Source organism: Canis lupus, chromosome 10, assembly GCF_048164855.1.
Source record: "Canis lupus baileyi chromosome 10, mCanLup2.hap1, whole genome shotgun sequence".
Lineage (NCBI taxonomy): Eukaryota > Metazoa > Chordata > Mammalia > Carnivora > Canidae > Canis > Canis lupus.
In genome coordinates, this window is record NC_132847.1 from 17,157,579 (window position 1) to 17,391,577 (window position 233,999).

The following is a 233,999-nucleotide window of genomic DNA, read 5'->3' on the forward strand; positions in this document are numbered from 1 at the left end:
GCTATGTGCCAAAGGTCCCAGAACTTATCTGGGAAGATCATTGTTGCTGCCAAGGAAGGGTAGGTTCTGTAGCTGCCACTCCCACTAACAGTGTATGTAAGCTGGTGCTCTGTTCCCACAGCCTTTGGAAACTGGATGTAGGTATCAGAACAAATTTGCTACTCTTCCATTGCTTTGAGTCAAATTCTGGGGCTGCTTGGCCAAACTAGGCCTGCAAAAGAAATGGCTGGCTGGTAGGCTTTTTCAGCATCTAGAGTGGGAGGCAGACCCTATCTCTTGCTAAGACTCACATGGTGAGGAATTCCCCAAATGCAGGAAGACAGTTCAGAGGGTGAACAGCCAAAAAAGTTACAGATGTCCCCCATAGGTAGGAAGCATCTGGTTTCTGTACGGGTCTGAGTCATAGCTTAATTTTATCCAATTTAGAAGAATACTCTAAACTGAAGTTCGTTGGTCTCCCTTTCCTCCTGTTACCAAAATGAAAAGATCCACTTGGGCAATTTCTTTTAGCAAGTTTGTTTAGTAAGGTAAAGATTTTGACATCAAAGCCTCACAGTATTTTTTTCTTTTCAAATTGACATTGCTGTGTTTGAAATAGAGCTATGGAGCAAGTCTTTTTCATAGTAAGCTTAACTGAAGCTTATCTCTCTAATATTCTAATCATCCTCTTATTCTTATTTACAGTTTTTATAATTTTCAAAGTTTGTTTTCCACTACCTTTCGTCCTTTAAGTGGGCACTGTTAGATTTTCTTTAAAAAAGTATATTGTTTTTATTACTATAAGGTAGAAAAAGAGAAGAAATAAGAGCAAGAACAAAATGCAGAAAAAAAATACTGTTGTTTTTGTAACCAAATCCTAGTAACCTGGTAACAAGGATTTATGTTAATGAAACATTGGTTTATCCACATTGCACTATTTCTCAGGTAAATAGGAAAGTCATCATTCCTGTCTGTTAATAGCTGGTCTATAGTTGTTTACTAGTTTGAAGTTTCACTCTTTTTATTCCGTGAAGTCTCAAAATTTTAGACTGCTTCACTGATGTCCTGTTTTCTGACATCTTTAGTAAGTAATGACATTTGAGCTGTTATTGCTACTTCATATCAAAGGTACTTCTCACCATTTCCTGTGGCTTTATGCTGAAATGTACTATATTTACTTAATGATTTTATATATCCCGTTGTTATCCTCAAAACCCCAGTCAAAGTGGTGAAGAAGACTCATTGTAGGATCTAAGTGCTCCCCCATCCATAGACAATTGTCAATTACAAAACAGATTGGGGTCCAGACTTAACCATTTTCCAGGACAGAGAAGATGTTTTCAGTAAGATAACAGGCACCAGTGAAAGACAGAATTGCTGGTGGAAGGGAAAAGGATGTGATTTGTGCAATTTCCTCTAAAATTTTAGAAATTCATGGTCCAGGCTGCTGCTGAAGCCTGTTCTTATCTCTTGCTGGGATAGCGAAACGATTCTGTTCTTCTAAGCCATAGGATGCAGAAAGTAGAGGAGAGAGAGGCCAGCCAGATGGTGGAGGCATGGAGAGGAGGGAGGAGTGAGGGTAAGGGTTGGGGTGCTAATTAGCTTTTCTTGTCTCACCAGCAGTCTGTGGCAAGCAGATGGCTGTACCCTTAATACTACCCTTTTTCTGGCCAGCAGGCAGTAGTGGTTGATCTTGTGGTCATGCAGAGAGAGTGTGTGTGTGTGTGTGTGTGTGTTTTCCCTCTTCAAAATGTGGAAGTGGTAGAGGGACATATAAAGCAAAAATCTAGGTTTAAATATATGATCTAAGAAAAATAGATCTTATCTATCTTTTGCAAGATGCCCATTAACTCGGCGCCCATTGGTGTTTTGATAACATTAAGTCAAAGTCTTGTATTCTTCCTATTATAAAAATCAATCCAAGCCAATCAGTCAATGCTCGAATATCTAAAAACTAATCAATAAAATAATAAAAACTGGCCAAGAAGTCTAACCTCAACAGGCATATCATGTACATTTGGAGAGAGGTTGGCTTATAGATAATAATTAAAAGATTCAGTAGGGCACATGTCAGAGGTCCTAACATTGGCTTTTCCTTACCTACCCAGTCAGTTTCTACAGGGTGGGAACGGAGTCTTGATTATTTTGTAATTTCTCTAGAGGTGGCCATATTGGTATTCACTGAAAGTTTGTGAAATGGAATCAACTTCTTGCAGGTCAATCGCTACATGTATTATGCAATATTTATATAGTTATTGACTCTCTGCCAAGATAGACATTAGTGCTCATGACAAAATAAAACAGTTAACATTTCGAAAATGCAGTGTTGTAACGGGCACTGATTTCTCTCAGTGCTGGTATAATGTTTTATACGCTAAGTTGAATAGAAGCATTTAAAATTGGGAAGTAAAAATTCTATGATCTCTTTTTGTAGAGGAAGGGAATAGAATAGATACTTACTCAGCCCTGAATATACCAGATACACTGCGGGTACATTTACGAAGTCAATCCTATCAACATCCCTGCAAGGCAGTTCTTTCTCTGGCTTTTACAAATGAGGAAATGAGGCTTCACAGATGTGAAGTAACTTGCTAGATGTCACACAGTGTGTGACTATGCAGGTTTCACACTTGGGTATTCCCGATTCTCAAACCTGCTCTGCCCTGTCTTTATTCTATCTGAACCCTAATATATCTCCATTGGTCCTCCAAATATTCTCAATTTTATTTGTCTAGAGATCGGTCAGATCAGCCTCTGAAATGTTCTCCATGTTCTTTCCCTCTGCTCATCCCAACAGCAGAAAGAGTTGGGGCATTCAGGTCTTCGACTACTTACTCTCCTAACTCAAATTGTTTGGGAAGTTTAGGAGACAAATGGGGTGGCCTGGGTGGCTCAGCAGTTTAGTGCAGCCTTCAGCCCAGGGCCTGATCCTGGAGACCCTGGATCGAGTCCCACATCGGGCTCCCTACATGGAGCCTGCTTCTCCCTCTGCCTGTGTCTATGCCTTTCTCTCTCTCTCTCCCTGTGTCTCTCATGAATGAATGAATGAATGAATAAAATAAATAAATAAATAAATAAATAAATAAATAAATAAAAATCTTAAAAACAAACAAACAAAAAAGTCAAATGGGAAGGGAAATAGTGTATTTCTGGTGATCCAGAACAGATCACCAAATTCTGATCCTAACATGCAATTCTGTAATTCCCTTCCACCGAATTTCTAAGCTTTCACCTTCAGTCATGTTTTGCTAGACAAATAAACATCTGATGTTAACCAGATTCCATTTAGGGTGGATGATATATCTATGGTTCTCTTTCTCATTGCTTTAGCATGCGACACTCAATTTTTAAAATATACATTTTTAAAAATATGCATTCTTAATCAAGTGATTCATTTCCTGCAGTTTTTTTCATCAATAATCATGACTAAAATTGGAGGAGGCATTTGAGATGACATAGTAAACCTGAAACTGAAATAGGCTATATGTATTTAAGGAGAAAAAGCTTCCCATTATATGTTATTATTTATGACTTTTAGTACTATTTTATCAATAATAGATAGTGACTAAAAAATGTTGCAAATCAGATTCTTACTTTCAGACAAGAATAATAAAAAAATAGCTTTCTAAATGGAATTCTTACAAAGTCTTTAATTAATTAGTTAATTTTGAAGATTTATTTATTTGACAGAGAGAGAGAGAGAGAGAGAGAGAATAAGCAGGGGGAGTGGCAGGCAGAGGAAGAGAGAGAAGCAGACTCCCTGCCTGATGTGGGCCTCGATCCCAGAACCCTGAGATCATGACCTGAGCGGGAGGCAGATGCTTAACCAACTGAGCCACCTAGGTGCCCCATTACAAAGTCTTTAAATCATTGTTCTGAGACATTTTAAGTGTATCCCTTGACTCATAACTACCAGAGTCCTTTACCCAAAGGAAGTGTGCAGAAATATCCCTTAGGTAAAGTTGGCTCATGAAAAATGAGAGATTGGTGAAGGCCAGGGTACTTAGATCATCCTTGCTGTATATCACTCTAGGTCAAATATGGAAGCCAATGGACAAAAGTAACCATATTTCATCATCTGCAGTGTTCCCTAAAGACGTTCATTGGCCTTAAAGAGTCTTATGATTTGGTTGCAATGATAGACCGAAAAGCAATATGCTAGGTTCCAAACAACACCCCTAGATGATAATGCCGCAGGAGTTCAGAGGAGGAAAGACATTTTAAATATCTGGGATCAAAGCACACATTTTGGATTCATTTTACTTGTGCAAATAAAAATAACCGGGCTTACCGCCCCCCTCCCCCCCCCCCCCCCCCCCCGACTTCCCTTTTCCCTATGACAATTGAGACCACTTCTCTCCATTCCTCACTTTGAGATCAGCCCAAGTTAAATCCTTTACAGGAAGTATATAGTAAATGACAAAACACAAAGAGGTTAAGACGAGGGAAATGAAACCTATTTCCTTTAAGTGACAAATGAGGTTGCTGAGAACCTCATGAAGGAGTTGGTTCAGGTCACCACAGGGTGGTTTTTCCAAGTGAATGTCACAGCGGAGCTTTTCTGCAGTCGTGGCCGGCATGGCCGGTCGTCTGACCTAGTTACTTCTGGTAGGTAATTGTATACTCGCTTGTATGGTTCTGGCTGGAACTCAAGAGCCCCAGCGAGGCTAAGGGCAGGAGCTGACTGCTCTGCTTCCTGTCTCCACGGCCGTGTCTCAGAACGCTGTCATCCCGTGAACCCTGTGACAAACATGAAATTCTCATCTGCCCCCTCAAATCTAAAGAAGCCCCTTAGAGAGAGGAGGCTGTCTGTCTGTCCGCCCCCCGCCCCCGCCCCCAGCCAGCTGGAAATCACAGTGTTTACAAGGCCCGTGTGGCCGAGAAAATGTAGTCAAAATTTAAAATATGTCTTATTGAAACTATCGGTAATTTTTTGGCTTTTTAGCTATAAAATGTAAAATTATAATAATAAATATCCTTTTTAAGTCACGATGCTATACCAGATCCTGATAACTTTTTTTCTCCCTTCTCCTCAGCCCCCTCTTAAAAATTACTTCTTTACTCTTACTGACTTAAACTTATGATGTGCCTTCAGTTGTTCAGAAAGTTGTTATATTGTTAAAAGAACTTAGGTCCCAGATTGCTAGAGATGGGTATTTGTATGTGATTGATACACATACAAATAGTGTTAGTGTTAGTGTTAATGTTAGTTAGTGTTCAAATACATATTCTTGCAAAGTAAAATCAATATAGTAGTGAAAAGCAGAATTTCATAGGTAGAAACTATTTTTTAAGATTTCTTTCTTTTTTCTTTATGAAGTTCTCAGTTTTGTAGTATTTGTATTCTAACATATTCCAATCTTTCCAAGACAAAAATAGGAGCAGTTCTCTTTAAGTTACTGGTTTCAGCCTGAACATCTGTGTCTTCATTACTCAAATACATCTTTTATTTTCTTATTTAGAGGTTTTTTAGAAATATTTTGTCTATTTGAGAGAGAGGGAGAGTGCAAGTGAGGGGAGGGGCAGAGGCAGAGAATCTCAAGCAGACTCCATGCTGAGCAATGAGACTGAGACCAATGCTCATGACCCTGAGATCACTGCCTGAGCCAAATTCAAGAGCTGGATGCTTAAACAACTGAGCTACCCAGGGAGGCAACCCTTATTTAAAAAATTTTTTAATTGAAAAAAAAAAAGTAAAAATTTAATTGAAGTATAATTAACATATATTAGTTTAAATATTTTTTTTTCAATTTTTATTTATTTATGATAGTCACAGAGAGAGAGAGAGAGGCAGAGACACAGGCCGAGGGAGAAGCAGGCTCCATGCACTGGGAGCCCGATGTGGGATTCGATCCCGGGTCTCCAGGATCGCACCCTGGGCCAAAGGCAGGCGCCAAACCGCTGCGCCACCCAGGGATCCCCATATATTAGTTTAAATGTATCATTTAAATCTGATCAAGCCACGGTCTTAAAAAAATGGCTATTAAAAAATGGCTGTGTATAATTTCTTTGTGTGTGTATGTGTGTGTGTGTGTGTGTGTGTGTACAATTTCCGTCACCTGAAGAAATCACACAGGTTTTAGAGTCCACAGAACAAATAGAATTCAAGCAACAAATAAGGTGGAAAGCTGTCTATTTAAGAAAAAAAGATGCAAAGTACATCTCAGAAGTTTAGAAATCTAATCTATAAGAGACCAAAATATGTTTATTTTTATTGTAAAATTTACATGTAGTGAAATGCACATGTTAAGTGTACAATTTAGTGAGCTTTGATAACTCTGTCCATATACCCATGATGCTATCATTCCAGAAAGTTCTTTAATGCTCGCTTCCAATCAGTTCTAGCCCCTTGGCTTGGACATCCACTGTTCTGATTTCTTTTACAAAGATTATACTTTTTGTTCTTGAATTTCACGTAAATGAATCATACATAAAATGTACTCTTTATATTGCTCAATATAATGTTTATGGGATTCATCCACATTGTTGAAGTATCTGTAGCTCATTCTTTTTTTTTTTCTGTAGCTCATTCTTTTTAATGGCTGAATGATACTTATACCATGATTTATTTGTCTATCCTTTTGATGGGCATTTGGATTGTTTTCAGTTTAGGCTATTATAAATAGTGCGAGTATAAACTTATTCTGGAGTCTTTCAGTAGACATGTGCTTTCATTTGTCTTGGGAGTAGAATTGCTGACCTGCAGGGTGCATGTGTTTTTAACTGTATAAAGAAGAGTCAAACAATTTTCTAAAGTGGTTGTACTCCCATCAGAAATATAGGAGAGGTTCAGTTGCTCCTTTACCTGACATATATGCAAATTGGAGAGGTCCTTAGTTACTTTTCAATGTCATGTCTTTTCAGAAAATATTAAAAAAATTTTTTTTAAATTTATTCAGAGATAGAGAGAGAGAGAGGCAGAGACACAGGCGGAGGGAGAAGCAGGCACCATGCAGAGAGCCCGATGTGGGACTCGATCCCGGGTCTCCAGGATCACGCCCTGGGCTGCAGGCGGCGCTAAACCGCTGAGCCACCCGGGCTGCCCTAGAAAATATTTTTGATAGCATTAAATCCCAGGCATGCATACTCAACATTCATAAATACATGTACTTCATACAAAATATAGAGCCATCCAACTTTAAGGAATTGTTCTGTTCCTGAAAAATTGGTGTGTAAAGCTAATTTTTTGGCAAATCAAGTCACTTACTGAAATAAGTCTTCCCCTACTTTGATGTCTAGTTCAAGTTCTCTTTTTCTACAGCATCCTCTCATGCTGTCCTGGAGATTTATTCATTCATTTATTTATTTATTCATTCTCCAGATTTTAGCAGCCCCAGTGATTTGTCATCAACATCACTCCTTTGGATCTACATCATTCATAGCTTGGTTGATTCATCTACTTACTTATTCTGTGTATATATTTCATTTCTTTTTTTTTTAAGATTTTATTTATTTATTTGAGAGACAGAGCACAAATGGGGAGATGGGCAGAGGAAGAGAGAGAGAGAAGCAGATTCCTTGCTGAGGAGAGAGGCTGATGTGATGTGGAACTCCATCCCAGGACCCTGAGATCATGACCTGAGCTGAAGGCAGACATTTAACCAACTAAGCCATCCAGGTGCCCCCATATATTTCTACACACACAGTACCTTTATTGAGGGAACAACTCACATTTCACACTTAAAAAAATTTCTTTTCTAGGATACAGTATAATGCCTTGCACACACGAGTTACTCAACGAAATTTTCTGCTTAATTGGCTATCTTCATTTTGCCTTAGGCAAGGCATCAATGGGGTTTAAGTAATTTACTTGTTTTAATTATATGGCAATTTCCTTAATTTTCCATTTTTCTTGACCATGGTAAGCTGGACCTGAAGTTAATTGTTAGCTAAAATCTGCTTCCTTTACCACCCTACTAATTCTTATTTTAAAGCACCATCTACACAGTGTGGTTTACAATGAAAAGCACACCATAGGAAATTAGGGATTCCATCTGGGGTTTCCCTCTAATTCTCCCTGGGGCCTGTGGTTTGCCACTTACAGGTCTGCACAAAGTACTGGATTCATCTTCCAGTCCCTGGAGGCTGAAATTCTTCCAAACCTGGCTCAGAGATCATCTGTTCGTAAGTGGTATCTTCCTCCCTTGCACAGGGGCCTGTCTGGTTCTCAATGCACCTGCACTCCTTTGTTCATGTCTCCTGTTTAGTACCTAGGACTTTGAGGCAGGATTTATTTATGTTTGCCTGTCCACAACTGGACTGTTGGGCTCCTCAGAGCAGGAGCAGGGGTCACGTACCTCTACATGTAGTAAGTCCTCCACAAGTTTGATGCATAAATGCATGGATTAATGAGCAGATGAATATGTATACTAAATCTACGAGTTTGTATTTTACCTTTACATACGAATGTGTGAAAGTAAGCTCTATGCCCAATGTGGGGCATGAACTCATAACTTCAAGATCATGAGTTGCATGCTCTACTGACTGTGCCAGCCAGGCATCCTAGTATTTTAACATTTTAAATTTTAATTTTTTAAAAAATATTTTATTTATTTTAGAACTGGTGGGGGGAGGAACAGAGGGACAAGCATATTCCATGCTGAGCATGGAGCCTGATACGTGGCTCAATCCCACAACCCTGAGATCATGACCCAGGCCAAAACCAAGAGTTGGCTGTTCAACCAGACTGAGCCACCCAAAAGGCTGCACCTCTAACATTTTAAAAAATATGCAAATCTGGAGAATTTTTGGTGACAATAGTACTGTTTCAGTTAATTCTCTTACTCTCCTTGCATGAGGTAGACACGTGCTGTTCTGGTTGTCTGGCATCCCTCCATCACTTTTTGGGATGCATTCCTCATTCTTTATGGGACCCATCCCAAGTGGTTTGGTGAAGATTGCCCTGACTCCTGACTCTCCTTGACCCCCGCCTATCAATTCTGGCCTACACCTGGCCAGTCAGAGGACATAGTAATTGGTTCAGGGTTGAGCATGCAACTTGAACAAGCAAATCCGTTTTCCTGTGATTTGTTATGTTGTGAGCTACCAGGAGAATTTAGGCTGGTGGTGCCCAGAAGCCAGCTTTCCCACCTTGTTGCAGAGAGCTTGTGTTGGAAAAAACCTTACTGGTGGAGAAAAGTGTGTGAAGTGATGAAAGAGGCCATTCTGGTGATGGGTATTGCAATTGCCTAGTGGTGTGGACTGGTTTAGATTTATATTTCCATCACGTTGACGTTCAATACCCTTCAGATTTTTCATCCTTACTGCCCTATATGAGACTGAATCTAAGTCCTGGGAGATTATTATTTTTTTCCCAAGTTTCAGATATTATTCAGTGTAAACCCCAATACAATATACCAACATGATTTTGTGCATTTAGGGGGGAAATAATTCCTGGATAAGTGGAAAATTGTGCAGATGGCTTCTGGAAGACCTTCATTCTAAGCAGCCTTATAATGAAACATTTCATTTAGAAGTCTGGACCCTCTTCAGTTTGCTATAATCTACATTCACTGAGTATAACTTGTATTGATCATTGGGACCCAGTTTGTTCCAGGGTTCTGTGTTATTCTTCCTATCCCAACTGACATCTGGATTGAACAATGCCAAGTGCAAGACATACAGTGCTGCTCCAGTACCTCTTGCCCCAATAAATATGAAGAGGGGGATCAAGTGCTGATGCTTCTTGACCTGACTGATGATCTGGTGTAACATGATTGTGGCAGAGGCCTCTTGTGCAGGAGAAGAAAAAACCAAGTTTCTGTAAGGCCTGGAACTAAGTAATGTCATGTCCTGGGAGATTCTTGACAGCTGTAAGGAGAGATATCTGCCTTATGGTTTTGCTCTCTCTACTCTGTACTGGCTTTTCCTAGATGTGATGACTTCCTGTGGTTCTGGAGTATGTTGGCTTCTGTAACTTTTCTCCTCAGTGTTCCTACTGAATTGTGTGCAGTTCCACCATGGCCCAGGTGGCCTGTTCACCCAGGTCAGTCTGCAGCTTTCCTCTCCCACTCACTCATTTCATTCTGTTGGCACTTTTTTGGTAGCTCCTCTACATCCTTCTTATGGACATAGGGAAGGTGTATTAGGATTCTCCTAAGAAATAGGTTCAATAGGCTTTGTATATATAGATAAAAATTTTATTTTAAGGAATTGGCTCATGTGAATAGGGAGGTGAGCAAGCTCAAAATCTGCAGCATAGGTTGGTGGGCTGGAGAGTCATGAAGAGCCACTGCTTCAGTTCAAGGCTGAAGGCTCAAGCAAGATGATTGCTCCCCATACACCTTGTTGCCTTTTTTTTTTTTTTTTTTTTTTTTTTTTGAGGCTGCTAAATACCATGGCTCTAGAGAAGGCTGCTCTTGGATTCTACTCTGCCACAGCAAGATGGAATACAACAGGGAACTTTGTTGTGAGGCACAAACCACCTCTATTCTTGAATCTTCAACTATTCCCCTCAACTCAGCCCAGGGTGGGACAAGAGACAGCGACTTCTGCAAATTCTTCTTCCCTCTCCATTCGGCAGGCTCTGTTTGGAGCTGTGATGGTAGGGATGGGAAGGTGGGATGAAGGGGACTCATTCAGCCAGACTACCTTTCTTTTCAAGTCTTTTCCTATACCTATATCACAATTTAATTAAACTTAAAAACTGAGAATGGTTTTTTACAATGCCATTCTGAGAAGAATGGTACCCCAAAATTGTGGTCGTAAAGAACACCCTGACATCTGGTTGAAAATTCATTCTTTTATTTTAGTACATTAGCTACGTGAATATTGTATTTTCCTTTTTCATCTGCTTTCTTAAAGTCAGCTGTGGGGGCTGGAAACAAAGCTATTTTAGGTAAGAAATGTCTCACCTCTATAGTTTAAAGTTAAATGAATACATTTAAAAATTATTGGGTGGGGATAACATCATCCATCAAAAGCCTTGATCATGAAAAAGGAAAGCCCTTAACTTTTGAGCAGGGTCAGTTCCAATTAGAATAGAAATAGCTGAACTATGCATAAATAAACCTTACACTTTCTCCAGTTTTTCTTATTTTTACCACTTTAACCGTAAAGATGCAGAATATAGGGTGAAGGGGAGTACCTTGGTAGGATTAAAAAAAAAAAGCCAGATGCTTTTTAAAAACCAGATGCATGAATACTAGTTTAAAAAATGCTTTAAAGGGGCATCTGGGTGGCTCAGTGGGTTAAGCATCTGCCTTCTGCTTGGGTCATGATCTCAGGGTCCTGGGGATCAGCCCCCCATCTGGCTCCCTGCTGAGTGGGGAGTCTGCTTCTCCCTCTCCCTCTGTGTGATTGCTTGCTCTCTCTCTCTCAAATAAAAAGGAAATCTTTAAAAAATGCTTTAAAGATAACCTTTATACATAAAGTAGCACTATGACCATATTTGGGCATAAGATAAAACTGAACTGCAAGAATGCAAATTGGTTTCTCTTTTCAACTAAATCCTAAATTATCATCACTAAGATGGAATCACTAGGTTAAAAGAACTCTACCAATCCTACTTTTGCCAAATATCTAGATCTTAACAAGCAATTTGGAAAACAACTTTGAGCAGTTTGTAAATTTCATGGAGCTTTGCTAAGGGAACAAATGCTATTGAAGACGATAAAGACACCTTTAAAACTCTTTGGCTCTTTTTAAAACACAATAATAAAAAATCAGAGCTTGAAAGGATTTTGGATGGTCATTCCACCATCTGAAACATCATTTATTATTATGCTTACATAACTGGAAACAGTATTAACTTTGTAAAGTGTATTAAACAGAAACAATGTGGCCTAGTAGAAGACCATGTAGTAATTTATTTCTTCTTGCATTTATTCAGCAATCATATAATGAGGAGATACTATTTAGCAATATTTTTCTCCATTTTTTACTTCAGCCCCTAGCTAGCCCACATGTTTGCACTGTATGCTCAGCTCTCTGCCAGCTGTCACTCCTCTCTCCTGGGACAAAAGTGGGTTACTGCAAGTTTTCAGTATCTCCTTCCCTTCTTCCTGTCTCCCCATCCCTATTCTAGTCTGAGCTGCTTCTTTCCTGGTATGATAGGTATCCTGTATTTTTCTTAGATCCAAAAGATATACAGAATGTAGGACAAATGTCAAATAAATTGTCTCTATGTTATGAGGTAGTTCTGTGCTGTGGGAAGACTATTGAAGTCGGAGGAGTATTGAAGAGGGAAACAAAGTCATGGCAAGTTGAGGCTTGGTGGGGATATACATATGCCCTAACCAATAATCAGAACATGTGCCCTGACAAGAAAGTGAAGGTTTATAGGGAAAACAGGGCAGTATATTTGAAATCATGCTTGTCCTCATAAGTGAAGATGCACCGTCACCAAACTTACATAGTGTTTGTTACATCTCTTGATTAACTGGGGGAAAATACTGGCGGTGATGGGATTACAGGAATTATTTGAATGAAGAGTGCTGGGCAAACTTACAATGAAAGAGGAGGGAGAAAATACTCCAGGTACAGGGTTAGGCATGGGAACAGGCAAGAGAATAAGGGAAGTGTACATTTAGTCAAGTACCTGATTGAACATTTGCATGATTGCCTAACTTTATGGCTAAGAGATTTTCCATTTTCCCCTCATTTTAAAAATTGCTTTTGATTGGAGACACAGAACTACTACTGGGAAGAATTACTAGGGGAGCCTGGGTGGCTTAGTTGGTTAACTATCTGCTTTGGGCTCAGGTCATAATCATGGAGTCCAAGGACTGAGCTCCCTGCACAGCGAGAGTCTGCTTCTCCCTCTCCCTTTGCCCTTCCCCTCTGCTGATGAGCTTATGTTCTCTTTTTCCACTCTCACTCTCAAATAAATAAATAAAATCTTAAAAAAAAATTACTTGTTATCCCATAGTATATGTTTAAGATTTAATCTTTACAAGGTAGGAATCATCCACATTTTCCTATGAGAAAACCAAAGAATAACTAACTCCCATAGTTATGCAGCTAGCAATAGCAAATTCTTGACTGTCTGATTCCAATGAATTTGTTTCAGCTAAGAGGACATAACCTGAATTTCCTAAACAGAATCTGGAATTGAGGGATTCTATCAAGATTCATGGGCTTGAGAGTAACAAGAATCATACTTGAAATCACTTCACATCCGGTTTTAAAACTTCAAAAGTGGAAGGAAAGTACTTTTAAAAATACTGCGCATCTTTTTAAAAGACTGAGGCAAAGTGGACCATGGCATAAAAACCAAATTATCCGTGTAGAAAGGGCCTGCATGAGGTGGGTTTATGATCCAGTGGGATCCCACCACCTCACATGAGCGCTATCCTCCTGAGGTCTCATTTCTTCATCAGTAATTTGGATTTTTGAGGCCCTCTTAAGTCATTCAAACTTTCTGAATATTCACTTTTAAACTAACACCTACTTCAAAATAGAAAGTTTTCAGCTCCTTCTCAGCCAGGTACTGTAGATAACAGGGCAAGAAGTGGAACCCTTCATAAGGAGAGCCTCATCACTCGGGGTGTCCAGAAATCCCGCCCAGGGTGCCATGCAGCCTGATGCCCTTCACTAATTCTCATGCACAGAACTTGATTAATATTTAAAGGACACTCCGGTCTTCATTTCTACCATTATTAAGGAAGCTAACCTGTCATTATTCTACAGATGGGTTCCTACTAGATTATGACATGGCCTTTTAGGTTATAGTTAAGGGCGCGGCTCTGGAGTCAACTGAGACTGGGTTCAAACGCAGTCCTGTTCCTCCTGGGCAGCCTTAAGGACATTCCTCTATTAAATGGGCAAATCTTCAAAGGGAAACAACACAGTTCCCACACCACAGAGCAGCCGTGTGTGGATGGATAACCCACTAAAAGCCCAGGGCAGGGACCAGCAAATTCCAACAAACCTTAGCCTGAAAGTGAAAACTTTTCAAAGGGATTAAGTGACATTCCATTAGAACCAGTTGTCAATGACGTTTTAGGAGATCCCTTTTTTCTTTTTTTTAAAGATTTATTTATGAGAGAGAGAGAGAGAGAGGGGCAGAGACATACAGGGAGGAACAGGTTCCCCACCAGGAGCCTGACATGGGACTGGACTCCAGGATCACGACCTGAGCCCAAGGCACACGCTCAACCACTGAGCCACCCAGGAGCCCCAGGAGATTCCCTTTTCCAGCAAAAGTCCATTTCTACTTAAATTTGCAGAAGTCTAGAATTTTTAAAAAAATATTTTACTTAATCATGAGACACAGAGCGAGGCAGAGACACAGGCAGAGGGAGAAGCAGGCCCCCTGCGGGGACTCTGACGCTGGCCTCCGTCCCAGGACCCCCAGTCAGGACCCGAGCTGAAGGCAGGCGCTCAACCACGGGTCACCCGGGGGCCCCGCGAGTTTAGATTCTGATGCATTGATGGACAATTAGCAGCTTGGGCTAGTTACTATCCCCGTGACTCAAAGTCCGGGCTTCTGGCTTTTCTGGAGCCTTGGTCGCCTCGAGACACGCAGGCAGAGGTGGGAGGGGAGGGGAGCGCAGGGGAGGCGGCAGCTGTGCCGCTGCACCGTCCCGCCTCCGGGAGGAAAAGGTCTGCCTGCGGCCCGGGCGCCGGCGGGTTCTCAAGCTCGTGCACCGGAACCCATTACGTAACTGCAGCGGCCGGGCCTCGGGGCCGTTCGGAGCCGCGCGGGGTAAGGTCACAGCGCCCGCGGCCGGCCGGCCTCCCCGGGGTTCCGCGTGTGGCTGTTAGGGGCCGTTTACGTTTGAATTTCCCTGAACCGCTGGGTGTGGGCGGCGGCGCGGACCCGCCCCGGAAAGCCTCGGGGCTCCTTCCCGCCACCCGCAGGCCCGGCCCCCTCCGGGGGGCCCGGGAGGGGGGGGGCCGGCCCTGGCCGCCGCGCGAGCTGTCCCGGGCGCCCCACTCGGCCGCCCTAAGCCCTTCCCCAGCCCCGCCCCGCCCCGCCCAGCCCCGCGCGCCAGGCCGACGGTTGCCCGAGGCCCCGAATTTGAATCGAGAGGCCCGGCCCCCGGGCCCCGGCGCGCGCCGCCCGCTCCCATTGGCCGGCGGCAGTCACGTGGGGCCCGGCGCGCGCCCGCCATGTTGGAGAGCGCGGCGCCCCTGCCCGCGCCGCCCCCGCCCCCGCCCCCGCCCCCCGCCGGCCTCCCCCCTCCCCCCGCCTCCCCCCCCCGCCCGCCGCTCCGCGCCTCCAGAGAGGAAACAAAGTGCTGCGGGCGGGAGACTCGGCGGCGGCGGCGGCGCGCGGACCCTGCTCGGCCCTCCCGGTCGCCCTCGCCCGAACCTTCCCGCGCGCGGGTGTGAGTGCGTGTGCGTATTTCTTACGAGGGGCATTTTACGATTGACTGATTGGCAGCCTTCCCCGTCTGCCCTTTGTGCTGGAACCCGGCTCCCGCCGACCCAGGTGCTTCTCCCGGGGGCGCGCGGGTCGTCGGTCCGTGCCTTCGTCGCCGCCTCGCCGTCCGCAGCCCCTCCGCGTCCCGAGCTGCCCGCGGCCTCCCCGCCCGCTCCGCCCCGCTCCGCCCGCCATGGCGACCGCGACCCCCGTGCCGCCGCGGTCGGGCAGCCGCGCCAGCGCCCCTGCGACGCCGCTGAGCCCCACGCGGCTGTCGCGGCTCCAGGAGAAGGAGGAGCTGCGCGAGCTCAACGACCGGCTGGCGGTGTACATCGACAAGGTGCGCAGCCTGGAGACGGAGAACAGCGCGCTGCAGCTGCAGGTGACGGAGCGCGAGGAGGTGCGCGGCCGCGAGCTCACCGGCCTCAAGGCGCTGTACGAGACGGAGCTGGCCGACGCGCGACGCGCCCTCGACGACACGGCCCGCGAGCGCGCCAAGCTGCAGATCGAGCTGGGCAAGTTCAAAGCCGAGCACGACCAGCTGGTGCTCAAGTGAGTGCTCGCCCGGCGGCCGCGCGAGCCCCGGCCTGGGGCGGGGGGATGGGAGGGCGCCCCCGCCCTTGGGAAGGGGAATCGGGGGTCTCCCGGCGGGGAGCGGGGTCGCGCCGGGGGCCCGAAGGCCAGCGACGCCGTGACCCGGGGGCGCCGCGGGCCCGGGCGAGGCGCGCACCTGCGGGCGGCTGCGGCCTCGGCCCCCGGGACCTCGGGGGGCTCTCGGGCGGGGAGGCGCGGCGAGCCCCCGGTGCGGGCTGGCGGAGCCTGGGCGCGCGCTCGAATGCGCGCCCCGGCTTCCGGCCGGGCCCGAGACAAAGCGGCCGGCGGGGTCGCGGTGCCGGGATAGCCGGCCGGGGGAGACGGGCTGCCCGCCTCGAGAATGAATGAGCTGTGCGCGGGCGGAGAGAGGAAGGGGAGGGACCTGCCTCCGGCGTCCCGGTCTCCCGGGGGTGGGTCCGGCTTTTGCGCGCTCGATCTGGGCCCTGTGACATTCTGCCATCTTTCTACGCCTGTCTTGGGCGGGGACGGAGGGCGGGGTCTGAACTGTCTGCCCGCCCAGGGTAAGTTGGGTGTTGAAGCTCTGGAGCATTCCCTGGGGAGAGGTGTCCTTTCTCTCCGGGAGGTCAGGCGCGGGTGCCCCCTGGGTGCTTTATCTGGACCCCACGACCCGAGCTGGGTTGGTGCGTGTCGCGGCTACGGCCCTCGGGTCCGCGGGCTGCCCACGGCCCACCCCCGGCGGCAGCCTCCTCCCCGAGTAGGCAGTTGGTCTCCCTGGTTCTGGAGAGACCCTTTCAGCCCCCACGTCTGTTACCGTAACCGATGACAGGCCAGGGCTGGTGAAAGGGTTGTCGTGTGAATGTGAAGCGTTGTGGCTATTTTGAGTCCGTGATTACTTCCCCTGAGGGACACCGGGATAAACTTGCAAGCCTTCGCTGAGTGAGGCCACCTTGACTTTCCGATGAGCAAAATGGCGTAATTTTGATCGGTAGGCTCCTAGCGCTGATGTCATGCTTTAGAGATTTGCTAAAATTGCTTCCAGAACTCATGGTGTCTCCATCCTTTATTGTCCGTTGGAATTTCTGGAGTTGCTTGACTCTTGATCTTGACTCTGCCCACGAGTGTCTTTCTGTCTGTACCTGTGTGAATGTCCCTGTCTTAATCTCTATGACTCTCGTATGTGTGCGTCTTTCCTTCTCTGCCTTATTAGTATTTGAAAAAGTGGATCGTGAAAAATAAGTGCGCTTGATAAAAAAAAATAATTGTAGACTTGGTTATAGTGACAGACGGGGGACATTCTCCTGTTTCCAGAAGGCAGTTGTATTTAACTCTTTTTCTTATTTATTTGGATGTTTAGTTCCATAACTCGATAAAAGCTTATTTTTCTTTTTCTTGAATTTACCGAGCTTTGAGGTCATCTTTTGAAATGGATCCTTTCGCTCACAGCGCTGTCCAATTTGTTGATTCTTTTGTCCCGAATTTCTTCAATGTTTCTGTTATCGAATGTTTTCAAATCCTAGATGCCTTTGCTTGTAATGACTTGCCATTACTGTATGTACTACTAAGAAAAAAACATTAGAACCAACTATGTAGGATCCATCCTGTTGGACACGTTTCTGTTTCAGAGGTGTTAAAATGTGACACTATTTATGTTATGTGCCAGTCTCTGTTGTATGTGCAGAGACTACAAAAAATTTTTTTTTGAAGATTTTATTTATTTCTTTAAGAGAGAACGAGCAGAGAAGAGAGATTGAGGGAGAGAAAATGAGCGGGGCGGGGGGGGGGGGGGAGGCGGGCAGAGGGGCAGAGTTAGACAGAGAAGCAGATTTCCTGCTGATGGTGGGGCTTGATCCAGGACCCCCTAGGTCATGATTTGAGCTAAAGGCAGATGCTTAGCTGACTGAGCCACTGAGGCACTCCAGAGACTACAGAGATTTTTAAAGAAATAAATTACTGACCTTATGTTGCTGAGTACAGTAGGAGTGATACCCAGCAAGCAAATAAAGGTCCTGTTTCATCTAATCTGAAGCATTTTGGTGCTTATGCTTTTATAATCTTTCCAAAAGTTAACTACTGAAGATTTTTCACATAGTAACAAGACTGCCACCTGGCTGACTGTAGTTATAAAATGGTATGTATGGATGTGGAGGAGGAAGAGAAGAGAGAGTCAAAACATACTCAGTGTTATATAATAAGTACTAGGGATGTATACAACACGATGTCTGTAGGTCATCATGTCATACAATATATAGGAAACTTAAGAAGCTAAATCTTAGTAGTTCTCATCACAAGAATTTCCCACCCTTTTTTTTCTTTTTGTATTTTTTTTTTTTTTTAAGATTTTATTGATTCATGAGAGACACACAGAGAGAAAGACAGACAGACAGAGGCAGAGACACAGGTAGAGGGAGGAGAAGCAGGTTCCATGCAAGGAGCCGGACAAGAGACTTGAACCTGGGAATCTGGGATCATGCCCTGAGCCAAAGGCAGATCGATGCTCAACCACTGAGCTACCCAGGTGTCCCTTCTTTTTGTATCTATGTGAGGAGATGAATGTTAGCTGGACCTATTGTGTTAATCATTTCAGGGTATATGTAAATCAAAGCATCATGCTGTATGCTTTAAACTTACACAGTAATGTGTGTCTTTTTGCCAATTAAAGTGGAGAAAATGCTATGTATGGATTGTAAGGTGCATGCTAGTTTCAGTAAGATTAAAAGGTGAAGAATAGGGCCTGCGTGGCCAATCGGTTAAGCATCTGACTCTTGGTTTTGGCTTAGATTGTGATCTCAGGGTTCTGAGATCAAGTGGGGAGTCGGCTTCCCTCCTCTCTCTCCCTCTGTTCCTACCCTAACTTGCACATGTGCTATCTTTCAAATAAGTAAATTTTTTTTAAAAAGTGAAGAATATGTGTTAGAATCAATAAAGTAATGTACCTGGTATAATATTAGGTAATAACAGATGCTAGAGGAATAAAAATAAAGCATAATGTGGCACCTGGGTGTGCAGTGGATTAAGCATCTGACTTTTTTTTGGGGGGGGAACTCTTTTTTTTTTCAAGGTTTTATTTATTCATGAGAGACACAGGCAGAGGGAGAAACAGGCTCCCTGCGGGGGGTGGTGGTGGGGAGCCCAATGTGGGACTTGATTCCAGGACCCTGGGATCATGCCCTGAGCTGAAGGCAGACGCTCAACCACTGAGCCACCCACGCGTCACAAGCATTTGACTCTTGATTTTGGCTCAGGTTGTGATCTCCCAGTACTGAGATCCAGCCCTGCCCTGTGCAGAGTTGGCTTGGGTCTCTTTTTTCTTCTCCCTTTGCTTCTCTGATGCACATGCATGAGCTGTCTCTCTAAAATAATAAATGTTTAAAAAAAAAATAAAGGAAGATGAAGGGATGGTGTAGTTAAGGAAGGCCTGCTTAGGGATTGATACTTGAAGATAATATCCTGAGATATCCTGTAGTGTGCTGGGATTAAAAATATATTTTTAAAATCTGTGTATACCTTTCAATCAGCATCAGGTATATTTTCTTTCTAACATGCCACCAGTTGCTCAAAACATGCCATGTTTTACTTTGAGGTTTCAACCTTGATATTAAAAAAAAAACCTTTAAAGATTTTATCTAGGTATTTGAGAGAGAGAGTACACATGCATGGTGGGGAGAGGGGCTGAGGGACAAGCAGACTCCCCACTGAGTGTGGAGCTTAGGATCAGGACCTGAGCCAAAGTCAAACACTTAACTAAGTTTGACTTAGTCAAAGCCACCCCGCTGCGCAATCCTGATGTTTTTGGTACAGTTTTGTCCCTAACTGGCCTTTCACTTTTCTTGTTGACGGACAAGACTTTTTTTTTTTTTTTTTTTACATAAAGATTTTATTTATTTATTCATGAGAGACACAGAGGGAGAAGTAGGCTCCCTGGAGGGAGCCCAATGTGGGACTCAATCCCTAGATTTCGGGATTGTGACCTGAGCCAAAGACAGATGCTCTTTCTGCTCTTAGGACATACTGTGCACTTGATGTCCTCCGAGTGGACCTTAGACCCAGTTTCCTCCCAGATCACATATTTTCCTTTCCTTGATGTCTTGCCTCATTTTGTTGGAGAACATCCTTAGATAACTTACTCAGAAAAGTTGGCAGGATGTGAACTTTGAGTCCTCTGTGTCTGAAAATACCTTTGTTTTGTTTCATGCTTGATTGATAGTTGGATTAGGTATAGAATACTGGTTCAACATCTTTTCCTCAGAACTTGGGAATATATTGCTCCATTGTCTTATAGAGTCCAGAGTTGCAGTGTCTGTCTGATGCCAGTCAGATATTTTCTTTTGGTAATTGCTTTTGCTTTTCCTCTGTGTAGTAGGCTTTGAATTTTCTTTTATCCTGGTTTTCTGAAATTGTGTGGTGGTAAGCCTAGGAATGGATATTTCTGTTATGCATCTTTACTGTTATAAGTGGTTTCTTTCTATTTAAAGTCTTGATCTTTACTTAGCTCTGGGAAACCTACTTTATTCCCTGCTTTTCTGTGCTCTGTTTTCTTTGTTCTGTGGTTAGTATGTTAAACACTTTTGTCTCAGCAACAACAACAAAATTTAAATTCTCATAAATTTGACTCTTTTGTAGCTCAATAGTGACATTGTAAAGGTTGAGGTCATACTTTTAATTCCAAGAAATCTTTTTGTATGGGTGTATTCATCCCTTCACTTTGTTTCTGTTTTAAGGATGCATTCTTTAATCTGTCAAAGGATAGTACTTAGGGTTATTTTATCAGTTTATTTTATTTTATTTTTAAGATTTTATTTATTCATGAGAGAGAGAGAGAGAGAGGCAGAGAGACACAGGCAGAGGGAGGAGCAGGCGCCATGCAGGGAGCCTGACGTGGGACTCATCCCTGGTCTCCAGGATCAGGCCCTGGACTGAAGGCGGTGCCAAACCACTGAGCCACCAGGGCTGCCCTACTTAGGGTTATTTAAAAATTCTTTTCTGTTCACTGGTTTATCTTTTTCCCTCCCTACAAACTTGTTCCTTTTGTTTGGCTTGTTTTCTTGCAAATAACTTTTGTCTTGTGTGGTCTTGGTTGTCAATATTTACAAATGAATGGTTGAGCATTACTGCTTTAGCCATCAGGTAGTTACTTCCCTGCATTTTCTAATGGAAGAGCAAATTAGGACCTCTTTATGTGTGATTGGGATGTACTATTGGCTAACTTGTTGGAAAACCTGCAGTTAGAGTAATGGATGCTGAGGAGGATCAGGTACAAAGCTGTTCTACAAGCTAATGCCCCCATTTTGAGTTTTCCTTACTTTCCCCTGTAGTCCTTCTGTGCATGTTTTGTGATATATACTTATGTTTCACCTATAGAAATTTGTTGTAATGTCTGCTAATGATTCCTTCTCAGTTCACTTTAGTGCTATGGTTTTATTTTATGCGCCATATTTAATTACCTTTTTATTAGGGTGTAGTGGGGTGGCTAATGTCTATATGTAGTAATCTTTGAAAGTCTTGGAAACCATTTAATTTTGAGCAATAATTGAAGTATGATTGGTGAGATGAAAAGGAAATTTTTTTTGCCTATTTGGGTCCATTTAGCTCTTGTTTAAGAGTATCTAATTTTTTATTTAGACTCTTAATAATTAGTGTATCATGTAGGTAGATTAAGAAAATTCTAGATTCCAGGGGTGCCTGGGTAACTCATTTGGTTAAGTGTCTGCCTTCAGTTCAGATCATGATCCTGAGGTCCTGGGATTGAGCTCCCGCCCCCCCCCCCCGCCCCGCCCCTCGAATCCCTTTTCAAGCGGAGCTGCTTGTCTCCCTCTGTCCTCCTCCCCCTGCCCCTGCTCTTGCTTATGGTCTAACAAATAAAATCTTTAAAAACATTATAGATTCCAAAATTACTTGGTTCCTTTTTGGTTCCTCAGCACACAATGTACCTCAAAGACCGAAGCATTTACGGGGACGCTTGGTCCTGCTGGAGAGAATTTGACAACAGCTTCCATCTGCTTGGTCTCTCACAGGAGAACATCTCAGATCTAAGATAGAGCTGCTTTGATTCAGTTCAAGCCTACTTATATTTTATTGGAAGGTTTTTTGGGGAACAGTTTCTAAGAATGAAGATGAGTACCATCAGTCAACACTTTAAACAAAAAAGGAAGATTGACATTTCAGAATTTTAGTATTAACCAATTTTACAGGGAAGCTAGATATAGGAGAATTAAATTTGTTGGTCATTGACCAGTGATTGATTTTGTGGATGCATACTTTTTTTTTTCCTTCCATGATGCAGGTCCACAGTTTTTTGTGTGTAAAACCTTTAAGGCCAGATATGTTCTAGAAATAAAAACACTTTGAGTTTTAAGAAGGTAATATGCATGTACTGTATATAGGATACCCCCATTGGGGTCCAGGGGATAGCTAAGCACTCCATTGTGAAACATATTTCTGCAAGGAAAGATATTAATAGAGTAAGTGGAGAAAGACAACTAAAAATAGCCTTATGTCCATTTAGGTCAGGTTTTGTCATCAATTGAATTAATCAAAATTTTGGGTTTTAGAAACTCTGAAAGTGCGTATAAGGGAGTATGGGTTTGTGTTTTTGTTTTTAAAGATTTTATTTGTATATTTTAGAGGACATGTGAGTGGGAGTGGTTGGAAGGGTGCACAGGGGGGGAAAGAGGAGAGCTTAATCCCATGACCCTCAGCTCATGACCTCAGCCAAAACCAAAAGCTGATGCACAACTCATTGAGCCACCCAGGTGTCACTGGATTTGTGCTTTTTTTTTTTTTTTTTAAGGTTTTTTATTTATTCATGAGATACACAAGGAGAGAGAGAAGCAGGCTCCACACAGGGTGTGAGACTCGATCCCAGACTCCAGGATCATGCCCTGGGCCAAAAAGGCAGGTGGTAAACCATTGAGCCACCCAGGTGTCCCTGGATTAGTGTTTTTTTTTTTTTTTTTTTTTTATTTATGATAGGCACACAGTGAGAGAGAGAGAGGCAGAGACACAGGCAGAGGGAGAAGCAGGCTCCATGCACCGGGAGCCCGACGTGGGATTCGATCCCGGGTCTCCAGGATCGCGCCCTGGGCCAAAGGCAGGCGCCAAACCGCTGCACCACCCAGGGATTCCCTGGATTAGTGTTTTTAAATTGACTGCTTTTTATTAAATTCACTGGATTCATCAGGTCTAAAGTTGTCTTATATTCCTCATATGTTTTGTGGTAGCTATTAAAGCTTGAAAAGGAGCAAAATTAACTCTAGTAAAGTTTTTCTTTTTTGAATTATGAATTAGGAAAGTTGTGGTGGGGGCTCACTGGTATGTAACAAATATAATGGGTGCTGAAGGATTATTTAAGATGCTGAGCCAATTTTACTGTCTCTTCATTTAAAAAAACTTAGGCTGTCCCATAAAACAGCTTAATGTTTTATAGTATTAGGCCTCAAAGCGGGTGTTTTCAAAGTAATCTTTGAGATAATAAAAAATTAATCTCAAGTTAAAAAATTTAATGATTTAAAGTGTAATTTCTTGCCTTTTCAAAATAAATGGTGCTTCTTTTTAAATACAGTTTAATAAAAGTTTCTTTTTTGTCCTAACACTGTAACATTGTGTTTCTTCATGGTATATATTTTCCTGAAGGTTTGTAGAATGTCACTATTCCCAAGCACCATTGTTTTGAGGAAGATGGATTTGAGATTGAGGGATTAAACCTTTGGGGAAAATAACATTCTTTTGATTTTGTTTTGCTATTACTTTAGTAAGGAAACTTCTAATGGAAAATTTGGATTTGTATGTTTTCATTAAAAAGTGCATACTGAAAAAAATTTAAAAAAAAAGTGCATACTGGTACATATGCAATGTTAACATAGTTCGGACACTGAATCACAATAGCATGAGATTGGATAGTATCAAACAAGAGTACTACATGAAGTTGCAGCTTCCTACTTTTTGTGACTTGGGGCTGGTACTTTATTTTATTTCTTTATTTTTTAAAAAGATTTTATTTATTTATTTATTCATGAGAGACACAGAGAGAGAGAGAGAGGCAGAGACCCAGGCAGAGGGAGAAGCAGGTTCCATGCAGGGAGCCTGATGTGGGACTCAATCCGGGGTCTCCAGGATCAGACCTTGGGCTGAAAGCGGCGGTAAACAAACCGCTGAGCCACCCAGGCTGCCCCGGGGCTGGTACTTTAATTCTTTGAGTCCACGTTTCCTCATCTGTATAATTGGGATAAGGAGGGAGTGGTAGTTTTCTGAATTTCAGGAAGAATTAAGAAACTTACACCATTTTTATTAGCTTGTTGTTTATTTGTATTATATAATGATGAATTTTTATCCAGCAGTATTTGGATAAAATATCGCTAATATTTTAGCTATATTATATTTAACAAGGAAATATTTAACAATGAAAGTTACTAAAGTTTTAGCAATTTTAAAGAGTAATGGAATATAGATATGCTAAAATAATTTTTCCTATTACTTTCCTAATAGGGAAGGGTGTTGGAATTTACTATATATTTGGACTTAGTACATATGTATATGCTTCCTTTGTTGGTTTTCTATATGTTTTAGTTACTGATAGAATGAAATTTAAGAAATGTGTATATAGATAGGGTAAACAACATCTGCAAGGTTGTTTTAACATTCATGTTTAGGTTTCAAACTTAAAATAATAAATGCTAATCTGCTTTAGGGAATGTTCTTTGTACGTAGAATGATGAGTTGAAAAACAGAAACCTTCATCACATGTGTTACTTGGTCTTTTATGTCCTTATTTTGCTCTGTTAGAAGCAAGTTGACAGTAACACCCTGGCCTTAATACAAGAGCTGTAAAACTGCATTTTAAAAATAACTTTCAGGGGAATAGATGGAAGGATGAAACACCTAGAATTGGTGTTAAAGTTTAGGAAGCAAATCCTAAGTAGTTAAACTGTCATAACACTTCCTTCCTGTGCTTTCAAAGGATGTTTGGTAGAGCAAGATATCTTTTGGAGTTGTTGGGATTTAATCCCTAGGTTTAATCCCTTCAACTAGATAATCTTTAGTGTACCCAGATTCAAGAAAGTAAACAGAATGAAAGATAAAGCACTATAAAAATGTGTTGCTGATTCTTTTTTTCCCCCTCCTCTACACAATCTGTTAATGTTTGTCTTTAATTTGTCGGGGTGAATCACCTCTGGTATGTCCGAGTTAGAGATCTTTAGATTTTATATAAGTGAAGGTCTGTTTCATTCACAAATAGATTGAGGCTGAGGCATCGAGTGATGGGAGCCTAATTGAAGTTCTTAGTTACTTGGGATCTAAGGAAGTTTCCTAATCAGGGTTTTTTAACTTCTTTTTTTCACCGTATTTCTGTGATAAGAGGATTGTCTGCTGACTGTTAGATTTGGGGAATTAAAGTTTTTTTTATTACATAAAATTATTACATTTGTTATGGAAAATTAGAAAATACAGGTGAGCACCAAGAGGAAAATAAAAAATCACCTTTGTTCCATAAAAAGCTCTGAAGTTTTTCTGTTAATATCCAAATTATTATTATTATTACTATTATTATTATAATATTTATGATAGGCACACAGTGAGAGAGAGAGGCAGAGACATAGGCAGAGGGAGAAGCAGGCTCCATGCACTGGGAGCCCGACATGGGATTCGATCCCAGGTCCCCAGGATGCGCCCTGGGCCAAAGGCAAGCGCCAAACTGCTGCGCCACCCAGGGATCCCAATATCCAAATTAACAAAAAAATGGTTCTTTATTTTAACAAAATCAGTCTTGATAAGTACTGATAGGTAACCTTTTTCATGCAGCATTATTTTGCAAATATCTTTACATGTCAGTAAATGTACTGTGCTGTCATTTAACACATTTTAAAGATACACTGATAACATTATTCCTCGCTTAGCTTACTATGTTCAAGGGTGTATACTTCATAGTAACTATGTATCTACCAATTTCCCAGAGGCCATTAGAGCACCAGGATTACCTCTTTTGCTGACAGTATAACAGGTTTTTTCTTTTGGTTAACTTATTATCTTTTAAGGATTTTATTTATTTATTCATGAGAGACACAGGGAGCGGCAGAGACATAGGTAGAGAGAGAAACAGGCTCCCTATAGGGAGCCTGATGTGGGACTGGATCCCAGGACCCGGAAATCACAGCCTGAGCCAAAGGCAGATGCTCAACCACTGAGCCACCCACTGCCCCTTTTTTGGTTAACCTAATGCTTAAATGTTAACTAGTTTACTGGCTAAAGTAATTACCATTTTGCCAATTTTTGATGCCACCAGCAGCAGACAAGTTCCTATTTCCTGTTTAGAGGAATTTATTTATTTTATTATTTTTTAAAGATTTATTTATTCATGAGAGACAGACTGAGAGAGAGAGGCAGAGACCATAGGCAGAGGGAGAAGCAGGCCCCTCGCAGGGAGCCTGATGTGGGACTTGATCCTGGATCCCGGGATCAGAATCTGAGCCAAAGGCAGGCACCCAACCGCTGAGCCACCCAGGCGTCCCATGTTTAGAGGAATTTAATTTTAATTTTGGAGATTCTTTCTAGTTCTTGATGTTTTTTTAAAAGGGGGGGGGGGTCGTTGGAGGGGCAGAGAGAGAGAGAATCCCAATTATGTTCCATACCTAGTGCAGAGACCACCATGGGGCTTTGATATATGATCTAGAAATCATGACTTGAGCCAAAATCCAGAGCTATACACTTAACCAACTTAGCCACCAAGGCGCCCCAAATTCTTGATCATTTTTACATCATAATGCTAATGTTGTTGGCATAAAGGGTTCAAGCAGTTGAGACTCAGGTTTATAATCTTATGTTTCTGTTGATACTTTTGGTGTGGGCCTAGGTGATAAATAACATTTTCCTTAGCTAATCTGTTTACTTGGTCCTTTTATTTTTTTTATTTTTATTTATTTATTTTTAAAAAAGATTTATTTATCTATTCAGTCAGAGAGAGCGAGAGAGAGGCAGAGACAGGCAGAGGGAGAAGCAGGCTCCATGCAGGAAGCCCGATGTGTGGGACTCGATCCCAGGACTCGATCATGCCCTGGGCTGCAGGTGGCGCTAAACCGCTGTGCCACCAGGGCTGCCCTACTTGGTCCTTTTAAAATTTAACTTTTTGTCTTCACTGCTTTTGGATTTATTGATCATAGAATTAGAATGCTTTTGCTACTAGAAGAGGTCTTGGATCATGTGATCTAACCACCTCATTTTGTGGATACAGAAATTGAGACCTAAAGAGGTTAAAGTACTTGTGCAAGATACAGGACAGGAAGTGCTAACATTCATTTTGTGCTTAACTTGTTCGTCAAGCATGATGCTGAATGCTTCACAGTCACTGTCTTTTAAGCCTTACAGTGACACTCTTTGATGATTAAGGAAACTTGAGGCTCAGAGAACTTAGCAGATAAATGGTAGAGGTAGAATAAGTCCTACCTCTGTCTTCTAGCATTGTCAGAGTTTTTACATGGATCATTTCAGTTTTTTAAAAAAGTAAGCTCTGTGCTCAACATGGGGCTCGAACTCATGACCCTGAGATGAAGAGTTACACGCTCCCCTGACTGAGCTAGCCAGGTGCCCCTATGTGTCATATCATTTAATTCTTACATGAGTGCTATTCTACAGGTTTCCTGGCCTGAAGCAGGTTCACCACACACTGTCATTGGGTTGAGACTTGAACTCTCTTACACAGGACAATTGATTTTCGGGTTTGTTTGGTTTTTACTTTTGCAAATGGTACTGGATGTGTATTTTTCACAGTGATAGTTCATAGTCCCCAGGAGGTAATTTTGGTTTTATCACTAGAGTGCAGAAATGGAAGCAGCTGTTTGAAATACTAATTGATGGCTTCATTTGCTAATAAGGAAAGGGTGAAGATGAATTAATGAAAAAAGACTCATCTTTCTTAAAAGCTACTTTCCTACTTTACTCTCAGCCTTATTAATAATTATAAGAGGAATTAAAATCTCTTGTTTTTAATAAAACTCAGGAGAGGAATTTTTTTTAACTTAAAATTTTTTTTCAGAAATGTTGCTTTAACTTTTTATTCACATATTTGTGGAATAGTACTATATGCCAGGCCTTGACCCAGATGCTCAGAATAGATGGAACGCTCAGTCCTTATTATCAAGTTGCTTACATTTTTGCAGAAAACAAATACTATGCTATTGTGATACTGTAAATGCAGTATATTAATACAGTATAATAAGTGTTATGGTGCGAGTATCCGCATGGTGTTCTGGAGGAAAAGACTACAGCTTAAGGCAAACTCGGAGCCTTGTGAAGTTTTGAAAGACATCCCAGGGGAATGAGCTAAGTATTGGGAGCTAAATAAGCACTAGATGGCTGGGAAACATTAGGAGAGGGTGTTTTCCTGAATGGCAGGCTCTAACTAGAGCAATAAGTATGTATGTGTGTGGTGGAGGACAGTTGAATTTTAAGAAATGAGGAGCCTTAAGAAAAAAGTGACATGAATGGATGAATCGTCTGGCCATTCTGTGGAGGAAATGAAGAGTAGAGGTAAAACATCGCTAAGGAAACTTGGGGAGTTAATGAGGTGGCCCCTGAATTCAGGGCAGCAGAAAAGGACATAAAATAGATTTAAAAGATGCTAAGCATGGTAGATTGGGGAGAAGAGTCTAGGGTGACTCCGCTTCTAAGCATGGGAACCTGGGGAAAGTGTTGCTTTTAGAGCTTGATGGGTAAGGAACTGGATTAGAGGACCTACTCAGGGTTAGTGGGGAGTTAGGGGAGATGTTAGTGGCAATCTAGACTACTTTACTAGAGTTCTGAAGAGAGACTTTGGAGATAGTTTTAGGAGCATGGGTGATATTTGGGGTTAAAAACAGAAGACAAGAGGGGCGCAAAGACATAGAAAACATCCACATAGGAGGACTAGGTAGAGAAAGGAAAACCCACAGTGGAGGTGGTAAGTAATAGAGAAGTAGAACAAGGGTTGAGTTCTGCGACAGGAATGCTGGTATAGTTTTGGTAGGTTAAGGCCTAAAAGTACCTATTAACTTTGGTGGCTGGGAGATTTTTGTTACGAGGAGTGCCTAATGCTAGTAAAAGGCAGTGGAATCAAAAGAAGTAGGATAATTAAGGAAGGAGCGGGAAGAAAGAGATTGTGAGATCACTTGTACAAGAATGTTGGCTGTGAAGAGACATTCTTAAAAGGTCTATTTAAAGTAGATTCCCAGCTGAACTTTATATTATAAAACATTGGCTAGAGGACCAGAACACTTTTTTATTTTATTTTTTTATTTTTAATTTTTATTTATTTATGATAGTCACACACACACAGAGAGAGAGAGAGGCAGAGAGAGGAGCAGGCTCCATGCACCGGGAGCCCAACGTGGGATTCGATCCTGGGTCTCCAGGATCGTGCCCTGGGCCAAAGACAGGCGCTAAACCGCTGCGCCACCCAGGGATCCCCAGAACACTTTTAAAAAAAAAATTATTATTAATTTATTTATTCAGAGAGAGAGAGAGAGAGAGAGGCAGAGACACACGCAGAGAGAAGCAGGCTCCATGCTGGGAGCCCAATGCGGGACTCGATCCCTGGTCTCCAGGATCACACCCCCGGCTGCAGGCAGTGCTAAACTGCTGCGCCACTAGGGCTGCCCCAGAGCACTTATTCTGATAATGCACTTCACCTTCTTTGCTTAAAAGATTAGCTTCTAGGATAAAGACTGAAACCCTCAGTTATTACATAATTGCAGGTTAATGGATGTTGGATATAAGTTAGTATCCAAATAAGGATACTTTTATGTGTGAAAGAAGGAGCTATAAATTATGTTGGGACAACTGGCATGAATGGAAATTGTCCTGGGCAAACTGCGACATAGTAGTCATTCTGCCTCAAGGCTCTTCCCTGCCTGAGCCAGCTCCTTTCTGATTGCTACTTCACTTCTAGCTGTACTTGGTCATGCTCTCTCCTCTCACTATGAGGTGCTTTATTCAACCCTCTTTACCATGCTCCCTCTTAATAGCAACTTTACAAAAGTGCCTTTGTCTAGACTTCTCTCATCTTTGGGTTAACTTCTCACCTCTCAGATGTCCACTTTATCCATTTTTTTAGGGAAGTCTTCTCCAACTATCAGATGTTTTTAATACAAGCCTGAACAACCAACCAACCAACCAACCAACCATCCTAGGACTACCCAGCAATGTGTATGTGTCTACTCAACTTAAGGACTCTAACAGTTCTCCCAAGTCTTCTCATGAAAAAAGGTTACCTTCATTTATTTTCATTGCTTTTTTGGTATTTATCTCTGTATCTAAATGACATCCATAGCACGATGGATTTCAGCACCATTGTACAACTCTATTACCATACCAATGACTGTCTCCTTTATACTACTGTATTTTTCATCTCTGTGACTCATTGTTTCCATAACTGGGAGCCTGTATCCCCCTTTCCTTTCCGCCATTTTGTCCATCCACACCCATGTCCCATCCCTCTGGCAATCCTCAGTTTGTTCTCTTATATTTATGGGTTGCTGCTTTTCAATTTTATTTTAAGAAGATTAAAATTGAGTGCTTGCTCCTAGGGTTCCCTCTCCCAGAGAGGTACATTCTCTTTGTTCTTATAGATGGTGGTATGTTGAGAGCTCTACTTCTATCTCTATTGTCTCAGTTCCTGCAAGCCAGCATGACGACTCTTTGCATTTATAAGCATCTCTTGATGTAGTTGTAGCCACACTAAACTCCTCCTTTCCAAGTCATCTCCTGAGGGACTAATTATTATTTATGTTATTGCTGGTGCTCTGGCTACAAAACTGCATAGGTCTTGAGAGGGTTGTCCAACTTTTTTTTTTTCCATTTGATCTGTTACTTTAATGTCTGCAGAATGCAAGAGTTTTTAGGAACACATATTGTGTTATGGCAGCCATGTCTTTCTGTACTATGAACATAATCTCCAACAGAACTCATTAGAGTACTGTCATTAGTTTTTCTTCCCTATACCACCTTTTGATTACCAGTGGAAATAGCATTTTTCTCACTCAGTTTTCTCTAATTATATAGAAAGACTTGATACTGTTAAACATCAAGACATTTGGAATCTTGAGGGTGTTTTTTTTTTTTTTAAATTAGTTTTATGTTATTGAAGAAATAGCATTCAGAGCCTTGTACTCTTCTCGAGGCTAGTTGCATAGCATAAACATTGATAGTTTGGGTATAGAATTCTAAGTTGTAAAGGACATTTCCTAAGGAATTTGAAGGCATGCTTTATAGTTTTTTAGCTTTTATTGTTGCTAAGAACTACTAATGAGTGAAAAATTAAAAAGCATGTAGCATCCTTTTTTTTAGTCAGTTCTGGAATCAATCTTTTCTTTTCTCTTTTCTTTTCTTTTCTTTCAAGATTTATTAATCTTCATCAATTAAAGCTGGGTTGTTCAGTCGATTAGGCATCTACCTTTGACTCAGGTCATGATCCCAGGGTCCTGGGATTGAGCCCCAGGTTAGGCTCCCTGCTCAACGGGGAGTCTGCTTCTCTCCCTCTGCCACTCCCCCCTCCTCCAACATGCTCTCTCTCTCTCAAAATATTTTTTAAAAAAGGATTTTTATTTCTTAGAGAGAGAGAAGAAGAAAGGGCAAAGGGAGAGGGAGAAAGAATCTGAAGCAGACTACATGCCCAGTGTGGAGCCAGATGCAGGGCTCAATCGCAAAACTCTGAGATCGTGACTTGTGCAAAAACCAGGAGTTGGAGGCTTAACTGACCTCAGCACCCAGGTGCCCCAGTTCTGAAATTTCTTCAGGGTGTTCCTCGGTGTGGGTTCCTTTTTTTCCATTGTGCTGGTCACATGGTGTTAGTTTTTCAGTGTGAAAATCCATGTCCTTCAGTCCTTGACAGATTTAAAAATTATTTTATTCATGATTATCTCCTATTTTACTGCTTCCTGAGTCTCTTGTTATTCAGATATTGGACTTCTTAAATGGATTCTTTAGCATTCTTATTTAAAAAATGTTTTCTTTCATGGATGTTCTCAGTTTTATCTTCCAGTTTTTGCTTATTTAAATTTCATGGGTGCAGTACTTTCTCTTACCTTTTCAGAAGTCTTTATTTTCCTTCCTGGTTCCTTTGTGTTCCAAGTTAATTTCTTTTTCTATCTATTTAGTTCTGTGCATCTGTCAGTGCAGGAAATGGAAACCATTAGATCTTTTAAGCAGAAGAGAAAATGATATGGGATGCAGGTGTTTAGAAAAAATTACTAGAAGGATTAGAGGTGCTGGAATGATTCCTGGAATGCTGGAAATTTTGGGAGCTTTTATGACTGAGGCTACCACTGGAACCACTGAATTTAGAAAAACAGTGTATAGCACCATTCAGGACCAGGGAGCTGCCACTGCTGTTGCTACCAACATCTGCCCCATGCAACCCCACAAACTGGAGAATGGACATTAGACCACTGTTTTGGAGAAACTTCAGACTGCAACAATATCACATACCAGTGTCCCTTATGAGTATCGATGAAAAAATCCCCAAAACAAAATGATGGCAAACCAAACCTACTATAATGTAAAAGGACTACATACCATCACCAAGTAGGTTTTATCTTGGGAATGCAGGATTGGTTCAGCCTATGAAAGTCAGTACTGCAGTAAACCATATTAATGGCATAAAGGGCACCACCATCTCAGTAGATGCATAAAAAACATTTGACAAAGTATACTGCTCTTTCATGATAAAAATACTCAACTTGAGGAATAAATAAAAGGAAGCTTCTTAACCTGATGAAGAGTATCTATGAAAAATTTATGGCTAATATCATACTTAATATTAAGGACTGGCTGCTTTTTTCCTAAGATCAGGAACAAGACAAAGAATGCCCACTCTTACTTACCTTTCAGCATTGTATTGGAGGTTCTAGCCAGGGCAGTTAGGCAAGAAAAAGAAATAAAAGACATCCAGATTAGGAAAGAAGTGGCAAAACTATATTTGTAGATGCCATGATTTCATAGGAAATCCTAAGGGGTGGGGGGGAACTATTGAGAACTATTAAGTTCAGCTAAGTTTAAGATAGGAGCAATATGCAGAGCTCAATTGTATTTCTGTACAATAGCAATGAAGAATGAACAATCCAAAAATGAAGTTGAGAAAACTCCATTTTCAGTAGCATCAGAGAGAATGAAATACTTAGGAATAAATTGAACAGAAGAAATATAAGACTTGTTCACTGGAAACTATAAAATCTTGAAATTAAAGAACACCTAAATAAGTGGAAAAATATATCCTATGGATTTCTTTATGGATTTGAAGATGTTAAGATGGCATTTCTCCTCAAATTGACCTTCAGATTCAATGCAATCTCTCTCAAAAATCACAGCTGCCTTTTTGTAGAAATTGACAAGTTGAGCCTAATATTCATAGGAAATGTGTGGTACCCAGAATAACCAAAACAATCTTGATAAAAAAAACAATTGAAGGACTCAGTTCTTGATTTTAAAATATAGTGGTTCTCAGAATCTGATGGAAAGCATGAGTGAGGCTTCTTGACCAAGCTTCACTGTGAGTGAAATAGTAGGATCATATCAGCAGGGTTACCCACTGTCAGTGTTTTCAAGTCTTTCTTGGAGTTTAGATGCCTAGTCTACTGTGGGATCAGAGAGATTTAGAGGGACTATCCGCATCTCTCCAAGTCCACTGAATTCCCTTATTCTTGTGGTGTGGTACTGCTACCTTTGGGTGTGTCCTGTAATTGCCAGGTCTAAGATTCTGCTTTACTTTCCTTACAGAGTAACCTTTCGTCTTTGGCCATTGTGGATGAGGGTCTTTTGGCCCAGGAGAGTGCTAGGGAGTATTTGTATGTTTTGCTTCTTAATAGATTTTCAGCTAGTTCTATTTCAGAGTTACCAAAGTATCTCTGGTTGTCAATAGTGTCTGTAGTATAAAGTAGGTTAATTCTCAGGTGTCCTAGTGACTTAGGATTAGGAATCAGCACTTTTGTGTTGGCTCATTTTCTCTCATTCATGTTCAGCTTCCAAAATTTTGTCTTTTCCTCTTTTTTAATTATGAATTTGTGCCTTTGCTGGTTTGGTTGGGTTTCTGGAAGGGTAATAATAGAGTTGTGTTTAATGTGGTGACATTTTTATCCAGAAGTTATATCATGGACTCTTGGCAGCACTGTGTACTTTGTCTTTTCTCTTTCCTAGCACTTGTTGAGAAAGTTGCTGACAAATACAGTGTGTTAAGACACTTCTATATGATTGATCAGTTCCCTTATTAGAGTGGATTCTCTTTGTGGATAGGGTTTGTGTCTTTGTTTCCTATTTTATCAGTCCATTTTTCTAGCTCTCTCTAGGCTCTCCTGAGATGATTATTGATTTAGTGATTACCATTTTTGTAGGAGGCTATTCTCCTTTAAGATTGGGTTGCATGAAACCCATGGAGAGGCAGTAAAATAACTAATCATATTTTTAATTTCTAACTCATTATTCTGGTTTAATTTTCTTCAAAGTATTGATTACCTCTGCTATATATTAGTTTGCTTATGATGCTGCTACTCATTAGAAAGTACCTTCCATAAAAGCAGGGGCTTGTTATATTTTGTTCACTGCTTGTTTCTAAGCTGTCATCTTAATGGCCTGGCACACAATTGTGGTTACTGGTTGTATTTTTACCCCTAGGTAAAGGATAGGATTTAAGGTCTAAGTGTGCCCTATAAGCAAGCACAGAAATAGTTATATATGTGAATCTCTTTTGTTCAAAGAAATGGTTCTCTGTTCAATTTGTCTTATTTAGTATTTTTCCTAATTATGTGACTTCAATTAGGGTTTGCCCGATTCTGATTAGGTTGCTAATTTGTTGACTGCTCACTTTATTGAATGAGTAGCAGAAGTTTGTTACCACCAGAAATTATTCATTGGAAAGCATCTTAGTCTTTTTTACTTGTGCCTGAGGAGACCCTTGCTAATGAAAATTGGAATCATAGGACTTCCTTTTCTTTTCTTTTCTTTTCTTTTCTTTTCTTTTCTTTTCTTTTCTTTTCTTTTCTTTTCTTTCTTTTCTTTTCTTTTCTTTTCTTTTCTTTTCTTTTCTTTTCTTTTCTTTTCTTTCTTTCTTTTTTAAGATTTAAAAAAATATTTGTTTATTCATGAGAGACACAGAGAGAACCAGGACCCCCCAGGACCCCGGGATCATGCCCTGAGCCAAAGGCAGATGCTCAACCACTGAGACACCCAGGTATCCCAGTGATCTTGGGACTTCCTAGAGATTTTTCCTGTGTTATATTTCTCTTAATTGTTGAGAAATTCATTAATTTTCCTCAGTAAAAATATTGTGGATCACATTCATTTTTCCTTTGAAAGGTGAGATATTTTGGGGACAGAATTGAGTCTGGTGAATGAATGTTAGTAGGTACTTTGAGTCCATTATTATGAAATAGCATAGTTTTATGAAAAGATTTATGTTTGGGCATATTAATAATTTTTACCTTATATTCAAATTGAAGTTAAATTTTTAAAAAAATAAGATTTATTTATTTATTTTATGATAGACACAGAGAGAGAGAGAGAGAAAGAGGCAGAGACACAGGAGGAGGGAGAAGCAGGCTCCATGCAGGAGCCTGACGTGGGACTCAATCCCGGGACTCCAGGATCGTGCCCTGGGCCAAAGGCAGGCGCCAAACCGCTGAGCCACCCAGGGATCCCCCAAGTTAAATTGTTTTTTAAAGTCTGGATGATGGCTAGATCATAAAAGGCATGTTAATTTTGAATGCTAGGTGTGAAGAGAGCCTCAGAAGCTGGATTGATAGTCACTTGAATAATTGCTCTACTCTTAAGTGCTGTTCAGCTGCCACCAGACAGCTGTTCAGAAGAACCTTACGGTACATTAAAGCACAGATCTCAAACAGCTGGGCCTGATTGGTTTGGCTGTCCATGTAGAGTAGGTCTCCTCCAAGGGATTTAAAATTCCTTGTTTGTTGGTTATGATTAGAAATAAGTTTCATATAGAATGATTTATGTTATGTTATCTGATTGCAGGTGAAGAACTAAATTGCTTTTTCCTTTCACCCCTGTAATTTATTTGTTTTACTGAATAAGAATGGTCCTGAAGTGAAATTTAGTGCCATTAAGAAAGGTAACTGGACAAAGAGAGGGTATTGTTAGCATGGAGTTCTTGTGTTCCTTTTTCATTTTCCTTTATTATCTCCTTTCCATTGAGGATATTACAATATGTACATTAGGGAAAATTCTCAATCTGTATTTATTGTCTATTCTTTTATAAGATGAACCTGGCAATCTGTAATAGCTTCTCACAATTGCTAGAAAGTGATCTAAACAAGCAGAGAGTTGCATAGTATTTCGCTATAGAATATTAACAAGTGGACTTGAGAAAGGTTTGTTTTTGGTTTCTATAAGCTGTTCTTTTGCCTGACATGTTAAAGTAGTAATAAAAAACTCCACATACTTTTATTTCTGTTTCTTTAGAAACATGAATTTTCCTTTGGCTATTTTTTTTTTCAAGTTTACAGCTTTTAAAATTCTATATTCTTAGGTCTATGAATATTATAACTTATATGGATTTCCATAAGAAAACACATTTCCAACAGATTTTAGCAGGCATTTATTGAACTCTTGTCCAGTCTTGGATATATGCAGTATAATCTATGGTGAATTTCATGGAAGTGACATTTAATATCCAGAAACTATTCTACTATACTTTTATCTTGATATGTCATTATTAGACCAACTAAGAGGTCATCTGTATTTAGGTCTCTTTTTATGAATTGTAACTCTTTATACTTATATTTCTGTATATGAAAATCAAGGAACAAGGACAAAAGTGCTTGAGAAAATACTGAAAATTATGCCAATTGTGAATGAAGGAAACCAAACCCAAGCATGTGCATAGTCCCTGTCCTGAAAATGAACACAGATGCTTTGTTCAAAGATAACATTGTAGGTGATATAGAGAGGCTGAGTTCTGTCTGGGGCCAGGGCCTGGCTGGCTTGGTCAGTAGAGCATCAGACTCTGGATCTCAGGGTGAGGAGTTTGAGCCCCATGTGGAACCTACTTGAAATTAAGAAGAAAAAAAAAAGGAGGGGAGAGAGAAGCTGAGCTCCAGGATTCCTTTTGTAGTTGTGCTACTGGCCAAACTAGACAATTCATTCAGCTGAATTTGTGGTATAAAGTGACTTGTGTGACAAACAAAATGTTAACAGAAGGGCAGTAATTTGCCATTACTTAATTAACTATTCTGCAGTGAGTTTCAGATTATGTTCTGAGTATGTGTCCCCCTAAGTTTACTTTTAGATTTCTGTTTCATACTAGTTCTTTGTTCCTTGTTTAAGTGGCTAATCTAATTTCTCAAGTGTTTACAATTACAGTATGCTTACTAATTCATTTTCAAGTGGTTGCTGTCATATGCTTACTGAGTCTTTTTTTTTTTTTTTTTAAGATTATTTAGAGAGAGAAAGACCCCACGAGACGGGGTGGGGGGGGTGCAGAGGGAAAAGCAAACTCCCTGCTGAGTGGGGAGCTGGAGGTGTGGACCTCCATCCCAGGACCCTAGGATCATGACCTGAGCCATAAGGCAGATGCTTAACAAACTGAGCCACCCAGGTGCCCCTGCTTAGTAGGTCTTGAGTATTTTCTCTGTTATGTATGTGTAGTGTGACTTTATTTAAAATGTGCTCTGGGATGCCTGGGTGGCTTAGTGGTTGAGCATCTGCCTTCAGCTCAGGGCTCAGGGCATGATTCCAGAGTCTCCCGGGATGGAGTCTCACATCAGACTCCCAGTGGGGAGCCTGCGTTTCCCTCTGCATATGTTGCTGCCTCTCTCTCTGTGTCTCTCATGAATAAATAAAAATCTTAAAAAAAAAAAGTGCTCTACATTTATTACCTAGTAATGATGTTTTTCCCCTAAAAGCTACACCGAGCATTCATTTTTTAGTGATTCTGTAATTGAGTGCACTTTCAAATCTCCCATTCTTTGTTGGTAGGGCCTGTGGGTGTTGGGTACACTTAGATGAAGGATACTCAGGGAGTAGGAGACTTGTGTTGTCAAAATGGAAAGGGTAATGCAGACATCTAAGGAAGTTCAAGCACTTGAGTTCCAGAGCCAGGTAGGTCAGTGCAGAATGCAGGGTTGAAATTATGGTCCTAAGTCAAGATCAAAGAGGTAGTAGGCTGAAAAACCAAGATGATGAAAGCAATGAAATAGAATGATGTTGCTGGTAGTAGGAGGTGATGAGGAGTAATTCTGAAAATGGCAAGTAAACAATTGCATTTAGGTTAGTTCTTTAGGCCCCAGAATATTATAGGGATGGGTCCCCAAGGTTAATGGTACTAGGTTCTTTTAGGAAAGTACAGCCATGTACAGGGAGCCTGATGCGGGACTTGATCCCGGGACTCCAGGATCACTCCCTGAGCTGAAGGCAGTCGCTAAACCACTGAGCAACCCAGGGATCCCCAAAAGTTAATTATTTTTTATCAAGGGAGGCAATTCTTAATTAGAATGGAGTATCTGTTACATTTTATAAAAGTTTTCTTGGCTGCATTTGGGGTTTAGGTTCTTCTGTAAGCATCTCTAAGCAAGTATGTTTTCTGACTTAAATTCAGCAGTTTATTTCTAGTATTAGGTTCACATGGTGAATATAAATGAAAACACAGAAGATCTCTTAATCTGGAGGTAGGAATAGTTTAGGGAAGGTCAGCAACACTGAGCAAATCTGGGTAAGAAGTATTGTCAAAGAAAAATGTCCACCAAACCCTTCCGTGATAGAGTCTGGTAACTTGGGATTCCTAAGTAGCTCTTTGTTTTAGGGCATTGTCAGATGTTACTCTGTGCTTAGTCGGTGGCTGCAGCTAATTAATGTGTTGTATACGTTTTAGGATGTAATTTCTGCAAGTTACTATACTTTGACTAAGTGCTGATTCTTAGGTCATGACTTCCTGTATAATATGTAATGAATGAAAAATAATAATAGTTAGAAAACTATGACAAGATTATATAACTTTCTGCATGGCCCCCATGTGTCCTTGGTATTGGCAGCTCATGTGCCATATAAAACTCGTTGATTCATAGCTTATTAGATGGAGACTTGCCTGTAAACTTAATTTTTTTATGGTGCATTCAGCCTAGGAAATTGGCAAGATGATATTGAGGGCGTGTAGGTGTGTGAATTTTAGAGATTATAGAAGTATCACAGTTAATGTTTTTTTTTCTTCTAGGAAAAAAACATATATAGCATAAAAAAACAGAGCAATATTTTCTGGGGAGTATGTGTGTGTGTGGTTTCTTTTAAGATTTACCAAAATAGGGATCCCTGGGTGGCTCAGCGGTTTAGTGCCTGCCTTCAGTGCAGGGCGTGATCCTGGAGTCCTGGGATCAAGTCCCACATCAGGCTCCCTGCGTGGAGCCTGCTTCTCTCTCTGCCTGTGTCTCTGCCTCTCTCTGTGTGTGTCTCTCATGAATAAATAAATAAAATCTTAAAAAATAAAAAAGATTTACCAAAATAGTCATTATCTATCTATATGTTGTCTATGTAGAAGATAGAGGTTAATAATTTGTGGCCCTTGCCCTGAAGCAGTTCTCAAGTCACTTGAGGTAGCTGAGTACATCCACAAATACGGGTTTGTGTGAAAAGTGTAACAGAACTATGTGCAAGGTGCAAAGATGGTATTTAACTCTCTTCCTTTTCCCTCTTGAGCCAGGGCAAATAAGGTTAGCTTTTATATGCAAATTCACAATGTTACACTTCAAAGATACTGTATGACTTCTTGCAGAGTACAGGAAATATAAGAAGCCAAAATTAAGAGGGTTCACCTACGTGACTGAAACACAGTGATTTTAACAATCAAGCCTAAATAAGACCAAGGAGTGGTGGGGCGCCTGACTGACTCAGGAGGTAGAGCATCCGACTCTTGATTTCAGGGTAGTGAGTTTAAGCCCCAGGTAGGTCATGGAGCCTACTTAAAAAAAAAAAACAAAAACAAAAACAAGGCTAAGGAGTAGTGGAGTAAACAGGATGAGAGTAGGATATGCTACTAATTTGTGGTACCTTGAGCCACCATTTCAGCTGTGGTGCCAGCTGAAATTTGATGTGAAGTTCTCAGTTGCTTACACTATGCCATTAATCTGTAAAAATATAACTTCTCCCATTATAAATTATTTCTTAAAGCTCTAACTTTCACATCAGTAGGCAGATGTAAATCAGAAGTTGAAATTGTGCTTAAAATTGCAGATAGGGCAGCCCCACGTGGGTCAGCGGTTTAGCACCACCTTTGGCTCGGGGTGTGATCCTGGGATCGAGTCCCCATGTCGGGCTCCCTGCATGGAGCCTGCTTCTCCCTCTGCCTGTGTCTCTGCCTGCCTCTCTCTCTCTCTCTCTCTCTCTCTCTCTCTCTCTCTCTCCTGTCATGAATAAATAAATAAAATCTTAAAAAAATAAATATTAGATAGTGGTGTAGCAGAATTTGTTGTACTTAATTTTGTTAATTAATTTTAAACCAGTAGCTTTTTGAATATTGTGTAACACTCTGAAATATGATTTTGTTTTAAATTATGTTTTATGACAATATTTCTGCCCAGCTCTGCTCTATGTCGTGGGACAAAATTGCTTCTTGCAAGCATTGATTCTGTTATGAGTTCCCAGCTTTAGAACCCAGCCCTTGTATGAACTGAACAAACGTTTTTGTTATAAATTAATGAGTATGTGGAATAGCTTTTTTTTTTGACAGCTGATTTTCCCCCCTCCTCCTAAAAGAATCTTCAGTGAAAGGATGCCATCTTGTGGATTTGAAAAAGATATGATTTAAGAAAAAAAAATTACTGATAAGACTGCTGAGATTTTATGCATGTAGTTGTTTTCTGATACCAAAATGAAAAGAGATGAATACTATTATTCTCTTTATATGCACTTATCCTTTGGACAATTTTTTCTTCATTTTATTTGAATTGTAAAAGATTATTTTAAAAATTCCTGTTAGCTATTCCTCTTCTAGTGCGTTCTCAAACATCAGTTATAAAAGTGTTCGTCTACAATAGCAGTTTTAATTAAGAATTGTTATTGAAAGTTTTGATACTAAGACTCTCCTAGTGCCACTATTAATGATAACAATCATTTGGAATGAAAAAAATACTATCCTTGAAATAACTATTGTTTCAAGAATTATTTGACAGAGATGTATCCAAAGGAACCTTCGTTCTATAATATAGAACTTCATTTAATAAAAAGATATTTATTTATTTGAGAGAGAGAGCACGCACATACATGTGTGGGAGCACTGTGAGGGGTAGGGGGAGAGAAAGAGAGAGAGAATCATTCTTTCAGCAGACTCCCTGCGAAGCACATAGCCTGCCATGGGGCTTGATCTCAGGACTCTGAGATCATGACCTGAGCCAAAATCCAGAGTTTAAAAAAAAAAAAGTTAAAAAAAAAAAAGTTAAAAAAAAAATCCAGAGTTAGTCATTTAACTGACTGAGCCACCCAGGTGCCCCAAAAAGTGATATTTTAGAAGACAAACCTCAATTCGAACCTCATTTTTGTAGTTAATAGTATAAACTGAAATAAGTTTTCCTCAAGATATTAGGAAGGCCCTTTTTTCTGTTAGGAAAATCTTAAAATCACCTCTTATGTAAGAAATGGAATGTGTTTTGCAAGCTTGGGATCAGTGAGTTCTTATGTAATATTAAGGGAGTTGGTATAAAATAAAACAGAAACAGACTCAGATACAGAGAACAAATATGGTTGCTAGAGGGTTGCAGGTTGGGTAAAATAAGTGAAGAGGATTAAGAGATACAAACTTCCAGTTATAAATAAGTGACGGAGATATAAAGTATAGTACAGGGAATATGCTCAATATTGTCATACCTTTGTATGGTGACAGATGATAACTACATTTATCATGGTAATAACCATTTTGTAAATGGATATAAATGTCAGATTGCTAGGTTGTATACTGAAAACCAATATAATACTGTATATCAACTCACTTCAAATAAAATTATATTAAAAGGGAATTTCTATATGATATATCATCAAGTCATAAAAATTACTTTTCAAAATAACTTCATTTTCATTTATTTAATCTCATTTTGTATCTTGATTTATGTCTCCTGTACATCTTGGTTTATAGTATTAATTCTGTTTTAAAATAATAGTTTTCCATTTCTTCAAAAACATTTCTTACTGAAAACCTGTATGTAGTGAGTGTCTCTTTATTAAATAAGAAGGGCATATGTTCTTACTCAGAGACCACCAGGATTCTGGAACATTGGCCCTTGAGAGTTCTTTGATCTAGTGTCGCTAGTACTCATGGAAGGGAAATCATTGAAGGAAAAAGTTGTTATCCACTAGAACTCTAGATTTAATGCTCCTAAATTGCTCCTTTAATTTTGGTGGATTATGGCAGCCTTTATTTAAACTGCATCTTCTTTTGTTTCCTCTTGAGCAGGGAGGGAGAAAGCTTCAAGTCAGGGGCATAATTTGATGTCTTGCACTTTTTCTTTTTCTTTCTTTTTTACACAGAACAAATTTTATCATCTCGAATGCTGGCGCATAACCAATAACAAGCTTAATTAGAGGAAGAGACAGAGGGAAACCTGAGATACTGAGGTGGACTTCTGGGCAGGTTTTAAAACCTTTAAAGGTTGAGGGCATAATTGTTAGTCTTTCTTATTTTTATTTTTTTTAGATGTAGGGCTTTCCTTTTACTTGACATTTTCACTTTAACAATTCTTATATAGGGATCCCTGGGTGGCGCAGTGGTTTAGCACCTGCCTTTGGCCCAGGGTGTCATCCTGGAGACCCGGGATCGAATCCCACGTTGGGCTCCCGGTGCATGGAGCCTGCTTCTCCCTCTGCCTATGTCTCTGCCTCTCTCTCTCTGTGTGACTATCATAAATAAATAAAAAAATTTAAAAAACAAAACAAAAAAACAGTTCTTATATATTATGAAGTTCAACCAAAGCTCTTCACCTGTAAAGTTAAGTGAAAATCAGAAAGTGAGTAAAACAATATCTCCAGTATGTAAGAGTATTAGAAATAGTTTGTTCTTTCACATAGATTTTAATGTCTAACTTTGAAATTATGGATGTCTTAATTTTTGAGTTTTAAAAACCATAAGACAAATTTTCTTGAATTACAGGTCATAGCTTTATAAATGATCAAGATACATGTACAAATAAAATTTCAGATACTCTTAAACACATTTTGAGATAAATCACACATGATATATATTTCTTCTTGGGTTTGCTTATCTCTTTGGGATACTTAAGAATACCCAGTTTATTTCACACTAAAAATTTAGCCTTGAGCACTGGCTTGGACAGACCACAAAGAGGGACCTTCAGAATTCTCTTAGTAGGCTTTCAGTCCAAATAATTCAGACATCTTGTGTCCTAAATTGAATGTTAGTACTTTTCCTCATGTAATTAGTATCAGTGGGGGTCTTGTACTGGCAGTTTGTCTTGGTCATAACTTATTCTTAAAAACCATTCCTTATAATGAAATACGAAATTTTCCTCAATGCAAGAAAAATAATCTGGATCAGTAACAAAGTCTGCGGGTGTTTTAGGAACATTCTTGAAAACAGATTTCCACAGTACTAATATGTTTCTTCTTTAGCAATTCTTTTTCATAACTGTGCAGTCACTGCCCTATTCTATTCTGCACAACAACAACAACAAAATTTTTTTTGAAGATCAAATTTTTTCCTTGGCACCGTTACTATCTATCTGGAATGAGCCCAAAAGACAGTGGAATGTCGGGTCTCTCCTCAGGTAGCTTCCTCCTCTTTTAACAGCATTCAATTACTCTGTCAGTGATCTAATCACAGCCAAGATCTTTGGTCAGACGATTGACAACCATAAGTGAAAAAAGCTCTTTGATAAAAGCCAACTGTTCAAGCGGGGTGTTCTCATAATGCATTTGAAACCCGCCATCCCCCCCCCCCAAAAGAAAGAAACCCGCCATCCAGGGCTGCTTCCCCTCGCTCTGGATGTTCTCAGAAACACCTTGTTGGCTTCTTCCAGGGCCACTGATACTCTGTAGCTGCCATCACTCAGTTGTTCCTCTTCCGGATAATCATAGTTGTCTTCCTAGTAATCAAATTCCTCATCCTCGTCCTCGCTCTCAAAGTCAAGGCCTGTGAGCTGGCCTGGCTGCTCCTCAGGGATGGGCCAGTGAACAAGGCCTTGTTCTCCTGCGGCTCTGCCATTGGGGCCGCCTCCTCCTCCACTGGGCCTTCCTACTCTAGCTGTGGCTGGGCCCTGTGGCAGGAGGGGTTCAGGGATGGCTCCCAGCTCCCACTGCCTACCTCACCGGGCATCACATCCATCTGCGGGGTCATTGCTGTCTTCATACAGCTCGGACAGCTCATTCATATCCGATGTTGTACAAGTGGCTCAATCTCTAGCCGGGCCTCTTGCACTTTTTCAAATTTCTTACAGTTATGCTAAGAAGGAATCAGATCTCAATGGAGCCCAGATGAAGCTTCGAGAATATGAAGCTGCACTGAATTCTAAAGATGCAGCTCTGGCCACGGCACTTGGTGACAAAAAAAGTTTAGAGGGAGATTTGGAGGACCTGAAGGATCAGATTGCCCAGGTAAGGCAAACTCTGATTTTGATCTGTGTTGGGAGGTTAATTTGCCCCATCTGACTGGGTCGATTGGTTAGAGTAGATTTTTGAATTAATTTAAAAAATACTTTTTATTAAAAAAAATTTTATAGCTGCCTTGACGCATGGTCTTGAGGCAGCGGATGTGCAAAGCATTTTTACCTCTCAGGCATTTTATCTGGGTCATGCACATCTTACTGCTGGTCTTCTTCCTTTCTCTTTTGCTTATGCTCATTCTGTTTCTTGCTCTCAAAATCTATTTCAATACTGTATCAGAATGGAAGATAGGAAAAGAAAAAATCATAACATTGCTCCACACACAGGAAGAAATGAAAGTGGTAGCTCAAATCCTGGGTAGGTCTCCTTAGTTGGTTTTGTTCATTACTTGTTGCCAGTTACCAGATCTGAGAGGTGTTTCAGTGTGGCACTCTTGGGGGGACCGGCAGTTGGACACACAGTTCTGGGTTAAAGGTTATAATGAGAGGCTCTTGATACATTGATAAAAGAAATGGAAGGTATAAGTGATACAGAAATTTTATTTCTTGTTTCAGTCCATAGATGTCTGTTAAGTTCATTACTAAATAATTGTTTTGTGATTTTTACCAATTCTTTCTCCTTGTATTATTAGTTGGAAGCCTCCTTGGCTGCTGCCAAAAAACAGTTAGCAGATGAAACTTTACTTAAAGTGGATTTAGAGAATCGCTGTCAGAGCCTTACCGAGGACCTGGAGTTCCGTAAAAATATGTATGAGGAGGTAACTGTATAATTTTATTTCTTTAAGGAATGGAAGTATCCTAAATGCTTTATTATAACTTTATATGTAAAAAATGTGAGAGATTTTATAAGTAAATTATTCAAGGTACCGCTATCAGGTTTTATATAAGAATTCAGGCTCTTAAACAGATATGATTTCACTTTATTACTGCCTTATTAGAAGTCTTAATTCCTAAGGACGTGGTCATAGCAATTAATTACTATTAACTTGCTTGAGCATTTGTATTAGTTATCTATTGCTGCCTGCTTAATAACTCTAAAATTTTTCAACTTCAAACCACACATCTTCATTATCTCACAGTTCCTGAAGGTTGGGAAACTCAGCTGCTTAACAGCATGGATGTGTTTTAGGGTCTCTCATGAGGTTGCAATCAGGCTTTCAACCTAGATGAGAGGAAATGCATCTGAGCTCATTCCCTGGTGGTTGGTATGAAGAGTCAGTTTACCATGGGCTTTTCCATGGGGCTGTTCATGATACAGCTTTCCCCAAGAGTAAGTGATGAGAGAGAGAGAGAAAACATGAACATAAGACAGAAGCCACATTATCTTCTATAACTTTTCTAATCCCAGAAGTGATGTACCATCACTCTCTATCACGTAGACTGACCATGTTACACCATGGGAGGGGATTCTACAAAGGTGTGGCTCCCAGGAGGGCAGCCATCACTGGGGGGGGGGGGGGGGGGCTATCTTGAAGGCAGGCTGCCCACAGCATTTATGGTTATGTGTGTTTATTTTAAAATGCCATTTACAAACCTTAGCCTCTGTGGTCAAGCATTGGCAGGTGAAGGTAGCAACTGTTGCCAAAAGACAAGTAATAAAATTGAAAAAAGGGGGAATGTGTATTTTCTGAAGATTGAAAAAGGATTGGAATTAGTCCTGGGGTATGAAACCTGCAGTTAAGTACTTAATGATTTTAGAGGTAATACAATTTTGAAAACAGCAACTAACAATGATTTTTAAAATGGGAAAAATTTTTTTAGAATATTTTATTTATTTATTCATGAGAGACACACACAGAGAGAGGCAGAGAAACAGGCAGAGGGAGAAGCAGGCTCCATGCAGGAAGCCCCATGTAGGACTCTATCCCGGTACTCCAGGATCACGCCCTGGGCTGAAGGTGGCGCTAAACCGCTGAGCCACCCGGGCTACCCTAAAATGGGAAATCATTACAGAGCTTAAAATTCTTTTGTTAATGGGAGAAAAATAAAATAGAACTATGACTGTTTTTACAACTACATGCTGTTAAAACGTTCTCTATCTATCTATCTATCTATCTATCTATCTATCTATCTATCTATTTAAAGATTTTATTTATTCATTCTTGAGAGACCGAGAGAGAGAGAGGCAGAGACACAGGCAGAGGGAGAAGCAGGCTCCATGCAGGGAGCCCGACGTGGGACTCTATCCTGGGTCTCCAGGATCACGCCCTAGGCTGTAGGCAGTGCCAAACCGCTGAGCCACCAGGGCTGCCCTCAAGTCATTTATTTAAAAGTAAAATACCAATACCTGTTCTTAGAGAAGTGGTGATGATCAAAGTGAAATATTTTGTGCTGAAGTTTCTTGTATGACGTGTAATAAATGCTATCACATAATTGTTAGCTGCAGTTTTGCTTTATAAATGGAGATGTTTTTATATTCAGTTGTTTTATATTTTTATTTTGATAAAATTGCCTGTGATAGATCATTACTTGGTTTTTATGCTATGTGCGGAGTCCTAGATCTTTAAACCAGGAGTAGGGTATTTTTTTTGTTTGCAAGTCACTGATTCTACATAAAATAATAAAAAAGGCACCAGCAAAAAAATGATTTAATATTTTTAGGTTGTATAGCATCCTTGAATATTTTGGTGTCTGCCTTTTTGAAAATGAACTTAAAATATTCCCCCCCTTTTTTTTAAACATAGAGGATATAATTCTATTCAATAGATACACTTTAGTTCCTTATTATGGACAGTTAAGGGGGTGAGAAAGAGGAAGAAGAAAAAACAAGAAGAGGAGGAAAGGTAGACAAAGAGCAAAATCATTATTAGGTGCTCAGTATTTGTTGAATGAAACCTTTTATTTGCATGTTTTATTTTTATTTTTTTTATTTTTATTTTTTATTTTTTTTATTTGCATGTTTTAAATATAATTTGCTTCATTAAATAGATGTAAACCCTGAGATATTAGTAACAGAACTGGAATTTGGACCCTGGTTTTTGGATCCTATTAATAAGTGCATTCTTCTCTGCCATGAGCAGTTAAAAGAAAGATGAAGAAATGTATAGGGAGTCATAGGCAGGAAATGGACGCAGAAACAAACGTCAGTGGATTATATCCCCCTCTTGTGGGCTCTTTAATTATTGCCATTAAAGACAGATCTGTTGTATTTTCAGAGAGAGAAGCTGGAATGGAAATTTTATCCTTGGACTTGTGTTCCTAGCCATTCTAGTTTGGGATAATTCCTTAAAACAAAACGTAAATTAAAGGATTATGCCTACTATTTCTGTTCTTTGATAATGAGTGGTCATATGTACTTAAGAGAGTAAAGTAATATTGGTAATAAAATTTTTTATCAATTGATATTGGTACCTTAGCACCAGCTGTTAAAATAAGGCATATAAATTAGCTTGCTCTGTCTTTTGCATCCTAGTATATTTAAGAAAATAGTTTTAGGGCAGCCCCGGTGGCGCTGCTGTTTGGCACAGCAGTTTAGCACAGCGGTTTAACACCGCCCACAGCCTAGGGCGTGATCCTGGAGACCCTGGATTGAGTCCCACGTCAGGCTCTCTGCATGGTGCCTGCTTCTCCCTCTGCCTGTGTCTCTGCCTCTCTCTCTCTCTCTGTCTCTCTCTCTCTCTCTCTCTGTGTGTCTCTATGAATAAATAAATAAATAATCTTTAAAAAATAGTTTTATTATGCATAAATCTTCTAGTTCTGTCTAGACTAGCAAGTTTAATTTTTCATGTGTATTTTTTCTTTTTTTGATGAAAAATTTTTAAAAATTTTTACTTTTATTTTTTAAAGATTTATTTGACAGAGAGGGTGCGAGCAAGCATGCTCTTGCTTGCTTGTACAGAGAAAGGGGGAAGGGAGAAGCAGACTCCTCACTAAGCAGGAAGCCCATATGGGGCTCAGTCACAGGGCCCTGAGATCATGACCTGAGCCGAAGGCAGACTCTTAACCATCTGAACCACCCAGGTGCTCCATGTGCATTTTTTCCAGAAGCATCCTAAGGATCATCATCACACAGGTTTAGAAAAATAGTTACTGTTCAGTGTACATAGTTATCCATGATTGCATGGTACTTTTGTAAGGCTTCCAGGCCATTTCTTGCTTTCTGAGAAACACATAGCTAAGCCACTGATAAATAAAATTTTTAGGGCTTTAGATACTGCCACCACTTCTGTCACAGTTCCATCTCAAAAACTTCTCATTTGAAAACAAAGGCAAAAATAGGTCTATTCACGTGCCTGCTCTAAGGCAGACACAGTATAACACTTCAGATGGCCCTTATGTCGCTCAGACTTGTACCAGGGCAGTCTTGGTAGTTAACTTGGTTTTATGTGATTTTTTTCCCCCCCTCTAGGAGATCAATGAGACCAGAAGGAAGCATGAAACTCGCTTGGTAGAGGTGGATTCTGGACGTCAGATTGAGTATGAGTACAAGCTCGCTCAGGCCCTTCATGAGATGCGAGAACAGCATGATGCCCAAGTGAAGCTGTACAAGGAGGAGCTGGAGCAGACTTACCATGCCAAAGTCAGTGGTCTCCTTGAGCTCTGAGAACCCTTACTTCCTGTCACCCTGAAGAACTTGAATTGATGTTTGCTTAGTTCTAATTTTCTTAAATGAGTTCCCCTGGTCTCTCTGAAAATTAAAAATGGACTTTAAAAAAAAAGCTTTTCTAGAAAGTAAATATTACTAGAGATTATTCAAAGAAAGAGGTTTATTTCACCCTTATCAGAGGTAAGGGTTTATGTTTTTCTCTGATTGGCCACTTGTGTCAGGTCATAATGGTTAAATCCAGGCATCTGAAAACACGTTTCTTCCTATAGCAAGTACTAGTCCTGTTGTTCTGCATATAACAATGAGGGTTAGACAGCAGGTCATTCTGACTTCCATGGCATCATTGTTACATAGGTTGTGACTTGTCACACTTCAGGCATTTTTGAACAAAGGCCAAATGGAAAGTCTCTGATAGTTCTTCCTCTGCCACTGTTATTCATTTAAAACATATTCTAGAAACTTCCCACGTGTGATCATACAGATTATGCAAAAATTTTTAACATCGAGTACAGACTTTCCTGGTAAATGATTTTATCCCAGTGTGTTAAATGTTAGCATGATTTGATTATAAAGAATTCTTAGTTGAAGACTTAGAAAAATTAAGGTCATACAGGTGTTGAATGAAAGTAATTTCTATTGAATGGTCTCAAAATGTTGATTTTGGTTTAATCCATTTTATGAAGTAGTAATTGGCTAGTGAAAGGGAGGGATATTTGAAACCCTATATTGAATTGTCTTGACACTCAGTGCTAGGCATTGTGCTGGGCAGTGAAGGAGCTAAAGTCTAAGGTAGAATTGGTCAGTCACATAGACTGTGGCCCCAGTGGGAGCCAACAAACAGCAAACATACTCCAGGCATTTGCAGAACAGAATGTTATGGGCATTTGGAGAAATAGGATGTTTCTATCCAGGGGGCTATTTTTTGCTTCTGAAAGGAAGTGTTTCTATCTGGTGGGACATAATCTAAAATTAGTACTTCTGTTTAAAGCTTTATCTTCTGTAATTAGATTTGGTGGGTTAGAGATATGTGATGTTTATTTTCCTACAGACATCACCCACAATTAAGTTTCTACCACCCATTCTTCTTTTTATCAGTATTATCTGACACATTGGAGACACAGTAGGTGAAATATCTAAGTAATAGACTTTGGAGAAAGAGGCGTATTACCACTGTTAAGCTCATATATTGAGAATTGAGCCTAAAGCCAGAAAGACTTTTAAGAGCATGCATACCACGTCAGCAAACTTCATGATGCTTTCCTGTTTCATCAGCCAGTTACCATCAGGGCTTAGGTTTGAAATGAAATGCCTTGAAATGAATCATACTTCCTTTTTCGTTTGTTCTAAGTCACTAGATAAGACTGTTTGTTTGTTTCTTCTTTTAGCTGGAAAATGCCAGACTGTCATCAGAGATGAATACTTCTACTGTCAACAGTGCCAGGGAAGAACTGATGGAAAGTCGTATGAGAATTGAGAGCCTTTCATCTCAGCTTTCTAATCTACAGAAAGAGGTAAGTAAGCCTCTTACTCTAAGAAGAATTGAAGATGAACTTGAAGGTACCTTCACCATTGTCGTCTACCTGCTTTGTTCTGCCGATGTCACTTTTCAGGGAGCGTAGTATTTTCCTACACTCCTGTTGCACAGCGCTGTCCTGACTTTTTCATTTTGTGCATAAACATTCTCTGAGTGGGACTGTTATTCCTAAACTAATAGATTATCCAGAGCTAAGAAAGTTTCCCCTAGGAAGTAACATGCTGGTTTATTTCTGGGGCTTACCCCTAGACCCAGGTTTTCTGACTCCTCGAGCAGCCTCATTACACATAGCAGTCTTCCTAATGTACTCCTTTTTCATCACATTTGGAAACCATAGTAAGAAAAACATGCACAAATTCTTTGTGAGTAGTAAATGCTTTGCTTTTCTAGATAGATTCTCTTAGTGTTTGAACTACTTAATAGGGTCATGGGCCTTACTTGTGTATTAAGAACTTAGCAACTAATTCATTTGTTGGTACCTCTGAGTGACAAATGATTGCATTACTGATTGTGCTGACCAAGTGCCTAAGTCATGCTGGTGTATTCCTGGCTGGGCTAGGGCTGGCATGGTTGCTGCTTGAGATCTGTTTCAGTCTAAGGGTAATGTTGGTATGGGCATGAAGTACACGAACAACCACCTGAAGTGTTCAGAAGGCTTTAATAATCCACTCACCTAAAAAAAAATAATAATAATCCACTCACCTTAATTACTTGGGAAGAATCTTCAGCTACTTTTTCCCTTCAGGGAGGAGACTTTTGTTTTAAATTTTCCACATAAGAATAAACTTTACTTTATTCTTGATTAAGCTTTTCTTCCTTTTTGTTTTTTCTTTTTCTTATTTTTAGTAAAATGTTTTTCTGATTATAAAACTGAGGATATTCATTGTAGGAATTTAGAAAACAAGGCAGACAGTGAATTGCATAAAACAGGGTAATGTAAACAAAATTAAAAAAGATTTACATTTCCTATCATGTACTTTATTATTTGTAACATAATTTAAAAGATTATTTTAGAGTATTTCATTTTGATAGTATTTTGAAGTTTTCACATAGCATTAGAGCTGGAAGGGTCTTTTGAGTCATTCAGACACAGACCTCGGTGGTTTAATTACTTGCCCAGAGACTGCAGGTTGATAGCTTTGTTTCTCTCCTAGTTCCCAATTTTTCCATTTACCCCTCACTCTCTTCAAAGATAATCTTTTTTCCATTGCATTATTGTAATAACTACTTTTCAAAAAAAATAGTCCCCTGTGTTCTTACACTGAGTTGACATTTACTACTTTTCTCCATTTAATAAATCATACTCTAGTTATCCCCTTTCCTTCAGTTTCCCATGTCCCTGGTTTTTGTTTTTGTATTATTATTATTATTTTTTGGCTGCTGCATTTTCCTCTTGATTATGCTAGCTATAGATACAGATGGTGGTCTGAGACTTGCCTGCTGTTAGACACTGATGGGCTGTGAAGACTAGTAGCCATGTTACCTGATTCAGGTTCAGGGCTGTTTCTCTGTTTGCTTATTCTGTTCCCATCCTTGGAAGTTTTTTTGGTTAACTTCTGGATAATGGTGTTTAAATGATGTTTGGCAAGGCCCTGAGGGTTTCCAGGAGCTAAGAGTCCTTATAGAATAGGTGAAGTACCTTCTTCAGTCAGAATAGTTTTAAATTTCTCTGTCTTTGAGGACCCAGGGGGAGGGGGATGTCCTTTCCTCTATTCATTACTGATATTAGATTTTATGATAAGTAATATATCTTGTGGAATATCTTCATTAGTTGATAAACTTTAGCCTCTTAGATCATGAAAAAGAAAAAAGCCACCCCTCTCAGTATCATCCCATTTGTATCTTAATAGCACTTAGTGTTGGGTCATACCAGTTTCATCACACTGCCTCTTAGGCCATACAGTTTCCTTTTGGTGATATGACTCATGTTACTGAAGTACTTAAACTTTATTTAAAATTGACATAGCCTTGCGGTACCTGGCTGACTCATTTGGTAGAGCATGTGACTCTTGATCTCAAGGTTAGAAGTTGTAGCCCCATGTTGGATGTAGAGTTTACTTAAAAATGAATGACAGAATGAATGAATGAATAAATAAATGAATAGTTCTTAAAAAGCTGACTCCAGAAAATATTTTTAAATAAATAGAGATCGTAGCAGTATTATAATTAGAAATTTCATATATTGCTTATAGTATTTCTGTTATTTCTCTATAGATTTCTTACTGGCCAAATTAATTGGTCACAGACTTTTTGACTTGGGAAGACTCAACTGGCACTTTGAAGGCATCTCTAAAGTTTTGTTTTTCTAACATGCAGATTTGAAATTGCTATTGTAGGTAGACCATAATAAACTAGTACACTTCAGTTATATACCATGAAAAAAAAAAAAAGACTGTCAGAAGCCAGTCATAAAATACTTTGGAGTGAGAGGTGGGATCTCACAGATAATCTAGTTAGACCTCTTCATTTTTCAGATGTGGACACTGGCTTAGTGAAGTTAGTTAGGTACAGCCTGCTTCCTGCTTAGAGTCTTAGAGCTACTTGTTGGGAGACTTGGGAAGAAGGATCTAGGTCTGCCTCTTACCGTGTATTCTTTGTATTACGCTGTATTCTTTGTATTTCACTACATAACAGGTGTAATGCAGCTATTGAAAATACAATTCAGGTATTTCTAAATGAGTCATGGTAGGTTTTGTTTTTTTCCCCACTTACAGAACTCTGTAACATCAGAGGCAGACAGAGACATTTTGGGTTTACAAATCTAGGCCCAGATGTTACTTCTAAATCTTGGGTACTCCATGCCTTTCATCAACTCTCCTTTATATTCCACCTTGTTGCTCATTCTGTCTACCTCCCACATCACAAATACAGTGAAGAGGCTGATCGAAGGAGAAGCAGGTTTTGTTTTGTTTTTTAAGATTTTTATTTATTTGAGAGAGAGCGCATAAGCAGGGGGAGGGGCAGAGAGGGGGAGACACGCAGACTCCCCATCAAGACCTGAGCCAAAGGCAGATGCTTAGCAAACAGAGCCACACAGGTGTCCCCGAGCCTCAAGGGTAATTTCTATCACTGCAGAAAGTTCTATCAGACAGTGCTATGTGAGATCTGACAGGAGGGGGGAATTCAGTACTTCACAAATCAGGACACAGCAGCAGCTCAGCTGAAAGGTCTCACGTTTATTACTGAACCAACCTACTGGTATGGAGGCATAGTAACAGAGAAAATAATTTCTTTGATAAGCCATGTCTACTGGCCGGGTAGGAAGAATGTTTCCATATTGATAGGAGAGGAGCATGTGATCTCCATGCAGCTTAAGTATGTGTGCCGATTATGTTTGCTATTTCATGATGTGCGATGCTTCCTCATAGACCCAGCTTGGTTCTTCTCCAGTGCCTCCTTTTGGAGTTGTATCTGATTTTATTACCAGTTTTCATCTGAATCCACTGGAGAATGGGACGATTCTGCTTTTGTTTCTTGGCCAGGAATCGCTTGATTCTGAAAGTCTTGTGAGAGGACATGGTGATTACAGTCAACCACACACAACCAGGATGGCGGTGAAAAGGAGAGAAGAGAAGCGTTTTAACTTAAATTATATTAGAAGCTTGTGAGAAAAAAATGGATTTCTTAATTTGTAGCATGGTTTTTGCAAATGCAGTTTATTTAAAGATTTTAATTTATTTGACAGCATGAGAGAGAGAGCGAGGGTGTATGCACAAGCAGGAGGAGTGGCAGGCAGAAGGAGAGGGAGAGCCAGATTCCCCACTGAGCGGGGAACCCAACTTGGGGCTCGATCCCAGAGCTCTGGGATCATGACCTGAGCCTAAGGCAGACACTAAACCAACTGAGCCACCCAGGCGCCCCACAGATGCAGCTTAAATCCAAGTTCTTGAGGCAAGGATTATGTTTAGTATCACTCTTAAGATGAATGCCGGCTTCTCATATGGAGTGTCAAATGCTACTCTGGTTTTAGTTAATTGGTTGATTATTATTATCATTATTTTTAAAAGATTTTATTTATTTATGAGAGACCCAGAGAGAGAAGAAAGAGAGAAAGGCAGAGACACAGGCAGAGGGAGAGGCTCCATGCAGGGAGCCCAGCATGGGGCTCTATCCTGGATCCCCAGGATCGCGCCCTGGGCCGAAGGCAGTACCAAACCGCTGAGTCACCCGGGCTGCCCTGGTTGATTATTTTTTAAATAACCTTTTTATTTTGGCATAAATCTAGATTTACAGAAAATTAGTATGACAGTTCACCTCTGTCCCTCCCATAGTTTCCCTCACTGTAAGCGCCTTATGTTCTCATGGTATATTTGTTAAAACAAAGACATTACTATACCTATACTCCAGACTGTTTGGATTTTTACCACATTTTCTGTTGCTGTTTTTCTTTTCCAGGGTACCACATGTCTCCCTGGTCTCCACTGGTCTGTGACAGTTTCTTAGGCTTTCCTTTTTTTTTTTAATGACCCTGGGAGTCTTGAGGAATGGCCATTTACCCTGTGTACTGTCCCCAGTCTGGGTTTGTCTGGTGCCTTTGCCATGATGAGACTGAGGTTATGGGTTTTATTAAGTGCCCTTCTTGTCACATTGCATTAGGAATCACAGGCCACCCACAGGGCATCTTTGGTTATACCGACCTTCATCACTGCTTAATGTAGTGTTTGCCACTGTCAGATTACCATTTATCTCTTTCCATACTCTGTTCTTGGGGAGCAGGTCCCTAAGTCCAGCTCATACCCTTTGAGAGTTGAGTATAGGAAGCAAACTCCACATTCTGAAGCGAGTATCTATCTACATTTATTAAGTGGAATTCTCTTAAAGATTTGTCTCTTCTTTCTTATTTATTTATATTTTTATTCATTTGTCTATATTAGTATGAACTCATGGATATTTATTTTATACTTTGGGTTATAATCCAATACTACCTTCTTTTATTGGCTTGGATGGTTCTGTCAGAATGCCTATCATGTCCCCCTTCTTTTGAGCACTTTACTTTATAGTACTATAAGATGCTCCAGGCTCATCCTGTATTTTCCCTGCTGCATCCCTGGAATCAGCCATTTCTCCAAGGACCCCTGGTTCTTTTTACTGGAGAATGGTATATAGAAATTAAAATCAGGATGCTGAGTCTCCCTGGTATTGGGGTATCATTGCTTCTAGGCCCTCTTGTGGATGGAGCTAGGTAATATATGTGTGTATACTAAGCCGTGTTTACATACTTTTCTATAATTGTGTCTATCCACTTGTATTTATATTAAACTAAGTGCAAGTTCATACAGATGTTTCTGACTAACCCCATATCAAAGGGTTCATTTTGGGCTTTCTTGCTTGCTTATCTATATAGCTTTTCTCTTTGAGAGTGAAAAACCTCATTTTCTACCATATTTTTTACTTATTTGTTCATCCCTGGTAAAGATGAAAAGCACTTTGAAAATTTTTAACCCATAACCTTGTGAGAAATACATGTACTAACTAGAGTATGGTGTTTCTGCACAGTGCAGATTCTCTTTTTGATTTTTAGCCTTCCAGGTTTAATTTTTGCATGGTACCTCTCTCCTGCTCTGATGCTGGTACTTATGATTCTAAGGGCCTGAGCTATCCATCAGTCTTTTTTAGTTGATTACCTTTGTCATTTTCTGAGGTTACTGAGATGAATTCTGTCTTGGGTGAAACGCAGAAGAATAATTACCTGGTGAGCCACAAGGTTTCTCAGATGAACTTTCTGGTGCAGGATGTATTATTTCTCATTTTTTAAATTCCAAATACAAAGTTTCTATATTTACAGTAATCTCTTATAGACTGCACTGTATTATATCATCTCTGTATATAGTCTTGCAGGGAGACTCTACCTGAGGGGGTACCAGAATCCCTTTCTTTGGTTTCTGAATAGTTCCAGCAGTTCTCCACAACAATCTTTCACCTGCCATGAGGTTTTTTAATCAGTGAATTTCCTTTCATTTTTAGTTAATTTATATGTTTGAGTGATGTGGCTTGGGGGGGGGGGCACAGTTGACTTTTTCTAAAACCATAACTTTAAAAAAAAATAAGACTTTTTTGAAAGATTTTTTTTTAAATTTATTTATGATAGTCACAGAGAGAGAAAGAGAGAGAGGCAGAGACATAGGCAGAGGGAGAAGCAGACTCCATGTACCGGGAGCCCAACATGGGATTCGATCCTGGGTCTCCAGGATCGCACCCTGGGCCAAAGGCAGGCGCTAAACTGCTGCGCCACCCAGGGATCCCACTTTTTTGAAAGATTTTATTCATTTGACAGAGAGTGAGCACAAGCAGAGGAAGTAGAAGCAGACTCCTGCTGAGCAGGGAGTCCAATGGGCTCAATCTCAGGACCCCAGGATTATGACCCAACCTGAAGGCAGACACTTAATTGACTGAGCCACCCAGGCTCAGGTTAAAACCATAACTTTTAAAATTTTGTTTTATTTGGCCAAATACAGAAAAGTTATATGTACATTTCTCACAGTTGCATATGATGAATTTATCTCTTTCTAAAGTCTTTTATAAGCCAGAACTTTCCTGAGGGCTATATTTTATATTGGAGAAATTTTAGTTTTTAATTTCTTAAAATCAAAATCTGTTTTGTGTTCTAAAGTTAGAGATTCCTTCAGGTTCTTTTTGTTTTCCTCCAGGAAGCGGTTTAAGATAGCTGCTTTGTGCTACTGTTGGAATGTTCTTAGAAAATAAATGTGTTCTCTTGACTCTGAAGTCTAGAGCATGTTTGGAGAGGATTCAAGAGCTGGAGGACTTGCTTGCTAAAGAAAGAGACAACTCTCGGCGCATGCTGTCTGACAAGGAGAGAGAGATGGCGGAAATAAGGGATCAGATGCAGCAACAGTTGAACGATTATGAACAACTTCTTGATGTAAAGTTAGCCCTGGACATGGAAATCAGTGCTTACAGGAAGCTCTTAGAGGGCGAAGAGGAGAGGTAAGCAACTTAGGTGTCACTTTACCTCATAGTCTACTTCTTGCCCTCATCCTTTTTATTTAAAGAGTAGTAACTAGGATTGGGCCTTTGCAAAAATTTTATTTTAACATTTAAGGCAACTTTAAGTATTTTCTATGTTATTTTTAACACCTAGGTGTAGAGGTAAATAGAAATGTATCATATTTCTACCTCAACAACAAAAAATACTGTTCACCCAGTCTTATTATTATTTTAAATGCTGGACTCTGTCAAAATGTGGAGTCTTTCTTGAGCTTTAAAATGTTTTGATAATTTAGTATGTTGTAAAATACTAGATTTGCTGAAAGACTTCATAGTCATTTTTCAAATCTAGTTAGTGTATAAATTCTTTGACACCTGTTCTTAGAAAAAGTTTCTAAGGGAAAGTGATTTAGAATGAGAAGCCATTCAGTTTCATTGTTACATACATTGTGATTGTAATTTTTATAGAAAGAAAACACAGGTATGAAAAAATGAGGAAAAGTATACTAAACATAACCATGGTTGTGGTAGGGTGGTAGTAGGAGGGTTGATTCCTCTCCCTGTGTTTTCCATACTTCCTGAATAATGATTATATTCTATTTCTAGAGAAAGCATTCAAGTTATTATGTTTTTAAAGAACATTATGCACATTCTAGCACAAATAAACTAACCTTATTAAGGATGTATATCGGCCTTGTCCAGCACATCCTTAGTAATGTGTTGCTTTAGAAATGCAGGTGCCCAAAAAGCATGTGAAGGATATTAATATTCTTTTTTCTAAAGTAGGAAGGACATAAGTATCTCATAAATGGAGTGTTTATTTTTCCCATGTAGATTGAAACTCTCTCCAAGCCCTTCGTCTCGTGTGACAGTATCCCGAGCATCCTCAAGTCGGAGTGTTCGCACAACTAGAGGAAAGAGGAAGAGAGTTGATGTGGAAGAGTCAGAGGCCAGCAGTAGCGTTAGCATCTCTCACTCTGCTTCAGCCACTGGGAATGTCTGCATTGAAGAGATAGATGTTGATGGGAAATTTATACGCTTGAAGAACACTTCTGAACAGGTAAAAAACAACCCCCTTTTTTTCCAGGAAGGCTTTGCTGGATGGTAGATGATTGTACAATTGTCATAATTCCTCTGACTTTATTTGGATTTGGTAATCTTCACAAGAATGAGTTTGTCTCCTCCTTTTTGCTTAAATTCATGAAGGAAAGTATACATTAAAATAGGAGGAGGAGGAAGAAGTACACTTACTAGTTTGAAGATTTTCCTCCTCAGCATTTCTTTACAGAGCCAGAGCTGCTTTTCACACTTGGTCATTCTTGCCCAGTGGCCTTCCTGAGGCCCCAGGCAGACTTGTGGAAGAGTTGGAGTTGTGAGTGTAAATGGGAGATACCCTGTCACAGTTGTTAACTTCAGAAGAGGAAGGAAACAAAAAAACAAAACAAAAAAAAAAAAAAAGGAAGGAAACATGAGCCCAGGCTCAAATTATGCAGGGAGTATTTTTCTCTCTAAATAAATGAATGAATACTAATGATTTGATTTGTATGAAGAATAGTGTGGAGCCCTATCTTGAAATTATTTGTTTATTTTTTTTTATTTATTTATTTTTTTAAATTATTTGTTTAAAAGTAAACAAAGTATTCATAGGAAATTCTGAGGTTTCGAGCTGGAGTTTTTGAGATCTCAGTAGTGAAAGTCTTCCCTGGCTAGGCATGATGGAGCTGGAGGTCATGAAGGAGTGTGAGATGATGCTGGAAGGCAGGTCTGGGGGTTCCATGGAGATGCAGTGGGATGGATGGATGTCACTTTCTGAAGCACGTGTTCAGGATTCATCAGATGATGTTCATGAAAATCACTCCTTTTCTCACTGGAGCTATTAAAAGTGTGTTTTGTGTGTATGAATAAATAATTGGGATGGGCAAAGGAAAGCTAGCAGTTCATATAGGAAAGGGAACGGGCCCCAAGCCCTCTTAGTCATGAGTTTAAAAGCTGAAGAACAACAGTAGTCTCTGCTGCTCCATTGTTGTAGTTCGGTTGTTTTTCAGACAGCATAACAGCCCTGTGTTGACTTATTCTAAAGCTGGCTTTCAGTCTGGTTTATTCTTATCTTTGAGTTAGAGATGGGTATAGATGACTGTAGCTAATTATTTTAAATACCCTGCACCTTTCTTCAGGTGCCAGGCAGCCCTGGGGAGGTTGTGGGCCAGAGGTGGTAGCTGTGACCTGGGACTGGTCATTGGATCAGTGACCCTTTTTCAGCCTGTTATGCTTTGAGGTAAGGGAGTTAAATGTGAGAAGCAGTATAGGTGCAAAAGAAAAAGGATTTATTTTCTTATGTGTTTGCATTTTTAAAGCTTAAAGTAGTCAAATATTAGATGTTTATAATTGTGATTATGACCTCTAGATTATGTTGTAAATTTTAAAGACCCACTTGATCTAGCAGTGAATATGGACCATCGAGTTTGGTTCACATCCCTTTTCTTCCAGTTTTGTCTTCTTTAAAATTAAGTACCTTAATATTAAAACTGTAGCATTGTTGAAGCTACTGTTTTGCTGAATGCCAAAACCATGTTTTCTCTTTATGGTAGGAAAATATGAATTATGGGAAGACAGCCACAGAGCTGTCTTAGTTTAAGTGCCTGTGTAAATTCATTTGATTATCCATCACTTTCTGTATACTTGATGTGACCTTGTTTTACTCTGCTTATGAATAGGATCAGCCAATGGGAGGCTGGGAAATGATCAGAAAAATTGGAGATACATCAGTCAGTTACAAATATACCTCAAGATATGTGCTGAAGGCAGGCCAGACTGTTACAGTAAGTGATTTTAATTATTTAATTTAACTTCACTGTCTTAACTAACAATTAAAGTAATTCAAGGAAATTTTTGGCTTAAAGAGGAGTGTTTTAGAAATGGGCATTAAAACATCTTTGACGTTATTAAGGAATTACAAGTACTATTAAAGATTTTAAAAATTCTGTCTTATTGAGAGCAGTAATTGACTATTAAAAGTGAAAGTATTGACCTTTGAATTCTTTTTATTTTGTCTACTCCAGTAGATATAAAACAGCTGTCTCTTGACTGGTAATTGTAACCCAGTCTGATTCAGGAGATACTGCTTGACATAAAGAACTATTAGGATAATCTATTAATGCTAAGGTATGCCTTAAGACTTGAGTGACCCTCAGCCTTGGGTGACCCTCAGCATCATCTGGGTAGTGATTTGGTGTCCAGGCCCCACCTCACCCTTAGTCATCATCTCTGGTGTTGGATCAGGGACTTATGTTTTGATTAAAAATTATTAAGTGTTAGGTTTTGTTGTAAACAATCACTTTTTTAAACATAGTATTTTATAGAGGGTAACATGGTTTTTACTAGTGTTTAAGTTTCTAGATTTGAAAAGAGATGGGCTTTGTGGTACTCTGACTCTGATTTGGGTTCTAAGTGGTTCACTGTTGCTGTGTTCTGAAATACCATGTCTTTAATAGTTACTAAATTTCACAGCATACTTATTAGAGAAGTTGCTTCATGGAGCAGACACAAGATTACTTTACTTTAACTTCATAAGTAGATTTTAAAAACAATGTGTTAACTTTGATAGATGTGAAAGAAGTCTACATTCTTATCCCTGAAGGATATAGAAGTGACTGTCTCTTTTATCAATCCTTTTTAAAAATATTAAACACATACTTTTAAATTTATGATTGATACACATCTTAGTGTTTAAGATCAAAAGCTCAAACTGGTTAGGATTTCTCTTTTAAAAAGTGTGTTGAAGAACTTGATACCACATTGTGAAAATATCAGATGCTAATTTTGTAATGGTAAAAAATGGGAACAAATATCCTTTTTTTTTTTTTAAATTTTTATTTATTTATGATAGTTACAGAGAGAGAGAGAGGCAGAGACACAGGCAGAGGGAGAAGCAGGCTCCATGCACCGGGAGCCCGATGTGGGACTCGATCCTGGGTCTCCAGGATCGCGCCCTGGGCCAAAGGCAGGCGCCAAACCGCTGCGCCACCCAGGGATCCCGGGAACAAATATCCTAACCAGACTGTCTTTTCTTCTCTTCAGTAATTATTATAGTGAGAGAAAATTGTTCAGCCCTATTATGTGTCTTATTGAAGCTACATAATGTGGTGGAAAGAATCTGACATTTTAATTCAGAAGATTCAGATTTGAGTGTGCTCTCTACCTCTCTAAAGTAATGTGAAACCATTATGCCAATCATCTGCTTTTTCCACTAGATGTAGTTCCTCAGAGACCAAATACATACATATATATATATATGTATATAGGTATATAGGTATATAGGTATATAGATATAGATATATACTATAGGTCTAGTGGAGAATCCAATTATCATATGAAATGTAATTTTTTTTTTAAGTAGCTAGTATTAAATGGGATAAGAAGCTCTTTGGAACATAGCAGTGATAAGTAATCTTAACTATGAAGTTGTACTGGGCAATAGCAAACATCAGTTTAAAACACTAGAACACAAATAAGAGAAATAAATATGTAACTTAAAATTTTCTTGTAGTTGCATTAAAGAAAAATAGGGAAGGTGTGAAATTAATTTTAGTACTATGTCTTATTTAATGTAATGTATCCAAAATACTATTCTTTCAAAATATCAGTATAAAAATTATTAGATATTTTACCTTTTCTCTTTTTTTTTTTTTTTTGGACTAAGATATTCTCACAGTACATCTCAGTTTTGACTAGTCAAATTTCAAATGCTTGAGGTCACATATGGCTAGCATGTTGAACAGGATAGCTCTGGAACATACTAATTTTAGATTAAATTATCCAAGATTTTAGGATTATTACTAATTAATACAAAACCCAACTCAGTGGTTCCATATGGACTAGTGAAAAAGTATTGCTTGAAATTAGGAAAACACTAACATTCTACATGACGCTAACAGCCCAGAGCCAGTTCCTTTTTGTTTTATCCCAGTAAACAGCTCCCTGTCCCTTTCTAGTTATAATGCTGATGGAAGATCTCGCAGCTTCAGGTGAGCATCTGAAGAGGACAGCCTCCCTCCTAATCAGAAATTTATAGATTATTCTCTCCATTTAAAATGATACTTGCCTATACTATTTCTTGTGTTCCTTTTGCCATCATGTAGCCATTTATATTGTGAAATAATTTATGGGGTATAAAACTTTTCTGTTTTAATATGGTCTTCTAGAAACCTCAGGACTCGTAGTATCCCTACAGATGAGGACACTGAGGTTGGTGGAGCTGCAGTAATTTGTCTAGGGTTCACATACAGTTTTTCTGACTCAAATTATCTATGCCCTGCCAATACTCTTGCCAATAATATGCATTAAAAACATGGCAAAATTTCCGTGCTTATGAGAAGGGGAGAGTAATTACTTGTTTGCCTATTTCAATAGCAGCCTGTTTATCATTGATTAATGGGTTATTCATTCCTTGTGTGCTTTTTGGAGTTCAGTCTCAGACACTCATGGGGTGTGGTGATATTGCCCCTGATTGGAGACATACCAGTTCTATAAGAATATTCTAGATGGGCTGTCTACTGCAGAAGTTTGAGAGGAGTTAGTAGTGTCTCCTTGTTGACTGCTATAGGCAGCTGGAGGATACTGTTGGAGTGGGTCCAAGGGCTCCAAGCTGGAGGAATGGTCCATAAAACCCATAGCTGAGTGCTGACAGGGAGGGCTAATCATTGCTCAGTGAGCCAGACCCACTTTGCAGCTAATCCTTTTGTTCTTTGCAGCAATCCCGTGTATTATAGGTTCTGCCTCTGTCCCATTTTATGGATGAGAATAAGGCCACTTGCACACATTCAACTGACATATTGAGGGGCTAGGAGGTGAATGTAGATGTCACCTCAAGATTCCTGAACATCATCATTTCCATTTATTGGATGGGGAAGCTAAGGCCTACATAAGCTCTCCTGGACACACAGCTAGTTTGTACAGCAGGTCTGAAGCTGGGACACAGTTCTGAGACTTAGAATTAGGGGTTCAAGTCTTCTCATTACATTGCTGTTACTAGGTTGTGGGCAGGGCAGGGTTCTGGCTGGACTGATGCTCTTTTCTTTTCTAGATCTGGGCTGCAAATGCTGGTGTTACAGCCAGTCCTCCCACTGACCTCATCTGGAAGAACCAGAACTCTTGGGGCACTGGCGAAGATGTGAAGGTTATATTGAAAAATTCTCAGGGAGAGGTGAGGCCATTTTGTCAGTACTACTCACTCCACTGTCTGTTCCACTCTAAAGTTCCTTGTGTAAGAGTGATTTCTTCTTAGAAGTCAAACTGAAATGTGAAGTAACTGATTGCTTACACCAGACCAAGGCTGCTGAGTAAATCAAAGTGAAGCTGACTTCACATTTTAGGAGTGAAATAGGAGTGTATTGTGGAGCACTGAGCATTAGCACAGGCTCCAGTTTCTGCCTCCACTGCACACTGGCTTTGTGACTTTTGGCAAGTTCTTTCACCTCTCTTCGTCTTCATTTCATTTTAAAAGGATAATAAGACAAGTCACAACTGTGATAATACTAATGTAATGGATACAATATAAATGAGATGCTCATTGGGAAACGCCTCAGAATGTATCTTTCTAGCCTCTGGTATGTTACAAGCTATGTTCCTAGCTCTCAGATTGTTTATGAAACTCTTTTGAGTTTGAAGATTGTGGAGTGTACATCTGCTTGAGGTTTATGTTTTCAACATGTCATTCCTACATTCTTACGAACCTTCCCTACCCTCATTGTCACGTGAAGACACCCATGCCCTGTGCACACATACACACCTGCCCCCCCTCCCCCCGCAAAATGGGGCTCTGCAAAGGAGAGGGTGGTTGCAGGTCAACTTGCAGTATCCCTCTCAGGTTGCTTTCTCTGCTCCTGTGATGCCAGGTGCAGACCTACCTGGCATGGCGCTTGGCCCGTTGGCCTCTCTCACTAGAGTCATAAGCACATTGAGGGCAAGGACCTATTATGATTTTCCCTGGCACATAATAGGCATTCGGTAAGAATTTCCTGCTAAAAATTAAAAAAAATTAGACACAGACCTTCACTTTTGAGTTCAGAGAAATAAAGCAGCTAACAGCATTTGCCGTGGGGGGTCTAAGGTATTGCATCCCAAGTCCTATGCCTGGTGGCCCTCCTGTCTGTCATGTACCTGTGGATCTTTGGACTGCTTCCTGTATGCACCTGTGGGTCTTTGGGCTGCTCTTCCTGTGGAATCACTTTCTGCCGAGTGAAGAGTTCCCTTAACCTCATGCTGAGTCTGGAAATGAAACGACTTGTGATTCTTTCACTGTAGACTTCAGCATTGTGTGAGATTTTGAGGCGCCTCTGGGGAATTCACCTCCAAATGCCCAGCTAGGTTCTCAGGGTAGGGGAGTCAGTTTATACATGCCAAGTTAGTTACTTGCGCATGTCAAGGTGTTGGATCTTTCTCCTGTTCTCTGCGGAATCCGTTGCTCGTTTCTCGTCTTCAGCACTTTGGAACCATTCCCCCGTGGCTGTTGCTGGCTCCTGGGTGCTGCCCTGACTGCAGCTCTTGTGCGGGTCATTATCCTCATGTCTGGGATTGGCAGGACACAGAACTCTTTCAGAACCTGGCTGTGAGTAGTGATCTCAGGTTGCCAAGCTCTGTGATGAGGGTCCCTGGCAGAGGCAACAGGCTCTTGTGAACCCTTGGGTCATCATCTGTACCATTTGTTTCTCTGTAAAAACGTGTTCGGGTTAGAAGTGATCTTGGAGGAGGTGTTTGGAATGTAACAGGTTTAAAAGCTCCTCAAACAGAGTGACATGTGAATAAGTAGGTCCCAGGAAGAGGGATAGGGCTTGAGGGGATACTATAATGGAGCCCCCATAAAGTTGACTTTATAAAGCTCGGATTTCCCTTCATAATTTAAACGCTTGAATATTAGATCATTTGGTTGGTTGGTTTGTCTATTCTTTTTAACAAACTTGTCTTCTGCTTGCTATGGTCTATTAAGTGACTTCTGTCAGAAATGAGGAAAGTGGGATGCCTTGGTAGCTCAGTGGTTGAGCTTCTGCCTTTGGCTCAGGGTGGGATCCCGGAGTCCCAGGATTGAGTCCTGCATTGGGCTCCCTGCACCCTCTGCCTGTGTCTCTGCCTCTCTCTCTGTGTTTCTCATGAATAAGTAAATAAATAAGTAAATCTTTAAAAAGAAAAAGAGAGAAATGAGGAAAATATCATGAATACAGTTTTTCTGTCTGTGGTTGTCAGACAACATAAATACATTTGGTATTTATTCCTTTAATTCTGAAATCATGTTTATTAGTAGGTCCCAGATCATATTTGCAGCAATCCATAATTACCACTGTAAAGACCGTTTTTCTTTTCTTTCTTTTTTTTTTTTAAGATTTTTTTTTAAGATTTTTAAAAATTTATTTATGAGAGACAGAGGCAAGGACATAGGCAGAGGAAGAAGCAGTCTCCCTGCAGGGAGCCTGATGCAGGACTTGATCCCAGGACTTCAGGATCACGAACTGAGCTGAAGGCAGACGCTCAACCGCTGAGTCACCCAGGTGCCCCAAGACCATTTTTCTGTAAGATTGTAGGTAATTGGCTTAAGTCCGTTGAATTTTTTATGTATATTTTCTTCTTGCTGAGGCATTGGAAATGTCAGAAAATGCAATTAAGCTGTCTCTAATGGGAATAGATGGGCTCACAAAACCAAAAATCCAGAGATCGTGGACTTGATCTAGTGGCTCACCCAGTGTCCCCAAGGATCTTTCGTGTCTCTGTTTTATGAGTGTCTCCTTGGTTGACACAGGATAGATGCAGGATGCGTCTATCCCCCTGCCCAGCAGGATGCTCCTGGAGGTACATCTTTTGAGGTTGGCTTTTGGGACTGAGCCATGTTCCCGTGAGTTTTCCATCCTGGGCTTTCCTTGCATTGTACCAGTTTGGGTCACAGGCTCACCTCTAAACCCGTTCCTGGGGTCAGGAGGACAGTTAGTTTGAGCTGCCTTCTCCCTCCCAACAGCTTCATCCTCTTCTTCACTGTGGCTGACTGTGCCATCAGCATAGGAGAGATGAGGACTCAGGTAAAAGTGGGGGCTCTTACTGACAAATGAGGAAGGGGGTACCAGAGGATTAAAAACAGTAAATGTCTACAAGCTGAAATAAAATGTTTTTCTATGAGGGAAATAAGAAATAAAGCAGTCTCTTTGTGCCTTCTGGAATGTAATCCTAACTGAAACTTTTGTCTATGTGAATGACTACTTGTGTGTACAGAGAGATCAGAGTTGAACAGTCAGCTCCTCTGTCAACAGAAACCGTCCTGATCTGCACATAACATTTGCTGATTTCTGGGGTGTGGGGATCCCATACCCCCACCACAGTGATTTCACACCGCCAGCATGTTGTGACTGAGCAGAGTTGGCTGAGGTGACCACATGACCCGTTGGTTTTGGTGCACTCCTGAATCATGTGATGTGCACAAGGCCTTAACAGGGACCTGTTGAGAATACATTCTGTAGACAGACCAATCTGTGTGTGTCTTTCAGGGCACTTGGTAGGGTTGGATATCTTGCTGAGAGGAATTGTTTTGATGAAGACATTTATCTACTAGCACCTTGACAGTTTCCTGGGCCTAAACCCCCCAACAATTTTTGGTTCTAAATTTGTTTTATGATTTTTCTAACAATTTTTAGACATTATTTAGCATATTCATTTTCTGTACAGGCTTTCTGCATTAAAGTAATTGGTTTTTAAGTGTCATCAAATGAAAAGTGCTTAACAACAGGCTTATATTAAAAGTAGCTAAATTGAATTAATTTATAATTAACTTAGTTGGGCAAGTTGCTGTTTTCTGCATTTTGCATTTGTGGACAATGTTCTTCTGTCACACAATTTAAGAACCCATATTTCCAGATGAGATGTATATGCTTGTCAGCAGCTGCTCAAGCTGGAATGTAAGAATTCTCTAGCAGATTTTCTAAAGATTTAATTTATTTATTTGATAGAGCGCAATTAGAGGGAGTGGCCAGCAGAGTGACAAGCAGGGTCCTCCTGCCCCCCCTGCCCAGCAGGGAGTCTGATGCAGGACCCCAAGGTCATGACACAAGCCGAAGGCAAATACTCAACCAACTGAGCCACCCAGGTGCCCCTCTTGCCACATTTTAGGGTGAATTACAGAAAGCTGGGTACTCTGAGCGCTTTTTTGAGAATTCTTTTTGTTTTCTTTTTTTAATTTTTTTTTTATTTATTTATGATAGTCACAGAGAGAGAGAGAGAGAGGGGGGCAGAGACATAGGCAGAGGGAGAAGCAGGCTCCATGCACCGGGAGCCCGACGTGGGATTCGATCCCGGGTCTCCAGGATCGCGCCCTGGGCCAAAGGCAGGCGTTAAACCGCTGCGCCACCCAGGGATCCCTCTTTTTCTGTTTTGTATGTTGCCATCCTCCAATCCATCTTTTACTTCAAAGAATTATGATTGATCTAAGGATTCACATGCTTTTTTTATCAGTGGGTTTGGTCAAAGCAGGCTATTTGTGAAATGGCTATTTGTGTATGTAACCACTGACTGATCTCCCAGAAATGAAATTTCTGGCTAATGGAGACTCTTAGAACGATCCATCTTCTTTGGCCATGTAACAATAATCAAAATTCCCCACAAAGTACTACCTTGCTTCATTTATAAAATATATCCTTGGACATTTTTAAAATGGAGCTTTCATTTGTAGGATAGGGCTTTTTGGTTTTTTTTCTCTTGCCATTTTAAACTAACTGGTTGTGTGTTAGATTCCAGATAAGCTTTTATACTGACATAATTTTAGCATCTTTGTCTGTTGAGTTGTCTTTCTTGAGCGACCTTAGGATTCAGTACAGAATAAGATGAGCTGCTGTGCGGTGCTCTGTAGGACACACTCATTTACTTGCTGCCAGATCATCAGGTCAGCCTTCTGCTCACACAGATATGCTGTGCATCATGCAAGGCCACATTCCCTCCAGGAAAGTCATCTGCACATGAGATGGTTGTGTTCTCTGGTGCCTCCAGTGAGTGACAGGACTGTTTTCCGTGTGAAATCCGTTGGAGCTTCTTCACAAGTGTGTTATTAGTAGGGATTGCTCATCTGTCTTTATTCCATTTCCTGAGATGAACGAATTGCTGAAGGTGGACTGTTAACACCATGGTGCCTGAGATCACAGCTTTTGTTCGGCCTTCACCTTCATTTTATTCAGCGTTTAGTACCTTCTTTTTGCTAGGAGCCAGGATCTTTACTCTGAATTCACATTGAGTGTTATAAGGAATCTAGTGTGCCACATGGTTCACAGAGTTCTTAATAACAGAATGGGATCAAAAGCATTGGAAACTTCGCAGCAGGTGTTTCACATTGGACATCAGTAGCTCCCCTGCAGAGAATATTTCAAATCTAAGAACTGCTACTAGTTATGCAAAATTTCCTGTTCAGTAGCTAAAGCTATTGATGAACCACTTTTTTCTTTTTAAAAAAGTAGTCCCTGATGTAGGAGAGGTGCTACTTCTTAAGCAAAGAAAAGTTCCCTCATCCCAACTGCCTTTGTGATTTTTAAGTATGGTTTTTAACTTAAGATCAAGCCACTCTTGTCTTTAGGAGGTTGCTCAGAGAAGTACAGTCTTTAAAACAACCATACCTGAAGAAGAAGAGGAGGAGGAAGAAGCACCTGAAGTGGTTGTAGAGGAAGAGCTTTTCCACCAGCAGGTATTACTCTAATATATTTGTATTAAGTTTTATTGACAGAATTACATAAAGACAAAATCAATAGTAGGTTTGGTTTTTTCCCTGTTACTTGATGAACCACGTAAGTGATTGGCCAGGTGGAGTTGGTTCGTTTTTCCTGAGGGGATATTCCAGAAGAATATATTAGTGTATTGGAAGAAAATGCTAGCACTTATTTTTAAAACATTTTTCTCTCACATCAGATTTCAGTTTTGTTTTATAATGACAGGACGTGTATATCACTTGCAAATAAGTATATACGGGTTGGAATGCATGCTCACAATTATTTACTGGAGTTCTGTGATAGAGAAGTTTAGATTACTAATTTAGAATATCTGCATATAAACTTAAAAAAGAAAAAACAGTAATGTTCACCTGCAGTGGGAAACAAAATTCTTGCTATATTAAGTTCCTAATCATCTAATTACAAGATAGATTTTAGCTGATGCTTGGGCTTTTGAGAGCCCTTGAAATAAAGAAACTCCAAATGATTTTAATTAATTAAATTGGAATTATTAATAAGTAATAAGCATTCAGTTTATCTTCTCAAGCTGTTTGAGTCAGATGATGAATTAAAATCCCTACCTTATCCTTATAAGACTTCACAGATTTATAAATCTCTTTGTTTTGCTTCAGTGACCCCAGCCCTACTCCAAAAAACATTCTTGGACATGGTTAGCCTCCAGAGTAGAGAACCACTTGAAGTGGGTTGTATGAGGTAGAATGAGTTTTTAGATACTTCCTCATACATTTTGGAGGACTTTTGACTGTTTAAGAACAGGTACTTTAGGCTTAGCTTTCTCAAGAAACAAGGACAACATCTATTTCCTGTCCTTTACTGGGAAGAATTCTAATGCCTGGAAGTAAAATAGCAGTTATCTCAGGGTGCCAGACAAGTGGCTCAGAGTATGAGTTGTAGCAGGCAGATGCTGGAGACAGGGCCACCAGAATAGTTGAGAAGATCTTTGGGAAGTATGCTTGTCCAGTATTTCTAAGGATGGCAGTTATTTGGGTATCAGAAGACGGATGGTGTTCTCCATGTGTTTGAATTACCTGTTGGCCACATTACCATCCACCCTAGAAAGGCTTAGTGATTTGAAACAAGTATTTCTTACTTGTCATGGTTCTGTGGTTTGATTGGGCTCAACTGAGCAGTTCTTTTGCTCCACGTGATGGAGAGTGAAGTTAATGATGCAGTTGCATTCAGCTGGGATGGTGGCTGGGGCTGGAATGTTCTTCATCTTTCTTTCCCTGTTGGTTTATCTTTGGTAGTTTAGCCCAAGCTTAATTTATAACATGGTGCCTGGCTTCCATGAGGGTGAAAAAGAGAGCACCAGATCTCTTAAAGGCTAGGCCCATCTTCTCTTAGCCAAAGTGAGTCTCCAAGCCATCTCCGGTCCTAGGTGAGGGTAAACAGTCTTCAACTCTTGATGGGAGGAGTGGCAGAGAATCTGAGGTGATCTTTCGTTCATCACAGGGGATGTGTCAGGACTTAAGGGGCAAGCATATCTGTCTACTTTTATTGGTGTGTGTCAGACATACAGGGGACGAGGCTTGGAGGTAAGTGTGCGGTCTGAGATGCCTGGACAGATAGCTTCTGCACACGATGGAGCCAAGAAGCAGCTGAGACCTGCCGTGGTTGACTCCAGAAGGAAGATTGCGGAGACACAGAGGGACTATGTGAATGGAGGTTCATAAAGACGTAGTATGACTAAAGTTGGGAGAGAAGGAAAAGCAGTCAGATGTATGAGGCTTTTAGCTTTTGTGATCAGAGTAGGCAATGATTTCAAGGTTTAAAAGAGGGAAGATGGAAGGGTAGATATTTTGCCTTCACATTAAAGAATGGGTCCAGTGGCCTTCCGAATTGATGATAAGGTTTTTTTGGTGCCTTTCAAGAAGACAGGTTCAGTCCAGTCTAGTGGTTCGTCACAGGTCAGACTGTGAGGTTTTAAAGAATTAGTGGCAAAAGGGAGCCATTTTGACTTCACATTTGAGGACGAGACCAGAGCACATGTTTGGAGATGTACAAGCGGAGGACCCAGCCAGCTGGGTTCCCTGATATGGTTCAGAATGGAGTCTGCTGACCTCCTCTCTCCAAAGTTATAAAAGGAGGTTATTTATTGAACAGCGACTTTCAACTTCAGCTGCATATTATAATTACTTAGGGAGCTCTAAAATTACATATAAATAGATACGTTTCCCCATTTAAATGAGAAATTCTCACTGAGTTGATCTAGGGACCTAGATCAGAATTTTTTTTTTTAAGCTCCTCCAGATCTGAATGTGCAGCTGGAGTTCATTCATGATCAGTGTTCTGGAATTTATTGGAAGATGTCTGTAAGAGAAGGTTAAAAAGGGCAAGAGAGGAATAGTTAAGGGTTTATTTGAAGTCAGGTAATATGGATTTGTCCAGTCTCTGCCGTAGTTTGAAGTAACTGTCATCTACTTCCTTAGCACTGATTTTTCTTCCTACTTTTCCTCATCAGGGAACCCCAAGAGCATCCAATAGAAGCTGTGCAATTATGTAAACTTCTCCAGTCAACCGTCTTCCTCAAATAAAGAAGCATGGTAATCCTTACCAACGCGCAGTGCAGAGCCTTCTCAGAAGCACAGAGTATTTTTGTATTTCCTTTATGTGAATTTTTAAGCTGCGAATCTGATGGCCTTAATTTCCTTTTTTGACACTGAAAGTTTTGTAAAAGAAACCATATCCATACACTTGGTTGCAAGATGTGAATTATTGACACTGAACTAACTGTGTACTGTTTGGAAAGGGTTCCTCAAATTTTTTGACATTTTTTTGTATGTGTGTGTTTTTTTAAGTTCTTAGGAGGAGGGGACGGGCGGGTGAATGAACCACTGTGTGTCTGGGTATAATCTGCAGATTGCTCCATCTAGACCAGCAGTCTGCTCTTGATTACTCTCTGCTATATATATAACGGTGCTGTGAGGGGGGCATTTTTCAATATATACAACTTTTGTACTGAATTTTTTTGTAATAAACAATCAAGGCTACAAAAATTTTTTTTAATAGAAAAGAGAAATTTTGTAAGAAGGCAATATTAACCTAATCATCATGTAAGCACTCTTGGATGAAGGATTCCACAAAACTTTGTTTTATGGTTATTTCTTCTCTTAGATTCTTAATTCATGTGGGGCTGGGGTTGGGGGTGGGAGGGATGGGTTTCTCTTAAAATGCATTAGCTGTGTTTTTAAAGATAGTGTAACTTGCTTTAATTTCCTATGTTACATTAACAAATAAACGCTGTTTTAATATTAATGTCTTTTTTTTTTTTTTTTACCTTTAAAAGCCCGATTTTGTGTGTGTGGGAAAACAAAAATATTGTTTTAGTTTTGCTTTTTGTAAAAATAATTTGGCTTCTTGTTCGTGCCAGATGTTTCTTTAAGTTTTGATAAAGAGGAAGATTAACACAAACTGTTGTGGTGTCTCCCCCGCCGCTTTCCAGCCTTCTGCTGTCATTAATAACAGTAGTAACAATAATAGAAGCAGTAATAATTGCTAATGTTCTAGAGCCAGGCACTGTGTTCAATGCTATATATTTTTTATCTTATTAACAATAAAACCTTCTCAAAATTTCTTTAAATAAAAGCCGAATGGGGCAGGGGTTGTGGCCAAAGACATTCCTTTTAAAGGAAGAAGATGGAGATGATGCCTACAATCTAGTTTTATTGTCTTGTAAAATAGGACAAAAGCTACTGAGTAAAGGTACTGAGTAAAGGCTTAAGGTGTGAATGCTGTGACCTAGGTAGGTGTATTGCTGTACAGGGTGGCACTGTTGTGTTTGGTGGTAATTAGGGTGTCACTTGTCAGAGGTTTGGGGCATTTTTGTCTTGTGATTGCTTTAGCTCAGTGTGTTCATCTTGTAGAAGGTGGAATATCTGGACCGTTGCTAGAACAGACAGATGATAAATTTCAGAAGCCAGCCCAGAGTCAGTATTTGGTTTTCTCTTAAAATATTCCTGCAGTAAGCTTCACAAAGACGATCAGCTTTCACTTGAAAATAACTCACAAAGTCTCAGAATTACTGTGCTCTGCAGATTTACTGCCTCCTTTGGTGCCATCACAGACACAAGATAAATGCCGGGTAAGATACTGTGTCTGGTGAAGCAGATAAGATGATAACTTCTCAACGCAGATTTATCTTCAGAATGAGAATGGCGCTGCAGTGTACGGCCAGTCTTGGCTTTGAAAAAGTTTGCCACAAGATGGGGTTCTTGTCATCAAAATACACTGGAGCTACTTTATTGCTGGGTGAATTAGGTTATAGAACTCAACACTTGGAGTAGTTAGACATTAGAAAGAATTGCCTGTAATACAGAAGCGTGGTATATACTGTAGTGACAGAGGTGTACATCTAGTGGTATGGAGTGAAGGTCCAGGACCCTGTTGACACATGGCTTGGTGTCTCTGGATGTGTCACAAGCAGGAGACTGTAGGGCTTTCTCAGTCTGAAAAAGTTCATACTAAGTTGAGGTTTTCTGAAAGCGAGCAGCACTTGGGCCTGTTCCACCGAATGTGAGAGGCAGAGGGTGAGAGCGTATTCACTGTATCTCCACATTCATGGAGCTTAGGGCTATGTTTCGGGATTATTGAACTCTTTTATAAGTATGAAATTTCGTCTTCATTTTGTCTTTGGTGTTCTGGTTTCACCACTATTTAGACAGGGATTTTTTTTTAAGTAGGTGCTACCTCCAGCTTGGAGCCCAGTGTATAGGTCTTGAACTCAAAACCTTGAGCCCAAGACCTGAGCTGAGATCAAGAGTCAGATGCTTAACCAACTGAGCCACCCAGGCGCCCCTAAGACAGGGATTTTTTTTTTTTTTTTTTTTTTTTTTTTTAAGATTTTAGTTATATATTGAGAGACACAGGCAGAAGGAGAGAAGCAGGCTCCCTCTAGGGAGCCTGATGTGGGACTCATCCGTGGTCTCCAGGATCAGGCCCTGAGCTGAAGGCGGCGCTAAACCGCTGAGACACCTGAGCCGCCCAGATTTTTTTTTTTTAAATTCCTCTTGTGTGTAGGTCTCTCCTCTCTGTGTTCTTCATTAAGAAACTTTGGGGTGTTCTTATTTTGTTGAGCATTACCTTATTCCTGTTCGCTGTTCTTCCCTGTGGTGTTTTCTTTTAGATTTGTACTGAACCTCTTTTCTTTCATATGTTTTAGATTTCGCTGTGTTGTATTCTCATTAACTTTTGTATATTTGTCTCACTAATTCTGTTTTCAGCCTTAATTTTTTTATTTTGCTCATTGAGTTTATAATTTCATTGATTGACTTTTCCATTTCTGGAATTATCCTTGATTCATTTTCAATTTGTCCCTTTTTTCAACTCTTCTTCCTTTTAAAGAGTCATTTTAATCACACTTATTTTATGGTTTCTCATTGATTTTCCTGAGTTCTTGCGGAGATCCTAATTTTTCTGTTAGCTGCAGAAAAAAATTCATGGTTTTGCTTTGTCCTGGGGTTTTTAGGATTGAGAACTTCTCTTCAGCAAGGGTTGTTTATTTTGTGAGTGGTTTGTGCCCCTACTGTACAGAGTAATTTGGGGGTTTCCTGTGCCAACTCTACAGTGATTATAGTGGATTAGATCTGTGTTGCTGTTTCTCATCTTGTGGTGGTGAAAAATAGTTAGATGCTAGTGTGTGGGTCTTCTTGGTTTCTCACAAGTACCTGCTGCTCCCAGTCCCAAATCAGAAGTTTGCCTTTGTTCTGGGCAGTTGGGCTTCTGTAGTGGGGTGGGAGGTGGGAGCACTTGACGCTTCTGAGCCTTTTGCAGCCGGATCCTTTATGGGTCCTGCCCTTGCATGGAGTTGGAGCCCTGTTTTCTCCCCCGACCTCCGCCCACAAGGCTTCTCTTTCACACACTGAATTCTTGTCGCTTTATATCTGGGCACTTTTTGGTTCTTATTTTAAGCTTGGCTCTAACAAAGATTTAGTTACAGTTTATCAATTTTGCAGTGAAAGAAGGGGTCCTCGTCGGTTTTTTTCCTCATCACACATCACTATAAACATATGCATACTTATTTGCATATGTGTATGTGTGTGTATTTTAAGAGAGACGATTATTATAAATCATGTTCCTTCTGGTTTCAACTTCTCACCCATCATCCCTTTCATGAAATCTTAAATTACAAAGAAAGTTCTTTGAATGCCCTCTCTTTTCTTGGCCAAATCACATGTTAAAACAAAATAGGAAATTGAAAAGGATCTTTAAATAACCCCTGCTTCTGAATCACTGGCTTCTGAACAAAATGCAGATCTTTTTAGTTCTGTTGCGTGAAGGAGCAGCATGGAAATGAATTTTAGGAGATACCACCAGAGGAGAATGACTTGAAATGGTTCTGGTATTTCTGTGATAGATACCTGGGAAAACCAAGAATTCTGAAATCGGGAAGACTCCTTCCCTCTCCTTCCAGGAAAAAAAAAAGGCACAGAAGGATGCAATGTTTAGCATTCTGTGTTTTGCCGTCTCGCCTGTCTTACTAATGAGACACTCAGAACCAAACCGATGGCAACAAGGAAAATATTGAGGCAAGATACATGTACAGCTCACAGAAGTTGTATTTCAAGGTGTTGCGAAGAGAGTTTCACAGGAACATGCCAAACGGGAGGAATTGTTAATCGGTGGGGAACAGTACTGGGAGTGGACACGCGCTGCTGTTCTGGAGGGTCGGGCAGGACAAGGGCAGAGGGGACCGAGAGTTTGACCAGTAGCCAGTTTGCCCTGGAGGCAGGCGCCTAATCTACCCCCCCCCCCCCCCCCCCCCCCCGCATATTTGCCTTCACTTTTAACAGCCAGGAAATCCTGTCTTCTGCTGACTTCTCTCCAGAGGCAAAAATGCACCTCATGTTAAGGAGACAGCCTGTTCGGTAGCTTAATTACAACGATGAAGCGCATTTTCACCAGGCTTACTACGTGAGTGCTGCTTCCACCAATCTGGGTTGGAATTCCGTTTAAACGCCCTCCAAGTTTGCTCTTAGAGAAATGTAGCTCTTGTTCCGTTTGAGTACTTATTATCCTTCCTTGAGCTGTACTGCTTCAACTGGGCCCTGGTCCGGGGGTCCCAAAGATTTCTTTGCATTTTTTTTTATACCACTTTCATATTGTTGGCGTTGATTTCTTTGATTTTGAGTAAGAAACTCACTGCCTTTTATCCTTTCTTTCATGGTGCACTCAGCCCACGGCGAATGCCCTTGTCCTCTCGGGTACCACAGTCTCTGCCAACCTCTGGATTTTTTCCATGTGTCCCAAGGGGTCGAAGTGGGGGATAGACCTCCTCGCAGAGCTGTGATATCGAAGAGATACCTTCACCAGGATTCTTTTTTCCTCAGTTTTTTATTTTTTTAAAGATTTTATTAATTTATTCACAAGAGACACAGGCAGAGGGAGAAGCAGGCTCCCTGCAGGGAGCCCAACATGGACTCGATCCCAGGACCCCAGGATCACACCCTGAGCCGAAGGTAGATGCTCAGTCACCAAGCCATGCAGGTACCCCATTTCCTCTGTGTTTGTGACAGAATCTGGGTAATTCTTTTCAAATGGTCTACTTCATTGAATGCACGGGAGTGTTTCTCCAGCCGCCTTCCATATCGGCCTGTGCTACGACCTACCTTTAGCTCCCAGCGTTAGCTAGAGTGTGTCACCAGAGGGACAGTGGTGACCTTTGCCAAGTAGGTCTCATTGGCAGAAGCTGACTTTCTAGCCTAGTGGCTGAGAGTGGTCTTCAGAGGACTCGTTCATTGCCTCATTTCCCCAGCTCTGACTCCCAGAACCTTTGTCTTCTTTTTCCCTCCTTTTCCCTCCTGCATTGCATTGGAGCCAGGGAGACTCCCAGCTCCACCACCCTTCACCAAATGCTTATTTTTGAGTTAGCCACTGACGGCCAGGACGTCCTCTACTGGAGCCTGGGACTGTGACGACCCAGCCAGCTTCCCACTCTGTTAGGCCTTCTTCCCTGCCCGCGTCAAGAGGGAGCTGAACCCAGGCTCTTTGTGGGGCCCAAATTCTCTTACTCATTTTCCCACTTACCCATTTCTTTTTTTAAAATTAATTAATTAATTAATTAATTTATTAATGATAGAGGCAGAGACACAGGAGGAGAGAGAAGCAGTCTCCATGCCGGGAGCCCTATGCGGGACTCGATCCTGGGATTCCAGGATCGTGCCCTGGGCCAAAGGCAGGCGCCAAACTGCTGAGCCACCCAGGGATCCCCTTACCCATTTCTTTTAAGTCTTTGTCCTGCTGAGAGAAAAACTGGAAATTTGAAACTTAGAACAAGCTGAAAATAATTCATTAAGTGCCTGCTGCGAAACCATTGGTGGCCCCAGGGCTGCGGCTGTGGGCCCTGGGAACAGGGCTCCTGTCTGCAGATCAGGGAGGGGTCCCTTTGTGGAGAAGGAAGGGCTTGGGCTGATGGGGTGTTTGGGTGACTCAGGTAGCCTCCTGCCAGAGGTTCCTGCAGGATCCTGAAGCGGCGCCCCCGGCCATGTCAGGCACCTCGGGGATTTGGGGGACCCAGCTAAGAGAAAGCGGTAGGCACAGGCTTCTGGAGATGCGGTGCTGCCAGTCGGAGGTTACCTTACTGAAAGCTTGCGGTACTGCACTGGGTTAAGGGGTACCCTTGTGTTGCAGGGGGGCTTAGGGGCCCAGCGGTTAGGTCATTTATTCACGCACTCATTCCTTCAGCGACCACGCCCCGGGGGGTTTGGTTTTGCCCAGCACTGCCTGAGATACCGAGGTGGGAGATCCAGCTGTTTTCGGGGGAGTGCGCCTCATTCACCCAGGTGTGCGTCTGACAGCTCCGCCAGTTTTACCCTCGACAGCTGTCAGAAAAAAATTGACATAGCTAGTTTACAGATGGAAACGGTGCTGTGCGTTGTCAAGAATGAATGGGAACAATTCCAACTGTCAGATAATCCCCAAATCCCTGTTTCATATCTCTTGTTTCGAATGTTCCTCAAATTACTGGCGAGTGTGATAAATACTGTCTGCAAGGTGCCGTTGAGAAAATGCCTTTATGTAGGTGAGCCAACTTGTGCTCCTCAACTGGGGAAGCGGTAGCTTAGTCAGGGGCTGGGGGTGACAAGGAGCCTGCTTTCCACAGCCTGGCTCCTGCGGCTGACCCCCTCCCTGCGGTGTCCCCCCCCCACACCCCCCCAGAACAGCAGGCCGCAGCCCTGTGCACGCCCTTCCTGGAGCCAGCTCTGCTTCAGGATGCATTTTTCCTGACATCAGGGAGGTAATGAAGTGTTGGGATGCAAACGTCTCCTCTGGGGGACAGTCACCATTAGGTAAGCTAAACAGAGGCGATGGAGACTCAGCAATTTGTTTAAAGCAGGCTCGGCCTCAGTGAAGCAACATGTTTATAAAGTAGCTAGGAACTGGCCAGTGTCCCGGGGTGAATACAAGTACCCCCAATCTTCGTAGTGGGCGGTGGGGGCTGGCTATGAATAACAGGAATTATTGGAACTGGTGATTCAGCTCTGATAAGAAAGGAGGTAAAAAAAAATTGTTTTTGGTTTTTTAAATGATAGAGAATTAGCCATTCTGTGAGACATGCCAAGTGTCGTTCTGGGTCATGTTCCAAGTTTGTACTTCCACACGGAGGGGCCCTCTCCCAGGCAGGCTGCGGATAGAAGAGGGAGCATTGATTTCACCTCTGAACTAGTTTTGTGATCAGGAACCCCTGGGGACAGCAGCAGTCAGGGACTCTAAGTGTGGTGAGTTCCTGCTTCTCCATTTCCTTATCTGTACCCCAAGACCAGAGGTCTCATTACAGAGTGTTGATGGGAGAATTAAATCAGATCATCTAGAAAGATCACACCAAGATATCAGGTCTAAATAAATACATAGTAATTTAAAACTAATGATTCAGAATTTTTTTCTTTTTTTTTTCTTTTTCTTTTTTTTTTAAGAGATTTATTTGAGAGAGAGGAGACCAGGGAGCAGAGGGAGATGGAGTCAAGCAGACTCCACACTGAGCGCAGAGCCCAAGGCAGAGCTTGATCCCACAACCTATGAGATCATGACCTTAGCTGAAATCAAGAGTTGGATGCTTAACTGACTGGGACACCCAGGTGCCCCCAGAATTTTTGACTAGGGTATTGGGATGTAGGATGAGATTTTCTTTGTGAGACGGCGGGGCCATCTGCTGCTCTTAATGTTGGAAGTCTACACGTAAGAATAGTGCTGGTCAGAGTTTAACATTTCTCCCGGTCAGCTGAGTGATTAAGCAAGGAAAGCCACTGAGAATGCTGGAAGCACCACATTTTACTCATTTCATGAATAAATTGTTTTTTAATTTTTAAAAAGATTTTATTTATTCATGAAAGACAGACAGGCAAAGGGAGAACCAGGCTCCCTGCAGGGAACCTGATGTGGGCCTTGATCCCAGGATCACACCCTAAGCTGAAGGCAGATGCTTAACCACTGAGCCACCCAGGAGTCCCTCATGAATAAATATTAATTCAGGGATGCCTAGGTGGCTTAGTTGGTTAAGCGTCTGCCTTCGGTTCAGCATGTGATCCTGGGGTCCTGGGATCGAGCCCCGCATCAGGCTCCTTGCTCAGTGGGGAATCTGCTTCTCCCTCTGCCCCTCCCCCTGCTCATGCTTTCTCTGCAATAAAAACAAAATCTTTTTTAAAAATTAAAAAAAAAAGTAATTCAACAGATGTTTCTTGAGTGATTACTGAGTGCCATGCTGTGCGCTAGGCCCCGGAAAGACCGCGTTGAATGGAGCAGTCTCGTCCTGACGCTGATGGAGACTGCAGGTCTGCATGGGCTTCAACCAAATAGCCACACAGGTCCATAAATCCACAGCTGTGGGGCGAGATCACACAGCAGGCTTTGGGGCAACTTGTCTCCTCTGGGAAATGGCTATTAGGAAGTTGTGTCTACTCAGAAGCTGAGTTTCAAAGACTAGTTCTTACCTTGGAAGAACTCAGCTGCACAAAACATCACAGTCACGATGGGTGTTTTTCACTGGGTTCAAATTCTTTGACTTCCTAGTGGGATTATTGGAGTTTATTGGAACTGTGGCCACCACATTTCATAGCATTAGCTGGGGGACATCAGGTGGTCTCAAAGGGCCATTTCACTCCAGCCCTGGGTTAGTCCGATTGCCAGCCCAGAGGGCCCTGCAGGTGGAGGCAGAAGAGTGGTCCGATCCCCGGGGGCCTGCAGCCTGACCTGTCTCCCTGGTCTCCCTGATGGTCTTCTGCTTGAAATTACAGGCACCTAATTCTGGTCTCAGCCAGTTGTTTCCATGGAAGGAGAGCATGCCGAGGTCTGGCAGGTACCTCACCCCGCCCACTGAGCAGCATTCAGAACCCCACCGGCTTTCTGGGACTTGGCTCTGCTGGCTCTGATAGGATGTGGGCTGGAATCTGGAAGCACCTGGAAATTTGGAGTTTTGGGGTTTAAAGCTGCCCAGAGCTAGGCTCTGTGTGTCCCCCACGTAGAGAAACCCACACCTGAGAGGGGATCATCCCCCACCCTCATTGCCACCCTACACCCAGGTGAAGACGTGTATGTGAAAGCAGCGTCAGGCTGGAGGAATAGTAACATCTGCTTTTCTTCCTCTGAAAATTGAGTGTTTTAAAAATATTTTATTTATTTATTCATGAGAGACTGAGAGAGGCAGAGACACAGGCAGAGGGAGAAGCAGGCTCCCCACGGAGAGCCCAATGCGGGACTCGATCCCAGGACCCTGGGACCACACCCCGAGCTGAAGGCAGAGGCTCAACGACTGAGCCGCCCAGGTGCCTCTGAAAATGGAGTGTTCTATGAGGTGGGATGACAACTTCCCAGTTAGAAGCTCTGGGAAGTGCACTCGGATTTTTCCATTTTAGACACACGTCAGCTCTTCCCTGCAGTGGTCCCCACTGTACTGATTTGTTCCAAATCATTTAAACATCTCGTGCTGGGGCTTGGCCTCCACCGTGGGGAGGTGCCGCCTCCCTGGGTGGTCCCTCTCCGTGTCTCAGAAGGAGACATTGTGAACCGTGTCAGTACTTGTGACCGTTCGGCCACGTGGGCACCTTTGCCCGTGATTGCTTAAAACCAAAGATGACAGCGGCAGTCAAGGTGTCTCATGTGCTCAGGGCTCAAATGGCACATGGAGAGGATTTCTGGAGCATGTTTGGCAATTGCTTCGGAGTTTTCCATCGAGACCCAAATTCTGCGAACATCGTTGGCTCGTGCCAGCCGGCCTGCCTTCTCTGTCCGGGCTCTCCCAGGGCACACGGCCTGCGGTGCTTGATCGTGGGGCGGAGATGACGGCTCGCTGGGCCCCGATGTTGGCTGCGGTTGATTGCAGGTTTTCATTTAAATAAAGAACAGCGTAAGCCTTCAGCTGGGAAAGGGGATTGAAGTGTCCCCAGGCAAAGCCCTGGCATGCTAATGCAACATGTGACCCACCAGCACGGCATCCCCTCCCCGCTCCCCACCCAGGGGGCTGGAAGTCACCCGTGGGTCTTTGGCAACTCTTTGCCAGAATGCTGGGTGGAGGTTGGCAAACGCTGGATTATGAAATAAAGCGAGGCAGTTGGGGTGCTGTTGTCATCGTTGGCACGCGCACCCTAGGTTACAGGAAGCAGAGCAGGCCTCACTTAACGGGGGGCGGGGCGCAGGGTGCCTTGCTCTTCCTAAGCAGCTCGGGGTGCTGTGTCTGCAGGCTCCGCAGGCTGACCCCATGCGAACGGCTTTGGGTGGTTTCAGCCGAGACCAGTTCATGTTCACTGATGCTGTTTCTGCCAGGGAACCCGGAGGCTGATGGGATTCCAGAAGGCTTTGTGTGAAGAGGCCTGCTTGGTGGCAATAGTGCTGGGCGGAGCAGGTCACGTGCACATGGGGGCTTCGCATTGAATGACTTGTTTGAATGGCAGATTGTCCCCATCTGGGGGTGCACGACCCCTGTTGTGTTCAGAAGAGTCACCAGGAGGTTGTGGACATAGGGGTGTCCTCTTCGTATCGTATCTCTGATCCCGAGGCCCCCATGGGGCATGCGGCCACTTCTTCCCCGAATCCTCCCTCTGTCAGTCCACTGTTGACTCTCACACCTCATGCCTGGGTCTTGGTTTCCTCTTCAGGCAGCCTTGTTCTAGACACATCTTTCTGGAATGATGCCGGTCGTAGCCACATTGAGCTGTCTTTGCAAGTGTGGGAGAGGGCAGGGGGACGATGGAGTTTCAGAGAATTTCACCTTTTGACCACGAAAGGAGCTGCTTTATCCCCAGATTTTTTTAAAAAACAATTTTGTTTTAGATTTTATTTATTTATTCATGAGAGACAGAGAGGCAGAGACACAGGCAGAGGGAGAAGGAGGCTCCCCACGGGGAGCCTGATGTGGGACTCAATCCTAGGGCCCCAGGATCATGACCTGACCCAAAGGCAGATGCTCAATGACTGAGCCACCCAGGCGTCCCGTTCCCAGACTCACACACACACAGCATTTTTAAATTTTTAAATGCTGTGTGTGTGTGAGAGGAATTTTTGAATGTGCATGCATGCACACGTGTGTGTGTATCTTCTGGTTCAGAATAACTTCTTAAATTGCTAGGTTTTCCTCTAAGAAAAATCCAGTTTTAGTTCTCTGTCTAGGTGTTCTTTTTTTTTTTTTTTTTAAGATTTTTAAAATTTAGAGAGAGGGCACAAGTTAGGGGGAGGAGCAAAGGGAGAGGGAGAAAGATCCTCAAGCAGATTCCATGCTGAGCATAGAGCCCGATATGGGGCTTGATCTCACAACCCTGAGATCATGACCCGAGACAAAACTAAGAGTTGGATGCTTGACCGACTCGCCACTCATGCGCCTGTGTCTAGGTGTCCTTAATTCATTTTGGACCTTTGAGAGGTTTGATGTACAAAACTTTGTCATTTTGTCCTTTGGGTGGCAAGTCTCTGTCACACCCCGGGGCACAAGGCACATCCTCTTTGTCCCCCTTGGGACAGACCACAGAAGATGTGGCCCCTCTGCCGGCCCGCAGGGACGTCGGAAGGACCTTTGCTAGTCCGAGGCTGGGGAAGCCCTGCTCAGGGCAGACGTGGCCATCCCTGTGCAGCTGATCCTGGCTACCTGTGCATCCACTGTGTTCCCTGCACTGACCTTGCAAATCCCAGATACTACTTAACTTCATAATTCTTTCAAAATGTATCTCCAAGAAACAGGGACTTTTTATAAACAGAACCATAATTCTGTTATCATAGCTAAAACAATTTCTTCTGGGACGCCTGGGTGGCTCAGCAGTTGAGCGTCTGCCTTTGGCTCAGGGTGTGATCCTGGAGTCCCCAGGATCGAGTCCCACATCAGGCTCCCCATGGGGAGCCTGCTTCTCCCTCTGCCTGTGTCTGCCTTTCTCTCTGTGTCTCTCATGAATAACTAAAAATCTTAAAAAAAAAAAAAAAAAGAGAGAGAGATCAAATATCCAGTGTTCACATTCCATATTTCATGATGTTATTTTTCCCTTACCTTTGGTTTTTTTTTTTTTTTTTTTTTTATTTATGATAGGCACACAGTGAGAGAGAGAGAGAGGCAGAGACACAGGCAGAGGGAGAAGCAGGCTCCATGCTCCGGGAGCCCGACATGGGATTCGATCCTGGATATCCAGGACCACGCCCTGGGCCAAAGACAGGCGCCAAACCGCTGCGCCACCCAGGGATCCCACCTTTGGTTTTCTGAATCAGGATCTAAACACAGTCCACATAGATGTTACATATAAATGTTATAAGCCTTCTAAATAATTTGGCCCAAAGTGTCAATAGTGGTGCTGTTGAGAAACCCTGCTGTTGGTAGTATTTAACAATTTTTTTTATCCTTCTCATTCCTGTAAACCCTGATAGCAGGACTTGATCAGATTCAGGTTTGCTGATTTTGCAAGAACATCTCATGGTTGTTTCTGTATTTCCTATTGTATCCCATCAGGAAGTGTGTGAGGCATTTTCTTTCTCTCTTATTTTGGGATGGCATCATTTTATTTTTTTTTAAATTCAATTAATTAACATATACATTATTGGTTTCAGGGGCAGAGTTCAGTTATTCATCAGTCGATATAACACCCAGTGCTCATCCGGTGCCGTCCTTAAATGCCCATCACCCAGTTACCCCATCCCCTGATGCCCCTCCCCTCCAGCGACCCTCAGTTTGCTTCCTATGATTAAGAGTCTCTTATGGTTTGTCTCCCTCTTGGATTTGATCTTGTTTTATTTTTTTTGCAATGTTGAGATTGATCTGTGGGTTTTGTTGAAGATCTGATCCTTTTATTCTCAAGTTCCCCATCAGCCAGTGTTTCTAGCATCTGTTAATGATCATTAGGCAGATTGATTATTTCATTTAGATTTTGTCATTATTTCTACATTTGGTGGGCATTTTCTCTAAAGAACTTGCTTCATCGTTTATAACCCAAGGTACAGTAGACACAAGATACTTTTTTAAAAGGATTTTATTTATTTACTTATGAGAGACACACAGAGAGAGAGAGGCAGAGACACAGGCAGAGGGAGAAGCAGGCTCCATGCAGGGAGCTCGACGTGGGACTCGATCCCGGGTCTCCAGGATCAGGCCTGGGGCTGAACCCCACCCAGGTTGCCCCACAGAAGATACTTTTAAAAAAGCACTTATCAAAACAATGATTCTGTTCTTTACTATGCTCTAGAGGTGACTTGTGAGGTTTTTTTCTTAAAGAAATTAAATATCATTATAAACTCATGAATTTTGCCATAGACGATGTGTAACAATTCATGAGTTGTTCCTTTGTGATGCCCGTTACTGCTCATCTGAGGCTGGTGGGAGCCTGTTTAAATTATATCCCCTGCCCTCTGGACACAACCACCATAGTTTTCCTTACTTTTGGTTATGATAAGGTGTTCTAGGTTTGTCTTACCCATTTTCTGTCCCTGACCTAGACTCAGATATTTCTCCAAGGAGATCTGCTTCCTTTTAGCAGGAAAATGGTGTTCAGAGACCATCAGCAGGTATGCTCAATTTTTGAAGACCTTGTTTAGTGACGAACCTGTAAGACACGCAGGTGTACACAGAGGGACCGGGTCTTACACGTGGGTGTGATCACCTGCCATTGCATTTCTGCCAGGCACACGAAACAGATTAAATCCAAGTCTTCCCTCTCGGACGGTGCGCACTCGAGAGTCCTTCGCCCTCGCGGGCCTCGCCTGAGCCTCATTCCTCGTCCTCCTCACGCAGTTGAAGGAGACTTCCCACCACCTCTGCCCCTCGGTGGCCCAGGCTTCCGAAGGAGGAGTCCCAGGTGAGGACGTGGGGGAGGCTCCGCAGGGCTCCAAGGTTGTTCTGGCCAGCGCTGCCCCTGCGTGCTTGTCCCGGGCGCCTGGCGGGGCCGCAGCAGCCATTCCCGAGTGATGCGTGTCCCTGGGGAACGTGGCCTCACGCACGGAGCCCTAACTCCTGTTTTGCTGCAAGATGCTGCCCGCAAGGGCACAGTCCTGTGCTCTCACACAGCCTGCAGAACAGATGGAGAACAAATAGATCCATGGGACAGGATCTGAGCCCCCTTACGGGGTGGCCCCCTCTCCGTGGTCTGGGGCCGGGCTTGCCAGGGGCCAGCTGCTCAGGGGCCCTGCAGACGGTGGGCTCGGAGTGGTGTCCTGTGGGTGTCACCGTCACCGAGCCACCTTGCGCCGCTCAGCCGCGGGACCGAGGCATCAGCTAGAGCTGGCCCTGCATTTACTAGGCAGGGAGTGAAAGGAAGGGAAGTGATGGGGAAAACCCACGACACTTTTGAGCTCAAAATGGATTTGTATAGGACAGCGAAGTTAACTGCAATTTGCCCAAAAGCCAGCCTGAGCTTCTAGACTGTTCCGGTCTTTCTAAAGGGCAGGAGAACATAGTTCTAGCTGCTACGCTGTGAAAGAAGTGCCACTGGCCCATCACGGGGGTGGGGGGTGCTGTGCCTCCATGCACTGCCTGGGCTGTGATGGGCGCTCTCCCGAGGCACCCTCGCAGCAGCACCCAGACATTTCCTCATACAAATCTTAAGACCGATTTTAAGAAAATCCTAACGTCAGCAGCCTTTAAGCCCTGAGTATAAAATGCGCTTCTTATGTCTACTAAGTGTTTCTTATTTGCAGCTGGATTCAAAGTCCCAGCTGCCTCCTTTCTGCGAATGAGGAGGGGGAGCAGGGGGCATGTGGTTAGCTAGCTTCACAGGGACAGGCCCGCAGGGCCCCAGCGAGTCCTGCCGAGGGCCTCAGTGCCCTCTGGAAACACGGGCCCCTAAGAGGCAGGGAGCCAGACGAGTGACCCTGGATTTTAGAACAAGGAAAGACCTAGCTTCAACATTGTTGTCTTTCTTTCCAGTGAAGTCTAGCCCTGATGCCCCCTTGACAAAGCAGAGGTGAAGTAGCGGAATGGAGCTGGGGCACCAGAGCCAAGGGTGGGGGGTCCTTCCATGCCCTGTCCCCACAGGAACTCCAGGGCTCCAGGAAGGACTTTTTGAGAGGTGCCGATGGTGCACGGGATGGCGGACCTGCCCTGACTCTTGGCTCCCTTCCTCTCCCTCCCCGCTCCACCCTGGAAGTGCCGAGGAAGCGGGAGGACGGATGGTGAATCTGAGGAAAGAGTGCACACGCCAAGGAACACGGCCTACAGAAGCTGTGGGTGCAAGGAAGCCAGTTGCCACAGCTGGGGCGCAGCTGGGTGTCACGTCCTGGCCTCCCTCCTGTATCCTGCATCTAGATGGATCGCGGCCTGCGCCGTCACATCCCAGAGAGCAGAGAAGAGCAGTGCCAGCCCTGTGCCCCCAGGTCAGTGGGGAGACGTTCGGGCTGAATCACGTCCGTGCTGGGGGGTGCTGTTCTGCTAGCCACACGGAGTCTCCCTGCTCTGGGCTCAGGGGGCAGGCGGCCTGCAATCCACGCAGCTGGAAATGGTGAACGTCCAGGAGGGAGAACATAGCGATGGGGACAGAGGTGGGGGGATGTTCCCGAGGGGCGGGCTTGCTGAGCCACGTGGGGCAGGTGTAGGGTTGTTGAGTCCAAATGGCAGCACAGGGCGTCCCCGCCCTCTCCGCCGACCCCCGCGCTGTAGACCCCCTTGCTGTGGGTGTATGTCAGTAGCCAAGCGTGTAGATGCCCCGGAGGATATGCGATCACAGGAAAAGATAATGAGAGATGAAATCCTGCTGATAGAATTCCGACCCAACGTAACAGTAAAATAAATGTAAATGGAGGGGGGCGCCTGGGTGGTTCAGACGGTTAAGCATCTGCCAGCAGCTCAGGCCATGATCTTGGGGTCCTGGGATGGAGCCCCATGTATGCCTCCTGGCTCAGCAGGGGGTCTGCGCCTCCCTCTGACCCTCCTTCTGCGAGCTCACTCTCTGTCTCTCTTTCTCAAATAAATAAATAAAATCTTAAAAAAAACATAAATGCATAAACTCACCAATTCAAAGAAGAGATTTTCAGGTAAAAAAAATTAGTGTGTTGTCTACAGGAGACATGAAAGAATACAGAGGTGTTTAATATTAATTCAGACAAAAGAATTTTATTTTTTACTGTTTTAAAGATTTTTGTTTATTTATTTGAAACAGAGGGAGAGAGCACAAGCAGGAGGGGTGGCAGAGGGAGAGGGGGAGGCAGGCTCCCCACCGAGCAGAGAGCTCAACATGGGGCTAGATTCCAGGACCCCGGGATCATGGCCTGAGCCAAAAGCAGACACCCCAGGTGCCCCAAAAGAGAATTTTAAAAGATCAAGATGGACAAACACACTATTACAACATTTTATTTTGGTAAGGGGAACAATGTATTAAGATGTAATGATAAAGATAAATGTAAATATTGCTGCAAATACCTAAAGCGGCTACCAACAGGATGTAAGAGGAGAAATAAGTAAATCACTGATTGTAATCAGAAATGTTATATGCCCTTCTCAGAAAATGACCAAGCATGAAAAAAAGTAAAGTTAGGAAGACAGATGTAAACAATTAATGCACTGTAGATGATTTATTACATATATGCATACACATTCACAAAAATCAGCTATGTACTAAGCCACAAAAGATGCCGCGGTTTCAAAGAATCCACAGCACTGAAGTCATAGTTCTTTGGCCATAATGTAATAGTAACAAGTACAAAACAAAAGAACACTCCCCACCCCCTGCTTGTTTGCTGAAAGTCATTTAATCACTCCTAAGTGACTCTGGGGATAAAGAAAGGAACATAAAAGAAATTTAAAAATACTTAGAACTGGGAGTCCCTGGGTGGCTCAGTTAGTTAAGCATCTGCTTTTGGCTCAGGTCATGATCCCAGGGTCCTGGGATTCAGCCCCATATCTCGCTCCCTGCTCAGTGGGGTGCTTCTCCCACTCACTCTGTCCCTCCTCAGGCTTATGCTCTCTCTCATCCATTCATTCTCTCTCAAATAAATAAAATCTTTATAAAAAAAAATGAATTTATCTTCTAAAAAGATACTTAGACCTGAAATTTAAACATTGAAAATGTCCAAAAACTGTGGGAGATTAAGTAGTACCTAGAGAAGAAGTCATAGCATTTAAATTATTTATTCAAAAATAAAGACAAAAAAGGCTGAAATAATGGAATTAAAATACAAAAACACAAAAGAAGAAAAAAAAACACAAAAGAAGGAAGGCCTTCATAATGGTAAGGTTAAAATCAAGGAAGCAGAGGACAAAGAGTATAAAAGAAAAGATTTAAAAATTCTAAATTTATTCTTTAAGAACATGAATGAAATTAATTCAGACTGGCTAGGGGCGCGTGGGTGGCTGAGCGTAGGACTCTTGATCTGGGCTCAGGTCTTGATATTAGGGTAATGAGTTCAAGCCCTGTGTCAGGCTCCGTGCTAGGTGCAGAGCCTACTTTAAAGCAACAACAATAAACAAAGATCAAACTGGCGAAATGAAAGAGTAAAAAAGAAGGTGGAAATAAAAAGCACTGAATGAAGAAGGAAATCATTAGTGACTGTATGAGGGTGAGGACCATCCAACTCACTGTACCAGAGTCTGACTGGCATGAGGCAGGTGTCCCCACAGAGAGGTGGCCTGGCATGGATGTCAGCAGAGGAAGGTGAAGGGCACATCTCCACGGGGGAGCGGATGTCTCTAGAGAGGAAGACTAGTTACATGCAGACATTGATTACAAAGGTAAATAAGTTAAGGGCAATAAAAGCCAGGTTTCTCATGGTAGGAGAGGAAGCTATAAATATGGCAATGGAAAAACAAGACTGAACTTTGTGGCATTGGATTGGAATTGGTGGTATTGGTGTGAACTCTTCACTTTCAATATATATATAGAGAGAGGATACACAAAATCTTAAGGTTGATCCAGGATTGAAAGGATGGTTTAACAGCAGCATGTCTTATTACATGGATTAAAGTAGAAAGTCACACAAATTTCTCAATAATACTGGTAATCGTATTTAATCATTATTACTGATTCAGTTTGATATATTTTTTAAAGATTCACCTATTTATTTTACAGAGAGAGTGAGAGAAAGGATACGGTAGGGAGGGGCAGAGGGAGAGGGAGAGAGAATCTCAAGCAGACTCCCAGCTGAGCAGAGAGCCTGGCACAGAGCTTGAACTCATCACCCTGAGATCATGACCTGAGCCAAAATCAAGAGTCGGACACTTAAATGACCAAACCATCCAGGTGCCCTTCAATTTGGTATTTGAAATAATGATGTAAAAACTCATAAAATACTAGAAATAGCAAGGAAACAGAATGACTCAACAAAATTATATAAGAAGAACGTATAGCAAATATCCTTGGGGAGAAACTCTGACCCCTCGTTAAGACGAGGAACCCAGCAAGTGCACCTACTCTCATGGCTGCCATGGATGAGTCCAAGGGGCCAGGCCATGGCACCCGGCCAGGAAAGAGCAGGCTTAGAATGGAATCAGCAACCCTTAAGAACTAACACAGGAGGGATCCCTGGGTGGCGCAGCGGTTTGGTGCCTGCCTTTGGCCCAGGGCGCGATCCTGGAGACCCGGGATTGAATCCCACGTCAGGCTCCCGGTGCGTGGAGCCTGCTTCTCCCTCTGCCTATGTCTCTGCCTTTCTCTCTCTCTCTCTGTGTGACTATCATAAAAAAAAAAAAAAAAAAAAAGAACTAACACAGGGTTCAGCAAAGCTGTTAGTACAGGATAACAAGTGTTCTTCTCCACCAGCGCTAGCCAATGAGAAAATAGAATAGAAAATAAGATACCATATACAATAGCAACACAACTCTAAGGTATTTAGGAATTAAACCAGGAAAAGGCACGAGAATTTTATTGACAACGATTAAAACTCTCTTTCAGGACACTGAGAACACTTAAATAAATGGTGTTACTCTATTTGTATCATATAGGATTGCTAAAATTTGTAAAGAGGGCAATTTTCATGAAATTAATGTATAAGTTCACTACAATTCCAATCAAAATTCCATCAGGAACTTTTAAATGAGTTAACAAAAACTCTTCTAAAATTTATGCACAAGAATTAAAAGCTTGTCTATAAATAACTGAGTCAGTTTTGAAAAAAAAAAAGTAGAGCAAAATTGGCAGCGGATAGGGTTGCTCATTCCACTACATACCAAGACTCGGGATGAAGCCTCAGTGAGAAAAACAGCGAGGTAATGCAGGGACACAGATGGAAACTGTAGAAACAGACCCGTGGGTATATGATACAGGTGACACCGCAAGCCAATGATAAAAGGAAAGATTGTTTTGTAGATGGTGATGGGAAGCTTGGGGAGATGAAGTTGAATCTTGTGTCATTGCCTTATATCATGGGCATGGGTGAACTCCAGATAGATCAAGAGCCTAAAGGTGGTACATGACACCATAAAGGCAGAAAATCTGGAACACTGTCTCTGTGGTTTGGGAATGAGAGAGGACTTCTTCAATTTCCAAAAGACCCCTCCTGGTACAGAGCACCTGACAGCAACCCAGATTTGGCAACGTCCAAGTAAAGGATTCCTGTTCAACAAAGGCTACCATAGACAAAGTTAAGAGGGAGTTGATCTCATGACATATGGCAGCACATCAGAGTGACGAGAGTGAAGGAAAGATCGCCAACCCAGGGGGAAAATGAGAAGTTTTATATTTGCACAGGTACAAGTAATAAGACACATTTATATGGTCAGATTGGCCAAAATTGAGCAAATAAAGAATAGCAAATGGAGAAAAGGTAAAACTTAGTGACAAAGGAGAGTGTCTAATGGGCTGTAGTCCTTCTGGAGAACAATACGAATAGTGAAGTTAACTGTATCAACGTCCTGCAGTCCAGCATTCCCACTCGTGGGTACTAGGCCAGAAGAGCCCTCCAGTGGGATCGTAGGGAGGGGAGTACCCAGGTGTCCTTAAGGGTCCTGTTGGTTGAGCCAGGGAGTGGGAGGTAATGTGAAGGGAACAGAGAAGTGAAATGGAATCCCAAGCAGCCATTAGGAGCAGTGACCCTGCACACATGCAGTGACATTGAGCTTAAAAATGTAGTGTTGAGTGGTGGTGGGGTGGGGAAAGAATGAGATTTAAGCTTAATCACTTTTTAAAAAAATATTTATTTATTTGAGAGAGAGAGAGTGCGTGCGAGCACATGCAGAGTGAGAGGGAGAGAGACTCAAGCCGACTGAGTGCGGAGCCTGAGTCAGGACTCTATCCCATGACCCTAAGATCACAACTTGAGCCAAAACCAAGAGTCCCATATTTAACCCAGGTGCCCCTATTTATAATCACTTTTATGTAAGTTAAGACATCTACTCACAAAACAGTCTGTTTTGCAAATATCTATCTATATTCAGTTTATGTATCAGGTATATTAGAGTGGGTGCTTAATGAAGGGTAGAGAGTGGAGACCAGGGATGAAGGGGGATCTACTCTAAAAATAGAAGCTGAGGGCAGCCCGGGTGGCTCAACTGTTTAGCGCCACCTTTAGCCCAGGGTGTGATCCTGGAGACCAGGGATCGAGTCCCCATGTCGGGCTCCCTGCATGGAGCCTGCTCCTCCCTCTGCCTGTGTCTCTGCCTCTGTGTGTGTGTGTGTGTGTCTCATGAGTAAATAAATAAAATCTTAAAAAATAAATAAAAAATAAAAATAGAAGCTGAGAGGCATCATTGCATAGCATACTATTGCATCGTGGACTCCAGAGCCTGGGTCTGAATCCTAGTTCTGCCCCTTACTAGCTGTGTTACTTGGGGCAAGTAACGTAACCTCTCAGGTTAAGCTTCCCCATCTATTAAAAGGGCCTGGTAGCTAATCTGCAAAGACGGCCCCAAACCATTCTACGCCTCCCATCAGGAGGTGGGGACTTGTCACTGCTTTGGTCAATAGGATGCGAGGAAGGGACCACTAGCCCTTTCAAGGCGAGTCATTAGGCAGACAGAAGCTTCTTCCCTTTCAGAGTCCTGAGCTGCCATGGGAAGAGTGGGGCCCTTGAAGCCGAGATGCCAGGTGGAGGAGACCAAGCCATAGGAGGAGCACCTGACCCATCTCACTGTCAGAGAGCCAAGTGCGGCCAGAAGACGCACTGCCCGCGGACTGCTCAGCTGAGCCCTAGCCAACCCACGGAACAGTGAAATGCAAGGAAAGGGTTGCCTTAGAGCATGAAATTTTGCGGTGGTTTGTTAGGCAGTAACAGATGAGGTTGTCGTGAGGATCCCAGGAGGTGATTTTCAAAGTGCCTAATTGCACGTGGCTCCTGGGAAGCGTCTGGCTCTATGTACGTACTTGTAGAATGAAACAGAAGAAGGACCTGTATAGGCTGACGGTGATAGAAGTTGTCAGGGATGAAACATAGGATTAACTCAGTTCTTTGCATCCGGTATTCAAAGATAGGATAAAATAAAACCTCTGACAGCATCCATATATTCATTTCCTAAATAGGGTAGCTTTGGACACAGTAGGTGAAAAGTATGTCTGAAAGGGAGGGTTTCTCAAAAGAAGCAGGGCTCTGAAGCTGATCTCCTTGTATTGTCTTTGTGTACCAAATTCAGAGCCTCCAAGAAGGCACTAGATGTATGAGCTCCATGACTCATGAGTCCCTCATTTCTGGGAATACAGACAACTGACAGACTATATTTGTTTTCCTCTGTAGCACTAGATTCAGAACTAGCAAAAAAAATTTTTTTTTTTATATCTGTGATGAATTCTCAATTAGCCATAGGCTCCAGTGTCAGGAAATGCAAGGGTAACAAATCTACGCATGATTCAAAGACCTCAATCAAGTCAGTAATTTCAACCTCCAGAAGGGTCTCTTACCGTTCTTTTTATTCCAAGCACAGTGTGCTCAATAAATATCTGTTGATTATTTAAAATCAGTCCCTCTTCTCTGGAAAGGATTTTAAACTGTTTATGGTCCTTCATTTATTAAAGTCGTTTGTGAAAACTCAAGCTGGGGCACAATAACAGACATCAGCCACGGTGAGTGGAAGAAAGTGGGGGGCGGTGGGGGCTACTGCCATTCACGAATCCACTCCTGGGAGCGGAGCCTTACAAAGTCTTCCAGGGGTTGACTGAGGTAGGTATTGCCCCATTTTACAGAGGCAGAAAATTGAGGCTTCGGTAAGTAGGTAAGTGGGCTCACTTGTCCAGTGCAGAGCCAGCCTCGAGCCCAGGTCGCCCGGCTCATGGCTGGTTCTCTCCCACGCTATCGCGCTGGGAAGCAGAGAGACAGACTCGGCCCACAACACAGCTGAACACCAAGGAAAAGACAGTCAACCCCTAGGCACCGAGAGCTCTGTCAGGCCAAGGAGGGCGGACGGTGGAACATACTGGCCCAGGCATTTCTGCAGAACTACCACGTTTTGGAGAGGGCGTGCAACTGCCCCGGCGTTGCCCTGCAGTACCTGTTTGTCCCCACTCCAAGCCTCTGCAGCCCAGGCCTCAGGCGACTGCCCGCCAGGTCGCAGTTCCTCCCCGTGCTTGGCCGGAAGGGAAGCGGACCCGCCAGGTGCATCCGGGACCCAACCTCTGCCCGACGTGATCCTGAGCCCCCGCGGGCCCCAGGCCCACCTCCTGGCCCATGAAGGGCTGCAGAATCACAGCCTGCATATCTCCTCCAGGCCTAGGCCTTAGAGCTGTGTGGCTGATCTTCGGGTAGCTTCTGGGAACATTCTGGATCAAAGAGGAAGGAAGCATGTGCCGCTTTCCTTTCCTAGGTATCGTTTGTCCTCAGGTTCTTTCGGCCTCGGCATTCTCCCTGGTGAAAGCAGACCAAGGGCAAAGTTTCCGGGCACATCGTGCCGCTCCGTCAGCTCTGGTGGCAGGGGACATGGGGACAGAGCCGGCGGAGGCCGTGCTAGGCGGGGACCAACGAGGCCTGCGGAGGACGTGGGGCCACCAGCGGGCCACTGGCCCGAGTGCGGGTGGCAGGCTGCTGTTTCACTCGCATTTTCTCCTTCGGTTCCTCCGTGCCCCCACGTGACTCACTGCCACTAAAGATGAAGTAACTGTGAGGAAGGCGCGGCGGAGAGGGTCGGACCCGTGCGCGGCCCGGGAAGGGAGGCCGGCCCATGACACACCGATACAAGTCACTTCCAAGCCATTCCATTTATTTTTCCTTTATTGGGTTTTCCATCTCATCTGAGCTTCTGCTCCATTCTCTGAGCTGTAGATTTTGTGTGAACATTCTGTGTTCTCTGGAACTCCCAGATAAGATCACAGAAATGTGTACACACACACACACACACACACACACACACGCACACACACACGGGGCAGGCAAGAGCTCGCCAGACTGTTTCGACTGTCTCTCTCCCCCTCTGGCTTCACCACGACTCGTGTTTGTCTCTCCCCAATATCCTCAAGACAAGTGGTTAGGATAGGATGCAGCAGGAGGCTGGAAACGTGGGCAGTTGAAGAAGTCGATGGAAAGGAAGCAGTGAACCCCCAGGATCCTTTACCTGCCCCTCCTCATTCCTTTCCCTGCTTCTTTCTTAATTTCTCAAAAAGAGAGAAGCAGAGGAAGAGTTCAAGGTTGGCAGAGCTGTGGGTGACCAGTGCAGGGGCCTCTGCGCCAGTTAGCAAGAGGCACCCCTTCTTCTAGGCAGGTGCAGCGTGGCTTGGTGACAGACACAGGGCCTGGACTGTGACCCCCGCCTGTCCCCGGCCTCTTGGCTGGTGCCTTGTGCACGTACTGTAGTTGCTTACACTCCTGAACCTTGAACGAAGCCAGGGTGAAAGGGTCAAGAAGGGATGGAGACTTTCAGCGGGACCTGAGCTGAGCCCTGGTGCCGAAGGAGCTCAGAGTGTCTCCTGAGGAGGATCCCAGCTGGTGGGCTGGGAGGGGGGGCACTGCTCTGCTCTTGGCTGCCAGGAGTGCCCCGCACACCAGCCCACGTGCAGCCTACTCCTTGCCTTTGGACTCTGCTTTATTCCCCAGGGTGGGGATGCAGACGTGGGGGAGAGAGGTAGGGCACAGACCCAGCACCAACACGCCCGCCCTCCCAGGGCAGGGGCCCCAGCGGGCTGCCGGGCACCTGTCGGCCTGATATTTTGAGTCACTATATCTCATCTCATGAACCAAGACAGCAGGAATTCCCTGCAGCCATCGCAACAGGAAATGATCCTGGGAACTTCCCACTTCCCGACCTCATGGAAAAAGCCGGATGAAGGGCACGGTCCTCTCCTGAATGCTCATGCCATTCCCCCAGAGGTGTCGCTGGTGTCGCTGGTTAAGCTGACAGCTCAGCGTTCAAGGCTGGGTGGAGAAGTTATTTATCTCCTATATTACCGGGCTGTAGTTCACCAACTACCAAGTTGGACTCTTGGCTCTGGAAATTTAATGTGTGACAGCTGCGTGCAGCCAGTGGCGTCCAGCATTTTAAAAAGGTCAATTAAGAAACGGTGGACGGTGGTGCAGCTAATGACAGCCTGGAGGGTGAGCGGGGCCGAGCCAGCAGAAGGGCTGAGGCGCATATGACGGGAATTCAGGGTCGAAGTGAAGCGTGGTGGGGAGGAAATCTATTGTCATCAGCCATAAAGCACATCTGAGCTTTGCAGCAGAGAGAGCAGGACAGCTGTTGCCCTCCCCACACAGCGCGGGGAGCAGCCTGTGAATTGCGGGGCGGAGGGGGGCTCTGCAGACAGTGGTGATACCTGCATCGGCTTGATCAATCTGCAGATGGAAGTCGCTACCCTCCTCGCTGCCTATTGCTTTGCACTCTCCCTTCTCCCACCTGGGGAGCCTAAGGCAGACGCTGGAGTGATCTTCCGAATGTGGGTCGTGTTCTAGAAATCCATATTTTAAGCATCCCCCAGCGCTGGGCTCCACCTGTTCTCGGTGCGGCGGCAGGGGGAGGGCCGGGGAGCCAGCGCGGCAAGTGCTTTCCTCAGATGACACGTGTGCCCCCTGGTTTGGGTGGCACACAAACGTGGGGTGCAGGTTAGACCCTTTCTTCTATGAAGGATAAAAGGGGGACGTGAAGCCCTTAGGAGAGGTCTATTTCAGCCTGTGACGGACTTGGCTCAGGGCTCCAGGAAGGCACTGTGTGGGACTCACTTTTGTTGTTGAAAATCAGACAAAGGGGCTGTAGGCTGCTCGGACACACTTTTTGCCCCATCTACCTGTCAAGCTAGAAATTCAATAGAGCAATGGGAATGCTAATTGATATGCAAAACGGGTCCAGGGTTCCTAGAAATGTCTAATGATCCTCCAATTCCTTGTGAATGCAAAATTACGACATGAACTACAATGGGTTGGGAGGAAGAACACCAACCTCTTGCCCCTTTTTTTTTTCCTTTTTGAAATCTACTTTGGGGAAACTTCACAGGTTTATAATTTAAAAAAATATTGCAATCAATGGGATTTGTCTTTCACACACTGGATATTTATTATTAGAAAATAGTTTTTATCAGCTGGCAGTACCAAACAACTCGAAAGGAGCGTGCTCCTCACCATAATTTTTTTTTTACTTCTTAGTGAAATTTAAATAAACAGCTCATTGTTGGGAGAGTTGCCACGCCTTTTCTTCCCCCTTTAAAAATGCAATAAATGAAGTTTAGTACAAAACGTCCTTCAGATATGCCTTGTTCTGCAGTTGTTTCGCTGTCCCCTTGAGTAAGAGAGAAGAAGGAGATGAAAAAGACCACTCAAGTTATCAAATTACCCCAAAGAATCTACAGTAGAAACCAGGAAACAAACTCACCCAAACCAAACCTGTCCAAACCAAGAAACCAGTTTTAACATTGGCTTTTTGATTGTGATTATCATCTGACTTTAATATATATATATATATATTCTTTTTTTTTTTTGGAAATAGTAATAAAAAAGGAAGCATTGAATTGCATCTTTAGCAGGACAACCTTCCTCATATGTTAAAGAGGTGTTCAGGAAACTCCATATAGTATCTGCTAAATAAGCATGTTTGGCAGCTCAGCAAGTATCGTGTGATTGCAGCATCCGTGATTCCAAGTGAAACAGCATTTGCTTTCTTCGGGCCGAGTCCGTTGCTCGGGGCGATGTGCTAACATGGCTTCGGGTGTTCTGAGACCCACGGCCTAAGGAAGGATTCGGGGGGTGGCTCAGTGCATGGCCCCAGTGCAGAAACTTCCAGAACCCCAAACAACGAGTCAACCAACCAACGACACAGACGTCAAACAATGGTCTCCTTTGAGTTCCTCTTGACAGAATGGAGGCCCAGCAGGGACTGCTGGTTGGAAGGAACGCTGACAGACTTTGGAATGAGGAGAATCACTCTCTGATTGGTCCGACGCCATTCGTTGTACAGTCGACAGTGGTACCTAAATGACACCTGGGGGTGGGAGAGGAAAAATAAGGGAAGGGTTCAGGTAAGCAGAAGCCGATAATCAATCCAAGAAACACGTCACTGAAAACAGCCCCAGAGAGCTGGCAGCAGCACAGCGGGGCAAGTGCCCTGGGCCAGACTGCCCTAGCAACAGCTGAATGTTGGGAGGTTGGCACCAAGCAGAGAACACCCATGTGTAAACTCAGGCAGGTCCCTGGGGTGGCTTCCTTCACTCTTCCTCAGATTGGAAAAAATTAAGATAGGAATAGGAAATGAGGTTCCTTCAGAGTCTGGATTTACTTTGGGGATAGTAGCATTTGGACCCCAAAGCATCAGTTGTGAAGCACGTTGGCTACAGGCAGCGGGGCAGAGTGGGTACAGTGCTAGTCCTTGCCCAGGGGTGGGACCTAGGCAGTGTCGCCAGCTTTCTCTCTGCTAAATGAGAGGGATGCTTGGGTGTCACGTACCCTACTGCAGGTTGGACACTGCACAATTTAACATTCAGACTGGCTATGATAGGAAGGGTACTGTTGGACTGGGCCATGTTACACCTACACTTGCTGGCCCCAATAAGTGATCCCCCACTACCTTCAGCTCTGGCGTCCTCTGGCTTTCAGTTGGGAGGCAGGGGCACCAACTCCCCTGATAAATTCTTCTTGAGCCTCAGCCCAAGGTAGGTTCAACTTCCAAGGACACCTGCAGTGCCTTGTGCGGACCTCAGCGTGGCATCACGTGCTCTGTACGTCAGTATATTTGTTTCTCTCCCTACCGCAGAAGCATCTTGAGAGCAGGGCTTGGGCTGTATTCATCTTTGCATGCCCAGCACCTATGCCTGGCACTTAGGAAGTTGCTCAGTAGAGTTTGCTGAGTGAATAAATATCTTACTCTTTCTGATTGCAACACTGCTTCAGATTAAAGTCTCTCTTACATGGTATGCAACATTATGAGCAGTAAACTGATGGCCAATTGTGGCATAACTGTGCTGAAAAGTACTTGCTTTCCATGTAAAATCCTGGAACGAGACACATCTGTGGTTCATTTCGGAGAAGGTTAGCTTACGGCACTGATGGCCTGCCCGGAAAATTCGGAGTCCCTACTTCTGGAGATGCACAAACTGTCTTTAAAAATGAGGATAGGTTCCAGTTTGAGAGCATCCTGGTGACTAGGTCGGTGCTGGGAAGGAAAATGCCCGTGAGCACCGGGTGACCAGTTACCCAGTATGGGCTGTTTAATCATCTAGGGAGGGTGTGCTGGGCTGACCCCAGTAAAGGGTCCTTGGTGGTCAGAGAGAGGGCTGGCCCGATGGTTGGAACTCAGGTTTCTGGAAGCAGAGGAGAGCAGAGGCCCTTGATGAGAAAGGGCTTATTGGTCTTTTGGCAGGCCTTCTGAGGCTAGAAAGCAGATGCCACAGGCTGAGTGCCAGAGAAATTTGGGTATGAAAATACAAGCTTTTAAACCCACACAGATGTGCTTTTCTCCAAAAGGCCCTGAACATGCCAAAGTGGATCAGGACTGGTTTTTCTTTTTCCCCCTAAGCTTGATTCTCATGTATCTATTCTGTCCTGCTGCTGTGTGGTGCTCCTCATGAATGTAAGAGAGGCAGGTGGGAAAGCCTGCTGCTCAAAGCCAAGAGCAGGGAAGGGTAGAAGGCAGGCTGGTGCTAATGAGGAGCTCTGGCAGTTCAAGAAGATCGGAATCTGGAAACACTACAGGAAAGCTGGGTTTCAAATCAAGAGACTCTTGGTCTGTATGTTAAGGAGTTGTGCGTACTGGACCTCGGGGGGCAGAGAAGTCGCCGTGGGTGCATGCAGGTGGTGCCCCAGGCCAGGCACACCCGGTCTGCACCCCCATCCTCTGCCTAGTGGCTCCATGACTTCGGGAGGGTTGCTTGTCACCCCCTCAAGCTTGTTTCCTTGTCTGCAAACTGTGAAGAGTGGTATCTGAGAAAGCACTTAGCACCGTGCCTCACACACACCAGTGTTCTTGGCCTGTAATTTTTGATGCATTAAATATGGAAAAGAAGACAGTTTTCTGATGCTCTTTCTTAGACACAGGGGAATGGGGGCGGGAAAAGGGGGGGAAAGCGCTATTTCCTTTGCTCTCAGTGTGGCCGTGGGTCAGCAAAGGGCTGTATCACCTGGGAGCCTGTTAGAACATCAGAATTTTGGGTTCCACCCAGACCTAAGGAATCAGAGCGTGCATCTTAACAAGATCCCTAGGTGATTCGCAGATACGTTCAAGCCTGAGAAGCACTGCTTCAGGCAACCAGGGAGTCAACGACTTAGCAGGTCTCCTGGCTCCTCGAGGGCCAGGAGGTACAAAAATCAGTCCGCTTGTTCAGACAAACAAATGAGATCTCATTATGTATTAATCTATCTTAATTGCCTTTAACCATCACAGTCGGTGGGCAGATTCAATCAATAAGAAGAAAGCATCATAGGAAGATGATTCCTTATTGGGGGGAAGATAAAGGCACTTGGGCATAATGCGGACGGGGCCTCAGGTTGGCAATGCCCCGGGCTAGTGCGGAGCCCGGGCCAGAAGCTCCAAGATACTCCCTTCCCACAGTGGAACAGAATTTGATTTAGAGAAATGAAGAGGCAGTGAGGGAAAAATAAACAGCGTAAACCAAAAAGAAGCTATGACAGTTGTAACGTTGGGAATTTTGTTGAGATATTTCTTAAATGTCCCCGGGAGGAGGGTCAGAGGAAGGGAGAGAGAATCTTAGGCTGGTGCTTGATTTCATGATCCTGAGATCATGAGCTGAGCTGAAATCAAGAGTTGGACACTTAACTGACGGAGCCGCCCAGGCGGCCCTTAAATGTCTGAGGATTTAGGGAGAGGAGGAAGAAAGTGCACAGGGCTGCTCTTCTAAGAATACTGCTTTTGTTGGGACAGATTTCTTGAGATGCATTCATCGCTTCATCCGAAGGATATCTATTAACCTTTTGGGGGCAAGATCCTACAAAGAGCTGTGGTCCCTGGACGGGGCAAGGAGGGCCAGAAGACACCAGCATCCACCCCTCCCTGTCAGGGAGGTGACAGGCTGCGGCCCACAGTCTGCGGGAAAGTCACAGCAGGGCTCGGGAAATCTATCTGTATTGTGGAGAGTATGGTGTGATCGAGGCTTACTGACAGTGCCAGGGCCTTGCAAGTCGTCTTCCCAGAAACAGGCCTGGCTCCTTGACCTCCGGCTGCCTGGAGGAGGCGGGCTGCATGTGAGCAGATGGGCCGCGGAGAGGGACTGGGCACAGGGTCACACCGAACACGCTCGGGCAGCCGTGGGCCGTGTGGGCTGTGGCTCAGCCAGCGTGCACACAGCCCCCTCGTTTGGATGCTGTCTTCCTGGAGGTTTCCCTACTTTACGGGGAGAATTCGGATGACTACCCGTGGGGCTGCAGGTCAGCCAGAGGAAGCAGATCGCTCATTCACCCCCATCCCGGGCCTTAACCAAGTTTCTGTGCTGGGCACTGGCTGTCGCCTCAGTGACGCGGTGAATGCGCGACACCCCAGTCCCCCCCCTCCCAACGTGGGGCTCATCGTAAGTGCCCCCCGGGAGGACTTCTTGATGCTGAGCATGGACTCAGTGCTCACAGGGCTTTTGTCTGTTCCGGGACCTCACATGGTTTGTGATGGGGGCAGTGATGTTTCCAGGGCCCCTCTCCCCGGGCACGATGGAGATGGGCCGCACCCCGGTCTCCGGGGTCCCAGATGCAGGTTTCCACGTGGCAGGTGCCAGAGGGTCCGGCTCCTGGAGTGGCGGCAGGGTGGCAGCGGTGGCGGTGAGGCCATGTGTCTCCCTTCCCAGCAGTGGCGAGGCCCTGCCAGAAAGGCTCCTTCGGAGCAGCAGCCAGGCTGGGACTGACACCGTGTTTGTTTATCTAAGACATTTTCACAGCATATTCTCCTGAAGCCTGACAGCTTGTTTACAATGGGTTTCTGCCGGAGGGCACTTTCCAAGTGTTGTCAGCTCCTGAGTTACGGCTCCTGCCAGGGAGGCTCAGTACAGCATTTATCTGGGAAGGAGTTAGTGCAGATTGAGTAACCTCTTGCTCAGGGGCGCCGAGCGGTTTCCACACCAGCCAGAGGGGAGCACGCTTTCCCTTCCTTCCAGCTGCTTTGCATCTTGTAGCCGGCTAGGTGTCCGGAGGAGGAAAGCCCCATGCCTGTTCTGGGTGCTCTGATAAATGTTCCTGAAGTTATCCCACCAAGTCCCTCCACTTTCTGCATCAGTGGAAGGCTGATCACAGAGGTTAAGCACCCTGGTTATGCCGCTCTGAGGATGCTACATCTTGGGTCCGACCACAGGGCCTTTGCATTCTAATGCATGCGCTTTTTCACTACTATGGCCTCTTGGAAACGTTTCTGGGATGAAGTGTGTTCTGCCTCCTGCAGAGGCACTCCAGGCACCCTTCCCACCCAAACCCCCTTTCATCTGAGATAGGACATGAAACAGGGTCACATCGTCTCTCTCTGAGGAAATCTTTCCCTTTCTTCCTCCCCCAGCCTCCTTTTCCTCTTTCATCCTAGCTGAACGTATGCTTTACAAAGCACATTTTTGAAAAGGCCATAAGTTTGGTTTGAAAGCCCAACAATTAGATTGACATCTTCAACCTGACATCCTTCATCTTACAAACACGTCTAAGACAAATCGTAGCCTAGCAAACCTGTAAACATGGTACAAACTGACAATTATTTTCCAGAGTGCTTTCTCGGGAGGGGCTCTTTCCTTTCTATCACTAGGCAGCGGGGAGGCTGGTGGGATGGGCATTACTGTCATCCCCACTTTACAGATGAGGACACTGAGGCTCAGAGGCACGGAATGGCTTTCCCAAGCTGCTGCAGTTGACAGGGAGTCAGTGGTAAAAGACAATTTAATTTCCTATTCTACCACTCCTCCCATTCCCACTGCCTGGTGACTTCTGAGCCCACTGCATCGCTTGACTCACTGTGAATCAGGACCCACTTTGTAGGCACAGACTTTTTAAAGGAGGCAGTATTACTTCTGCTGGTGAGGCTTCACCAGGTTGGGAGCAGAATGCCTAAATTCACCAGAGGACTCAGAAAGTTGGAAGCTTCAGAACGCTTGTGTTTATTACTAAGGCTTGAGCCATGTCCCTCTTACTGAGACTGACGTGTGCCTCCACTTATTCCCTGAACACTCCCACCAGCAGGGACATACAGAACTAGAGAGTCACAGGACAACCAGGAGGGGGAATGGGCAGGGGTTGTGGTCAGCCTGGCAAGAGTGGCAGCTGGTGGGACAGGGTTTGGAAGACACAACGCGAAGGAGCAAGTGTGCGTAATCGCTAGTGGCTTCCCCACACGGACACTGCACTCCAGGATATGAGAATGGTAAGGTCTGGACAGGAAACACCTATTAAGTAACAGTGGGACGTGCTCAGATTAGAAATGAGCAGGCACAGCCGAGTAATGCCAGGAAGCAGGGAAGCTCGGTTTCTGAAACTAGTCTAGAGGGTAGTGACCTTCTTCCCTACAGGTCCCAGAGGGAAACATAAAGAGGGAGATCGATGCTGTGCCAGCCAGTGCCCAAGCACTCAACTCTTTTCAGAAGTTTCAGTGAATGAAAAAACAGACATGTTTAAGAATTCTTCCTCGTATACAGCCGGCACACTTATTGGGAAATGGTTTTCTTTGGTGGTGGCTTCTCAGCTAGATAAATTAGTGTTCTTATGGGCAGCAGAGTCAATATCCCAACATACAGAATTATCATCAGGCAACACACAGCTCCACGTCCAACAAAGACTATAGGCTGTGTCAGGGAGTAAGAAGAAAATAACCAGCAGGAGGATTCATGATCTGCACAGGCAGTGACAGCAACAGTGCCCAAGTGCATCATTCATAATACACTGCCATCCCGGCAAAAGTGAGGCACACAAACCAGAGAAAGAGAACACTGTGCCTCATCCCGGATGGAGTCCTAGAACCCTGCAGGAGAGAAATATCTAGGGTGTGTGTCTTTGATTGATGGGATCTCAGAAGCTAGGGCTCTTTCTTTACTTGATCTGCTCTTCCCAGCAGCACACCTATGCATACACGCACGCACACAGCATACACGTACACACATGTGGTAGTAAACCACGTCACACGCTCCCACCAGCACCTGCAGATCTGTCTTCTACAGGGCCGGTGGGGCGTGCTACAGACGAGAGGGAAGGCTGTGCCAGCTCCAGCTGCTCTGAGCCCCCGGGCCGTGGGCTATACTTACTAGTGTCCAAAAGAGGTAAATAGTGAAGAGTGCCACAGTGAGTGCAATCAGTCCGACGGCCTCCAGCCGACTACTAAAGTGCAGGTGGTCCACAGCGCCCCGCAGGCAGAGCCAGCCCGAGATGGTGGCCAACGGGGTTATGAACAAGAAGCACACCATGTCTCCAAACAGAGTCCGCTTCTCATGCTGGGGGCCTGGGTTTCTGAGCCACTGCCAGGGAAAGGGGGAAGACAGAGAAAAGCAAGGTCACAGTTAAATGACAGTGTGGAGTGGAGACACACTACTCTCAGGGTGTCTCTGTCTTCGGAAACTGGAACTTGCTTATGACCTATTCTGAGATCCCAAAGGAGCATTAAAGGCTTATTTTCATACCCCACCTCCAAGGATAGTGATTATTGATAATCATTTAACATGACCGCCCTGATGATGATAAAAATATTAAGTGTCCTTTACTGTAGATGGCCTACTAGTTTTGAAAACAGTTCAGTGGTTATTATTGTGAAGAATGGCACTTTGGGAAGATAGAGATGATATTATTTCCAGGAGGTAATCTAGTTGAGATACAAGAAGTGCTGCTGTGTGGCCAAAGCCTTCCAGGATCTTGACCCTGGGAATGTCTGCAGGAAAAGGGTTAGATTAGCAGACCTCGGTTGCTCAAATCATGCACATGCCCCAGAGAGGCCTGTTTTCAAGATTGGCTTTTTAGAGAACTCTGAATCCTTGCAATATTTTACCTTTTACCAGTGTCTGTGTATGCCTGAGGCCTTGGGCCATAAGGTAGATGTAGAATAAAAGAGTTTATGTCAACAATGTGATTTATGCTGAACACGTGGAGGGCTGGAGTCTGAGGAGCTGATTGCAATAATGCAGGTGCTATATGCCTATGTGCCTCACCCCAGCAAATGCCCTGGGCACCAAGGCTAGGACTGATAATGCTTTGTATGAGTCATCACAAATTGTTGGTAGAGAAATTAAGCAGGTGTGTGTGACGTTACTGGGAAGGGACACCTGGGAGCTTGAGCCTGGTTTCTTCTAGACTTCACCCCATGTACCCTTTCCCTCTGCTGATTTTAAATGGTATCCTTTTGCTGTAATAAACTGTAACCATGAGTAAGGGATTTTTTGATTCCTGTGAGGCCTTCTGGTCAGTCATGGAGCCTAAAGGTGGTTTTGGGGATCTCCCACAGACTGAGGCTCATGGGACTCCATGAACTCAGTAATGCCCCTCCTTGTGTTAGGACCCTGAGCCTACTTAGGATGGTCTTTGACATCTTAATTGTGCTGCCCAGTTTTGAGGCTGAACCAACTCCCAAAAGGGTGGTGAAAACTTTGTGCTTATTAAAAGACCAGACATGAGAATTCCTCCAAGATGGGAAACAGAGTTGCTGTGCTCCCACTTAGGGAATTGCTAAATGCCTGATGAAATGTTTTCCATAATCCATTCTGGGAAAAGTCATGCTTACAAACTGGTATCGGTACATAACAGTAATGGGGTCCTGTTGGCTTTTCTTCAGATTAGCTCTGGGCCATGTCTCCAAATACTCCCATCTCACTGTCCCATGTAGCGCTGGTCAAGGCCAAAGGGTCCAGAGGAGAGGGGTTCAAGTGCAGTTGATGGAGTGGGAGTGAGAAGAGATGCTTGCTGAGTCTGTCTTTCATCTCATATGCAAATAGGAGCTTCACAGTGCTGTGGGCTGGCCCCCAAATGTGAACATTGTGGGCTGCTGAGCAGACACTCCCAAGTGTCCAGGGCTGCAATTCCCACAAAAGCATTGGTGGGAGGGAAAGGAGCATGACAGGGGACGTAAGAGTGTGTTGTGCCCAGTGGAGGGTGGAGAGTGGAGGGAAGGCCAATGGCAGGAGGAAGAGACAGAAGAGCTGCAGAAAGGGCAAGGTGAGGACAGAGTGGTGGAAGGGCCAGCAAAAGCCTCAGAGAGTGAGCAGAAGAAACAGGAGGTAAAAGGCATGGAAGAGGTTTTCTGGAAGGTGGCTTTCCTTGAATGTTGGCCTGAAGTCAACACTGAATGACCTGCAATGCCCGGCATACCACTTTCCAGGGACAGTGCACCTCACAACTGTGCTGAGATGCTGAAAGAAGTCAACCTCAGCTCACAAATGGACCCAGTGGGCGCCTGGACAGCTCAGTCAGTTAAGCATGTGCCTTTGGCTCAGACCATGATCCCAGGGTTCTGGGAGCAGGGAGTCTGCTTCTCCCTCTGCCTCTGCCATACTCATGCTCTCTCTCTCTCGTTTTCTTCCTCATAAAAAAAAAAAAAATTAAAAAAAATAAATAAATAAATTCCTTTAAAATGGACCAGAGTAAACAGATAATGGGGATATGGCTTACCGGCTTACTTCTGAATAGAAATACAGCATTATAAAAATTTCACATAAATACCTAAGTGATCAAGTGCAAATGATATTGACCCTGCCACATGTTGTCATGGTACCTCACACATCTCAGCAGCTTCAAAGAAATTCAAAGGCTCTAATTAACATTTTCTTGCCTAAATACTGGGACTGTTGCTATGACGTAGAGAGTAGAAATTGGGTGTGATTGTCCTAATTTTATAGAGGCTCAGCAAGGTTAAATGATATTGCTTCAGGTGATTTAGGGGTCAAACTGAGGAGAGGACTCAGATTTCTCTGCTCTTGCTCAGATGTCCCATCAGTAAAATATTTGAAAAATATTAAAATTGCAAGACATTCAGAAATCCAGATCCTTAAATGATGTTCCCCAAATTGCAGCAACCTGATTCCCCTTGCAGATTTTTCCTGGAAGCAGATATGGAAGTCTGGCCTCCTTTGCTCTGTGTCCTCACTTGTTGGAACATAGTAGATTCTCAATAAATATGCAACAGATGTATGCAGATAAGCTGAACTCGCTGGCAAAGACTTTCCCCAATTTCTTCTGCTGGAGAATTCTGAATACATTTTATGAAAATTAATTTAGTATTTTACTTATATATGTGGCCCTTGACATTACCCAATGAAATGACTCAGGTGTGGAAGGAGGTAATTACAAATCCCTAGTTATTACCATCTGGTGTAAGATAAATCACAAAGTCAAGATTAGTATTACTGTTGGTTCCCAGTTCCTCTTTTTCTAATTGTTCTTTGATTTTCTGTATTCCTGAAAATTTTCTAGGCCCTTTTTATGTGTACATAATCATCCAATATCTGGATTCCGCACATAATTAACTATCTATCTATCTATCTATCTATCTATCTATGTATATGTTTTTTTTCTCAGCTGTTTGCTGCTGGGTCATATTTAGATATGAAGTTTTTTTAAAAAGATTTTTATTTATTTATTCACGAGAGACACACAAAGAGAGAGGCAGAGACACAGGCAGAGGGCTTCATGCAGGGAGCCCGGCATAGGATTCGATCCTGGGTCTCCAGGATCAGGCCCTGGGCTGAAGGCGGCGCTAAACTGCTGAGCCACCTGGGCTGCCCTGTTGTTGTTGTTGTTGTTGTTGTTGTTTTTAAAGTAAGCTCTATGCCCAATGTGGGGCTTGAACTCACAACCCTGAGATCGACAGTCACGTGCTCTACAGACTGAACCAGCCAGGTGCCCCAGGTATGAAGTTCTTTAAATAGGTACTATTATGTTACAATCTGTGACTTCTTCAGAATCCCAAGCATATTTATCTCATACATAATGCAGGTCCCGTGTAGGACCATTGGTAATATCTGTTGCTGAAAAAAAAATTGTCCTCTGCTATGGTAAGAACCTCTGCCAAGGTATCCAAATAGGTTGATATGGGATATTTATACAAGCGGAGTTTACAACAGAAAAAATATGATTATACCTCAAGTTTCTAGCAAGAGAGGACTGTCTAAATAAACTACAGAATTTACTTAGAATACCATAGAGTAATTTCAAATGATAATGATAATGTACATTTTATATTTACTGACATGATATATTGCTGAGGAGGAAGAGAGTGCTACCAAACAGAACGTATAGTATGATCCTATATATGTAATGATATATTTACATACATGTAGACATTTACATCTACATAGATGTAGTGGATTTACATCGACAAAGACCAGAAGGATACCGAGAAAAATCAAGGCTATTCTTGGCAGTGGAATCATAAGTCGTCTTTAATTTTTTCACTTTGTATTTTCTTTCTTTTCTAAAATGAACATGGATTACCCATGTAAACGTATATGCATGTATTAGTTGTGTACCAAACATCGGGAGAGAGACGCTGAGTGAGAGATAGGGAGTGAAGAGGGAGTCAAGGAGGGAGACATCCAGCTAGTCCTTTGTAAAGTATAGCAGTTAAAAAAAAAAAAAATTAGTACTGAAATATGGCTGGGGTAAGCTCAGTGCTAGAAAGTTGAGTTTATCATGCACCGCCTCATTGAGGCCTTGCAATAATGCTGTGAAGCACATGCTCACATTATCCCCATGTTACAGATGCAGATACCAGAAGAAGAGAGTTTACTAACTCACCTAAGGATAGACAGCTAGTGGGTGGTAGAGGTGGGATTCAAACCAACCTCACTTTGCTCTTCCTTTGCTTTCCAAATTTACATTTTCTTTCTGCACCAAATGGCACTTGTGTGTGTGCGCATGCACTAGATTTTTGGCAAATCTTCAGCTGGGGGGGGGACATAGTAAGTCCTGTTTTACTGGTTTGTCATGGTAGTTGAAGGATTGGCTGGTCAAGATATTATCATGGTAATTTTATAAAATATTCTGAGGCTACTATTCTGTTCTCTGTTCTTTCTTTTACCAAATCACAATGAGGTCTAATTTCTGGGCATTTAATTTCAGCTACATTTTGGCTGAAATCAAAAGGTTGATCTCAATTATTATTCAATTTGATTTTTTTTCTCTTTTAGATCTCATGTCTCTCTAATCAGTTTTACTTATTATACATAGGGTATTCAACTATTCTGTAGTGGTGTCTTCATTTCCCAAACATTTAATGAAGAGCAGGTGATGGCAGAATGGCGGGTTGGTTCACGTGTCTGGCCTGCCACCTGACCTGAGGTGGACCCTTCCTATCGCTGGCGTCTCGCACATTTGGCATTTGCAGTGTTAAATCAATGATGGTAACTTACGTTTATCCACACTGATATGCAGAGCACTATCGTTATGGTACATGAAGTAACTGATTTACTCCTTAATAATCTTCAAAAAAAGTACCACCAGGACACCTGGGTGGCTCAGCGGTTGAGCATCTGCCTTCAGCTCAGGGCATGATTCCGGGGTCCTGGGATCGAATCCCACATTGGGCTCCCTGTGAGGTGCCTGCTTCTCCTTCTGCCTATGTCTCTGCCTCTCTCTCTCTCTCTGTGTCTCTCATGAATAATGAATAAAATCTTTAAAGAAAAAAAAGAAAAAAGTACCACCATTATCACCAGCATTTTATAGATAGGGAAACCAAGGCACAGAAAACTCAAATAACTTGTAAAGGTTGGCCTTGGCTTTGATCCAGGTAGTCTAGCTCCAAAGACTGTGCTCCAAAATAATCTATTAAATCATCATTCTTAGTTTAAAAAAAAAAAAAAAGAAGGCGGTGGCAGTGGGTGGTGAGGGGATGAAGTGGGTAGGAGGAGGCTTGTACCTTCAGTGTTTTTATCGGTGTAAGAAAGTTCCCTGGGTGCCAGATACTAATTTATCCTGCCACTTGTGGACAGCTTTTGCAGCTAAAATATCATTCTTGAAGGGGCTTTAGTTTAACATTAGTCTTCTGCTTATACTTGGTGGTTGTTCTGTGCTTTAAAAGCCGAGGTAGATGCTTGGGAATACTAATGTGTGTGGCATCTCTCACCTGGCAGCCCACCCACCCGGAGGCCAGGGGATCTGTTGTTAACCTGGGCACCCTTCCTGCCTTCTGTTCTCTGGTTCTGTCAGAAACATAAAGCACAGAGACTGTGCTCCTTCTTGAAAGCCCTGGCGATGAGCTGCCTGTTTTTCCGTGGCGATCTCATTCCAGTCACTAACTCATTCCCGAACCATGAGATTGATCTGCTCTTGGAAATGGATACAAAACCAACCACCCAACCAACCGTCTAAACCAAACAGAGCCCCCCATGGTAATCAGCAGCACAGGGCCAGAGACAGCAGCGGGAATGAAAGCAGCATGCCACCAGCGAGCGGCATCATGCACTGGCTGTAAGCACACATCCAAGGTGAACCGGGCACCAGTGATTCCTTCCAAGGTGGGCTGACTGTGGGTTCGGATCTAATTACAGTGTCAATTTGTTAAATCCCTCACTCGGGAGAAGGGGGTGCAGAGCTCCAGGACATTAGATTCTGTCTCCCAGGCTCCAAGTTAATCGGCTTAAATCCTCAAGGCAGACAGGACAGCGTGCGGGTCAGTTTGTACTAGAACCAGATTACACTCTGGTGGCTAACAGCTCTGATCGATTACAACCTTCCCCATGAATCTCCTTAATGAGAAACCATCATGAGAATGGAAGAAACTGATAGAAGGGATAACAATGGATAGAACCATCACAAATTTATGGAGAGGAAAAGGAAAGGGCAGGCAAGGTCTCACCATGGTTTCTCATGTGGGTTTATCTGCTTGAGTGTCTCCTGCTAATCTGACACTTGGCAGAGTTATTAAACAAGGGCTTACATTCCTTGGCATGGGTCTTATTCCCAGATCCCAACTCATTCCACCCTAAACTGTCTTGCTTGCCTGGAGAGCTGCAAGGTCAAAAGGGCAGTGTAGTGATCAGACGGGTATGTGATGGGGTCCTTTGCATGATCTAGAGATTATGATGAAACATGAAAATCATGCATTTCCGTTAACTCAAGACATAACAGAGAACAAAGACAAACTCCTACTGATGTTTTAAATTCCTGTACTCCAGTCTGCCGGTGAGTTTCCAGAACAGCTGAAGTCACCCAGAAAGAAATTCTGACTCTGGGGTTGCTGAGGAGATGCTCGCTCCAGATATCCATCAAACCAGGCTTGCAGCAAAGCAGCTCAAATGAAAACTTCACAGAGGATGTGCTTGTGATCCTGAAATGTCCTTCTCCAGCCTTGGCCTCCATCCAAAGCTCCAGATGTGCATTTTCAACAGCTCACTCACCATCTCTACTTAGATGACTAACAGACGACTTATACTCAATCTCTCCGAAGCAGAACTCTTGATTTAGCACCTATTTTTCTCCACGTCTCCTCCAGCTCAGTGAATGACATCACCAGCCACCCAGTGGCTCAGCCAGCCATTTCCTTTCTGTCTTACCTGCCACATCTCACCGGCCAGGAAGTCATATAGGCACCACCTTACATAGGTATCTGGAATCTGTGCACTTTTTCCACATCCACCACCATCCCTGGGAAACGATCAATATGTATTTGAGAGGCAATAGCCTTGCTACTTCCATTCTGGCTTCCCTACAGTCTGGCTCCAAAACCAGTCTGGGTGGCCTTGAACGTCTATCCATCAGAGCATATTGCTCCTTTGCTTACGCTCTCCCTATGGTCAGAATCAAGTCCATACTCTTTACCTAGGACTACAAGAATACCTGACCTCACACTTGCCTCCCTTTCTATGTCTCCAATGACCTCTCCTTCTTCATTTCTAACCTTTACTTGTGGCTATTCACTTGGAGGGGCCAGGCTTTGCCCAGATTCATGTGCCATTGGCTCCTTCCGATCATTTAGGTCTCAGCTCACACGGGACCTTTATATGGCACCTACAAACAGTGCCTGGCTATATTTTCTACAGAGCACAAGGCACTCTTCGAAAAGATGCTCTTTATTTATTTGTCTGTACACTTGTTTGTATTTTGCTCCCTACTTCACTGAGAGCTCCATGATGACAAGGACTTCATTTTTGTTCATTTGGCACATAATTTCACTGAATTTAATAACACAAGGTGGCGTTATTATTCCTGTCTTGAATTAGGATATTACACCTCACTGAGGTTAAGGTTACATGGCAGAGGAGCCAGGGTTTGAGATCTCCAGCCTACTGTGCTTTCTTTTTTTTTTTTTTATTTATTTATTTTTTTTTAATTTATTTATGATAGTCACACAGAGAGAGAGAGAGAGAGGCAGAGACACAGGCAGAGGGAGAAGCAGGCTCCATGCACCGGGAGCCCGACGTGGGATTCGATCCCGGGTCTCCAGGATCGCGCCCTGGGCCAAAGGCAGGCGCTAAACCGCTGCGCCACCCAGGGATCCCCCTACTGTGCTTTCAACTCTTTCCCTTAGCTTGCTTTTGCACTACATAAAATTTTACACATTTTAAAAATTAAAAACATTTTTAATTGCAGTGTAATGGATGTACAGTGTATTATACTATATTAGTTTCATGTACAACTACATGAAATGTTGATCCTAATTTCTATTTGCTCCCACAGTGGATGAGGTCAGGGAAGCAGAAACCATGCAGGACATAGAATGAGAGATGGGACACCACTTCCAGATGTCCTTCTGTTAGCTCCCCTAAATGTTCCTCATCAAGTTCTTTCACCTCTTTGAAGGAGTAAACAAAAACAAAACAAGAGTCTCCCTCACAGGAGTGAGGATGGTGAAGCTTTCAGGGAAGTAGTAAAGAGCCCTTTTCTCTTTAACTCAAGTTCCTGCTTTTGTTTGAAACATCAGGTTCAACTAGAGAGCGTGCATATTGTCTTTCAGCCCAAGGCCCTTCTGAGCTCAGGCTGTGCTTTTGCTGTTTCCTCTTGTGCAAGCAATATGGCAAACTTGACAAGGTCCACCATGGAGCCCTGGGTTCACCTGTACTGCCCAGTGGCCACCCATGTTGTCCCTGCCAGGGTGTGGCAGCACTAGCTCCTGGTGGTCCTTGTCAACACCCTCAGCTCCATCCTTATGGGCCTTTCCTCATCCCCACACCCCATATGCAAGCAATCCACTCGTCCTGTTGGTCAGGGCCACTACTCTTCCAAGCCTCACCTCTCACCTGTAATTGCCTCCTCAATCTTCTCTTCCTGTTATCCTTGAATCCAGTTTCTATAAGGCAGCAAGATCAACCTCCTTCTCTCACTTTGAACTCCCTGGCAGCTCCCCATGGCATGTAGTCTAATGCCCACCATGGCCCACAAGCCCTGCTGATGCAGTCCAGGTGTTTGGGGGCCAAGGACAGGATTCCTTCCTGAAGGATCTGTGATGTGGGGATGAGGATTTTCACAGCTTCCAACTGAAATCTAGCATCTCACTGAGTTATGCAGAAAATCTCACTGGTATGATCTGTCCTCATGGCTTTGTGATCAATGAAAATCACAGATATTTCACATTCCATTAAACTGTGGCAGACATTGTGACATATTGCTACTTCATTCTTGGTTATCCAATTCTGCAAATGTGTTGAAGAAGCACTTAGATTTTATATCATGACTTTTGTGTTTTCAATACTTTGGTAGCTGTATTAGAATGGAATGGGTTATCTTTGCCATTCCAATACTTTTTTGTTTGTTTTATTTTTATCTTACATAATTAAAAACATGATTCTGAGACTGGATCCACAGGTTTCAACAGATCACCAGTGGGTCTGTAAGGGAGAAAATTAGGTGCCCGGAATCTGGCTCCTTTGCCCTCTCAATCCATGCTCCTTCTTGGTATTTCTTCCTGACTTGGAAATGCCGAGCTGGTTCCTGCCTGAGGGCTTCTGCAAGGTACGTTTCTTTCCATGACAGGTTCCTTCTTGGTTACCTCTCTGCCGAAGGTCACCTCTTCAGAGAGGCCTTCACAAACCACCACACATTTTCTCACCAAATTATTCTTTACAACAACTTGGTTCTTCCTTGATAACTTTTATCACTATCTGAAATAACCTTTTCAGTTATTGATGTATTTTTCTCTCTAGCAGGTTAGTAGTGCTACTGGTATACAGCATTCTTCTGGCCTATTCACAATTATATTCCCATTTCCTAAAATATTTAATTTGTGCTTGAGAGCCAAAGAATATAAATCCTTCTGACCCAGAGGATCACTTTGAATACAAACAGGATGCGTTTAACTGAGATATATACATACGTATATACATACATCAGACCACTCGCCCTGCCTCTGCTGGGCAAATACAGTAAAGCAGTTTTTGCCACAGACACATGCTTTGCAGTTGTTCTGGCATTCACAGTTGTGATTTGGCTGAAGCACAAGTCACATTCAAGGGCACCCTGGAGATTTGTGAAGGGCCCTGGAGGATTTAGGCCAATAAGCCAATTAATAGGCTATAATGCTCCATAAATACCATATTTATGTCTGGGACATTATAATTTGGTGCTGGCATTATTTTAAACAAATGCTACACACATCCACACCAATGGTTTGAAATGTTCCAAAGATAGGATTAGCGGCACAGCAGGACTAGATGGCAAAATAATTTTACATATTCACTCCCAACTTCAGATATAAGCAAAACAGGAGTCATTTTGCTCTAATTATTTTAGATCATCACTGTTCAGAAGTGATCACAGCCAAATGGAGGTTGCTTATCCAAAATATGAAAGGATGCTGCAGAATTATGTGGCATATGTGAGCAGCATAAAGCCAGAGACATAAGAAGAGGAGATGTAAGGAGGATGGAGGGCAAGGACACAGAAGTTTCCAGAAGAAATTTATAATTGACACACACTGTGCCAAAAATAGAAATGATTTGCTCTGGGAGGCAATGGCATCATACTATGTAGTATGTTATTTTTTTTTTAAGATTTTAAAAAATTTATTCATGAGAGACACAGAAAGAGGTAGAGATGCAGGCAGGGAGAGAAAAAGACTCCCCATGGGGAACTCTTTGCAGGACTCGATCCCTGGATCCTGGGATCATGCCCTGGAGCTGAAGGAAAACGCTCAACTGCTGAGCCACCCCGGCGTCCCTATGTAGTGTGTTATAAACAGGGCAGCACCAGCAGCCCCCTGTCCCTGAGCCCTGCTTCATTTAGCTATTATGGGGCCCCTGCTCCTGCAGCCAGTACAGTGGCTGGCATCAGACACCCTCTCTGCTGGCCTGCTGCTGGACTCCAGGTTTCTGAAGCTTTGAATAATTACATCCAGCAGAAGGGCAGGATCACAGGGCAAAAGGTGTCAGGACAGTGTACCCAGTTGGAACCCTGGACAAAAGATGAGACTATGATGAATAATATGAGTAAGGATCATAAATATCTGTTTTGATCACTGGGGATATTTAAAGGAATAGAGAGAGAGACATCAAATTCACAGCCAGGTCCTCAAAATGGGACCACATTTAAAAATTGGTGCCCCTCAGAGGAAGAGTGAGGCTATCAGTGTGAGGACTCCCCAAGCAGGGTGTGGTGAGGATGGAAGAAACAGTCTCACCAGCGCCACCTACTCCCAAAGCAAGCAAGAATGTTCAAGGCATTTTGAGAAAGGGATAGATTTCTGCTAGGTGGAAAAACCGTGGGAACAGGAATTTTCAGATTCACAATCCCTATAGCCCAGCGTTTTGTTGCCAGAAAGGACTCCAAACCTACAGGATGGCCCAGCTGACCTTACTGACATGAGATACCTCCTAGCAATGACTGGATCTGGAATCTCTCAAGGTTCCACTTGAGGCAGTGGCTGAAGCCCATGTGTTGCAGTATTTGCTGGTACCTCTTTATTTCTCTTTCTTCCTGTCCTCAAATTTCAAAGGTAGCCCACCAACATGCAAGCAATTTGGATGGTACTACCTCAATCCACATGCACATCATCCGAGCTGTTCACAATTTTCAAGATTTTAGACATGTCCTTCCCAAGCCTCCTCACATCCAGATTAGAGAGTCTCCCTCTTTCTGTCCAGGCCAACCCAGCCACCTGTTTTTACTGCTCCCTGGACTTTTGGGATATCCTTCACTGGGTACAGACCCTGAATATCAGAATGCTAGGCAGAAATATGCCATGGTGGTATCTGCTGGTGTTGCGTCTCTTGATTCTGTTCAATGTTTATAGACCATTTTGCTACAAAGCTCACAGAGCTATCTTTAGGGAAGACATTCTTAAGGGGTATGGGCAATAAATAGTTCAAATGACATGGGTCATGACATCAAGGACTGGCATTTATAGAGGGGCAAGCAAGAGCCTGGCTGGATGAGCACAGCTTCTGTCTGTGGGAAAGATTTAGTCCAGGTGGGAGACACACCTACATTTTTTGCTTGAGTGATCCTGAGACATGCGCCCCCACTATGTCCCTGTACAGAACCAAGCCAACCATGGAAGAGCCTGAGTTAATAACTAGCCCAGTCTTGTATATGCACATAACTGAATCACTAACTCTCCCCTCAAGACTAGCAAATCATAACCACTATTGTGACACCCACAGAATTATAACATGGCCTCCTCATGTTATAATGAGGGAAGAGGGAATTTGCAGTGAAGTGTTAAGACATTGCCCTTATTTTTCATGGGCAAGACATTTTAAAGGTGTGGGAGACACTTTTGGAAAACCTATAGGTCTCCTTGCAGTTTACATAAATGTCTTTCCAGATCAGGGGTCCTTGACGAGGGTTCCAGGCTTCAGAAAACCTGTGAGCCCTTTGGGACTGTATTTGAACACCAGACATTGGCGCATTTCAGGGGAGAGAGTTCAAGCTTTTATCAAATTCTCAAACATATCTGAGGGGGAAGAAACACTGTTCTAGGGTATTTCTTTAAATTGTCTTGAGACACTGCTTGGTCCAGCTCAACTTTTCTTAGATGATGGTTAAAAAAAAATTAACCTAGGGCATAAAATGTGATATTTAAAAAATTAATTGTATGGCTGTGGGGCAGCAGAATCCAAAAGCAACCAAATTAAATTAATGGGCTTAATGGGAGAAAAGGATTCATAAAGAGCAAAGATGGAAAGCACTCAGACAATATACAAAATCAATGTGCATATGATTTCCATACAATAAAAGAGAAAAAACAAACAGGGCTTCAGCTCAAAAACTGTGATAGGGAAGGGACAAAACTTGAAGAGGAAAAAGAACCATGGACATCTCTGGGCCAGTTTCTTCCTTTCTAAAGTGGAGATGGCACACACAAATAGAACGTTAAAGTGTCCAGAATGGGGGTGCAGGGCAAAGTCAGGCAGTATGATAACCAGTAGGAGTCATATATTAAGGAGGATATTGGGAAGGGATGGAAAATACAGAAAATAATAGCAAGGAAAGTTAAGGTACATTTTCTGTAAAATCTGAGATTAGACCTAGCAAACATTACACTAAGTGAAGAAAGCCAATCACATATCAGAAGGTTCCATTTAGAGGCAAATCCATAGAGAGATAAAAAAGATTAGTGGTGGCCTAGGGCTGGAGGTAGGAGCGGGGATGACCGGGGAGTAAAGGCTGAGGCAATTGCTGCAACCACTTGCCTGCATTTCATATATTGTATTAGCCATTTTCCCCTCTGAACCCAAAAAATATTTTGAATCTCACCATTTATTCTAACCGTCTGTTTATGATAGCATGGCTAGAGATGAAGCAATGATCAAGGAATGAGTAGAAAATATCTCCTTTTGTTCTTTTAATCTGAGCTCAATCTTCACAAGCAGACCTTTACACACTTTCATAAGTGGCGTACCTAAGAATTAAACTCGTTTTTTGAGGAAACTGAAAGCTTCAGACAGAGTTTTCTCTCTCCCTCACCTTATACATATACAATCCTAACTTTCCTCTCACACATCCGTTGCAGTGTAAATCTATCCCTCTAACTCTGTAATAATGGATTGCAAAGAAAAGTTTTACCAAACAGTATCACAGGGTCCCAACTGAAGCACACAGGCAGGCAGTTGATGAGGCAGGGAAATCCAATAGTTAGTGAAAAATGAAGGAGGGAAGCCAAGCCACAAGACCCGACAGGGTTTTTTTTTTTATCTTTCCCCAAATCTGCTGCACCTGACATGAAAGGAAGCAAAAAATTGAGGCAATTAGACGCATAATTCAAGAGAAAAGCCAGTGTTTTCCTCCATGTGTTGCAAAACCAGTTTTGCCAACCCAAGTGATCTAGACAACAGTCTTTAGAGAAGTTTGCCTCACAAATGTGGGACAATCACATTACGAGTGATTAACCTTCACAGCCATTTACAAAAGGAGGGAAGAGGCTCTTAATAATATTGTATTCACGGGATTTTCTAATGACATCTCTCCCTTAGGAGAAATCTCAGAAGAAATTCGTGACAAAATGACTCAGTAAAATGAAGACTTAAAGGTAGAAGAGTAACCAGATGAGAAGAAACAAAGAAAGAGTGTGTAAAGCCCTTGGAAATGAAAAATGACCTTGCTAGCTCTTAACAGCTGCTGTAATGAAGAACTTGGACTACCTCAGACTAGGTGGGGAAAGAGACCCAGAGAAGCAATGCCATTCCACTACGCCACTCTCTATCTGACCCAGCTCAAGTTTGTAGGTTTTTAAAATAGACTTATCTATCTATCTATCTATCTATCTATCTATCTATCTATCTATCTATTTATTTTTAGATTATTTGTGAGAGAGAGAGGAAGTGAGCAAGTGAGAAAGAGCATGAGCTGGGAGGCGGGGAGCAAGAGAGGCAGAGGGAGAAGCAGGCTCCCCACTGAGCAGGGAGTCAGATGTAAGGCTTCATCCTAGGACCTGTGGATCATGACCTGAGCTGAAGGCAGATGCTTAACTGACTTAGCCACCAGGTGCCCCAAACAGATGTTTTAGAGCAATTTTAGGTCCCTGGCAAAATTGAGTTTCCATATGCGCCCTGCCCCCACACCTGCAGAGGCTCCCCCAGTCTCAACATCCCCACCAGAGTGGTGCATCTGTTACAATTGATGAACCTACGCTGACACGTCATTAGCGGCCAGGGTCCAGGGTTTACTTTAGGGTTCACTCTTGGTATTGGACATTTCATGGGTTTGCACAAATGCAAAATGACATGTGTCCGCCATTGTTCGGAGGAGGTTCACTGCCTTAAAGATCCTGCGCTCTGCCCATTCATTCTCCCACCCCGTTAAGCAGCTTTAGGTTTAATAGATGAATTCAATGTCAAGAGGAGATCAGAGCTTCAATCATTGGTACATCTATTCTCTGAGAAAGGCTGGCTATGGGTGGAGAAGCCCTCGGCTCTGTGTGTGCTTGTGTGAGTGCATGTCAACGAGTATGTGAAAAGAAGTACTTTTGAGCCAGGAATGGGAACATTAAGGACTAAGGGGGGCTATGGAGATCTGATTCTTCTGCCTCTCCACCCCCTAGCCCTGTGGCCTAAAGTACTGAAGATCTCTGAAGAGTGACCTACCACCTCAAAGTCCCAGCTTCTTTACCTACAAAATGGGATACGATCTGTATGAGCATAGAGACATAGGAAGGAGATGGTTATATAAACAGTATAGCATGCCATGGTTCCCCTTTGCCTAGGAAATGGGTAAATAAGAAGAAAAAAACTTGGGATATGAAATCTTTAAGATTTTATTTACTTATGAGACACACACACACACACACACACACACAGAGGCAGAGATACAGGCAGAGGGAGAAGCAGGCTCCATGCAGGGAGCCCGACGTGGGACTCGATCCCGGGTCTCCAGGATCATGCCCTGGGCCGAAGGCAGGCGCTAAACCGCTGAGCCACCTGGGCTGCCCTGGGATATGAAATCTTAAGGATACAAATAGGTGCACTCAAAGTGAAATTAATGAACGCCTCTGGATTTGGGTGTCACATCAAGATCTGTGCCTATTCTGAGAGACGAAGTTTTTGGCATAAACAGGCAGATAGCAGAGTATCACCCTGCGGATGAACAGCCGCTGGTCTCCTACCGCTAACTGAAGACACTTCTGCGCTTTGCTCATTCGAATACAATTGTTCATTAGGCAGCATTTAACTATAATCATGTACTGCTCACAATATTTCACACCATTATTTCTTTAATAATGTGTATTCTTTCTTTGGAGTTAAAAATGTCAGTTATTGACACTTAAAACTGAAGAGGCAAGAGGAGGGTTAGCTGAAGCCCTCAGCAGGGGGCTGTATGCATAGTCTCTAACTCTGCATCTGAGATCTGCACCAGGGCGCCTGCAATCAATGTTTCCCTTCTTTTCAGCATGACACTTTGTACCTGCACAGGGCAGTTCCCATGAGCTAACTGCGCCTTGTTATTTTGGCAGGACTCAGGGAGAGATGATTGCCAGCTTTAGTCATCGGGTGACATCGCAATGCTCCTCTCTCAGACTCCCCTTTACAAAGCTCTCCTGCCAGGTGCCCGGGGACAATTTCACCTCCACCACTGCCACCCTGAACTCCCACGTAATAGCTTCTAATTGCCTGCCTTTCAAAGAAGTGGACCTCTTGGTGGCTGACGCTAGTTGTACTATTTGTTCTTACGTCTGGAGTTAGCTAAAAGGGTCCAGAATCCTGCAGGATTATTAGTCTCATTTTGTTTACTTGCTCTTGGTCTTGGCCCAGATGTGCTTAAGGAAAACCTGGCTCAATTTTCTCCTATATTTGAGAACACCTGAGGGTGAATTAGTGAGGATGACAGCTGTTTTCTCTCTGTGCCCCTGCAAAGATGTTGTTCCTTTGAAAGGGATGTCACTCATAAAATGCTAAGGTTTGTTAATTCCAGGTGGTGGAGATGCACCTGTTTGACGCATTGTTCTTCATCCTCCTTTGTATTTTGTATTTTAAAAAGAGATTTTATTTATTTATTTGGGAGAGAGAGAGAGAGTGAGAGCCAGGGGAGGAGAAGAGAGAGAGAGAGGGAGAAGCAAACTCCACAATGAGCGTGGACCCTGATGTGGAGCTGGATCCCACGATCCTGAGATTGTGACCAGAGCGAACTCAAGAGTCAGACCTTTAACCGACTGAGCCACCCAGGCATCCCCTCTGTATTTTTTAAAATACAGAATTAAAATTAAAAAGTTGGGTGAAACAACTCTTGCTCTTTTGCATCTTTATGTCCTCAGTGACCTAGTGGAATGGAGCAGCTGCTGGATTGACACAGGTCCTCTGCAGAACATGGATTCTAATTTGTATTTCAACCCAAGTTCACTGCAAGGATCAGTACAATTTAAAATAATAGAATCTGGTCATGTAACTCTTTTTATGCACGGAGTTGGATTTTCCCTCCAAATTAATCCTGTACCAGCAGTGGACGGGCTGAAAACACAGGCACCAAGCAGTTAGCTCACTTCCATCTGGCACGGCCATGTGAACACTTCGGTTGGCTTGCTTTTTTAATGAAGTGATTTTTAATGAAGCAAGCTGTGAATTTAATAGATACCTTAAAACAGCTTCTTTGTAACTAAGCTTTAAGTAACGATGCAACTGCCAAATTAGCCACCAAAACCAAGAGGGAAATTCAAGACGGAACAACTGTGGGATTGGAGGATTTCAGGACTCAGGTCATCAGGGATGTCATCTCACCTGCTGGCACCAAAGTTGGTGCCACAAGCCCATGTGCAGGCTGGTTCCCTGTCCAGAGTCCTTGGCAGAGGTAAAGGAAATGTCTGAGAGGTCGCTCACAAAACACTAAGGTTTGTTAATTCTAGGTGGTGGAGATGCACCTGTTCAACCACTCAACACCAAAGGTGGCTGCAGGTACAAGGTATCTGAACTGCTGTCGTTCTGAGCCTGTCCATGTGGGTACACCATCTCTTCGTGGCTCATTTGCCTTGTGATTGTGAACCAAACATTTCAGTTAACTTACAACGTGGAACAATAGGAGGGAGATGCTTAGGTTCAGTCTATACTCCCCTGAAAGAGAGATGCTGGTAGAAAAAAAAACATGCTCATAGTATCAGAGAACTCTTAAAGGTGGGATAAATCACTCAATTTTGCAATCTCAAATGTAAATGGCAAGCAGATACTGCAAGAGCATGAAGAGGGCTGATAGGTCTAAGCAGGAGGCGGGGCCTGGATAAACTGGAAATGTTTATCCTCCCCAGAGGCATTCAAATTTCCTTTAAAAAAAAAAAATACTGTTGATCTAAAAAGCACACCTGCGCGCACAAGTGAGCAAGCTAGTTTGTGAGCTCCGCTCTACGTGACTGGTGAAGGGGCAAATGCATAAACGGGAGAAATGGCTCGTCCAGGTTCTCACTGGAGGCCATGGGCTGCCAAGAGTTGTGATGTTAAACCCGGCTTGGCAAAGACACTCGCAGGGATTTCACTCAGTGGCGGCAGGGGATGCTCCCCACAACTTACACACAAGGGTCAACACGCTCCCCACGCTCCCCTCGCTCACCTTTCCTGCTCCAAGTCCTTGCTCTGCTTTGTGAGGCCTTAGCCTCGCCTACAGCAGCAGGACCGAGTGTCGCCTCAGGTGTGGGGGGGGCACCAGGAAGCCCGGGGCCAGGGCCGGAGGAACCTGAGCTCACCCGCCTCGAGCTCAGGTGGTGGCACTCAGCCTGAGAGTGAGAAGTGGGAACTCCTGGTGGGTTCCGCCAAAGCTCTCCCCTCTTGCTTTGCAGATGCCAGGGTATGACCTTGTCATTCCGGGACAGGAGCCGGAATAGGAGGAAAAGCTGCAGAGCAGTGCCTGAGACTTTCTTACTTCTTTCTCACCGAGGGAGTCTGGCCTAACATAACCACAGTAAGCCTATGTCTTCATCTACTGAATGTTTAATATGAGCTTTTCTCCCCAAGACAATGGTGTAGTGTTTATATAGCACTTGGATTCCTAACAAGCTTGGGAGAGGCTAGCTGGGCTAGAATCTTTCTGATTTGGCCCCATCTGCCCAAATCCTAGCCACACTTTCCTAAATTGGGCCAGCGGTTTCCTTCTGAGTCCTGGAGGGCATGTTTTCCCCTCACTGCTCACAGTGCACACTGGGCTGCAATCCCCTGTCCTTCCGTAAAACCTGGTTGAGGACCAGTGAACAAGTGGGAATCAGGCTCAGTCAAAATCTTCTGGTGTGCTGTGTGGCTCAAAGCTGTGTCACCTGTGTCTCTTATGTAAGACCTTGTCCAGCTGTGTCTGAGTTGAGCCATAAGGCAGGCCACGGTGTTGTCACTTTCTCTGACTTATAGGCCAAATGTATGATATAAAGTTTGCAATTGGGGGGAGGGAAGTTCTTCAGTCATGCATTTACTTAATAAGGAGATGCTTCTGGATTGCCTATCACATGCTGTGATCATGGTCTGAGCTACCCTCCTTCCTAGGCTGTGCTCATGAAGTGGAGGGAAAAGGGGGAGCTTGCTTGTCTTCCTCTGAGGAATGGAATAGGCGGTACACATGCCTGGGAAGCTCCCCGAATCCGTTGATGTCCTCTGTGGTATCATTCCCTAATTACCCCAATGCTACAAGTGTTTGCTGATAGGGATTTGAATGCTTTGAAACCAAAGCTCTCGTTTTTACTTAAATGGATATATTAAAAATCAAAACCAAACCAAACCCACTATAATAAGAGCCAAGCAATGTCACCACCTAAGCCTGGTACATACTTATTAAGAGGGTTTGAGGGAAGTCTTAAATCTATTAAATAGCAAATGCCAAGGTATAAAGTGGTTTCTCCATAGCAGTTCAGCTCGCTTCCTGCTGTGTAGCTGGAGATTACACTGAATCCAGGGCACACTTTAGAAACCCTTTCCTCTAGTGACTTAAAAAAAAAAAAATACCATAAATAAAAAGTTTGGGGAAAAAGAACTCTCTTAATTCTCCTCTCCCCTAGCTTTACATACCGTTATTCTGAGTAACTGATATGTGTGAAAACATTCTCAGTTTCAATTTAGCTAAGCCTCTGAGTCACAGAGAACAGCTTTTAAATTGTTCATACAATTCTTATCAATCAGCTGGATCCGAGGAAAGGAGCTAGGAATATGAAAACCTAATCACTCCCTCTGTGAAAAATCACCATGTCTCCCTGATCAGAGGGAGAGCAGATCCTAGGAAGCCTTTTTTCTCCAGATTTGCACCATTTCCTGGCTGTTTCATTTTAATCAAGACGTTACTGAGCTGATCTATTACTTCATAAGTCTCCCGGCAAGGGTGGGTGTTACTGGTACATGTCTTAGGAAAGCCGAGTGCCGGATCCTCCCATCAGTGGACTCATGTTGCAAGCATGCTGTTTGCACATAATAAGGTGGGCTTCCTTGGCCAACTGCTCCATCAGATACGTAAGCACCACGGTAGGCAGGAGTCAAGGCACACATTTTTGGGAAGCACATCATGGTACTTTTATTGGCTTCCTGTTTTTTTCCCTTTGTTATGAAAGAATGGTATCAGGGTTCAATTTACAGAGAGAGAGAGAGAGTGAGAGATATGAGGAAAACTGAAAATGAGCAGAAATAAGCCCATAAAACCACCCAGGCTGGTCATTCAGCAAATCCTCTTCTGGTTAGTGGATGTCTACTTACTGCATTCTATCAGGTCATTATTCTTGGGGATAATTTATCTGACAAATTGCCACTGGGTAAATTTTCCATCATCAACGAAAAATACGTAGCCTTCAGAAGGGAGAAGTGCTTGTTGTGGAGGTGTGAAACGTGTGTGTGTTTTATCTGCTTTTCTTTTCTTTCTTTCTTTCTTTCTTTCTTTCTTTCTTTCTTTCTTTTCTCTCTCTCTCTCTCTCTCTCTCTTTCTTTCTTTCTTTCGCTACATACAGTTTGAATGCTTCTCTTTCAAGCTTTGCTTGATTGCCACAGACCTTAAGAGATTTACATAAACTGGACTAGAAGAAATTCACCAGTGTCTGAATAAACCAGATGATCACAGGGTAGCTCTCTTGGGTTGAAACTAGCTCTTGTTATACTGGCTTACTTAGCAGCAAAAAATAAAAGTAAAATGAAATATAATAAAATAAGGATATAAAATTGACAATGAATTGACCAGAGGAGACTAAATGATTTAGTCTACCCATGAAGGTAGGTAGATTAGTAGATAAGCACACACAAAATCATCTTATTGAGGTATAAATGACATATCGTAGAATGTGTTCATTTCAAGTGTGAAATGTATTTTTTGAAAGCATTTTTGGAGACCAAGGATATCATGGAGAGCTTCTAGCTCACTCCCCACTCCTTCGACCCCCTAAATCACAGCTCTGAGAAACTGAGCTGTGTCACACAGATGAGCACTGTTTAAGTGGGGGAGATGATGTCTGGGTTGGAGATGCTAATATAAACCAGTCCATTGATTTGGCCACTCTGAGTGGAAACTCGTAGACAAAAACCCTAGGTTTTTGATCTGTTCAAAGTGAACATCGAGCTGTAGAGAATGCAGGAAAGGAAGGGATGGGGCACTATTTTCTGAACAGCGTCGATCAGGAGGATGAGGGTTTATGTTGAATTAAGGACTGGGGGAATTTCCTGAGGGTGGGAATTGGCGCTATGACTGTGATTCTGACCAATGTTAACACCTGGGTGCTGACAAATAATGTTTATAAATGACTTTTTCAACCACTTCCTCTAACAAACAAGAAGCTGTTATTATCACATTGATTTTGAAATTCAATGTTAGAGAATTTTCTAGCTTTAATGAGAAGGCAGATCCAACTGGTAAATACAGTAATGATTAAAGCAATTGAAAGAGTGCAAATGAGAAATAAAGTAACAATACTCCCAATGCTTAACCTAAATAGGCGGGTTTTGCTGATTTTCCAAAAAAGATGCATGGTTACCTTGAGATAAAAATATGAAGCAAAGCTCAGTGTGAATAAACCTGCCCTTTGGTAAGAGAGGAAAAGTCAATTAGTAATGTCATTTGTTGAAAAATCTGCCTGCACCTGGTTCTCATTTGTCCTCCAGCTGAGAAACCAAAGACAACTTCTTTTTATTGCTTGTGGTCAAACAGCAAGTTCATTTCGCCATGGGATGATCAAATGGCCAGCCTCCCCCGGCTTGAGAAGGTTTGCCTTTCACTTTCAACTTGTTCAATCATCATTAACTCTGAAAAATGTCACATTCCATTTGTGCAATGAAAATTTCACCACCGGTGACCGTTTGGGTGAAGTTTTTGTAGGCAAGGCCTTAAATCTTACAGAGTACCTCACACATTCTCAAGGTCATTTGCCTCGATTCCTTGTGTAATGACAGCTGCCTAAGATCCCAGAATCTGTGGCCAAACAGAGGCAACTTTGAAGAAACTCTGTGTGTGGGTACATGTTTCCCTCTCTGAGATGGAAGGGGTTCACCAGGTGATTTGACACAGGTGAGTTAGCTGAGTAAAACCGAGATGTGTGCATGTGAGCACACGTGTGTGTACACATACAACCTTCTTTGTTGTGTACACACACACACACACACACTAGGATTTTTAACAAGTGCCAGTAAAGATCACTGGATTGTAGCCCTTTTGAAGCAGAGTTTTTTTTTTTTTTTTAAATTTATTCTGGGAAGCTAGCTAGCTTCCCTGGAGATGGTGCAATATCAACTTGGGGAGGTTCCAGAAATTTCTAGAAAGGAGAAATAAGCTTCTTTTTAACTTTTGCCTTTGGACTTGAGAAATCTTCACCTCCCTTGTTTATTATTTAATTATACCCTCTGCTCCCACTTCTGCAGAGAAGTTCTGAAATGTAAATTCCAGGGAATGTGGCATGGGGCCAGATTCCCAATGGGAATTTCTGAAAGTGGATGTCAAGCAGCAAGACCGTTTCATGGAGAGGTCACTTGATCCAGAGTCCTAAAGCATAGGGTATATTGAGGCAAGTCAAATAAATTTTGTGCCATTTGGCAAATAAGTCATAGCTAAAACAGGCCCCAGTTTATAGGTCCTGATTAAACTTTCAAGGTCAAACACAAGAGCAGGTGTATGCAGAGCTCTCCAGAGCTGTAAGTGCTGAGGTGCTAACATCCTGTTTTAAATAGTTTCTAAGAAGCGTGTCTTGATTTCTGGCTCTAGTTTAATGCCAGAGTTTTGCTGGATCAGCTGCTGAAAGAAGAAGGTTATCAGCGGGTCTGGATTAGAGGCCCATAATCTTGGTCTCAGTCTCTTTCAATTAGCTCTGGCTCATAATATATTAAAATATTTATTGTTGCTAACCTCCAATTTTTAATTGACTAGTAGAAATTGAGGGTAGGAGAGAGAGCAAAATAGCCTACTGATATTTTCCGCTGCTTATAGCTAATACAGGACCAGACTCTTGGTCTAAAGTAGAAATGTGTGGTTTCTAAAATGTGAAAGAGTGTCCTGCCATTTTAATGGCTGGGTTGAAATGCCTGCCTTTTAAGAAAAGAGATTCCAGTGCTAGGTTATTAGCTGAAATAATGCTTGTGTATAATTTCCTAAGAGACATTTTTTTTTTTTAACTCAAACACTTGGGTATGTACTTGGTATTCTAAGTGCTTTAGAAATCTTACCTCATTTAAGCTTCATAGTAATTTCAAGAGGTAAAGTTATTTACCTAAGGTCCTGGAACTCTTCAAATCCCAGAAGTCTGAGTCAGCATCATTATACTATGCACCTATATTTTTTCATACCTCTCAGAATATGCAACCCAAATGCCCATTTATCCGTCACTTCAAATTGGGCAGATGGTATCCAAAGACAAAGTGTTGGATCTGTGTATTCCACTTCACAGGGATGGAAAAAGAGAGAAGAGCTCTGTAAACTTCCCCTTTCTCCTCCACACTGGCTTCCCCTTTCTTCATGGAGATCACCTTTCTCTCCTGTTGGCTCCAGAGCGAGCATGTGAGCTGCTTCTGTCTGTGTCATACACACACACTCACACATTGCTCCCTCTGTGCTTCACTGAGCTGCACAAGGGTTTGTGATTTGGGCATAAAAGCAGACATCATTTGCTCATTAGAGCTAAGTTTTCAGGACGTGCCCCAATTACTGACCTCCACTAACGGCCTGGGTTTGCGCTCGACTGCAAACCTGAAGTGGCAGAGTTCACAGTAGCTGGTGTTTGAGGATGACAGCCAGTGTTCCAGGCAGCTCCGATGAATTGTCCCCAAGGTCCCTGTGCATTCACAAGGAGAGAGCAAGTCCTCTTGGCTGCTGCCCTCGTGGCAGATCCTGCACATCGGCCGGTCATTGAAGGGGCTGCAAGAAAAGGAGAGGCATCTGCCAGTCACCAGGCTGGAAACCATCACCATGAGGACAGCCCTCTGGCTCCACGTCCTTCAGACCTCCCCCAGTGGCAGCCACTCAAATGGACACCTGCTTTAAAACCCTAGATGTCCACTGTGTATGTGGCAGTGGGGGTCAGTGCCAGGGACCTTGGGCTTCTCCTTTTGCCAATATAAAGAAGTAGGGGGTGGCCCACGGCTGAAAGTGGGTGAAAGCAATCAGCTTATTATGTTATTTTTGTCTTGGTTATGGGTATTGTTCAAACTACCCACCAGAAAATCAGAACTATCCCTCACCATTAAAAATGGAAATTGTTTTGTATATCAACTGCAGTTTCTAGGCCAGTTGTGTCTTTTTGAATCAAGCTAGGACACTTTCAAATACTTAGAGGTTCTTCTCATTTCTCCTTTCATAAAGGTGGGAGGATGAGGGGAGGCAAGTTAACTGGCAGCCAACTCTCAAGCCATCACACACAACTGCTGTCTGAGCCAGAGCACTGAGCTGAGTGGCCGATGATCCTTCGAGTTTCCCAAGGATGCTCTCTGGGATGCTAAGGATATCAAGCCAAATGCAAGTAATAAGTATTACTTCAAGTAATAAGTATTACTTCATTGGCCTTGATGAAGGCACATGTCATAGTGGTTCATGAGGAAGGCTATGAAGTTCCACAGCCTGGCTTGAACCCCAGCTCTGCTGGCTACCAGTTGGCTAACTTGGTGCAAGTAACATCATCTCTCTATACTTTAGTTTCCTCCTCTCTAAAACAGGTGCAAAGAATGGTGCCTTCCTCATATGTGACATGAGGATGAGAAAAGCTTGTCCAAATCAGAAGCCTGGTATAGGGACCAGCATGTGGTAAATGTGTAGTTAATGGTAACTATTTCCAGTCGCGGGAAAACTCAGGTCAGGGAAAAATCAAATGATGTACCACTCATCAGGGAAGTTCGTGGCCAATGAAGAGCTCAAACTAAGACACTTCAGCTCCCAGTGCATACTGTGTCTTATGAGAGGACAATTCCTTTCTGAACTACATCTTATATTGCTTCCCATTTTGTCCTTTATTGGGCATTTGGTTTCATTTTTTTGAAGATTTTATTTATTTCCTCATGAGAGACACACGAGAGAGAGGCAGAGACACAGGCAGAAGAAGGGGCAGGCTCCCTCTGCCCACGTGGCCTGGGCATTTGGTTTTAAACTATGTTATCACTGTGTGTGCCCATCTGAGGACTAGCCTCTCTACCTGCCCTCACCTGACCTGGACCCATCACTCTCTTTGACATCATCTACATGGGCCAAATGGAAACAGTCATGGAAGCACTGTCATCCCCTAAGGGTCTTTGTGGGATGATCCTAGAAATGAATGAAGGCTGAAAGGGGATCAAAAGGGGAAAAGACTACCTACTTGCCCAGGTATAGAATTCATTTAGGCCCAGGGCTGCAAGAAGAAAGTTTAAGGATCTGACTTTTTTTTTCTTTGACTATTCCTAGCTCCTTCATACCCACTGAGCCAAATGCACGTGAAAGTCTAAAATCATCTGGTTTACATGACCACGTGATAGGAGAACGTGTGAAAACACCTGATATGTGTGCACACACACACACGCACACACACACTGGCTCACAGTTCTAAGTCATTTTAACTCTGTAGTCTGTTCTTCCTGATTAAACAAAATGTATGAAGTCCGCCAGGGTGATGGTTGCACACACAGTTATCTGTCTCATGTCACATATGAGCAATGATGCCCATAGCCTTGTCATATTCTGAGTCCTAACTAATTGTTAAAAGCTTTTCGAGAGATGGAAAAATATAGATGGACTTTTTTCCTACTTTATCCCTTAGTGATAGTTGCAGAAATGGACAGCAGAAGGTACATGGGCAGTGTTTACAAGACACACAAAGGTGTGAGTCTGTGTCTGGCGGCTGCCACGTCCAGGCTGGGGCAACAGAAAATGCTGTGGTGCTACCAGCAGTCTGGCCGCAGGTGGGCCTGTATCTCTACTGGAGGGCTTGGTTGAGTTGCTCAGACCAAGATAAGTGGTCACTGTGTGGGTGACTGGCCCAAAGTTTTAGGGTGAGAGGTGTCATTGCTGCTATGAGAGGACAGGTCCAGTGCCTATAGCCATTTCACATTAATCGATCAAAGTTCCCCTACCTATCCTGAACAGAAAGGTGGAGAAGTCAAGGAACATGTATTGGCTGGGCAGCCTGTGGCTTTCAATCTGCCATCGGACAGCAACAGCACAAGAGGAGACCTCCAGGGACAAAGTACCTGCCTGGATAAGCCATCTCTGGGCTGCTCAGAACCTTTGGCCTTGCTTTGGTTCCTCATTCAGGGGAGGTGAGCTGTGGTGGTTTGAACAAAAGTACCTCCTAAGGCAGGGTATGTCCTCAAGGATCAGGAGTGGGGGTGGGAGGCACAGAGGAGGAGTCAACAGAAGAGGCCCCCAGAGTGGGGACGTGCCAGAGAAGAGACTCATCCAGGAAGGAGCCCTGCATGGCGCTCCCATCAGGTGGTGCTGATTGGTACCAGCACCAGGAATGCCACTTCAGAAGTTTTGCCCACAAGTCCAGTCACTTTGGCTTTGTTTCCTGAAATCAGGTGCCTCCTTCTTTCCATGCTATCAGAGGGCTACCTTTGTCAACACCCGGCGACAAGAGTGTAATTACCATAGCAATGTCAAAATAACAAAGGTAAAGAAAGCGACCCTGTGTCTTGTGGGATCTTTCCCCGCCTGGCTCTCTGCCAGCGTGACTTGAAGTAGAAAACTCAACAACATGAATGGTAGCTTTATACCCCATTGCTATAGAAACAGTGACGAAAGGACCTGGGCAGCACCTCCTCTCACCTGACACAAAGACCCGAGCGCTAATTACATTCCCTTTAGCATTTTCCATCTGACAGAGAGTCCTCCAGATCAATTACAGATTCAATTATTTTAATAGTGGTGCTACCTCTGGGTGGCAAGAGTCCGCACTACTGTTGACAGCAGCTGCCCGTCCTTGGCCGAAACTTGCATGACATACTGCGGCTGCCCATTCACGAGGCTGCCACAATCCTCCACGGTCTTCACCACGGGCGCAGCCGAGCTGGTGCAGTCTGGCAACACTTCGGGCAGGTGACTGCAGCGGCTGGTTGTCATGGTAACAGACAGCAATTACTCTGCTAATGGCTTCCACATTCATACAGGATTTCCATCTAGGAGAGATCAGAAAACAGTTTCCTTGGGCAGGGTGGTTAACAGAAAATGGGGAATTACAGGCCACCCACATCATCATGTCATTATTTAACATAAATAACAGGGGGAGCCTCAACGTGGCGTGTGATCTTGTTACCATGTAATGCACGCGCACGTGCACACATGGAGCCTGCAAGAAACAGTGGACATGCTTATGAACGAGACGAGCATGTAGGTGTGCATAAACATTTAAGAGCCCTGCTCTTGGAGAGGGGAGGGCCTGATGCCTCTGGGGCCAGATCTGAAGAGGAGATAAGCAGTTTTCCTTCTCTATGCCAGAGAAGCAGTAGGTCTTTGTTGACACTCTCTCAAAGTTACTAGATCATTATTAAAACCGTTTGCCACTCTTTCTTTCTTGTAAGTCGTTTATTCCCATTCAGCCTCATTCTGAGATGCTAAGATTAAAAACAGGGGAAAGGGGGTGGGGAGAAAAGACTTTGGCTAAGTAGTAGCTTCTAGGACAATATTGGCCAGAATGAATCAATTAATGTCCACCTTTCTGACTGTTGCCATATCCGTGCTCCATAACACAATTTTCTACTTAATATATCTTGACAATTAACTTCCTTGAAAAACTTAACCTATTTTATTTTAGCCTTGTCTTAAATGGTTATTAATGGGAAATGATGAGTTGGGCGAACTTGTTAAATTTTTTCTTAATGGACATCACAATCAAAACATTAGAATCAAAAAAAAAAAAAAAACTAGAATCTAGTCTGTTAGCGTAATACTTAAAAATCCAGGGATGCTGCATCATCATAGAGGATCACATAGAAGAATGCAGGAACTGAGGATGGATGATACCTCCACTGCCTGTTAAAAATAATCCATTCTTAATATGGGCCTTACCTCCCTGACACATAGTCTGTCACACAGCCTGCAAGGAATTCTGTCCCTCACTGGGGTGGTGTGGGCTTCAACAGGACCTCAGATTCAAAGCACTCACTCATTGGTATGAACAAACCCCACTGCATCCAGTAATAAGTTTGGATGTAATGCATGAAAAATAGAGGTCTTTATGGAAACTCATAGGAGTTGCATCTTATTTTTGGAGATATGGCTGTTTCTCTCCAGCCTACTTGCTGCAGGCTCCAGAGCTCAACACAGCCTGGAGTCTGAAGATGGATGCAGGATTGGCCGATGGACCGAGTCCACGTCAATAAGCAAACTGGATGGTAAAAGCCTCAAGTCAAAGGAAATCCACCCCACGACCCCAGGAGGATTTTTGGAATTCCTCAAAGGATTGTTTTCTCCTCGCTCTTTCCTCCACTTATTATATGGGACTTGACTCCCACAGGTCTGGATAACAGGATCTTCCCAGCTTCCAGAACATTGTGCATCAACTGGACATTCTTAGGATGAGAACACAGTGTCTGCAGATGAGCTTGAACGGATGCCCTCCCTCCTAGCAAGCACATGTCAGGAGGCCTGGCCATCAAGACAGCTGGACAGGAAGGGAATCTCCTCCTTGCTGCTGAGGTGTCTGGCTGGCCTTGCTCTAGCATGTTCGCATTCCTGTCGTTGGCTGCCACAAGCCCTCTCAGCGTTTGTGGTCTGCTCTCTGCTGGGATACCCTTGGAGCCTGGTGGAGGGGAGGGGGTTACAGACACCGGTCCTGGTCTGAGGTCTGATGTGGGGGCCCAGGCAAAGTTGCCTCTGCCATGGCATTGTTACAACTCTGGAGGACTTCACAACCACTAGACAGTAAGGTTTCAAGGATATGACTGGATAATTAGGTAGTTTAGTTTTGCTTTTTAAATAGGATTTGTTGCCTGCCTGCCTTCCTTCCTTCCTGCCTTTCTTCCTTTTTACATTGTGAAAACCAGAGTGTATGTTAGAGATTGTACAGAAAAGTGCAAGGAAAACAACACAACTCACTCATAATCCCACCACTCGGATAACCACAGACTTTCTGGGTGGATGTCTTTTTAATTTTTGGCAGGGTTGGCAGAGTGGAGCTGATTTGTAGCTGAGGCCAGATTTTTTTTTTTTTTTTAATAACTGAGTTATGGTAGCTCTCAGACCGCAGAACAAAAAGATGTTCAAAGCCCAACTTCTAAAACTGTGTGTAATCCCCCTCCCCCAGCCTGCTCTTATAAAACTCCATTGACGTGATTTTAAATTCCCATGCCTCCCAGTCACCAAGTGTAACTTCTTGGCACAGCTCTCTTGCTTCACAAGGCAGCCATAGATTAAGAGCCAGGGATACGTTGGCAGGAAAAGCAGACACAGTGACCTTCTTGCCACATGGAATCATTATGTCTGGATGCACTCTGAGAGTCTATTTTCGGGTTTTGCATAACTTCAACTCACAGGACCAAATGCTTCCTCCCTGTGCTCGATGGAACTGGAAGGAGGTAGAGGAAGAATGCACAGAGGGAGGAAAGGAACCGCGGGCTCTCAGGGGTTAGGCTACCCTAGTGAAGATACATCACGCAGGCACACAATGTTCCCCACGTTGATTCACTTGTAACCCAGATTAAGTTCTCATCAAAGAAAGTAGTTCGAAGTATATGACCTAAATCTGCAATAAAATGCCCTTAAAACAATTTTAGAAGTAGAGTTCCCTTTATGCTTCTTTTATATCTGTAATTTCACTTCTGGGCAATATACCTCATTTCATTTTTCTTCTTAAAGGCAAAAGGGATCTATATCACCAGCCATCTAATGGGCTTATTCTATTCCCATGAGTGCAGGGCAAGGAGTTGGGCATAAAGGGACAGGAGGCTCCTCTACCTTGCTTCCTTCTGCAGGTGAGCCCTGGCCACTTCTCTTGTGTCATCTCTGCAGAGCCCTGGACCCCACTTGGGACCTGTCTGATGGGACACTCCACAGTCTAGCACTCACTGAAGAACAGACCAGCCTATTTGCCAACCATCATGCACCAGAATAACCTTGAGATACCAAGACTAGCATGCACATAGTTAGTTCCCATGCTTCTAAAAGACCATGTCTTGAATTGCAAATGGGGTGGAAAGGATAATGCAGAGCACAGGCACCTGAGGTTGTAGCAGGAAGGGCTGAGTTGGTTCCGACCCCACAAACGTGGATCTAAGCATCTCCTCAGGTGAAGGAGAGAAGGGAGAACGTTCTCCCTAGTCTCAGTCAAAAGGGAGCCCAGAGGCCTTGACCAGACCCAGGGCAGGGTCTCTGCAGGCTGCATGCACCAATTGGCATCCATATGTGGCACCTGGGGCAGTGACAAATGGCCCACTGCATTTCCCTGTCTCCTTCAGAGCCACCTGGGAAAACAGTAGGCTGTTGCTGTGGATGCTAGAAAGAGCTGAGCTGTCGGTTTGCAGCCTAACTGGGCTTCCACTGATCATCCTGCAAAATTTCAAGCACCATTCAACCACTTCCTTATAAACGCTGCTGCCCTTGTGGGAAAGTAGCTTCCTAGTTCACCCAAGAATTTGGCTTGCTGGGGTTTCTCAGGACAACACCACAGTGCCGGTGGGGGGTGGCGTGTTCTCTGCAAACTTGAACATCAGATTGTACCGGTAGGACAGGTCCTTTGTTGGCCAGGCTTGACTCCTTGTATAATTGCTTTCTCAGGCTCCGAATAAAACATGATTTGGCACTGGCCACATCCAGCTGCACACAGTGAACAGTGTGGCGCTAGGTGGACGAGAGGGAGACAGCCAAAGAGGAGGGAGTGGCTAGATAAATGAAAGCCCAATGAGACACTTGTTAAGATACAAAAGGCCTGTCAGTTAAACTGTGACCCCTTTAAAGGGTAGAGTACAGGTTATACCAAAGCAAGGACCCAACCAGGCTGCAGTTAATCGTTGCCCTGTTTCTGAACAGTCTGCCTTTGGTAAGTGATTTCCATGGGAACGTGGCTGGCACCATGAGGATGTGTCCGGAGGATGTGGAGGAGGGGCGGGGGGGGGGGGGTTCTGTTCACCTCCACTGCCCCTGGAACCTCCCTGAGGATCGCAGTTATGGGAGAAGGCTCTGTTCTCAGAGGCAGGACATCCAAGCCTGAGCCTTGGCTCAGGACTCACCAGGGTCAATCACTCGGCCTCTCAGCCTTGGTTGAAATTTCTCACATATTTGGAATAAAGGTACTAATACTTCCTGAGCCACTTCATCGGGGTGTTTGTGAGGCCTCAAAATAATACATGTGAACATGCTTTATAAACTAGAATGGGTCCTGTGCAGAGAGTTATTGCCACATTAACTTTAATTCCTGCTCTTTTTTTAGGCTGGGCTGCATTTTGTTTCTGTCTTTGAAAACTATCTTTCCCCGTGGCTGGTGAGCTTCCACCACACTGTACTTTTGGATCACGCTTGAGTTCCGATGTTGTTCCACTCCATTTCTGTTGGCAGGTGAGCATGAAGGAACCCTCTCCCCTGTACATCCACTTCTCCTCATTCTCCCCAGCCCTGTCTCCCTCAGATCCCTGAACACAAGTCCTCACTTGTCCATGAAAATGTTTAGTGAAGGCATACAATGAAAACCTGTTACTACGTTTGATAATTGGGTCTATATGTTAGAGCAGCCACCATGATCTTAGCTTATCTAGCATGTGATAGATATCCTAGAAAGTAAAATGCAAGCCACTCCCAAGTGCCTTTTCAGACCTGCTTCCATCAGAAATGCGTTTCAGTAACAAGTCAACTGTAATCTCTTAGATTTAGGACAACAAGGCTGTTTGGGGGAAGAATATGTTAGGTTGGCATCTCTGTATGGGTATACAAATTCCTATGGGGTTGAAGGTAAGAATGAGAGCGTAAGGGTATGTGTGTTAGCTGGCACTAACCTGGTCAGGCAGGCTGCCTGGCAGTGGACTGAGCAGGCCCAACCTGGAGTGGCACTCAGCAGCAAGAATGGACCTCCAAACTCTACCCTAGTAATTCCAGAAATTTTTTAAGAAGTAGGATCCGCAGGTCTCCATATGTTCTAGAAGGGTCCTCTGTCACTCCACAATCAGAGTTGGTCAACAAAGAATCAAGAAGCAAATGTATTCATTTTTTCATCCACTCCAAAAAAATTTTTTTAAAAATAAATTACTGGGTATTCCTTTGAAGTTTCTGAGGGTACAGAGTCTGGCCATTTTGAATCTGGCTTTACATTTTCTGAGGACCATTCCCCAGACCCTCTAAGCGTTGCAGAGCCGTGAAGATCTGGCAACTTTCCACTAGCAGTCATGCCCCTGCTTTCTCAGGGGAAACTGCTCTAAATTTGGGGGAATGACTAGATGGCTTTGTGCTCCCACAGAGTGACACATCATTAACACTGGTCCAGGATTCAGAAGCCCGACCTTAGTTTTACGTGAGCAAATCTGCTTCAGGAAGCATCTCTCAAGTGTCCCTTAGCACTCCTAGAGGGGTTGCCCATTCTGGGAGCAAGGCCTCCTCAATGAGACCCATGTGCGGGCAGTACACATTGGTTCCTGATTGAAATGAGAGGGAAAAAAAAAAAGCAATGATGCTCTGTCCAGGAACTTTCCCCTCTGAGGGAGCCTTTTAGCCTCTGAATTCTAAGAACAATCTCTGAGAATAGGAATGCTCTTTCATAGAACATTTCCCTAGCTTTTGAGGCATGTTATAACCAGACAGTGCACTGCACGCCTGATGAACTGATTTGGAGTTTCCGGAATGTTCACAGAAAATGAAGGCAGGAGGGGAATCACACACTGACCTTCCTTTCCAACGAAAATGGAGGGAATGACTAATTTCAAAACCATTAACATGTAAAAGTGGCATATTTCTTTTGAGAACAGGGCACAAAGGCTCTCCAAGGAGATGGCTGGGACACGATTACCAGCAACATTTAAGTTTTCAAAAACACGCCAAGGAGGCTATTTACTAAGACTGTGTAGCGGCAAAGTAGCTGCTTCATTAAACTTAAATAGTCTCGGCAGGGCTGTGCTTCAGACCCATGCTCCCAAATTATACGTTTCTTTTCTGGATGCTTCACTGACCTCATTATGTGGAGCGGAGAGTTTGTCATTCCAAATAAAGTGACCATCCAAGTCTTTATAAACATGTCCATCAGGCACTTCATGAGTCTGCAGACTGCAACACTGGCTGGCCCAATGGATTTAAAAAACAAAAAACAAAACAACAAAAAAACTTCCCTTTTTCTCATTATTCTCCGCCGATGTGTGCATTGTCACACTTGCAAAGCAGAGTAAGCAGGTGAAACGCTTGTTTCCAAGTATGAAGGAAGTTTTTGGTTTGGGGGTAAAGACATTTTTTTGAGGAGTGTGTAAACACTAGTGATGACTCAAGAGGAAAAAATCCAGATTAGCATAAGGGCAAGTTGGATCCGGAGAGATCCAATCACACAGTGTAGTATTTGAAAGTGATACCCAGAGTTATTTATCATTTCCCATCCACGTTATTATTTTTGTTTCTCAGCTGCAAGATGTACCAGAAGTATTGGACTAATCTTTTTTATTTTTTTTTTCATTTAAAATGACTAATTTTCTCTTCAGGCAGGTAAAATTCTCTAGTTCTGCTGAAGGCAAATCAAGTAACAATTATCATGTTTATACATATTTTTTCCCCTCAAGAAGTACTCATAAAATTAATTCGATCTTGGAGGCTATCCATTTTTTCATTTAATTTTAATTATATAGATGAAAATGGTAATTAAAAATCCCACAACTACCCTGTGCATTCAAAGACATAGCGACAGCTGAATTACACTTGTAAATAATAACTGGCTCTTGCACACACAGCCCTGCTGAGTGTGTGGAGGGGGAAGTGAGTGGGGGAGCAGAGCTCACTGATGAGTTCTGGGGACTGGGAAGCAATTGGGACACATCAGGGAAGTTGAAATGCCAAGTTTAAAAATAACAGAGAGGAAAAGGTAAAACAGAATCAGATGGTCACAGGACCTCACTTGAAGATGAAAAATAAAAATGTATCCATCCTTCAAGTGATGTTCAGCGCACCCAGGACCGAACAGCTACCTGTCTAGCTTAAGGAGAAGTGTGGAGGGTACGCATGCTGACCGGGATATCTGATAATACAGGGGATGAACACTGCAGCCCCACTGAGGACAGAATACACTCTAAGAGTCGGAGCCCCCAATCTGTTGCTACACTCATACTCATTTTCTGCCACCATCCAAGTGAATGCTGAGCATTAAGGAAGCTGATGCAGGGTTCATTCCAGATTTTACTTCTCTCATCCTCTTCTGTGCAAACAGCCCCATCCTAGGCATACAGGTTTGTTAAGTTCCTAACCACAGCCTCCCGCGTCCTAGAATCCAGCCAGCTATTGGCTTATTTTAAGCCCGGGTTCTCTGGGGCTTTCCCTGTCTGCATTTCACCTCGACCACAGGGAGGCTGCAGTCTTGCCCTTCCCCAGGGCAGTGTCCAGAGTCTGCATTCTGTCAGGTTCTGGGGGCCCAGGCCTCCCTGCAGCACCATCAGGCCCTTGAGGTCTAAAGAGACTTGGCTGCATTACCCTTGGTTTTGGCCCGAGGTAACTGAAGTCACTCAGCTTCCCAAGGAATTAGGCGAGTGCAAAGTAAGGATGGGGGCTCCCTGGATTTTGCTTTTCAGCCCTGTCTTTGTTACTAGAGAACTCCCTATCTTATGCTTCGTATTACTAGAAGCCCCTCAAATCCCATGGTTCGTTCACATGTGCTCTAGAGACATGTCAGGGTCTCTGTGTATCTTTGCATTGCTTTTGCACATGTTTGGCTTTGGGGTCAGGAGTACTCTGGGAGCCCTTAGTGGGGGCAGTGTGTGGGAGAGGGACAGAGCCCCCTGGCTTTTAACTGCCATCCAGCACTTATCAACAGAAGACAACTACTTGGCGCTAAGCCTCATTGTCGCCCCGACACTGAGGACCTGGGGTAGGTGTGTGCCTGGTACATGGAGCAGTGCTGAGGACTGCAGGGCAGCAGGTCATCCTTCAACAGCCAGGGGTCAGGGTGGGGATAAGAGGCCCCTTCCAGATCCTACCTCTGCATCTCCTTGCTACCCTCCCGTCTGCCCAAGCAAACATCTCACGGAGGCAGAATTGCTGACATGACATCTGCTTTGACAGTCTTGTGTAAATATAGCGGAAAAGCACAAAAACACCCCCCAGAATTACTTTTCTCGGCCCATAGACTCTGTTCCCTCCCTTTACACTAAACACACTCGCAAGCATCCTCATACATGCAGAGATAAACCATAGGTTCTTTTTTAGTGCTTCCCTAAAATAAACGGGTCCAAGTCTTTTAAGTCAAGATACAAACAAGCACGAGAGAAAAAAAGCAACATTTCGCCAAGGGCTGAGTTACCTAAGATCACTTTATCATACAATCCCTTCACTTCATCACTGGGTTCTTGTGCATCATGAAACTGGTGGGGAATGAGGCCTCTTTCGTACCTTCGTCATACCTACTTCAATGCAAAGCATTCAATGAACTCCTTCAAAGGGATCTCCGAGGAGTTACTTTCTCTCGTTTGAGCACGTGCCCCTTCTTCCTCTTGCTCCCTTGGCTGCCTGGCCCAGCTCACCATGCATCTATATCAGTCCTCGCATCTTACAGAGCCACCACCTGCTGGAGCATCAGCTATAACTAGACTTTTTCAGTGTGACAACTAGCCTGCTCTGTCCCTGAGCCTCCCGAGAACAGCCTAGTATCTTTAAAGCCTGTTAGAGAGGCAGGCTAGTGGCTTGCCTCTAAGTGGATGGCTTAGTGGCTGAGCGTCTTCCTCTGGCTCAGGGCGTGATCCAGGGGTCCTGGGATGGAGTCCTGCATCAGGCTCCCCACAGGGAGCCTCCTTCTCTCTTTGCCTCCGTGTCTCTCATGAATAAATAAATAAATCTTAAAAAAAAAAAAAGGAAAGAATGGGTGAGTTTCCTTAACCTTGATCCAGCCTGTTTGACAGAAGCAAAACAACTTAATATTGACACTGAATTGAATTCTTAACCAAGATAAAACAGCCAAATGTGATACCAAGGTTTACCTTTCCTTTTAATTTTTCATCTGATGGGTATTCCTTCAGAACAGACAAAAAAATATTACACTATTAATAGCAATACTGTGAGTATATTTTTCTATTTTTGTAGCACTATTCATTTTCATTCTCTAAGTGCTTAATAGATATAGTGGGTCTTTACTGCCTTCCAGGGTGAAAATAACAGTTACACCCCCAAGGAGCTCATTCATTTGCTTTATGGGCTAAAAAAAAATCTCTGGTGTGTCACAAATTAACAAAATGTTCCCGAGGACTGGGTTTTATTCTTGAATCTCCAATTTCACTAATAAATGTGAAAAACACATGTAGCCAGATAAATCCCTGGAGACCAACCACTGCGGATGCTGAAGAAAGCAAGTTATTTGAGCTAAGATCAGCATTCACTTTCACACCAGAGACTATTTGTTACCCAAATTCTCCTCCAGTTGCTTGATGTCAGGCAATGGAATTGGTTTCTAGTGATTACTGCCCCCCGCCCAATCTAATAAAATGAGTTTTTCTTTTAGAAAAGCACATCTTCAAATAAGAAAAAAAAAAAAACCAACATGAGACATTTTTGATCATCAGATAATGATCTTTTCCTAGTTACAGCTGCTTTGGATCCCCACTATCACCTCTGAGAGAGATCTGTTATTCTTTTCCTTAGTATTTTTGCCATGAAAAGTTTCAAACAGAGAGAATATTAAGTAAACTGACATATACGCCATTGTGCCAATCTGACAATCAAGATTTTGTCACTTTTTTTTTTTTTAAGATTTTATTCATTCACTCATGACAGACACACAGGGAGAGAGAGAGGCAGAGACACAGGGAGAGGGAGAGAAGCAGGCTCCATGCAGGGAGCCCGACCTGGGACTTGATCCCTGGTCTCCAGGATCACACCCTGGGCTGAAGGTGGCGCTAAACCGCCGAGCCACCCGGGCTGCCCTGTCACATTTGTTTTTTTCCCTCTTTCTCTCCCTCTATTCCTTCCTTCTTTCCTATTATTGTTTTTTAAAGGTTATTTATTTATTTGAGAGAGAGAGAGAGCAAGTGTGAGTGGGGAGGGGGGCAGATGGAGGAGAGGGAGGAACAGACTCCCTACTGAGCAGGGAGCCCATTAGAGGGCTCAGTCCCAGGACCTTGGGATCATGACCTGAGCTGAAGGCAGATGCTTAACCAACTGAGCCACCCAGGCACCCCTTTCCTATTAAAATTTTTAAGTAAATCCCAGAAATTGTTATTTTACCCCTTACATACTTCAGTATAAATTTTTAAAAATATGGACATTTTCTTATATAATCACAAAGCCACTGTCACATCTAACAAACTTACTGATCCTCTGGTATAATCTAAAACCCAAAGTATATTCAGATCCCTCCCCCTAAATCTGTTTTGGTTGGCTTATTTAAAGGATCCAAACAAGATGTAATATTTAGATTTCTCTTTAAGTACCTCTTACTTGCCACCTCCTTTTTTTCTCCATGCCGCTGTCTTGCTGAAGAAAGCCACATTCTGAATTTGCTTTCTTGTGGTATCATTTATTCTGTTCCTCTATCCCCTGTGTTTTCTGTAAGCTTATAAGTAGGCTCAACAGAGCTCAAGTTCATCTCTTAGACAACAATAGTTCATAGGTGACACTATGTCCTTCTCTTTGTGTCATATCAGTGGGCATGAATGTAATGGGCAGCTGTCCCACTTTTACTAGGTTCAAGGGATGGCAGATGATTCCTTCCATGTGACTTCCCCATCAATATTCTAATGGTCTAATGATTGCATTCATTGATGACAGTTGCTTGAAGCAATTACCTCATGGGAGGGGGGCACAAAAATCAAGCCTTATCAGTTGAACTTCCCTTCCAACTTTAGTAACAGGAATTCTGTAATGAAGAACTTTCCCTCATCAATGTGTGCAATCTGGTTATGCTGAAATCCAACTTGCACAGAAAAGACATGATCACTTCTTAATTTTTCCCTTTGATTGCCAATTTTCAGAGTAAGGAACTGGTGCCTTAGTTACAAGCTATAGCAACTGAGTTGTTTTATTATTGTTCAGATTATTCTTAAAGGTCCACCTGTTTTTACTGAAATTAAAAAAGAAATCAGACCATCACCCCGTCACTAACCCTTCTGGTATAGAGGACTGGACCTGCGATTTAAATGGACACATGACAGGCCAAGGGCATGGTCCCTGCCATCTAGCACTGTCGGTTAGATGGCCAGGCACTGTTTCCCTCACCAGCTTTGGCATCTGACTTTGTCTTTACTGTTGATAGGTCTTTCCTTAGGCCAAACACTCCTTGTAGACAGAGGCCTTCTGCACTGACTAATTTCTTAGGGAAATGAGAACAAATCTAAAATATTCCCTCTTTTGTTCACTGCAGCACAGATCACTTGGTGTCACTTGCCCCTGTAGACTTCCACTGTCATATTATTTACTAGGTACATCTGAAGGTGCCTGAAGCGCATGGAAGCAGGTAAGCGGAACCACAGTGCTTCAGGCTGACTAGTTGAGGTCACTAAGCCTGTATCAGTTGGACCTTGTCTGTGACTCATCAGAAAAGCATTCTCACCCAGTGAAGCCTGCAGGTGCCATCTGGCATGTCCGCGCCCTACTCCAGGGTTGCAGTAATGACACATTAACATGCTGGGCATGCTTCCACTGGGAGAGAAATTTGCACCGTGGGTGAAATCTGCACATGTATGAGAAACAGCTCCCTCTTCTTCTTCTCACTAATAAGGGTGAAAACATTTAGGCCACTCATGGGTATTCCCCAAAGAGGCATTTATAAGTCTTCTTTAACAATGGCTGATGTGAGTCTCTGAGCCTGACAGGAATCCAGGGTCTTTCTTTTTTGCTAAGAGCAGAGACATTTTCTGCCCATTATTTCCTTGTTTTACTGACAGGCATCTGTCAGTTAGACATTAAAACAGAGTGATAATGGGGAGATAATATGCTGGCTCTGTCCACACACTTCAAGAGGGAAGCTCTCATGAAAAATGTGTATTTTGGGAAACCTAGATGCTCATATGCCCATTTGCATTTCTATTTAGTTTGAAACTGAGTGTAGAATAGTAAAGCAGTGAGAAGAGGAATAATAGGGAGCCAGAATCAGAGGAGCTTCCTAAGTGGCCCTGTACCTGCCTGTGTGGGGATCCTGCTCTAGGCAGCTGGGGGATGGGTTAGGAAATGCATGCCACAGAGGATGAACAGCATGGAAGCTCGCCCCCCACACCTCCCCGTCTTCACTGGAACTCACGGAGAGCCGCTGAACAAGAAACTGGTAGAAAACATCTTCTAGGACTCTAAGTGGAGGACTTTCACATGTTCTGAAAAAGCGCAAATACTCTCTTTTGAAATAGAGGTGAAAAGGGAAGTGCACACTATAAATAAACTAATAAAAGCAATTCAGTTCCTACTGAGAATCTTTCTAGTAAATAGTTCTCTGTCAGAAAGTAATATTGTTACTCAGATATCTGGACCTCCAGTAGGATTTTTGGGTCCTGACTTCTTGGCTAATGTATATCTTCTAGCTCTCTCTCTCTCTCTCTCTCTCTCTCTCTCTCTCACACACACACACACAGGGGCTCTGTATAATAACATCTTAATTTTGTCCAATAAAATTTCAATTTATTCAATGAATGATTACATTACTATACAATGCCATCTTTACGTTAACAAGTCACCCTAAAATCTTACCATTGTGGACTTAGCCATAGAGCCTGGGGATTACAGATGTGTAATTCCTACTGCAAAGTTCTAACATGAGCATGACAGGAGGAAAGCAGGTGCCATCACATCCAGTGGCAAAAGGCAACTTGACTAGCACTAGCACAGAAGCCAGAAATCACTAGCCTCATCGGTAAGAAGTGTTATAATTTTCTTTTTCTTTTATTTATTTATTTATTTATTTATTTATTTATTTATTTATTTATTTATTTATTTATTTTTACAATTTTCTTTTTGAAAAACAAAGTGGGGGAAGTTCTTTCTGCTGCGGTGATTCTGCCCCTGTGGGACTTGGAGTTGGACACTTTTGGTTTGAATTCTGGCTCTTCCATCTACCAGTTATGTCTCTTCATGCTGGGAATAAAATGGCACCCATTTTATATTGGAGAACTCAATGAAATAATGTGTGTAAAGTGCCTAGCATAGAGCTTGGCACACAGCAAACACTACCAGCTGCAGTTATTGGGCCAGGGCCACAGCAACTTCAGATGTCTCCAGGGCACAAGACTACTTTCAGTATTTCTATTCAAGCCAACAGATGTTACAGTACTGACATTAATATGGACAGCCACAAAGTGTCTTGACAGGCAGAGTGGGGAAGCAGAACAACAACAAAAACAACTCATGACCTTAGGAACCAGGCACATGGTTTTGAACACTGGCTTTGGCCCCCAGTTACCAGAGTTTAATATTGGATGAATTACTTAGCTTTCCTGCATGTCACTTTCCCCATCTGTGAAAAAGAGACAGTGACTTCCTTACAGAGTCATTGGGCAATTAGCCGACAGGGTATGTATGGTGCCTCCTCTGTGGGTGCCCATTCAGTGGTCTTGGTCATTATTAGAATGTTAATCCGAATCTCTAGCAAGGGACAGTTGGGCCTGACGAATCCTGCCACTAGATGGTGTGATCCTCAGCTGGGGCAGATGGACCAGAACTTGCCAGGGGAACACTAGGTTGAGATAGAACACACACACACACACACACAGCCATACTAGGAATCTAAAGAAATTAGGTATTAGTAGAAGGTGAAGTGTGCAGAGAGAATTATCTTAAAATACAGCATCAATAGGATACAGAACACAAAACCATGTCCCTTTGTTTTTGCTGGAGGACAAATATGACAGTCTAGGGAGGGCCAGGTGGGTCAACTACCACTCTTGGAACCTTCCCTTTATCCTCCATGGGTTTGTCCATGATCCAGGTACCATTTTACCACCAGAATGAGGTAACTACTCTGAAGCACTTAGTATAGACACAGAAGAATGAATGGTCCTGTTCTTTTCTGGGGAGGACATGTCTTTGTACTTTCCTGACAACAAAAGGGGAAAATAAAACAGTCTGTTATTTCAATACTATCTGTTGATGCCAATCCTTCTAAAACCAGGCACTCACTTTATCTCGTTTACACAGCACCCAGCACAGGCCCTCTTAGATGTTTACTAGGTACACGAGGGAGAAATGAACATTCTTTTAATAAAACAGGGATATACAGAAGGAGAGATGTGCAACTTTTTGGGTCACAAGGATCTGGGCACTTGCAAGAGGTTGAATACACTGCATCATGCTTTTTATTAAGTCCTACTTTCAAGGTGACATAAAATATGCGTCCCATTTGCTAGGGGAGAAAATGCAACCCAAGCTCATCCACGATGACAGTGTGTACGGATGCAAATGAGGCATGCTGATTTCTCTAGCTTGGTCTGTTCATAAATGGACTGATTTCGTGGATTTACAAATGATGATCACTATGGTAAATTCAATAACAGAATTTTCTGCTCCAAATGTAGCCTTCTCTTCAGTATCTTTTTACAGCCCTTAAGTGGTTTTTGATGTACACAAAACTAAAAGCTTGGAGAATTAAAAATTACACATATAATGAAGATGAGTTCCTAGGTGAATTACCCATTATTGTGGAGGTTTTTGGATAGTTTCATTAAAAAGAGTAAAAAGGCCATCTAAAGATACTTGTGTATCTACAAATGATTGTAAAGTCATTCCCTTTATTTCTTTCCAACTCCCCTAAGCCTCTTTTATTAGTTTCAAGGAATAAAGCTCCAATCTGCTTCAGTAAACTGCATTATTTTTTAAACTACAAAAACATACGTGGTTTCTCTACATGAGCAATCTTCTTTAATGGCAATGCAATCATTGGGAAGACCACATTAAAAGGCATACTTTATAGATCTTTCCTCTACCTTCTAGCTCCTCTCTACCCTCTTCTTCTTTTTAAATGATATTAAGACCCGATGCTTTAAAATTTTTTTTAAATTTTAACTTTAAAAATTTTAACTCCAGTATAGTTAACATACAGTGTCATATTAGTTTCAGGTGTACAATATAGTGATTCAACAATTCCATATATTACTCAGTGTTCATCATGGTGAGGGTATCCTTAATCCCCATCACTTATTTCACCCATCCCTCCCACCCACCTCCCCTCTGGTAACCATCCATTTGTTCTCTAGAGTTAAGACTCTGGTTTTTGGTTTGTGTCTTTTTTTCTTTGTTCATTTGTTGTGTTTCTTAAATCCCACATATGAGTGATATCAGATAGTATTTGTCTTTCTATTTTTTTCTTTAAAGATTTTATTTATTTACTCATAAGAGTCAGGGAGAGAGAGGCAGAGACATAGGCAGAGGGAGAAGCAGGCTCCCTTCGGGGAGCCTGATGCAGTACTCGATCCCAGGACTCTGGGAACATGACCTGAGCCAAAGGCAGATGCTCAACCACTGAGCCACCCAGGCATTCCTGTATTTGTCTTTCTCTGACTGACTTATTTCACTTAGCATTATATTCTGTAGCTCTATCCATGTTGTTGCAAAAAGACCCAATACTTTTTAACAACTGCCTGCATATAATGAGTACTTAAAAATATTTGCTGACTTATTAATGAATAAATGAATTCACTATCTTGATATTAAATTCTGGATCCAGGTTTAATGTCATCCAACACAGGACTGACACAAATCTCTTAGAAGTACAATCCCTCCTATCTGACTTAACTCCTAAGCAGTCTAAAACCCCTCTGCTACTTAATGGTTTTCTACAACTTATTTTTTTCCTTGAATCTTGAATAATCCTTTTTTTGTGTGGAAGTTTGTTTTCTTTTTTTAAAGATTTATTTATTCATTCATGATAGACACACACACACACAGAGGCAGAGACACAGGCAGAGGGAGAAGCAGGCTTTGTGCCGGGAGCCCGATGTGGGACTCACTTCTGCGATTCCAGGATCATGCGCTGGGCCAAAGGCAGGCACCAAACCGCTGAGCCACCCAGGGATCCCCAGAAGTTTTTTTTTTTAATTGAAGTACAATCTTGAATAATTCTTTTGTTCATTACCAAACTTGAAATCAGGTTCCCCTATGTACAGGTCATTTAGAAAAATTAACAGGCAGACTGTAAGTTTGAATTCAATTTAAACATGGCTAGCAAATATCTCTAAAACAACTTCAAATTTCTCTTCTTACTTGCCCATATGAAAGGTCTCCTTAAGGTGACATGCAGGATGTTGTTTAAAAGATTAAATAAAGAATGAATGAATATATGAATAAATGACTAAATGAATCCATGAAGATGCAAAATACTTCAAAGGTAAAGCAATTCCCATTTTCGCATAAATTCAGAATACTTTGAAAGTGCAGGGAAGGAGGATCTTAAGCACAAAGCTCTCACCTACTAAGGCCCAGGTTCCGGATTTGCTATGTGAGGCAGAAGCATGATGAAAGCTGTGTGTTTCTGGAACCCTGACTTGGAAATCATGGACAGATTTTTTTCCCATGGTGATAAAATGGCTGGTGATAGTTGAAATGGTACTATTACTTCCCTATTTGGAAACACTATTAGGCTTTTATGAGCTGGTGTTGGAATCTTCCCATCATGTAACTAGGTTTCTATTTGTCACAATATAAGGTGTTCACAAGTTGAGGAAGGCTGTCCCTTCTGGTCCTGAATGATAGGAAGTAACAAAACCACCAGAAATAGCTACCATTGTGAAGAAAAAGAATTGTTGCTATTCCAGAGTCACCTACAGCAAATGGTTGGGACAGATAGGCAGGCAAAGGTGGCACAAGAGTGAGGGTGTGATGGTTAACTTTATGGTCAACTTGACCAGGGCACAAGGTGCCCAAGATATTCGGTCAGATATTATTCTGGGTGTTTCTGTGAGGTTATTTTTGGATGAGTTCAACATTTAAATCGACAGACTGAGTAAAGCAGATTGCTCTCCCTGATGTGGGTGGGTCTCATTCAATAAGGTGAAGACCTGAATAAAGCAAAAGGTGACTCTTTCTCTTGAATGAGAAGGAGTTTCTCCTGCCTGACTGCCTGGGAGCTGGAACTTCAGTGTTTTCCTGCCTTTAGATTCTCACTGAAACATTGGCTTTTCTTGGATCTCAAATCTGCTGGCCTCTGACCTCAAGTTTACATTATTGGCTCTTCTGGGTCTCCAGCTTGCCAGTTCACCCTGCAGATCTTGAAACCTGTCAGCTTCCATAATCATGTGGGTTAATTCCTTATAATAAATCTCTATTTATCTATGAATCTATTATCTATATATTTATTATTTATCTAGCTATTTATCTACATATGCATCTATTATCTATGTATCTATCACCCATTATCTATGAATATATTATCCTGTTATCTATCTATGTATCTGTTATCTATCACCTATATATCTATTATCTATGTATCTATATATTTCTCTATGTATCTATTATGTATCTGTCACTTATCTATTATTTATCTATCTATCCATCACTTCCTATCATATTGGTTTTGCTTCTCTGAAGAACACTGGACTATACAGCAGGAAACACCAAAAAGCTGATAACCTAAAAAGTATATATGTACATACATGTAAATGTAGCTTTAAAATACATAAAGTAAAATTTAAGCAAATTCTCAACTATCTTCTTGGTGATGCTCAGGCTATGTAAACAGTCATCCATGATCCTTGATGACACATTCAGAGAGTGGGTGACTGGGGTGTGTTGGATAGAGATGACACATGCTCTCCTCAGCAAGGGTGATGAGCCCTCACACATGCTGAAAGCAATTTGGTGGTTTGCACCAATAGTCTTAAAATGGTTGTACCTTTCTTTTTAGGCGTCTTTTTTTAGGATATAATGTTTGAGCCTTTTCTTTAAGGAATCCATTTTAGGGACATAATCAGAAATGCAAACAGGAATGTATGCATATTCCACGCTGCTCTTTTATATTGGGTGATGTTCCTTTCAAGTAGTACAGACAACTGTCCAACAGTTGGGAAAAGGTTAGGTAAATATATCCACTTAATGGATTATTAGTGGGGCCGTTAACATGACTTTTATAATAAATGTTTACTGGTACTGGAAAATACAATATAAGCTTCTAAAGCTATGTAAAAAAAGTAGGATATGTAAATATTTATATCTATATTTTCAAGCACCACAGGGAGAAAGACGGTGTATCAATATGCAGACTGTGGTTCTCTGTAGGTAATAAGCAATCTTATTTTACTTTTATTGTTTATGCTTTTTGTATTTTCCAAAATAAAATATATTTTTATCATGTTTCGACTAAAAGGATAAACAAATAACATTTTACAGCCCTCAAGGAGGGGAACATGTTAAACCACCTTCTGAGAAAACAAACAGTATGCCCCACAACCAAAGCAGAATAAGTCAACTCAAAACTCAAAAAAACATATGTCCTCATCATAAATAATCCAAAAACAACCAAGAGGATTTCCTTTATTCCACAGGTGCGGACATGACACTAGAGATACCCAAGGAAGGAAATCCAACAGCCTCTCTCCAAGGCAGCCTGCTCCAGGAAATAGCTGGTCTAGTGGGAAGACCCCTGGGTCAGGCCCTGGATGCTCTGCCTCTGACAGGCATTGGGACCCCAAAGTGTTGTTTACTCTCTGCTCTGGCTCATTTATCAGTAATACATGAGAACTAAATCAGCCTCAGTGAGTGACTCAGGGTGCTGTCAGAGTAAAATGAAGTGGCAAATGCACAAGTACCCCCAAGTACAAAGCACTGCAGCAGTGGAATCAATGGTCATCAACATGGTGTTCTTGAGAGAATCCTCCAGGGACTTGTCCTCTCCACCTTGGCAGTAGCCACAGAGGTCAACAGTAGAGAGACAAAATCCAGACAGGATACTCCCCCCTAAATACAATGTGCCTAAATTAACATTTGGTTAGCTTGTTTCTTTTTAACCAAAGACATAACAATTTAGATTAAAAATCCATATACTTAACATGAGTCATATCCTTGCTAGGGAAGACGAATCTATAAACGGGAGCTATAATAATCAGCCAAACCTTTCTACAGCATCATTTTTCATTTCTGTTTGGAATTTATATATACAAATTGCCTGGCCGTCAATTATATATTTAAGCTATGTGGCCTTATAAGAACTAGTGGATATTCTCACTTGTTTCATAAATGAGGAAACCAAAGCAAAGGGATTTTATGGATTTTCCAATCCACCCTCAAGTTAGTAGAAAAACCTGATAATTCCATCTCTGACCCCAATTTCTGGGCCTTGTTCCCAAAATTCTTATTTAGCACTAATGAAATGCATATGTGATGCAAGGTGCCTGTGGTCATTCTGGTTGGGGAGATAAGGAAGACTAGGGCAAGAGGAATAAAAGTGAAAACCTCTCTTCCCCCCCAAAGTTAGAGTTAACAAAGTTGGTGATTTCTTCAGTTATGACAAGCATATTCCACACACAAAACAAAACTTCAGAGTTTCCTAATGCACTGAGTAGGATTGAATGCTTAAAGGGAAAGTACATGATCTTTTGATAATGCTCAAATTTTGAAACAGGAAGAATTCTTGGTATTTAATGCTTGGGCAAGACAGTGTGTAACAGCTATAAGATTTCATGATTAACTTTTATAATATGCAATTGCAGTGGTTATCACTGACATTGATAAGTATCTCAGATTTTTTCAATCCACATTTTACTAACCGAAGAAAAGCATAATTCTCAGCTCTGTTGGTCTGATTCTATTGAACTTTTTTTTTTCCCCTAAGCTGGGAGTTAATGTGGAGGACAAAAAGGAGAAAATATGAGAAAACCGAAAGCCAAGTCACTTTCCTGAGTATTCCCAGAGTCTCATGCTGCAGATGAAACTTCTTTTCATATCTGTGAGTCATCACATATTTTTCTGGGTATCACAACTCATTCACTTCCCTTTTTGTGCAATGATTTAATTTTTCCCCATAGCACTTTAAAACTATAGGCAAGATAGTTCTGCGGGCTGTCCTATTGAATTATAGAAAATTAGAATCTGGTTGGAGGGAAATAACTTCACATGTGCATGACAATGAAGAAAATGTAATAGTTTCAGCTTTTCAGAGGCCAAAATAAATAATTTTCCTTATTTCTTGCCAACCAGAAAAAAATATATAGTGATCTCCTTTGCTATTATCATCAGGTATCTGGGGAGTAGGCAGGAAAGTCTAAGACTGTCCTCTCTTTGAATAAAAGTGAATTCTGGGGATATATTAGTCACTAAAGTTGCAAATGCCTTTTTTTCTTAGAAAACTTTATGAAGGTTGCCAGAGGTGTCCTCTTTCTTGGATACTGTGTAATGATAACACAAGTACAAATTCCAGTTAGCATCTGATTCTACAACAAACATAACCTTACGCTAGTGTTGGTTGTAACGAGTGACCTTCAACTGAAAGTCCTGTTTCAGTTGAAAGTCCTGTTTCAGTTTCTATGTTTCCTATAGAAAAAGTTTAGGACCAATGTGTCACCCATATAACCTCCTTGACCTCTATGCTCTTTCTTTCTCATTTGAAAGGAAGGCTTCCCCAGATGGAATAAATGGTTTGGCCAGGGGTTGGGTTGGGGAGAAGGTCTCAGGAGTGGCTGAGATGAAAGAAACTATACTAGCAGTCCCCTGGCTCCTACCCTGTTTCTTCATTTCCTTCTTATCCTCTAACCTATTCTTTATCATCCATGCCGAATGATCAACCCTCAATATGACTCCTTTTGAAACATGGTCTAGTATTTATAAATAAAAGAACTGTAATTATCTTGGAAGAACTGGAAGAAATTCTTGATGCTTTGAAAATAATTGTTATAATTATTTTAAAAAAACAGTTGTAATTTTAACAGCCAGAGATTCTTTTGGACTAAAGGTACTTAAGCCCCATATGTGGGAATTGAAGAGAAGGGAAATTCAAATGTCATCGATTCCTGTTATTGGAGGTAGTTATGTTCTCTAACTGGCTGTGAATGCTGAATTAGCCAATGCTGAACCATTGAAATAAAAGAGTATTTACTTATGCCTGAGTAAAACTTATCTGACACATTTTCTTTTTCTTTTTTTAAAGATTTATTTATTTTATAGAGGGTTGGGGGGAGAACAGAGGGAGGAGCAGAGGGAGAGGGAGAAAAAGACTCAAGCAGACTGTGTGCTGAGTGGGGAGCCTGACTTGGGGCTTGATCCCATGACCCTGAGACTAGACCTGAGCCCCAAACAAGTGTTAGTCCCTCCACCAATTGCACCACCTCTGTGCCCCTAACACATTTTCTTATTAAAGTTAGATAATGAAAGTTATCTAGCTTTTATTTTCTCTGTAAGACATATCAGAGCCTTCTTGTGCTCAGGAACACTGGAAGGCACATCAGTAGTTTTGCCATTTTAAAGAGCAAAATCACCAACAAAAAAATGCAAAAGTACATTGTGAAAAGGACACTTGTTTACACTATGAGATCTGAAACAGCTGAGCATTGCCTTATTCGACCCCAGCTGGGAATATGTGTGTCAGGTAACTCAAATTTTTTGCCACCCTGTGCATGTCTGCAAATCACCATGAAAGCACTGCAAGTATTGATTTTTGGGTTACAAATAAATTTTAGCAAGTAGGTGAATTCTTGAATATGGAATCCGTGAATAATAATGATTGAGTGTAGAAATTCTACCCCTTATCTGTTAGCAGATCATGCTTTATCTCCCCTTCTCTTTACCACGGATACAGCCTCAACTAAAGGGATCTTTCATGCTAAACAGTGAGAAATATATATGTATCTTTGGCTAGATGGCCATTCTAATTGTAGCACAGCTGTGCATTATGTTTTTACTTTTTTTTTTTTTAAAAGTAATTTATCGTTAGAAGCTTTGCTTTTCAAAAACTGAGGAACGTCACTTTGAGTGGTGGAACATATAAAATAACCAGTCCATAAAATTTCCTCCAAATCCCTATTTTAGTAAGAAAACCATGTGTTGAGACTGAGTTATTACTGAGCAGATACAGAAATTCATTTATAACTCAGGTAAAACTGATAGTGCCTTACAACTCACTTTGGTTCAGAAAAGTTGCGTTGAGAATTTTGTAGGAAAATGCTGAACAACTTCTAAGTAGTCTGGAAATGGAGAGGTCTTGAACTGAGAGTGTGGAAAATGAGCCCTCTGTCCTTTTCAGCCCGTTTGTGCTGAGCTGCATTTCAGGGGCTTCCTCAGGCAGCAGGTAAGATTAAAAGTTCAAACCATTTTTAAGAAAGTTGTTGTCTTCTCTAAACTGTGGAGAAAAATGTTGACATGATCTGCCCAACAGGGAGGTGTAATAAATAGGGGGAAAAAAAGACCCAGGTGGGAAAATTCACACTTGGTAGAAACAGTTTTCAGAATTGTGCTTGGGTTCTCAAAACTTAAGCCAAAGCATGTGTTATACGTGCTAATAATGTCCCACAGAGTAAAATCTGAATAAGGTAGTGGGGTGGGGGGGACTGCCTTTCGTCTAGGTTCAGGGCAACATTTCAGTAGGATTCTGGCAGAATCATCATTTGCATTTGGGGCCTGATGCCAGGAGAGCACAGGCTTTAATTCATTTGTTGGTTCACTGGTGTGAGCTTCATGGAAGTGCTGGGCGGCGGGGGGGGGGGCTTCTGCTGGTGGCAGTGCCAGCAGTCACACAGACCTCATCACCACTATTGCACCCAGCCTGTGGTAGAGGTCTGGACAGAAATGAGGGTTAAGTCTTGGAAGGGGGAAACATGCAGTGATGGTATTTTGTAACAATGAACAGATCGTGTTAGCTGATCTTCTAAACAGCCCTATGCAATGTTGGCCATCATTGCTGCTGTACAGAATCATGGTACTGGGGTGCCTGAGTGGCTCAGTCCACTGAGTGGCCAACTCTTGGTTTCGGCTCAGGTTCTGATCTCAGAGTGGTGAGACTGAGCTCCTGTGTCAGGAAGTCTGATTGGGATTCTCTCTCTCCCTCTCCCTTTGCTCCTCTCCCTGCTCTCTTTCTCTCTTTCTCAAATAAATAAATCAATAAAATCTATTTAAAAAATTAAGTACATTAAGAAAAAGAATCATGATGAGGTGCCCAGATGGCTCTGTGGTTGAGAATCTGCCTTTGGCCCAGGTCGTGATCCTGGGATCCGGGATCGAGTCCTACATTGGGCTCCCTGTGGGGAGCCTGCTTCTCCCTCTGCCTGTGTCTCTGCCTCTCTCTCTTTCCCTCTGTGTCTCTCATGAATAAATAATATCTTTAAAAAAATCATGATGCTATTTGAGACTCAAGGTTGCAGCCTTCCTGCCTTGTATTTCTTACCTAAAATTAACTTTATACCTCCATGACAGCCATCTTAGAGACTGAAAGGAAGTCTTCTTGAGCATTTTGAGCTGTTTGATCATATTGTGGCTTTTAAAAACTGGCATCATAGCACTGTCTCCACTATTCCCTGTGTGCTTTGAGAAGCAATAAAAACCTTGAATCTCAACATGGCCATGGTAGCATTTACTAATAAGACCTTAACTTCTTAAGAGATCTACTCATTATTCTAGGCCAGGAGTGAGCAGACCTTTTCTGTGAAGGGCCAGAGAGTAAATATTTTAGGCTTTGCAGGACATGTGATCTCTGTTACAAAGACTCAACTCTGCCACTGTAGCATGAAAATGGTCAGAGACAATATTAAATGCATAGCCTGGCTATAAAAAACTTTAAATAAAGCCTTATTCACAGAAAATTAAATTCTGATTTCATGTAATTTTCACATGTCATAAGATATTAGTCTTCGTTTTACTTTTGTAATGTAATTTTAACAACGTAAAGACCATTCTCCTGGTTCAAAAGCAAACATAGGCCCTGCACTATAGGGTTTTACTGTCAAAGTGCTGACTGTAGACACAGACATACAAATATAAGCACAGAGAAATAATTATATACCACACAGGGTAAGAAAATGGTACAGGACAAGTCATTTATTATAGATGACATTTAATGTCTTTGTACAGTTTAGTCATGATTGTATTTTGCAAAGCATGTCTTAAGCCATGTAAAGCCACTGGTGAATCTACTTGGACAAGGGAAATCCTCAGAGCTCTCTATGAGAGAAGTCCAAGCAGTCATTGGCTTTCATTCTAACTCTATGACCATCTTAAGACATTTTTAAAAATTTTATTTATTTGAGAGAGAGAAAGAGTTCATGAGAGAAAGTGTGAGCTGCGGGGAGGGGCAGAGGGAGAGGGAGAAGCAGACTCTCTGCTGTGCAGGTAACATGATGTGGGCTCAATCCCAGGACCCTGGGATCATGACCTGAGCCGAAGGCAGATGCTTAACCGACTGAGCCACCAAGGTGCCCCTCAAGACATTTTTTTTTTTTTACATGTTTTGCAACTTCCTGAGAAACACACTGACCTCGGAAGTTGGGTGGGACTCTATCTGTACTCGTACTAACAGCACCGCACTGTTGCAAGGTTTTCTTTTCCTATGACTTACACCAATAAAGGATGAGACAGTACCTCAGTTGTATTTGAAAACATTGACAAAAACCATTGTAATGAAAGACAGAAAAATAATACTGACGCACTAGAGAACTACCACTATTGCAAGCATCTGGCACATATTATCTAATTTACTCTTCCTGACAATCCTCTAAGGGTGAGACCATTGAAAAAAAATTAGTATTGTAGCAGGAAGGGATGGCACAGAAAGGTTCCAGGGCCGAGGTCACACAGTGAAGTGGTGGAATGGAATCTGTACCCAGGAGTCAGATTCTTCAAGCCCCGCTCTCCAGCGCTCACAGTCCCACCTGCCACAGCTAAGGGATCTTGTCACCACTGGTTCTGTCACTCAGTTGGTATTCCTTTCCCCAGATGCTGTGTCACGTGTGTGCTGGGCTGTGTGCACACATGCGCACGCACAGCATTCCTCATGCCTGGGCAGTCCTCGCCCTTCTCTGCACCATTACTTTCCCTGTTCCCTGCATGTGCCCAAAAGCCTACGTTCTCACTACAAGCAGGGATGTTGATAAGGGAAGCCACCCGTAACTGTAAGGGGATGTGGAGACCTTTGTTCTAGCTCAGGGGTGAGCTGTGTGATCCTGGGTAGATCACTGCACCCCTGGGGAGACAGGTTCATCTAGGAAATAGCACCTCTCCAAGAAAACAATCACGTGATACAGTGTGTGTGGAAATGCTGTGTAGTCTGTAAGGAAGCGGTGATTGTTGGCTATTGTTTTCATTACATCCGGTCCTCTCCCATCCCTTCCTTACTGTGGAGAAGCAATACACGTCACTACCCCAGGGTTTCTCAGAATACCAGCGCCTTTTGTTGCTTGCCCTCCTTCTTAGTCACTGAGGAGAGACACAATGGTCAACAAGGCAGAGACAGTCCCTGCCTTTCCCCAGGTCAGACAGGATAAGACCGACATCCACTGGAGCCAGCAGGTATCATAACATTGATGCCTTTCCAAGTCCATATTCAATGAAGCCATGTTAACGGTTTGAGATTGGCAACGGTGGAAGTATTTATATGATGGGGATGAGCAAATGCTAAATCACACCTCCCTCCCCCTTTCCCCAGGGAGTTGGCTGCTTAATATTTACCGGTACACCACTGGCTATAAATGACTATATATCAGGACAAAGAAAAGTACAGAGTGGTCTGGAAGTGTACAAAGAGGCACTTATTTTGGTCATGAGGGGGTGGGAGTGGGCACAGGCAATCAGAGAAGGTGTCTCAGAGGAAATGAGATTTAAGCTGAGACCTAGATAAGGTTGAAATAAGAGGAATGAACCAGGTAAAAGGAAGGGAGAGGTCCAGAAAGTCCTGGAGTGTTAGCACAGTTGAAGGGAGTTCCTTCAGACTGTAGTGCAAAGTGATGGGGGCTGAGGTTGGGGGGGAGGAAAAGAGCAAAATAAAGCAGCAGAGGTTGAGAGTTTTGACTTGACCCTGAGGGCAGTGAGTGGCTATCAGTGGGCTTCGAGCAGGTGGGGTCAAGGTTACAAGGGGGGTCAGAGTCACAGCGATGTCATTTGAATTCTGGCTCTCCCAGCTGGGCACCTCAAGCTTCTTACTTCAGCTGAGCCTCATCTATACCAGGAGGGTAATTCTATTTTTTTTTAAGATTTTATTTATTTATTCATGAGAGACACACAGAAAGAGGCAGAGACATAGAGGGAGAGGCAGGCTCCCTCATAGGAGCCTGATGCGGGACTCAGTCCCAGGACCTGGGGATCACACCCTGAGCTGAAGGAAGATGCTCCACTGCTGAGCCACTCAGGTGCCCCCCAATAGGGTAATTCGAGTGCTCAAGCCACCTGGCGGTGTTTGTGAAGCTGCAGGGAAAATGTTCAGCACCTGCCTGGCTTCTCAGGGTTGCGGGGCAGATGTTCAAGCAGAGACCAACCCACCATGGAGCAGGTGCACAGGGTCTGCAGGAAGGGCCTGTTTCTGCAGTCCCCGCCTACCTTCAAATACTGGTGTTCTGCTATTCTCGGACAGTGTTTCTCATACCCTGGGTGGTGACTTATTACTGGGTTCATTAAGTCTATATTTAGTATGAGAAGCACTTTAAGAAAACAGTTAAAAGGAATTAAGCAAAAACAAAACACCCAAGGACTGATGTCCATTGTACTTTGCAAGGTAAGTTTATTTTGTGTTTGGGTGTACCAGGTTGCCACATAAAGTTGATTCCTGAGGGCTGCAGCAAAAACTTGTGAAAGCTGCTCTTCATCAACCTTCCTGAGCTCCAGGGGCTGGTAGAGGGACGATAAGGCAAGCTGGGCCTGCCTGACTTTCCCCTCTCAGAAGCTGGAAACGTCTCAAACATGGATTTATTCCCCTGGGTCTCCAAGACTTTTTAGCCTCCAAATAGAAAGTGATGCTCCTTGGACCAGGTTGGACCTTAGGCTTTATCTGCCTTTGAGTAGCCAGAGAAACTGACAGCCCCTGCAGAAAGTGACCCAAAAGCCAAGAGCCAGGAAGGGAGCCAGTTTCTTCCTAGTAGGAGTGGTGGGTTGTTGGGGAGGCTAACGGAGGTATATCAAGTACCTCCCGCTGCCCCATTAGTAACCCCAACCCCCCACTGTGAGTCCAACTCAGCTGCTAAAACCAAGCAAGGCAGGTCACTGCCCACTGGCTTAGTGCATGAAAGAGCTCAGGACTTACAGTGACATTTAGTGTGCTGTGTCCCAGAAAGATAATTCTATATGGGAATAGGTTTTTAGAATAATTTACTTTCAACATATGTCAAAACATATCCAATTTGCCCTTTGGAGTTGCAGAAACCGTCTGGCATTTCTTTCTCCTCTGCAATGTAAAAAATGGAAAGGAATGGCAGATGCCTGGTCAGTGCTGGGGAGGAAAACAAATGCCATACCACAAGATGATCTAGTTTGCTCGGGGCCTCAGAGCTCATTCCTCAGGCATAGGCAATTGGCACTAGATTAGCTACTGACATTTATTGACAAAGGAATTAATCTTCACCAGTGGTGTTTTTAAAAGCCCATTCTTTCCTGGAAGTTGCAGCAGAACATCAGGACTCCCTTCACTTTTGCTTTTCTTCCTTTCCCTGCTGACCAAAGTGACTAAAAATAACCCCGTAGACCCTTGATTCCATTGAAGAAAATAAGGGAGCAAAAGAACAAAAGAATATCATTTCCCTTATGCAGGCAGCCACATGGCCAGTTCGAGCAGTCACTGAAATCACAGACATTTGGAGATCACCTCTGATATGGGTTGAAGAGGGTGTGTGCATGTATGTGTTCAGGGGTGTAGGCAATATGAGAAGAATTACTTTAAACAGGACAATGGTGTATTTGGTCAGGGAAAACTCCTCCATGATCTCTAGGTACCCACTTGGCTTCACTGCATTTTCCCACTATGCTTTTCTCTCACCAAAATCATCTTTTTTGGGGGAGGAAGAAAGCAGTATACACTTCTTCATCAGTAAAACAATGCTGAGCTGGGAGCTAAACATTTCCATTCTCTAAACACCCCTGGAAGTCCCTCTCAGTGGAACCTTGGATGGGCTAGGGCATGCTTCTGTTGGCTATCTTCCAGGGAGTGCTCAGTCTGTTAATAATTGAATGTCTGCTGGGACGCCTGGGTGGCTCAGTGGTTGAGCGTCTGCCTTTGGCTCAGGGCGTGGTCACGGGGTCAAGTCCTGCATTGGGCTCCCTGTGAGGAGCCTGCTTCTCCCTCTGCCTGTATCTCTGCCTCTCTCTTTATGTCTCTCAGGAATAAATCTTCAAAAAAATAATTGAATGTCTGCTATGTGCATCAGACTAGGGCTGGTGCAGAAATGCACAAAGGAACAGAGAAAACTTTGCCCTTGTTATCCTCCACGTTCCTCGGAGAAACAATACGTTGAATGAAGGAATGAATGAGAGAATGAAGAGTTGAAAGTAGCCTAGAATTGTGGCACTGGAGTTTCTCTGTTCCATGGAGTTATGCATAATGATCTTTGGGCTAGGTGCAGTGGGAGTTATTTCTGAAATGCCTGTAGATTTCATTCTGTGTGTCACTAATGACAGGCCACCAGCATAGAACTTGGTGATGGAAGTGGAAAAGACTTCCATATGGATAGAAAGACTCTAGTATGCAGAGTACAGAGTGACCATAGGGAACTCACAAACATGGATGGACCTCCATATGTTGGTACTAACATGATGTTAAATATCCGTCTGGCAGGATCAGACCGAGGAAGGTGTTGTGCTGGGGGCAGGTTTCTTGAATAGGCAGCATTTGTAATGTGTGTTTTTGTGAGTGTGTGCCTTTGTTGGCTTGCAGCCATAGAGGTGGGAAGGTGAACAGGATGGGCATGTAGAACAGAGGCAAGATTTTTCCTTCCATAAAGCTTTATTAAAAGGAAATCCCAGGGAGGAAGACCTTAAAAGACAAAGTTTAGGAGGCAGTTATAAATGCATTAAAATCTAAATGCCAACTCCTTCACATACATATGTTAAAGAAAACACGGTACCAGAAAGCTCATAAATAAGAAATTTCAAGTTAATCCTCCCTAAAGGATTTAATTATCCTGTTAAACTTATTTCTCACTAAAGACCATAACACAGATCATTTAAAACAAAACAAAACAAAAAAATATATATCAACATTGCAATGATCCGTGTATCTCCAAACAACATGTACAGGAGTTTTGATGGAACAGGAAATAGAGAACGTCGTCTATGACAAAGTGGCAGATTACATTTCATACGATGAGAGTTCTGGAAAGGATGAGTTACACTCTGAAAGACCTAAACTCTTTTGTCTTTGAAATTCTGGACTAGGGAATTAGAACCCCAGTTATCAAAGGAAAATATGCCATCTCTCTTCATTCTAATAACACTTCATCCAAGACTGAGCCCTTGATAATGTAGATTACCCCCAAGGAGACCCTAGAGGGGCAGACACATGGCAACTGGACAGGTTCCCCTCACTGCCCTTCTGGTTCTCAAGGGAATCACAGAATTCTCAGCGTACAAGGGCAGATGTTACTAGAGAGTTGATCAACTCTCTTGGCAAGAGTGCTTGTTTATAGAGGATAAATTGAGGTTAAGTGATCTGAGAAGGAGCTGAACCTTGTAGAAATTCCTGGAATCTCAGAGAGAATTAACAATGACCAAGAAATAATAGGTGGGAGAAGTAAAGGAGAGAGATTCCTTGATCCTATAGGTTCATCTCAGAAAGGGGTCTGAACTGGTGAAACAAACTCTGTACATCCATGTAATGGAATGCTCTGTCATGTGTCCCAATCTGACCATCCCCAACCCATCATTCCAGCTCACTCCCTCCAGTAGCCAGCCCATCTCCAACAATCTTTCAACTCCCCCAGGACATCTAATCGGTTGATTCTTCTACCTTTTCACTCTACCTCACTCTCTTGATGTTCCTTCTTTCTTCCAGAGAAAGTTTAAACAAAAGATCCACCACTATAATCCATCTCTTCCTGTGTACCCACCCATAACTCTTGCCTGTCTATTCTCCTGACAAAAGCATGATCCAGTTCTTTGCCAACTCTATGCCTGTACTCTTGCTGCTGAATCTGACTGGGGAAAAACAGAAATGCACTGGATGGAAATTCATAGCCACAACTCACTGAGCCCTCAATGTTGCCCAGCAATTGTTCTTTGGTCTCACGCTCCTTGATAATTATGTCACATTGACCTTTTCCCCCTCACACTGCAAACAGCTTCTTCCCATTCTCATTCTCACCTGATGACCTTGCTTCCCATTTCAAAGAGAAAAGTGAAGCAATCCAAAGAGCACTTCCACAGACTCCCACCACCCCATCTCCTCCCCTACTGATATCTGTAACCACAGACTCAGCCTCTCCACCTTTCTCCATAAATGTACCACCTGTGTGCCGCCTCCTCCATTTGTGCACTAGATCCTGGCCCTCAGCAGCCTCATCTACTCTATGTGATTCTCTGTAGCATCTCTCCCCTCATAACATCATCAATTTCTCCCTTTCTGGACCATTCCCAATAGCATACACATATGTGGTTATTTCTCCCACCTCAAAAAAATCCTTTTTTCTCCCACTTCTGAAGCTATCATCTCATTTCTCTGCTCCCTCCGCAGCAAATCTCATCAAAAGTGGTTCCTTTCTGTCCTCTCATTATCTTTCTTTTTCAGCTTTATTATAGTATAATTAAAGAATCCTAATGTGCACATATTTAAAGTGTATGGTTTGACTGGTTTTGATATATGTATATACTGTGAGAGCATTACTGCAATCAAGGTAATGAAACTATCCATAACCCTCAAGAGTTTCCTTCTGGACCTTTCCTCCTATGCTACACCCATTCCAATGAGCCTTCTACCCACACAACTCCAAAGACACTGCTTGTCAAAGTTACCAGTTATCTCTATGTTGCTAAATCTAACAGTTAATCCTCAGTGCTCTTCTTACTTGACCTCTGCAGCATTTTGACCTAATATTTTCTCCTTCCATCTTGACATCTTGACTTTCTTCACCTGGCTTTCATATTACACTTGATTAGTTTTCCTCCTGTCTCCCTGATGTTCTTTGTTCCTCCCCTTCTCACTATTGTCTTACCCTAGAGAACCCTAGGAGGCAATCCTTGGTCCTCCTTTCCTCTCTGTCTACACTCAGTTCCTTCATAATCCCGCCAGTGACACAGTTAATTCCAAATTTCTATCTCCATCCTAGACCTCTCTCTTCTACCCCAGACTTGTATATCCCACTACCTCTTTAAAATCTCTGCTTTGCCAGTGTAATGTGTTAAAAGGTAAACTCCTGAATCTAGCACCACCAATAAAAACTGGTCCACTTGTAGTCATCTTCATCTCAATCAATGGCATCTCCATCCTTCCAGATGCTCCGGCAGCCAACAGATGAGTAATTATTTTTGACTTTTTTTTCTTCTGTTACCAGCACCACGAGATCCATCAGAAACTCTACTTAATTTTACTTTCAAAACATAGGCAGAATCTAACCACTTTCACTGCCTTCACTGTTTCCAGCTTGGTCTGGGCTACTGTCATTTCTTGGTTGCCTTACTATGCTGGTCTCCTAATCTTTCCCCTGTAGTCTGTTTTCTAGAAAGCAGTTGTATTAATTATTTTAAAAATGAAGCTAGGTCACAGCATCCCTTGCTTAAACCCTCCAGTGGCTCCTCATTTCTCTCAGAATAACAACCAAGTTCCTTATAACAGCCTAAAGGGCTCTATACCTTCTAGTCCTTCTCCCCGCCCTATTATTTCTATATTCTATCTTGAGTTCACACCACTCTAGTCATAGTGGCCTCACTGCTGTGCCATGCACATGCCTTTGCCCTAACTGTTCATTCTGGCTTGAAATGCTTTCTTCCTGGCACAGCCACTTGGGAAAACAGTCTGGTACTTTCTCAAAAAGTTAAATATAGAGTTACCATCTGACCCAGCATTTCCACTCCTAGGTATATATACCTACTAGAAAAAAACAAAAAAACACAACATGAGTTCCCATCAAAACTCAGTGGAAATACTCAGTGTCCATCAATTGATGAATTGATGAACAAATGTGATATATCTACACAACAGAATATTGTTCAGCTATAAAATAATGAAGCATTTATACATGCTACAACCTGGATAAAACTTATAGACATCATAATAAGTAAAAGAAGCCAGACACAAGACGCTACATATTGTTTGATTCCATTTATGTGAAATGTCCAGAATGGCAAAGCTCTGGGAATAGAAAATTGAGCCGTGGTTGCAAGGGGCTGTGGGGAGGAGGCAATGGCAAGTTACTTCTAATGGGTACAGGGTGTGGGCAGCCCAGGTGCCTCAGCGGTTTAGCCCCGCCTTCAGCCCAGGGCCTGATCCTGGAGACCCGGGATTGAGTCCCACGTCAGGCTCCCTGTGTGGAACCTGCTTCTCCCTCTACCTGTGTCTCTGCCTCTGTGTGTGTGTGTGTGTGTGTGTGTGTGTGTGTGTGTGTCTCATGAATAAATAAATAAAGTCTTTTAAAAAAATAATGGGTACAGGGTATGGATAGGGTTGTTGGATTGATGATAATGTTATGGAATTAGTGGTGATGGTTGTACAGCTTTATAAATACACTAAAGCCCCTGAACTGTACATTTAAGAGAGTGACTTTATGGAATGTGAACAATATCTCAATTTTACAAGAGTTTTCTCCCCAGATGTCTTTCTGGATTACTCTTTTCCCTCGATCAAGGCTTTGCTCAAATATCATTTTCTCAGTGAACATTTCTAATACCCTACCACCCTCCTGGCTCTTCTGAGCCCCCTTATTCTGCCTTATGTTTTAATCCTTGTAGTGTGTGCCATCTTCCAACATGATCTATAATTCGCTTACTGTGTTGTTATCTCTCCCTACTGAAATGGAAGCTTCCTGAATTCAGAAATTTTTGTTTGTTCACTTATGTGGACAAGCAGTGTCTGGAATAGTGCCTGTGCATCAATAAATATTGACTGACTGAATGAATAAATTAATATCAAGAAGTCATTAAGACTGAAGGCAGAAGAATAATGAATCATATGAAATAACAGCCATTTATTTTTAAATGACAAAAGTGGATTACAGAACAATATATAGTATATACAGTACGATCCCCGAATTGTTAAGAAACAGAAAATGTATTACGCAATGAAAATACATTGGGAGGATGAGATATATTAAAATACATCATAATCCCTAGGTGTTACGATTGTAGTTAGTTAAATTTATTTCTTAAAAAATGTGTTCATATTTTCTAAACTTACAGGTTTTGGGATCAGGCAAATTTGGGATATAATCCCAAATATAATATAATAATCTGTGCTTCATTTCTTACTGGATATATAAATCTGAGCAAGTTATTTAACATGTGGTGATCAGTTTCCTCATCTGTAAATGGAGATAATAACAATATGAACCTTACTTGACTCTTCTGAAGATTAAGCAATGCATGCAAAGCACTCAGCAGATGCTTAGCATATAATAGGCGCTCAGTAAAATGTTAGCTATTATTATTTTTAATACCTTTCTAATAGCCATGAAGTTTAAAATGTACTACTTGCTGAATTTTTTTTCATGAAATATTTTGAGACCTAGTTCTACTGTTAATAAATTCCTCTAAGTGAACAGTAAACGAGTATAGACTATCACCTTGTTATACCTCTGTACATGCTCTTGAATCATTTCAAGCCCATCCATTTCTCTGCTGACTTGGGTTCACTGGACTCATCTTTTCCCTGTTGATTTTGGCTGATGTCTAACTCATCTGGCCAAGGGTAGGTTACATGTACACCAACAGCATCGTCTACAAGGCATTGACTTTTAATGTTTCCATTTGAGTTGTTTGGACATTTTTGTCCGTTGTTCAGTGATTGTACTGTGGGTTTTTAAATCTTGGCACAACTGTAATCTAGGGTCTCTACTCTCTAAGAAGGATACAGAAGTTACAATATAAATTCAGAAGCACACTCTTAACATTTTCTCCAGCTAGACTCTTTTTATGAGTTGGGGAGGGAATCCGCAAAGCAGACAGAACGTTACATTTTTATCTCCTTTTTCAAATTTATTATAAAAGTGATGTATTCTCATGGTAATATAGATTGACTCATTAAAGGAGGGTATACATGGAAGCATAACACCTCTCGTTGATAAATGACTCCTAGCCCTGGTAACCGCTTGTAACAATTCTTGGTTTATCAAATTTAAGCAGTATCAATAACTCCTTGTTTTTTTTAAAAAATTAGAAATCTAGCCCACTACCTTTTTTTCTCTCCTCTTTCCTTTCCTAAATTGTGTTGTATTTTTTTACTTTTAAGTTCTTTGCTAACTTTATAACTTTAAGTAATACTCCTAAATATTTCTTTTTTTTAAAAAGCTTTTATTTATTTATTCACGATACACACACACACAGAGAGAGGCAGAGACACAGGCAGAGGGAGAAGCAGGCTCCATGCCAGGAGCCTGACGTGGAACTCGATCCCAGGACTCCAGGATTGCGCCCTGGGCTAAGGGCAGCCAAACCACTGAGCCACCCAGGGATCCCCTAAATATTTCTTTTTTAATCCATCAGCTTAAACCAGTATTTCTTAAACTCCCCCCAGTTGTATAAGTTGAGGAAACAAGTATAATTTTACCTCCTTCCATTACGTCTCTCTTCCCATCACTCAGATTCTCTCATTCACATCATTAATTTTGCATTCTCATGGTTTATGACTTGTCTGTAATCACACTTGTCTTCCACAGATGGTTTAGAAATAAAACCATTTCATTTCAGAAAATGAAAACAAGAAAGAATATTTCAATATTAAGAATTATGAATAGATATAATTTGATTTTAGAGCTAGGTAGTGTGATTGGAGACTGACAGAAGGAGATGTGGGGTTCCTTAATCCATAATGCTTGAAAGAAAATGCACTTGGCCTCAAAGTACATTTAAAAATTTTTTATTATTTTTTACCAATAGCTCTAAATCAACACTCATCTTCATTTGCTCCATAGTTGGACTATGGAGCTTTTTGTTTTTCCTGACAGTTTCAATGGCCTTTTTTTCTTGTTGTCAATAGTAGCATAATTTTTACCTTAATGCTAAGATCATACAGCTGGTCAATCAAATCATTACAGAAAATCCACATTCTTCTTTAAGTCATGCTTCCCATTGCTCTCTGACTCATGTTATAACTGAGACATACTGTTTTCTAAACATGCCACAACCCTAGGATTTCTTTTCATTGTTACTCTTTGAGAATAGGGTCAATATTTTCTTGAATGTTCTTCATTCTCTCTTTTGGGTTCTCTGCTTCCTTTGCTAGAAAATATTCTCAGTCCCCCCCACCCCCGAGATCTTTATTCTAGAGATTTCTAAAATTTTTATTTTGTCTTTATATTGATTAATAGCTTAATGATAAATAAATTCTAAGTTTCAAACTATTTTCTTTCTGAACTGTGAATTCATTTTTCTTATGAGTTGCTAACTGGAAATAAAATACCAGTCCGATTCTTATTTCTTTGTAAGTAACCTTCCCCAATATTGTTAGCATCTTCTCTTTTTCATTTATGTCCAAAATTTCATAGAGTTTTGCCTTTTAAAAAAGATTTTATTTATTTATTCATGAGAGACACAGAGAGGGGCAGAGACATAGGCTCCCCACGGGAAGCCTGATGTGGGACTTGATGCCAGGACTCTGGTGTCATGTCCTGAGCTGAAGGCAGATGCTCAACCGCTGAGCCACCCAGTAGTCCTAAGCTTTGCCTTTTTAATCTGAAGCTCTGGGAAATATTGTGTTATTTCTTTAAATACTTGTATTTCCTCTTTGTTCTCCTTTTGGAGTTCTTAAGTAACCATGTGTTAGACTTCTAGGATTGGGTGTCCATTGTCATTGTATTTTCTTTCTTTCTTTCTTTCTTTTTCTTTCTTTCTTTCTTTCTTTCTTTCTTTCTTTCTTTCTTTCTTTCTTTCTTTTTCTTTCTTTCTTTTTCTTTCTTTCTTTCTTTCTTCTTCTTTTTTTTAAAGATTTTATTTATTTATTCATGAGAGACACACACACACACACACACACACACAGACACAGACAGAGGGAGAAGCAGGCTCCTGGCAGAGAGCCCGACATGAGACTTGATCCCAGGTCCCCCGATCATGCCCCAGACCGAAGGTGGCGCCAAAGCTTCCAGCCACCCAGGCTGCCCCTAGATTTTCTTTTATATCTTCTTGTCTTACTGTTTTAAGGTCCAGGAGATGTACTTGAATTTATTTTATTTATTTATTTTTTTTAAAGATTTGTTTATTATTTATTCATGATAGACAGAGAGAGAGAGGCAGAGACACAGGAAGAAGGAGAAGCAGGCTCCGTGCAGGGAGCCTGACGCGGGACTCGATCCCGGGACTCCGGGATCACGCCCTGGGCCAAAGGCAGGTGCTAAACCGCTGAGCCACCCAGGGATCCCCCACTTGAAATTATTTTAAACTCAGTAAATGAATTTTGAAAATCTCATCCACCCTGTTTTTAATTTCCACTTTTTTTTCATTTCTTACTTCCATTTATATAATTTTGCAATTTAATGGATACAAAATAATTCTTTTTATTGAAAAAGTTTGTAACTAGAGAAAACACCTATGTATTTACAACTCAATTTTTTTTAAAATTTACATTTGTCATTTGTCATTTGTGCTTCAGATAATTTCCTTATTAAAAGAAATGAGACTGTGGAGGCCAGCTGAAGTGGCCTTTTGTTTCCCAACCCCTTACCCCTATTCCCATTCTCCTTCCCTTTTTCTCTTTCCTACCATCCTTCACTTCCTTGTCAGAGGCAACCACCATTATAAATGTTGTGTTTTCTTTTTAGTACATGTTTTAGTATTTTTACTACATATGTCAGTATTTATGAACAGTACCTAAAATTGTTTTATGTGTATTAAATTTGTACCATGGCATACATAGTCCAAAAGCATTTTGTTCCTCCAATGCTTTGTTTAAAATCTGTCCATGTTGATACATATGGATCCAGTTTATCCATTTTTAACTGCTGTGAGCATCCCTGTGATCATTCATTTAACAAATACTTATGTGCACCAAAAATGTTCCTGAAACTGTTCTGGTGGCTGAGGATATAGCAACAGAAACACAATATGAACATGGTATATTTTATCTTTATTCTATTACCAGATATGAGGTTTTTGCCATGACAAACTTCATGTGCTTCATGTGAATATCCTTCCACGAGGCTTCTGGTGCAAGTGCTTCTCTAGCAAATATTTCTAGAGGTAAAACTGCACGTTCATAGACCATGTTTCCAACTCTACCAGGTATTGTCAACTTCCAAAGTAGCATATTAGACCACTTGCCTGACAAGCTGAGCAGATTTCCTCTATTCCATTCAACCTGCTCAGCAATTGGATAGTCATACTCCTTTATTTTTGCTTTTCTGATGGCTGAAGAATGATACTTCTGTGTTTTAGTAAGCATCTCTTCTAATTGTTAGTAAGACTTAGTGTCTTTTATATTTATTAGTCCTTTAAATCTCCTTTGTGTACTGCCTGAAGGTATCTTTCAGTCCTCATTTTTATAGTCAGTTTGTCTTTATCACACTGATTTGTAAGGTTCTCCATCTATATAGTCTGGAAACAAAAATATTTTGTTTTGTGTGTTGTGAATACATTTTTTTCAGTCCAGGGTTTGTGTCTTCACTTTATTTATAGTGGCTTTTGCATCAAAGAGTTTTACTTCTTAATGTAATCTTTTCCTTTATGAACTGTTCTTTTTGTGTTACTGACTGCAAAATAATCTCCCCTCCGTAGTCATAAAGATACTCTCCCCCGTATTTCCTCTTAATAATTCTAAAGATTTGTTTTACACATGCAGGCCCCCAATTCATCTAAAATTACCCATCTGTACAAGATATGGCATTAATCTATCTTTCTTTTTTCATAATGAGAGCTAAATCATTTATGAAGTAATGCTTCCTCTTCTCCCTTATTTTTAATGCCTTGTCTGCCCTCTGCCAAGTTCCCACATATATTTTGATGATTATTTCTGGGGTTTCCCTGATGTTACAATGAATGGACCTGAGATTTTCATCAGTTTCCTTTTAAAAACAATTCCCTTCTCTCTAAATTTCCCATCCATCTTTCTCCTGGTCTCAGGATTTCTCTTGTTCTCACACTGACCATATTTTTAAACTGACCTCTTTGTTGAAAGATGAGGAAACAAAGATGCAGAGATCTTAGACTACCTGTTCAGGTTCACAACCAAGATAATGAGAAACTACCAAGTTTGGTAGTTGGGATCATAGCCTGCTTCCCAGTCCTGTTTCCAATAATGCTCTGTCCCCTAAAAGTCTGCATTTTCAATCAAATTTTTACTTCCACCAGTAGCTGACAAAACCACCCCTTTCACGGAATCTTTGTAAGACTGGATTTCACTTAAACTGTCTTTTCAGATTTGCAGGTTAAAGATGGTACTTTGTTATTGGAGTTTCTTGATGTAAATAAATAAATATTCCTTTAAAACTTGATCATGTGTTTCTTGGCCATAGTGTTTTGTCTCTCTGACGTGTCTACTCACATCATTTCCCCAATCTTCAACTTCACTGCTGCTTTTTTCTTAGTTCTGCGTCTATATTAAAGATATGAATTCTTTGTTATAGGCATTTAATTAAAAAAATTGTGTCACTTGTCTTCTAGTTTTATTTATAGTCTGACACAAAAGTTTCAGAAGTTAAAACTAGAACTAGAAATTCTCCTCTGTGGTATCTTCTATTATTCTTCTACTTAGAAAAAAAATCTTCATTTCAAGAGCAGATAAATATTCATCCTAGATTTTCTATGATTTTATGATTTCATAAATTCTTCAATACATTTATAACTTACTTTGGTGTATGGTGTGATATCAAAAGCAAACTTTCATTTTCTTCAAATGGTTTCCAACTGGTTTAGATTAATTTATTGATAACGTCTTCATTTATATGCCCACCTTTCTCTATAGTAAATCCTTATACATACTAGAATTTCTCTGTAGGTTCTGCTTCATTAATCTATATTTGAAAAACACCACATTTCAAAGTTATTAAAGCTTTATAATTAATTTTAGCAATGGTAGACAAAGAAAAGATCTCATGTCTCCCATGTTTTACTGATCATTTCTGTTTGTTCTTCCTGGATTTGTTGTTGTTTTTTCATCTGAGTCACCATTTTAAAGTTGAGATTTTGATAAAAATGTATTTAACCTGGAGAATAATGTAGAAAAGAATTACATTTTGAAAATATTTAGTCTTCCTATCTAGGTACAGAGCATTTATTTGAGTTTTATTTCTCTTAGCAAAATAGTTTGGTTTTCTAAGTACTGATTTATTGTTACTGAATATTTTACACTTCAATAAATGGAAACTTTTCCATTGTATTTTACAAACACTGCTCATTTACAGAAAAGCTATTGATTTTGGTTTATTTTGTACATAGGTTTTGTTTTTATTAAATTTTTATTATATTTTTGTTGATTCTGTTGTTTTGAGGTAAAGAGAAATACCATATATAAATAATGATTATCTTTTTCCTCCTTTCCACAGATTTCGGTTTTTTGGTTGGGCTGTGGCATCCAGCAGAATACTGAATGATCATGGTGAAGAGGGAGTCTTGTTCTTCATTTTAATGAGGTATTAGGTTACTATTTAGTATGCTTTAAGTTGTTTCTCTGGCTTAGATGCTCTTGATTATATTCAGAGTATGTTAGTTTAAGAAATGGTCTAGTATATTTACTTATCTTTAATTTTTTCAGCCTTTTCTTAAGAGTTCAATTTTTTTTCCTAAAAGCCCAGTTTTTTATTCTGTATTTTTAGGGGTTTTTTAGTGAGTGAATTCTTCATATTCCATTTATTCTGTGTCCATAGTTACCTCTGATCTATTCTGTTTATCACTACTTCTAAAATGATTTATCTTTGAATCCAGAAAGGGTGTCTTGACTGGGTGTTAGAGAAAAGGAGAGGAAATATCAAGGGTACTGAATAATCTCATGGTTAATAATCAAATGTGACAGATTTTTTTAAAAAATGCCACTTGTTCACTTGAATAGAAGTTGATTGATGACTAGTGCACAGAGGAGAAAAGTTGCTAACTACCAATTTGGCTGACTTTTATGTGCAAGATACAATTAACTTAAAGACAAATAAAAACTAAGAAAAAAGAAAACCCTCAAAAAACAAAAACCCACAATGGTGGGATCATTTTGAAGAAACAGAGAGGATCCACTTGTAAGAGCGCCAATGACTGAAGGTGGAATATTCTGAGCAATAAAATAAATAAAGCAGTATTACACCCTAAGCCAAAGTATAAAATCTGAGTCCATACTTAGACAAGGAAGTGACTGAAGAAATAAATCAAGGGAGGGGGAGGGAGAAGAGACAAATCTCCTGTGCAGAAGAAATCTGAAAGAGTTATATGTGCTCTCAGACCTCAAAGAGGTAGAGCATAACCCCCCATTCCTTAAGCGTTGGCTGTGTGTGGTGAATTCTTTTCCAAGAGTTTCTGTATGCAAAGAGGGTTGAAAAATAACTTTACAATGGAGAAACCTGGAAAACACTATGTCAGCCAAGTGATCACACTGTGTCAACCATGATAAGTCCACATGCTCGTCATATGTGATGACACTGGCACTTGACTTCTGTGGCCACCTTCTTGCAAACTCATAACCCCAGACACATCCTTGTTGAAGGATGTTCTACAAGCTACCTGACAAGTGGTTGTCAAAAACAAGGAACACATCTGAGAAACTGTCACAACCAAGAGGAGCCTAGGGAGACATGACAACTGAATATTAGGTGGGATCTTGGATGGGATCCTGGAACACAAAAAGGATAGTAAGTAAAAACTAAGGAAATGTGAATGAAGTATAAACTTTAGTTAATAAGAATCATTAGGGATCCCTGGGTGGCACAGCGGTTTAGCGCCTGCCTTTGGCCCAGGGCGCGATCCTGGAGACCTGGGATCGAATCCCACGTCGGGCTCCTGGTGCATGGAGCCTGCTTCTCCCTCTGCCTGTGTCTCTGCCTCTCTCTCTCTCTCACTGTGTGCCTATCATAAATAAATAAAAATTAAAAAAAAAATAAGAATCATCAGTACTAGTTCATTAGTTTTAACAAAAATACGACACTAATTTATGACATAAATAGTAGGGGAAACTGGGTGTGAGGTGTATGGGAACTTTTTTTTAACTGTCTTCATTTTTCTGTAAATATAAAACTGTTCTACAAAATAAAGTTTATTTAAAAAAATAATCACACTGCAAGTAATCACAGTTAACAATTCCTGGGTGTGCTTAAAGCTGCAATGACTATATACTGTGGTGGAAAACATCTTAGGAACCAAAAGATGGGGAGACCTACTTGGTATTCCAACCAGCATCACTTCTGGGACTGATTATCAACATACCTTTGTCTCCTAGGTGATTGCTTGGTTATATTTCCACACAGGGTACTCAGTTATACTCTAAAAGCTCCTCTGAGAAAACAGCAAGAACTAATGGACATAAATTGCAGCAGGAATGGCTTGAGTTAGAGTTTTGGTGTGCTGTGAAGTCAAGCTATGTGACTTTCCTTGCTAGTTATCTTTTAAAGGGTGAGTTGACCATATTTGGGTTTGGCATAGCCTGGTTTTTGCCCATCTTGGACTAAATCAGGCTAGAAAGCGAATGAGTACGGTTTTCAGGAGGTCCTAAGAGTCTTCATATCTTAAGTAGAAAATTTCCATAAACTAAAAGTTGGCTAAGTGGTAGCAATCACTTAGAAATTGTTCTTCAAATTGTCTATAGTCTCTGCCATTCTCTCCATTGACACATGATTTATTAATTTTGCTTCAGAGATTTGAGTTCAGGCTGCATAAATCATGAATAAAGATTAGTTTAACAGTCACAGTGCCCCCTGGGACAATGTTTCAAGTGAAGAAAACTCAAAATTGTTGCAATGTGAAAATAGTATGACAGTTGTATCAATATTTGCAAATTGAAGTGATATTCAATACACTTTCAGAGGCAGAGTATAAATCTTATTTCTGCTCATTTCATGCAAACTCTAAAACTTTCCTTTTCAATTTTTTATTAATATTCCCCCTTGTGAAAATGTTTTGAAAAACAAGTCTAAGATCATCTTGATCTGCCTCCAGCTGTTAGGCAACATTAGATACTGACCTCTTGCTACTGCTTTGATGACTTAAATACTCGAGAAAAAACAATATATTACCAGGCCCCTGAGCCATTTATGATAATGATGTTTTACCACTTTTCATGTATTAAAAAAAATCTGTCTGGTAGTGTGGCAGATACCATGGTTTTAATATTCAAAATTGTATCACCTTAGTTTCCACTGGCTTATTCCACCTGACTCTTTAACCTTTATGAAACTCTAATTGTTCATATACTTAAACATGTAACTGTGATTTGGAAACAAAGACCAGATAATAAATACTCTGGGTAGAAGCTAACTACTCAACAGAATGAGTTAAAAGTAGCTAGTTTTAAGGGAAAATGGTTCATTATTCAGGCAACTCAATTTTCTATTACTTACATTATTCTCAGGTAGCTGATGGTGTGGTTAGTACAGACAATAAGATCGTGTGTTAGAAGCTATTCTAGCTCTGACTTCATGCACTTAATGGCATCTCTAGTTATAAACATTTATTCCAAATGTCTAAATCTTGGATGTGCGAGATGAAGAAAAGAGGGAAATACAGTAGGTACAAAGGAGCAAACCAAAGTCTGTTACACTAAATTCCCTCTCCACTTCACTAATGATATCTTGTTTGGAAAGCTTTCAACACATTCTCTTGGTCAGAAATGAGCAACATTGATCTACATGCACGGTTTGCATATAGGTTATCAAAAGAACATTTTAGAGAATGATTAAAAGGCAGAATTCAATATGTTAAATCCCTGATTAGAGATGCCAAAACCCAGAGTCAGACATCTGTCTTGGACAAGTGACCGCCACAAGGCTGGTGAGAGAGGGTTCATGGAAAGGTCAGGGAAAAAATGCCAACAGTTACACTTAGTATTATAAAAGAGTACATTACTTTTTGTGGTAAGCAGCACAGTTTATTCTCTTTCTGTCCTATGTTGTTTCTATTCATTTGAATAACGATGGCACCAAATTAATTTCACTAGCTAGTATTGGGGAATGAGCAAAACCTGATTAAAATTCAAATTATAATCCCATCATGATGTAGTCTGCCCTGGTATTCTCTGAATCTAATAAGAAATTATGCCTCATCAAATATACATAATTTGGCTTGAAGTGGTATTAGTGGGAAACCAAATTTATAGTCACAATAAAGTTGTCTGTGCTGGATATTTTCATTTCATAGTGCAATACGCATTGGGTAACCCTAGGTCTCCAGGCAATCATCTCGTCATTTAGGCTCACTCTGGGTGGAGCTTGTTTATATCCTATAATTGGACCATTAACAGTCACTGCTAAATATAAACATGAGGACAGATATGAATGATTGTTTCACAACTCCAGTGATATCACTACACAATTCTATTGACAGACTCGATAGTGACAGCACTGAAGCTACCATGGTTACACTTCTGCAATGTAAACAAACAAGCATCTGAATACTTAACATAGATCCACAGCCTATTTCTTTGTCCTATGGCATGGGAGTGGCAGCCTCACTTGAAGAAATCAGGATGGATCTCTGCCATGAGCATGGTAGTTCTTCTATATGTGTTAAGAACTCAGGGAAGGAAGTTCTGGACAAACTGCCAATATGTTAAGCACTCACGTTCCCAGGAGGCACACAAATGCATCTGCTTGTGGGTTCTGAAATTCAATTAACTGGCTGTGTCCCTGTGGTTTAGTCCTATCACTTCCATGGACCTTAACTTCTTTGTGTGGAAAATCAGAGTGTCAAGGTCATATAACAGTGATCACACAGAGGTATGTGTGTTTATGCATATGTATAACTACATGCTTTCAGTAACAGCCACAATAATGGAACTAAATATGAACTCGTGATTCTATAATTTATTACTGCATCCATTTTGTTATTATTTTTTAATGACAAAGATGTCTTTTCTATCCGTGTGACTATGGGCAAGTTAGTGTTCTCTAAGCTTTAATTTTCTTCTGTATGAACTTAAGAAAATGATAGTTACCTGTCACTGTTGTGAGAATTGCCCAGGTAGAGTAGGTAATGTTTAGCCCAGTACCTGGTACAGAGTAGCGACCTGATATACTTTTCACCTGCTTTCTAGCCCTTTCTGTTTATAAAGCAAGTGAGCAAAGATTGAATAGAGTTATGACTGTCCACTTAGAAGGGAAAGTGTTTTTATGAACGCTTAGAAATTTTTAAAATAAATTAGTTATTTAGAGAAGAAACACCTGAATTTTGGAAATACGTCTTTTTCAACGGAAATAAGGGATCCTAAAACAACGCAATTCTCCTTTAAAATGTAAACTAGGGTAATACATACATTGACCTTGGTATTTCTGTAGGATGAACTTAGACAGTATTAGTAGTAATACCCAAACCAAAATAGAAGTTTTGACCTATCTAAGGTAACTTGTTAAAGTTATCAAAGCGGGGGAGGGGCGCCTGGGTGGTTCAGTTGGTTAAGCATCTGCCTTTGGCTCAGGTCATGATCTTGGGGTCCTGGGATGGAGCCCCAAGTTGGGCTCCCTGCTCAGCGGGGAGCCTGCTTCTCCCTCTGCTCCCCATCTCTCTCACCACTCGTGCTTGCTCTCTCATGCGCTCTCTTCTGTCTCTCTCAAATAAATAAATAAATAAAAATCTTTTTAAAAAACAATTATCAAGGAGGGAAACAATCCTTAGGATGTAACTGCTAACTATTGGGCAAAAAGGGGGAAATGCCACCTTAAAAAGAGAATTTAAAAACCAACTAAGTATCTGCGTTTTCTGCTTGAGTAAATGGCATAAAAGATGTTTGCTACAGAGATTTACTTATTAGTTTGAACTAACAAAAGATACATTTGATCTAAGACACTAAACATTTTTAGAAAACTGATAGAAATTTAAATTTTGTTTTTAAATTGATAAATCTTTCAAGAAAAAGAAATCTAGTGAGTTTTTTAAGCATTTGAAGAATAGCAAACAGTGAATCCTGATTCTTCCTCAACTGGTGTATACTCTTCTGTCAGGAAAACCAAAGAAAAATACACTAGGATGTCAAAATGTCAAGGATCCTGGTTTTAAACTCTTGAAGCTGCTCAAAATAATTCACTAAAATTTTCAGAGAACTCGCCTAAGGTTAGCATCAGAGGCCTGAAGCACCTCTCTAAAAAGCACTCCTACTTTGGGCCCTATTTTCAATATTTAATGCAAAATTGGACTCTCTCACACTTTCACCCATTCTGGCTGAGGGAACTCACCAAGTGGGCTAGCTGTTTGCTTGAGCTAAGTGGTTAGGGATGACAGCCTATTCTTTAGTCAATACCTTATAGGGTATGTGACAGAAAGATCTGGAACGAAGGTTTAGTGTGACTTTACCCAGATACTACCAGACCATAACCTCTGTCCTCCTCCCAGTTTCCCCTCTGCTATGCCTCATGTATTGTTGGCCTGAGGCTGGATCTAACACAGTAGGGGGAAGGGTACAACCCACAGAGAAGAGAGGGTAACAAGGATTGCCTCAAAGCAGCATTCGAGTCAGTATTCAGTGTCACAATGCTGGTTAACCTGAGTTTCAGTGGTTGCTCTACTTGTTACATATGCCTAAACACAATCCATTTCTTAATTAATTCATTTCCTGGTCTGATTTATTCACCTCCTGACAGACTGCAGTTTCTCCAGATTTAGGAGCTAGGGAAGATGCAATGCTAGCTACTCCATAAAGGCCCTGAGTGCAGGTGCAAAGAGAAACATTTACCAAATGGTCTTTAAATTGAAAGCCTGAGACCGGGGGGTTTCTCTTCCTTATGGTACATGTGTTTGGAAAACTAAACTTGAAAAGATGATTTTCTGGGATTTTAAGATGGGCATCTAGTGAGCTTTTTCCTGTTTCCTTAGGCTGGGGTCCAGAAAGCAGAGGCCTCTAAATCCATCAGCCCATAGGTCTGATACGTCTCCTGAGCATGTGGGATACCAAGGTCAAGTTCTGAAACGAAGCAGGGTGTTTCTGTGTGTGATTAGCAGAAACAGGTGAGGCAGAAGGCAGCTTGGCAAGCTAGTTTTGAGTCCAGGCTTCTGAGTAGGTGAGCTAGACTGGAATCTGGTGAGAGAAGGTGCATATCCTGGTCCTCCTAGTCAGCCCCAGAAGGAGCAGAGGATGGGCTGATTGGCAGCAAACGGAATGAGAGTCACCCTGACTTCCATGGGGGAGAGAGAGAGCATGCTCCTGGTCAAAGCAAGGAGAGGGAATTTACAATCTAGAACTCATCCTGTGTTTCCTAGGATGACTTTTTTCTTCAATCACATTGGAACTTATCTTTTTTAAAGCTTCCATTTGTTGAGCAATAAATATAGACTAGGAACACTGCCAAAGGTTTTACCTACATGAGATCATTGTCCTCAGAACAATTACATGAGATATGTATATCTATGACCCTATGCCCCAGATTGCAGATGAGGGAACCAGAGTTCTATGTGGTAAAGAACAGGCCCATGGAAAGAATTCAGTTTTCAAACTGATCTGACTACCTCTTTAACTAGAGCTCTTTAATATTAAACTACTGCTTCTCTTTCATGAACCAAGGCACTGACTTCCACAGAAAGTCGACTTTCAAAAGCATAAACAACAAAACCAGCCAAGATGTTGAATGGTCAAGGATTTCTTCACAGTCATTGTCCACTTTTTAGAAAGGAACATAAATAAACGCTGTTGTGGAAACCGGGTTTAGCCATCACTACCAAGAAAAATCTTTTGTGCTTGAAACTTTAGTTTTATTAATAGTACATTAATTTTATAGTATACTGATAATTATATAGATAATTAATAAACAGTATATCAATATATTTTTTTAAGATTTTATTCATTTGAGACAGAACAAGCATGAGGTGTGGGGAGGGGCAGAGGGAGAGGGAGAAGCAGATTCCCCGCTGAGCAGGGAGTCCAATGTGGGCTCTGTCCCGGGACGCTGAGATCATGACCTGAGCTGAAAGCAAATGCTTAACTGACTAAGCCACCCAGACGCTCCAACAGTATATCAGTATTAATGCTGGTTAAAGCCTACAAAGGGTTTGGAGCTGTATAGAGAAATGTTTACATAAATACCAGGTGAAACTCCTACAACAGTGGACAAAATAATGAGCCAAGGACAGATGAAAATCACCAAAAGGGAATGTTCTATCTACCAGTGGGTAGGTCCACATTCTGGCCTTTCACTGGCAGTGTCCTGCATTGCTAGTGGGAGTATAAGATGGTGAAACTACTGGAGAAGGGAGTGTTATTATGTTAAACATATATTTAACACATGGCCCAGCACTGGGTATTTACCCAAGAGAAATGGAAACATAGGTCCATAAAAAGACTTGGGTATTTTTATTCCAAAGAGTCCTCAACAGAAAACAACAGGTGAATGGGTTCATGAATTTTGAACTAATCACACGCAGGTGGCATACATGTACCTCACACTTGTGCTGAAAGGAGCAGGACACAAGGACATACACAGTAGGAAGCTGTTTGTCTGAAATTCTAGGGGCACAATTAATCAATAGTGCCAGAAATCACATCACTGAGTGCCTGGGGCAAGGTGGTATACAGACAGATTGAATGCAAAGGGGGCACGGGATTCCAGGGAAGTGGAAATGTTCTGTGTATTGATTGCAATGGTGGTTACATGGGCATGTGTATTCACTTGTTGAAGGCATCCAAATTACATGCTTAAAATATATATCAGTTATACCTCAATAAAGTTGATTTTTTTTTTAAAAAAAGGACTACTGGCTTAGAAATGAGTATGCATTAAAAAAAAAAAAAAAGAGTTTTTTCCATCTCGGTTTCTCTCCCCTCTAATGTTTTCTGTGTCTAATGCTCATTTCAGGAAGTTTATATCCTGTTATTTTTCCTTAGTTGCAAGATTGATTTTTGTTTGTGAAAGCCAAGTGAAAAAAAATTAGAAGACTCTAAAATAGAGCTATTAAGGATTTTTCAACTACCTTACCTGGATAATCAGATTTCCTCAATTGTTGAGGTTTTACTACTTGGAGCATTCTTAAAACGCTATTTCCTAAAATGAGTATTTACCTCCAAATGCCTTAAATAACGTCTACTGAACACAATTTAATCCTCTCTGAATGCCTCCAGGTCATCACTGTGAATATCAAAAGTTGTAATATAGCAATGATTCTAGTTTGTTATGGCACCTATGACTGTTTGCTTCTATGCTATGTGGCCTCATAACACTGAGCTTTTTATGCTTTTGTATTTGCATCTTATTTTTTACTGTGTCTTATTGGGCTGTCAGCAAATATATACATACATATATATATATATATATATATTTTTTTTTTTTTTTTTTTTTCCCTAGCGCCAATTTGGGTCCCTGTAGAACCTGCCTTCCTTTCTTCCGACCTTCTAAGACAGTCAGACTAACAGAACTCTATAGAGAGCAGTGGCCCTCAACTATTGATTTTCCACCCAGAGGTTGATTGGTTTCAAGTAAGTTACTTGGAAACTTGTCAAAATTTCAGATACCCAGACCCCATCCTTGGTGTTTCTAGTATCTAATGAAGTATAGATCATACATTCTTTTTTTTTGTTGTTGTTATGGAAATGTTTGTGTATCTTTAAACTGGTACTGGCAAACTATGGCCCCATAGGCCAAATCCACCCTGCTGCCCATTTTTTAGGAAGTGAAATAGAATTTACATACCATAAAATAGCATTCTTTTAAGTGAGCAGTTGAGTGGTTTTAGTATTTCACAAAGTTGTGTGGCCATCACTCTTCCCCCAGTCCCTGGCAACTACTAATCCACTAGTCTGCTTTCTGTTGTCTGTGGCTTTGCATATTCTGGACATTTCATATAAATGGAATCACACAATATGTGGCTTTTTGTGTCTGGCTTCTTTCACTTATGTTTTCAAGGTTCATCCATGTTATGGAATGTATCAATACTTCCTTTTTGTGGGTGAATAATAACCCACTGTATAAATATGCCACATTTTGTTTATCCATTCGTTAGTTGATGGACATTGGAGTTGTTTCCACTTTATGATGTTAAGGAACAAGCCTACTGTGAGCTTTCTTGTACAAGTTTTCATGTATCCCCTTCTCTTGGATATATACCTAGGGGTGGAACTGCTGGGTCATATGGTAACTCCATTTTTAAGCTTTTGAAGAACTGCCAGACTATTTTCCAAAGTGGCTGTGCCATTATACATTCTTACTAGCCATGTGTGAAGCTTCCAATTTCTCCATATCCTTGTCAACACTTGCCACTTTCTTCCATCTTTTGGATTCTAGGTGTCCTGGTGTGACACAGTGTCTCACTGTCTTCTTGAATTGCATCTCCCTACTGATGCATGATGTTGAGCATCTTTTTGTGTGCTTATCGGCCATGTGTACATCCTCTTTGGAGAAATATCTGTTCAAATATTTCATGTATTTTAAAATTGGGTTATTTGGGTTTATCATTGAGTTGTAAGGTTTTTTAAAAATATGTTCTAGATACTAGACTCTCTTCAGATACATGATTTGCAAATATTTCCTACTACTCTGTGGAGTGTTTCTTCACTCTCTGTCTTGATAGTGACCTTGGAAGCACGAAAGTCTTAATTCTTAATTATCTCTTTTTTGTTTGGTTGTCTGTACTTCAGATGTCATATCTAAGAAACGGTTGCCTAACCTAAGATCGTGAAGATTTACACCTAAGTTTTCTTCTGAGAGTTTTATAGTTTTAGGTCTTATATTAGGTGTTGCACATCTGAACTTTTAAAAAGCTTCTTATGTGATTCTGAGGCATAACTAATTTTATTTTTTTTAAGATTTTATTTATTTATTCATGAGAGACTCAGAGACAGAGAGAGAGGCAGAGGGAGAAGCAGGCTCCATGCAGGGAGCCCGATGTGGGACTCGATCCCGGGTCTCTAGGATCACGCCCTGGGTCGAAGGTGGTGCTAAACCGCTGAGCCACCTGGGCTGTCCTTTTTTTTTTTTTTTTTTTTTAAGACATAACTAGTTTTAGAAAGTAAGACTGAGTAGATTTCGGCAGCCTCCAAGAATTTCTTTTAAAGAATGGAGCTTTTGGGCAGCCTGAGTGGCTCGGCAGTTTAGTGTCTGCCTTCGGCCCAGGGCATGATCCTGGAGACCCAGGATCGAGTCCCATGTCGGGCTCCCTGCATGGAGCCTGCTTCTCCCTCTGCCTGTGTCTCTGCCTCTCTCTCTCTCTCATGAATAAATAAATAAAATCTTAAAAAAATAAAACAAATAAAGAATGGAGCTTTGGTGTGCAGTTTTTGTAACATACATGTTAAATGATGAAAGGCTTTTTTTGTCCACTTTCTGTTTTTTTGCTGTATTACAGATGGCTGAGATGTTCAGAGAGCTGATTGAGGAAATTACTGTATTACTCTTTAGGTGTATGGTCACCTGTTGGTACAAACAAACAAAAACTATCCCAACAAGTTTAGGAAAAGCTCCTTACAAGTTCCAAGTTTAGAATACAAACGGTCATTTTCAGTTTCAGTGTACAGTGCCCCACATTTCTGGCCACGTATGGGGAAATGTTGTAGAGAAAAGAAAGCAATAATGAGCAGCTGGGACCTAGCTTCCAACCAAAGAAGGATGGCATGACTGTCATGGTTCTTTCATCTGCAGAAAGAAAAATGTGTAGGTACAACCACAAACCATCAATTTGCCAGTTGACAGGACAGTTTGTACTAGAGACCCTGAGGCCTGTGGTTCTCAAGCTTGAGTGAACATCAGAGTCACCAGAAGAGCTTGTAAAAACCCAGAATCTTGGGCCTAATCTCAGAAGTGCTATTATAGTAAGTTGGAGTAGGGCCCAAAATTTGCCTGTCTCATATACTACCAGATTATGTTAATGGTGCTGGCCCTAAGACCACACTTTGAGGATAAATGGGCTGCCCATCCTGCCCTGTTGCTTACTGAACACTGATCAAGCAAGCATTAAGCCATGAGACTCATCTGAGGCTGCTCCTTGGTCATGAACATGCTTATAGCACACTAAAGAAGTTAGGAAGCCATAGGGATAGTTTCCAAATTTGGTTTAAAATCTTAATCTTGACTGACAGTCTCATTTCAGGTTGTAGGAGTATGGTCATTTTTCCGAATGCCACGTGGGCACTTAAATAAGTTTTCTGGTTTCAATAGAAAGAAGCAGGGGCTATCTTAATTGCTTTGTTTTTCTTAAATTTTTTTTATATCTGATCTTTTTTGATGCCTGTGGATACCAGCAATGGTCAGGAATGCTATGAAGAAAGATCCACTGTGTTTGTGATAATAGATTAGACCTGTGGCCAAATGGTACTCTTGAGAGATGTGGTTGTGACGTTGACAGGCTGAGCCAAAGTTAAATTCTGATGAGCTGCTAAAGGAATTTTATCAGTTCCAGGATGTCTGCCAGCTGAGTTGGGCAAAGGAGTGACTTTCCAAAATGTCCCGAGCAATCCACATTTATTCTGTCGCTTCTGTTTCCACTGTTCTCAGAGGTCAGCTAAAAACTTCATTTTCCTAGTTTCTGCCATTTTTGGGACCACAAGTTTAAACCTGAGAGCTGAATATTAAGCTGCATTCCTGCCTCTTATAAATCAACAAGAACAGAGCTTAGCAAGCAGGAGAGAGTTTACAATTTTGCTGATGGCAGACAGGGAGAAAGAGACCTCAGCTTGTTTGGCTATTCAGTAGAGAAGATAGGTAGGAAATATTTTTGGGGGATAAATCGCAGAGATTCAGGAACAGAGAGAAATCTGACAGGCTGGCCACAAGAAAATGTTTTGCATTTAGGTCTTTAAAACAGTACTGGAAGTCAGCCAATTTACTTTTTGAGAGAAATGGAACATTTGCTTTGAGAAGAAACAACTTCTGTGCCAACCCTGTGTACAGCATCCTTGCAGCAGGTTCAGCTCTGCTCTGTGGTCATCTGCAAACTCCCAAGCCCTGGGTCTCCCCAGACCAGCTACAGGAGGGATTTGGTATTCAGCCCTTACCATGCTCCAAGAAGGAAGGAAACGTTTTCTTGCAAACCAACCCCAAGAAAAGTCAGTTATCGTAGTATTCATATGTCCACAAAAGGAAATGTGTGTGTAGAATTTTAATCCAAGGAGTGATATTAGTCACTAAGCTTCTAAGGTGTTTGACTGTGGTATCCCTCCCCCACTTTTCTAGATTACAATGGCCCTAACTGCATTTGCACAAAAATCGCCTTAACTGGCTGACTCCTTCATTAAATTATCACATGATTCCTATTTTATAGGTACAAAATAGTTGATCTCAGTGAACTGGCAACTTAGAAACTTAGGAGGCAAATTAGAGCAATTACTCATAAATTATACATGTGGTAACTAACAATTTGTCTATCACCTAGAAATATGAGGAAAAATGCCAGACTCCCTGGTCCTGCAATTCTGAGCTGCTCTTTTTCCAAGACCAAAAGCTTTCATTATCTGCACCAGTTCCACCATGACTCTTGCTACTTTCCAGAGTCTAACATTCATAACCACAAAGTTAGGAATACCAACGGTGGCATCCGCACTCCATTTGAAATGGAAAGTGTGAGTGTGTAAAATGAAAGGACAAAAAACTAAAGAGGAAAAAAACTCCCAAAACCAAGAAGTGAGTTTCACATCCCTAAGTAAGTTCACAGAGGAAAGAATGGCAGGAGGTAGGGACAAAGTATCTCTTCATTCATTATCACTATTCACAATCTCTACTGTGTGTCATTTCTGGGAGAGGCAGTTTGATGACATTAGAGGAAGTTCTGTGTTATAAATCATCTGTAGTTCTGGAGGAGGAGGTGCGATTAGGTCAATTAACAAGATGGGATCTTTCTCTTTCCTGCTTGTCTCACCCAGCCCTTAGGTGTGCCGTTCAACATGAAAGGCGTTGATGTCATTCATTAATTGAGGGCCAGGCTCCCCCATCAGCATATTCCTCCCACCTGGTACAGCCTTACCATCATCCACTTACATCCCCCGCTGGTTTCATATTCTGTGGCTGCTGTCAAAATATAAGTGTGGGAGAGAGACTTTTACAACTGTATGTTTGAATTTATTCTCACTGGCCTCTTGTTTGAATGAGGGGGAAAAAAAGTCTCCAGATCTTGGGGAAAGGAGGTCTGATGTCTAGGACCTAGATGTTGGGACAGGATGTAAAAAACAATGCTGAAAAAAACCTTGTAAATTTAAGAAGATTTAGATACCAATTCCAAATATCCTCCAACAATGGAGAAAATTTGCTTTCTGCATGATATATATACTGTACTTCCCCCCCATACCCAGCAAAAATTAGATACTTCTTTCTTTTTCTTTAAAAATGTGTTTATTTATTACTGGGGGTGGGGTGCAGCAGGCAGCAGCAGGGTGGCGGTGGGGGGAGAATCTCAAGCTAACTCCACATCCAGCACAGAGCCTGATGCAGGGCTTGACTCCATGACCCTGAGATCGTGACCTGAGCTGAAATCAAGACTCAGTCGCTTAACCACCTGTACCACCCAGGCACCCCTAGATACTTATTTCTTTGCATCACATGATATGGTATCAGTTTTAAAATATATTCTCTTTTTTCATTGAATACAAATGATATATTTCTAATCTCATATTTGCACATTTTATTTTATAATATCAGTATTCTCCACCCCCCCTCGCCGATCTTACTTTAGTTATTTTTGCCATCTACCTGGGTAAAGGAGCCCCCTCCATGTCATCATGTCTCCTTGAAAGAATCACATGGCATGTAGCTCCCTTGGGATGTTAGGGAGAATAAAGAGTAATCATACTCCTTGTTTTCTACTAGTGCAATGAGCAGAATTTAAAACAAGACCAAAGATAAAAAATAAAAATAAATAAAACAAGACCAACTTCCTGTGAATTCCCAACACTTTTCTAAATCACCAGGGATGCTGTTTCACAACCTGACCTGCATAGTTCTCAGGGCTGCCAGGAGGGGGTGGGGGTGAGGGTGGGGTGGCTGGTAACTACCCTATGTCCACATGCTTGCATGCTAGGTCACAGTGAGCAAACACGGCATTGCAGCAGCCTGTAGTCTGTGCAGCCCTGTGGAATTCCACTTCTCTGGGTTTCCTGGCAGGTGGAGCAAGTATGAGAAGAAAGGCTTCTACGTGCAGAGGAGGCCACGTGCAAAGCCGATAACCTGGAGGTCTTCCAGCTCCTGATGCCAAAAGCGTCTGAGCCTCTCATGTAGCTACACCTAAAGTAGTTTAATTTGGTAATGAAGGATGGCTCGTAACACTAAGCAAAACTGTTTTTTTAGGGTAGAGGCTCAGAATGAAAGAAGAGGGATGGGGAACCATCCTCCCAAGAGGGTCTGATTGCTGGGGATGATGGTCTAGGCCCCTGGCTCCCACCTTCCTCTGTCAAGGCTATACCCAATTAAGGGTGGGGGGGAGTCCTGAAACCACCACCTGAGGAGGGAAAAGCCTCATCAATATGTTCTACTTCTGAATTCTGGCGGGAGAGGGGGGGTTGTCTAAAAGATTATCTTGCTTTCCTCCATATTTTGGCTTTGTTGTTCTCTGGATAATCAGAGGTAGAGGGCAAAATAAATAACCTTATTATAATACTCTTGCTTTTACATTTTGTTCAAAACTGTTACCAAGGAAATGATTAAGAGCCTTAATTGAGGGTTTTCACATCAAAATCATTACGTTGATCAAAGGTGGCACCTTACTAGTGGTGTTCATCTGACAAACTCCTGTAAAAATAGAGTTGAGGGAGTCCTGACCAAAATTTCAGATTGCCACATGAAATGTATGGAAACAGTAGCTATTTGTACAATAAGAAAATGGCTTTTTTTTTTTTTTTGGTAATCTGTACTCCATTTATTAAGTTTTACATATTCAGTCACATTCTGAACACTTTATTCCAATAAATTCACTTTTACCTAGGACTTTAAAATCTTAAGAAGTTATTTAAGTTACATGTGATATCTGAAGTCATCCGGCTAACAGAGTCATCCTTAAATCTGTTTCAAAGTAGAATATGGTAGTCCAACAATGAAACTTTACTACCGCATCTTCATGTTCTTCCATATGTAAGTTCAAATGCTGTTTCAAAGGGTATAATATTCTAGTGAAATTATACCAGAATCTAAAGCTGGGATCCTAGTTCCTTCTCAACCCCATTCGCCAACACAGTAAGCCAGACATGCCAGGAAGCTCTTATTGCTAGCCTGGAGGGACACAGAACATGGGGATGAGGAGCCCATTCTCCTAGCAAAAGCAGAGTCTGCTCCAGGCTGATGGGCAGGGCTGATGGGCAGAAGGCTTTTAAATAGTGAGTCAGGATCTGTGTGGGTGAAGTTAAAACCCAGAACAGCTGTACTGGCTAAAACTCATGGTTTGAAAGAAAGTCAACCTTCATGTGGATACACTTGAAAGGAATCAAGGGAATTTAAGGACCGTTGAGTAAGATCTGTCTTCTCTATCTGGAAAACGTACCTCATTTTGTCCTCATGACATATCGTATCACCAGTAGGCTTGACCCAATGCTTCTTTTGGTTCCTTTTAACTCCCTTTGAAGTGGCCTGCTGTTCTTCCACCTTTTTCTCTCTCTGGTGGCCCCCCAGGGTGATGTTCAAAGAAAGTTCCTTCCATCAAGGGTCCAGTGTCTTTTTTTTTTTTTTTTTTCTCTTCCCCCTTGGAGAACTTTCTCCTACTTTCTTCTCCTTTGTCATCCAAGGAATGACAGAGGAAGACACTACCCCTCTTAATTCATTGGACTGAGGCACTTGTTCTTAACTCTTTTTTTCTCTTTTCTCATGATACATTCTCACTATGTTCTCTCCAGGACAGGTCTGGGTGTCCATACCACAGTGTGTGGTAGCTCGTGGGTAAAATTATCCACAGCTCAGTGCATTTGGGGGACAAAATCTTATATGTCTCATTAATCCATTTCATTTTGTATTTTGTCAGCCTTGACCCTTGGAGACATTCCTTTCTTGCTAGTTTGCCCAGCTTTCAAATCTACGTCCAAGTCCGGCTGTCTCTTAACTCCTCTGCCGTTTGCTGTCCATTTCCACTGCCTTGGCTTTGGGTCAGAGCTTTCTCTTGGAACCATCCGACCCTCTGTTGGGGGATTCAGCCCCTTGGTGATGGCTGCAAGGCTGGCTGTTTACACAGGTGGCCCTGGCTCCTTGCTCCCTCAGGGCATCGAGAACACATCCCTCCAGTCTGCTCACCCAGCAGGCAACCCATGCTGCCTGCAGGAATGCTTTCCTTACTGGGCTTACATACACTGGCCCAGATTTACTTCTGGTCTCACCCTCCAAGGCAACTTCTAGAAGCTTTTTTTTTTTTTTTTTTTTTTTTTTTTTAGAAGCTTTTAAGTGAAAGGAAGGTCTGTGTGTTCGAGTGCCAATGCCTGCCATAAACACCCTGTTATCTGGCCACCTTGGGAGGCAGGGGGTTGGTTTATCAGCCTTCACCAGGTTGGCACCCCACCCAACATAATCAGCACATGCACATCTAACAGCAGGGCTCTGCTTTGGGGCAACATGCTTTGGGCCTGAAAAAATGGGCAGATACAGGGGGGCTGTGGGGCTCGCAGGAAGTCCCATTGCTGAGGACACTGTCTCAATGTACAGTGTTTTTTTTTTTAAACAATCTTTTTTTTTAATTTTTTATTCATTTATGATAGTCACACACAGAGAGAGAGAGAGAGAGAGAGAGGCAGAGACATAGGCAGAGGGAGAAGCAGGCTCCATGCACCAGGAGCCCGACGTGGGATTTGATCCCGGGTCTCCAGGATCGTGCCCTGGGCCAAAGGCAGGCGCTAAACTGCTGCGCCACCCAGGGTTCCCTGTACAGTGTTTTTTATATGAGGCTGGCAAGCCATGGCTTTGTTTTTAGTTGTGGATTCTATAATTAATCAGTTTCCCCTCTTTGCATTGGCTGCTGGAAAGCTTAGTGCCAAAAGAGGGTTCCCTGGTCTGCATGATTTTTTTTTTAAGATTTTATTTATTCATGAGAGACAGAGAGAGAGAGAGAAAGGCAGAGACATAGGTAGAGGGAGAAGCAGGCTCCATGCAGGAAGCCTGATGTGGGACTTGATCCTGGGACTTGAGGATCATGCCCTGGGCTGAAGGCAGGCCCTAAACCGCTGTACCACTCAGGCATCCCATTGGTCTGCATGATTTTGAATGGATTTTTATGAATGAATTTGAATGAGTTTTTAAAATACCCTTACTCACTAGTCCGTTTTTATCTTTGTTTTGCAATTTCTCTTTATCTTTGTTTTGCAATTTCTCTTCCCATCTGCCTCTAGTTTATATTTCCCTGCCAGCCACCTTAAACCTTTACTGAATCAAAGTGGGACATGAATAAACAAACATATAAAATGAAATAATCGTATGGGGAAAAAAGTCTCTTTTACACAGTGGGATGGAATACAAAATCCTGGACAGCAGTTTCTATTAAACATTATCAGTACATACTCATGACATAGAAATACCAATTTCAGTAATTTATCCTACTCATACACAAGTATGCAATATTTGTTTGATTGTAGCATTACTTGTAATAGGAAAAAAAAAAGGAAAAAAATGTGAATGTCCAGGAATGGCTAAATGCATCGTACTACATGTATACAGCAGCACATAATGCAGCTGTTCAAAAATGAGAGAGGAGTTTTCACGTTCTAACATCAAGGATGCCTTCAAGGTATGAAGTGAAGAATAAAGCTGGTGGGATAGGGGGTGGGGGAGGAGAAGAAGATATATTTGTTATTTAATTTCCTCCCAACCCCACCACAAATAGCATGAATACTAAGGAGGGCTTGTTGCTTGTTGAATGGTATAAAATTGTCATCCTTGGTGAGGAAGCTTTCTCCTAATTCACCCAGTATTAAATAACAGGAATGAGGATGCAAAATTGCGGTTGCTTAGGGAGCTCCGATCTCTGAATTAGCACAAGCTACAGAGTGGGTGGGGAACAGTAGAGGAAATATGAGGGTCTGGCCTTTGAAAGAGAAAAGCTTTGGCAGGCGAAAGCTGTCTGATGGGTATTTTGATGTGAAATGCAGTGAATTTTCACTCTGTCTCCCAAACCCTCAGTAAAACCTACCTGTTTCCCAATACTTTTGCAATTGCATTTGTTTTGGACAGAACGTGATAAAGTGTTGCATCCAACCTAATGGAGAGGGTTAAGGGCAGAGGTGGCCACTATGTGGGTCATCAACAGATAACCAGGTCCCCTGTGCTGCCAATTCTGTGCATACTGGGAACTGCAGCTTGAAGACTAGGAGAAGACCAGAGTACGGACATAAGTGCATATGCCAAATCAACCCTATGCAAAAGCAGTGGTCTGGCTGAATAAATATCAAAATTAGTCTTCAAACCCAGGATGACATGTAGCTATTTAGAAAAAAAAAAAGGTTAATAGGGGTGCCTGGGTGACCAGCTGGTTAAGCGTTTGCCTTTAGCTCAGTTCTGAGATCAAGCCCCATGAGAGGCTCCCTGCTCAGCAGGTAGTCTGTCTCTCCCTCTGGCCCCCTGCCCACTTGTACTCTCTCTAATAAATAAATAAAATCTTTAAAAAAAAAAAGTTAAAAAAAAAGTTAAAAAAAATAAAAAAATAAAAATAAATAAATAAATAAAAAAGTTAAAGGATCATAGGTCAGAAGTTAATTCCAGAACTTAACTCAGAGTAGCCTCAATGATACACATTAGAGATATGCAAAATGCTAGCTTTGACTATATTAGTTGTAATAGGAATATCTTCATCTGAAAAAAAAAAAGAATGATGTTGTGTTCATTAAAAATTCCTCTTCCTGCCCACTTGGACTCTGTACCTCAGCCCTTTGTCTTCACATAGAACTGCCCTGCCTGACCAAATGTTCCTATGTGATTCTGGGACCACCGCTTCCATATCCTGCGTGGCCAAACCTGCAAGGACCTACCTAGTGGAGCAGACCCCATGAATAGGCTTCAGGGGCTTCCAAATCCCTGGGATGTTACACAAACTCTTGTATGTGTATATTTTTCTGACGGACGGGTCATGGCTCTGATTCATATATGATCCTCTAAATATCAAGGACCTCTGAGTAGAAGCCTGATAATGGAACTCCCTCCCAAAAATCTCATATTGCCAAGGCTGAGCACAAAGCTTGGCAAACACTTAGTAATTTTTTTTTTTACTTAAAAAAAAAAAAAAGCTCACAATGATTGACTCTACAAAATATGCCAGATGCTGAGAGGTTTATTATTATGATCTCTACTCTATATATGAGGAAAATGAAATCCTAATTGTAGATCCCTGTTGTAAGACTCTAAACCCTTGATGTTAGCCACTCTGTGTATATGCTGTTAGATGACTGGATGCTGAATGAGATGACTGGTGGTAGTTACTAATACTTTCACTGTACAGGTAAGGTAAATGAGGTGTCAGCACGGGAAGAGGGGGGTTGCACCAAAAACTCACGTGCCTGTCTTCCTGTCAAGTGTATGCTCTTCCTTACAGTTCTCCAGCTGTGTCCGAAATAGTCTTTATTCCTTACAGACAGGAGAATGAAGTCCTGTATCCAAAATTGAACTCATTTCATGCATCTCTGAATGCGGGACTCTGGCGTGTGTATGATAATCTTGTTCATCAGTAGATGACGTTTCACACTGGCAGGCCCTGAGTCCAGAGGGCAGAGCTACCCCTTGGCTTCACCACATTATATGCCTTGAGCATGTGGGCCTGAGATGACCTGACCTTTAGAATTTTAAGAGAAACCAGAAACATAGATTTTTTTTTTAAGTAAAATTTCCTGAGTTTTACACATTGACGACTCACATATTTTTTTTGAAAACACAGTAAAGGCCAAACAAAATATATCATCCAGGGCTGGGTGGGCCTGCAGGCCATCAGTTTGCAACCAAAGTTTTCATTTGGCCAACATCCAGTGTGATCCTCTAGCCCCATCAGGCAGATAGAGTATATGGAGGAGAGGTGAAAAGAATATTAATTTTGTGTTGCTGCCTGTGAGCATCTCTACTGAAATGTTTGGTGAGAGAAGTGGTTGAGAGAGAGACTGAATTTTTTTGTTTGTTTTTACTATCTGTGGATTTGAAATAAGCTCTCCATTGGCCCCCAAACTGAAAATCAGGAACAAGTAGTAACAGTTGTGTGTGACTCTCCCTGAAGCTACCAGTCAAGCTTTCCACCTGCACTAAGAGCCATTCTCAGGCTCACTGACACACGACTTCAGCATTCTTCGAGCTTCTAGGTAGTGTGCAGGGCCCTGCTGAATCTGCAGAAAAATCCCTGGCTCACCGCATGTCTCCTTGCATTGCACGTGCTTCTGCAGGGCAGCAAATCAGCCTCCAGCAGTGAACAAAGGACTTCTTCCAGGACTGCTCTGGATAGTTGCTGTCCACTGAGAAAGAAAGTCTTCTCACAAGGATAGAACTTCTAATAGGAAGCCCCTACTTTGCATTTTACTCTGTCAAGCAAAGCTGTGCAAAGAGACAAATCTGGATCCATTTGGGGATCAACTACTCTGGGACAGGAGCATCCGGGGGCCCTTAGCCAGCTTCCCCAAAAATACAGCCTCTGAGGGTGTGATAGAGAAAGCCACGCAGAAGCATAATCTAGAAGGCCAGACTTTAGAGACCTTTAAGAATTAGTTCCTGCTCTAGCTGTAAGAATTGTAGGTGGAGAAACTTCTGGGAGCATTCTTGTCTTTAAATACAGTAGTAAGAGGGATGCAGAATATTAATGTCCTTTGCAAGGTGTTGGGAAATAACACTAAAAACTCTGCTATTCAAACCGAAGGTGCTGTGTTTGTGCACGCACCCTGTTTCCTCCTGCCATACCAGCAAACTGGGGATTTTCCAGCCTTTTTTTTTCTTTAAAGAACAGCAAGAGAAAACATCACATCTGATCCGTAAGCCAACAGTAACAGAGTGCTAAAGTGTGGACAATATCAAATATTATGTTTGGAGTGAAGCTTCGTTCTTCATAGGCTGCCAGGCATGCTCATTTTAATTTTATAAGGAGAACACATTACTTGACTACTATGGTATTTAGAATCCCTATGCTGGAACAGTACCAAAGTCTGCTGTGAAATAGCTAAGGCTGTTTCCAAACAGTGCTTTCTACTTTTGTTAACACTTTCCTTTCCTTTAAAAAAATTTTTTTTAATTAAAATTCAATTTAGTTAACATATAGTGTATTATTAGTTTTGGGGGTAGAATTTAGTGATACATCAATTGCATATGCAATGTTCCTTTTTTTTAAAAAAAAAATTTACTTATTCATGAGAGACACACAGAGAGAGAGGCAGAGACAGAGGCAGAGGGAGAAGCAGGCTCCACGCAGGGAGCCCGACATGGGACTTGATCCCGGGTCTCCAGGATCACACCCTGGGCCGAAGGTGGCACCAAACCCCTGAGCCACCCAGGCTGCCCTGCAACATTCCTTTTAAGTCAGCTCGATAGAGTGTGCCTTTCTCAGCTTCAGATGACCTCAGATCATTTAATACCCAGCTTCAGCATGTTAGGAGGACCACCCATTGATAATGAAACCGTACCACTATCCAAACATTTGTATCATTCAGGTTTAAAAATTGTGGACAAAGGGGCGCCTAAGTGGCTCAGTTGGTTAAGCATCTGCCTTCGGCTCAGGTCCTGATCCTGGGTCCTGGGATGGAACCCCCCAATCCCCCTGTCTGGGAATCTCTGCTCAGCCGGGTGTCTGCTTCTCCTTCTCCCTCTGCCCACTCCCCACTCACGCTCTCTTGTGCTTTTTCTTTCTCAAATAAGTAAATAAAATCTTTAAAACAAACTTTTTAATATTGTGGACCAAGATCAATTTCATATATCAATGCACACCCCAAAGAACGAACCTATGTTAGGTTTCTCCTTCTCTATTCCCACTTTTAAAATTCCTGAATATATAAGAACCTGTATGTTCAACAGAGGCCAAGTGGGAATGGTTCCCACAGGGAACACACAAGGCAGCAAAGGATCATGAGCTTTTTCACTCCTGCAAATAATGTGGTTCTTGAGGTAGAGAATCCAATTATCCCTTAAACTGTCTCCCATGTCCTGATCCATAGGGTTTGTTTCTTGTGCCAAGAGTTAAGGTAACCTGTGAAGGGAGCTGAATTAAGAGGTGCATTTTCCATGCATAAGGGGTCTAGAAGCCCATATATTCTAGAATTAAAGGCTGGATATAATTTGGAATTGGCTTTTTGTTTGGACTTTATTTTTGGTTGAGTAAATAATGATGGTTTGAGTGAAATATATGTGTAGATCCTTATTTTTTAATTGAGATGTAATTCACCTGTTCTACAATGCACCCATTTAAAATGGGTCTTAGTATATTCACAGAGCTGTGCATCCATCATGGTAATCAATTTTAGAAACTTGTCATCACTCCCAAAAGAAATTCCATACCCGTTAGCAGCCACTCCCCACTCCTCTCCTCCCACAGCCCCTGGAAAACAACAAATCTGTTTTCTGTCCCAATGGATTTGCCTGTTGTGGATGTCTTATATCAATGGTATACAGTAGTGGCCCTTTCTGTCCATTTTTTTTCACTTAGCACATTTTCAAGAGGGAGATACATGTCATATACACATGCACCAGAGTACTGTCTGAATGCTCCAAAAGGACCTGGACAGCACTGTTCTTGCTCTTCACTTTCTCACCTTCTTCAGAGAGTTCACATCACATCTTGATGTACTGGGGAAGCTGAGCAAGTCCTGCTGTCTCTCACAACAAATCTTCACTTGCCAATGGACATCTCGGTGTCAAGTCCTTCACACTCAATGCGTGCAACATGACCTCAGCAACTGAGGTATTCCTCTTCTTTTATTCATTTTTGTTAATGACACAACCTACTGTGCACAGTGACTTTAAAACCTAGTCATCCTCCCCTGGTACAAATTTCATTCCTCTGCCACTGTGCTGGATGTGTGTTCTGCCCATTTTGCCCCCATGGCTTCTCCAGGCTGCCTGGCCCTGTGCCCTTGGGGACGTTCCTTGGCCCCCACCCCTGTCACAGCCTCCTGTTCCAGCCTCTCCTGTACCGTGGCTGAACCCCAAGTGATGGAGAAGGTAGAGCAGGGGAGCCATTGGTTGGCTCAGACCGATGCTCATCCCAGCATAATGGAGAGACAGGTTGTCCTCTTTGTGCCTGGAGGGGGAAGCTGAATGCTTGGCAGCTCTTCCCCAGGCAGCCTGGGCTGCACCTGAAGGGGTTCTGACTGATTCATTTTCAAGTCCCCCAGCTGACCCTAATGGATAGTTCTGGGTTCAAACACATTGCAGCAATAGCACTGTGGGAGGACAAGCAAGTGCTCTCATGTCAGGAGACCTGGTGTCCATCCTTGGCCTCCCAAAGGTTGGCTGTGGTACCTATAGCATCTAATTGTCGACCAACACTTTTATTATTTGTAGCATGGGCTAAATACATGGGAATGTTCTGTGCATTAATTAAATCAGATGTGAAGTATAAAGTAGAATGCCTGGCACAGAGTAGTCACTCAGAAGGTAGGGGGTGGAGTAGGATAGATATGCCTTGTTCTGAACTGTCTTTGTCACGTTGCTAATATGGCTGGGTGATAACCAACGACCAGTTTGAGTCTTTGTGAAAGGTACAATGACTCAGCTGGCTGAGGGTACTCTGGAACTTACAACTAATCTTGACACAGGAGCACAGCCAGACCTCAACATTTTGTGCTGCTTTAGTTCTTGAAATGTGGGAAGGTGCAATGGTGCATGCAGGCAGTGTGGTGTGTGGAGGGCCAATGGGTCAGCAGTCAGGAGAACTCGATGTGACAGGAAGAAACTTCCACTATATCCACATGGGTTTAGGCTGTTCTTGACACCCTGTTCATACAACCACCTAAACCCTAATCATAATGTTTTCTCTTCCCTAAAACTCTTTGGGTAGATAAACTGAGACACTTGGTAACAATGGGCTCTAAATACTTTGCAAGGTCTCCTCAACACTTCTGAACTATGATAAAGGCTTCTTGTGGAGACAGCTGTGCACACCTTCATTCTCTCCCCTCTGCAGGAGGAGCTCTGGGTTAGAAAACCTGTAGGAGAATCACATAGCTGGACTGCATGTATACCACCCGGCAGCTCCTTCAATCCCCCAAAGCGAGTTGACTTTGGCTTCCCAAGAGAGCTGCTTGTTTTTTAGTAACAAAGGGACAGATGATCCCTTCTGAAAAGCTGGCATCAGGACAGGAGGGAAGGGGTAGGCAAGAGATCTGGCAGGGCCGTTGTATCCCCATCCCTATCTGAGGACAGGAACAGGCCTCTGCCCCTGACCAGGCTTTCTTTTGAGTCTGTGAGGCCACAGGCCGGTCACTTCCTCAGCTCAGGATCGTGTATCAGAAACAGCAATGCAGCAGCTCAGAACTCTGACTTACGGCAGGGATCTAAATAAGGCAGGGCTCAAATTCTCTCTTTTGGGCATCAGCAAAGACTATCGGAAGTGTCAGCAGGCTGAGAATGCAGACCTCGTCGGAGAGCTAACTTTGGACTTGGAACAGCAGTTTACTCCAGGCCCCAAATCCACCCTCACTGCCAACTTGATTTATGATGCTGGGGTCAGCCCACTGAAACTCATATGGCCAAGGAGCCAGGTTCCTCAACTTACTTCCCAACTGTGCCCCCTCTGCATCTCAGACACCTCTCACAGTTGGCAAATCAGAAGGAGCACACAGTGCACGGGGTTTCCTTAGAAGGTGCCTAAGGCAAAGCAAAGACCCACACCAGAAGCAAACATTTGAAATCTATGTGACTGGGATCCCTGGGTGGCGCAGCGGTTTAGCGCCTGCCTTTGGCCCAGGGCGCGATCCTGGAGACCCGGGATCGAATCCCACGTCGGGCTCCCGGTGCATGGAGCCTGCTTCTCCCTCTGCCTGTGTCTCTGCCTCTCTCTCTCTCTCTCTCTCTCTCTCTCTGTATGACTATCATAAATAAATAAAAATTAAAAAAAAAGAAATCTATGTGACTTTACCTTTTTCCTTTTATCTATGTTCAGCTTCCTTTATGGTTTTCATATTTAATGAGTATTGGTTAATTTTTCCCAGTCCTAACACTGAAAAGTTGATCAGAACATGTGACACCTACTATTGTACGACAAGAGTGTCAGAAGTTATCCAGGTGAGGTCAAAGCAGGGTAAAATCTCTTTGTGATCTACAGGTGATCCCCGAATGGAAATATATCATGTTAGTGCGGGGCCTTGCAATTTTGAGGGGTTGGAAGGGAAGAAAATACTACGGTTTCCTCAGCGCATGGGGGGATGCTACTGGTCGTTTGAGTGATGCAATGCTCTAAGAAGGGAATGTGTTGTCACCCTCTAAGGAGGGTGGTGGCTCTGGGATGGACTCGGTGCACTCATGGGGGCTGTGGGGGCAGAAGGTTGAGGAAACCTGGTGATTCTCCATATTCAAAAAAAGACGTTCTAGAGAGTAAACCAAACTGGAGTGAAGTTGCTTGGAAATTAAATAGGACAGGGACGCCTTCTATGCCAGGGCAGGGGGATATGGAAAGGAACAAGACAAGCCCAGCAGAGGGGAGGCCCAGCCAAGGGGCAGCACCCTGGAAAGAAAGTACAGGAAGCAGAGCCCAGTGGATGGGGGAGGCTGATGGAGAACCAGATGGGAAATAGGCTGCAGCTCCAGAGCCTGTGGGCTCATTGCCAGAGCCCAGCCCAGGCCTCAAGGGAAAAGAGAAGAAGCCAGCAGGAGCATAGGGCTTCTGAGAGCCAGTCATGGTTCTCAAATATATTTGGGTCATGGGTCCCTTTTAGGATCTGAGGAAAACTAAAGAGCTACTCCCCAGGAAAACACCTTCCTTTCTGGGGTTTCGCAGGTCCCTGCAGGCCAGATCACAGACTCGGGGTGAGGAAGCCCAGGCCCAAAGGATGCTCCTGGGCACTGAAATGAAGAGCAGTGACAGGAGTGATGGCAGGAAATACTTGCATGATTGTTTAATCTTTTAAACCTCTGGCAAACTAAGTGGAATAATATGAGACCTGGCCTGAAACTGGTCTGAATAATACATAATTTGCAGCAAAGATGAGTGAGGCACTTAAACTTCTGATGTGTGTGTGAGTCCAGTGGAAAGGCGGGGACCAAGAGGGTGGGGGAGAGAGCCTAGAGGCAGCCCTGAAGAAAAGAGGAAGAAAGAAAAATGGGGAAACCAAAGGTAGGGAGTGTTTGGCAAGGAAACTGTCCCCCTCTGCACCCCCAGATGGTGGTGCAGAGAACGTTCAAAACAATGGGGAATGGCTCTGGGTTAATGATGCTTTGCTCTTAGGGAGCACCCTTGGCTTTCGTAACATGTGTTTCATACTAAATTAAGATACATGGTATTTTTTTAAGAAAAAAAATAAAAACATGTATTTGTAATAGTGAGTCTACTTATATTGTAATGATGTCTTTTTTTTTTTTTTTTTTTTTAACAAGGCATTGTTGTTTCATCTAGTCATTTCATTAAGCCACAACCTGATTTCTGAAAAGATGTGTCTTGGGAGGTATGGGGTGGGGGGGCGGGCAAAGGGTTGCTGCTCTGTTTGCTATTATTAAATTATGTGATAGGTTTAATCTGATGTTTTTATATTAATACTAGAGCATGCCTTTTTTATGTATGAATTTTCAGTGGTGGTAGGAAGGCTCTAATTCTGAAAAAAAACACAGCAGTTTTTTATTTGTTTTTAAAGATTTTATTTATTTATTTTAGAGAGATAGCACACAAGTCGGGGGAAGGGCAGAGGGAGAAGGAGGGAGAGTACCCCAAGCAGACTCCCCACTGAGTGAGGAGCCCTATGACCCTGAGAACTTGCCGAGAGCCGAAATCAAGAGTTAGATGCTCAACTGACTGAACCATCCAAGCACCCCTGATTCTTTTTTTTTTTTTTTTTTTTTAGTGAAAATATAGTTGACATACAATACTATTATTAGTTTTAGGTGTACAACATAGTGATTCAACATTTACATACATTAGGAAATGATCACCACCATAAATCTAGCTATCATCTGTCATTGTACAAAGTTGTTATGATATTATTAACCATATTCCCTATGCTGTATGTTGTATCCCTGTGTCTAATTTATCAGTGGTCTTGGATTCTTAAACACACCTTTGCTGGGAGAGAGCCTGACCCTGAGAGCATTTTTCATGGATGACTATTTGGTCCATGGGTCTACAGAAGACATAAGGAGATAGCAAGGTAGACTGTTAAAGGAAACTCACCTTCTTAGAAAGAAAGGGATAGTTTAGAGCACTAGCAGGACATGCCCTGAATGTGACTCCATAGCAAGCTTATCTAGTGGTAGTAGGATTTATAGAAATATGTTTATTGTGTACCGTTCCACAAAGATACGTACAGCATACTGTGAAAGGTACAAAAATAAGGAATGCAGAATTAGGAGTCAGAAGAACTGGAATCAGGCAGATTCAGAAACTGTAAGGCACATGGTCTTGGCAAATTTTTTTTATCATTTCAAACAGAGCCTAAGTATCCTCCATATAAAATGAGACTTAAAAGTGCCTGCTACCTCCCTACGGGATACGTTGTATCAAATATGAGAAGCGAATGAAATAAGAAATTAAAGCACTGATATCTCTAAAGTACCATATTAAAATATACCATTATTATATAAAGCTAATTTTTTGAAAACTTAAGCATATATAAAATAATTTTTTTTGAGCACCTACTTTAGACAAAGCATCATTCTAGGTGTTGTGAATTACAGAGGCAAATAAGTCCTTCAAAGAGCTTTGTTTGTGATTCTGAAACTTAAAGGGTCAGATTGAAAGCTGAGAAGTCATATTATGAAGATTTTTCAAATAGTTAAAGTTGGATGGATCTATATCCAAACAGAAAAATAAACTATTTCATTTAGGTAGGTCCTTTTAAATAAAGTGAATATATGAAAAATTCTAAAATAAGTGCAATGAAGTAGACACCTGAGAATCAATATTGGTAAATCTGTCTTGAGCAATACATAAAGCAAATAAATTTGAGCTGAATCATGTGATGCTTTTTTCTGTTGTTTTGTTTTAATCTCAAAAGGATTGCTGACCTCTGCTGACATGCCAGTATTTAGGAGAGGCACTTGCAGAGCAATCAGGCCTTTTTTACAAATGAATTTTGATTTCTACAAACAGAAGACAGTAGGATAAATATAAGCACTTGTCTCCTTAGACTCTAATAAAATGATAACAAAATGGGAGGGATGTAAAGGGACACAAAAGAGAATCAGGGAAAGAAGATTTCAACAAACTTCCAGAGGTCAAGGGGAGGCTGGCACAGAGAGCAGAGCAGATGATGGTTAATTTTATGTGTCAGTTTAGGTAGGCTATGATGCCCGGTTGTTTGGGCAAATGCTAGACTAGATGTTTCTGTGAAGGTATTTTGTAGATGGGATTAACATTTATAGTCATTTGACTTTAAGTAAAGGAGATTATCCTCCATAATTCGAGTGTGTATGGGAGTGTGTGTGTGTGTGTGTGTGTGTGAGAGAGAGAGAGAGAGAGAGAGAGAGAGAGAGAGAGAGAATCTAATCGGTGAAAGGTTTTCCTAGCAAAAATTAAGGTTTCCCAGAGAAGGAATTCTGCCTCAAGATTGTAACATAGAAATCCTGCCAGAGTTTTCAGCCTGCGGGCCTGCCCTGTGGATTTAGGACTCAAGACTGCAACATCATCTCTCATTTGAATTTCTAGCCTGTCTGCTTGATCTATATAGATTTCGAACTTTCCAGCCCCCACAATCGTGTATGCCAGTTCCTTAAAATAAATCTATCTCTGTCTCTCTAACTGTATCTGTATCTAATTTTACAACTGTCATCTCTGTCTCTATCTCTCTGGTTCTATTCCCCTGGAGAAGAATCCTGGCTGACAATGAGAACAGCCTAGAACATGCAGGAGAAAACTGGGAAAGTGGAAGGGTGGAGGGAGCAAGCATCCTGGCAGTGTAGCAGTAAAAGCCCTGGCTCACTGGGCAGCTGCAGCACACACTAGGACTTGAGAAGGAAGGAGATTCACTCAGGTCTTCTTAAGGTTCACGGGGCCTGCAGATGCTCCTCACACTCCTCTCCATCCTCCACCTTAGGTCCATGCACTGGGCCGGAAACCCAGAATTTTACTTTTACAAGTTAAATTGTACTATCTGTAGGGTATTAACATTAGGGGAAGCTGGGTGAGGGATATATACAGGAAGTATACTTTTTGGGTTAACTTTTCTCTAAGCCTAAAATTAGTTCAAATAAACCATTTTTTTAAAATTGGGGGCGGGGGACGACATCTGGGTGGCTCAGTGGTTGGGTGTCTGCCTTTGGCTCAGGTCCTGATCCCAAGATCCTGGGATCAAATCCCATATCGAGCTCCCTGCAGGGTGCCTGCTTCTCCCTCTGCCTGTGTCTCTGCCTCTTCTCTGTGTCTCTCATGAATAAATAAATAAAATCTTTTTAAAAATTGGGAAGAAGTAGAAGGGCTAGAGGATGTGCCACACAGTAGAGTAAAATCTTGTCTGCACGCATTTTAAGCACTACTCCCCCCACCGCCAAAAACTCCTAACTAAAATCTAGCCCCTTCTCAGTGTTGTTTCCAGCTGGGGATCGAGGTAGTACTATGGCTTTTCTGTATAATCATTTCTGTGCTGTCTTATTTTTTAACTGATACATGTATCATTTTCACAAAAACTCGAAGCAGAAGAGTTATTTTACTTAGACATGAAAGAGTTTTTTTTTTTTTTAATGGAGTTAACTCCCATTGACATCACCAACACACTTCACTGAAGAAGAAAAAGCCTGTAATAATAGGACAAAAGAGGAAATATTGCAAATGCAGACTTAGAGGCTCAAGTAGGAAGATAATATGGACATTTCTGAGCTGCCTTCTTTGTCAGAAAGCAAAGGAACAGGGCCACTTGGGTGGCTCAGTCGACTGACTCCTGGCTCAGTCGACTGACTCTTGATTTCAGCTTAGGTTGTGATCTTGGAGTCGTATGACTGAGCACTGAGTGGGGCTCCATTCTCGGCTAAGATTCTGTTTGGGATTCTCTACCTCTGTCCTTTCCCCCAGCTCATGCAAGCACACACACTTTCTCTCTCTCTCTGCCTAAATAAGTAAATAAAATCTAAAAAAACAAGCAAAGGAAGTTTAAAAAACATAATTTAGTAACCCTTTCCCCTCTCCTAGATACTATGGATCTCATCAGTGCATGAGTGTAAATTTCAGTGTATAAATAGACCAAACAATTCATGAGTTGGGGCACACATTTATCTTGACCCCTTCCCTTGGCTGAGAAGTGAGATTTGTGTAGTAAGTACTACTGTGATCTAGCAAACAATAAACTGTAATACACATAGAAGAAATAAATGTTTTACTGATAGCACCAGTATGAATATATTAATCACAATACTTAAAGCACATCATTGATCATCGTGAGCAGCTTCCTATTATATTATGCTCTAATCCTTGGTGTCTTCTGCAATGATATCAACTTGTCTTAGTAAGAATGAAATTTAGCAGCATGATGTTGTCTTCTATTACTGTGTTTTCTTCTCCCTACATCCATTATCACTGTATTCTTTCCCTGGCAAATGTATTCCACTGCCTGATAAAATGTGTAGCATTATGAATTCGTCATATGCCTAGCAAGCAAGAGTCACCAAAGATATTTCCATGTATTTGCTGCCTCTTGGAATTGACAATACAGGGACTGCCAACTGGGTCTTCTTCAGGCCATGTGGCATATACAAAGTTGAACAAGTCACTCTGGTTGCAAATGCTAGCAGCTCTGGGGGAGCAATTTACTGGATAATATGAGGGAGAGCCAACCTGTGGGTTTAGTTAATACCAAGTGATCAGTCACAAATCTGCTGGGTGCCTTAGGGTATATGGTACAATCAAAACCTGTGATTGTCTCCCTTACCCATCCCCCACCCATCCCAGCTTCTCTTTTGCTCTCACATTCTGATAACCAAGCTCTAAAAAGTTCACTGGCAGTCAGATCTGTAGCTGGAAACAGAACAAAACTCTTCCCCTCCATACCACAGGTATCCTATTTATTGATTTCTATCATTTTGCCCAAACTAGTATCCATAAGAAGAATGCCAAATCAGCCTGATGGAACACAAGACCTGCCTAATGATGCTGTTGAGACTTCCCCAGTACCTCCCTGGATACACACTCAGGTAAGGAGGGGGCACTTACCGCTCTGTGGCTGATAGGTAGGCACAGAATGGACATTTCCCTAAAGGAAAATCAGAAAATAATCATTTTCCATTTACTTTCCCACCTTTCTATTTTGTTACAATGGAGTTGTGGGTAAAGTACAAAAGCTCCCTGGAGTCAAGTGCCCTTGGCTGAAAGTTTTCCTTAGTCAGGATCACTTGGGGAATTCCTATCTAAATACTTTGAGTTAACTAGCTTCTGGAGGTTACTAGCTGGATTTGTAGGTCAGGGTCCCTCTACAGTTAGTTGCCACAGAACTCTGAAGGTTTCCAAAGGGCATCAGAGAGTCCCCAAGTAATTGATTTTTTTTCCTTCCTGTTTCTGATGCCCAGCTGATTCTATAGCCAACTACCATGAATCACAATAGGCCAGAGGAGGACCAGACTTCCAACCCAAGTGGCCTTTGAACTGATCTTCCTATTGAGCACAGAGGTGCCATCTGCAGCAAAAACCAGTGAGCACTCTAACACATCTCTCCTGCAATTGGGCTTAGGCTTCAAGGCCAGGAGTGGGAAGCCAAACCCATAATCCCCTATTTCAACCAAAGACTAGATGATAAGATGCCTTGTTTGCAAAGTGGCTCCAGTGGTCAGAATCTGAAAGCATGTAGGTAAGGAGGTAAAAGAAATCAGTTATCAGGCAATTGAGAGTTTGTCTAAAGCTTGGAAATATCGCCGCCCCCCCCCCGCCCTTTTTAAAAAAGATTTATTTATCTATTCATGAGAGACAGAGAGGCAGAAATATAGGCAGAGGGAGAAGCAGGCCCCCCCACAGGGAGCCCAGTGTGGGGCCCCATCCCGGATCCTGGGATCACGTCCTGAGCCAAAGGCTGACACCTAACCACGGAGCTACCCAGGCGTCCCTAGAAAAATCGCCCTTAAAAAGATGTGCTATTTTCAGGTTCCCAGGACTCTACACAATCCGATGCCATCAACACCATGACCGGTGACTGCTTGAAGGCTGGGAAATGACTCTGTGGCCCACTAGATTTTCTGAGCTTATCTGCAAAGCTACTTTAATCTCCCCTGAATATCAGGGCAGAGTTTTGCCAAGCAGCCAAACACTCACTTTAATCATTTTTAGTTAGGAGAAAAAAAAAAAAAGAAAGTTCTGTATATAAATAAAAAGCTTAACACATTGAGATGGGGTCCATATCCCTGCTCCATTTCTCTCTCTTCAGTGCACCCACAGCTGAATCAGAGCAAGCCAAATGACACCTCGAGGGGCTTTCAATCTACCTGAAATCTATAATCCTATCAAAATGATCTAAAATGGTGTGCATGTAACCTTAAACGTCGACCTCTCTCGGTGAATATTATAGGAATGCAAAACAGAACAGCCACTTTGAAAAATGATTCAGCAGTTTCTTATAAGAATTAAACATACACCTGTCATTCAACTCTGCAATCCCATGCTCAGGTATTTAGGTAAGATAAAAGAAAACACAATATTCACACACAAAAATTGTATGTAATGTTTCTGGTGACTTTATTCATAACGCCCTCAAACTGGAAATAGTGCAGACTGTTCTTCCACTGGTGAAGAGATACTGTAGTACACCCATACAATGAAATCCTACTGAGCAATAAAAAGAAATGAGCTACAGACAGAGAACAGCATAGATGGATCTCAAGTACATTTTGTTATATGAAAGAAACCAGACTCAAAAGCCTTCATGCCATAGGATTTCATTTACACAACAGCCTATAAAAGGCAAAACCGTAGGATTAACAAACATGTCAGTAGTGGCCAGGGGCTGGGAGTGGAAGGGACAGCTGATTTCAAGACGGCATGAAAGAAATTTGGGGGATGATGACACTATTCTATATCTTGATTATGGTGCTAGTTACTCAACTGTATGCATTTATTAAAAGGCTTGGTACCATATGCCAAAAAAGGGTGACTTTAGTCCAAGTTACAATAAACCAATTGAAAATAAAATCTCAGGGTAAAGTGGTCAGTGATGAAGAAAGACAGATTTCAAAACAGCTGATTAACTTCACACCTACAATCAAGATCTGGAGGCCTTCTCCCAAGCTGGGTCTGGTAGGGCTCAGAAGCCAGCCACTCAGTTACCTTTGGACATACAGTTCAAACAAAGCACTAATACATAAATCAATAGGCCACTGCACCAGCATGCTACCACACATACTCATTTGGCATGTTTTCTAGCCTGTTTCTTAATGAGAGAGCTTCTCACATGCTGACATTAAGGTACTGGTTATTTTGCAGGGTGGAGCATGTTCCGACCTTACTTCTCCTAGAGTTCTAACTCCTTGGATGTCCCAGCTTACGTAATCATTGGAGTCAAGCAGTTATATCACACTGAGAATTCAAGCCTGTCTTTGTGTTTTCTATAAATGAAGAAATACATGAAAAAAGTAAATGAATAAATGAAGCAAATTATCTTTATTAGCCCAACCGGACATAGCAAAGACAAAAAAGAGACTTCCCTAATTCAGTGATATTCTTTCAGATTACTGGTACAGAATTATTGTTGGCAGGAAAACACTCACATCCTGGACATTCAGAGGTTTTTGTTTAATTTTCCACTGGATGCCATGACCATAATATAATATACTACCTCCATTTCCAATGGTTGTGATTTGAAGCTAGGCTTTATTTTTCCCCTCTTCTCCCAATAGGAAGATTTACTGAGAATCCGCTATATGGAAATAAATGCTAAGGGCAGATGGCATGAGAAAATGCAGAGATGCAGCCTTTCGGCAGCCTACTACAGTGACTCAAATACCGCCAGTGAAAGCAGTGTGATATGTGAACAAGAGAGGCATAAATAGAGTGCTAAGGCAGCAAGGGGGAAGGGAAACTGGACCAGTCTGGGACAGTGGGGTGAGCCCCTAAAGGATGAAGATGATGTGAGACTGTAGACCTTCCAGGCTGAGGAACTACTTTGCATAAAGGGCCTTGTGGGGGCAGATTTGCTTGAGTCAGTTTTCATCTGGCATCTTGGAGCCTGAAAGCCATGGGTCTTATATTTGGGGTGGCAGGGGGACTCCACTATCTTCAGGCCTCTGGCCTCTCTGTTCTCCAAGAGTCCCGATGCTCCCTGTTCTCTCACACATGCCACATGTTTAAGTGATCCGCCTTGTCCATGAAGGCCTTTCAGTGGGGACCCTGATCACTTGTGGTTGATTACTGGGTTATGAAGAGTCAAGTGTGGAAAACAACAGGAAAGGGACAGGAGGGCATGCTGGTGGTGGATCCAGGGTCTTTAATCACCTTGGGGAACAGTGTTAGCAAAAAACAAACAAACAAACAAACAAACAAACAAATAATGCATGAGAACCTTCACTACATCATTATTATTACCAGTAAGAGAAAGGTAATCATCCAAATTTTCATCAACAGGGAAACACTATCCTCTTACAAAGTGTGGGGATGGGAGTAAGAAGATAATATCCTCCCTAATCAGTAGGCTTGTTTTTCTCACCTGACCACTGATACCCTAAAGTGAAAGGGCAAGGAGCCTCAGGGCAGTTTTGCCTGATTCTCATCCTGTTTCTAACAGAAACAGTAGAATAACCTATTTCGTTTCTTTTCCTAAATGCCAGTTTACACAAAATGACTGGACACTTAATTCAAAATGTGTGGAGTTGTTTTCTTTAATTTTTGTGCGGTTTTTGTTTTTTTACTTTTAGCTTAATTGCATTATCATAATTTCTTCTTAAATTCATTTGCCTTCTTCCTGAAATTCTTTTTCAGGAATTTCCTGTGGAAATTCTTTTAGTGAAAAGTCTATTATTAAACTAAATTTTTATTCTACTATAAAAGTTTGACTATTGTTCCTTTTATGAAAAGTGGTTTTGCTGGTTGTATGTTTTTAGTAAGATTATCTTTTTTTCATATCTCTTCCCTCTCTCCTGAGAAACTGTTAGGTCAGTAATAATGTACATTTAGTACATCTGGTCAAACCAGGCTTGAGTGGGTTGACCAGATGTACCATTCTTGAGGAATGAATCATATGTGCTACAGTATCAACATAGCAAAGAAACAGGGCCAGCTATTTTAGAAAATGATCGAAATCAATAATCATGTATAATAATCAGCTGTTTATCATTAGCAAGAAGACACTGAAGCACTTTAGTCCAGAAACCAACTGGATGCTATTTGCAACCTAAGAAAAATTGAAGAAATATTAAGCAGGGGAAAAAAAGGAAAATTAGCCTATTCCTAAAAACTCTCCTGACTGGCAGCAATCTCTTCAAATGGTGTATCTCGCAACATGGGAGTTCTTAGGTCTGGGTGGGTTTCTTTTCTTTTTTACTTGTGAGTTGCAAAACTTGACAGGCAAAACTTGACAGGCAAGGAAAGGAGTATGTGTGTGTGTGTGGGGGGGGTGTTGTGGAAATACAAAAGCAGCAGATTTCTTTTTTGTGTGTGTGTGTGAAGATTTTATTTATTCATGAGAGGCAAAGACATAGGCAGAGGGAGAAGCCGGCTCCCTGTGGGGAACCTCATGTGGGACTCCATCCCAAGACCCTGGGATCACATCCTAAGCCAAGGGCAGATGCCCAACCATTGGGCAACCCAGCATCCCTAAAAGCAGCAGCTTTCAAGTGGCTCATGTGGCAGCCAGTGAGCTACATAACCAGGACACTATCAGGTCCGGCTGCTGATGAGAAAACAGAAAGTGCTGGCCTATGGTGAATCAGAATTCTGCTCTAGTAGCAGAGAGTAAAGCCCAAAGTTCTTGCTCCCTCTGTAAGCCACTCTGCGGCTTTCATCAATTTTAGAATGTGCTCTGGCTTAGATCAGGGGTGAAACCAGAGCAGCTGCCCTAAATGGGCACTTGGCTTACCACCAACATGCTTGTTTCTTGACTTGGCTCTCAGCAAACCCAGTGCAAACACTCAGCATTCCATGGCTGAGGCCACACACGGAAGCCATCAGGTGAGGATGGCCACAAACGTACTTTCACACACTGGGGAGAAGAGGTGGGGCAGAGAGTGGTGAGGTGGGGGGAAGGTCAAGAACAGAGTGGGTAGGAGGAAGCTTCATGGATGCTTTAAAATCCATGCCAGATATTTCCATGGATATCAACCTGAGAAAAGTAGTCTTTTAAACAAAAGTCTCACCCAGTCCTCTGCACCACTCCCTTTTTTGCCAATCCCAGGCAGTGCCAAAACAAATTGAAAAGCTATTAAGATTTGTAGTCAAAAGAACAAGCTCCAAAATATTTGTGGATGTTACCTAAAGAGGCCACACAGTGATAGACTGAGGAAGAAAACGAAGAACTGGAAGATAGAGTATCACATGCCACAAGATGACAGGAGGAAAGCAGACCTGCCAAAAAAACAGAGAAGTTTCCAGAAAGTACCCTCTCAGCAACCCCTCTGAAGGAGAACTAGCATATTGAACTTTCCACATAATTGCTTTTCAGGTCTGTCTCCCAAATAATCCCTCAGTGAATACCTAAGTCAGCAAAACAAGTGGAATTTTTATATTGATCGTGTAATACTGGCAGATCTGTGAGCTATCAGCTTTAGTGAGGGCAAACTCATAAAATATTGCCAGTTGAGATAAGAAGTTTTTAGCTAATGGAGATGATATGGAAAATGGGTCCATTTTCCTTCTTTTTCCAGATGGCAGACTTTTTTTTTTCATGAATGGTACCTATTTTTTTTTAATTAAAGATTTACATTTATTCATTTGAGAGAGAGAGAGAGAGCATAAGTGAGGGGAGGGGCAGAGGGAGAGGGAGAAGCAGACCCTCTGCTGAGCAGGGAGCCCAAAGTGGGGCTTATCCCAGGACCCTGAGATCATGATCTGAGCTGAAGACAGATGCCTAACCAACTGAGCCACCCTGATGCCCTGCTAGGCTATGGCAATTATGCCCTGACTAGCTTTCAATGAGCCCATAGAGCCAGCCCAGTACAACCTCCTGAGTAGGCTACACTGTGGGGACATGGAGCCTCCTTAACAGAACCTGGATGACAGGACCTGCATCCTGGGCCTCTATTGACTGACTTTCAGATCAGATCCTTCCTATTCTACCACCAAGTATAAATGGACCTTCCTGCCATTAAAGTTTCTGGCGTCCAGTTACTTGGTAGTCATGTCTCCCAGCTGACTTGGTCCCTGGGATTCTGGCATCTGGTACTTGACGGGGGCAGCACCCCCCTCAAAGACTGAAGTATTTTCCAAACATGCTATTTGTTTCCAGATGGTCAGCTCTTCTATAAATCAAATATGCAATCTAACTTGTTCAACAAACATACTAAACTCCTATTTTTCTAAGGTTGCTGGTGCTGAGAGTCCAACAGATAAGGTACTGCTCTCACCCTCAGAGAACTTAGGTATTACAAATGTGTCACAGTGGTTGGCAGTCAACCCAGGCTATTCAAGGCCATGTCATGGAACCAAAGCAAAAAATACCAATGTCTTACAGTCATTCTGAACTGCATAGTTTTCAAAGGGCTACTACATATATTTTAATATTCATGATCTTAAGTCAAATTCTCACTAGGTAACTGAAAGAGATCCTTAACATCATTTAACTAAATTTGTGCTATCTCTATTCCCTTCCCCTTTAGTGTACCTCTGTCATTAACCTCCCTATCCTCAGAACATAGGAGCCATCACGCTTCCATTCCTTCTCACACATATTAAAATCACTATCAAGTCTTATTTGTTCGGCCACCTTGAAATTATACTCTCTCCATCCCCACTGCAGTCACCTTACCCAAGCCATAATCTGATCTCACCAGAATTATTCTGGTAGCCTCTTAATTGGTTCCTCTGCTTCCACTTTTGTCCATGTCTGTTCTCCATGCAATAGCCAGTGATCAGGGGGTCCATAACATGCAAGCACATTACGGTGAACTTGGTCCTGGCCACTTTTATTAGGCCTAGAACAGTGAGCAGTGATAGAGCATGCAGGAGGATGAGGAATAACCTGGATTTTGCAGCATCAGTGACCTCACACCATCACTTCTCTTTGAAAAGGCAAGAATGAATTACTTTATATAAGGCTCAAAAAAGACAGTTGTAATCATTTGGATGCATGCCACTTTAGAGACATGGCATAATGGACACTACACATAGTGCTACATTCCAGTGGGTATGGAATGAGAAACAGAGGAAGACCAGGGATGAACTGAGGAGACTTGGTGAAGCATGACAAGGCACAAAAGGATGTGAAGAATGAAGCTCGGAAGCCAATGAGGTCTCCCAGCCACCAGAGAGACGTTAACTCTATCATGAATGATGAAACCAGTTAAGAATTCCCTCCACACAGCAAGGCCTTGAAGGGTAAAGAACTCTCATTATTATCTCAGCCCTGATACCATTTGTCTGGTGATTATCAGAAGACTGAGCAATAGAGGGGAGGGTTGTATTTAAAATGCTTATTAGTTTGCAAGTTCCTTCTCCTGCACTCACTGTAAGTCTGGCCTACATACAACTGGCATAGTGTTGTGCCTCATAGATGCACCGCCTGTCCCTCTTCCATCTCTTTCACTGAAAGTAAACTCATGTTGTATTTGGATGGGCAGAGAAATGACACCTATAAAAGATCTAAAGGGATGAAACGTGCACAGAGATGATGGAAAGCTGTTTCACCAGCTCCAAACTGGAGTCCACTTTACTATGCTTCACCAGAGTTGGTTTGTCTGTTTTCTGTATTGGCGTAAAAACGGTTAGTTATTTTAGCATTCTGGTGCTGCATCCATACCAAGACCACCGTGGCAGAGAGGAAACTGTTAGCAGGCCGTTTCCCTGAGCCCCGGACAACATGGGTGGGTGAGACAACATCACTTCAGAGCATCTCCAAGGTGGTCGGGGTCATTAGCATCCCTTTGATATTTCTAACATGCAGGATCCAAGCCCTTCTCTTATCACATTTCAGGGTATGTGAGTCCCTTGTGATGAGTCCACTTTCTTTCATAAATCAGACATGAGTGAGGGGAATTAATGTCTTCAGAACCGATGCTTTGCTGTTGCTACAATGGAGTAGGCTGCTGGCAGGAAACTGCCTGGAGGGAGCAATCGATAACTGGAGTAGAGAGAAGAGGGCAGAGCACAGACCACAAGTCCCCCTGGACTGCGCAGCTTGAGGATGGAGATTGTCTTGTTTGTCTCTTCGGCCCCAGAACCTCGCAGGTGCTCAGCACTCACTAAACTCTCGTTGAACCGAACTGATAGTTGCAAGAAAAGAAAAGAGAAGAAGGGAAGAGAAGAACCCAGGGATGGAAGGAAGCTAGTAAAAATTAGGGCCTGGGGTTATTAGAGGAGAAAGAACTCTGGTTGGAAATGAATGGTGAGTGGAGAGAAAAACAATTTTTTTAATTGAAAAAAAAATAAATGAGCCACATTTCAAGAAGATCCCACGAAAACATCCCAGGTGTGCATCATGCACACAGACACCCGTGTCCACAGACATGGGCACACAAGCACAGTCAATACCAACATGAAGCCTGAGCTCTTCAAGGGGATATAAGGGCAGAAGGGGTCTTGGAGGCACCCTGTTTGCTTCGGCCCCTGCTCCCGGGGACGGGGAGGAGGAGGGAGGCTGGGAGAACTGAGATGTAAACGCTAACTGGAGGTGGCACTCAGGCCAGCAGTATGTCCATGGACAATGTGGGCATGGACACCGGACCCCCTGGTTCTTTCCTTTGTTCCGCAGGAACACAAGGGATCAGCCTTCTTCACTAATTCTGAAGGAGATCCCTCCTAGTCCTGTTTCCTAACATAAACCTAAATTACCTGAAAATCTACCTTGTTTTTAATCATCTATATATAGCTACGAAGGAGCCGTTCTCTATAAATAGATTTGCAAAACTGGGCTGTGCCTTTTGCAAACATTAAAGTAGAAATGGCCCTGACACAGATCAATAACACCCATTTCCCTGTGCTGCTCTGTTTATTTTTAGTCCCTATAAAAAGCCCAATATTTGTAGGGAAAACTCTGTATCACCTTCAAGAATATTACCAACTATTGACCTGGGCAGAAAAAAAATTTTTTTTTTGCATTTACTTTATTCCTATCATTCCCTTTTTTTTTGTTGTTTTTTTTTTTTTTTTTAAACAGGAATACAGACTCGGCAGGAATTTGTTCTACTACCTCATTACATAGATTCAGGCCATTGGGGAAAGAGATCATGAAGCTTATAAAATTCCATACCTCCTTTATTACTCCCTGTTTTCTTCCATTTGTCAATTTATCTAAGAGTTCAGTTCTGTATTCCACACACAAAGAATTGTATGCTACTACACAGACACCCAAAGAGTGAGCTTTGGTTGCTTAGAAATAGGAAGGAGTATGACCCACTGCCTCACCTCCCTTGTACATTTTTATTTAGTGCATGAAGGAAACAGAGCCACAGACACCAATGAGGAGTGTCAGGAGGTTCAGCAATATAAAAGGTACATTAGAAAAAGCACTGGAAGCAAGTAATTGGCACTTGATTATCTACAAGTGTTGCCTTCCCCATCTCTGTGTTTCTTATGGAGTTTAGCAAGATGCCCTCACATGATTGGTGTCGTTTAACATCAGCCAAACAAACAAGTTTCTCCTAAACACAAATGGTATTGTGATTATTTGTTGTACACTGGAGTCCCTATTGAACTTGTGGATTCCACAGAGGCCCAGAGAGTGTTGCATGCTTAGTAGCCAGGCCGAAGACTGTAACAACACACACTCAGCAGGTCTTGATTGAAAGATCAGATTGTGTGTCATTGTGTGGCCCTGGGTAAGTCACATAACTCCTTAGGGCATTCTTGTCCTCATCCAGGGGCTTTGTTAGAGTCTGTGACAGCAGCTATTCATGGGCATGTGATTGCTCTGAATTCCGGACAAAATTTTATTTGGCACCACGTGGGTATGATTTTACCCAAAGAAGGTACCTATCTTCTATTGTCTCAAAGACCCTGTGGCTGTTCCCCAAAAGTTTAAGAATCTTCAGTCAAGGGTAGTATTCTCCAAAATTACTGGAGTAATAAAATGCTTTTGAACAAGCATGCCATGCTTATGTGTGAGATATATACAATGCAGTACACTAGGTACATTATAAAACAGCATCAAGATCACAGAAATACAAGGCAAATATGAAATAAATAATAGTTTGTTTTTTAAAATATATTTCTTTACTTTCTTTAAATATATTTAAGAGTATCCCTCTCTATCTTACTAAACAATCATTATCAAGAACAACATAAATGAGTATGTTTCATGTCTGAAAAGCTAGATTAATTATTTGTGATATGTTCATTTGAATGTCTAGCCGCAAGCTCAGTTTATTTCACATAGCTGGGTTGCAGTTTTAAGATAAATAAATAAATAAATAAATAAATAAATAAATAAATAAATAAATTTAAAAATCATAGTGTAAACATTTCTAAACACCGTTTTTCACAGCGTTCTCTCTGTAATAAAAGTTTCCTTAAAATTCAGTTATATTCTTAGTCTTCAAATGACATCTTTATCTTCAAAGCTCAAATTAGTTATGCTTCATGTTTTAAAAAAATGACCTCTAGGTAGCATACTACTCAAGTTGCTTATTATCACAGAAATGGTTAACAAAATATGGAACCTTTTCCTTTTTTTAGAAAGAAAAATGAATAGAGCTTATCTCTAAGTTTGACAACTCAATTATTTTTCAATAAGATAACCAGCAAACCTCTGTGAGGTACAAAAGATTTTCATGGTCCCATCTCAACTTAATACAAAATATTGTATTGCTTCAACTACACTGTATTTTACAGGTTGGTTTGTTATAAAATTAATTATGAAGTATCCTCCTGCAGCATTTTGTATACCTCTGGCTTCAACATCTTGGCTGCACCAGCTTGCTTATGAATGATGCAGTGAATGAATTTCTCTCTTGTAATCTCACCCTGGAATCCTTCTCTTAAGAAACAGCTGCTTTTCAAGAGGAAACAGTACTTGGTTTTTCTCACAAAACATTTTCATAAAGATTGTGAATGAATCTCATCTAGGGGTGGCTCACTAGAAAGGAGCACTTCAGTGTATTTTATTGGTGAAGCCGAAATGAATAAATATAATAGGCTAGATCTAACATCTTAACAAATGTAAAACAAATCTTCTGCCCTCCATAACCTGTTCTAATATGGTATTTGTTTCTTCATGATTCAGTAATAACTTCAATAATACTTTCACAGCACTCTGTGTCAGAGAAACTCATTGTAGATAGTCTTCAGCATAGTATCTTAACCGGTTTTATATTTGGAGGAAGAACACGTTTCTAAAGATACATAGTTTTTTAACTTTTGTATACAAATAAAAACTTTGAAATAGGCTTCAGAACACCATTTAATTGAGTCACATTTTACAAAGGTCAGCAGGTGAATTTAACCATTCATTGGTTTAAAAAGTGCAGGGTTTATTTTCCATATTTTTCTAATTGTGGCACTTTCATATTATCATTAGGAAAATTTTCAAGGCAAAGTATGAACTTCCTTCCAATATGTCCCTCCTTAATGCTAGTACATGTAAATCTATAGTTTGTTTAGTCCTCTTGACAGTTTTGAAATTGGGGGCTAACTTCTGATAGGAACTGATTGTATTGTTATAGCTTTAAACTCCTATCTTGGCCTGTCCTAGAACAGAGCGTCAACTCCATTTTCAAACTGATCCCCTGTTCTTGCTTGCACAATTCATGATACTTTCAAATTCATACTTTGTTTTTGTTTTTACCAGAATCTATTTAAGCTACTTGCCTTATTTTTTGATGAGGGCGAGTTGAGTTTAAATTAATTAATCTTATACAAATTAATTTAACCTGACACGTACAAATACAATGCAACATGCTGTAGACAAGTGAAGAGGCCAGGCACTGTCTGTTGAGGGAAACCTGCCCCTCCCTCAGATCACGGGGCCTTCTGACCTAAAATACAGTGGAGGGTGCAAACGTCAATTCATGTCCTATTAAAACTTAATTTTTCTTATTTTTGTGGTATAAAAAAATGAAAGGACAATTCTAGCAGTTTCTTCCCATGCCCCAGTGGTTTACCTTGCAAACTCAACTTTGGACACCCTTATGTGGATAATCTCTAGTGCCATTTCCAGCTCAAAAATTAAAAATTAATGTATATTCTGCTAGAAGGGCACTGACTGTCATTGTTTGAGTGCTCAGAGAACTCCTGGATAATCCCCAAACTTCTGTTTCCTGGCAGCTCCATCCAAAAACCCAGTGAGTGAGGAATGAAAGCAGGTCACCTGGGTGAGTTTTCTCCTGCTGCCACCTAGAAGGGAGTCTGGCTGAATTCATCCAGAAGAACTAGGTAAGGCTGAAAAGTCTCTATCTCCCCATTAGCCTACATTCACATACCCCTCCAATGGACTGGCAGTTTTCAGCCTCAACAAACATGCGATCATGATGTGTCACAAAGCAAAATTATTCAACATACACAAAGTTTCCCTAGGAAGCCTGGACAGCTGCAACTGGGTCAGGGTCATGTGTTTTCATGGTTGTTCTGGACAGCTCTGTTTTGTGTGGGAAGAAGAAACAAATTGTATTCCATTATGTGGAAGGGAGAAATTTTCTAAATTTAGAGTCTTTTATCACCTGGATTATTTTCTTTGAGCCTGTTTTTCTACATTTGCTGTGTAGGAGCTCAGAAAGTCTAGTACAACTGACTACATCCAGCAGTAACAAAGTCATCCGTGAGGCAGTGGATCAGACAACCCAGTCCAGTGACCAAAGCCTCTTTCAAGAGTCTGAAAGGATAGTCATTCACATCTAGGAGAAATGATTTATACAGCAGCAAGAGCTAGTTACCCCTAAGTAAAATCTCTTAAGGCACTAACTTACACCAGGATAGGAAGGTTTTTAAAATAAAGACAGGACCAAAAGATGATCTCCCAAATGTGTCCAGTCAGATTTCCCCCATAAAAGCTAGCTTCTCCTGTTTGGCAAGAACTCCTAAGCAGGACATTCCAAAGCCTCCAATTCCTTTCAGAGGTCAACCACTCAAAACCTAAGAGTCCTTCACAAAAGCTAAGAATAATTCATCCTTAGGAAAGTAGCTTGATTGGTGATGTCTGTGTTTGAGGGAAGGGAGGTCTATCTCTTTCATTAGAAAAAAAGTTTTATTAATAATAAGACAAAAATAATCCAATCTAGGTTGTTCTCTGTAATTTTGGAGATTCCATCAACACTATCATCAGAGACTAGAGATAATAAGGATTATTTGTCTCTCCATTAAAATCATAATACCCTTTTCGTTAAGCCTTTGGAAAGTGACAAGACGGTTCTCACAAATTAAGTTTTTATTTGTGCTACTTCCTTGCACACAGGTTTACAAGCACTGATAGTGTACTTTCTATGCAAAGAGACAGAAGTTATTAACTATATGAATCCTGACTGGATTCCTGTTACATGTTTGCATACTAGATTCCCTCTTTCTCTCTCTTTTTAAATCTTTCATTATTTATTTGAGAAAGAGAGACAGAGATAGCAAGAGAGAACATGAGTGGGTAGAGAGGGAGAGGCAAACTCCCTGCTGAGTGGGGAGCCAGGTACAAGGCTTGATCTCAGGAACCTGGGATCATGACCTGAGTCGAAGACAGTTGCTTAACTGACTGAGCCACCCAGGTGCTTCTCTCTCTCTTTTTATTTTTTATTTTTATTTTTTTAAATAGTGCCTTTCTTGTTTTTTTTTTTTAGATTTATTTTTTTTTAATTTATTTATGATAGACACAGAGAGAGAGAGAGAGAGGCAGAGACACAACAGAGGGAGAAGCAGGCTCCATGCTGGGAGCCCGACGTGGGACTCGATCCCGGGACTCCAGGATCGCGCCCTGGGCCAAAGGCAGGCACGAAACTGCTGAGCCACCCAGGGATCCCCTCTCTCTCTCTTTTTAAAAGATTTTTATTTTTATTTGAGAGAGCATGGGCGGGGAGCGGTGGGGGCAGAGGGAGAAGGAGAAGCAGACTCCCTGCCAACCAGGGAGCCAAATGTGGCTTGATCCCAAGACCCAGGATCATGACCCTAAGCAGAAGGCAGATGCCACCCAAGCCACCCCCCGCCCCAGATTCCCTCAATTTTCTTATGAAACCAGAACTCCACAACCTACCACACCCAATCCCCCCCCCCCCCTCATAAATTGCTTGTTCTGGCATTGAAGTATGAAACCTACTGGTTACTCTTGCTTGGAATTTTGTATTTGAGTTCTTGTACTCAAAAGAGATAAAAGAAACAGCTAAAACAGGTATTTAAGCAGCTAGCTAGTAATCAGGCAAGTATTCCCCTTAACAATTAAAAGTTACCAACCAGACAATTTTACATCTTGCTCCCTATAGAAAGGAAAAATAAACAGGCTTGAAAGATTAATAGAATCATACAGTGTTAACACCAGAACGAATGTACAGATATAATCTAGTTCTCCATTCCTTTTCCCAGAAAGGAGCCTCGTATCTTGTTCTCATCTACCTTAGTCAGAGGCAGGGCCAGGACTAGGCTCAGGGTTCTGACTAGGGTGCAAGGAGAATGGGGGGCCTGGCCATCTGGTCATTTATACTGACATCAAAGAGAAATCTCAGAGCAGAAACGAAAATTAGAGATTTCTAAGATGGTAAAGAGTTCCATAAGACACCTAAAGATGTAAATATTTATTAGTTATCCATACAGTTTTAAAACTAGGAAAGGAATTTTTCAAAGATTTCCAAAGCAAAAATCTATTTCGCACACTCCAAAATATCTTCAAGGATGTTCCCACCAACCCTGTCAACTGACAGTTCTCGGACAGAGACTGAGCTAACTCCATAGCTCACAAGCAGCTTGCTTCATCATTGGTGAGAACCAGGTACACACAATGGCAAAACCAGCCTCAATTGCAACATCATTTGTGTTTTCTCCCATCAGAAGCCAATACCTCTTACTGCCAATTGGAAACCATTCCCAGAATTTTCATTCCAGAGAGATTTCTATAAGTGCTGGGTTTGCAACCCCTTCTCCAGCATTCTATCCTGGATCAGGTATAAAAATCTAGGCTCTGTATTTAAGCTGGAGAAGGAATAAAGAGTAAAAACACTGTCAAAACACTTATTCCACTGAGCCTCCACACCACTCATCTCACCTCTTGAAAGTTACAACTTGCATGAAATAATCCTAGTTCAAAGTAGAAGGTTTCAATCTGCATTAACAGCCTTTGAAAACGTGAGCCTGGGAAGGCCTCTGAGATTCAAGAAGTGAGACTTTCCACACAGAATACATGGAATCTGTAAGCCGGGGTACTTCTGTGAAGGACTTTGTGCTAGAAGTGAACGAATACTTGGCGTTCGAGTGACAGATTCAAATTCAATCATCTCGGCATGCTTCCACCTACTCATCCAAATAACTGCCGGCTCTCTGGGCTTCTGTTCAACTGCCTAATGTAGCATGAGGCGATGGCTTCTCTCTGAATCCAAGGCTCCATCTTGGCCTGTTCCCCACCTCAACCCAAAATAAGATATTGTCTCTCATGGGGGCCAACTCAGGAGAGCTGCTTTTCTTCCTAACCTTTTATTTAAATATTAGAATATGCAAATATATGCAAATTAGGTATGGTCTGTGGTGAGAATTCCCACATATAAATAATAAATCTTCCTTATACTGCTCAAAAAAGAAAAGGAAAGGTAACTGGATTCCTTAAAAGTGTTCCCACCACATCCCCACACCACCTCACCTTCAAATATGAAGATAAATGAGACTTTAAGAGAATTCATTTTTAACTAGTTGCTCATTCTTCATTAGTGATTTCAAACACCAGGTAAATCCGTAGCAACAATTCTGTATAGGTGAGTATTGCTTCCCATTTATACTTTTAGAATGTAAAGGCTGCCATTTTAATTGGTATTCAGAGGTCTGCCAATGTGCAAATCCAAGCAGTTCAATTATTTTGCCCAACTGGGAAAGTGAGTTATCTAGAAACAAATGGGAATGACAGATTAAAAGGTTATCCTTGCTAATACTTTCAAATTGGGCTAAAGTTAGTTATACCCTGTTGAGTCTTTCCACTTAGGATGAACAATGCAGCAAGCATGGCGAGACATATTGCTTGGGCCTCTAATCTTAGCTGTGACATTTCCTGTCTCATGTTCTACCATCAATAGTGACCTACTTGCTATACCATGTGATTTTCCAACTGGGGCTTTTGATGCTCACACATGGGAAACACAATTATTTTTATATTTAGCACAAAGTGTAGCCATGAAACATTTCAAATGATTTCCAGTTTGAGATATCCACACTAATCTTATTTTGTGGTAATCTTTTTTGCTTTGTCATTTAAAAACATAATAGTTGTGACACATTAAAAACAAAGCTTTCACCTTTTTTTCTTTTTAAGCAAACAGTGCAAGTGCTACATTATGTCAGGATCCAATAAACTGAAAACTAGCAAAAAGTAAAAGACTCATGTCCTACTTACTTATCTTGTTAGAAGAACGGGAAACAAATGACTCTTGTTGAAAATGATAGGAAACAATACTGCTGGTTATTATTGAGGTTTGAAGTCTTTAGAAAAATGAAAATAACTTATTAGTGATAATAAAAGAGTAGACAGAAGCCAACACTCAGAAATGGAATGGAAGTGTACAAAATCACAGGATTTATTAGGTAGAATTACAGTCAAAACTAAAAAAGTCACCAAAATGCAATGCATAATAAGATTTGAATATCTAGCAAGAAATCCTTCCAATACAACAAATTATGTCTGACCAATAATCAGGAAAGTTGATTTACCACGCAAAGTAAAACTGTCACACATAGCTTTCAAAATTAAAAAGCCATCAATATGAATTTATGTCTGTCTGTATGCATGTAACATAGCAAATGACTGTTCACAATTTTAAGTCTTGCTAACTTTGATCCACAAACCCTAAAAAAATGAACAGAGGGTCCAACAGTCTAATGAAGAGTATTTGTTCCATATCACTTATGAGCAAGTAGATTCCCAAAACTTAATGTAATCTCCAAAACAGATGCCAGGAGTCTGCAATACACTGGTTTCAGTGAATCTCCTCAACTCTGTGGCTACACCAGCTCAAAAGCAGCTGCTTTTGTGAATCATAAAAGACCTTTCAAAGCACAGTGTGTTCACACATGGAAAAGCACATGTTCTACTTTGCCTCTGCCAAAGAAGCTTCATTGCCACCGCCCCCCCCCCCCCCACAAGTACTTGGGAAATATTCCAGCAATATGTGTGTACCCATTATGGATTCTTTCTCATTGCTACTGCTTTTGCTATACATTTTGTATAACCTCATGCTGTTTCTCACCCACACAGCTTAGAAAGAAAAAAAAAAAAAAGGAAGAAACAAAGCCTTTGTCAAGCCATAAAAGGGCCAATCTACTGTATATGAAAACTATCCTGTCAAAGGCAAGTAAGTCTCTCAAGAGGTTATATAGACCATGCACCTGCCTAATTTAAATAATAATGATATGTTGACCCATCCCTTTAATTACTTATCTCCTTGTCACTTGGGCCCTGATGGGCTCTTACCCAATTATACACACCCAAATTTACCCAGGTTATAAAGTGAGGAAGAAAGGGGTCCCTGCCAGGATATACAGGAGGAAAGTACCATGTGAACAACATCAAAATATCTTCTTCCCTTTCCTGCCCATTCAGGTTTTTCTGACTTGTCTCTGATGTAAAACATAAAAACAATCTAGAAGAACTAGATTAAGAATTACTGTCAAATAGAGATGTATTCCACTCACCATAAAATTTAGATCTGCTTCTGGAAGTCTGATACAAGAGAGTTTAGCTGAGAAGCACATTTCATAGTAATTATTCTAACAGGTTTTTTTTCGATAGGGGATAGCCCCAGAAGGCAGAAAACGGTGCCAAGCAGGTTTAGACTAATACTCTGCATGAGGAAGATGCTGTGGTTGGCGAGATCACCTGGGGAAAGATCTGGTGAGGATGAGCAGGGTGGAGGGGAGCATGGCATTCCTATTAAAGGGAAATGGTGATCTATTTGGTTGAGTGGCAAAGTCACCCTGGAAACCTCAGAAAATAATGGTTCACAACATATTTAGCAAATGACACAGCAGCCCACAGAAAGACAGGGAAAGGAAAGAAAAACACAGAGGCACATATTTTAGGTGAGAAGATCCTGAGCTGAAAGGCAGAGAAAAGCAACCTCAGGAAGGTACTGCCTCACATCTGCCAATCCCCCCCAAATTAACAAGGGAGGTAAAATATTTTTCAATTTGCACCTTCATAATTACTTCAGAATAATTAAGAACATAGTTCTAGGAATAAATTATTTTAGTAGATACATGCGTTCAAATGAAAAATTACGTGTAAGCAGAGAAAACAATTTTGTTTAAGTAAATTTGCCACTGCAAATTATCATGCAATTATAATTCTTCCAATTTACAATTTAACTTTATATGTATACCTCCAGTTTTTAGGAGTTTATGCATAACACTAAAGGAGTTGGCATCCCTAACACTCTCATCAGTACAAAAACCGCAGTTAAGGGATGCCTGGGTGGCTCCCCTTGAGTGGTTGAACGTCTGCCTTCAGCTCAGGGCATGATCCCGAGGTCCTGGGATCGAGTCCCGCATTGGGCTTCTTCCCATGGAGAACCTACTACTTTTCCCTCTGCCTATGCCTCTGTGTGTGTGTGTGTGTGTGTGTGTGTGTGTGTCTCATGAATAAATAAATAAAATCTTAAAAAAAAACCCTGCAGTTAAGAATATTACTCAAATTTTCCTCTTTATCAGCTCTCCTAAAACCTTTATGTAATACCACTATAAGTCTAACTTTCCCCCAAATAATTCTGATATCTTTATCTTATTTTGTCCTCAGATAGAGAGAAAAGTAGATTTTGTTAAGTTTCCAGATTTTATAGGAGAAAATTCTGAAGTGCATGTACTCGGCTCAATGACAAGTGTGATCCTTCCTGAGTCCTTGTATAGGAGCAAAAGGCAGCCTAAGGATTATCAGAGGTCAAAACTTCTAAATATTCATTTCTTCATTAACTTAGTCATTGATTTTTCATTCATTTTACAAATGGATCCAGGCTCTCTGTTCCTGTAAATTATTCTAGTAGAAACAGACAAAAACAGGTAGACAGGCAGGTAAATTATATAAGATTATGGCAACTACAATAGAGGGCAGGATGATGGTGCAGAAATAGAGGATGGGGGGCAGAGCTCCTCTAAGTAGATCAGATGGGATGGTCCTGGGAGGGACCCATGAAGGCGAGCCCTAAAGGGAAAGAATGTAGCTACAGGCACAGGTGCCGAGGATGTGTGATCCAAGCAGAGGGCACAGCAGATGCAAAGGGTCAGAGGTGAGAATGAGACCAGTGTATGTGGTTGGAAAACTAGTGAGGGCAAGAGGGTAAGTAATGAGGTCACAGAGATGGGCAGGATCCCAGCACTCAAGGCCCTGCAGGCCATGGTAGTTTTAGGATTGCCGTCATCTTAATCGTCATCATCTTCTTTTTTTTTTTTTTTTTTTTAGATTTTATTTATTCACAAGAGACAGAGAGAGAGGTAGAGACAGAGGCAAAGGGAGAAGCAGGCTCCCTGTGGGGAGCCTGATGCGGGACTCGATCCCAGGACCCCAGGATCATGCCCTGAGCTAAAGGCAAGACACTCAACCGCTGAGCCACCCAGGTGCCTCTTGGGACTGTCTTCTGAGGCACAGAGAAGCCATGGAGAGTGGGGGAGGGACACAGGCTGATGAACCTAAGCCAAAATCCTATCTTAACCACTCAGTAGCTGAGTGAGCTAAGCAAATGACTAGCTCCTCTTGGATGTTAAATTCCTAATTTATAAAAGGACACTTAATAAATCATAGCCAGTTACAATCATTGGTAATTATTATTATTGTTAATGCTATGATATGTAAATAAAGTTAATACAAATGTTTATATTCAAGTAGACCTACACTGCAAAATAATATATCTGAAATACAGCACTGAGAAATCAGCAAATTGTTTTAATCTTTTTTATTCAGGAAAGATCATATACTGACTGAGTACGAATAGACATAAATTAGTACATTTAAATTCATTAGGGTTTATTGTGATTCTAATCAGAATAATTATTGATCTTGGCTTATTTTCTGTCCTTAATTAGTCTGCATTGTGGCTTTTCTCTCCCTGTCAATCTAGCCTAGCCACCTTGTGTCCAGAATATATAGCATTTCAGTGGTACCTACCAACTACACAGTAGTCATAAAGGGAATTTCAGAGTTACTTTCCAAGTCACAATGTATAGCAGACACTTATAGTTGCTTGCCAACATCTATAGCCCCCTCACTCCCAACACACTTCTTTTTTACTAACAGAATCCTAATTTTGTTCAAAGTCACCTCTCCCTTCCCGGAAGCAATGATGGAGAACATCTTGCTAGTGACTGATGTAGAGATGGAGCATGTGATAAGAAGACAGGACTTTGCAGACTCTTCTCAGTAATATTTTCATCTCCTTCAAAAGGAGACCCTGAGTGGGGATGGTCCATTTTCTGTCTCTAGATATTATAATGCCTATGAGTGACATCTGAATAACTGCAGCCATCTTGCCAAGAAGATAAGAACCAGTCTTAGAGTAGAGTGGTCCCTAAGGATGACAGTGGTAGAAAAATGAAAGGAACCTGTATTTTAATTTTAATTTTTTTGAACCTGTATTCTTGATGATGTCATTGTGCCACTAAATCAATTAATCCTGCTGTCTGCTCAACTTGTCACATGAGACAATACACTTCCTTAATGTGTAGGTCAATTTGAGTCAGCATCTTGTGTTGTGTGCAGAAGGTTTCCTGGCAAGGGTACCACATCACCTTTACATGGACATTTCCATTTGGAAACACCACTTGCTTATTTGTCTCTGGGAAGCTCTAGGAATGGAACAAGGACTTCTGAATCTAACTCAGTAGAGCTATATAACTTCTGGATATGGGATGACACAGTGTTTTCATTTACAATACTAGGATAGTCACCTGGAAAAGCCCAAGGGGAAAACACCCCAGAAATCACAACAGGTAGATGGTGCTTTGGCCTTTCACTTGCCTAGTTCACTTTCACTTTCACCTTTCACTTGCCTAGTTCATAGGTTTTTCCCTGAACACCTAAGTGAAGTACACTCCTCAATGGGCTTATATGTTCTATAAAGCTTCCAATTCTGAGTTCTTATCCAATTAAAAGAATTCTAACAGGGACCAGGTAGGAGTAGAACAGATCCCAGGTACAGGTCAGAGACTAAGAAAGCAGAATACCACACTCCACTGGGACAAGAGGATTAAGGGGAAGTACTCCAAAGAAGAGGTACAATATTATGATTTATAATCAGGAAACAGACCTGCCTAGAAAGGAAGGGGGAAATATCATAGTCATAATAGGACACTGGCTATCTTTGTTTCAGCTATGTAGAATTATTTTAAAATTGAAAATATTCAGGACTGGTAAAATAAAATATCCATCTCAAAAAAAGCATAGATGCTAACCAACTGTAGAGGGAAAGGTTGGAGTGCGATTACTGCTGGCAGAGCAGTTAGTGGGGGTTGGGAAGGAGGTAAAATAAAAGATCACATAAATGTCTAATGGTTCACACTAAGCAAAAAGCAGTATGGCTTGAAACCAAATTAGCCATTCGAGTCTAATTAGTATTTTTTCCTATAAGAAAAGCACAGAATTATAAATTTAGTCCATAATGGAGAACAGAAAATATAAGGCACACAGATTTCATAATTTTGTACAGTATCTGAGAAACATTACTTACCAAATAGGATGAACATTATAACTGGTGAAAATTTGCTAAGAGGCCATAATTAAGACAGAATGGCAAATGGTGCCTTAGCTCTTGAAAGGGTCACTATCAGGATTCCACTTAACATCTTCATTACTGAACTGCAGCAGAAATGGGAATTCATTCAATATAAGGATGGTGTCTAATTGTGAGACATTGTCAAGGGCTAGAAAGTGGCAGAAAAATATCTGCAGAGGTTAGAAATAACACAGCTTAAGTAGGTGGATCAGACTAAAGAACTTGAAACACCAAAAAAATAAAAATTAAGTTAAATAAACAAAGGAGAGAAACCTAAAACTCACTGACCTGAGTTCTGAAGGAAAAGCGAAAAGTGACAACTGTTTATGTTAGCTAGAAGGCGATGGATGACCCAGTCTCAGAAGAGAAATCATCCATGGTTAGTTAGAACAACAGATTAAGAACTTATCAGCAAAAGATGCATCAGTCCACATGTCGTCCTATCTGTAAAGATATCAGGGGAGCCCTACCCTTTTCCGTATTCAGTGTATACCTGTTTGGATATTTGTAGAAGGGGTCATGTCCTTGATTGTAATGAACATGTCTATTGCTAGCAGAGGCTTGTGGTCTTGTTTTTTAACGCCATCAAAAGGGACCAGAGGGCAGTAAGGGTGATTAAGCAGGTAAGGGGGGTGTCACGGGCAAGTATGGGTAAGGTGGTAAAAACTGAGGATTTGCGAGGCTAATTCCTTTATAGCTGTATTTAGAGTGTTTAATATCCCAGAGAGGAGAAGCTGCATTAAATGGGATCTTCTCCTTAGCATTGGAAAGACATACTGGAATGTTCTAGGAAAGTCCTTTGGAAATGGTAAAAAATGCAGTTAACTCCGGCAGGGAAAAGATGAATGGGAACACTGATTATAACAGAGACTTTATAGAGGAGAGTTCTTATGTGAACAGAAGGGAAAGGGGATGTTAGAAGAAAACATGAGTGGGTGGGTAGGGCAAAATGAAGGAGAAAAGTCAAAATCAGGAAAACTTACCAGGTTAAGAATGAGAACTTCCTGGCTGTGAGAACCTCAGTTTGTGGAACATATTCACAAAGTCTAAGAGGAAGATTTGGTATATGGGACTCTGAAATACAGATATGAGAAAATACCACATGGAGAACCTCCACTGGTCGCAGGGACGGGGATGGGTGGTGACAGATTCCACAGGCACTTGCCTGCCCCCCTCATGAAGCCATCCTCAAACTTTCCCAGCCATGAGCACCCAGATGAAAGCAGAAGCCTTGGGACAGGCAAGGGCAAGTGCTTCTTACTTAAAAGATCCAAAAGAAACCAGTGAGTCCATGACCTCATCTTCTCTGTTGCCTTGAACGTCTAAATAACTTTTAGATGGAATCACTCAGCTTTCTAATGATATTTTCTTGGCAGGTACGAGAAGAAAGCACCTATGTTAACTGAGGCTTAATCTCCCAGATGAAACGAAAAATGGGAGTCCCTTGATCTCTGGCAGTCATTTAAAGTACATTAAGATCTCACATAAAAGGACTATCCTAAAGGCCCCAACCTCAGGCACTTACGCTTCATTTGGCTGTTCTATCAACTCCACCTGGACACATGGTCCACACAGAAACTCAGTAAGCCCATCTGAGGTAAAAACTGAGGGAAGAACTTACCTAAGCCATCAAATTACATCATATACACAATTCTATAGGGGATGCTTCTTGAACAAAAGGAGATTTGAAGATGAAAAACATGATAAAAGTCTCTGAAATTAAAAATCTGCTGGAATTATTATTTTCTTTAAAAAGCTTCGCCTCACAAATGTCAAGTTTCCCCACTATGCTGGGCTTTGGTTATCAGCAGCGTGGAGGGCCAGCAGCCACGTAGTTCCTCCATGGCCCCCACACCTCCCACAGCTGAAGCTAGCTAGTTGGTGGCCCTGGATGGCCGAGGGAACCAAAGCTACCTGACTTCAAAAGATGTGAGACTCAGGCTGTCCCAAGTCTCAAAGTGGGCCCCATAAGTTAGCTGCCTGTTCAAGATAGGACACAAGGGGTATGAGAACAAAAAAGGAACCAGGGGGCATGGCCTAGACTAGTGGACGGGGAGTGGGGGGTGGGGAGGTGGAGTTGGGAGACATTTCCGAAGATGTGACAAGAGGAAGAAAGGCAGGAATGGATGATAGTTATTCAAAGCACTGAGACACGGGCTAGAGCCAGAAGTCTGGCACTCAGATTCAGTTATGGCTACATTTAAACTAGTGGTGAGTACCTGTGTACACATCCTTTGAAGGCCTTACAACTGTTCACCTGTGATTCTTTGCAGCCTCTAGTGCATCTAACAACTAGTTCTTAAATACTCTTTCTCGAAGATGAGAGCTATGGGTCTCTGCCCTCCGGGAGCTCCCAGTCTGGAGGGGGTGGAGTTACAAGAGGTAAGGTTCTGTAACAGTGTACAACCAGCCCAAAGATGGACGTGGGAAAGCTTCCCACAGGCGCTAATACTTGAATTGCATTTGGAGTTAGTTAAGTAGAAAAGAGGTACTACCCATGATAGGTACTCAGTTACTGTTTGCTAATTAATTTTGATTTGTTATAATTACTTGGAAAATCGTTCAAGGACAAGGAGCTAGTTCTTATCACCACTGTTTTCATTACTGTCAACGAAACGTAAACCTATTTTAGTGTCTAAGGATATAATCTGAAAAAATACTATACCATATCTTTGGCTGAGATGAGTGTACATATAATTTTTCTAATTATGAGGCATCTTCTTGTTCTACTTATCTCATAGCAAAAAGTTTTAAAAGCTTTTGAAAAGATCACATTTTGCTCACTTGAAATATGTGCGTATATTTTAGCATAAAATATACTTGGCAGCTGCTAACATAATTGGATGGCTACGCCTTGCAAAAACTTGATTTCTTTTTAATCAAATTTTTAGAACCATACTGGGTTTCTTGCCAGTGTTACAATAGTGAGCAATAAATACATCATTAGATCAATGGTGTTCAGATGATGGATTACTCCAAAGATACTTCCAGCCAAGAAGAATAAGCCCATAGTTTCACTGTGCAAAGATTAATAAAATATTGTTTAAAACATAGATACTCGGTTAATATAACAGGGAAGAAAACACTGCAAAATAGAGCACAACAGCCATGGGTTTATAATGTAGTGATATTGATCACGATTTTCCTAAGTACTCTAGAGCAGCCACATCATTATATATGCCTCTGATTAGACCCAGAGATGAGAAGGAAAAAGTCATAAAAAAAAAAGGAAACTAACCAGAGGAAGGCCTGCTGCTATAATAAATTATTTAAAGCAAGCAGGGAGAGCGGGTTGTGAAGACAATATAAAACAGAATCCAATGCCCCCAAGAAACCCCAAACCATCAGCACCTCTATAAATTTCTTACCACTCTGTCTGGCATTTTACTGGAGGTGCTTCTTTGCCACCACTCTCCCCATTCCATCCAACCCCAACCCTTCACTTTTTGTCAGTTCTTTTCTCAGAGCTTAACATTTGTTTTTCTTCTACAACCTAGGATGCTGTCTTCAGTTCTATTTCTCAGCTTGTATCAGAAGAGTGTCTGTCTGTGAGGCCACAGATGAGTGCATCTGTCACTTCATTCATCTGGATCTTAAATTTCCCATGGAAACTCTAAGCTCAGAATATCTAATATGACACACTTATCAACATGACTTTGATATTCTTCTTCTCCTTTTTCTCTTACTATTGTTGTAGTTAAATCCACAAAGGGAAAGGTAGGGTAAAACTTCTATAGCTCAGTGGCTGTTCTATGTCAGAGGATGTGACTAGGCCCAAAGAGACTTGTAAAGTGAAGGCAGAAGCTTGAAAGGGCATGTTGGAGGAAAAAACAGTCAAAATGGCTAAACTTTAAGTATTAGGAGATATTAAAGCAGCAGATTGACTTGAAAAGTAGATATCTTATAGGTAGAGTTTTCATGGAAGTAGGGATGGGGAAAGCAGGGTAAAAAAACTAGAAAAGCATCTGTCAAATTCTTTTTACCAAAGAATTTTGTCAAAAGTATGCCATGGGAAAAAAAAAAATTGTTGCTTAGAAGCTTGCAGTGACCCATGGCCTAGTTTCAAGAAAAGTAGCATTCTACCATAGTTTTTTAAGTAGGCACACAAATCCGACTGTGTAGTCAGGAGCTGTGATTATACCTTAGGCTTTAAAAATGTTCTAGGTCCATTCATCAAGCAGAATCTGGGCAAATGAAATATAAACAACTCCATTCTGCCAGCATAAAAACATGACTAGCAGCCTAACAGGACTCAAAAGGCACTTGGTGTAGGTCTAAAATATGAATCCAAAGAATTCTACATATAGGCTTTGCTGGATTGCGCTCTGTGACCTTTAGCAAGTTATTTGCCATTCCCGGTTAAACCTGGCTGGTTACAGTTTGGGTCATTGAACCAATTATCCTATCTGGTGGCAAACTTTATAAAGAGAACTATTTCAAGGTCACATTCAATATAAAAATAAATTTGAAGAAAGAGGTAAAAAAATTGTATATGATACGAATGACTAAGCATAATCCTATCATATCACCATAATGCTAAATAAAAATAATTCAAATGCAAGGCCAATTTCTCAGTTATTGGTGTTATCTTTGAATGTGGAAGACAGTTCTCAGTTATTGGTGTTATCTTTGAATGTGGAAGACAGGATCTAAATATTATTCGTTTGCGGCTGCTGTTTGCTCATCTGTAACAAAGTGGGAAAAGAATGATTGTACTCAAAGGATTGTTACGATACGTGACCTATAAACATGCCAGCCAAGTGCTCCTTAAAACAGAAATTGCTCTGTGAAAGTCCCAGTAATGATCCAGTGGCCTGGAACAACCCCAGTTCAGTTCCCAGCCTCTCCATGTCCTTTTGTCGTCAGGCAAGTAAATATTCCAGGCACTTCTGGCCTCTGAGAAGTCATTAGGTTCTTTAAGTACATGGATGATAGAAAGAGGGAAAAGCAACAACTTCTGAAAGATCCTTTCTCTTTAAAGCTTATCTAGAAGTTTTAAATTGAGAATTATGCCAGTCTGAAGTGAGAGAATAGATCCTGAATGTCAGTATCAAACTGTAAATAAACACTAACTGGCTATAATTACTAAGTCGGAATTCCCACTGATTTGAAAAGAGAAGTAGCGATCAATTTTCAACCCGTCTCTCTATGATGCTGAAAAGATCTATCTATCCAATTAATTGGACTGCTCAAAATACTTCTAAGATGAGTTTTGGAAAATGGGGACACCGGGCCTCTGGATAGGTGTCTTGGGACACCTTCCTGATCAAGAGGCAGATCGGCTACAGCTTCCCAAAGAGATGCTTGACCTTGGGTAAGTCTGTACTAGTCCTACTGAGGTTCTAATCCCCAAGTCTGGAATGGCTTTGGAGTCAAATGAAGTTCTCAAGGACTGGGATTCTTCTACTCTCCGGGATAAATGTCCAACAATGTGAGTTATGACTGGCACAGTACCTCAGAGCACCACAGAAACCCACTGGACTTGGAATATAGAATGGAGGGACTAAGATTGGAGAGAGGTCTTAAATTACCTTACTTCCAGAGAGACTTCCTTAGAATTGGGGCTAACTTGGAAGAGAGATAGCTGAGGATTCCAAAAACACTTCTGAACACAGAACAAAAGGTGCCACTGTTGGGGACACAGTGTTAGAGTGTTACCTATAAATTTCACAAGGCTGGTAAATGCCACCTGGAAATATCAGCACAATTACTTGTTAAATTAACCCACAATGGTCCATTTTGTTAATTAACCTACTATTAATTAACTCACTATGATCATTCTTTTATATCATAAACACCATCCCAAATGTTTCTCAAAATGTGGTAAGGGGATCCGTGACATCAGAATCACTTGACGGAGGGGGAGGAGGGCGGGGGGCGGGGGAGAGGGTTGCTTGTTCAAAATACAGATGATTAAACTCTACCCCAGACTGCTGAATCAAATCCTAGAGATCAGAATCCAGCTCACAAACTGAATTTTTTGGGATCCCTGGGTGGCTCAGCGGTTTGGCACCTGCCTTCAGCTCAGGTGATCCTGGAGTCCTGGGATTGAGTCCCACATCGGGCTCCCTGCATGGAGTCTGCTTCTCCCTCTGCCTGTGTCTCTGCCTCTTTCTCTCTGTGTGTCTCTCATGAATAAATAAATAAAATCTTTTAAAAAAAAAAACTGAATTTTTTTAAGGTTTTATTTATTCTACAAACTGAATTTCTAAGGACAAACCCAGTTGATTCAGATGATCCTTATCAAGGCAGGAGAATTATTTTGTCTTTGTAGTCCATCAGAAATTTAAAGTCACTCACGATTAGGAATATGTATATTTTCCCCAAAATGTTTTAAGTACCATAAAAATGAAAACAGTACTTCTTGTGATGAGTTCCTAAGAACCATTCCAGTTTATTCTGCCCACATATAATAAACACTAATATTAAAATGTAATTATGAGCATAAAATTATTGGGAAAAATATCAACTATGCTTCTCAAAAATATTGCCTTTATTTTGTCACTAAAAGTAATTATGTTATTAAAGGACTTTATAGTTTTTTTAAGTATCAGTCACTTGGCTGCAGGGACTTATTAAGCTGTTATACTCCTCCCATACCCTTTTAGTCATCAGAATTTTTGTGATAAAGGTTTTTTATTATTTCTTTAACTGAATTGTGAATCATTGCAACCAGTGATAAGGGTGAACATGGATTTATATCCAGGTTATAAATTCCTAAAAACATGTTTCATTAGAATTACTAAGGCAGTCTTAACTGTAGTAGATTAAATAGCCTCTGCAATAAAGCTCTGTTTACTTCTATTAAGGATTTTTTTTTTTTTGCGCAAAACAATTCAGTTTTAATGCATTCTCTTAAGAAGCAAAAGAAAACAGTTTCTGATATACACGCTACTGCAAAGCAGTAAACCAGTGTTGCATGGTAATGTGACAAGCACCACATTTCTTTTCTAGAGCCATTTTTTTTCTCTTACAAACCCCCTTTCCCCAAACCATTGGCTATAATTATTTCACAAAACGTAGTTTGCCATTCTTAAAGAGTCAAACACTCCTCTTCTCCCTCGCCAAAATCACAAGTTCAGGCTGAATACTGATTGAAAATAGAACTTGAGAGGCAGTCTTTGTTTGTAGCATGTTGTTCCTACTAAGGGTTGCCCCCCTACCCACACTCCACCCTAGTGCTCCAACTGCAGTGACTGAAGTGTACATGCTATGTTTTAACAGATGGGCTGGCTGGCGGCTGCTGGGCTGTAAAACAGGAACTCGGAATCTGCACCCAGTGGTATTGAACTAAACGCTCGTAAAGTTCATGGACATATACACTGACCCAGACTGACCAGGCAGATTCAGACATGCACGCGCACACACACACTCCCACACACACACACACACACACACACTCATCATACACCCCATAGATCAGAGGGTCTATCTCTCCACCCAGAGCAGTTCAAGGCCGTTTCCTCCTCCATCTATTTCTCTTATTCACCCATCAGTTTTGCACACACATGCTCATCTACATACGCATATACAAGAATGGATAGTTCTATCTCTCAACGTTTTTATATATTTTCAAAGATCAAAATATTTGCAAATTGTGTACCCAAGTGTCTAGTACGCTCAATAAGCTCTCTCATCCATATCAAATGGGAATTACAAGAAAATATTGAATTAAATTCTGTTTAGTCCACACATAATATAAACTACACATAGGTAAGTAGCCGCCCTCAGAAAAACCAGCTGCTTTTAGTCCTTATCGTTAAGACAGAGGAGAGGAAAAATATCCCAGACTGGGTCACAAACGAAGTATCAGGTGTAACCTCGAATCCTGTGTTGTCAGTTCCTATCACAACTTCATCACTTACAACACCCGCCGGCCAGCCCGGGGGTCCCTTTCACGGTCTCGTCTGGGATTCTCTCGGGCTCCCCGCACGGGGACGAACAGCAGCTCTCCCTGGTCCTAAGGAAATCCTTCAGACACACCTTGCAGGTGATGTGGAGGTCCAAACACCTCATGCGGGATGTGGATACAAGTGCTTAATGGAAAGTAATTACTTTACAAAGTTTAATACCCGTGCCGTCGATTCCCTCCGGTTTTCGCAAAGCACCAAAGCTCCCCTGCTACGAAACCTAGCTGGTCACGGAAGTTCTCTGACCGCTTAAGGTCCAGCCCGAGGACGACGGTCGCTGGTCGCTGGCTTAGGCTACGGATCGGACACCTCCACCGGGGTGATCGCGCTGCGCCGCCGCTGGCGCGGGTGAGTTTTTCAGAAACCCGTCCTCAAGCCCCCTAGGACCCGCTGTCCGTCCGCGGCTGGGCACGGAGGCCGCCCCCGGCGCGAGTGCCGCCGCCGCACGGGGCCAGGGGGCGCGTCCCCGGGGCCCCACCTAATGATGGCAATTATAACAGGCCAAGTTCGGGAGAAGGCAGAGCCGCGTCCCCGACCGAGCTGCGACGCTCCGAAACAAGTTCGCGAGCCGGGCTCCCCGCAAGGAGTCGGTCTCGCCTGGCCCTGACCTCCCCTCAGCGGCCGCGCTCGGACGGACGCACCGACGCCCGCCGAGCCCGGTCCGGTCCCCTCCGGCTTCTCCGCCCCGCGCCGAGGGGAGCCGCTCGCCTCGCGCTCGGCCACTCACCCTCCTCGCCGGGTCCCGGTCGCAAACCGACGCCCCCGCTGCGGGTCCCCGAATCCCAAGTTGCCCCGAACCGGCGGCTGCTCTCGCCCTAGCGAACCCCGCACATCGGTGCAGGCGGACACCTCCGAGGGAGCGCGACAAGCCCGGCCGGCGCCCCGGCTCAGCAGCCGCCCGGGACGCGTCGACGATTCCTGGACCTGCTCAGAGAATGAGGCGGTCCGCCAGGCTGAGGCTACCGGGCTCCGGAGGGAGGCGGGGCCGCGCGGCGGGCGGGGCGGAGCCAGCCTTGGGCCGGCCCCCGCGGGGGCGGGGCGCCTCCAGCCCGTGACCGGCGGGGCCGGCAGCCAATCACGGCGACTCCAGGAATCCGGGCGGCCGCGGGCCGTGCGGAGCGCCCGGCCCCGCCCCGCCCCGCCCCGCCCCGCCGCCGCGGTCCAATCGCCTGCGGCCGTGGGCTGGCGCGGAGACGCGCGGGCGGCGGGCAGGTTGGCTGTGGTAGGGAGCCGGGCTGCAGCCGGGCGCTGAGGGCGGTCTCGGGAGGCGAGTGGCGGCCGCAGAGGCCCTGGCTGGGAGAGGCTCGGGGCCACCCAGACGCCCTGAGGGTCGCGGCGGCGTCGGCGCTGTGGGACGCGCAGACTCTGGGTAGACGACGCCACACCTGGCGTCCGCGGGAGGCGCCGAACTTGGCGGCCCCGAGGGAGCCGAGCCCGACAGAGGGTGAGTCCGGGCCGCCTCACCCAGTCACAGTTGGAGGCCCGCACCGGAAACTGGGGGCTCCAGGCTCCCTGGGAAAGGTTCTGGTTGTAATTTGGTGGTTATTTCCGAAAACAAAACTCCGAGTCTGCGGGCCTCCTGGAAAGTTCATGGCACGTCCCCTCCCCGGCTCTGCGTCCGTACCACGGCAGCAGGGGGCTTACCCGGCGCCCAGGCTCCTTTCCCGGCACAGAGCGCCTGAGGCACTTGGGCAGAGCCCGGGGGCGAAAGGGACCCCCGAGACACAGCCTCGGTCCGGCTGCCCCGTAGGAAGGCGGCCGCCGCGCAGCTCCACCTGCTGCTGTCCCTTGGGGCCGCCAGAGGGCCCGGGCCGCGCATCCTCGCGGGCAGGAGCCTCTCAGAGCGAGCCCCACGGGTCCCGCCCTGCACACGCTCGGCCCCTGCCCCTTCCGAAGCCCCTGGGCCGAGCTCAG

At 42.3% G+C, this 233,999-nt stretch overlaps 3 protein-coding genes, 2 long non-coding RNA genes and 1 pseudogene across 19 annotated transcripts; 3 read left to right on the top strand and 3 right to left on the bottom strand.

Moving 5' to 3' along the window:
• Nucleotides 1-9,431: 9,431 nt before the first annotated feature.
• LOC140640874 (cytochrome c oxidase subunit NDUFA4 pseudogene) lies at nt 9,432-9,862 on the bottom strand (annotated as a pseudogene).
• Nucleotides 9,863-15,147: 5,285 nt separating this feature from the next.
• LMNB1 (lamin B1) lies at nt 15,148-72,427 on the top strand. Of its 8 annotated transcripts, none has more exons than XM_072840824.1 (12): nt 16,347-16,401; nt 29,919-30,070; nt 44,239-44,395; nt 45,036-45,161; nt 48,752-48,922; nt 50,335-50,460; nt 57,208-57,428; nt 58,263-58,488; nt 60,143-60,247; nt 63,511-63,630; nt 69,022-69,129; nt 71,634-72,427. In XM_072840824.1, the coding sequence occupies exons 3-12, from the start codon at nt 44,276-44,278 to the stop codon at nt 71,673-71,675; spliced, it is 1,365 nt and encodes a 454-aa protein (XP_072696925.1). In that variant the 5' UTR covers nt 16,347-16,401; nt 29,919-30,070; nt 44,239-44,275; the 3' UTR covers nt 71,676-72,427. The 8 variants fall into 8 exon arrangements, with proteins under 8 accessions (XP_072696924.1, XP_072696926.1, XP_072696925.1 ...); XM_072840830.1 differs by lacking the exon at nt 29,919-30,070 and adding an exon at nt 27,464-27,546 and having other exon boundaries at nt 16,380-16,401; XM_072840823.1 differs by lacking the exons at nt 16,347-16,401; nt 29,919-30,070 and adding an exon at nt 15,148-15,838.
• LOC140641269 (large ribosomal subunit protein eL39-like) lies at nt 53,806-55,291 on the bottom strand. The gene has a single exon (XM_072840831.1). The coding sequence runs from the start codon at nt 53,999-54,001 to the stop codon at nt 53,846-53,848; it is 156 nt and encodes a 51-aa protein (XP_072696932.1). The 5' UTR covers nt 54,002-55,291; the 3' UTR covers nt 53,806-53,845.
• An 11,247-nt stretch (nt 72,428-83,674) lies between the features above and the next one.
• Nucleotides 83,675-93,440, top strand: LOC140641273 (uncharacterized). Of its 2 annotated transcripts, none has more exons than XR_012037828.1 (4): nt 83,675-85,132; nt 85,249-85,422; nt 86,598-86,935; nt 92,525-93,440. It is a non-coding gene; the product is annotated as an uncharacterized lncRNA (long non-coding RNA). The 2 variants fall into 2 exon arrangements; XR_012037829.1 differs by having other exon boundaries at nt 86,710-86,935.
• A 3,488-nt stretch (nt 93,441-96,928) lies between these two features.
• MARCHF3 (membrane associated ring-CH-type finger 3) lies at nt 96,929-233,063 on the bottom strand. Its single transcript, XM_072840832.1, has 5 exons — nt 232,813-233,063; nt 130,950-131,193; nt 127,765-127,969; nt 104,098-104,307; nt 96,929-97,874 (listed from the first exon to the last, which is right to left on the bottom strand). The coding sequence occupies exons 2-5, from the start codon at nt 131,135-131,137 to the stop codon at nt 97,716-97,718; spliced, it is 762 nt and encodes a 253-aa protein (XP_072696933.1). The 5' UTR covers nt 131,138-131,193; nt 232,813-233,063; the 3' UTR covers nt 96,929-97,715.
• Nucleotides 174,646-225,901, top strand: LOC140641272 (uncharacterized). 7 transcript variants are annotated; one of them, XR_012037824.1, is made up of 8 exons: nt 174,646-175,020; nt 179,569-179,699; nt 202,289-202,386; nt 202,759-202,880; nt 214,580-214,687; nt 219,675-219,767; nt 220,209-220,310; nt 225,552-225,901. It is a non-coding gene; the product is annotated as an uncharacterized lncRNA (long non-coding RNA). The 7 variants fall into 7 exon arrangements; XR_012037822.1 differs by lacking the exon at nt 179,569-179,699 and having other exon boundaries at nt 174,647-175,020; nt 219,675-219,771; XR_012037821.1 differs by lacking the exon at nt 179,569-179,699 and having other exon boundaries at nt 174,647-175,020.
• Nucleotides 233,064-233,999: the final 936 nt, after the last annotated feature.

Excerpts from the sequence above, each read along its gene's own strand:
- LMNB1 (XM_072840823.1), top strand. The coding sequence starts at position 15,480 with ATGGCGACCGCGACCCCCGTGCCGCCGCGGTCGGGCAGCCGCGCCAGC. Across the intron at positions 45,162-48,751 it reads GTAAAAATATGTATGAGGAG|GAGATCAATGAGACCAGAAG; the intron begins GTAACTGTATAA and ends CCCCCCCTCTAG. Across the intron at positions 60,248-63,510 it reads AGGCAGGCCAGACTGTTACA|ATCTGGGCTGCAAATGCTGG; the intron begins GTAAGTGATTTT and ends TTTCTTTTCTAG.
- LOC140641269 (XM_072840831.1), bottom strand. The coding sequence starts at position 54,001 with ATGTCCTCTCACAAGACTTTCAGAATCAAGCGATTCCTGGCCAAGAAA.
- MARCHF3 (XM_072840832.1), bottom strand. The coding sequence starts at position 131,137 with ATGACAACCAGCCGCTGCAGTCACCTGCCCGAAGTGTTGCCAGACTGC. Across the intron at positions 127,970-130,949 it reads CGGACTCTTGCCACCCAGAG|CCCCTTCAATGACCGGCCGA; the intron begins GTAGCACCACTA and ends CTTTTCTTGCAG. Across the intron at positions 104,308-127,764 it reads AACCCAGGCCGTTAGTGGAG|TGGCTCAGAAACCCAGGCCC; the intron begins GTCAGTAATTGG and ends TTTCCCTGGCAG.